Consider the following 274,914-nt stretch of genomic DNA (forward strand, 5'->3'; position numbering starts at 1 on the left):
CGGTGGGAATTGTGCCATCGCCTTTACTGAGTGCAGGATCTCAGTACATAAAACTTCAGCTTTGTCATTCTTGTGTCTGCAGAAGGAAAGAAAGATGAACGTGCTACTTCAGCTGTACATGGCTTTTAAATGGAAAGTTTATCGTTTTGACGGATAGCCTGAAATGTGTCCAGTTCATGGTATTTTTAGGACATATTCACTTACTGCTCAGCTGTGAACACAGTCTCCAAAGACGTGACAGAATTGTATTGCTTTTTCACTTAATGCTGGATATTAAATACTAAAGCAAAACAGACAAGCAAGAAATGATGTGTTCTAGTAACCAGATACCTGACTGTGCTTAGAAAGCTCTCTTGCAATTTTAATATATCATAGGGTAAAAGCTATTTGTAATTAATTTAAACTGATGTAAGTAATTTCCATTAAAGATCACAAATTGTACATGGGCATGTTTCTCTCCCTTTCTCATCTTTTTCTCCCTCCTTTCAAGAGTTACTAGAGCTAGTCTCATTAGTTGCTAATAAGATACCTTTTTTGTCAGTTAAGCTGCAATGACTGTTAATGGCATACTCTGGATTACAATTTTTACTGGAAAAGCTTTTGTACAACTTCAAGAACACTGCACATATTTACAGGCACTGTCACAAAGCTCTGCTGTCTGGGGAAACCCTCATCATCAGGAGTAGGAGCATTCTGCATGCTTCGGCCAGCTGAACTCTGTGCTCTTCATATTCAGGTAAATATTTTTATATTTGTTTGTGTACTTTGTTACTCAACCAGCTCCAGCTGGCATTGACGTCTATAGCAGAGTGTGGTTGGCCTGACCCCAGTGTAGGAAAGGAAATGGCAAACCGTGCATAATTTCACATCTTCATTTCTCCTTTTCTCTGTCTTTGTGGCCAAGTGACCGGGATCCTCCACTCTATGGGGCTGGAGCAGTTTTACACATCTGTGTACTAGATAGCTGTGTTGTCTGTTTTCCTTAATTACTGTGGAGCACTGTGCTCAGTAACTTCTGCATTGACACTCATTTTCTTCATTACTGCTGTCATCTGAAATTAAACTTTTCCTCCTTCCTGCCAATTCTGTCGTTTTGACAGCAGCAGCATTATTTCTTAACCATTTCAGAGCCCTGAGAGATGCCCAGCAGGAATTAGTCATTCCTTCTGGCTAACCAGTTTAACAGGATGGCCTGGCTGCCTTTTGTGGGAAAAAAAGTTCAGCACACGAGTTCAGTTTTCATTTTATTATTTGATTTTCTTAACTTACTTTTTATGTATGATCTAATTCTGTTCACTCTTTTCTCTCACATGTGCTGCTATCCTTCCAATGTTTAGGTTGGAAGCATCTGAGATCCTGTGGGTGTCTGGCAGGGGACTGCAGCCACGAAGACCACACTGGATAAAGGTGAGTCTTCTAACACTGCTTCCCTTGAAACTCAAGAACAATCTCCTGGAGGCTATGGGCAAGTTTTTCCAGAGACCTTTTTTTCCTTTTTCAGCTTTTAACATTTCATTCATGCCTGTGATATCACTTGCAGATCCACTCTTGGTATTGCTCTGGTATTAGCACGTTCCTGTCTGACTGTTGGGGTAGCAGGGATCGGTTTCGTCAGCCGTGATCAGAGGGCAAAAGGAACCAGCTGACCATGCACAGGGAGTCTTGTAGTGCTGCTAAGGAGTGAATAACTTGAGTTGTCTCCTCTCAAACAGGTTAGATCTCCTAGCAGTGCCTCCACACACTTATCTGAGAATGGAGCTGTTGGAGGGCTGTAGCCAAAGCCCAGCAATTCTCCGTAAGCTCAAGCCATGATCACTTGCAGCATGAAACATTTTCTGTAAACCGCAGACTTGGGTCAGAAAGACTGCTGCTGTTCTTGTCTTTTTTATTAGGGGGAAGTTATTTCTTGCTTGAATCAGATGGACTTGAGACCACCTCACTTAATAGCCCTTGTTAATATAATTCAATATGCAGGTAATTCTAACAACAATGCACATCAGTAATAGCACAGGTTTCCGCTTCAGGCCAAATATTTAAGCTATAGCTCTTCTGTTCATGCTATTACAGGGTAGTCTCTAACAAACAGTTATTACAGAAAACTGCCTACATAAAGCTGCCTGCATAAAGCGTAACTATTTTATACAGAGTAATAAACAGAGCGCAAGCAGATCCACTTGACTTACTCTAGCCACCAGCAAATGTATAGCTTGCACTTTCAGAAGTTGCTGATGTCTCTCTTCATAACTCCTGTCAGGAATATATTTTCTTCATTGCTGTACTCATTAAAAATAAGCACCTGAGGTTTCAGGGAGACTCAAGGTACAAAGACCGAGTGGATACAATGAAGTAAAAGGTACTAATTACGGGAGGGAAGTCAGCGGGGTTTGGAGTGCTGCCAGATCACACAATGTGTTTTGGATGACTGTAACTCCAGGGGTTAGTTTGTGGTGGGAAAATAAAATTAACATAAATATCCTAATAATTACTTTCCTTGTCTGTGAAATCAGATTGACAAGTCCTGTGGGGGGAAATAACTCCTTTAACGAGCCTTTGCAAAGGCGATGACCGCTGTGCTTGTTCTTGTTGGTATAAATCAGAACTTTCGGGAGTACATTGTGTCTGTCCTGGCTACTTCTTGTTTTCAAGAGAAAAAACAGGACATAGAAGTGTGCATTTATTTTCAGTTGAAGCAAAATAAGTACATTCAGGAATATACTTCATGCCTTTGCTCAGAATCCATCTCAGTAGAAAATGTCACACACGGGTAAGATGCACAGCCTCAAGCTCAACTGCAGTCGGAACCCAAGCTCTTGCTGGCTTCAATATTTTTTCATTCATGTGTGATAGGAAAGAACTTTGCCCATCTTCTTGGGGATAATTTAAAAATTATCACTTGAACCTCGAGTTTATTTGTGGACCTGTCAGCATTCTCCTCTTTATATGCTTTAAAACAGGCCATCCCGCTGCTGCTGATAACATTATGAACCTATATAAATCCTGTCTGTGGAATCGGACTCGATATCCTGTCACCCTCACGTAATGTGTCCCATAACTCCTCCATCTTAAACTCTCTATGTTTGCCCACATTGTCGCAGCCCTGAGGCTGGACTTGCAGCTCTGAGGAAGAAGGGCCCTGGTGATGGGGGCTGGAAATGCAGAAACCCAAGCTCAGTTCTGAATACTGAGTACGAGGTGTCATTGAGCACGGTCACTGTGATTTTTCTGCCTCTTTTTGGGTAGTCCACAAGGAAGGAAGGGTCATCCTCTATGAGAAACGAATTCCTCCCCCCCAACATGGTGAATTCTGCTACTTGTTGATAATGCCCGGAGACGTGCTTCTGCAGAAAGCTGCTTCTGTCTAAAACCAGTGGAGCTCTGATTTTTCACAGCAGATCTGCTTTCCAAGAGCTCTAGGTGTTAAGCGGAGAGGAAAGTCCCCCTGCTTACTCACATTTTCATTCTGCCGTACAGTCCCTGTACTTACTGCCTCACAGCATCTTTTCTTTGAAAGTGGCTCCTGATTTTTGGAACTGTTTTCACATTCAGATCTTAACTATAAGAGTAAAAAAAAAAGAACAACCACCTTATTTGTTAGAGCAAGGCTCAGTCTGAACAGTACCCCAATAGCTGAATGTCCCAGATTTGGGGGCGTTCATATCAAGGACACCTAATGTGAACCTAGCTCAGTTCCAAATCCTGTTGGAATGCAAACAGTTTTCTGCTTTGAAACGTCCATCTTCCAGGGGGTGGGGGTGAGGGAACCTGAAATTTATCCTTTTCTTCTTCAGGTTCTCTCCGCTGGATTCCTCCCCGGCCTTGGTGTCCCTGGGTCTCCTATCTATTCTCCAGGTATTGCCCTCCTCGGCTTTGTGGTTTAGCTCTTCCTCAGATAACGGCCATCAGCTCCCAACAGGCGTAACCCACTGGTTGGGAGCCTTTGCTGGTTTCTTATCGCTCGTTGAGGCACCATCCCATCCCCTGCAACCTGCTGTCAGACACTTTTTCATGGACTGTCCTCTGACTTCTCTGTCCTTCTGGAAGCCTGGAAGTGTCACACATGCACACTTTTTACTTTTTTTTTTTAAATGAACCACTTGCTTTCTGTCTCTCCTTTCCCAGTTCCGCCCGTCATTCTTTATTACTTATTTCCCGTTAGTTTATGTGTATTAATTCTGATACTGTGCCTCTTAAAAACCTCTCTACCAGCTCAAAAGCTGGTATTTGAGCTTAAACAGGGATTGTGAAAGCTCGGCAAACCAGAGGCTGCTTTGTAGCACGCTCTCGCGCATTTGTAGCAGGGCCCAGGGCTGTCAAACCCTATGGTGCGATGCAGTGTGCATGTTTGTAATGTAGGGATTTGCATGTTTTTACCATCTATTTTGTTTTCTTATTCCTACAATCAGCACAAACAATTTAAATGGGGAAACAGAATTATCATTATTTGCTTTCCATTGTAATGCTAAGAAATTAAGCTGGAGAAGAAAGTGTGACATATGCCAGATTACCACAGGCACCAAATCCCAAACCAAACATGAATTTGTAAGGCCACGTCTGCTTAACTGTAACCGTGCTGATTAGCTCCGAACAATGCTGGAGGAGATAGTTTGCGTGCGAGTGTACACAGCAACATTTTATCTTGTATTGAAGACATAAATGGTTGTTCTCAGAATGTTTGTTTTTCCAAGCTATTGGCAAAACGGTATGTATATTGATGCCACTTGGCCTGTCGCACTGTATTTATTCATTTCTATTACAGAGGGAACAAAAGTGTTCCCACTTCAAATTAGCTTAACATTTTCAGACTCTGATGGGATAAACATAGCTGCGTCTTGCTGTATTTTTCTATATTGTGGCACTGCACTATACTTAATAGTAGTACAAGAAAATAGTTCCTGAGCTATGACCCCATGCTGAATCCACCACCTCCCTAACATCTGGCCACATCTCTTGGGGGACAAAGTGTAGGGTCACTAGACAAAAGGAAAATACACCGGGTTTTTTGCAGCATGTGAGCAGGTCACTTGTTATCAGCCACGAGCTGTCACTGCATGAGCACAGCAGAGCTCTGCGTCATTGATAGCCCAAGAGAGTTGGCGGAGGAGCCGAAATGGAGTTTGGCATGGGCATGCAGTTTGCCCCTGGCAGAAATGACTCTCCGGGTCCCTGTGTGCAGTATTCCTCACTCCAGACCAGATGATTGGTTTCCCCGGCTCTGTGGAGTTCCCATCATCACTCCTCTCTGCTGCACAAAGCAGCCCTTTATTCCCACCTTTAATCACTTTTTTTCATTTGTGCAAGGTCCTTTCCTGTTGTGCCACAGCTGTTCGAGATCTTTTGAGAAGAGATTTTGCTGAAAGCCCTTTTATGAAAAGTCACGTAGAAAATACCAGCTAGATTCTCCTTATCTTCTGGCCTGTTGACTCCTTTAAACATCTCCAGAGGATTTTTGATATAACTTGCTTCTGTTCATAAAACTCATGTTGACTTTTCCCTAGTATATTAAATGTATTAATGTGTTCACTGACCTTATTTGCTAAAACATTTTCTGTTAGCGTGGCTGGTACACATTTCAGGCTTACCAACCAGTAGTTTCTGAGGTCTCATCTGAAAGAAATCCTTCTTAAAAAGTTGGTGTCGCATTTCCTCTATTTCAGACCTTGGGTAATCAAGAAGATTTTACATGAGAGGTTATGCACCATCATTAAAAATTAATTTGGTGATTTCTTCTTGTGTTTCTTTTGCACTCTTGCTGAATGCCACCTGCTCTTGTTCTTTGTCTGCGTGTTCCCCAGCATCCCCTACCAACGCACAGACCATCTTGTGCATCCCCTCAAAGAGGGACTCTGGCTTTCTTGTCTACTTTCCTCCAGGGTAAGCAAAGAATTAATTTAGCCTTTCCGATATGACCTTATCTTCTCTAAGTGTTTCTTTCAGATCCTGATCAAGGACCCCAGCGGTTCTCTGACAGACAGGCTTCCTGCCTGTAGGGCATCCAAAGACAAATTTACGATTCGTTTTGATGCTTTTTGCAAACTGCTCTTCCACTCTTTGCCCTGCTTCTTGTGCCTTTCACGTTTAATCTGCCAGATTTTCTACTTTCCTCATTTGGGCGCATCTTCAGATTATTTTCAGAGGGGTACATGCTTGCTTCTAACAACCTTTTCTCTCTGCTGTTCGGTCCCGCCAGCTTTTCCCTTCTGATCCTTCTCAAGTCCTCGCTGACAAGCAGGTGTGTCCTGTGCCTCCAGCCCGCTGGCCACCAACAGTCTCTGGTCTATCTGGGAGGATTTGACTCTCTCGGCTCTTTCTCGGGGGCTGTTTTCTAACACGGTTCTTTTACCCGGTTCCCCTTTCTAAGGTCAGTACAATGGTGGTGAATTGTCTGGCTCTTGCTGCTCTTGCAAAGAGGTTGAATCTAGAGTATGTCTGTAACACAGAGGCTCAAAGGTGACGGTCTGAGGTCGATGGGGTGCTCTGGGCCATTTCTCCTCTGGAAGGTTCCTTCAACAGCTGCTCCATGCAGCAGTCCTTGATTGCATCTGAAAACGCCGTCTCCCAGGCAGACCTTGAGCCACACAGGGGTGGCTGAATCCATCAGTAACTGTTGTAGCTGAAAGAAAAGGTGAGGGCTTCAGGCTGCAGTTTCACAAAGCCTGGGTCGGGCTAACGGGCCCCTGCCGAGGCAAGAGGCCGCTTTCCCCCTCTGGTTTTGCTGGGTTAGGAGGTTTTGCTGGCACACTTTGCTGTCAGAGCCAGGCACTGATGTCAGAGAAGGACGGGGGTGAAACCTATAGCTGGGAGGAGGATGAGGAGAAGCTGGGGGGGGCAGAGTGAAACCACCTCCTTTGGGCAGCGGCACAGCATTGATTCAGGAGCATCCTGGGGACGGGAACAGTTTCTTAAAACCCAACAGGTTATTTCACTGTCACTTCTAAGGGTCTAGTTTTTCTTTCAGGAATCTAATTGCTGAGCCTGAGGACTTTTAGCAATAACACCTATGCGTGTGTTATCTGATTAAACAGAAACCTGTGGCTGAGAGCTCCTATTCTTCTTCTCAAGAGTTATTAATAAGCAACACGGCCCGCTCAAGGCGTCTAGGCAATGTAGGCAAAACCAAGTTTCGCTGCCTGGGGGCTGAGGGGCTGATGCTCAGCTGGAGCCAGAGAGCTCCTGCAGCTCAAAGGGAGCAGGGGGGGTAAGGAGGAGGTGGCAGCGGGGCTGGCTGCAGGGGGGGAGAGAGCCAGAGACCAGCTTGCTGCTGCCGGGGGCTGGAAAGCTGCCACCGCCGGGCTCGGGAGCGTGTCCCTGCCCTGCAGCCAGCCCGCTAAGCAGGCAGCACTGCCGTGGGGACTGTCGCTTCAGCAGTCTTGTGCCCTTGGCATGCCTTGAGCCAGCCCTAATAGCTGGGATTAGAAGAAAGACAGCGCCTTAGGGCAGCTTAGCGAAATCCAACAGTTAAACAGTCCCTAGGCAAAAGGCAACAAGTGTCTAGTTGGGGTTGCACAGCTTCCCGTGATGCTGAAGGTGAAATAAGGGGTCCAGCAGGGGAAAACTGGGCTGCAGCATGGAAACTTTGATCATTTTTAAGATGCACTCTCTGTTCTCTCCCTTCTCTCTCAACTTTTTTTTCCTTGTGTTTGTTCCCACTATACCGATAAGATTTTTTTTACTAAATTCAAAGCGTATTTGCGTGGGAAATCATGTCGCCATTGCTTACGATGGCAGATGACAGCATCTTACTTGGGTAAAGTTCCCTTTTATTACAGCTGGATTTTAAGTAAGGATTGTAGCCGTTGGGTGAATGGAATTGGCCACCTTCTCCATTACCATCATCAGGAAGACTTCCACAGATTGCAAGCACTAAGCCATCCCCACAGCTTCCCCACACAACCACTTGCCCTGAAGCCAGGGAGATGAGTTACCCCCCGGGAGGTTACAGCCAGCGCCAGGGCTGCCCTTTGCCCGTGGTGCTCCAGGGCAGGCTAAGCGAAACCACCTCTGTTGGGTTGTGCTTCCCATTACAAAGAAAAACTAAATGTTGACATGAAGTGAGTGGGATTCAGATGCTGCTTCTGAACTTGCTTCTGTAAGTGCCTGTAAGAAGAGATTTGACTTGCAACACAGTTGTGTTCAACTTTAATTGTATAATAACGGTTGCAGTAACAATGGCTTAAGGAAAAAAAATCACTTATCTGTCTTTGGTATTCCTCTGGCTTCACAGACATGAGGGACTTGATTGCGGGAGCTATAGTTCCTCATTGACTTAAGTTAGATTTATGAGTATTTGGCATTACTGGAAATACAGACCTAATTTGTAAGCTGCAGCATTTTCAAAAATGCCGTTCTTTTGCTCTAATGTGACCAAGTATTACTTTTAAATTGTGTTTTAGTTGTAGGGATGGAAATCGCAGTCCTTTATATCTGCACTATTTCTATGGACTCCCTGCCAAATAAGCTCACAGGAAAGAGCGCTATGTCCAGTAGCACAGAGTAGCTGTGTCACCACTACCCATGGGTGCCACCCTGCTCCATTTGATGTTGCCAGAAGAGCCTTAGGAGATTTTTTTCAGTTTATTTGACTTTGGTGCATCTTGGCATTTCATCCCTCCAATCTGCTCCTGCAGACTTTTTTTCTTCTAATTCCATGTGAAAAAAATAATGAGGGGGTAAAACAAGCAGAGTGAGTGTTAATAGCCGCAGTGCTTAGTGTGGGCCCCGGCCCATATGCTCAGCACCAACAAGCACAGCTCCTTCAGAAGAGCCTGCTGTTCCTCCTCTCGGTTTTCCTGGACACACAGTGCAAACCACTGAAGTACTTTTCTGAACCTACCGCCAGTGTCAGCAAATCAATGACCTCACCGAACACCGCTGAGACCCAAACTCGTTCGTCTGAGGTAATGCTGCTAGGGTAGTAAGTGACTGTGGGTGAGACGGCCAGGATGTTGTAGGCACAATATTACACACGAACTGCGAGTAAGGCGCTTGGGTTTCACGGAATAGCCTGCGCGCGTTGGTGTGTGCCATCCAGCTCCCAGGTAGGAAGGTGATGGATCTCGGCACTCTCCAGTGAGTTTAGTTTCAGTTCCCAGTGAAAATAAACGCGACTTAGAAGACCGTAATGCTGCATGTGTACGAGACATGCAGCTCCGGGCACATAATGGCACAATGAGCAGTAGGCAGCACCTTTGGGATGAGAACCCCAGACCCATGCGACCAGCCCGCCCCACCGGAGGCTCTCCGGGCTGCGAGCGGCAGGCGGGGCGGGCAGCGGGGGGGCAGCAGGCAGGGCGGGCAGCGCGGGGGGGGGACGGGGACGGCGGGGCGGGCAGCGCGGGGGGCAGGCAGCCCCCTGCCCGGCGCCGCGGGGCGGTGCCGCATCCCCGCCAGGCCGCGCCGGGGCCGGGGCGCGGGGGGGGGGGGCCGTGCGGCTCGGGAGAGGACGGGCCGAGCCGCGGGTGCCGGTGGGGGCGGCCCCCGGGGGCGTTGTGAGAGCACGGCGCTGCCCGGTGCCCCGCGGCCGCAGCGGGCTGGGGAGCGGCTCCGGCGGCGCCCCGGCTCCCGCCAGCCCCGAGCGGCGGCCGCCTCCCGCCTCCGCCTCCCGCCCCTGCTCCGCGGGGGCCGGCGGAGGGGCCGCGGGGTGGGCGCCCGGCGCGGCCGCGGCTCCCGCGGGACGGCGGTCCCGTCCGTCCGTCCCCCCCCGCCCCTTCCCCCGGCCCGGCCCGGCCCCGGCGGCGGCGGCGGAGGGCGGGCGGAGGCGGGCGCGGGCTGCACCTGCCGGGGAGGCGCGGGGCGGCGCGGCTGGGCTCGGCGCGGCTGGGCTCGGCGGAGCCATGCCGGCAGCCACGGCGCCGGAGCTGGACGTGCCGCGGACCGCCGCGCCCGGGCGGGACAGCGGCGGCCCCCGCGGATACACAGGTACGAGCGCGGCCCCGGCTCCGCGGCGTCCCGCAGCGTTCCTCGCACAAGTTCCCTCCTGCGCCTCGCCGGGAGGGGGGGGATGCCAGCGGGGGCAGCGCCGGACCCCGGGCAGGGTGCGGGACCCCCCCCCCCGCGTAGGGATGCGGGATACCCGGAGCAGAGATGTCGCGGGACCCCCCGGCCAGGGTTGCGTTACCCCCCCCCCCCCCCCCCCCAATTTCCAGGCAGGGCACCCTCCGTGCCGGCTCCGGGGCCGGTCCCTGCGGAGGGCACCTCGCCCTCATCCTCAAGTTCTCGGGGACACGACGCCGCGGGGCGACCGTCCCAGAGCCGCCCCCGGCACGGGAGGGGGCTTGGCGGGGTCCCGGCGGCCCTGAAGCGGCTCCGCCGGGGCTGCGCTCCGGGTGGCGAGTGGGGAACGACGGCTCCTGCGGGGAGAGGCTGCGGTGCCGGCCCCGGGCGTGCGGGGTCAGGCAGGCCGAGGGCCGCCCCGGGCACCCCCAGGGACGGCTGTCCGAGCAGGGCTTCACGCAGCGGCCCCCAGCGCAGAGCCACCCCGGCGGTCACCCCAGCTGCCTCCGGAGGTGGCTGCTGGAGCCCCGGGAGCAGTTGAGGGAAGAGCCCCGCCTGGGGTGTCCTGCGCTGGAGGGCCCGGCCGGGCGGCAGCTGGCTGCCCGGGCCTCGGCGGGGGTTTAATTGCTCTTAAATGGGAAGCACTGGGCTTAATTTATGGGAGCGGGGAGTCGGCTCACTCGAGTGAACGCGGGGTGCTGCGAGGGCTGGGCAAACGGGAAATGGAGTATCCTCGTCGAGAGGGAAGGGGACAGCACGCACCTTCTCGCAGCCTGTTGGAAGCTGCTGGCCCTCAAAGAGGCTTCATCTCTGGGCAGATGTAAATTGACTGGGTGGAAAATGAAGCTATCCGTGTCCTGATGGAATAGGCTAATACACCGAGGAGCGGAACGAGAAACCAATCAAAGCTTTTTTGCTTCCTTTTCTCTCTCTTCCCCCTCGGTTTTGTTACTCGGTTTGATCGCGTAGATCAAAACATCCTCTGCAAACCTCTTCGAGTGGAGTGGCCCCGATTAGCAAGATGATAGCGGGTGTCCGGCCCTGACCCGGGTGGGGTGTGCCCACTGCATGGGGGCTGGAGCCTCGGCGAGTGCCCGGGTCCGGGCCGGCGAGCTCAGAAGCCTGGGAGCCAGGGGAGGTGGAAGGAGCCTGCGGGAGCTTGGCTAGAGCTGCTCACCCAGGTTTCTCCCTGCCGTGCTGCAGATCGCAGGGTAGGCAGGGCTTTTCCCTGGCTTCAGTGCAAGCAGAGCCAAGCACTCCCGAAATTCAGGGACCTCCTTCGCAGCCTGTCCCCACGTATCGCCGCGATTTAATTTGCTCGTGCGGTTCTAACAGACTTTATCAATGACCTGATTTTGTTGTGCTAATAGAAATGAGCAAACGTGTTTGGGCTAACAGGGTAGCAATGCTTTAAATTGCATCTGCTGAATGTGCTTAACTGTGCATTTAATTTGAATTTAATAGAGCAGTTCATTTTAAAAATGTGAAACAAGTTCTGGGAAACCTACGTAGAGAATTAATGCAAACACAGGTGTAGACCCTGTTGCTGTGGTTTGATGCTAATGTTACTAATTATTGACTTTTTTCTTCTGTAAAATCATGTATATTTGCCTGCTTTTGTGTGTTGTGTTAAATTGTCTTCTGGGGCTGGGTTCGCCCACGATTAAGGTGAGGTTTGGAAGTGGCATGTCCCGTGTTAGACTCAGCCTTTCTGTTCCTGCCTAGGCTAATCTTGCCCTATGTAGATCTGTGGCAAAACTCCCAGAAATGTGGGATCCACCAAAAAAAATTTGGCACTCAGACTAGAAATCCACCCTCAGTTAATCCCTCGGGTATCTACAAACCTGACTTCTCTCAGCCATGTCTCCAACCAGAACAACAAACACCATTTTTTCCAAACCAACTACACCAAAACCGTGGAGCAGGAGTTCTCAGTAAGGTGCTGAAGTGGGGTAAAAAGGGACTCTGCAGGATCAGAGCAGGGCTGTGTCTGCACGTAGCTGCTCCATCTGTTGTAGGACCAGCAGAGATGCTCGCGGCACACGGAGCTTTGCCAGACCTTTGCTGGGTGTCGTGCTCCCTCATCCCCTCTCCTCTCATTGCCCTGCTACTTTATGGAGGTTTGTCTTGGCCTTCACCATCTGTGCAGATTTCACCTTTGTTGAATATTCATTTGTTACTACGAATGTATTGAGTTAGGTGGATGTGCTGCTGTTAAATCTGAGTGGCTTAGATACAGCTAAAATTATGACTACTTGTTGTATAATATTAAATTAAACTCTTGTTCGGGATGCTTAATTTAAATGCGACTGCGTTATTTATGCAGCAGTATTTGCTGGAGAAGTGACCTCTGGAGAAAGCTGATGACAGCTGTTATACGGTATCTTTCATTGTATCATGTTATTATTGGTGATCATTTTTCATGCTGCTTTGATTGAGTGCCCCTCTTGTAAAATTTCAGGCCATGAGCAATAGGGTGATAATAAAGATTTGCACGGACAAACTCCCTCACACATTCGTTTTGCAGAGGATGAAAAAAAAGTGTGGCAAGATTTCCATTTGAATTAACGTGTGAATGAGAGAGAAGTTAAAGGAAATTCCTTGCTGCAGCCTGATGCCTGTAGCACTTAGAGGGTCTTACAGCTTCCTGAAACGCAGCTGTGAAATTCAAACACCCTCTGCCTTTCCTGGTCTTGCCTACTTTTTGAGGACTGGTTTCCCCCTCTGACAGTCTCACCTTGAGCAGGGAGAATGATACCACCCTGTGCTTGAGGAGGTTCAGCAGTGCACTTGCAAAAGGAGCTGTGGCAGCCTGACTTACAGCTTGGGAAGGTCAGCGTGTTGCTTATATATTCGGTGTATATCAGAAGGGCAAATGTGCAGAGCGGGAGCATGGGGTGGGGGAAGAGTGCAGCAAATGTCTCGAAGCTGAGAAGAAGCCTTCTTCAATTCAGCCTCTTACATTTTCAAATGATACAGATGCTTTTATATGTTCCGTATCGTACTGTGGTTGTTTTGCTGTCACAGCAGCATTACAGTATTATTGCCTTTCTGCAGTAGTTTATTGTGGACAGATACTCATCGACCATCTCTTGCCAGGCTCGTTATATTAGCTGGAAAAGCCTCTGAAATGCTCATGTCAGTGGTGACCCGCGCGCTTTCCTGCCCTGTGGAAATTGCCATGAAGTGGGGTGCTGTCATCAGCCCAGCTGCTGCATTGCCACTGAGTTGTTGTTGCCTCTAAAGCTGCTCAAATTATATTGGGGCCTCTTTGGGTGAAATAGGAAAAAGAGGAAGGAGTATCAAAGGTGTATCATTATTTTTAGTCTCCGTGTTGCTGAAGCTGGGGGCTCTGGCCCTCTGTTTTTCCAGGGTAGTACCTTGGGTTTTGCTGTGATTCCTCTCTCATTCCTCAATGCAATCCTGTAGCTCTTTCAGACCAGGGCCGCACATACTTCTATAAACGTATAGATGCATCTACAAACACGTCAGTGCAGCCACAGACAAAGGGAATGTGGGAAAGAAATACAGGACACGACAGAAACAATCGTTATGCCGGGCTATAATTAGTAGGTCTCTTGCTGCTGGGTTGTTGTCTGTGGTTGTTGTTCTGCTTCGTCCCTCTGCCCTCCCGAACCAGGGAAGAAAAGAGACTGCCTAAGGTAAGGTGGAACGTGCTGCAGGACGCTGTGAATGCTACCTCCAGACCAAGTCGTGGAAGAAATTATCTAGCAGACACCATTTAAAAGAAGAGACATGATGTCTGGCTTAGGACAGAGACAAGCTGGGGTTTGCTGGAGGATGGAAGAGGTATCCCCATGCATTTGCTCGGTTATACTCTGGATGACTGTTAGTGGCTATGGTGGGATGTAGGTACCAGGCTGGATGTATCTTTGGCATGACTCGAGGTGTCCGTTCTTCTGTTATGAGCCACTTTTTTTTCTGAAGTGAGTTTCCTTGTCAGTGCAGAAACTGTGAAATCATGTCACTGAGAACTTACAGTTGCTCTTCCAGGAAAGCAAAAGCAAAGTTGTTCTTCAAAGCCAAGAGCACTGCTGCTCTGCAGAAAGGCTGCAAGGAGGTTACTCGCCCTGTTCCTGCAATCCTGAGATGCAGCTCAGTTTTTAGACTGGGGAAGAAAACACCGATCCCGAATTTCCATTTCCACAGGGCGGAACGTGACACAACTTGGAAGATACAGGCTTGTAATTTCTTCAGGGTTATTTCTCTTTCCTTTTTCTCCCTTGAGATCGAAGTGAAACCTTTTATTAAATAAGGTGAAAGAAGTGACAGTTGCAGAATTTCAGCTAATTGGTTTTATCTCCTGTACTGCAAGGTGCTAATCTTAGTGGTAGGCATTTGCACCAGGCATTGTTACTGCTTTGAGGGAATGATTTTTGTGCTTGTCATAAAAACTCTAGAATGGTACAAAACTGAGAAGGAAAAGAGTTATTAGGTCTTCTGGCACAGTCCTCCATGGTGCAAGATTGTTCCCTGCGGTATTATCCAATACTTTGTCCTAGCCACTCTTAAATTACCCGGGTTATAGAGATTAATTTTGTCTAGACTTCTGAATTTTAGCTAGGGAATTAAGTGAGCTGAATGTTTTGGACCCAACACATTGATATTTCAAAAATCAGAAGTCAGCCTCAAAACACGGAAACAAACCCACCCAAATGACAACAGATAATCCAGCACTTTCCGGGTTAGTTGTGACCAGAAATGTGGTCCATTTTAAAGGGCCAAAATGCTGCCGGTTTGGCTGTTCCCACCATGGCAGAGCCGGGAGGTCTTTGGACCTTTCCCATGAGTAAGTGGAGCCTCCCAATGCACGTCTGCGACTCTACAACAAAGAGAATTTTAAATGTGCTGAAATTAGCACTACTTAGCTTATTTAGTCACGATTGCCACTGACTTTTTATGTGCCTGGCACTACACAGTCTTGCCTTCAATAATTTGACGGGGACAAGCCAACATGTAGGACAGGTGCTAGTTTTCGTTTAGGCGCTTCATTGACATGCTGTCTTTCAAATGCAGTTGCAGATAAGCAAGCGTGTTATTCTGAGGAGCAGTTTTGACTAGCTCAGTGGATCAAAAGATTGACAGAGAGACGATTTTGCAGTCTTGGTGGAAGTCTGCCTCCCTCGCGTTTTGTTTTGTTTTAAGATGACAGTGAGAAATGCAGAAGTTGCAGAATGAGCAACCGCTTACCAAAATAAATCAATTCCTGTATCTGTTGAGGGTCTCGGAGATGGGGTTGAGCTGGTGCCTGGTTTACGTACAAGCTTTTGCCAGCAGAGCCGAGCCGGTGTGGCAGCTGCAGAGATGCTGCCCCAAGAGCCCCCAGGCTGCTCGGGGAGGCAGCGCTCGCAGCTGTGTCGGCGTGAACTGGAGCAGCAGCGGCTGGTAGAAACACTCCTGGGGAAGAGGATGGGTTAACTGCTTGCTTCTCCTCTAACGGAGTTGGAAGTGATTATTAAGTTATTATTTCTGGGGTGACTGCTCACATGTACAAGTCTCCTAAGCAGAGGGTCTTTGATTGGGAATGATTCTGAGGAGGGGTGAAAATGGGGCAGAAGCCGGGTTAGGTGAAGGGAGGAGATGGTGTACAAAAACCTGAGTGCATGCGTGGGTTGGGAAACAGCGTTTGGGAAGACGTTTTGGGCTGGGGTGGCTGAAGGAGGTGCAAGGGGTGAGTTTTGGTGTTTGATCCCTCCTGTTCAGGAGAGCGGAAATTGGTGCCTTCATGTGAAAGAGCAGAATTATACCCAGGAGAGCTGCTGCTCACAACTGCATTAATCTCCAAGGCTATGACCTTTGCTAGTTGGTCAAAAGAGGCATCTGGACTGGACACCCAGATTTTGCCTTGCTCTAAGAAGAGGTGCCCCGCAAAGCTAGGGGCAGTTTTGCGTAGCCAAGAGAGAGCTCTGGTGTTTGGCCCGTTATCGTTAATAGACACAGAACTATAGATTGGGACTAAGTTTTTTACTCATTTTAAATATGAATCAGGGACTATCCTTGCCCCGTATTCTGGCTGTCCAAAAGCTGCCAGTGATTTAGCTGGGTTATCTGATGCAGATCTTAAGTTTCTTAGACATGTGCAGTACAAAAAGGGAAGGGCATGGGGCTGGTGTCCTTTCATCTACTCGCTTAAGCTAGTTGTCATTCTGCGTATAACTCCCCTGCAATCATTGACTTTTTTAACAGGAAAAAGTAAACACAATGGACTGGTTCCCTGTCCTTATACTGGCATCCCCGTCAATCTTCACGCCATCTTTTACTAATTCCTATGGCCAGGGAGGCCAAAAGCAGATGTGCTTATTGACTCGTACTGCTAATCATTGCCGTGCTTGAATGGTTTCTGGCAGGATGCTGCGTGACTTTCACACGTTGCAGTTTTGCAGGTTGCTTTTGTGTCCGCTCCTGGCTGCATACCCCTCTGCCGTCATGGGTGAAGCCCAGGAACAGGAAAGCCAAACCCAGCAGCAAAAAAAAAAAAAAAAAAAAAAAGAAGAAAAATAAAAAGTGATAAAACCACAGAGAAGGTTTTTAAATCTGGCTGTTCGTTTCTCAGTCCATGAATGATTTCTATCACCATAATAAATTGCATGCTATTGCTAACTCTTTCAGACTGGTGTCTAAAAAAATCAATTATTCACAGAAATTCTTGCTGACAGTTGTGAATGCCGGGTCACAGCTCTGTGGTGCACATTTAGCAGCTTAACACAGCAAACCAAGTACAGGAACAGCTTCAGTTTGCTGTTGGGAAGCAAAAAAGACTTGCAGAAGCCAAAACGGGCCAGCCAGAGGGAGCAAATGCAGGCCAGGTCTCTAGCATTCAGGTTGGTTTTGCTTAACAGGATGGCTGGAAATTCCCCTAGAAAACTAACAAACCTGTATTCAATAGTCCCGTTTTAAAACAGGAAAGTAGTTTCAAAGAGAAAAGATTGAAAAGTTTCTATATTCTTTACGAACAAGTGCTTTGTGCAAATGCAGTTCCTACATTTGGGGGCTTTTTGGACAAAAATGAGCGTGTAACCAGCAAGTAGCAAGCATTTCTGGTCCACTTGAAACTTCATGGTGGGGGTGAATTTTCTAATGCCTGAAGCAGTTTTTGGCCAGCTCTGGACACTTCCAGAGCATTTTTCAGTCAAGGTAGTGTCGGTGCAGTGCTCACCCCCTGTCCCCACCACCGGCAGGGATTTCTGCTATCCACGGAGGTTGTGCCCAGTCTGGCAAACATCACGCAGAAGCAAGAGGCCACCGGCCGCATCATCGGGGGACATCTGCTCTTACCAGTGATGTTCATTACCCCGCGCATGTTTGCACTCTGCTGTGCACAAACCAGGCCAAACAGTTGCTGCAGGCAGATAACCCCGAGCCGTCGCTGGCTGTACAGGGGCCAAACGCACAGCCGGGCTGAGCTCCGTTCCTCCGTAGCGCCCGGCTGAGTGGTGAGGGGTGGGAGGTGGGAGCACGTCGGGGTACGGCGGTGGACGCGCAGGGATGCTGCCCTCTGTCCCGGGGATGTTGCAGGAGAGCTCCCCGACTGGGGGCTCTGCGGGGGCACGAGCAGCAGCCGCTGCCCTGTCGAACTGTCTGGTGGGGCGTCCTTCGTCCTTCCGCCATCCGTGGCTCCTAACAGACACGTGCTTTCCCTGTGAAAATAGGTGTGAGGTTTTCTTTTGGCTTCTCCAGTGGCTAGCTTTTCTGTGAAGCACTGGATTTCTACCTTGTCTATTGCAAATTAAATAGACTATTGAAAACCATGTTAAAAGCTGGAGATGTTTGATGTTGCTAGGGCATCATAGTCAGACTCATTTTTCCGTCAGGTGTGTTCAGATAATAATCTTCTATCCTTTTCCCTTTAATTCCTGAGATTCTTAGCTTGGTTCTGCCCAGCTCTCCTGCTTGTCGCTGCAGCCCACTGGGGCTCACCAGAAGCACCAGTGATTTATATATGGAATCTGTAGATCCAGAGCTTAACGGGCAACACTGCTGCTGGTTTCTCTCTATTTTAGTTTCCTCATCTGCAAGAAGCAATACAATCTGAATCTTGCTCAGTTTACCAAAGATCTATTAAAATGTTTAATTTTGGCAACAAAACTTCGATAATTATCAAGGGAAGCCAGAAAATGTTGGATTCGTTACTAGCTGGCTTCCAGGTTAAGTATAAAATTGATCCACTTAGGTGTTGAAAAACCCTGTCTGCTCTACAGAGAAAAAGCCAAAGGGTTTTCCGGAGGTCCTTAGAGGTGCTAGGCCATTTTGTAGGTGAAAAGCCACAGAGCTGAAGCTTTTCTGACAGCGAGCCCTTCTTGGCCCCATTGATTGGATGAGTGCTGATAAGGTATTTGTATTAGAACTGGCCGGACAAGGTGGTTTTGACATTTTTCTTCTTCCTGTGTTTTAAAGGGAACAAAAGCAAGAGAGCGGATTCTGTCAGAGCATCCCCTTTCAGACAAAAGGGTCAGGTTTTCCAATTCAAGTTCCTACAAGCAAGCGCCCACAGCCTTCTCCAGACCCCAGAAATGCCCATCATCATCTCTGTGTGAAGGCAGAGTGCTGAAATAGTTTTGCTCTCGTAAGCAGTTGTTGGTTCTCTCTCACGTCAGGCTCCCATACGAGCACGGAGAAGGGCTCACCAAAGACAGACTGCTAGTAAAACTTGTCTCTTTTCCTCTTGGTACCTGATCTGTGTTAGCAAGGTGCTAAATATTGAGTTTGATGCCGAAATCTGAATTTCCCCAAATCACTGGCCGTCTGTAGCAGATTCGTTTAACTTTTATTTCGTTTGCGGTGATTGTTTTCTTGCAGTTATTGTGGTGATGAAAAATGCTTTGAGCATTGGTCCAAGATAATCTTTTATCTCAGCTATGGACAAGGGAAAATTTTAACATTTCTGGTCATCATAGTTTCCATTGGAAAAGATACAGGGTCTGGTTAATGGAGCCCATGTATCACTTTGCACCATCTGCAGAAATGTTACAGTCGGCTGCACAGGTTTAACGAATGAGAGGTTATTCATGAGCACTGGGGAAAAATAATGGTGAAAGTTGAAAATACAAACCTACAGACTTCACTGGTCTGCTGTTTCATGAAGGAGACTTCCACCAGCAAGGATGTGCCTCTCAAAACCTGGCTGAGGACAGAGGGACCTGGCGGCAGAGTGAAGGTGTGGGGGTGCTCCTAGTCTTTGTTTTTCCCTGGAGAGGAGGAAGATGATATAGAAACAGATTCCTGACCTGCAAATTTCAAATTCAGAGTTGAGCTGATAGATTCATTTGTCTTGCTTCATGTTTCTGACATCCCTGATTCTGCTTGGCTTTCCCTAAAGATGAGGTGACAGATCCTGGGGTAACACTCACATCTTGCTTTGGGTTTGAACCTCTCTGGAGGCTGCGGGTGTAGAGATGCATGGAGGAGGCTGAGGACCATCTGTAGAAGACTGTGGTATTGTGTAACCAGTTACTTCTGTCCTCCTTCTTGTAAATACCAATGCTTATTATGCAAGAAGCAGTGCTAACAGACTTTGCAGGCAAGCAGAGCAAGGGCTGGATCCCTCACTGCCTGATGGGGATGGCGTGCTGGGACTCAGCTCTCTGGAGCAGTGGATTTTGGTTGCATCCTGGGGAGCAAGGTCTCCAGGTGAAAAGCTCATTTCAAGTTATTCCTCTTAATTTTAGTCTTTTTAGGATCTTCATTTTAGAAACTAGGCCACAAACTCTGCATTGTGCAATATGAAATTTATTTATTATCTGCTTTAGAATGACAAAGAGGGGGGACCATCAGCAATATTGGCTCCATTCACTAAACAATCAGTCACAAAAGTAACTGTTGGCATCACTTCCATGGGTAATTTTTAATTTGTAACAGTTTGAATTAAGGCATAATTCTAGTGTGCTCCATAGTGGAGATATATATAGAGATAGATAGATATAGATATAAAATTACTTTTTTTTTCTTAATATGGAAGTAATGGTGAAGAGAGAAATAGATAAGCACTTCTAAATTGCTTTAGGTTTAACAGATCCTTCCTGTTCTCAAAGGTTGCACTATTATTAACTTTTCAGAAGTGTCATAACCTATTTTTTCAATTCTGTTTGTAAACAGACTAATAAAGCTCAGAAAACCCATCTGTTCTTGCTTTAGTGGGGACTTCATCAAATACCTCATTTTTCATTTAGTTCTTATTTCTCATTTAATTGTTCCCATAAGAAGAGAAATACTCAGTATTGCCCTCCTTGCTAGATATACAAGTAAAATCTACAGATGAGAGTAACCTGACTTTGATGTAAATTGGCAAAAAAATCAATCAGGGAGGTGGCAGTACAGTGACTGGAACAAATCCTTTCTTAAGAGTAACATAAAAGACATGAATAAGAATCATTTTACAGCAATTCTGCACATTATTTTTGTTTGAAATAGGAGTGGATTGCACATGTCATCAAACCCTAATCTAGCACTTGCATGATATGTAGCTTGGATTTTACATGGATTAAAATTGCTTGCAGCTCTCTACTGTTTCACAGTAGAGTTGGGAAGTGCTTCGCGCTGACTCCTAAACCTTGCTGCATCTTTTTCACTACACTGAGCAGCTCAAAAGCCAGATGAAAATGCTGGAAGAGAGAAAATAAAAAGGCTCAGTATCGTAAAGAGAGATGAATCAAATTTGTCTGCTTCAGATTTGGATGTAAGATTTTGCAGCAGGCATAGCACAAGGGTTTCTTTTGGAGGTGGAAGCCAACAATTTGCTGCTGTCTGATAATCCACTGCCTTTCCAGGCATGAAAAGATCTTGAAGTAGGCTTTGCCATCCTTCATCCACCAAAAGGCACCCTGAGTTGTCAAGGACCATGCGGTGGTCGATACATTACTGTGCATTTTCCCATCTGGATGTAGGGATTGCAGCTCGGTAGAGTAACCGCCAGCCCCGCGTGAGGTGGGTACGGCCATCCAGCAGCTCTGGACTGCACAGGGCACAGCACCGGTACCTGCTCTGCTTCAGCCATGTTGACAGGGTGGTTTAATGCCTTGCCCACGACTTCTCCTCTCGCCGGCTTCACACCAGCTTTGTCCAGTCGGAGGATGAGGCTCGGGTGGATCAGATTCCCACTGAAGTGTCCCCGGCATCCAACAGCGGTTGGGTCTGGGCTTTTGCTCACTGATCTGAAAAGGCCGTGTTGGTGAGCGCTCCTGCCCCTCTCGCGTTTCAGAGCTGCTTGGCGTTTGACGCTGTGCTGTTTCTTTCTTTTCTCTGGATGCATTTGCTTCTCTGTTCTTCCGTATGCGCACTGTACCTGCTCCAAGCCAGGAAGGATCCCGCTCCGTCCCATAGCAGCTGCTGCCGTGGCCGAACCGAAATCGCAGAAGCGCTCCTGGCGGAAACTAGCCACTCACGAGGAAGCACGCAGGGTGGGCAGATCTGCTCGCTTGTCCTGGGGGCTCCCGCCTCGCCAGTGACCTTGAGCGTGGTGAGACGGAAAGCAATGCTGCCCGAAACGCAACCGGTGTGACTCAGCCTGGCGTGGGAGTCCCAGCAGCCCTTCACGCTGCAGAACTATCGCATGTTGTTAATTATGTTGCAAACAGTGTGTTGAAAAATCAGTTTTACCTACAAAACAGACCACAGAAGAAGAATTAGGGAAGTCGGTAGGAGCAAGCCTAAGGTGTAATAGAGGTGTGAGCAGAGAGCTCATTTGAGTATGGATGTGTAAACACAGAAGAAACTTGCTTCAGATACCTTTTTTTCTCTCCTTTCGTCTTTCCTTCCTTCCCTCCTTCTCTTAATTGCACGGAAATTCCTTATCAATGGGAGAAAAGGCTTTTTTGAAAAAGCATTTCCACGAGTGCTTAATGGTGGCCTGTGAGAATGATCAGAAATTGGTTTCCATTTTTCACAATTTTAAAATTTATTTTCAATAGAAACCCAGAATGTTTTATAGGGAGTATTTTCATTTGGAAATGCTGAAATCAGGCAGATGCAAGACCCACGTATCGTTAACAAGCTGTGTTTCTTTTTTCAGACTACATGCTCTGACAGATGTCTTCTGTAGGTACCTTCAAGTTTCACTGTCTGCAGTTGTCCCGATGGTTCTTCCATGGGAGTGATGCAGGGAACCAGCTGCCTGCATGGCTGCTGTTGCAGTTCTTGCAGGTCTCCATCAGACTCTGGAGCGCGAAGCTCCCCTCGCCCGCCAAAAGTGGTCCTTACAGTGATGTGTGTGCAGAGGGCTGTGTTTTGGTGCATGTGGTTTGTGCCACACCTGGACCTCCAAAACCTCCCCCAGGGGAATAACTTCGTAGGGCCATACCTGTGCGTTGGATGGCAGACAGGTCAGTAAGAGCTTTCCAGCATCTCCGCTTTATAAGTGACTCTCGGAAACCAGTGAAATAGGTAGGAAAGGTCAAATCGTGTCATTGCTGACATGTACTTTTGTTAGAAAAGGTTGAAGCGGGTCATTACCCAGTGCCACCAAGCAGTAGGAAGTCTCCGTAACACACTTCCCGGTGGCTGCGGCACGGCTGGGGACCTTGTTCAAGCTCTGCAGCTGCAAGAGCCTGGACCTCCCCCCATCTCGTTTACTGCTGGGGTGGTGGTCATGTTTAACACTAATTTATTAAAAAGCCGTGCCAGTGTCTGAGTTTTCTAGTGGGAGGATAAGCTGCTCCTGTAGCCATTTGTTGTTGCAGCACTTCATGCAATTAAGAGCTCAGTCCTGGCAGGAGTTGTGGCCAGCTCTGCGAGGGAGCGAAGGCAAGGTTGCGAGGGGACCGATGCCAGGGCCAGGCAGTTTCACTCACACGAGATGCTTTACTACATCTGCTTTATTTCATATTTCACTTCTAGCTGCTTTTCTTTTGCTTTTTGACAGAGCGAGCTCTTCCAAGAGCTCTTCTGTGGATGTTCAACATTATGCCTGTGACTTCAGGGACGCTAATTTCTAAGGCATGCTTCTGTAGGAAAACAGACTTACAGAAATATCAGAATGTTTCTTTTCTGCAGGGTTTGTCGAACCTAATGTTCTGTCTCTTTCTGACATCTGGTTATTCCAGTGTGGTTTTTTGTTGCATTAAATAGTCAAGAATAAGCAATGCAAAGGCTTGAGTTATGTGTGTATGGAGAATAATGAGGTGAAGTCATGGATTGCTCCCTTTCTGCACAAACAGCAAGTGGCAATCTTGATAACATGCTTTCAGGTAATTAGTGCTGTGTTTTAGATCATTTTGGTATATACTTATGCGATGTATTTGATTTTTAGTCTCTATGTTTCGCTATGGAAGGAGCACAGGAAATGTTTAACGGGCAAGCATGCCTAGGCTGCTCTCTCATTTCTGTTTTCTTATCAGCAAAACATAAATCTGCAGCTTGCTGACAATGAAACCATATGGTAACTCATTCTGACAAATCGATTTTGCAATACAGATAATCCTGGCTGTGCATGAGAAGAGATGTTTTGGATTATTTTCTCTTAATTCTTGCATTACTCTTTATTTTTCAGTGGCTGGAAATAATGTATGTGGCTATTTCTGAATGCAGAGGTTTGGGTGAATTAAGAATTTATGGAGTATGCTACACTTTAGTGTCTTTACTTTGAGGATCGTTATTTGTCATACGAAATAATCTGTTTATTTGCTGTAGCCAATGCCCTTCTTCTGTGTTGGCAGACAGTAGCAGCAGATTCAGATACTTTTTGAACACTGGATATCCTCTTAGTGTGAAGCCAAGCTAAGAAATGCATTTGTATAAATCAGCTCTTGCTTTACAAGAGGCTGCAGAAGTAGCTGCAGGAACTTGAAGGTGTTTGGCTCTTTGTGCCCTGAAGCAAACTGGCCAGCTGATGGCTGATGGTCATCTCGGTTCACCAGAGCTGATGCTATACGTTGGCATGGTATGCAGAGAGGAGAAGGTGGTTTGTTAATCCTTTTCAGTGAGTAAAATGAGCAAGCTAGAGTCCTCACAACTTCTGTTGGACTTCAAAATAAAAAAAAAAAATATATTTCCAGCCTTTGCTTCATAGGGATGTATCACCGAGTGAGTTTTCTTCTTGAGCTTGGAAGTAGTAGTCAGTATCTGGAAGTGTAAGCAGAGCACGAGCCTGGGAGTGGAGAACAGCAGTGAGGAGTAATGCGAACTAGGCACTGGAGACATGTATCAAGTCTAGGAACAATGCCATGAAGCTAATCAAAGCTAAACAACACATAATGAGTTTTCATGTTTATTGCAAACTATGTAGAAATGGCTGATAGGCTGTTAGTTCCTCAAGCGTTCCTCCTAGCTTTAGGTGCTGGCTCTCAGGCATGAATCTGTAGGGTTTGAGATGCAGCTATTGCAAAAGCTACGTGAGCAATAATTGGGGTTTTTATTCAATTTTACATTTCGGGGTGCTAACAGTTACTGTTAAAACCAAGTTTAAACCACGATCTGAATGTGATATTTTCTAGATATTCAGAAAAAAAATATAAATCAAGATGTAAATCTCATCAGCACAAATGTTTATGCAGTATTTGTGTTTTACTTCAGGAGGCAATGCGGCCTCAAACACCAGCCTCAGCTGAAAACAAAAATATAAAATATTATATTTGAAAAAACAATAATAAGATTCTTGATTGTAGTAGATCGAGTCAGGTAAACGTGCCTGAAGAGTATTCAAAGGATAAGTCTATATGGAACATCTGCTTATATAAATATGAGGATGGAAGCTTATTTAAACAATGATTTTCTGGAGATGGAAGGGTAAAATTAGCCTAGTAGAAAACTGATTGCAACAAGTAACTGCAAAAACATTATAGATAGTTAATAGCAAAGGATGCTAGAGCTTACAGGAGACATTTTACAAGTGAGTTACTAGAAGACCACTGCTGATGAAAATTAGGGCAAATTTTATCCAGAGATAGTAAATCCGAACTTGGATGAAATTCACAAAGTCATACCAGCAAAAATCCATCTATGCATTTCAATAAAAGCATTTGTAAAAAGCAAAAAGTAATGACACATTTAATGTTTTTACTTCAGTGGGAAGAAATTGTGTTGAAAAGCTCTTAGAAGAAGAGGAAGAAGAAATGGTATTTCTATTCAAGCCAAATGCAGGTACATGAAATGCAGTGGATGAACTTTCAGCTCAGGATCTGTGGAAAGCCAGGCATAGAGGCTTTCAAAAGTTTAGCTCTCGTTAGCTGTCATTAAGATGAGCCTCTGGGGTTCCTGCCCCAATTACATTCATACGGGTATGATGCTCTGGAGATGACATAGTGCTGTCAGAGCCCCGGCCAAAGCGAGGAAATATCCACATTTTCATGGTACACTGGCTCTTAGAAATCTTTGTAGTGCTCAAGTGAAGAAAAATATTTTAAAATCCACAGCTGAGGAATAATGCTGACAAGGTTACTGACATTCAGAGGTTCTAATCCCTCAGCATATACTGTCATGGGCAAGGACAGTGTGGGAAAGGGTCAAGAGCACCTGAACCAGGTACAGCTGCACTTATTATTCAGGATGGTCAATGCTGGATTAAATGAAGTATGTCTTGAAAGAAAGGATCCAGTGCCAAATGATCTGTTCTTTGGAGAGCAGAGGCTGAAGAACAAGTCCAGGTAAACTGGCAAGTCAACTGAAAGCATCTAATGAGGGCTGTAATGGTGGCTAAGCAGATGTACTTTGAATCAAATTTGGCTCTGAATTACTTTCTGCATCTCGTGCAGCTAAAAGTGTCACCGATGTGAACTCTAAGTACGTGATCTGGTATCTAAAAATAGCCTTGAAAGTGCAAAATGCAAAAAGGTAGATATTTTGCAGCTTAGGACAATGGGTTTTCATGGTAAGTCTCTGAGTGATTAAGGTAAAAAGAAAAGCCCAGACTCATAAGGCTGGTCTGGAGTCAGGAGGAAGGTTGTCTGATGCACACATCCCATGTGTTCCAGTAATGGGATGTTGGAGGGAAGAACAAGAGATGAAGGGAAATGACCCTCTAGAAGATATTTGTTCTCGTTGAGGCAAATTGCTGCTGTAGTAAGAGACTGAAAGAAGTGGCAAAACAGAAATAATCTGCATGGAATTAAAACAGGCATGTTTTTAAAAGCTAGTCCTCAGTACATATTTACTTAGTAGATTTGACCAGTAATTGTCACTGTGGCTTTTGTTTGGTCTTTTGCTGAGATTTCTTTGGGTTTGTTTTCCAGGGGGCTGAGGTTTTTAAGAGTGTAAATTGGAAGATGGGTAGTAAGCCTGTCTGCTGCGGTTTGATCACAGGAACTTAACATTAGTTAATGACCAGGGGGGAGTTTTAGTATTAAAAATAAAATAGATTTGCTATCAACATGTGATTCTGTCAAGGAGGCTATTAAAACTCTACATATCTTTTTGCTTGTAAGTGTGGGAAGCATATTTTCCCCCTTTTAATTTAATAGTGCTTGCAACTCTGGTCTTGCAACTGCAACACAGTTGCCTCTGAGTCTGCTGCAGTCATTTGGAAATCCAGTGAAAGATAGGGAACTTGGGCTCTGAGGCAGAAGCAGTGCTGGTACTTAGTAAATGTTAAAAAAAAAAAGATTATGTAAAACAGTTTCCTGATTCTGTCAGCGCACATGTACAAAACCAGAAAATGTATTTATTGTTGTTATCTTTGAAGTATATCTGGATATTATATGTTGTCTTAATGACTGATCATTAAAATTTGTGTTTAAAATGAGTGTGAAACAAGGAATGTTGTGACAGTAAAACTCAATGTATAAAGTTAGTGGCTGACATTAAGTGGCCAAGAGAAGAGCTCTGTGACTCAAAGAACAGCTGTATGAACAGCAAAGAAATAAAAAGAACAACAAAGAGAGAGAAAAGCTGAATGAAGAAAAATGTACTTTGAATGATATACTATAAAGCAGAGTTTGTCACTTGAAAATGGAGATAAGTTGAATGTAGTTGTGCTGTATGTGTATGTCTCTGTCTGTCCCCTCCCTGTGGCTTTTGAACCCACTGGCTCATTTCAGCCAAGACTAACAGAGGTGCAGTGCTCTTGAAAGATAGGAAGTTTCTGTAGGATCTTGAAAAGATGCTACCAAGTAGACTGACATGCTAAAATATGTGATCAATCCATTAGATCTTGAAAAATTTGCATGGGGGAATGAATACTCCCAGCATGGAAGATGCCAGCCTGAATACTTAATTAAACACACAAAGTCCAACAAGACAGGAATCCGTAGGAGACCACACCACTCACAGAATGACTTTTTTTTTTTTTTTCAAAAAATGTTTAATATGTACCAGTCTAAGCAGATAATGTTGCAACATGAGTAAAACCCCCCTTTGTGCCGGAGGTCAGGGCAGTGGAGCTGTTGAATGGCACTGAAGGGGGTTTGGCCTTGGGCTGGTACTTGGCAGAGCAGTCAGCATCACCCACCCCAAGGTCTGTTATTTGTTTTGACCATTAACTTGGACTGATTTACAATCTGTTCGCAATAAAACTAAGTGGACCTTCGCTTTTGGCTCTGGCGCTGCATTGTCTTGCTTTGTTTTTGTTCTGCAGGGCAATGCAACCGCGTCTTCCCTCCCCAGCTCGGCATGCTACAGATCATTCACGGCAACGGCACGGCCGTGGGGACGGTGATAACGTTCCAGTGCTCAGCCGAGCACCAGCTGGAGGGACCGGGCGTCATCACCTGCATTTGGAAAGGGAACAGTACCCAGTGGACAGCCGGAGTGCCCTCCTGCAAGCGTAAGGTTCTTTCCAAACCATTCCCAGTCCTTTGGGCTGCATCGTGTTTATTTTGCCCTGCCTATCTCCTACAATGTTAGGAATAATTCTAGACATCTGTGCAAGGAAAAAGACAAATTCAATTTCCTTCAAAGTTGCCCCCACTGACTGTAATTGCGCTCCATATGTGTTCTGACATCATTCATTATCATGACACAGAAAAGACTTGGTCAGATTTATGCCTGATCTCACATCACTGGCCCTGGTAGTGTTGCACTTGGAATAACTGTGGCTCTGTAGCTACAGACTGTACCCTTCTTTAGAAAATGTATAGATATGACCAACTAATGTGCAAGCATATTTGCAAACCCTCTAATCTCCTGGCATTCTTTTCTGAAGATATTTTTGCTGTAAAAGAAACACAGTGATATTTTTTGAACAATTGTAGGTTGTTGCCTGTGGGCAGCCACATGGGAAGGTTACCATATTGACAAATCGTGTTTGAATGGCAACAACATTAACTACCTTTCATGCTGTGTTCCTTCTTATTTATTATAACGTTGTTAGTAATTTGACGAGAAGTAGGCCCAAGCAAAATACGGTACCTCTGAGCTTTGAGAATTTCAGTCTGTGTCTCAATCTCAGTCTGTGTCTCAGACCTTGTGTAATTTTAAATCGTCAGTAGATGGATGGCTCTTTTAGACACTTATCGCTCTCTCACAAACTCAGCTATTCTTATCTCTCATTTGAGACATTCTATTAAAGAAAAATGAGAGAAATCCTTCCCTCCAGAGGCTGCAGACATACAATGCTTTGTGTGGTGCTCAGCTGAACCATTTCTGATGCTGGTCATCGTGGTGTTGGAAGAACTAGATGAGTTTTGAAGCAAGGCGTGCTTAGTGCTGCAAATGAGTTGGCAGAGATCTGCGTTAGCTGTGCCATACCACATTCCCCCTCCTCCTTTTGTCTGGATAATTCACTTCCAGCATCAGATCACTGTGATCACTCAGCCCTGCAGATACTGTCCCTTCTTCCAGCCTGCATCTTTCCCCAAACAGAGGAAGACCTGTTGTTCGCTGCCTGCCAAATAGGATGTAATTATATGGAACTGTCCTTGCTCTAAAGGGCTTCTTTAAACCCATTTACCCTGTCAGTATTTGGTTTTGCAGCTCCAGTCCTTGTTAACAATTGCTCATAAGAGTCTGCTAGCTCATCTGCATTTGATATGCCAACAAAGTTGTGCTTTTTAGCTACTGCAGCGCCAAAGGCATTGTGTTTAATTAATTGCAGTGGTGAAATACTTGAGAACAATTCATTAGTAGCTTATAAACAGGAGATTTTTAAATAGCCCAATTTGAAGCTTGCATAGCTCTAAGCTGAAGCCAAGATACTCTGGTATCTTGACACATACTAACGTGAAAGTCCTCACTGAGCTATTATTAGCAGAAGTGTGAAGCAGGTAGGTTTCGGCATGCTTTAATGAAAATGTGAATGATAAATTCATGGGTTGACCTTAGAAACATTCTTCTGTGTTTGCTTTCCTGCAGCCATATCAAAATATGAGACTTTTGGATTTAAGGTCGCAGTGATTGCCTCCATCGTGAGCTGTGCCGTCATTCTGCTGATGTCCATGGCTTTTTTAACTTGTTGTCTTATCAAGTGTGTGAAGAAAAGTGAAAGGAGGAGGACTCAAAGGTATGTCAAGAAAAGATTTTTAAAACCGGCGTAAGACTGTATGTTGTATGGACCCCATTGCTGTGATAGCAGAGAGCTTCAAAGGACTTGGTGCTCGCAACACTGCAATGATGTTAGTTACTTAAAATCCTTAATTTGTAGGTCAGGCTTTAGGCACAGAAAGACTTGGAATTCAAGAGTATTTAGGCACCAAATGCCTGTTAATATCAGATGACCTTGGTGGGCCTGGGCAGATCTGGATTTACCCAGGATTATGCAGAAGCTGAACATACCAGTCTTATTTGCTGGCCAGTCTTTTTCTCCTTGAATTATTTAAGATTGGCTGCATTTTCCCTTCTTCTCTTCTCTTTCCTTTTTTCCTTTGTTTTCCTTGGACACTGCTGGGAAAGTGAATCTACCCGTGTCAAAACCATTGAAGCCCTCACCATCTGCAAAGCATACTTAAAGCTGTCACAACGCCGTGCTGGAAGGACATAGGATTTTGTCTTCTGGCTTGAAGCGCATGTCAGCAGGCAGGATTATAAACAGGCATGGGAAGAAGTAAAATTTACCAATCCAGTCCATTAGAAAAACTCAGTGTGAAGGGTGGCTGCATGACCACATCTGGCTGTACACTAAAGCCGAGCCACTGTTGTTCATGAGAGCATCCATCCAAAGTCACCTGCTGCAGAAGGCTTTCCCTTGGCACCTCTTCCTCGCTTCCCTCTTGCTTTTCCTGCTCGTTGTTCCCACTGCTGCACGTAGCTCGGTGGGGTGGCTGCACCTCGTCCCACTGATGCCTGCTGTGCAGACAGTAAGCTGCACTTCTGGTTGATTTTAAGCCTCTTTTTGCTTCAGAGAAGTGTTTGGAGTGAGGCGGGGTAGTGGTGGAGTAGAAGGAGCCTGGGGAGGACACGAGTGAAGGTCTCTCTGCTCCGAGCTGTGTTTTATCTAGAGCTGCATGGGAACCAGCTTAGGGGGGAAATTCTGTCATTTTGAAATCTGATTGTAACCAAAATACAGATTTTCTATTTCCCTTGAAAGGATTTTGTGAGGCAAAAAAAAAAGTCTTTGGTGTCATTTGTAATATTAGGTTTTCACTGATAGCATGAAATTTTTTGAAAAGAAGGAGTTGATTGGCATTTTTGGAATCACTGCTTTTCTTTTGATAAGACTATTCATATCAAGGTCCTTGTTTTTCATTTATTTTAAATGAAGTTTTGTCAAAATTAGCCATTCACATGACTTTTTGATGACTTGATATTTTTCTCTTACAAAAGAAAAGCCCTTCACAAGAAAAGCCCGGACGTTTTGACCTGGTTCTGTCATCAGGACATAAAATGATTCCCTTTGCTGGGAGCTTCTCAGTTCCCTGCTGCCCTCTGTCCTCCCTTCACTGCCTCCTGAAGGAGCTGCTCCAACGCAGCCCGTCCACGACTGAGCCCCACTCCTGGGGGCACTATAGACATTGTGTGGCTTGGCCCGGCTGTCAGAAAGCAACTGAGACGATGTAGAAACTGTCATGTCATGCGAGAAAGAGTAACGCATCCCTGTATGAAACTGGCTCAACCCGCAGCCCGTGCTGCAGAGTGCCAGAGCCAGTGGTAGCATCTCCTTGGTTGATGTCAGTAGAAAATGTGGATTGACTTTTGGATGCACAAAGCATTAATCTGAAGAGAAGCTGCAGGCTTGATAACCCAATACAAAATGAGAATACTCGGTAGGGGATTAGTTAAATAAGTGTGTCTTAGACCATCTCTGAAAGAAAAGGTAGCCTGTACCTGTGGAGTAAGGAGGATGTCCTCATCTTGCCTTTAGCTTTGAAGTCTGCCTGTCTACTTCTTTTTGGCTCTTTTAGTTGGTCTGCTAGAAGAGATCATCTCTGCCTACAAACCTGTCTTGCAAGGTACCTGTTTGATGATCTTTGAAGTGCCATCTTATGTTTTATCCTTGCATTTGGAGAGAAAAAGGACAAAGGCTGCTGAAGATCCTCACGTATTTTAGCGTCCTCGCAGACCTTGTCCGCTGCATGAGCGTAGCTGCCAATTTCTTTGGTAGCAGCAGGATTGCATCCTGAGAGGACAGAAATGACACCAAAATCAGCATCGCCAACCCTCACAATTTAATCTTGTCCCATCAGCTAGTGTGAATGTCTGTGATTGTGTGAATCTTAGACTTCTTTTAAAAAGAAGAAAAGAAATTGTCTTTTTTTTTTTGCCCCAGAGTTGTAGAGAGCAGCATGAAAAGTGCCTTGAGCGTTTCCGAAAGGAAATCCTGAAGGCAACCGAATAAGCCCTGCTCTTAACAAAGGCAACATTACCTGTCTCCTCCATTTTTAAGTAAATTTATCTTTTCAACCTGCCTGATGATTTTTGAACCCTTAGGAATGGCAGTGCTGCAAAAATTCACAGTAAAGATTTTTTTTTCTGAAATAATTTATTCCATGAAATGCGGGTGGTCTGTAGTCTTTTCACGTACAACAGGATCTGGCCTGATGTGTGTCACTGATGAAGGTTGCTGAGAACATTGACACAACATCACACCTTAAGTGACTTTCCCTATTATCTGTACTTTCAAAATCCACTGAATCAAATTAACGTAATTATTGGGGTTTTGTTCCTTTGAACTATCCACAGGTGCTCATAAGAAAATTGCTCTTTTTGTTTGTTTGCTTGTTTTCTGAGGAGTGCTGGATAATACTTAAAATAACACTATTTTACAGAAAAATATTTATGCTTTTTAAGAGCCCCCCACCTTAAGGTGTTTAAGCGGGTATTTAGGTCTCTGGAAATTTTGCTTACACTTGAAGTTCAGCATGTGTTTAAGTGCTGTCTTCAGTAAACCTGGATTTAGATTTAAACTCTAGGGAGTCAGGGCTGTGGTCAGATAAAAGCTCAGATATGCAGCCATTTATCACAGTGATGTATTTTACCCCTTGCTTTATTCACAGAGATATGCAGCTGTGGTACCAGCTCAGAACTGAAGAACTAGAGCACATGCAAGCTGCTTACTTTGGTTTTAAGGGAAGAAACAATAACAACAACAATAAGAAACTCAGGAATAAACCTGTATTTGATGATGTGACTAACATGGCATACGATAACCAAGGCTTCTACAGGTAAGGCTATTAAAATACAGTGGGATGGAATGAGTTTGTTGAACAAATTTTGGAAAGAGGTTTCCTTGAAAATGCATTTTAAAGGGATGCCCCTGAAGAGGACGTGATGCCAGTGGATTGTTAGGGCTCGTCCTTGAACTTGCCCGTCTTTTGGGGAATTAATGTTCCCAAAAGGTGAGACAGCAGAGAAGCTGAGCGTGACCTCCCTTCTTACAGCTTCTTTCATCTATCCCCAGTAGTGCTTTGTTGAGCTTGGTCTGCAGAGGAGGTTGCACGAGATTAACTGGAGAGAGGTTTTTAATTGGCTTTGTTAAATTGATGCTAAACTGCAGTAGGAAGTCACTACTTTGTATTGGTTAGTGGTATCGAGGTGCCAGCTTGCCTGAAAGCCTTAGGAGAGGAGGCAGCCAGGGACACCTGGGGCTGCGGTACGGCTCAAGGTGAGCATCAAGCATCACTGTTTATCCCTCGGTGACTGTGAAAGCTGTCTTGAGAAATATTGTTTTGTTACCAGGGTGTGCAGGGCAAACACAGTGGGATCCTCATCTGAAAGGCAGCGTGAATGCCCACAGTGTGGGAACCCTGAGCCTGGGGTAGTCCAAAGAAATGTCCACGCTGAAATAAGTGCATCATGTACTGTGGGTGCATGGATGGTGGGCACAGGTATTTTTTGTGTCAGTTCAAAATTGTCTCTAAAAGCGTCCAGATGTGTTACACTGGCTGTGTTGTTGCCAACAAAAGAAAAACAGAAAAATGAATACGTGTTAAATTCTAATGCTGTTTTGCTATTACCATTCATATAAACACACGTCATTGTGTCTTTCATATCCTTTGGGTTCTGCTTTGTCGTCATAGCACAATCCTTGTTTGCTTTTAATTCACTGCTCACTTGTACAGCTTTTATGTACAGCAGTATCTGTGATTTGTAGTGGTTACCTGCAGAAAACAATTTTATGCAGATTATAAACCTACTTCCATGTCACAGTGCAGCTGGAAATTATATTCATATGGAGCACTTGCACAGAAGTCTGATGGCTGCTTAATCAATGCCTAGCTTTGGGTGATTTCAGAAAGATGTATAAACCTAATTAAATGCTGATTATAACCTAAACAGTTTTTAGAAGACTCAGGATGCAATTTTTAATTTTGGGAAACTTCAATCTGCTATGATGTTAATGTTTTGTATAAGTGTAATCTGCTTTTAAAATAACATAGATAAACTTATAAAGGGCTGTAAACAGAGATTAGTGCTCTGCTGGATCCTTGAGCTCCTTCTGGGTTCTTATCTGCACCAGTCCACGGAGCAGAAGCTCCTGTATTATGTTTACCAAATTCTGTACTCTTAACTGAAAGTAGCAGGGAATATACAATTCCTCTGGATAAGCAGCTTTTCTGGGGCCAGAAATCAACAAGTTTATTATTTCTTTAGAAAACTGGAGAATGTATAAACTTCAGTGGGGAATTGAAGAGGGCAGGAGGAAGGAAGCCTGTGAGCTCTTTTTTTCCTACATAGAACAATACACATGCTGTGTTAAATACTGGTGCACATACCCACCTCCTGATGCATCAGGTCCACTATTAATCAAGGTCTACTTTATTCCCACCATGCAGAGGTGATGTGAGCCTGGCTAATCACTAGCCAGAGCAAAAATCAGCTAGGAGAGCGGGTGTATTAATCTGTGCACCCCAGAGCCAAAAGTCTAGCCATTTCACACGTGGAGAACAGGCGCTGCTTCTAATCAGAGATGGAAATGGCATTGAAGCTGTGACAGACTCTGAATGAAACTGTCTTGGAATTGCTCTATGAACAGGTGTGACCCTTCATCAATTCATACCTTGCTCCCTTTCTTCACTCAAATAAAATCTATTTAATCAAAGTTAGTGAAAGATGCTAATTTCTACTGTTTAATTCTGTTGAATGGATATATGCACAGGATGAGATGTGGGAATTCTGCTAATGTATTTCATGCCATCTCTTGAAGACAACAAATGATCTGTCAGCTTTGTGTTTCACCTGCAAGACTTACTTTTTGTGTGTGGCAAATTAGGCTAAGTTTCATCATCGTGTGCACATCCAGCTTACCGGGAACAGCAGGGCAGTGTAGGCAAATCCCTGGGCAGGTGCAAACATGAAGCTGGCTTATGCTGGGAAGACCAGCAGGAAAGGACATGTTCACTACCTGGGTTATTTCTGCGGTACCTTTCTCCGTTTAACGTGAAGCAGACGTGTTGGCAGCTTATGCTTGGAGGACGTCTCTAACCATGTGGCTGTTGCTGTAGGGGCGGAGCTGTTATAGCACTAATTGTCCAAGGAAATAAATAAAGGCATGCAGTGTGGTTGGAAAAGAGCAGCGAAACTGAGGGCGAGCAAGCCCAAAGGAAAAAGATTTCTGTATATTGCTGCATGCATGTGAACCAAAGTGTGTATCCATGGTCACAAACAAGCCAAAAGATAATTTAACCAAGGCTCCTCAAGGAAGGTTCAGACTTGACATAAGGAAGTATTTCTTTACCGAGAGGGTGGTCAAACCCTGGAACAGGCTTCCTGGAGAGGTGGTCGATGCCCCAAGCCTGTCAGTGTTTAAGAGGCAATTGGACAATGCCCTTAATAATTTGCTTTAACTTTTGGTCAGCCTTAAAGTGGTCAGGCAGTTGGACGAGATGATCGTTGTAGGTCCCTTCCAACTGAAATAGTCTAGTCTGTTCTGTTCTGTCCTGTCCTGTCCTACCTTATCCTATCTTAGTCTTGTGTTAATGTTTCAGACATTTGGCGGAATTTGTGCAATGCATCGCTAGACCTATGAGCAAATCAGAAATCCTGCTTTGATTTTCTAATAAGGAACTGTCCTAAGAAGCACAGGAGGCTGATCATTTTCTCCCTGCCTTTTTCAGGGCTGCAATATGTGGTGTTCTCTGTGTTACAGCCATGGGAAGTGGCTCTGCAACCCACTTAGAAGGGGAAGGCTGAAAGATGAGTGGTACCCTTGTCTGAGAAAAGAGTGGGTGGAGGCTTGGCAATTTAAGTCATTTTTACGATAGCATTTCCTTTTCTTAAAGAAAATTGTTCTGCTGCTTCTCCATGTAACATATGAAGTATCTGGAAGAGTGAGAACTCCTCCACCCTTGAAAAAGACCCTCTTGAATATATCTTAGCCTGTTTTTGTCTAGGAAAGGATGTAGGTCATGCTGCTTTTCAGACTTAATTGAAATAGGTTTAGAGATTAACAAGAGGTTAACATTTTGATTCACCTACTTTCAGGATCAAAAATACTGTAAGAACAAATAAAATGAGAAGTCAATTATTTCAGGTAAGCCAATATAAAATAAAACAAAAAGCCAGTTCTTTCAGACAGGTAAGATATTTGTTATGGTTTACAGAGTAATTTAGGATTAAAAAACTATCACCTGTTAAAGTAGTGCCTTAGTATGCCAATGAGATAATTTTGGCTGTAATGACATGACATAATGTGGGTGGAGAATGCTGATGTATAGAAGTTATAAATAATGTAGAAGCCCAGCTGTTGGACAGGAGACGCTCCAGTGTGCTATTCTGGACCTGTCTGCCACAAAATGAGGTCGTTTTCCCCTTGTGTTAGAAGCATGGAACAAATGCGATGAATGTATAGTTTTGCGGGGAAATGTTGAATTTTAGTGGCAACTATTCTAATTATAATGAGCTCCATTCTGGCTTCTTGGCTGCTTGAACAAATTGCTTTAAAATGCTGAAAAATATGTCTACAAATACCTGGGATCATTAAGTACAGAGTGCAGTCACTGTTGACACCACCTCTTTAATTTGGATCTAAGGAATCCTAATGAGGGTAAAAATATCAATTTTTAGCAGAAAGTCTTATATGCAGGAGTTGCAAGCATTGGCAGCATCTTTGCTCTTTTATAATATTTGAAGAGCTAACTAATGCTGAGCAGGGAAAGACAAGTTACAAGGCATGGGGCCGCTGGGCGGGACATGTTTTCCCCAGCATTGCTTCTCAGAAGTTTAGAGCATAGAGCAGAGATAGCAGGTTTCTGCGTGATGCAGAGGTTTGAGACAGATTAGCTGAAGAAAAGGGTCTGCCGTCTATGGGAGGGAGATTAGCTGCAGCTCTGGGCCACGTAGTTAGAGGAGAAAAACGTGCATGAACCTCCAAAACAGCCCGCCTGGGAGGATTGCTAGGCAGAGGCAGGACTTGTCAACATGGGGCTCTATTGGGAATAGCTCTCACAGCCTGACTGCAGCATGTATCAGGAGAAAATCAGTAAATTATATTCTGCTCTCTTTAACATTTTAAAATTTAAAAGTCTTGCCAGTTCTGCCCAAGAATGAAACCAGGACTGTTGGCATCATTCATCCAAAGTGAGAGACCTTCCTCAAAGCAGCCGGGAGCACCGCGCCTGCTTGGGGTTAGACAGGCACTGTGGCTCTCGCCGGGACGAGCCCTGAGCACCAGGGACATCTGGTATTGCAGAGGAACTAGCATTTGAAACGCCGTGCTGCATTTAAGAGTTTTGTTGAAAATGGGTACCTTCCTGAGCAGGATATGGGTTTTTTTAGTCAGTTATTTTCTGATGAACAGTAATACCTGCCCCTGCAGTAATCCTTCTCTGGAACAATTGCTTGGGCAACCACCACCCGAGATGAACAGTCCTCTTCCATCGCCAGCAAACAGCCATGTGGGAGAGCTTAGACTTAGTCAGCTGCCTGAGCAGGCAGGTTGTCCTCTGCCCCATGACAGGCACAGGGTAAAATATCAGCAAAGAGAAGCTTAATGACATCTGTCCTTCCTCTGGGCCAGCTACCGGTAATGTTTGAGAGATGGAAGTGAATGTCACTAAGAAATTATATTAAAGAAACTGGTGTCGAAAAGAAGAGTGGGGTCACCCTAACGGGGGCACGGGGGCACACTCACCCGCTGCCATGGGTCAGCAGTAGCTGTTCCCCAGGTGAAGGGTTGGTACAGGTGGGCTGAGGCCAGTTTGGCCTTGGGATCCCCTGCCTGGAGTAAGGCAGAGAAACTCCAGTGGCTTGCTTGTAACTCCCAAACTGAAATAGCAGCCTCCTCTTTTCCATTAAGTAGTCCTAGCCATGCCTTTAGGAGAAATCATAAAAATATAGAATCATAGAATCCTAGAATCATTTAGGTTGGAAAAGACCTTTAAGATCATCGAGTCCAACCGTCAACGATGCCCACTAAACCATGTCTTGAAGTGCCTTGTCTATGCATTTTTTGAATACCTCCAGGGATGGTGACACCACCACTTCCCTGGGCAGCCTGTTCCAATGCCTGACAACCCTTTCAGTAAAGATTTTTTTCCTAATATCCAATCCAAACCTCCCCCGGCACAACTTGAGGCCATTTCTTCTTGTCCTATCACTAGTTACTTGATAGAAGAGACCAGTAACCACCTCACTACACCCTCCTCTCAGGTAGTTGTAGAGAGCGATAAGGTCTCCCCTCAGCCTCCTTTTCTCCAGGCTGAACAACCCCAGTTCCCTCAGCCGCTCCTCACAGGACTTGTTCTTTAGACCCTTCACCAGCTTCCTTGCCCTTCTCTGGATGTGCTCCAGCACCTCAATTCTTTCCTGCAGTGAGGGGCCCAAAACTGAACACAGCACTCGAGGTGCGGCCTCACCAGTGCCCAGTACGGGGGGACGATCCCTGCCCTGTTCCTGCTGGCCACACTGTTCCTGATACAGGCCAGGATGCCGTTGGCCTTCTTGGCCACCTGGGCACACTGCTGGCTCATATTTGGCCGGCTGTTGACCAACACCCCCAGGTCCTTTTGTGCCGGGCAGCTTTCCAGCCGCTCTTCCCCAAGCCTGTAGCGCTGCGTGGGGTTGTTGTGACCCAAGTGCAGGACCCAGCACGGAGCCTTGTTGAACCTCACACAATTGGCCTCGGCCCATCGATCCAGCCAGTCCAGATCCCTCTGTAGAGCCTTCCGACTCTCAAGCAGATCAACATTCCCGCACAACTTGGTGTCATCTGCAAACTTACTGAGGGTGCACTTGATCCCCTCGTCCAGATCATTGATAAAGATATTAAACAAAACTGGCCCCAATACTGAGCCCTGGGGAACACCACTCGTGACCCGCTGCCAACTGGGTTTCACCCCATTCACCACGACCCTCTGGGCTCGGCCATCCAGCCAGTTTTTAACCCAGTGAATAGTGCACTTATCCAGGCCACGAGACGCCAGCTTCTCAAGGAGTATGCCATGAGAGGCAGTGTCAAAGGCCTTACTAAAGTCCAGGTAGACAACATCCACAGCCTTTCCCTCATCCACTAGGCGGGTCACCTGGTCATAGAAGGAGATCAGGTTGGTCAAGCAGGACCTGCCTTTCATGAACCCATGCTGACTGGGCCTGATCTCCTGGTTGTCACAGTCTAGGGTATCCATTGTGAGAGCAAACAGCAAACCCTTTTTGGCATGCAAAGACATTAAAGAACTGGGCACTCCACTGCTTAAGCCATGGCATATTTATACATCAGCACGCCCAGAAAGATAGCTGTCCCAGGAGAAATACAGGTAGCTAGTAATAAGAAAAAGCTGAGAGCGCTCTTTTCAGTTTGCATCAACTGCCTAATTATGAAAGAAATAGCCACACCTAGGGAAGCCTCTTATTTTCTTTGCTGCTTCAGCGTGATAGTCTTATAACCTGTCCTGGAATAGATACTCCCTTGACTCAGGGATGTGCTATTATTTTGCAAGGGAGAATCGATGGTGCAGTATTTTCCACACTCAGGGAGAACTGAATTTAGCTGTAGACTACCTTCTTTTCATCCTCTGTCAGCTAAGACGACAACCAGAAAGAAACTAGTCCAGCTCAAAAATACATCTAAAGAGCAGCAAAGAAATTTGGTGATTTTTTTTTCCCCTGGTGTGGAAGCATTTGGAAGAAGTTGTGCATTCCAAATTTGGACTGTTTTGAGGTGAATTATTTTACACAGCTCTGGGCCAAGTTATAAAACATTCTCTATGAAGTAGCTGATCTGACTGCAGGAGTGAGTCAAATGGAAAAGCCCATGTCTCAGTAGGTTTAAAGTCCTCCTTTCAGATATCCACTACAGCTGGAGCATATTATCAAGAAGAAAAAATCTCTTCGGCAGAGAAACAGGGTAGTATATTCTCCCACAGAAGATATTTTTAGTACCTGAAATTTTTGTACTGGAGCCCTTTCTGACTAGAAGATGCATTACCAGTGTACCTGGCAAAAAGCAAATAAGGACAATTCAACAACAAAGATGTCCAAGTGAAAAGGTTTTGCAAAAAAACCAAAGCCAGCATGCTCTTAGGAGAGGCAACTCGGTGTTTTCAGTCAGCCCAAGAAGTGATGTGCAAGGTTGGTGAAATTAGCTCATAGCTTTGTCTTCCACAGTCAGATGAAATGTGTTTTCTTTTTCTGTTTGATTTAGTGGCTATTATGGTTGAAGTTTTCCACTACCTTGTGTAAGGGGTTGCAAGGAAGGCACAAATCAGAAACTCATGTTGCTCTAAAAAATGTTCATGTCTGCCCAGGCTTGCTGAGGATCATGGCTGTGAGCCAAAGGACCTTCTAGAAGTACGGACAAGATGGGATGGGACACTTATCCACATTCCTACCTTGCCCCCTGCCCCCTTGACGCACTTGCCCAGCTGCTTTTCCCCTCTGAACACCTGAGTAGGAGAGCTGAAAAAGCTGAAGGATCTGAAGGAAGCAGGATAGTGTGGTGTAGATTTACCACAGTGAAAGGGGACAACACTTGAAAAAATACCCATGTTGGGAGACTGGCTGCTGCAAAGCTCAATGGAAAACCTAAGCAGAACAAGAAAAACCCACTAGGATACCTCGAATGACTGTCGGGAGGTGCATCAGTGGGAGAATTAAGGGGGCAGAACATCTTCTACAACAGTGCAAGACTGTTAGTGGGCCTGGGGAAACCGATTTATCTGGGTGGTTTTGAAGGTCAGCAGTCTCACCACAGAGCTGGACCCTTCACTCCCTCCAAAAGATCCATGCGTTTTCCTTTATGATCGGCCTCACTGTCAGAAATTGCTCGTTTGTCTGAAAGCTCAGGCGTGCAGAGCTCAGCCCTGCTGGCTCCTGCTGCCCAAGGCTGTGGTACACGTGCGGGGTCGTTTGCACAGCGTACTTGAATGTCTGCGTGGGTGTGAACGTGTCCCCCCTGCTCAGCTACAAGGCTTAAATTGCAGAGAGCCACCAGTGGGCAGCTCCCAGGGCTGCAGGAAGAGATGTAGGACCGATCATCACTGTGGTGTTTAATACTTCACTACATAAAGCATCCAGTGAAATGGCTGCAAAGAGCAAATGACCTGTTTGATACAATTGTACGTAATTTATAGTTCCTTACACATGTGATGTTTGATTGTGTGGCACTTAGGACCGGAGGGGAGGAGACCCAGCACAGGAGAGGGGCAGATTTCCTTTTCAAGCTTTTACGCAGATTGTCCCACTCTGCGAGTTGTCCCACCTTAAGCTTCTCTATTCATGGAGGTTTTTTTTTCCTCCAGTTTGTTATTACTGTGATCTGTGTTCCCCACCACCACCTTTCAGAGACTAAAATCTTCCAGTAGCTCTTGACACGTTTCAGAGAAAGATCAGGCAGGGGAAGTGAGCTGTGGTTTCATCTTGGGGCCCTGTCACAAAGGGTAGGATAGCTGGCTGCTAAATTATACCAATTTCTGAATTTCAGTCTTAATTGTCATCGCAACAAGCATGGAGGGTGTGTGCACAGCAACATGTGCTTTCAATAAAGCTGCTATTATTGTTTTCATAATGCTTCCATGATTACCCCAGGGTCTTGTACAAAGTCACCAGACATACAGCAACAAAAAAAATCCCCTCCCGTCCTCCAGTATCAAAATGTCTTTGCAGAGCCAGTGCCAGCACCAGGCAGCATTGTGGTAGCCCCACCACTCTGAGTTCTCACACTTCTCAGATGTCCCCTTAACAGCGTTTTCCCCTCCAGCTAGGAACAGCGCTCAAGTCACATAAAGCAAAATTCTTGCGAATCCTCTAAAACCCATTGACAAATGCTGTGGTGTCTGTTCTCCCCAGATAGGACCTCTGACTTTATATGTCAAATGAAGTCTGCCCTTGTCTAATGTATTGTGCATCTAGGTAGGCTGTTCAGCACCTAGCATCCTTGGGTGGGTTTGCATTTCCAGGTAAGAGGACAGGGAGGTCTTCTAATCCTCTTACCATGATGTTTTGAAGTAGCCCAGCTGGAAACTGGAGTTAAGGAAAGCTGAAGCGCTTGAAAAAAAGTCACACTTATTCGGGATAAAGTACAGACCTCCCAAGGATGAAAGTGCTAACTGAAGGCCGTGTGTGCAGAGGAGAGCCCACTGCGTGCACATTTATCTGTCCCTTGTCACCACTGCAACCCTCTTAATAGCTCTTCTCAGCCTCTGCTTAGGTGGAACCCCACTGACTTCACTGTCCCTCTGACATCCACAGGGTTCGATGTCGTGCAGTGAATGGAGGGTGCCTACTGTTACCTCATCCTAGAATTATTTCAGTCAATGGAAGCTTAATAGTTCCTGAAATGGGAGGAAGAGGTTGCTTAGCCAGGGGTATAGTTGTTCTCCAAGTACAGTGTTAGCCAGTTTGGCTTTCTGAGTTGGTGGTGGACTGTGGGTAATTGCAGAGTTTCACAATGCAGAGCTTTATAGGAGAAAACATCAGAATGGGATGAATTCTGCCCAGGTAAGCTATATTTATTGCACAATAACCAGAATACCTAGATTTGAACTATAATCCTGGCATGCCTATTTGCAAAGGCTGTGGCTACCCCAAGCAAAACTTTATCCCAGTTCTTCTTCCTGTACACACTCTTCTGATTTGATTTTTATTTTGTAACTATTGACTACCACCTCAAGGAGACAGAACTGAGTTCCTCCTACTATAAAAAAAAATACACAGTAGCAAGTATCTCAGAAGACTTTCTTTCAGCAGTGAGATCTGCAGCTTTACTCCATGTAGCTTCTGGTCCCTGATGGCAGGCCACAGGGATACTCAGTTGGGTGTTCTGGTGTCCAACACAAAGATACTTGAGGGCTTGTTGACGTACCAAGATTAAAAGGCACAGTTAGAACAGTACAGGTCAATACAGAGTGGGTAAAGTTACCAGGCTGTTTTTTTGAGAAATAGATGGGTTTGTTGTTGTCCAGATGCCTGGTGGGTAAGTTCTGCTCATCTGAGCACCTCCTTGATGAGTATATTCTGACTACACTGATACAGCACCTTCTCGCATTGAGTGCAGAGGTGTTTTAAGACACCTTCACACTATCTGACTGTAGCTCATGCCCCAAATAGTTTTGTAATACAGCTTTCCAGTGAAGAGCAAGATTTATTCTCTTTTACAGGAAAGATGCATCTGCAGTATACCTACTCTGAACCAGAACAGCAAGACCTTGGTTATTTGGTTTTATTTTCTCTTCTTCCCCTGCGGTTCCTACATGTATGCACATTTCATGTATGAGCATTTCTGCCGGCTTTCTGCAACTGATAATTGCAGAATGCAGCTTCTGTTTCCTGACCAGCTTTTCATGTACAAAAGGGTAAGACCACGTTGTCCTGGACGTGGGTGTGCAGGCTGCTGCGTTCAGTGGCCGACACCGACGGCTACAGAGGAAACTAGAGGAGCCACGTGAGCTAGCTCACCTGCAGTGAATGTGGGGCAAGCAACCTCAGCATCTGCCCTGTGTGCAAGCAGCTGCCATGGAATAGTTGATGTTTTACAAAAGCCCACATGCTCAGACTACAGTAATTTGGCACAAACCCTAAAGGGCTGTGTCTTACCTGCTGGTTCACAGAGCCGTGTCCTTAAAGCCCGCTGCATCCATCATGCCTCTTGCAGCAGAGTTCAAGAACAAGCTGATCCCATCCCCTCGTTTTCCTGAACGAGTTGTGTGTAGTTTACTGAGCATCTTTTCAGCAACTCTGCCATTTCTGTCTGCCGCTGCTGCTGCTCTGCCCACACCAGCCACTGCTGGGTTATTTGCTGCCTGGGTCAGTAAACTGTGCTGGCTTACCCCACAGCTGGGAAAATCCTCCTTTCCCGGTGTGAAAAGGTGGGGTGCAGGATGGATCGGTGACCACCTGCATTCGCACGCAGCTGGCAAATACAGAGTCCCAGCCTGCGGTCCCTTCTGGGAAGGCCAGGCAGTAGCCAAGTTGGGCAGTTCAAGGGCTAGCACAAGCCACGACATGACTGCGCTGCATTGGTATCGCTGGCAGCTCTGCAAATAACACCTCAGATCCCACGGAGCACAACTGGCTCTTGTGCTCCCAACAGTGCTCTGCTAACCAAGCAAGGACTTTCCTTCTGCACCGGTCTCAGCATTCAAGTGTTCTTAGTAATACTCTCCAGATAGCGCAGCATTAAATTGAAGCTGGGGACTCGTTTGATGGAAAACAAACAAGTAACATCTGCCCCAACCTCAAATAAAACCAACCTCACAAGTCTTTTCAAGGTCTGCATCAGCTTTTACAGAGACACAATTATTTGCCCCGCTGCTGCCAACTGGTTTCAATGCTAGGAGAAGTGAGTCCATATGTTACAGCACAAGTTGTTTGCGAAACGCCTGATGTGCAAATAAAATGGATTAGAAAGTTCCGTATCCTCACCAGAGCAAATGAAACAGAAATAACTTTTTCCTTCATGCTTACAGGTTCCAGGAGGAGTGGACTCGGGACGTCATAGCTCCTGGGTGTTGCAAAGGCAACGATCATCTGCCTGTGTTAACCAAGAGCAGTAGTGCACCTGTGAAACACGCTGTACCAGGACACAACACTGCAGTACGGACAGTGAATTCAATACATGTCGTTGAAGTCTATGGACATAAAGATAGTTATAACAAACCGAGCTGTCAGATACCTGGATAGCTGATGGCTGAAATACAATTGCTCCTCTGGACCAAAATGAAATTTGCATAGAAATACGTGCCTTAAAGACAACATAGAAAGTTAATTATTCATATGAATTTGAAAGTTTTCTATATTCCAAGATGGTTATTTAACAGAAATGCTTCAAGGTCTGATACAAATAAAAAAATGGACATTGAGGCTGGCAGTCCATAGCCATTCTCTATGGTGTGCTATGTATTGTGACCATGGCAAAAGCATAATATCATTCTTCTGTACCTCTAGAGAGAAATGGTAGCCAGTTTGTATAGTTGCTTCATACAAAGTCACTGATGATAATTACACATGCGTAAGATTGCAACCTTCTTTTAACCAGTGTTTTTTGTAAGCATTTCAGAATGAAAAATCCCCCATATTTTTACACAGTAGTATGTTAGAACTACAATAAAATTTTGTTTTTAATTAAAAGCCCCTGTTGTTTTGTATCAGGAAGGCCTTTTTGTTTAATTCATCTGCTCCGCATTTAGAGACCATGTGAGACTGGGTGCCGTAGAGGCACACCTCCAGATCCACCAGCCTGTCGGAGAGGGGAGAGCATACGGAGGGGTGTGCAGCCTTACTGTGGCACACTTTGCCCTGGCAGGGAGCATACCATTGACCGCCTAGAGCTGGCGTACGTGTCGCAGCGCAGGAGAGCACCGGCGTGATGGCTTGCGGCTGGGGAAGGCGGTGCAGCCTTGCTGGAGCAGCGTGGCCCCAGATGATCGCTGCAGCAGCCCTGTGAGAGTGCTCCATATAAAGGGGTGATGTCATTTTTTGGAAACCTGCCTTCTTTTCCTGTTATTAATCTGTTCGCTGTGTGAGGAAACAAGGAGGGGGCGGGTCTTGTTTTGTCCATTTTGAATAGTTAAGTAACTGATGTGGCTCTTATTCTGCTGTTTATATGCACACACATGTATACCTTAGAGTTACAGTATAGTTATTTTTGTTCAAGTTGAAGCCTTATTTATTCTCCGGTCATCAGCTGTCTAATGGGTATTGTCACATTCCTGTCATCATGGAAATATGATCTTATAGCAAGCTCCAGTAATTGTTTTATTGTATATCCCGCTTGTTATGAATCAGGTATCCTCTTAAGACCTTCAGTTCTGAGGTTTCGGTTTTGAAATTCAAATTATTGTAGCTTGCTGGCGGGCCTAGAAATGCCCTGTTCATCCTGGCCATACTCACCAGAGATCAAAAACACGTGCTTGAACTTCAGCTATGTGGAAGTTGCAGCAAAGGAGCCTTTTTTTTTTTGTTCCTAATAAGCTCGGTTCTTCTATACATTGCAGCAGGCTGCAGCCCTGCGATGCACTTTGTAATATGTGCTGCAAAAAGGAGAATGGATATAATTCTCAACATTCATTCCAATTAAGTTCTCAATTCATTAAACTAATACTAGGCAATGTTTATCAGGACACATTTGTGCTGCGAACCATTTTGCCTGCAGTTTTTCGGTACCCTGCCAGACCCAGCCAGCTTCTGTACCCAGATGCACTCTTGCATCCCATATGCAGCGTTTGCTTCTGGCTGCGTGTGGGGCTGGCACCGGCTCCGTTGCCTCCACGCCACCAGCCCAGCTGCGGCCGCGCCAGGCAGCTCGCAGGGTCGCTGGCGATGTTTGGGAGGATGCAAAGGGGTCAGAACGATTTTGAGAAAAATGTGTTCTAAAGTCTTGGCGCAAGGCAGTCCCTAAGAGGGGCCAGCTAGAGGCCCTAGCAGGGTGCCCGCAAGTGGAAAATGAGATGCAAGGATGTGAAATCTCTGCACGAAGCTATGCACTCCGGCCGTCACAGCAGCAGCTCTTCCTCACTGCTGGCGTGGGGCTTTCTGGCAGGACAGCTGGGAATGGCTGGGCTCCGTTCGCCGGAGGAAAGCACTCCCGGGTCCTGTTTGAGAGCGAAGGCTTGAATAGCGTCAGTGGTGAAAGTCCGCAGGTGGATGAGAATAAAATCAAAATGTGTGAAAGGAGCATAGAGACAAACAAAGGCTGGGAAAACCAGCCAAGCATCCGAGATGCTCCTGTACATATGGCTGGTACATTAAAATTATATGCAAAGAATTTAAAGACTCTCCACATAATAAAAGTTAAAACTGAATAAGAATTACTAGTGCTTGTGGGACACATGATAGGACTAGGATCTTGGCATGGTAAATGATAGCTTGTTCCAAGTAGGACACATGAGAAGAAAGGTCTATACATTCTCTGAAGTTCAGCATGAGGTGAAATGCTCATTAATTAATGCCTGTGGTTGGAGAACAAAGGGCGAAGGAGCGTGGAGCATGGGCTGCTGGGCGTCCAGTGCTGTCTCTGCAGTTAGGAGTAGCTGGGAGAAGAAGTTTACTTGGGGAAATAACAGAACCATCTTTAATATTGGGTGACTTTATTTGTCTAATTCTCTGCTGGAAGAGTGTACAACCATGAGGAGTTTGAACGTATGTCTTGGTGACTGCTTTATTTCTGAAGGTGATGGGAAGTGGGGTGGCAGTTGCTTCTGACTATAGCAGGGAAAAACCTGTTAAAAATCAAAAGTGACATTTGGGTGAATGTGAAAATAAGTGACATTACATTTTTAAGAAGAAGAGGAAGAGCAGCAGAGTAAGGAAAATGGGCTTCAAAAAGGCAAATTTTGACATACTGAAATAACAAGTATAAAGGGTCTAAGCTGAAACAATATCTGATAGATGGAGCGCAGGAGAGCTGGCATTCACTAGCAGAGACTGTTTAAAGGCATGCCAGACAAACCTGATGCAGAAGACAGCAAAAAGTCTGATACAGCTGCCTCAGGAAGTCTGAGGACATGAAAATCAGAGTGGAAAAACTCAAAAAATGGAAATGTGGCAGATGACTGAGGAGCACCACAAAAAGAGGTGAGTGGAGCTCTTCAGAAAGGTAAGAGGTAATGTGAGTTACAGCAAGCAAGGGAAATGAAAGAAGAGAAAAACACAGTGGAAGAAACAGTAAAAGTACAGGTAAGGTATTGCTTGGGAAAAGCAAAAACGGACCAAGAGAGGACAACCACTTAATGACTACTTTGGATCAGGCATCATTGAAATGTTCACTGGTTAATGCAATTAATTTCAACACAGGACTGGGATTACAGCCTAGAATAAAGCAAGAAAAAGACCACCATATTAAGATAAGTTTGATTCCATGATGAAATTCTTCCTAAAGCACTAAGGAATCAGCTAAGCAATCATTGATACAGCTTCAGGAAACTGTGAAGGGACAAGGGAGGTCTTAGAAGATAGGAAAGGGCAAATTTTTAATAAAGGGCAAGTAGAGAACGTCAAGAAGTAGCAGAATGAAGGTGCGTCTCCAATATCCAGAAAGAGTGTAGGACAAATGATTAAACGATCAGTTTGCAAAGAAGGCACATCTCAACCTAGGATTAAACAGAGTTGTAGGCATGGGAGGGAACTGCTCTGTACTAGTAGTATCATGCCTGACTTTTCAAAAGCAGATAAGGTACACGTGTGAAGGGTGGCCCAGTTATGCTTCATCCTGCCTCTCTGCAGCTCTTCCGAATTTTCTTCCTCTTCCACATCTTTGTGATTATGTTAATTGGATTTCATGATTTAGCTCCCTGGCATTTTAATTTTATCACGTGACTTTAAAATGTGATAATATGATTGCAAGTCACTGAGTGAAATAAATTCACTTGTTGGGATGTCTGGGTGAACACACTGTGTGAGAAGGGAGCCCAGTTACTCTGTTCTACAGATGAGGCCAATCCGAGTAATGTTTGATGGGGGAAAGGAAAACCTTGAGATGACAAGGGCATTGATAGCCATGGGAAGCAACAGAGAACGTAGGTAAATTTACCATCTTTGTGCCAGAGCATTGGATTACTATCATTTATTTAGGCGTCTAACACAAGAGGCAGCGAAGTTACAACAAGATAAGGAAACAACACCCATACTGTTTTTGTAAGATTTGTGGCTCCGTTCCCTCTGGGACTGTGCTTAGTTTATGACGGCTGCACCCCCTGGAGTTAGCTTTATTGCTCATGTAAACATTATTTATTGTCAGAAGAAAAATAAAAGTGCTGTGCAGGAAGGAGATGAAAGCAGCTGAGAATCTCAAATAGACATTTAAAAACTCATATTTATTAAGTTAACCCTTAAATGTTTGCCAGCCAGTGGTTTCAAATGGATTCAGGCTCCCACTTCTGCTACAGAAGACTTGCATTTCCTTGTATTTTTATGGAGCTGATGGCTTGCATTTAAAGAACAAGTTAAAATGCTACAATCTCCATAAACAAGCACAAGACAGCCCCCTTCCTGCATGGATGCTTATAAATTAATTGATGTACATTACAGTATGACAGGATAATTCTTCACAGATTTAAAAACTGGCAACAGTGTTTATCAGAGCAATTGCTTATTTGCATTCCCTCACCCTGTATTTTAAAACTGTTTTCCTAGAGCAGGTAACTCTGCTAAGGCTGTTGCACTCGTCTGTTGTTAAGCTTTGACTGCTTGCAGAAAACCAAAAGACAGTTTTTAAGATCCTATGCTAAACAGGGAATGGTTTTGAAGCTAGCGGACTACTATTTGCTATAGGAGGGTATCTGATCCTTACTTCCTTTTAAATGAAAATTCATTCTTTGAAACAAAGGAAAGAATGCATTTGCCATGCTGGAAACCTGCAGTGCCTGAACCTGGGAAGTGCTGAGTGCTCTGCATGGGAACCCACTGAACCCCGTACCTGCAGCAGTAAGTCCTTACAGAAATACCTCCTGTGGGGAACACGTACTTGTATTTGTGGGATATCACAGAGTATAGTGTTGCCAGATCCTGTGATTTTTGTCACAAGTCTCGTGATATTTTCTTAAGCCACAAATGGTGGAGTTGGATGAATATGTGAAAATCACAGCTTCTATTTAAAAAGTGTCTCACACTTGAATTTAAAGGGAGAAGTTTCAGTCCTGAAGTGTCAAACAACAGAAAAAACACACACGTCTCTGAAGTTTCTTTGATGGTATTGACATGATTTGGGGGAGGCCTGACTCATGCATGATTCATGAATACTTAAGCTATCAATGTATGTATGTGTGTATGACCTTGACATGTCTTGAAAGAAAGGGAACGACTACATTTTGATCTTGATGGAGCAATGAAGCTTGGGATGGACACCAGAGTATCTACCGTAGAGTTAGCATTGCTCTCATGGAGACTTCCACATGGATTTTTGGCCATGCAGGCTTTCTCCAGGACACCTGCCCCTTGAGTATTATTCTGGAAGTCTCTAAAGATGCTGTTTTCCTCAGCATGCTCTGCCGCTGACAGTCTAACTTCTGGTTATGGGCTAGTATTGTTCAAAGTTTCCGTGAGAAACCCAGAGAAGAGGCAGGACTGTGAAACTGATGGCATGTGACAACCTGCAGGAGGTGGCCCATACCACTGGTCTGAAACAGCATGGCACGGGAAAGCAGGAGTCCTCCAGTTATACCAGACATTGGCTGTAAGAACAGGATATAAATGACTGATGGTCAGGCAGAGATCTCTAAAAATTTTGCTTCCAAAACATCCCAGTCATCAGTGATGTCTTAGAAGCAGAGTAACTAAATGAATCTGCTATAACTTATTGTCAGATGCAAATGGCTTTTGCAACTGTTTACTTTCTTTTAACAATGTCACGCAGCACAACTTTTTAATAACTTTAATTAAAGGGTAGATGTAATTGAATCTTCCGCTTGGAAGGACCAAGAAGAAAATTTGGCAACGTGCCAGCTGGTAGCTTTTGAGATGACTTACAGTTGCACGCTTTCATAACATTGATAGCACAGCATGAAGCTGTTGAACTGTGATACATATTTTATTTTGGTTAGGGATTTCTTAAGTGTTCTGTGGAAGTTTCAGGGAAGATCCACATAAATGCTACCTGATGACATCTGATACGGTTTACAAGTTATCTGCAGAATTTACACTACTTTAAATACTGTAGTGCAGTACTTCTTGTGCCCAGAAAAAACACCTGAGGCAAGAGTAGAAAGCAACGTCACAATGAGCACCTTGCAGGTGGAGGACCTCCAGCCAGAGCTGAGACCTGCATGCTCCTCTGGCTTGCTTCAGAAAGGTGGCTACACTTGATTGTGTCTATAGGCCTGTTTCATCTTCAGCACATTTAGTAACTGTTGAGAAGTTTAAGATCTTTCGGGGCGGGGGGGGGGGGGACAGTAGGGTAGGGTAACCGACAAATGATCAGAAGTCCAGAAAAGCTAGTGATATATGTTCAAAATATCCTTGGGACTTGTTTCCCCTCATCTTGGGCTTATTTCCCCACAAGAAACAGCTTGACAAGTCAGCCCACAGGCAAAAGCCAGATAACAACCTCCAACAGGGGTAAAGCAAGGTTCCTCTATGACATTTTAATAAACTCTTGCTACGGGGTGGAGCAGTACCTTTCAGATTTCAGGTGGTATTTTGAGCTACACCTCATAACACATGACTATGTAAAATCTGATCAACTCCTGTCCCCCTAAAAGTGATAACAAGGAACCTCATTTGTTTCTACCTTCAGTAACCTGAGCAGGTGACCTTTTCTACTTATTTTTTAAGGACTATTATGAAGAGAGAGATTATTGAGAGAGCCCATGTTGAAAGGCTCTTGTATAATTATTCCACAACCAATAGCCATTTCTATTGTCACTGCACCCAGAACGTATCAGCTGGTGGGAACACTGTGTAGTCCCCAGCACCCTGCACATTAAGATGTTTCAAAAGCCAGTCTCCATTCCTAGTAGCTAACGCTAATGCAATGATGGAAACACGAAACTCCTCTGGCACAGCAGCGAGCGAGGCAGTGAAAGTTCATCTGGTGTAAAGCAGAGCAGAAGCAGCTTGTTCCCTGATGCTATACTTAAGCATGTGTGTGTTCAGACTGCTCATGTGTTTCAAGGTCAAGGTCAAGGTCAAGGTCATGGAGTCTGCAGTGGCTTCTAATCCGTGCCCAGATGCTGGCCTTTAATTCATAAATCCCGTGTGTTGCATGTTGGCTGCATACCATCCTTTCTGTCCTTCCTGGCCCGTGGTGTCAGGTGAGGCACTGAGCTGGCAGGGTGATGATTTCCATGTGAGGACACCATAGACAAAGTGGCTTTGTTCTCTCCCTGGAGCTCTGCTGAATGTCAGTTGCCAAACCTGTCAGCTGTTTATTTATACACCTATTTTAAGGGGAGGATGCTCAAATGGCTTTATTAGCTTCCTGCCTTCAAAGAATTTCAATGTTTTAGGTTTTTTTAGAAAAAAAAAAATTAGTTGAGTATTTTTTCTCATGTGTATAATTTCATTTGTATTTTACAAGGGAGCAGATATTGAGCTAAGTGTGGTTTTGAACATGTATGTGAAGCTGGCTGTTCATTATCCCATGTACAACCTAACAGCCAACACAGTAACTTCTATAATATTTTCAAGATGATTTATGATCAGTATACAAGGGCTTATTCTATACACTGACTTTTCCATTGTGCCAGGAACAAGAGGTACCCAAGTTTTCCATTATCTGCATCATGTTCTTGTTTTACTAACACCACCAAAATTTTCAAGGATAGGGTGTCATACAGCAGAATCGAGGTGCATGTAATTCACTCATGTAATGAATACAAGAAGTTAAAACTGACCAGGGATTTCCAGACCTGTGGATGCTCCAGGCTGTGATTTCACCTGTCAATTCTGTTCACATCTAATACTTTGGCTTAGCTGGTCGGGGATAAAGAGCTGAGAACTTGCGGCACAGCTTCTGCCTTTGTGTTTGGAGTCAGAATCGTTTTTTTCGTCTCCTTCTAACCAACGAAGAAATAAAAGGTGATTATACCAATAAAAATACTATGACTATATGAATAAGACTGGAAAATTACCCATTCTATATGCAAAGCAATCCTAGAAATTATTAGCACAAAAAAATATATAAATCCCATAACTCTGAGTAAACAAACATCTTGGTTTTCAGAGCTGATTACACGTCCCTTAAAATCAACAGCAAACTGCTGCTGGCTCCCAGGCGCGAAGGAGCAGCCCCACATTTGCACTCCCGGGGTCTGTGCTCCCAGCAGCTGTGACCCACAGACACCCAGGAGGTCTTGGCCGGCTGTGCGCAGCCGGACCCGCTCCTTCCCAGTGTACTTTCGCTTCTCCAGCTTGCCAGTGACCTCTGCTCGTCCAGGCAAGGAGGACAACACTCCAGCTGCCCCGCTGCTATATGTGTACCGGGCACAGCACAAACCTGTGAAACCTATGGATGATGCTCTACAAGACATGTAAGTGCCTATTTTTAATGAGGAAATTGGGCAAAATGACCGGTCTGAAAAGTCCGAATCTGCAGGAACAAAAGTGCGGAGCCAGGAAGGGCAGCAGCTCTGACGGGAGTGGCCAGCCGGTTGCCGTCTTCCCATTTTTTTTTTTCCTTCTTAGAGTCTGTTTTTATAAATGATCAGCTAAAACTTGCTGAAGGGAGCTTAGTGTGTAATTTGAGCTTTTAAGAAATATTTCATTGTATTTTCTTAAACACAAAGAAAGACTTTGTTAAAGGAACTGCCTGCACTGTCTGGATTTAATTTGCTCCTAAAGAGATCCAGTCCTCTTCAGCTGTGGGAAAATAAGAAACCATATTGTGATTTAACAATTAACAGATAAAACAAGAAAACACTACATGCCGATGCTGCCAGGACAAGGGTAATATTTAGTAAATCAAATAATTCACTCAAATAAACAAATCAGTCAGTTTAGCAGGGGGGAAACAGCAATGGCTTTTGAGATTAGCTAACCAGGAAATACATCTGCTGTCCTTTAGATGCTGGGAAGTAAAACATTGTTGGGCTGGTCACTTAGCTTAGCCACTAAATTAGGAGATAGAAATCTGAAATGAATCACAGAGGTTCAGAAAGGAGTTGGGCTCTGTCGATGCAGCATGCCTGCCGTCGGCAGGAAGCGAGGGCTGTGCACAGTGCCACTCAGTCTCTGAACGAAAATCGGCGTTCCTCGCCTCAAAGAGCGTAAGGGTTTTGCAGCACTACTCGCGTACGGCTCATTGCTGTTACTGGTACCGAGAGCGTGTGTCCTCCCCATCCGGCTGTGCTCTTTGAATGTCACAGATCATACCGTGGGAGGGGATTCGGTGGCCCAGCTCCAGCCAAGTATGTGCCTCCCCGGGGACGTGCCCTGTGCATGGGACGGGTGTCCCTCTCCGCTGCCTCTGCCATGGCCGTGCGACTCCCCGAGGACCTGTCTTTCCAAGGCAAACCTAACAGTGATACAGCTGCAGAAGTCTTGCGTGCCATGGGCATGAGGAGGAGATATATTTAACCCTTGATTCTTGTTTCATTATCTGTGTCTATAGGACAAAAATATCTCCAGGCAACGTGGCACTGTATGTGGCAGCACTCCTGAATGACGGATTTTCACTTCCATTTCACTCCCAGTGCTCAGAAACAGTCTGCTAAAAAGCATTTAAGATTTGTATTAGAGATTTCAGTCTATGTCACATTAAGACGACCAGGTTTTCAGTTTTGTGGTTTAGGTTCTGGTAGCGATTCCAGGGAAACTTTTTAGCAGAGCACAAAATGCAGTGAATTCACAAGAGTATAAAATGGTCATAAAAACAAATCCTCAGCATGCCCATACTACCACTGCTTCTTAGTACTAGGCAACACCTCTTGCTGTAATATTTTAATATACATATGAAATAGTCTTAAAAATATGATGAAAGGATTATAAAATGACAGTTTCCTTTCCACAAGGTGCCTGTTTCTGTCACTACAATACATTGCCAAAAATCACTCTGATACAGGCATGATGAAGGTCTCCATGTGCAATAATAATAATAATAATAATAATTCAAAAAACTATTTTCATGCTGTTCTGAAGATCTGGATTCCTGAGGGTAAATGGAATAAACTCAGGATGTTTATACTCTATTCGTCTTCCCAAGGACACGCACCATAAATGTCACAGCATTTGACGCACTAAAAATATTTCAATGAGGTTTTTTTTCCCATGTTCTTACACTTTCTAGATAAAGAAGCTGCTTTCATTTGTAGTACGGAGGTATAGACCAACATTTTCAAGAGTAAACGTGGGGGTGCAGGTATCTTGTTTGTTAATGAAGATGCATATAATCGTGTGAGTTTCAGCAGTTCTCGCTGTGCTCACCAGGAAGGTCTCCGTGATGAGCTCCTCGGAGCCGCGGCACAGAGAGCACAGGGGTGTGCGATACGGTGCTGGGGTGGGACACCGCTAGAAACTCCACCCTGGCAGGCAAGGCCAGGCACCAAAACCAAAGGTGAGAGTATCAGAAAAAGAAATTATCTGGAAGAAAGCTTCAGGACTGTGTGGCTAACCCTGCTAGCTGGAATGCTGCCCCGGGACATGCTAGAAACGCCCCAGTACACCCCAAGCACAATCTCTGGGGTTGCTCTGGGTATGACACTTCCTCCGTGAGACCACCAAGTGGCAGCACTTGCAAACTTCCAGCAAATTCTCTTTTTTCATCTTTTTTTAACTCCGGCTAGCTGGAGCTGTGTCTCATAAGAGGGTGTACAGCATGTATCCAAGCGCAAAGTCAAGTCCTCGCTAAATCCTTTCTTACCTCCCGTTTGGCAACTCGTGCCTACCCTGTAGGCTTCAGAAGTCCCGGCCTGTCAGTCGGGACATGCTGACTTCCAGCTTCAGTGCTACAAATTCCCAAGACGCCACACCACTCCAAGCAAGGGGCCGTACCTTTCGTTATCTCTCTGTTTAACCAGTCCTGGTATATTGGTCTAGCTTTTACACGCTTGGGTTAAGATGGCACAGAGGCAAAACAGGACAAACCTTTCAGGATCTTGTGGACTAGTCGTCATCCACGCAATGGTCATGTTTCCTGGGTAAGGGTGCGTCTTGCTGCCTGGGGACTTGCTACTTAAGAGAAGCTGTTTCAGTAAGAAGCACCAGTGCGAGTGCAGTTGTGGGCTTGAAGCATTTTATGTACCAGTCTGGAGGCAGCTTTGCCTCCTGTGATTTTAATCTCTCTGGAAGATTTCTGTCCCTCTTCAACATAAACATTTTCTTCACGGTTTCAACACAAGTCATGATTACAAATCACCCTGTGCCTTTGCCATGCTAGAAATCCGCCTTTTCCAATACATTGTAATACACCAGATTTTGCAGTAAAAAAAAAAAAAAAATCTGCAGTAATAAATAATATATCCCTTCCTTTATCGTGATTTGCAAAGCTAAGGTTCAGCCTCGCTCCTCTGCAGCATGGATACCTAGGAAGGCATATTGTCCTCCACACCTCGCTGGGTAATTTAATGCTGATGAAATTTTGCGCTAGCAGGAGCTTTTAGAACGCACAGATTTCCTTGTACTTCTTACCTCATGAAGTTAATATATCCCAATTAATTAGATGCTCCACTGCAAGCTTTTCTCCGCTTGAGAGAAGTCGTCCCTGCTCCTTGGACTTGAATAACTACCTGGCAAACTTGCCTTCCGCATCAGCGCTGCATTTAACCAAACGTGTACGGCGCTGCAGCTCGAGAAAGACTACCGGTTGCATTCGGGCGTAACGAAAAGGTAGAGAGGGTGCCTCGAACAGTGAAATCACTTGTGGAATGACTCTTTGTGCACTGGGTGGTCTCCCGCCCGCCAGATGGGCAGGCGTCAATTCGCACCGTCCAGCGGCACCACCGCCCCGGCTGACCGGCTGAGCGCAGTCCGCCCGCCCCGGGCTGTCAGGGCGACCGCAGACCCGCCGCCGCCGGCAGCGCCTCCTCCGGGCCCGGCAGGCGCCGCCCCGCCCGGCCCGGCCCGGCCCCGCCGCCGTCCTCAGCAGGAAGGCCGGCTACCCGCCGGCGGGCCGGGGCCGCCATGGCCGGTGAGTGCGCGGCGGGGAGAGCCGGGGCGAGCCCGGGGGCTCGGCCGGCGGCGGGGCCGGCTCAGGCGGGAGGCGGTCGCTTTGCCGAGGCGGCGCCGCCGCTTCGCTCCGGGGGTCCGTGACTGGAGGCGGTGGGGTGGCGCCGCGCCGTTCGCGAGGGCGGGTGTTTTGGTGCCTTCGGCGCGCCGTACTCGGGCCGCCGTCGGCTGCGGGGGCGGCCGTGGCTGCCTGATGGCGGCTCGCCCGCGGGCCCCCGGGACGCCGCAGCGGCCCCGCGGGGGGACGCTCCGCGGGTGGCGGCGCGGCCCGTCCCGTGTCCCCGCGGCCCTGGGGAGCGGGCGCCGCCCGGCCGCGCCGCCCCTGGTGTGGGCGCCGGTTCCGGGCAGCCTCCCGGCGGCGGGGGGGGGGGTGTCTTACAGGGGCGGGTCGGAGCCGGCGCTGGGGTTTGCGGCCCCAGCCAGGCCCGTGCCCGAAGCGGAGCGCTTGCCTTGCCCGGCCGAGGGCGGCGGTGTGCCGTGCCCGCCTCCAGGCGTAGCCGGTGCCGGATTTCGCACCTCGGCACGCCGGGCCCACGCTGCGTGTGGGTGAGGAGAGACCCGCCGCGGAGGCCCAGCCTCCACCTTCCGCGTGTCGGGAGCGTGGCTCCGCAGCTGCGGTGCGCGCCGGCTCTCCTGGCTACTGATGGCCCCCTTGTTTTAGCCTTTGTACGAAGCAGCTCGGAGGACTGGGAGCGTGTCACGAGTGCCACGCCTGAGTATCAGGAGCATTTTAATATTTTGCTCACGGTTTTACCTTTTTTTCCTCTTCTGTTTTTAAAAGATATTTCAGGTGAAGATGAGACACTGAACTTGCTGTCAAAGGCTCTTGACTTCTGGTTACTAACTTGCCAGTAGCAGCAGCAGCGGGTGGCAGTGGGGGAGGGCGGCAAGTCGTCTTTCACCTCTGTATCACCGCTTCCAGCTCAGAGGAGCAGAGCCGTTGCTCTTCATCGGGGGTGCATTTGGTAACCAGTGCAATCTCATCATCTCAGACCATTTCTCTGCAGCCGGATTCCTTCTTAAATCCTCAGCAGACCTTTCTTGGGCTCTTGAAAGGGAAAAGCCAAAACCTAAATTAGCGTTAAGCTAACATTTTGTTGAGAGACTTTTCCAGCTCTTTGCTGAGGTGCTTCAGCAGGGAGTTTGTATGGACGGGTACAAATGGCAGGTCACGTGCCTTCAGGTTTTGGTTGTCAGCTTGCCTTTACAAAGTTGATGAAAGTCATCCAGGAGTTTTACAGGAAGTTGCCACCTGTGTTTGCGCTGCACAGGAGCAGATACCATTGAGGTTTTTGGAATTGATGTTTACAAATTATGTGTGTTGTTACAGAGAATGTCAGAGGGATGTGGTGGGTTTTGTGTCTGTTGTATTTAAATTTATCTGCTTGTGATGATCCTGTCTGTTTGCTTGGTAAATTGAAGGAGGCTTTTAAGGGAAAAACAAACAGAAGATGAAACCGTAATAAAGATGCAGTGGTGTCAGAGATGGTATCAAGAGTCCTTACGTAAATATTGGTGGAGTTATTAATTGGAAAGGTCTACCTGCCTGACTTAAGGCAGTTAGCAGTATTTATGCTCTTGGGGCCCAAGCATGGATGAGGGTGCTTATGTGTCACAGCCACAATGAGGAGAGGCTGATCGCAGCCTACAAATTTGAAATGCAGCTGTATTTATTTATTTACTGTGATAAACATGAGGTGGCAATGCAGACCCCAGCCTAAGGTGGCAGGTCTGTAGGGCCATGTGGTTTTATCCAGAAGGGCAGAGCAAGTAGATCACAGAGGAGCATATGCAGGGGACTGCGAGAGACAATATCCCATTAGACATTCCTTGTACAGAAAACAACGTGGGGTCTTTTATGGTAAGAATAATTAAGCAGAATCAAAATTACAAAGGGGTTTTTGACAGCCACTCTAACCTGAAGGTTAGGTTTTGTGTTATCAGCGTGTTGTGCCAGTGGCTAGTACCACCTTTCAGGGACCAGACACCTCACCACAGGCGTATGGAGCAAGAGTGCCAACGCCACAGCGCTTGTCTGATGTCCTGGCTGCTGCCAGGGTCTGGCGTGCTGGTGCCTAGGTCAGGAGTTGTCTCTGAAAAACTCTCGGTGAACACACTCTGCTGTTAAATTAGGAAGAGCTTTGGGAAGGGTGGCTGTGTCGCCCTTGATGTTTTTTCTGCAGGAGTGTAGAAGACAGTCTGGCATGTTACGGTCACATACGATCAGATTTTTGATGAGCCTTGTTACTTCCAAGAGCAGAATATATTTCAACAGCCTTAAAATGCCAGCACTTAGTATAATGGCTGGGTCGTTCTGCAGCTATTGCCAAAAACCTAATTGCCCATTTGGAAGGAAGAACAGAGATGTGTCATTTTATGAAAGGTTGCAATGGGGGCAATTTTTACCTGCAGGTGAAAAATGATGAGTGTGTTGCTTTGTTACTGTCATTTGCTGCTTGCGCATTTATCATCACTGTGTTTATGTATTTTATTCTCTGTTTGAGGAGCTGCTGGCTACAAATAACCAGTAATCTCTTGGTTTTCTCTGATATCTCTTAATTATACGTGTACTTCCTTTCCTTCTGTGTGTGCGGTCAGGTGCAGGCTGTGTATGTTAGCATGGCATGCATATGCTGTATGCCAGAGGCCTTTTGTGCTTTCAGTAAGAGAAAAAAGCAGTTGTGTGTGATGTGTCATGGGCTTATAGTAATTATAAGTCAATAACGTGAATCATGTTTTCTTCTCAACTGTCAAAAAACAGTTCCTGGGTTTCCTGCCTGTCTCTTTGACAAGTTTACATTTCCTCTCAGTAAGGAAAATACCGACCTTTTTTTAAGCAAACTTTAGGTCAGCCTCAGTGATGTGGTATCCAGTCTTAGCTGTATTTGCTGCCTCTCTTCAGTGAGGCTGAGCTCAGTACACTGCCAACCCTCCAGCTACGTCGAAGCCTGCAGACTCCTCCGCTGCAGCTACGTGCTTGAGCAAACCTGCAGCTGGGTCCAAAGCCTGTGGACAGGATTAAGCCCAGTTAGATTAATGTTCTGGTGGAGGAGAAGGTGTAACTGCCGTAACAGCAAATTACAAATTCGGAGTTAGATGCAATCCTCGTGCAGTCTGAGGGCTTTAAAATGCCTGGCAATGCCATGCCTATGCTGTAAGCTGTGGTTAATTGACCTGGTCTCCTGATTTTGCTGCTCTGAACTTCCTAGGCAAGTACCGGCTAATGGCACGACTGTCCTCTTAATGCTGGGGTGACTCCTGCTTAAAACCAAAATCTTAGCAAGAAGATTTTAAATTTTCCTTGCAATAACTGTCATCTCTTTGAGGCAGTGAGATAAAAGGTGGATAGGCAAAATACCCCAAATAGCTGCTCCCTAAATTCTTAAGACCTTGACAGCACATCAGTAGGTTGCTGCCATTGCGAAGTTACCTGGTTTGGGGTTTCTGTTACTTGAAAATGTAAATAATGGGCATGTTCAATACTATGTTCAATGCTGCTTGTGAACAGTGATTATAAAACCTCATAGCACGGACATGATTGTACACCCATAACTGGGCCATGACTGGCAGGGCATGGGAGCAGGTCTGTGCCATAACAAAGCTGCCACAGCTGCTGGGGCAAGCTGAGCATCGTGTGGTGGCTTCAAATGCACACGTGTGCTTTCCAGATACCCTTATCACTCCAAAGCAGGGTGCCACGTTCCAGCCGCTAGGATTGGTGGGGCTTTTTTTGTTTGTTTTCTTTAAATTTAGTAGCTGGAGCACAATTCTGCACTGGTGGGTGGTGTTGGTGGGAAGTTTCACTTCTCTGGTCTAGCAGAAGCCTGAAGGCAGTTCCTTGTGTGCTTTGGGCAGAGATTTCTCAGAGTTAGAGGCGAGATGAAACATTTCAGAAGAGGGAATTGAGATACTGGAAATTACTTCTGCTCTGCTTTTATTGAGCTAGTGTTGAGCTTGATAACCTCTCTTCAGGAAATTTTGAACCTTGCACCACATCCTAAATACTGAACTGAAGTCATTTGGAGGAGGTGAAGGTGCAGGCAGGTGAAATGTCTCTGTGGGGATGGGGAGGAAGCAGACTGCTTCATGGGTGCATCTTAAAAATGGAGCATCCCATAGGATGGGAGAAGTGTCTTGCAGATGCCTGAGCCAGGTGTAAGACCTGTCCTTGGTAGGCACAGTTTAGCAGTAGCCAGAGGGGCCAAGAGCATTGTCTCATTCTCTTCTCCTGCCTTTTGGCTTAGATGGGAAGAAGACATAGCCACCCCTGAAATCTCAGAGAGGCTTATGCCCCATAATACAGTGCACCAGCGCGCAGGTTTCAGATGGCAGCAAAAAGCCCTCGGTAAGACTGGTGATGGTTTAATGAGTGTGTGTAAATGAAAAGTGCCACAAGGACTTGGAGTGCTCGTGATTGCTCAGAAAATGATCTTGACTTAAATGCGATCTTCAGTTGGTCACAGTTAACTTCACTGGTGTAATTGCTGGTAATAGACTTCTGCATGCTGCCTGTGCAGGTATCGGTAATGATAAGGCAGCAGCAGAGCAAATAGCAGGGAAGGAGATGACACTTTGAGCCTGCTTTTATTTTACTTTGTATACTCATTCTGCCAGATCCTTGTCATGCTTTTAGCACTTGCTGTGGTTCGTTGTTTGAGTGTCAGTGGTATTTGAAGTTTAATTGCTTTGTGAGCTGTAAGACCCTGGTTTAATGCATGTTTTTTGAAAGTTTGCAGAGGGTACAGAGTTGTTGGTGACACTGAGAGTCACTACAAATCATGTAGCTGAGGCAGAAGAAGGAGGAGGAAGCTGCAGGGGTTGTGGCACTTCATTCCCCAAAAAGTATTTGCATGAACAGACACAACTTCACAGTCTCCTGGTCCTTGCCTCAGCCTTTTGTGCACGCCTGTGAGTTGATTTGAAGAGGAGAAGTTTGATCTCAGCCCTGAATCAGATAACATGGAGCTTCTTGCAACAAAAAGGAATTGCACAGCAAGTATGTCAGGGCAGTATGTTTCTGACAGTACACGAAAAAGCTGCCTTAAGAACAAGCTGTGGAAAAGTGAGGCATTAGAAACACATGGAAATAATAAGGTGTTCTTATAAAAAAGTAAGAATGTAACTGAAATCCTGTTGTGCCTGTAGAATTGCAGTTCTCTATGCAGCATGAATAGCTGTGTGTTCTTGTTTGAACAGGAGTGACACTGGCACTGGAGAAGTTATTAGTGTGTGATGGCCACACTGGGAGGTTTTCCTGAACCCTTTCCTGCAAATGCTCTTAGTCCTATAGAGATACAGAAAAAGGACAGTGTAATACAAAAAAACCCAAACATGATGTAGAAAGGGCAAGGGCTGTGTGTAGGTGCAGTGCATCATGCCAGAGTTTTCTGGCTCATTTCCTTCATTCTTTTGTTTATCTTCTCTAAATTGCAGGGAACAAAGGGCTGATGGCTATGTATTTTCTGGTAGCCAAAATACCATAAAACCTATGCATTTGCTTTAAACGGGGAATGTGGTGGGGGTGGCGGTGTTTTGTTTTTGTTTTCTATGCTGCTCGGTTATGAAGTCCTGTACTGACATTTTAACACTTATTTCAGACACAGTCATAAACATTCTCGTTCTGAATCTGATAAGGGCACAGTAACCCGTGGAACCAGCCTGTGCCTGTATCTTAATCTAGGGACTATAGACAAGCAGCTATAGGGAAAGCTATGCTCCTGCAAAATCCATTGCTGTCAAACTGGAATTGGTGCCTAAGCCAAGAGCAAGTCTGGATTTGTGTATTTGCAGAGGTTGGGGTTAATAGAAAAAGATGTGGTTTATTTGTATGTGTATTTGAGTGTACCTCCATGTTAAAAATGTACTGCTTTTTGAATGCCCTTTCTCCCCACTCCTGTGCGAAGTGAAGGCAGAAGTCCTTCCCTAAAAAACTTCATGGCTCTTTGGCAGAGATGCTGTTCCTGGTGTTCCAGTTCTGTTTCAGTCTGGGCAGTTTCTGCTGGGCAAGTTGCTGAAGTCTCCCGTTAGACCAAAGGCAGCAATAAACTCTTGGAGGGTTGGGTGATGTTAGGGCCAAATCACTCTGGCTCAGTCAGCCCCCGGCTTTGCCTGGCTGTGTGAGCTTCTCTGCATCCCCTCCCACCCCATGCTGTGCTGCAGTTGTCAGGTGCTAAGCAGCAGGCAAAGACCAGCCCTGTACTGTACACCAGTATCAGTAAAGTACGTAATCTGAAGCCAAATTTATGTCCTTTTACCGTTCTACATCAGAGAGAATCTCTCTCTGTGAAATACATATTTACATCAAAAAATAATAAAACAAACGCGTTAGTTTCAAACTCCATCATAATCTGACTTCATAAATGATAGAAAATTTATCTTCAGTGATTTAACAACTTTAGGACTGTATTTGATTAAATATCCATCAGTACTTGACATCTAAATAATTTAGAACCTTCTCCCTTTGGAAAGAGAGAGGCAGCACGAGTGACCAGCCAGGAGTTCAGAAGTGTGTAATTTTAAGTGGATGGGTCTTTGAAAGCATGTGGCTGTGTTGTGTTTCCCTAACAGATAGTCAGCTTTCCAAAATTACATGATGGTAGTAATTTTATTTTAGCTATTTAACCACTGTTAGGAAAACAAAATTTACAGAATTTAAAAATGGCTTGCTAATTAACTGGTGTGGTTTGTTCTTTGTATTATTTTATCTCCAGATCAGTCGTATTGTCATCGGCTGCAGCACGACATGTATTTTCTTACAAGCAACAGCCGACTGAATGAGCAAGTGGTTGATAAAATTATTCTTCAGCTTAACAGAGTCTACCCTCAAATTCTTAGCAATGCAGAAGCAGAAAAGGTAATTTGATGAATTTTACCATATCTCTGAATGTTGCATTTTTTTTGCGGGTCAGTAGCACGGCTGCCCTCTTCCCGACTTGACTCTTGGTGCCACATGCAGCCAGTCTTCCTCACCTCTTACTTGCTGACCAGTTGTATCTGGGATCTCATATCAGAGAAGTCACAGGGCTGGCACATTCCCTGTGCTGGGTGGTTTTGAGAGAGGGCACTCTCTTCAGCAGCAGCTTAATGCCACAGCCCCTGCCATGACGTCTGATGCCGTGCATGCAGAAGCATACTATATATATATAATATATATATTAAAAAACCGCTTATATATGGTTATATATATATAACCACTCCTTGGGAAGGATTGCACACATCATGTGACCAAATGCCCTGCATGCCTGCCTCCTCACATGAGTCGGTGTGGAGTGTTGTGTCAGATGATCTGTGCTGCATCCAGCTGTGTCCACAAAATCATCTATATTAGCTTAATCAGTTTTAGTTGCTGATTAATGGGATTAATAACTCTGAGTATTGGTAGAGAAGGGGGGCATTAGTCCTACCTATAAGTGTGGGAGCTGTGGAAAGTGGGTGGAATTAGTAATATCTTCCAGTGGTGCCACTATGTACGGAGGAAGGCTGCCTGCTCTGGCATGAAGCTTTCAAAGATGGGTAGCCATTTTTAGGAAGAAAGATTTTTTAAACTTGTGTGGAGTTAAAGTCAGTTAAAAGCTTCCTAGATCCTACTTATAACAGTTTGCACTTGCCCTCTGCTGACTTAATTGTCTGCACAAGGCTTGGGGTTTTGGCATACCAGTATTTTAAGATTAGGAAAAATAGGTTTAATTCTGTCATAATCAAAATCCATGGGGATGAATAGCATTTTGGTGATGTAGAGCAGTGCTAGATCATCAGCTGAGCCAGTCCAGCCACTCAGTTATGATAAACAGTGTGACACGCACAATTAAAGATTCTCATTCCCTCAAGAGCTTCAAAATAAATGCATAAAGAATCTGTAAAATTTAATTTGTGACTTCTGCACTTAGCAGACAGAAATGAACTGCTTTCGTGTAGGTCCAGGCAAGTTTCTGTCAACGCTATTGAGTGTTGAGGAAGCTTACAATCTCAGCTATATCTGGTAGGCCTTTTGTTAGAATAAGGAGTGTTGTATAAGGTATGTTGCATTCCTGTCCCCCTAGAGCAGGAATTGATCCTAACTAAGTATACTACAAAGGTTATCTACTGTACTGGTCTGAAATATGCTTTGCTGTGAATGGCTTTGGATGTTTTCCAGATAAGCTGAAATTGGTCTGATGTGTGTAAGACTTCATTCTCTTTGTAAGCTCTCCTAATATTCATCACATTTTGCACTACAGAAAAAAAGTGCTTTCTTCTGCAGCTGCTTACCCTCTTGCCTGAGTAATGAGAATTTGTACATCTTGCACTGGGTATGCAGCAGTTAATTGTGCTGGAAACAATGAAACATGTAATCTTGGGGTGATGAACACTCCAATATTGGGACTAATATAAGTAGTATAAAGTACCTTTTTGGGTGATCATTACTAGGCAACTAAGGGAAAACTTAAGAAATAAAACTTTGTAATAAGATTTGTTGATATTTTCTGTCAACAGCTGTCAGAATCAAATTGTAGGATACTAAGTACCATGCTAGTTCGAATGCAGAGAAAACATTAAATGCAGAGTAGCTGTCACTTTATCAGGATAGAAAAAAGAATGAGGGAAGGCAGAGGCAATATGCTCTCCATCAGGCAGTGCTGACCAGATGGAGCTCAGTGTCTTGAAGACAGCTGTGCAATGCATGTATATCCATTTTAGGTACCCCTCATTTTTTTGGCCCATTCTTTTAGCAAATATAAAACATGCTGTATATCTTCACTCCCTGGCATATTGTAAAGTGATGTAAAATTGATCTTCAGCTGTTGTAAGCTCTCTTCTGATAAGTGCTTTTCTCTTACAGTTCAGGAATCCAAAGGCATCACTCCATACCAGACTTTCAGATCTGATAAAGCACCTTCAAAAGAAAGGAGACAGACACTGTCAAGAGTTTTACAGGGCTCTGCAGATCAATGCTGATGAGCTGTATAATGACCTGCCAAGCAGGAAAATCTTGAGTAAGTTGATTTGTCAGTTGATTGAGTTGTGGATTTCCTCATCAGTGTATTACAAAACCTCATTGCAGATGAAGTTTAGGGTATTTAAATAACCTAAACAGGTTATTTAAATAGTTTTGGGGGTATACCTTAATTCCTTCTGACTGGAATTTTCCAAAAGCTGTAAGGGGTTCTTGTTATTTGTTGACTAGCGTGAGCAGTCTAAAACTCTTTGGTTGTTTTGAAATATGAAATATGTCTTCAAACAGTTTAAGTGCAACATTTAAGACAGCAATATAAGTCCTATGAAGTACAATTTCTCTTTTCATAACCATTGCTTCTTAATGGCTTGTTTGTTTCCTCTGTGTTTGTTCTTTGTAGCACATAAGAATATTACAAACCTCAAATTTGTTAAGCTCAAAACTCTGGTGGCCCAGAAGCTTGGCTTTCCCTCAATCCATAAATCTCCAAGTTGTGTCTAGTTTAACGTGAAGCAAACATTCATAGGTCCTTGCATGAACTGTGGTATTAATCACTTAGGATGTGTTTTGTGCAGCTGACAGGCCTGACTGGCGGCCATAAAGCTGCCCCCCAAATATAGGTGTATGAACTTAAGGACTGAGGCTCAAACAGATTTGATTCTATATTGCAAAGGAGCTCATTTCTTTAAGGGAAAGTATCAAGCCTGACTTGCCAACGTGGGATAATGCTTGCTATGTGTTGGTGGGGGGTTTTTGTTGTTTTGTTTTTTTTTTTCCCCTACCTAATGAACTGGAGAAAAGAACAATGTTCCAAATGGATGGGAAGTATGTTCAGGCATCCCGCATACTGAAATGACTTGAGGAGCTTGAGTGAAACCTCTCACGTTTAAGTTAATGAAGCTGCAAAGGGACTGCAGTTTAAGAAATCCTTGTAAAGTATCTAACAGCCCTAATGCTTCACCGGTCAATTGATTTCTAATTGTAAGAAACTCCACAGTTAGGTGCTGGGGAAGTTTTACACATGTGGGTCAAACTCCAGTGAGATTCAAACCATTACACCGAAAGTCCATAGGTTTAAAAAAGACAATTAGGCCTCTCTTATTTCTGGAGTGAAAATGGCATGTAAAATTGTAATTACCTTTGAAGATAATGCATTGTCTAGGTTCATTTCACTTTTCATTTTGAAGGAAAATGTTTGTATCTCCTCAGCACAAATACGTACCAGCGGAAGACTGCACCATTTGCCTACCTGCACGGGGAGGCTGCAAAATTACCCCAGGTCTCCACATCCATACCTGAACCCTCTTGAACTGGGAAAGTCTGGGCCCATCCCTGCCTCAGAATCTCAGATGAGCATGAATCCCTATTGATTCAGCCTCGCAGCAGCTTTAAGGCAGTGGTTTACATCTGATCTTCACCTTGCAGAAGTCATGCCCTTTGAGGGAACAGGCTTTTAAATCAAATAGTCTTGGATCTATCATTTTCACCTGGGTAGAGCTCGAGCAATAAATTTTTCAGCCAGGCTGACTGGAAGGCAGCAGACAGCCTTTATTAATTAAAAGCAACTTAAGAAGTCTTAGTGTAGTCACTAAGAATAAAATTTCAAGTGTGTTGATGGTTTAAGAGTTTAAGCTCTGTTAATGTTCAGTTACACCTTCTACAAGCCATTTCTGAAATTGTAGCTTAACATACGCGTACACAGTAGCCAAGGCCTGACTACATCTCATATAGACGGTCTGAATTCAGTTGAGTACTAGAAATAGCATAGCTGTGACCGAGTTCATCCATACCCCTAAAACTGACATTGAAAGTTGTGCAGATATTGCGAAGATGAACTCTCACACTGCCTCATGCTGTTGTCATGCCTGGACAAACCAGCTGAAAGGGGAGTCTGCATGATGTTTTCACTTATAGCCAGAGCATAAACAAGCTTATCCCTGCCCCTGATTTACGTGGTTACTTCTGAGAGCTTTTACTCAGGTAGCCACATGAGTTGGCAGGGTTAGGGCTTCTCATGTTCAGACTGCACGTAACAAGTACATGTTCTAGAAGTGCTTCACAGAAAAAATAGAGCTGTTTGTGGTGCCCTGAAACTGTTTTGCTGCTGTTGCATTATGCAAAGGGACTCCAGTAACCATAAGTCATTAAATTCTCTGTATCTTGGTACACTCTCTTTATGTTACCATCCTCAGAACCATAAGAATAATTAAAATAACTGAGTTAGAATGCTGCGACATGCTGAGACTCTGCAGTTTCCTTATATTGACCTGAGAAGGAAATAATAAGATGATTGTGTTAATATGTTTGCTGCTTCTTAGGAGTTCTGTAAAACTAAAACAAATGTCTGCATTGTGGGTTGAATGGTCGATAAACATCTGTGCAGCATTTTAAGCTAAAACCACAAACAATTCTGTTCTTCAGGAAAAGCTTCTTTTTCGGTATGAGGCATTATTTCTCATTTAAGTGAACTCGGACATTTTGAATATTAAAAGCATTGTCCTTCAGACCTCTAACATGTACAATTTTTATGTTACTCAAATGTTACTCATAGCAGTAGTTGTTAAATTTGTCAAATTTAGCACAGAGCATTTACCTAATTGACACTAGAGTTTCTAAATGTGAGGAAAAAAGGGAATCCCTAACATGGGGACTTTGTTCTAAGTGCAGATTGAATTGAAACAAGCAGCATTATAAACACCTGGAGAAATTATTGGTGAGGACACTGATGAACTATGGCCAGGACAGAGTTCTGTAATAGATTACATGCAGCTGTAGATACGAAAAATGTTTTCTACAGAGGAAATCCTTTCAAAGATTTCCTTCTCATTTTTAAATCAACTTTAAAATTCGTGCTAGAACAAAATTTCTTTGCCTCAAGTATAATATTGCAAGTGAAATGTTTAGTAATGTCTCAGAATTCCCACTAGAGGGTGGGTAAGGCACACGGCATGGGCAACTTCAGAGCTATTGAAGCCAAACAGGATCTTCCAAGTGACTCAGAAAATGTTTTTATTTCTCGCAATGCTGACATGGACTAGAAAGATAAAGGATCAGATCAGCCCCACACAGAGATAGCCTGACAAAAGTGCAGAGATTTCGCTGTGCTCTCCTGTGAAGTGTGAGGATTTCTTAGCTAGAGGATATAGGGAGGACATCCTTCAAAACAGGCAGGCTGTGTAAGGTTGCCATTGATACAGAGTGCACCATGGAGGCTTTGCAGCAATCCTTTCTGCTTCAGTGACTCAAGCTTTGCAGCAAAGTGCTTTAGATGTTTCTGTTCTGCTTGAACGCTATGCCCTGTCACCCCACTGGGAGGGATGTATTTAGCATGGGAGACAGATATTTGCTGTCTAATGTTGGCTGACAAGAAGTCCCCTTTGCTGACTTGGTGAACAGGGCAGTTTTCCAAGGCATGTCACCTAGCTCCAGATTGTCACGTAGAAGAAGGAAATCAGTTGAAACCAAACAGTCTCAAATTCTTCCCTATTGACAGCCAGATTTGGAACTCTCGCTTTTTTCTACTTTTGTTTTTTTTTAACCCTCTTGACCACAAAGAGGTTTGGCTAAAAAAAGTTGTTTTGCAGATTCGTGATGCATTAAAGGAAAGTAATTCCTCTGCCATTTATGGTGACGGTGGTGGTGGTGGTGGTGTTTGGTGTTGCACACACGTTCTGCAGACAATGTTATCTCCACATCTGTATGGCAAAGGCACCTCTAAAAGAGCTGCAGGTGTTTCTGCTCAAAGCAGAAACTGCTTTATTGCTGCTAACTACTGAACACCTTGTCTTAAGGTCAACCTCTTTTTCTACTAGAATTTGCAGAAAGGTAGAGGCAAAAATTATTTGCACCAAATGTTAGCACGTAGTACCTACAGACTTCCAAAGAAGCTGTATGTGTCTTTAGCTGAGAACAGAATTTAGATAAATAATCTGCGCCAAGCAGTTTGTTCCAAGTACTTCATCTGCCAGATACATTTATGCCCAGAGATTTACTTAAGAACAGAAAGAATGTTGATGCCTATAAGGGGTGTTTTCAGATTAGCACATATATTAGCAAATAGTGTGTATTTTATTACAATGACAATTTCTGGCATTATGGAAGGATTAGCTCCTGCTTTCCTCACTTGGGAAACAAGTGTAATGTTACTTATGTGGTTAGTGCTTAACCAGATCAGAGGTGTTGCTGCAGCTGTTTCTAGTTGAATTCAGATGACTATGTGCCTATGTCTTTTGATCAACATATATCCAGATTTAACTATAGCGATGATTTACGTTTGGAGGGGTTAATAGTTTATGTCAAAATTGGATATTTTTCTGAAATGTCTTGTTTTGCACAATTTTGCACGTGCTGATTGTGTTCATTTGTTTGCTTGAGCTGAGTACTAACTTTTCATGTGTTGCTTTTATTTCTAGAAACCACAGATTCCACAGAGATAGACACTGACAAGGAGAAATATATGCTAAATGACAGGGGTAAATAAATGCATACAGTGTCACCGGATGGAATGGCTTTTCAGATTATGATGCAATTTATTTTATCATGTAATTTGCATTTCACGTAACAAATTGTTTTATGATGTCTTTACTGTCACAAGTTAAGTGGAATTAATGGAGGAAAATGTACTGGGCTGCTGTTGAGGAAACCAGTGCCAGGAAATTCAAGAGACTGTAGAGTTTAATCAATATTTACAATGGTATTTTTACTTACACTGTTATAGCTAAACTCTTCATTTCCTATGATTTCTTCAGTGCTTGAATAGTAAGGTCTATTCAGCTGCTGCTGCTGTCATTTTGCATAAGGCCATCAATAATTTTTTTATATAACCTTCACATTTTTTCATGTCTTTTTAAGCTTTCAATTTAAGTACAAATCATTTGGAAACAAAGACAGAAAAGAAGATGGTGTGCCTGTGCATTTATTCACTGAAAGATATTTTGAAAAGGAATTGAAGATCTGAAAGCAAGCTGAAGAATTTTCAAAATTTATAATGAACTATTTTATCATTTAGGTTTAATTGATATTTTGTTGAGAAATTTGGATACAATTATGAGAGAATAAAAGCACCTTCTATGAACTGAGCCTTTTGCCAGATTTCCCCTGAGAGAAAACTGAAATGAGAAGCAGAAACACAGTTTAACTCAATGTATTTTTTTGCCTGTGGTGGTGTTACTTTGAATATTGAACCAAATTGCTATTCAGGTTTTTCACATCGCTATTGCTGACTGCAGCATAACAGTACAGGAAGAACCGAGAAGGCACTTGGAAATAAGAAAATTAAACAATTTCTATTCTTACTCTGCTGATGAAAGAGCTGGCCTCAGACTGGTGATTGTCTGGCTGCTAGCCACCCTCTTTGGGAGATTACATCCAAAGGAGCAATCAAGTCCTTGCTCCTTTGCTGTTTCTCCGGTGTCCTTGTCCGCTTGGTCAGCTCCACTAATTTGTTGGTCTGCAGTACGTTTGTCCTTAAATTGACAGGTGCAGTTTAATTGTAGCTATGTTCATAGTGAAGTAGTAAATACAAATAGAATATTAGATAATAAAGAAGCAGATGTAAATCTTTATGGGGTTTTGTCTGTGGATAAGTATGAATTAGAAAGGTTTTATTGACCATCAATACTGAACATCAGCGTTAAACTGCATGTAATTCTAGGCAGGCACATGTTCCAGTGGGAGATTTGTTTTAGGTGTGTGTGTGTCTCTGCATTTCAGCTTCCAGCAGAATTGTAAACAGGAACAAGAATATTTGCTCTTGTCATGAAAGTGGAATTTGTGGAACATCTGTGGGGAAAAAACAAAACCCTAAAAATCTGCTTCCAAGGGACTGTAGTCTCACAATGTACTCTTACCCACAGGCAGTGCATTGGCCCAGTGGGGGCTCTTTATAGAGTAAAATGCTACACTGTGTGGTGAGGTCCCAGTAGTCTGGTTAGTATGTTGTTGTAGTGTTTAATGGGGTTTTTGCACAAAGTTTTAGAGTGAGAAAACATCTAAGGAAGCTTTCACTTAAATTTCATAGGATATAGCTAGCTGAACAGAGGCAAACGGTGAATGGTGTCAAAGCAACTGTAGTAAAAATTAATTACAGTATAGTAAATGTGCTTCATAGTACATTAGCTACAGAACATACATAATTGTGAATGTTAGCTTCATCTGAATACACTTAATTATGCATATTAATAGCAATTGATGATTTATGAACTGAGCTAAACTTCCACTGCTCTGTTCTGTCTTAATGTGTTTCCTTTTTTGTTTTCTTTAGGTCCAGTGTTTTTCCTCGCTTGTTTTAGCGTTGCTGCAGGATTTGCATTATTTTGGTATTGCTGTAACTCAGGTAATCTACTTCGGTGTTTTTTCTCTTGGTTGCCTTACTTTAGCACAGGTTGGGAGAGCAGCGTGCCTCTTGATCTACTGCGGCTTACTTAGTAGAGCGGGTCAAGGTGTCATCATTCATTAATGAGGCTAGAATACAAACTGCACTTCAGACATGCCAAGATATAAATAATGGAAAGTTTGCCTACAGAGGATGCCACAAATAGGGGTTCTTTTTAAAGACAGTAGTCATGTGAGCTCCTGTTGCTATAGCAATGGGTCATGATTCCCAGCAGTCATGAGACAGACCCAAACCTTCTGGCTTCCACATCCCTTGGGAGCTGGTTGAAGCATGACCAGTGCCAGGGCCAGAGGACGCTGGCTCGATTTGCTGAGCCTGAGCAGCTACAACCATTGCCCCTGTTGCTGGCTCTGGGTGTTAGCTGTCCCTGGAAGCCACCTGCTTCACAGCAGCCAGCAGAGCAGAGCTCCTGCTCCTCTTCGCAGTCCTACCTTCCATTCACCCAATGTTGCTGCGAGAGCGGCAGCTCTTAGCAAAAAGTGCATCGATGTGTCCACATGGATCAACTTCAGCGAAGCAGTGAGTCAGTGCTAGTGGGAGAGATCCAGGGAGAGAGAGTAGCTGATTCAGAGGTGTCACTTGCTCTCGAGTCTTCATACGGTGCTGTAGGAAGTACCAGTCTTCACGTGGTAGATGGGGAGCAGAATCCAAACTCCATTTTGGTTTAGTGCCTTCTGCTCCTTATAGCTGGGTCACAGCAGTTACAGTTGGACATTGTTCTTTACTATTTTTTTCCCAGAGCTGTAGGCTACAGTAGCACCAGTTCATGGACATTTCAGGTGATGTGGGAGTCTGGGCTGTGTTACCCTTCATTCCCAGATGAGAGTCCCTCAGCTGGACTGTCCATGGAGTCAGGGTTTAAGGCTAAAAGGGAACCATTAGACCTTCAAGGCTAACCTGTGTGTTTCCTTAGCTGCCGTCAGTTCCCTTCATCATATTCAGTCACCAGCATTCAATAGAAGCATTTTCAGAAAAGCATTCAGGGGCTGATACCAAAAAATCAGAGAATCCATCCCTTCCCTTGATCCATTAATTGTCCATAGCATTAGAAGTGTGTGTGTTATTCTCAGTTTGAACTGGTTTCAGCTCCAGCCTATCATTTTTATTAAGCTTTTCTCTACCAGATTGCAGAGCCCTTTAGCCCCTTGTTTCTGTGCCAGCTGACATTTCATATTTTCTCCCTGTGGAGGTCCTTGTGCCTCAAGTCGGCTCTCTGTCTTTATTTTTGCTAAAATTACCAACTAATCTCCCCAAGTCTTTTGTTCCAAGGCTCTTTTTTCCAGCTTTTGAGGCTCTTCCCTGTACCTATGCAGTATCTCAATGCCCCATGTGTAACAGGGCCACCAGACCAGGATGTGGTGTTCCAGGCTTGCACCATCCGGTGCTGTGCTCAGGTGTAAAGCTGCCCCCTTACCTAACTCAGTAATCTCCTCTTCCTGTGTCTGAACTTGCAGCGATGAATCCTAACAGATTCATTGTTATGCTGTCTTGGCAGCTGATGTATACAATATTGAAGGAAGTGGACTTTCTTCTAGACTCATCTTTTTATTGATTTTTATTTTTTGTAAATGCTGCTTACTAGCTAGAATGAAACTTAACTGTGTTCACTTTCTCTTTTTCCTCCCATCTTCATTCTACTTTAGATACCAAAGTCGTAGGAAGAGCCAGGAGAATCTTGGGCTTTTCTCCTATTATCATAGGAAGACACGTTAGAAATATTTGTATGTTGTATTTGGAAGACATATCAAGAAATTAAGGAAAAGCTGCCTCTTCACTTGTCTGTACAGTATACCTGCCAAGGGAAGACAACAGTGCATGAATATTAATGTATTATACTCTTATACCAAAGATTTTATTAACTAGCTTCATCAATAATTGTGTTGCCTCAAGATGTATTCAGAATTTCAGCTATATATGTCCTTCCTTATGGGAATGGACCATTTATTTTTGTAAATGCTTATTTTAGAATATTTATCATTTGGATAAAAAATATTTTTAATACAAACTTTAAAATGATATCCTAAGTGATCATGGGTCTTAAGCCATGTTTGCATATGTGTTTTATACTGGAATGAAGGATCACAACTGTTTTAAGGAATGCTAGCCTGTCTTTTGTGATAATTAATTTAAGAAAAGCACTTAAAAAAACACATGTACTCAAAGCCTTACTAAGAAAAGGATCTCCATCTCAGGATTTTCTGTTTTGTCTAGAACCTTTATACTTACTGCCTGAGCTCAGGTGGGCACTAGCACCTACGAAGTTTATCAGTGCCGGTTACCTTTGTGTATGCCAAGTACTTGCTGTGTTTTCTAATTCTCTTCGTGCCTCATCCCAGCCTGCCTTGTTCATGTTCACACTCAGCTGTTGGGCACGGTTTGAATGCTTTGGAGCTGGTGCAGACTGGTTCTCAGCCCGCTGAGGGTCCCAGGGACTAGAATGTCTGATCTGAAGCACTTCAAACTACCAAGATTTTTCAGATTTATTCAGCTTTTCCTTTTCCAGTAAAGTGTTTTGCCGTCTGTATATTTAAGAAACTGAAGTAATCCAAGATACTTTGCAGGGACTTAAGTGCCATGACATGGGGCTTTTTTTATGGCCAAGAATATGTATACTTACTTGAAGAGCCTGAGGTTGTTCTTAATGTCATTTGATGATGTTATGTTTTTCTTCTGTGAGTTGAAACCTGAAAAACTTGCAGAAACCATTGTAAGACTAAAATTCTTGAGGGAGATGCAGGGCGTCAGGGCTGCAAGTGAAGCAGCTTGGGGTTTCTTAGCTTGCTCCTGCCTAGCTCAGTACAAATGGCTTTCTTCTTCCAGATGGGAGGTGCAGTAGTTCTGAAAAATGACATTTTCAGTGGACAGTTCTTCAGTTACCCGCTCAAGAGTGTAAGGAGCTTGGGGAGACCATGTCCCTGTACGTGGTGAGAAGGATACTTTGTGGCTCTTCATTCACTGACTGAATGAAGAGATTTCCAGATCAAATCAAATGTCACCTGAATAAAAGTTGCAGCTACATCACAAGTTGCCATGCACTGGAGGATCCCATGCGAAATTTTCAGTCATTTGGAGTGGTTTTCTCGAAACAGACTGAAAATTGTCTTCTGGCTTTAAACTTTATTCACGCTATAAAGACGTCATCATCTTCTCCAAAGCAAATCATCTTGTAATAACTGTATTTCCTTCCAGGGCAACACTCAACCTGATACAGTAGCAAACATATAATGTAGAGGAGGAATTGGGTACAGGGCTAAATTTTAAAATAAAAGACCCAAAGAGTATTTGTGGGAAATGTCTTGAGAGATGAAAAAGGGCTCAGAGGACTCTGATTTTACTCTTCTGATAAAGTGTTTTTACCTACGGCATTGGAGTGTGGCTGGGACGTGAGCCAACCCTGTGTATAGGTAGCCACAGTCTTCATTAGGTCAAATCTCAAGAACAGACGGTGCGTCTTCGTGGCCATCGCTGGTGTGAGTGCAGCTCATCTCGAAACACCCAAGTGAAATTGGACAGGCTACAGGGGTAACACTACAGCCACACTGTAAGTCAGCACAAGCTGTTTGGTTTAAGCACTTATTCTGGCTCTGCCGAGCTCCAGGTTGCTGGGTTTACACTGCGAATGGTGCCTCCACCAGCCACGTTAAAGCTGGCTTGGCTATTTTTACACAGCTGCAGCTGCTCCTTTGACTGCGGAGCTGGCGTTTCCCTAAAAGCTCCCCCGGTGTAACTGTGCAGCGCACTACAGAAGAGTTTTCTGCATAGACAGGCAGACATACCCCAAGATCAGCAGTGGGCCGAGGGATATTATAAACACTTAATAGCCTGATTGCTGCGGTGTAAAACGTGGAATGAGAAAAATGCCATGCGAACAAAATAACACCCAGCAGAGCAGTTTATTTAGACTTCTTTTCCCCTGCCTCTACCCCACCAGCTCTTGCATCTCTTCGATCTAATCTCCATGGGGCCTCTTATTAGGGAGAAAACGGTGACGGAGCTGAGCACATTTCCTACAGAACTGGCTAACTGCGAGGCTCTGCTGCCCTTGTTACACAACGATCTGCTGTTGTGCTGCCTTCCGTCTTGGGAAGTGCTTTAATTATATTCTGTTTTCTCTCTGCCTTGCCTTGTGTTTAAGGTGACAACAGGTTGGGGTTTTTTCTCCAGCAAACCAGCTGTAATTTACAACATTTGAAATGAAATGTTCCTTTCCCCGCTGCTGCTTACTTCCTATAGCAGCCCCTTTTTAAGGGACTGGAAAAAATGCCTCTGAAATCTAAAGGGGTTTTAAATCTTTGCCTTGAAGCCAACTTTGAAACCTCATTAGAGGAACGGTTTTCCATTTTACACAAAAACCCATTATTCAAAGTAATCGCAACAGTCACATGTCATTTTAAAGCAGAAACGGAGGCCTTACTGCTGCTAGGCAGATTCTTTCTGTTTAGATTACCCACCATGTTACCCTTTGAATAACAGGTTGCAAATTGTTGTGAGCTGTTACTGAAACCTACAGAAATTACCGGTGCCTTATTTAATCTGAAGGTGAGAATCTGCTATGCTTACTGGTTCAAGGATGCCTTGCAGTGCCAGGAGGCCTCTCAGGTCGATCAGGTTGCTCCATGAGCATGCTGGGTGTGCAGTAGGACATGGTCCTCTCAGTTCCTTAAACTGAGTGGCTTTCTTGAGCCTTGAAAACCATACAGAATAGGAAAGTTTACTAAAGGCTATGGCTATATTTCTTCCCTTTCTGAGGTTGCTTGAGATGAGGATGCCTCTCGGGGGGGGGGGGGGGGGGGAATCCAGGATGAGCTATCCCCAGGGTTAGGGCTGGGAGGAGAGAGGAAAAATGAGTCTTGGTTCGCCCCAGTGTTGTTCGTTAAAGGACCTGACAGCAAAGACTAGAAAATAATCTGTTCCTTTATTAGTGCTAGTTATTAATTTAAAAAGTAAAAGTGAGGCTAGCTATAAAATTGGCATGTGCATAGGTTCAGAGACATTATTTTTCTTGGAAGAGTTTTCTTTCATGCGCAAATACTGAGGTTTACTACACTACTCTGCAAGCAGATGAAGTGATAATTCTATCATCAGTTCCTGGAGGAAGCCCGTATGTACCTGCATGGGAGTCAGGTCCTTCTAGGCAAGCAGTGTTATTTACTTGGAAATAAATGAGGCAGGGTCTTGGATGAGCCTGTCTAGATGCAGAATTCCAACTTCCCTGTCAAGTCAAGAATAGCTTGGCATTTGCTGCTGAAACTGTATTGGTGTTTAGGAATGTGCTTTACTTTATGTGCAGGGAAGTTGTCCTGGCTGTGTAAAATTCAGTTGGTGGTTACATGTGCAGGGGTTAGAGGCTATTCTTGTGAATGCCGTGGTTCTTGTGCTGCAGACAGTAAATGTACGGGAGCTAATAAAAAGCAGCCGTGTTTTCAACATACCCTCTCTCACCTTGTGCAACTCTCATTGAAGAAGTAAAATATTTGCCTTTCCCCGCAGCATAAGGTGCGTTGTGCCTGTAGCGGCATTATGGGCTAAGGAGCCAAACGGCTGTTGGGTGGGTGATGCTGACTTGGAGGGCTGAACGGGGTTCTCGGGAAAGAGAGGAGCAAGGAGAAGCTGTGGTCTCTGGAGGGTGGGAGTGTGCAGGTTATCAAGCAGTTGGCTCCCCTGCCAGCTTAGACTGTGCTCTGCAGCGAGTGCCTCGCACGAGGACTTGCTGCAGCTCCCACCAGGGACCGTGCCTCTTCGCTGCTGTGCGACTTGTGCATGAATCCCGAGGGGAGGGAAGGGGCATGAGCTCCGCGCTATTCAGCCTGGAGGCCTCCTGATACCTAGCCAAAAATAATCTTCCTTCCCTGTTTTTTTTGTTATGAATGGGCTTTTTGATTTAAAGTAAAGCTGAACTGCCTCTGATTGGCTTGGTGGTAATGTTGGGGCTGTCTAGATTCAAGGGCAAGAGTTAGCCGGTGTGATAGCCCCCTAAGCAGAGTGTGCAGGCGGCTGGCCCCAGCCATGTAAATAGTTAAGGCAGAGTGACGGGCCGCCTGCATGGCATGCAGAGAGCACTGGAAGCAAAGTGACAGATCGTACAGTGAATTTGCACAATTCCATTTAAAGAGAGACTGCTATTTAAAGTACTTCAGTGAATATGATGTGCCTGCAAGCCAGAGCTGGAATAAAGTGGTGATTCATTCTGGGACATACTGGGCTACTTCATAGCTGCTGGCTGGAGTTTTCAAAGCTGCCAAGGCAAAGTTACTCTTTTTGTTTCTTTCACTTGTGATTTTTTTTTTTCCTCATACTGTAATAAATTGGAAACATATTTGGTCAAAATTTGCAGTTGTGGATGCTTTTCACTGTTGTTCTGTATGCAGAAATGTTGTTCCAGAGAGATGCCATGCCGTGGCTGTGTAATCAGCGTTGCTGTTGCACTAACAAATACAAACAGTTTGCTGTACTTCACAGGTCCTGTTTTGTAATCATTTCTCCTAATGTACATCTTCTTGAATTCTGTAGAAATTAATGGAATTTTTTTTTTAACGGGGTGAAGCTGGCAATTAAATTGAAATAAAATCTGTACTGAGAAAAAAATGCTGCTGTTTTTCTTGTAGTTAATGCTTTGCGCTTCTTTCCAGAAGCACCCCTTGACATGTTGTCCTCCTGTGGCTGCTGTCTGCTGACTGACTCCCTCCTGGTCTCTGCTCTGTGATAGTTAAATCTTTGTTTTGGGTATTTCTGGCAAGATTTTTAACGTTTTCATCTGGTTTCAAAAAGTCTTTGCAGTTTTTCTGCTTAACTTGTTTAGTGATCTGAAGTTAACAGGACACATCGGTGCAAAGACTGGATGTCTTTTGGTTAAGCCTTGACTTTGTGTCATTTTGGTAGTCCAGTGAATCATTGCTCATCAAGACTTGGGTGGAGGCCTATCTCTTGGTATAAAGTGACTTCGACACAAGATTGATTTTAAAGGCTACTTTGACCACCCAAAAAGGGACTTCAGGTAAGAAGAAGATGCAGACGAATTTGTTGCTGGCCTGTTCTTTTGGGTAAGCTTTGAAGGGGGATCTGCTGGCCCAGGTGCTCCTGTGGGCAGTGTTAAAGGATCCTACTAAAGCAATGCTGTAGCAGGTGAAGCTTCAGGGGGAAGTCGCTGACCTGCAGCCTGGATTGCATCCCCTGCTGCAACACGTTCTTTGGGGGCCAAGAGGAACCCCAGAGCCTCGGCACCTTCCCATAGCATGTGAAACGCTGTTAAACAGGAGCTGGGTTGTCAGTGCGAATGGAGGATGATCTCTTGTTGATCAGCAAGAGAGATCCTCTTCATCCTTTGCCCTCCCTTGGAGTGTCTCTGCCTGATGAGTTGAAAGGAGGGTACCTCCCCAACTTTCCTACTGCCTGGCGTGCAGCTTTTTGGGGGAAGAGGGAGAGGAGCAGCTTTATTACCAGGAGGCCGCACTTGCATCTGTGCTGAGCGGGCACATGGTGGCCTGGCCCTCTGCCACTGCAGCAAAGGTCTTGTGCCTGGTGCCAGGAGAAGGGACCGGCGCAGAGCTTTTCTCCATGGACGTCACCAAGGTTCTGATGTGAGTGAAAAAACAGCTCGATTAAGCTACGAAAGGATTTGGGGGAGGGGGTAATTCTCATTATAGCTTCAACTCGTCTCTTCATAGGGACATTATTAATGTCAAATGCAAAAGAAACCTGTGGCTGGAGATGAGACAGGTATGCAGCAGCATCGCTTTCTTTAATTCAGTGTAGCTGCTTCAGCATAAAAGAGCATTTCAGGTGAATCCTGACCTGCCCTTTCTATTTTGGAGCACAGACCACTATGCACTGCGGTTGCAAGGAAAAGCTGTCTGCCATGTTGTTGTTGATAAATCTTTAATAACATTGTGCCTAGTGAAGCAAAAACCATTCAGACTTGGTCTGCGCTTCGTGAGCTGGTAACAGGGGAAGTCAGACGCCAGCAGCCGGAGCGCCACGGCATCTGAAGCCTCAATAAATAACCGGCAAGACGTGTCCTCGCGGTGCAACTTACATCAAGTCCTCTCTTTCCAGTAGCAAAATCTTTCATCACACTCGGGTGGGGTTTTTTTCCATTTTTTTTTTAAGCCCTGGGGTTAGCTACCCTGGGGGTTTCGCAGGACCAAGCCCCGCAGCCCCTGTCCGGAGGATGCTCCGTGCCATCCGGCGGCTGTCTCACACTCACTAGTTTCAGCTCCAGCAATGGCCTCGGATGGTAGCGCTGCCTGGTCCCTGCGGCTGCCTCCCTGCTGAATGCCACAGCTCTGCATTAACAGAAGGGGAGAGATCTAAGATTATTTTCCACTGTCTGCACTGGCCTAATTAATTTTAAAATTTCCTAGCCGAGGTTGAAAACAGGATGCCTGTGCCTCTTAAATATTCCTGATCCGTGATGGTTGTGGACAGCTGTATTACGTTTCTCATCTCTTTGTGGAGGAAAAAATAACACCCACTGAGGCTGAGATTTCCAAATCTACCCGGGGCTGAGAAGCACACTGGAAATCTTTGGAAGAGGTGTGTTACCGTGCTCCCATGGCTGCCCAGGGAGAGCTCAGCCCTCTGTCCCTCTCCCACCCTTCCCGTGTCCTGGGATGACCTTTCCACTTGCCTGAGTGTTTCATTTTCAATAAAGATTTGTTAACAGGGTTCCCAAGCACAAAATGGATTCCGGGTATTTTCGGAGAGGAAGAGGCAAAAAAATCTGCACTCTCCATCCTACCAATTCCAGCATGTCCTTGCTTTGAAGGATGACACATTTTTAAAATTCACAGGTATCAAAACCAAAAGGTTGCTCCTGAGCAGAGCTGGTGCTTCCTGCCCCTTTCTCCAGCCAGGCAAGCCGGCAGGAGGGCACGGAGCTGCCTGGCCTCTGCTACAGCGGGGTACGGTAACCCCGGCCCTGGGCTGGTGCTTGGGATGCTGGCACGGGGGAAACAAGGGTGGCCCAAGGGAGACAGGCGCCGTGCCGCAATAACCAGGAATGATCAGCAATAGCTCTACTCTCACACTTTTTCCTCTACACCAAGAGAGGAAAATCCAGAATTCATCATTACTGTCAAATGCAAAATTGAGCCCATTATGCACAGATGAGCACTGACCAGTCAGAAGCTGTGCTGGATGCTTCTAGGTGTGTTTTAGGCTCCAAAGGGTACCTTCATATGCTGTTGGTAGCTTTTGTTCTCTGCCCCACACCTTACACTGCATTCTGGTGGATTAAGGGTCCTGCAGAGGGGATGTTCTCGTCCTATTGCTGTGAGCATGGGGTCGGACCAGCTTCTGAATCTCTCACCTGGAGGGTTTATAAGGCAAGTACAGGAGCTTGTTCTCCCACCCCATAGCATACACCACTCCATACCTGCTTTGCTTTAGTTTTATGCTGGTTTATGGTTGTGCAGCTAGAGCCTCCGGAGGTGAGAAGAGGCTCATCCTTCACTCTAAGGTCTCACATGTGCTTCTTGGAGGTGGCTCGTCACCCTGATTTATCACTGCTGCTTTTCGCTGCTCTGGAAGACCTCTACCCTACCAGGAGGCAGGAAGATAGTTTATGGTAGGTAGGAACCAAGTTCAAAGTCCAGGTATAACAGGTAAAATGATAGCAGAAAATAATAATTATTATTAATGATAATAATTTAGATGATAGCAGTTTTCTATGAGAGTTGCAAAGGCATCTTTCAGGGTATTCCCAGGGAGGGACCACTGTGGGGCACAGGTGAAACTTGTCTTGACTAGCACGGAGTTGTTAAGAAAACAAACAAGTAGGAAAGAAATTCCTCATTCAGAGCTGGATGAAATTCAGCCCTGGATGAGTCTAGGCTGGTCCTGACTCTGGAAACAGAAACGAGAAGACTCATTATTCCATCACACCCTGTCTGTGCAAGTGAAGGGGACGTGCAAATTAAACAAAATAGTAACAGTTTAAAGATGCCGGCATCGCTATTTGATAACCGTGGTCCCTTCGAGATGTTGTGATGACACCTACCAGGGTGGCTGTGGGATGCAGGGCTTTCAAACCTGGGTTTTTATCAGCATGGAGAAAAAAGAGCTTTTAGAGTGTGAAGGAGAATACTGACCAACACAGGCCCGTTGTGGCTTGCGCTCACACTGCTCCACTTAGTGCACTTCATACAGTTTGATTTTGTTTAGTCATGTTCCCAGAATTTGAATGTCCACGAGCGATGGAGAGGCCCGAGGGGAAATACAGTCATTTCTTTCCTGAACAATGCCTCTCCCTGGCATGCTTGATGAATCATATTTTCTGACACAGAAAAAAATTAATCCTGTCTCAGGGTAAAGACACATAGCTGTCCCCCTTCATAGCTTCCACAAGTCCAACACAAATGTAAAACATAAGGCCTTTCCAACGCTTTAAATTATTTTCATCCTCGATGCCAGGAAACTGGGGTAATGTTGGGTGGTGATGAAACTATTTATTCTCAAATATTTTTGGCACCAGTGAAAATGGTTGGCAATGTTTCAGGAGTCCTGGTGTGGCTCTTTGTACCATGGCACCAGATTTATCACTCACCCCCAAACTAATTAAAACCTGTACTGTAGAAAGGGGGTTGGGGCTACCTCTGAGCTGGAAGATTGGTAAGCAGAGGAGGGCGAGTGGAAAGCATCGTGAAGGAGGCTGGAAGAAAAAGTAACCAGAGTTTTTGCTGTTTCCGTTTCTGACAAAGCCCAACTTGCCTGATGAGCAGGCATTGGGAAATCTCTGTTCCCAGTTGGGGAACTGTGGCACTCTCTTTGGGAAGGCAGCTAGGTTATTAAATAGTTCTCGTTATTAAATAATCTGGGAGGGGGCGGGGGTGGGAATAACCATGAAAACAGTTCTTCACTTCAATAAACTGTGGAGAAGAGGAAAGTGAGTTCAAAATAATTCATTTCATCTAATAACAGGCAAGGTAATTTTTTTGTCACCACCTTTGGATAATAATTGGTTAGATATTATTCTTGAAAAGATTGTTTTCTGTGTCTTCCACTATTTATCATAATGTATCCTGCAATGACAGGTAGGCAATGCTTCCAATGTCACAGCCAAGGGCCATTAGAAAAGTGGGGCCGAGGTTGAGCATGTGCATTTAATACAGAGTAAAGCATTCAATCAGTGTGAAAATGTGAAATTCCTCCTTGCAGAAGAAGCCTTGAAACACCACATTTATTCATGTCAGTCTTTTTGCTGTGTATGTACCTAACATGGCCAGTGTTTGCTCCCTGACACAGCCAAGAGCCACCTGCTAACAGTGTGAGTGTTCCACAGAATCATAGAATCATTTAGGTTGGAAAAGACCTTTAAGATCATCAAGTCCAACCATAAACCTAACAACACAGCCAAGTCCACCACTAAACCATGTCCCTAAGTGCCATGTCTACACATTTCTATTAATTACCTCTGCCCATGCTCCTGCCCCCTCTGCTCTCCTGCTGCTGTTGAATGTGTTCAAATGTAAGGATACGAATAAATGACGGTAGGGTTAAGGGTAAAACACTGGGTACAGCTGGCACATCACCCCTGCAGTGTTTGGACTTAACCCAGCCTCTGATGAAAAACCTCCTCTAAGAGTCTGCTGTGGCCATGCAGTTATTTATCTCTTCCTCAAATGCTTTCTCTCATTTATTTTAATTTATTTCTTGCTCTAGTAATGTCTTGGCTTAGCTTTTGACTCTGGTCCAGCCTTGTGGATCACCTGCAACCATTAAAAGGCTGCAGCAAGACCCCCACATGACACCAGGGTGAATGGGCTCCTCTCCTGCTCCTTAAATATTTCAGCTGTAAAGCAGCAACCTCTCCTTTTTCCAGGGGAAAAAGACAGCCTGCTCCTCAGACGTGTAGCTTTCTGAGATAAAGGCGGTGGGAATATGGGGCATGGCAAACTTTCTTCTCCGTTGCATGCTTCCAAGTGGGTAGTTAGCTCAAGCTGAGTAGTAGTCCTGAGACAGTTTGCTTTTACTTTTCAAGACTTTTGACCATGGTGTCTTGCGCTGTTGTATGTGAAAGCTGCTAAAATCAAAATGACGTGCTGAAATGTTATTTCATAAAGGAGAACATCATCTCATTTCCCATCACTGTGGGAGGTTTCTTCCAAGATACATACTGTCCTCTAGGGTAGTTCCTTGGGGCAAAATCTGCATCTGAACATACTGGTGGTGTGGTCTTTGCAATGCATGAACTTCACTTTAAGGTCATTAAATTTGTGTATGTTTAAGTGATGTTAGCCATGTTCATTTCTACTAGGAAAAAAGTAATTTACAAAGAGCTACCATCTGGTGATATCTGGGGTACCAGTTGTTTCCTGACTTATTCTAAGGGAAATGTGGTATCTACACTATTCTTTTGCAGTATGCTTTCCTGGATATTGGTTTAATAGTGATAATACTGAATGTGTTGTCTGAAGCACTAAACAGGAGTGCTTCTGCTCTGCTAGATCATTTCCCTACAGACAGCGTAGCAAAACTGCTGGGAGTATTCAGAAGGTCTTGGTTTATTATAATTTCTTAACAACGGAAGTGTAGTGTTTGTGGGGATGGCCATGCAAAGATGGGAGGCTCCATCTCCCACATTGGGATATTGTACTTATGTATATGACCTGCAAATCATTTCTTTAAAAGCAAAACACTGTCATTTAGCAGCAATGTGGCTTTTTCTTGTATGCAAACAACTAAGGAGATAGCAAGCCTGCTTCTTTTCGGTCTCAGTACTTCTGTATGCCCGATGCTGCCTCTAACCTTACGGCAGAACTGATGAACTATTTTTCTTTAAATGTGCAGGTTATCAAAGATACGAGTTCATACATATGAAAATGTATCATCAGTTTTCTTCTGTGTTCCTACTGCCCTGCAGTAAGTAAACACACTTTCAGTAGAGCCAGTTCTCCTGTGGTTTGACAAAATTATATTGTAGAACAAGGACCAGCTTTTGACATCATTGTTTTTTTTGGGGGGGGGTTTGAAAACAAACTGTAAAACAGTGCATAAATTGGTACCACATGTAGCATTTCCTGAACCAGATAAAACTTACAATGGCAACACCTTTGGTAAGCTAGAAAATAAGCAGAGCTTAGCATTTGGATTCTGTCACTCATTTCTGAGAACTCTTTTGTACATATTTGAATGATCGAGATTATCACGTTTCTTCTTCCTCTAATACCAAAAGAGCATCCAAGCTTTTAGGGTAACAGAAAGTAACAAGCCCGTGCCCTGGTCCAAGGAGATGAGCACAGCACACCAGCACCTCTGGTACAGGGCAGTGTGCCCCAGTCATCTAGTACCTACACTAAAGCATGGTTGGCAGGGCTCAGTGCAACTTGTGGGAAGATGTGCCAGAACACAGGATAAAGCATTTGTTAGAATAAATTAAAACGAGTGACCAAAACCTTACAAATGATAGTTGAGGGGAAAACAGTAACCAGGATTCTGCTTTCTAGTTCAGCCCATTTTATGTAATAGTCAGCTCCAGAATAAGCTTCAGCAGTGACCTGGTTTAGAAGACAAATACTTAAAAGTCAGTTCCAGTAAATATAGTTGTTGTCACCTGCTTCAGTAAGTACAGCTACACCAAAAATTTCAAACCAGGCAGTCCTAGATGCTGAAGGGACTAATGAGAATGACCAGAGCAGCATGTGTAATTCTTACTCTGCTCAGAAGCTTATGAAACAGAAGTAAACGGATGACCTGGCATGAACCGTTTCCCGAGACAGCCTGTAAAAATTCATCTCGCTTCATTATTGATGACCTCTTTTTAAGTGAAATGTTTGCCTACAACCAAGAATGCTGGAGAAGCACAGCAAACCAAAGAACTATTTAAACCCAGGCATTTGTTTGCTGCCCCTAGGATATATTTGCTAGGATTTTAAATAAGCACCTGACTTAAAAGAATAATAATCATGTGATTAAATTATTTATACTCGAAACCAACTTGCAGATGCCTTTGTCTGCTAAAAAATACATGATCTCTGAAGACTTCAGAGACTTGAAACACGGATTGCGTGTTTGAGGATGTTTTGCAAATCTTACTTAATCACCTTAAAAGACATGGTAATAAACCAGCATCCTTTTTATTTAAAAAAAGACATCCAGTTGCAAGTTGAACCCTCCTGATGCCCAGTACAGTCTCGTAGTCAGATGGATGGCTTTCAGATCAGGTTTTCATGTATTTAGAACCAAAAGAAGAGACCAGGCCCTCTGAAGTTGCAAGTATCTCTGTTGTGATGCTTCAGCCACACTTTCAGGAGCTCAGGAGGCAGAAGGATTCATGACAGTTTTTTGTTGTTGTTCCGTTGTTCTTGTTTTGTTCTGCCCGGCTCTGGCAGACTTCAAGTGAACAGACATGTACCCCCTTAATGCTGATCTCCACAGCCAGCTCTTGGCACCCAACAATGAGTTCAAGCTTGAAGTATTTTTTCTTTCCCTTCTGTATGTCCCAAAACCTGTGTCTTACAAAGTCCATTGGAATCCGTAGTTGACAAGTCATTGCCTCGTGACTGTTCCCTGCTCTACGGCGCTGGATCCAGTTAGTTCCACAAGCTGCTGGGAGATGGGATATACAAGCCTTGGTAGTTTCTGTTGGACAACAGCTTAGCAGCAAAGATGCTATAAGAACAGCTATTATGTTTTTCAGGAGAAACCTGCTGTAACAGCTTGTTTGCTTGAGTGACCTCAAAAATTATGCTCCAATAAAAAAGGGAATAAAATGGGAAAAGACCTGGTATGTCTGTACTGCACCCCCCTCTGACTGCTGTTTCAGTGCAAGACAAACATGATCATGCTCATAAGAGAGGGCCATGGCAATAAGTAGCACAGGAGCGGAAAGCTACATTCAAAACTGGGCCAAATCACCACCAAGTGTAAAGATGGTAAACATCAGTACAGCCTGGGCATCTGTTTGCATTTGCCTTTAGGGTATTAAGGACAAGCCAAAAAGTGAGTGGATTAGCAAAGTGCCAGAAACACATTTCTTCTTATTTTAATGTCTTGCTAAAAAAACTAGAGATGCAAATCTGGCAATGAAAAATATCTAATATTCATAACTAAGTTAAAAGTAACTATCTTTTGGACAGGTTATGTATTTAGGATGATACAAAGCAACTACTTCAGACACCTAGCTTAGGTACAGTTTCCTGTACAGAAGAGAGGTTGGTGCCTCTTGAGAGCCCCTCCAGACTGAACCAGATGCACAGATGGGCAAATATTCCAGTGAGTAAAAAGGTGAAGGTAACAAAGGTGGTACATTCAAGGATCTTATCAAAATTACTGCCCAATGTTGAGCCACAGATAAATTTGATGCTTGGAAGGGCTCTGCTTATAGTTGCCTATTTTCTCCGAAAGAAAGGTTTTTAAGGTTTTCAGCACTGCTATTTGGCCAGTCAATTCACCACACTACAGCATTGAAACTGTGATAGCACATGTATGAATAGTCCTTCAACAGTTCGCTGGTTTGTAAAAAATAAGGAAAATTGTCCTGAGTGCTTCATTCAGAACTTGTTCTGAGCTACGTTTAAATTAGTACAACACGCACAATTAAAACCATTGCTTGGTAGATACTGGTTAAATACATGTGAAGTTGGAAATGAAGCAACAAAAGATGAATTAAAAAATGAAAAAGAGTGTCTATTCCATTACTAATCACACAAGTTTCTGATTTGTTTTCTGTTAGTAATTCTACAGAACATGTAAATGAAGATATGGTACATCGATGGGCCTTGAGACATAACTAACAAGAAATGTGATCAATAAAAACTGTAAATGAGATGAAACACATGGAAGTCAAACTTCTATTAACATGTGCAAGGGAACATTTAAAAATTAACGGTAAGGAAATGTATTAGTACAAATCTGCATCTACAAGTAAGCACAATCTAGAAAACTAGGATTTTTCTGATTGCAGATGTCGTACTTCGGAAATAAAATGACTGAAATGTTTTTGTTGCAGAAATTTTTATAACCTACACCATTACTAGCAATACTGTATTTAGAAAAAGTGTCAGTCCCTGAGCCAGCAGGTAATAACCTAGAAGATATAAATATCTCTCTATATATGTTTAAAAATAAAAATTAAAAAATTACTTATGCTTTTAGCCATAAACTCATAAGAGTAACACAACTGCAGCAATCAATCTTGGGAAGAGAAGAGGGAAAAGTAAGTTATAGAGGGATGAACTTCTTTCAATTTGCTACTTGAATTGCTGACAGGCACTCGGTACCAGTTTAGCAGGTAAAGTTCACCCTGTATCCTCTAGTTTTCCAGTTCGGCCTAGAAAAGGTAGCGCTTCTAACAGGGTTTCCAGAAATATATTAAAACCCACAGAATACAAAGTATAGCAGTTAATAGTAAGAAACTATTAGCAATTAGGTTATTTTTGTGTCTGGGCACAAAGGAGAGGAAATTTTAAGTGTGGTCCAGAGATGAAGAAACAGGACAAATGAGTACCTGTGAGCAAAACTGGACAAAAGATAGCCCGCTGTTTCTGTTTGTCTCATCTTTGGTTTAGCTAGAGTGGACAAAAAAGAAAACAAGGCACAGCTCCCTTTGCGCACTGCAAAGAACGACCACTGCTGCGCTTTGGAGTACATAGGTTTGGTGCCAAGCGAGTGAAACAAAGGACAATGTGACCACGCCAGAACCGAAGGCCTGCCATTTCTTACCATGGTGGAAATGACAAATTGCCACAAAAACAAAAGGCATGGAAAATGGGAAGTCCTGTGAAGTGCCACGGGTTGCTTTTACCTTGTTTGATGAGCTTATGCCACTTCTCTGAAAAACAATGAGTTTCTACAGAAATTGAAACGCCAATATTGCAGAAAAACGATGTCCTTGGATCAAAATCAACCTTTCCTTAGATGCCAAAGAGTTTAAATATTAACACATGGGAAAACTTAAGTACACAAATGTGTTGGTTGTTGGAAACTTGAGAAAGCTGCTCGGTATGTCCAGCTTCTTCAGATTATCTTTTTTTCCCCGCTGTGTCCAAGTGTAACTGGCTCAAGTACAAATGGCATCTAGAATGAATGATTCAGGTCTCTGAAATACAAAACAAAGATATCAAGATGTTAGTTAAACAGGAATTACAGTAAATGACAAGTTTGCCTTAAAGGGCGAATTAAGTTTTTTTTGGAAAAGTGTCCATAATAGTAAAAGTAAAGCCAGAAAATGGTGGCCACTCACGTCTCTCAGGGCTTTGAGGAGGTTGTGGCAGCAGATTGAAAAAGACTTATTTTCCAAGTTACATTCAGATGACCAGATGTTTTTAGCAAGGGCAATGTACAAATGAGCAAACAACAGATGTAATGTTCCAAAGCAACAAAGAACTTCCACATTTAAGAAGTCTGGAGCAAAAAGACACAGGTCCCAGACACCACATTTGGCCGTTTTATTAGGAAACTGCATGTGTGAGAAGCACGAAGGCAGGATCACACAGCTGCTGGTTTAGTACGGATGTAAACTTGCTTTAAACACCCTTTGGTCTTGCCCCTACCTGAGGTTACATAAACCAGCTACTGTTTCTCCTTTACTGAGGCACTGCAAGTTTATTAAAACAATTTCAGCAGTAGATACCAATCATGTTTATGTATGTGAGCAAATACTGTGCCTGTGCATAGCTGTATGTGATATATGATATGGAGCTGTATGAGCTAGTACCATCCACAAGGCAGAACAGTGTTTCATGCCTTCATGATGATCTCAGAAAAGTTATATGTGAAATGGTTTCTCATTTAAGACCTAGCTTTCTCACTAGGGATTCCACAATCCCAGTCATAATTAAGCCACAAAGCCCTTTGGGTTGACAGTTTATGGAGGACAGAAGGAATAATGCTGTGAAGAGCCCCTTCTTGCCAGATGATGTCAGCTAAGCAGTAAGACATTGCACAAAACCACTGATGTTTCCGTAAGACTTAGCCACATACATGTGGGAAGGAAGGGGAAAGTAGACAAAGTCCATGGACAGGTGGGAGAAATTTGCAGGGGGATGCACTTCACGTGTTTAAAGAGCTAATGCACAGTAATGTTCAGAAGCCAGCCTGGCATGTTAGTGCTGTCCAAAGCACTTCAGTATTGAGTTCTGCTGTAGAAAAATACAGCAATTGTCTTTGGGAAATGCTGCAGAAGCAGCATTTCCTAAAAGCCAGTGAGAGATCAAAAAGGGAGCAGAGCTGGCACTGGTACTGGGGAGAATCAGTAAGGCACCTCATTAGAGAATGTGGTACTAGTAGAGAAATAGCGGATGAAATGTGGGTGAGCTCACCCATCACTGCAGTATCCTGGTAAGGCACGGTGTGTCATACCTACCTTCTGGATATTAGCTGACTTCTCAATATACCATTATATTAGGCACTAACTGGCTTGGGACTGGATTGTCAACTCATCTTCCTCTCTACTCAGCATACATCAGTGTGATAAGCAAAACCTGCTTCTCCTCTCTTCCCTCTTGAGTTTTTCTTTCACTGTATCAAAAAGAGGCACGGTCGGGATTCTGGTATGCCACCTTGTCCATTATTTTAATTTCTTGATGCCTGTTTCAGATTCTTGTCTCTGCCTCTGTTCCTGGCTATTGTGCATGTTTGTTCCTGTGAAGACAGCTAAAATTCCAGTAGTCCTTCATTCAGTTCTCTTGGCTTTGCCAGTGCAATTTTGTGGTTAGTGTTTCAGTATTTTTTTAGTATGTACTACTGAGATGGACATTCTACCTATAATTCTGATAATATCTCAGATAATCTATGTGCTCTTTGCTGCTAAAATTACATATTTATTAGTTTATTTGTAGAGACTGTGGCCAGAAAATACAATAAAACTATCTTGTTTCACTGCCAGAATTTCACAGGTTTTGGTTAAAGCAGATGATTCCGCCCACACCCCAAAATAATTTCATTCTTCATCTTCCTAGTAATTTGTTGCACTGATTTCCCCCCATGCTGTTTAGAGTCCTGGTAAATTTTAGTCTGTTTTCCATTCTTGTTACAGATTTCTGCTGCACCATGCATCTTCAGATTAGGGGTTTAAAGGCCTTGTATCTTCTTTTTCATGGAGAAAGGGTTTCATCTAGAAGTTAACTCAAACTGATAATGTTATATGTATGGGCTGTCTGCCTTGTAGCCAGTGTACCATGGCTTGCCAGGAAAGTCAAGTGATTCCTTCTTCAGCAGGTCTTCTGAACGTCATTTGAGAATTGGAAGATAAAGAGCAGAGCAATGTTGGCACACACAGACTTAGCAGTGCTATTTTAAAGGCAGATGTTGGACTATATAGTGCTTCTAGGGCTATAAGCCTACAATTTAGGTTTATCTTCCCCCAAATTGTTCAGCATAGCTATGATGCTAGGAGGATACCCATTTTGATTCCCACAATTCCTATATTTATCCTTCTGTATAAGTAAATAACAAACATTAAAATGCAGGTAGAGCAAACAATATTGTTCTAAATGACCGCATGTATCATGTAAAGTGATACTGCACATCTTTGCAGGCTGAGTCTCCCACAAAGCAAAAGCCCTGCAGCTTGGGAGGACAGAAAAGCCACACTATCTGCATAGGATCTGAAGGGCTCCAATGATGTGTAGTATTATATGTTGGACTTAATAGCCCTAGTTACTTGGATAAAGATTAAGTCTTCAGTGTTCATAACAGACTGGATGTAGTATACTTGAAACCTTTCTTAAAAAAAGAAGAGGCATTTGGAGGAAGCAAAACAATATTATTTCTCTTCTTGGTTTAGTCAGCAATGTGGAAAAGGAGTGGCTAAGCCAGAAGGACACCCTTTACACTTCCCGTGCGTGACACATGCAAGGGGCCCCTGACAAAGTTAGATGCCGTCATCAACTTTTGCACTCCTACATTTACAAATACACTGTAATAACTTAGCAGTTCCTAGTCGCTTCGGCTTTTGCAGTAGACTGAAGTAAAATCCTTTGTTTGTGAAGGCTAGAACTGTATAGATAAGCTTGTGGCTATTTTTAAAGCTATGCCCTAGTGTGCACTGCATTCTTGTATGCTACGCCCTACCACCTTAGGGTGCAGAGACCACACTCACCTTGTACTTACTGTCTTGATGCTGACTCAGCAAACGGCTTCTGCACTCCAAAGGCAGTGATAAAAATATTCACAACTACTATAATGAATACTAGTCCAGTTGCAAGGTTGTTGAGGAAATCCAGCTTTCCATGTTTTGCAGGGTTGTTAAGGTCATATTTTACTTCAAAGAGAAAGGAAAAAATATTTAATTATATGTATATTTCAAAATCCAGAATAAAAGTCTTCACTACTCATGTGGTTCAAGAATTTCTCTTACACTGAGCTATTTGCATCAGTCATACTCAAAAGGGAAATAAGATTCTGCAGTGTCAGCAAAAGTGCTAAGGAGAAGATCTTTAACCACAAGGAGCCTATTAACTTCCAGTTACTAGCATCTAATCTCTGCGGATGCACATGGGAAGTAATGGATACACAAACATTACTAGAAATCTTCTGAGTTCTTGATCTTTTGAAATCTAGTTTTGTTGCAGATTTTAAGCATTTAAAAATTATTTCAGTCTTGATGACATGAAGCTTGAAGCCCTGACAGGGTGGAATGAAGTTAAATTTCCAACAGTTAAAATGCTACGGGTTCTTTGCAGGCAGCCCAATCTCTTTACCAGTGCTGGACTGGTTTTTGTACTGGTGCCCTTCCCCAGCTGTACTCCCTGCTTTTGCACTGATTCTGCTTTTAGAAAGCAAGGGCATTATATCTGTTAAACAGAGGAAGATTTCAAAGCAGTGTAGCTGCAAGTTCTTTTTACAGAGAGCATCAGCTGTGTAAACATTTTCTTTTGTTTCTTCCAGTTCTTTGGTTGAACTGCTATAGGGAGTGAGGGAGGAACACACAAGGGAGATGATAGTATTAATTTAGTTTAAGCTTTGATTCCAGGCCTTGTGAAAACATATAAATGAGTTACATTGGACTGATAATAGACTTGATGATAGGGTAAAGCCTGTGCTTGTACAGGACAGTAAGAAGTCTGAGGGCACTTGCCTGGCATCATGTGGAAACCCAAGATTTTCCTCTGTCTGTTCTTTTGCAGTGAGGGGTCTGCAACTCAGACCCTCTGCTGAATTTGTTTGATGCTGGTGGAATGAGCGCCGATGAATTCTGGAGTGTGTTCTGAGAATGGTTTTTGTCTGTTAAGACTCCTAATTCTTAAACGTGTAGACCACTGGAGCTTGCGTGTGCATGTACAGGACATGTGAAAGAAAGTTCATACCTGACAAGGTTTTACACCAACATAAATAAAACTTTGAGCTCCTTCTGATAGGCACATACATAGGTGTGTAGCTTACAACTGTACTGCATGAGGTAAACTTTGTTACACACTTTTAACATAATGACCCTGTCAACACTGCAGAACTTAACCACAGAACCAAGACTCGCTTGCTTGTTGAAGCAGTTAAGTAGAAGTGGTCGCAAACACTCATGATGCTGAAGTATTAAAAGCCAGGTTCACTTGGTGTCCCTAATTAGGAAGTCTAATGCTGTTTTGGTTTCAAAGAATTCTGGGCGCCTGTTCAAGTCCTGTTTGCTAAAGCAGTATAGTCAAACATCACAGGCCAGTCAAAAGCACTGAAGAACAGCGTGGGGGAATCATCTGAAAAGCTTAAGCTACTGCACACCTGTGTAGGCAAGAAATAATTTAAGCTCAGCAGTACTTAACCCTGAAAATGAGTTTATACATGTCTGTAAAGCATCTGGAGCTATGTGGATGCTTGCATCCCAGCAGTACCTGGAAGGACTCTAGTACTGTCATGTGAATGAAGCGGAATAAATGAAATGGAGTAATTAATCCTGAAGTATGGAAGAAAAGCATTTCAGGTGGTTGATTTAAAAAAGAAAAGGCAATAATGGCCTCACATGTTTTGTGAGTTAAAAGAAATCATGCTCAAAGGAGAACTGACACTTTCAGAGCTGTCCCCTGTCCAAATAAGGGTCAGAGAAGACAACTATTGCTTGTCAGTTTAGGCGGTGCTCTAAATTTTGAAGTAGAATTGCAGTAATCCTATCTTTGTGATTATAGTAATTAAGATGAGGGTGTTTGTGAAAATATTCTTAAGAACAGTTATTCTTTAAGTATTTTATTATAGTGGGATTAGATTACTATGATTTCATGCCACTTAAACTATTTCAAGACATTCTTCGCTTTTCTTCCAAAAAGTTAAGATTACCAAATCACTTTCAAGGACAAGTTTGCTGAACATTTTTCAAAATGTTTTTGTGAAAGGCTCTTTTGAAGGAGGAAAATCTTTTAATCCCTAGTAGAGAACTGTGAGAATGGGTAGCTCCTGGGATAAACCTCTGTCTCAAGGAAAGAAACTGGATGGTTGCACAGACTTTTGTTTGGACTTGTGAGAGCTTCTAAAAGGCAGAATTTTGTGGCTGGACAGAAAGACAAACTGTTCCTGCAGGCCAAAACTACCAAATACACATTGTGAAAAGCAAGTTCTTGCTATGGTGCCTGTATCCTTGAGCCTTCATGTCCTGTTTCCTATCTTCAGTACTTCTGAGCTCAGCACGACATCATTGCTCCAACAGCATACCGCTATAGGCTGAGGGCTTTGTCTTCCTCAGTAGGCTAAACCTACAGCCACTGCTGACTGCAGAGTGCAGGCTGAACCCCTGATGAATCTCACTGTTTGCTAAGTAAGTGGTCTGTGAACGCTACCTCGGCCCAACTTTGGAATCTCCTCTGAGCCAGGACCTGGATTTTGCTCTTGTACGAACTCCACCAAATGCAGACACAGCTGTATTCTGTCTCTTTTATAAGAAAGAAAAAAGCTGCGTCAGCTGCGTATCAATATTACAAGCCTTATATATCCTGGTTTCCTTGGAACTTCCTCCTTGAACAGTTTTTTCAGTTGTGCTAAAAAATGGAACATTGAAAGACTAGCAAAGATGCCAAAGGTGGCACCGATAACTTAGTAAATGCCATGTGTGAACTCTGTGTAAGGTCTGTCATATGGTACCCATTAATTTAAAGGGAAAGATTTGAAAAAAGTTATGAGAATAAATGATCATATATCACTAACAAAACAAGTGATCCTTAGCTGTTTCGTACCAGTGAAGGCATCATTTATCTCAGTCAATAACAGCGTTCAACTGATGCTGAAACCTAAACATTCCCTCTGATTTCCACATGTATCTTTGATTGACTCTCCAAAGTTATGGTCTAGGGTTTTGGGTGCTGCTAATGAATGTCACAGGTTTTCAGCAACTTTGCAAAGTGCCACTGGATTCTTTTTTGCATTTTGCCTTGCAAAAGCATGGGGGAAAATATCACAGTAGGTTAAGTTAGCAAACAAAAGTACTGAAGACTTGTTTCAGGTCAAAACAGAAAACTCAGATTTCCAGAAGAGTGCTGTCTCTCCACACTCTGTGGACTTTTAGTTGGGCTTTTTTGGGTAATTCATGCTCACTTAGTGATGATACTGTTTTAGAAATGAGCCTGGTTCTATAGCTACTTAGATCAATATTCTGCCTTACAGTATAAGGCAGAGGGTGTAGGACATATGTGTGCTACTAATCTAGCAATACTAACTTAAAATACCTAATTTTTAGTGATAAGTACTGGTTCTTGTGCCTCATAGCATTGTGCCTATTAATACTGAATAGTAGAACCTCTACTTTTGAGAACAGCAAAGATGCTGCATTGAACTTCTAGGAATATGAAGGTCTGTAATTCAACAATTAAGACAGAAAGCGGGGGAGCGGGGGAGGCGGGGAGCAGGGAACTAATTCTACAGCTGTCTCATTAAATGTGTCCAAAGCATGCACTAACACAACTCCTGTCTGAGCTCATTCTCTTGAAATGATTTCTAGCATACATCAAATGTATCACATCACATTTCTTTGGTAGAAAGTAGAAAAGGTTTCCCTAGTGATAAGCAGAATTCAAGACAATCTATTTGTAGTCCCAGGATGCTACCTGGACTGTGTTTTCACATTCTACATAACTTCAAATGTTTTGACTGAAGTCATAGTATGTGGATAATAGATGAGGTAAGTTCTTACGTTGAAATCTTGCTCCAACTAGCCTATTTTTCTTTTTAGCTTTAATTTCAGTTTAACACAGGTTTGAAAATTAACAATAAGAAGTACCTTTCTACCACTCCCCACCTAGAGATTTAGGATGCTTTGAATAATTTCATAAATCTAAAACTAAGGGGTTTTTTTCATTATTGTCAAGCTTTTGCTATCAAACCTTTGATTTGATTGCAGAAACACAAACTGAAGACAATATGCCATACCAACATGAAGATGGACATTTCAACTTCCACTACTGTTTGAGAGTTCTACATTCACAATATATTCTTGTAATATTATTTACGATATGACTGACACAGAACAAACACATTTCAGACATAAGATTAAGTAACAGGTCTTGCCAAAAACAGTATTATGAAACTGGGCAGGCTGCATGATCCTAGCTGGCCTATTAATGTTTCTTTTACAGTATTTCATAATTTTCCTTCCTCCTCAGGCCTTCTGTAACGAAAAATATTCATGATCTGGGCAAATGAGTATGAGGAAGTTGATCAAAACTGAAGATTCCACATAAAGCTGCCCTTACTCCTTTTGTTGCAATATTTCTATGGTCTTAAGAGAAAACCCTAATCAATTCTAAGGTAAAGCCTTTCAAATATAACAGCCTTTTAAAAATAAAAGGAGAGTCTATATACCATCTTATAGGTGTATATATATATATGTCAATGGTTCTTGCTGTTGCCACATACCAAGGAATATCAGGAGCACTCCCACCATGACTTGCAATGTCAGCGACAGGCTGATAAGAATGATAAGTGGGATGTAGAAGGAAAAAGAAGGTCCTTGCTCCATCACGGCTTTCAGTTGGGAGGCATTGGCCATCAGCAGGGCAATATCCAACATACTCTCCGCAGCGCTCTTCTTATTTGCGTAGTGATTGATATTCATAGGTCCATTTCTTTGAAACCACTGTGACGTTCTGCGCTAAAATTGGGAGAGGGGAAAAAGGTTATTCACATCTCTTTTAATTGGTGCAGTGAGCGAGAGATGACTTGGCCCATCGACTGATTTCTGTAATCATACTGATAGAGTAGTAGTGGTACTGAGACTATCAGTGCATCTTTTTCACTGTTACCACTGTCCTCCATCTGATAAGAGAGCAGTAAATAATGTCTGTACTGGACTTTGGCAGATACACTTTTTCCAGCTTGTAGGATCAGTCTAAACAGTCAGTATGTTTCTACTCTGAGAAAAGGAAAGAGTGAAAAAGCTGAAAAGTTTGCACTGAGAAAAGTTGGGAGGGAAAACCCACTGCAAAACAATCAAGCAAACAACAAATTGTTGCAACTAACTTACTCCGAAAGGCATACTTAAAAATACAAATATTTATTAAATTCACTCTCCGTCAACACATATCTACGTAGCTCCTTAATTACTCATGAGTCTTATTTTGAGTATTTATGTGGAAGTTGGCCACTGTACGAGCTTTGCTTGACCTCTTTCCCTGCTGCTTCTTACTCCGTCATGCCACTGTCCAGGTCCATCCATACACAGTGAACTGTTTTTCTGTTTAAATATCATATGATCTGTGGTTGCCAAGCACTGCCCAATTACAAGGAAACTTTTCTTTCAATTTTTGCATCAGCAGTTGTTTTATTTTTTTTTAATTCCCCTGCAAACAAACAGGGCAATATAAACCAACTGCAGGGCAACACCAGAGCTAGTTAACCCTGCGGGATGAATAAAATGAGTTTTTCCTGATGACGATTCATGTGACCCAACTTGGAATTTGACAGCTCGTCTCCCAGGGCTGCCTATTTCTCTGCTGATTAGATGCAGCTTTGGGTAACTTGGTTAGGCTTAGATGCCTCACTCTGAGATGAAGGAAGAGTAGGTCACCCTCTTTTCTGCAGTCTCTGAACAGGTTAGGAACGTCACTCTCATTGCTCTTACTTCTAGACTTGTTTTCAAAAATAATACACAAATACATTATGAGTAAGCTTATTCTAGATGAATTCTTTAAACCTGCTTCTTAGAGACCTTTTCACTGCACAAATGTGTTCCCACTTGCCAGAAAATACTGTGAAGACAGTCTCTCTTTGAAGGTTAGTTCAAATGCAGAAAACACCCTCTAATTACTCTCTTCAGTAGCACTAGTAACTATCGAATTTCCAACTCCAAAGCCAGGTTTGCCGCTGTCCAGACTTAGAAGTGTCCTTTTAAATAGGGCAGGTATTGATGCATACAGCAAACACATCGCCAGTTTTTCCAGGGCGTTCAGCTACCGAACTTGACCTATTTTCACCAGACACGTTGTAATAATCAACCACAGTCTAAATATTTTACTGAGAGAAAAATGTCGTGGAGCAGTGGCAGACTTTTTTTCTGCAAAGGGGAGGAAGCCACATAATCATAGCTTCACATAGACAGCTTCTTTACTGAGACCAAGGTCCCGGGAAGAAAATGGCTCCGAGATGGATACTGACTTCAGTCAGGAAGACTCGACACTCATTTGGTTTTGTCTATATCCCACAATCTAAAAATGCAATTTGGCTGGGGAATCTGTCCCACATTTGTCACCTTTTCTCTCATCAAGGAGAGTGTCCTCTTCCCACCCCCCTGCCCCATTAAACCACTATAGCATTTGGATGCTTCAGAAAAAATAACTGTAATTCTAGTATACCATCCACCAGAAGCACTAAACCAGGTGTAGATGTTCATTTCCTTATGGAAAGCAGCATGGAATATACACTGGCAGTATTCAGTAGAAAAATCCAGACTAACATTTTTCACTGTTTATTGTACAGTAAAAAGCCCAACACACACATTTAGCTCTTGGCTACCTAATGCTAGCAGTGTAAGAGGGGAGGGGGAACTACGCATGTAATAGCAGAATTCAATTTCTGGGCATGAATTTAAAATAAACTTTTCTCAGTAGACTGTAGAAGTAATATGATCTATTTTGTCATAAGTTCATAATAGAGGAAGTTTTTTCCTATGTTTAGTAGCTAATTAACTCCTTCCTGCCAAAAATACTGACTTTGAAGTATCTGTTGGGTCTACGAGGCTGCAGTGTATAATGCAAAAACTACACAGGTAGCTGTGACTGTTCTTAATCCTGATGGAAGGGGACTGCAGTAAAAACATGACAACCGGTTTCTTTGTTTTCACTCGATGTAGAAGTGTGATCATGTTTGACATGGCTTTTTTTTTTTTTAAACTATACAAAAGAGTAAATAGTCTGGGCTACATCTTCCTTTCAGTTACATCTGTGACTACATGATGTAAGACAGTTTCTACATAAACAACAGAATATGATCTTTTCTTTTTCCCGGGGAAATGTACTGCTGCACTTTTAGGACCTCGGTGTTTGCTAATTTTCTGTATGGTCAAGTTGCAGGTGGAAATAGCAGGCTATGGCACTTGAACTATGGTGGAAGCAAGGGTTTTGAGTAATTTCTGAACTCCAATAAATGGAGAAGACTTTTAAAAGTAGGGTGCTGCTAAGGCAAACCAAGGCAAAACTTCTTATTCCTGGAATGACAGCTCAGCTATTTACTACGTTTAGATTCTAAAAAATGGCATTCTACTCTGTTAAGAGGCTTTCGGCTACCACTCCTGAAAGCAGACCAATTCAGAATCTGAACTAGGCATATGGAGAACTGAAACGTCGGTTCTACTGTACAGAGCTTTTTCTCAGCCTGTGATCTTGCCTTCTGCCAGGAAAAAGGATCTGTAATCGTGAAAGCCCCAGAAACAATCATTTCCCATCTCCTGATTGAGAAATGGAGCCTCCTGACTCATGCTGGAAAACCATAAAACAAAACAAAGCAAAAAGCAAATTAGCCTTGCCTTCTGGAAGGAAGTTGAAGGCAACGGCCAAAAGTATTGAAACAAATGCAGTCAGTACTAAGGCAGCAGTTTTTAAGACCAGACTACGTGTTATACAGCAATATATAGACAGGCAATGAAAGAAGAGCTGTTGCCTTAACCTCAGGATAATGACAGTCATGTACAACAGAAATTATATGGGAACTTTGTTATGTGGCTTTATGGTTTCAGGGAGATTCCAAGCATGTAGCAACACACCCAGCCCACAGCACCAAACTACACTTACTGTGCTGCTATCACCTGCAGAGAGGGAAAGTGAAACTTCTGGAGATTTTCTAGGATGCATGTAAAGTAAGGCTTTTCCTGCAGGCGTCACTTGGCAAGAGAACAGTATGTATTCCACGTGACCTGCTTCAGTCTCAATGTAATCAAAACACCTCATTACACACTTTCAATATTCAAATTACCTAGTACAGACAAGCTGATCCCTTCAGTCGAGGTCACCAAATGAGTCTGAGGAAAAACAGCATGTGTGTTCACATGTGTGTGCATAAGGGCCAGGTGTAGCTGGAACTGCTTGCTGTATCTTCCTTTCCCTGTCAGTAACAGCCTGCCTTCAGGTCTCCCATCGCCTGCAAAGCGTCAACCTCTGAGCAGAACAACCTGCCGCGCTAGTCTGCACGCAGTTATAAAAAGGAGAGGAGTGAAAAGCCTCCCCCTCTTGCTCTGTCCGTGACTGGAAGAATCCCCTGTGGAAGAGCCTATTTTCACAGTCACACGATGCTGTCCCCACAGACAGCACCGCTCCACGTCTCCACACGGCAGCCGGGTCTGTTTGCTTGCCCAGAGCACTGCAGTTTGCAAGGATAAAGCTAAGATGCTACAACACAAGCTGGCACTTTTTTGCTTCTATAAAACCAAACCTTCACACTAGGATTGAATGGTATGGGATAGTCTTATTGACAACTGTGTTGGTACAGATTTTGCTGCTGCTTTGCTTCACTCACCATTTTAACTCACCATTACGCCCAGAAGACCTGAGTCCCTTTGAAATATAGAAAGGATTTATTAATTACATTTATTAAAAAATAAATAAAAGTGACACTGAGGTGAATGTCCTTAGATGCTGAGTTTCATGAATCATGTCTAAGACCCACCTGGTGATTCAACAGGAAGGAAACAGCACTGAAAATGGAAACATTTGAAAACAAATAATAAAGTATCTTGGCTAAATACAGTAACTTGTTATAGTAAGGATTTCTGCTTCTATTACAGCATTAAATCACTACTTGTGACAAAATTTACGCGGCTGTTTGTTCAACAGAGTGTTTATCAAACACTAGTGACTGCTGAAGTAGTCAAATTAACGTGCTGGAATTCTGACCGAAAAAAAGGAAGGCCCAAGAGTAAATTTTTTTTCTCTTGTTCATCTTGACCTCACTGAGTTTCCCAAAATGGTACCAGTTAGTCGGTCCTGAGAAGACAGGTGGGGTTTTTGACATGCCAGTCATCTAATCCACAGAGAAAAAAAAACGTGTGAAAATGATGCCTATTTTGCATTTGGATTTAGAACTTAGTTATGTTAGTTTCTGTCACTCTGCCCTATGAATTCAGGAGGAAAGAAATCATTTGGATTTTGAGTGCAAGTTTTTAGGATTCATTCCTTCTCTTTTGGTATGTTCCTAGGTACTTTACTCAGGTTCTTAAATGTCTTCCACTATATATATGTTCCCCTAAAGAGATTGTTTTAAGAAAATCTAAAAAAAAGCCAAAACAAAAGCCCCACAAAAAACATAAAAGACAAGCATTGCCTGAACCAATAGGATCTTGACATTTCCAAGTTAAGAGTCAGATCTGTTATGAAGACTGAATTCACTGTTCTTGTAATGAAGTTAACAGATACTTGCAGTAGCACAAGACTGGTTACTGTTTTCTTTTTGAATCCCACTAGAAAACCAGTATTTTGCAGTTAGCAAGGTGAAATTCCAATTTCCCAAATAAGCACTTAGAACCAGAAACTGCAAAGTATAAGCCAGAAGTACAGCCTGAGTTGCTTTAATTTTGATTTGCAATTTGTAATTGCAGCTGCTTAATATCAGCTGGGACTGCAGGACCCAGAGCTCAATGTGTTTTGCTTGTCAGGCCCAGAGTGTCATACCTGGGTTCTGAAAACACACAAATCTCTTATTATTCGTACAGTACTGGCACTAAACACTTTCATGGTATTCTAACTTTAAATCATTATGCGGTAGAATGCCATTACTAAATAGAGGAGACCACAGTTTTGTATGGGTTAATTGGGAAAATAATGCTGATTATTATTTATATATCCTAAACAAGTTGTGCTTCTGATTAATAACACCTTCCTTAAGCTGTCAGAAGGATCTTCGCCTTCAAGTACATTTACTCTGAAACACAGTCTTCATAATCTTTGGCTTGCTCTAACTCTGCATACAGTTTACTTTCTATTTTAGGTTAGTGATTACTGGAGTTGTATGGCAGATTTTAGACATTTTAATAGCCAAATAGCCTTCATTCAAAATGAGATTGGACGAGCCTGTTGATCAATATGACCTCTGGGTTTGTAACGTCATGAAGCAAGCTTCCTTAAATTCTTATGTTTAGGGACAGTCCTAACTTTAAAACAATAGAAACATGGTACATAATAATGAGGCTGCGTAAATAAAAGGCTGAGTCATACTGATCTTACAGCAGACTGTTCTTTACTGTGTTTTGCAATAGTCTTTCTAATTCAATCATCTAAAAAGATGCTAAAAAGCCCTTTTGTTTAAAAAGTAATTTTCTAAGTTTTTTAAGTGTTAACCTTTAAGAAAAACACTGCACGGCAAACTTTTCCAGATCTTTTAGTGGTAATTTCATGTTCAGGAAAAATTCCAGTTATATCAAAAAAGAGAAGGATCAGACATAGAAGGAATAACACAGGACTAAAAGAGAACACAACTTCAGAACTTTACTTTTATTTTTTTCTAAGATCAACCCTACAGTTACAGAACTGAACTAGTAACTTTATACAATTATTTAATAATCCTCATAGATGTGGGATTTCTGCCCACATCTCCATCACCTACATACTGAAAATGGGCCATACATGACCACTCTGAAATCAGACTTCCCCTCTGCCTCAGAGATCTCGCTGATCTAATAAAATAGGCAAAATATTCTACAAGAAAAGAAATACTCTTCCAGCAAAAATACTTTAAGCTATATCAGTTATGTAATGGATTATTAGATCCGTTCTACACCTCCTCAGAAGATATTATTTCTTTTCCCCCAGTAAAACATTAGATCACTTATTCAGCTTAGCACTGATTCAGAGAGAAAAACCCCTACATCTGGACTGAATCATCAGTTACATTTCCCGCAGGAATTCCATTTTGGTGGGGGGCGGGGGAATCTGTCCATCCAAGTACCAACCTAGTGTAACACTGCAATCACATCTAGAGACAGGATGGTTGCAGGCAATTTAAGGAAATAAAAATTAAATACTCGGCCTGTGTTCATATTTCATAGACAGCGTCAATTTTCTAGCATCTTTAAAAGCCTATACTTAAGAAGAGCCACTTTCAATATAGATAGACAGAAAATGCCAGTATGACTACATTAAGAAAAAAAAAGTGGCAACCATGCTGATTCCTGAGAGCTAAAAAGTTAGTATGAAAAAAGGAAAAAGTAGAGTCACGTTAGTTCAGGGCACAGCACTGTTTTCCTAAAGCTATACTGGTTCCAGGACCAAGTTAGAATATTTTTACTCATTAAATGAGTTAAAAATAATCAGCACACCTGATGACTAACTTTGTGAAATGAAGTAACAACTTAAACTTGTTTGTACAGCTATTTAAATAGAAGCTTTCTCCTGTATGATTTTTTTTTTCTGTCTTGCACTACTACTGCTCATTGCAGTGATTTGTTCTTATAATACTGTTTCTCACAATTGGACTGTGGGCTGCCTATTTTGTGTTGTTAAAGCACTGTTTATTTATTCTAGCTACTTAAAAAACAAGGAAACAAAAACTTATTACCAATAGTTTCAATATTTGGAGTATATCAAATACTCCAAATGCAATTTGATGTAAGTAATGCTTTAGAACATGTCATTTTATTCTATATGCAGTAAAATTCTTTCAAGTTCCTACAAATTTGAAATTTATTACTTGCAGTGTGATGCCAAGAAACTGCCATGTCCCAAAATTACTTAGGAATTAATATACAATTTTGAATAAATTTTTAGTAATAACATGACTATAATAGAAGCCAACTATTCCAGAGCTGTCTTTTCTACTATCCAATTCTTAGTCACCTTTTTCATAGTTCTTTAACTCTTTCAACTAGCATTTCCTGTTATCTTGGAAACATTAAACTAGGTTTTACAACATGGTGAATGTAGACTGTTTCAATATGGACCATGAACAAGGAAAGCAAATAGAGGAAGATGAAAAAACAGTTACTAGCTGCATGTGTATAAACAGATCCTTTGCACAAGTGGCCAGACACTTCTGCCAAGTGTAATTACTCACATTAGTGAGTGAGGTGTGCCAGACCAACCCAGAATTAGAAGCAAGGAATTTCTTGCTTCTAAAAGCTTGACAGCTGCTGAAAAAATTTATCCAAATTAATGATGGAGTTAAAATAAGCCACATTAAGCCAATATGTGACCACTCATTCAGAATTACACTGGGCTTAACTAGTCTTTTTAAAATTCGTGTGCTTTGAATGCTTTGAAGGTAAGACAACTATATCTCCATTTCATGTCAGCTCTTCTGCAAGAGAAGGTAGCAGTCTATTGCTGAAGATGTGCAGGAGAATCCATTTTGAGGAGAGGGCAGACACTAGGATGGGCAGTAAGCAAAACAGGGTGGTCCAAGCTGCAATGCCTGCGAGCATCCCTAAAAGTAGACATTTCCGCACTTTTGACTCCAATACCAAAGATTTAGGCACCTGCGGATTTGTGGTCTCTCCAGGTTTAGTTGGCTGCTGAGTTGGGGCGTTCTTCTGTTTGTGTAAATTGTGAACTTGGTCAGATTTTTTAAGGTATCTATCTCCTATTCACAGATTAGTTTTTAAGAAATCTGTCCTGATCTGCTTTACCTTCCATATACTTCTTTTGGGGTTTTTTTTGGTGAGAAAATGAAAAAAAGTGTCTGTAAAGTTCTCTGAAGTGCTACTGTGTACGTATAATACAATATAATAATACGTTTCACTGCTTATTCTTTATATGGCACTCACATAGAACTTGCAGTTTCTATGGGAAAGATGTAACAAAATGATTGCTTGCAGATGAAGATGAAGTAAAACAGGAAAGTTGCAGAACAATTCTTGGAGCAGACCAAGTTAAAAAAAAAAAAAAATCCCCCGACTAGTACTTGTGATGCAATCACAACTCTATGTTAATAAAAAAAGAAAATTGCTGAGAAGTCAGTGGCTTAAAGGAAGCCCCTTCAGGCCATCAGTTTGACCTGCGTATCCCAGCCTTGATTCTCTTTAGGTACTTTCCAGGATTTATTAAAACCAGATTTTTTCTTCTTGGTATGATATTCACGACTACAAGGGCTTGTCAGGAAGGGAGGGAGGAAGGACAGACCTGCTACACAATCAGTCCAGTCTGTCTGTAACCAGAAAGGTTTACCAGTGACATAGAAGGTGGTTTAGTACAACTGTTGCTATGTGGCAGAGCCTTAGGTTGGAATAAGAGCTACTTTTTAGAGTCTAGTCCTTTCCAAAACAACATAAAAGATGCTCTTTTACCAGTCTGGCTTTTCAGCTAAGTGGCATGCTTGGAAAACATCCTTTATGTGTAAACAGAAGAATGTGGGATGAAAAGCTTTCCAGTGAAGTCTTCTGGTCCTGTTTTGACTACAAGGAGTAGTAAAAAGCTGGGTATTTCTCTTCTTGTTTTTATTTGGATTACTGTACGGAAAAAATCAAGCCATACGGGCCCAACCCTTTAAGTCATTCCTCCTACTTTTGTGCTCACTTATCGCCCGTGTAGGTATCCCCGAGTAACTTTTCCGTCCTCTCCCAAGTCACCTGGGTGGAAGAACCCCCCCGGTTCAGAGTGCCGGTGGGCTCCGAGCAGAGATTCCTGAGCGGGAGGACACCTGCGGACCCTTCTGCTGACCTGTGTAGGAACTAAGGGGCCATCGTGCCAAGGACTAAAGAGGATTTCCTTTTCAGTCCCCCCGTGGCACTTGCCTATCTTTGAAGTGAGACAAAGCGGGATGCTTGCAGCCGCATCCCTACAAAAAAAGTGCTGAATTAACGGAAGGCGTGTTAAAAATAATAAATAAATAAATAAATAAAATAACCGAGAAGCGCCGGTTACCGGACCGCGGCAGCAGCCAGCACACCATCCCCTTCCCGGCATTTCCTCCCGCCCCGGCTCAGCGGGAGGGCTCCGCGGGGGCACCCGCAGCCGGCCGGGGCGGAGGCGGGCTCTGGCCGACCCCGGCCCCCCCCCCACGCCCCGCCTGGCCTGGCCGCTGCTGTGAGACCCGCCGCTCCCCCGGCCCGCTTCCCGGCGGGCTCCGCCGCCCCCTCACGCCCCGCTCCCGCCCGCCATGTCCGGCCGCCGCGGCAGCCGAGCCCGCTCCCGCCCAGCCACGCCGCAGCCGGCGGGCAGCGCCCCCGGCCCCTACCCGCTCGTCGACCGCCGGCTCCGCGCCCTCCGCCAGCCCGTTGAGCTCGTGGGTCTCGCCGCCGCCGGAGTCCATCGCGGCGCAGGGCAGGCCGGTGCGGCCCCGGCCCCGGCTGCCCGCGGGGAGCCCTTTCGTGCCGGCCGGCCCCGGCTCCGCGGGTGAGGGGCGGGAAGGGCCGCTGGCCACTGAGGAGAAAGTTTCCAGAGAGGCGGCGGTTGCCGGAGCTGGCGCGGCGGGCCACCCCCCGCCCCGCTCCCGTCCCTCCCTCTCCTCACACAGGCCGCCCCGGGGGCTGTCGTTGCAGCCCGCCCCGGGGAGGTTCCCCGCCGGCGGAGGTTTCCGTGCAGGGCGGAGAGCGGGCCGGCGGGCAGCCGGGGCCCGGGGCCAGCCATTGCGGCAGCGGCCTCTTCCCTGCCGCAGATCTGGTTCGGCGGGAAGTTTCTCCAGCTCCTGCCGGGCTTGGGGCTGAGGGGGATCTGGGGTCCCAAGCGGCTGCCTCGCACCGTCAGCTTGGGCGTGAGACCAAGCAGCTCGGTGTTAAGACCAGATTTCCAGTGTTGGGCAAGAATCGTAGTTTGTGCTGTTCTGGGGAGGAGTAGAGGTGGTTGGTACTGTAAGAAAATGTTTCATTTTAGAAAACTCCATCTGAACAAAATTAAAGTTGAAGGCTGGGGGGTTATTTTAAGAGCGCTCTCATCGGTGGTTTTAGGTTTTCAGGTTTTCTGTCCTGGTTTTTTTTTTTTTTTTCTCCCTAGACTTATTTTCCCACCTGTACCACAGCAAAGGACGCACATAAAAACAATTAACGTACAGGTTTGATGGTGATGGAACATCAGAGGAATACTCAGATGCACAGGAACAGCACAACTGGCAACAAGAACAATAAAGTAAGCCTAAAGTATGAAACAAAGCAAAATAATTTAAATTCGATTTTTAAATGTCATTTTTGCAAGCAAACCTTCTGCTACTTAAATTTAACAGTGTTCAGAGTGAAAAATAAATAAAGATGTGTCTTATATGACCACATGTAATCTCTTTCAAGGCTAGGAAAGGACTGCTCATCTGCGCTGAAAATGTTCTTGAGTAGTTGTTCAGCGAACCTGTTCATATGTGTGGTGTCCAAACACGTATTCCTCAGGTTAACTCCTTCAAAATCTTCTGTTAGGAATCACTTTTCTCACTCTCTAAACAGAATTAAAGGATATTCTATTTACAGAATGTAAACGAACATATAGAATATAAATAAACAGACAGAATGTAAATATAAATAAATATAAATTGAATTTTTAAAAAAAGGTATAAAGGCCTTTTGCTAGACCTTGCGTAAAGAGAGACAATGTAGAAGCATTACTACCGATTCCTTTATCACCAAGATAGGGTTTTTACTTAAGCACCTCCTGTGGAGGAAAGCCCCAGTTGTATTGTTTAGTGCAATAAACACAAAGCTGTTGGACCTACAATCATGAACAGGTTGCAAGAGGCCACTGCTGAAAGGAGGTCTAGACACTTGGCTGTCCTCACTTTATAGCCATTGTGCTTGGGAATTAGCCGTTAGCCTGAGTCTCACAGACACGCACCAAGACCAAGCCCTGTCTGCAGGGAGGGATCTACAGTTCACTTCAGCAGGTCCCCCAGCCGGACTAGTCAGAAGGTTATATATGAGGTCTCGGACTGCAGCATACCCTACAAAGTGAGTCAGCCCAAAAATGCAGATTGAGGCTTCAGGATTGTGACACATCGAATAAAAATCTCTACCATATACCATATCGCTGCAGCTTTTTCCATGCAACAGATGGGCACGCCTCTCTAACATACAATAGCTACTGAGCGGATATGAGAGTGGAATTATGGCAACCACCTTAGAATTTTATGAGTCTCTGACTATTTAGTCCTTTGGAGTTTCTCCAGTGGGCTTTGATGGAAATTCATATTCACCTCAGCATTAAACTGCACTGACTTCTTGTAGCTGACTTTTGGTTTTGAGTTCACAGTGATTTTTCGCTAAAGCAGACTTAGTTGGTGACTGAATCCAGTTTTAAAGTCCACGCAGAAGCATATGGACAACAAGATGTGGCTAAGCACAAATTAAGCACAAGTTAGGGTTCCATTTTTAATACTAAAGGTCACTGAAGATTACATTTCATTCTACTCAGGACTGGGTTGAATTGATCATTAACTTTTGTCTCATAAAAACCCCTCAACACACTGTAGACTTGCAAGTTACTGTCTTCACAAACTGCACAGCAAACATTTATTTAATTAGACTGTATAGGAAATCCTCATCTATCTTGAATCCTAGTGGCCTTCTCTGCCTCTCTTTAGTACAGTGGGCTATAAAGCACTTATTTAGAGAGAGAAATTCAGTTTTGTTGTTATAGTCCATAGAAAATGGAAGAAACAATGTATTATGACAGCAAAGATATATTTGTATCTTTTGTTCTTCTGCTGAGGAGAGTATAGGGTAAAAGGAGAAGAATGGATGTGAGCTGAAAAAAACCTGTTTGTTGCACTATTTTGAACCAGTGCTATGCTGAACCCTCACCTGCCATGTTTCCAGTGGATGGGAATATCCTGTTAATTGCTCAGGTGGTGTTACGACCTGCCAGGGTGGGCACAATTTTGTCAAAGAGTAAGCAGAATAAGGTGACACTGGGGCACTTTGAAGCAAAGCTATAAACCACACTATGTTGTCAGTTCTTAACAAGTCTAAGGCTTGAAAAAGCACAATGCTTTCCTTAGTTTTTGGATTGTAGTAGCTGAACATCAGTAATGGACTCAACTAGGGTAGCCTTTATCAGACACGTTACCAGTTAACAGTCATTAAATATGCTTGGACCGAAATTGCCATGGTGTTTGGACCCAGAGAAAAGCTGGTCAGAATCCTCTCTGGCTGCAACTGTCAGTGACATTTTCAGAGATACTGCTATATTTTTAGTTGCCCCTTTTTCATCTTCTGTAGCTCTTCGCAAATGCATTTTGATAAACTTGTTTGGCAGTTGTAAAGGTTTTATTCGCTCTAGTGAAAATATTCTGCCCTTAATCCTAAAAATTAGAGGTCTGCTCTCTACAGGTGACACTTAGCGGTGATAGTGCTGAGTTATTCCTTCTCTGTGCTAACTCACATTTGTACTGCACAGTCACATGCCAAAGAGATCTGTGAGAATAGGACCTGTTGTTAATCTTATGGGAAATGGCTGTAATTTCAGTGGAACTGAGAAACAGCTTAGTCTGAGCTTGTGAAATGGCCTGTAAGCCAGTATTCACATACAGTCTGAAACAGTCAATTCTCTGTTGCATCTTTATGTTGTTGTGCTTGTCAACCTAGTGTCAATTTTTTAACAATAAATTTTCCTGTTATCCAATCTTAGAGTTAGTTCTGCTGGGTGAATCTGAAAAAAACCCTCACCAAACATATATATATATCTATATCTATATATATATCGCTGCTTATGAAAAGGACCTTGTGCTCCCTGTAGAAAAAACATTGCAGACGCAAGCTGGTGCAGACTCAAGAGATGTAATAGGCTGGTGGTGTGATCAGTCTGCAGCCATGTAATGAAGCAACAAGACAATACTGTGTTGTAGGTCATTCTTGTTTATGTGTGAATTTGAGCACAGTCATTATGGAATGAGAACTCTGCAAGTGTTATCACATGAGTCTGAGTCAGCATTTTTGGTGAGTGTTCTGCAGAGCGGATACTGGAGGGTGCAGAGAGGGTCCTTTGGACCACTGTCAGAATAGCCACTGAAACCTGGATGGAAATACTCAAGACAAAAAAGACCCATTGCACTGCCTCTTTGCATCTTAGCCATGAAATGAATTTGCAGTCTGTATTAGATTTTCAAGCCAGTAATTTTTATTAAATGTTTTGTTGTTTTTTCCCTCAAAATTGCTGTGATGACTATGGGACAGGCACAGAATGACCCTAGAACACTAATGAAACCTAACTAGAAAGGACAACGTTTTGCATTTTCACTAAAATTTCAAGAGTGGTTTGGTTTGGGGGAGGGATTTTTTTTGGTTTTGGTTTTTTTTTTTCTAAAATCTAGGAATTCATTTTCTCCGAGTGAATACTATTTATGTGGCCAAAGAAACAATCTGAAGAAGCCCAAAATAACAAGTACATGGTACTACCTGGCATCTGTGGTCACTATAAAAACAAGTCATTATGCAAACTGGTACTTCCTAACTAGAGCACAAGTTTAAGTAAACAAAATGGCATTTGGTATAATCTCTCTATGGGAAAAACAGATGAGTCATTCAGAAATGTAGAATGAGGGAAGGATCTAAGGAGGAGGGTACTGGCGATGAAGAAAGGGGACTGCTTGAGCTATTTAACATGGATATTGAGGTTGCAATTCCAAAACTGGTACTTTGTATCAGTTACCAGTGCATCACCTTTTGTAATCTCCTCCTACCTCCCTCAGCACATCTTTTTTTTTTGCTGGCATCTAGATTTACATATCTGAAATTTTAGTTCCTTGCCCTGGCAGCTATTCCAAACGACCCACCACCACCACCACACCTCTCTATCTACTGTAAGATGTGTATAGTTTGATTGTTTATTTGTTTTGGGAAGAGGTGAACGTGTGTTGTATCATTGAAACTACTTGGAGCAAAAGCGCATTGTTTTGTACTGTTTCTTCCTTTTTTGGTTTCCTGTTATTCCTCGAAGCCTTGCATTATACCCTGCAGAAAAACATGGTGTTTTAGAAATAATTTTAATGGCAAATACTTAATTTAGGCAGTTCTTGCTCCAAATGCCTGACTGATTTTAATGAAAATATCATTTACAAAAATAGCTAGCTGTTAGTATCTGATATCTTCTTAGTTCATGACTCCTGATAGCTGGGAACTCTAGGAAAGAAACGGACTTATTTTCTTTATATTTTCACCTGAATTATGCATTTAGTTGTTTTCTTGTGGTCTCCTGTCATAATTTCCTGCCTGATGCTTGCTCTTTGTGTTTATGTAAACTACTCGGGAGTTGGGAGAAGACAGACAAAAAGGAATTTCCATGATGCGCTCTGTGAATGGCAGGACGGGATGCAGTAGAGAGATATTCTTCACCTAAGGGCAAGAGACCTGTCCCACTTTCCCTTTTCAAAGAAAAATTGTGTGGAGAAAAAGTAAAGGAGATTTGAAGGGCCTGACAAACATCTAGCCTAGCAGCAGCACTGCAATATTCCCTGCATCTTCCATTCATCTCTCTAAGATCAGTCTTTGCTTCATGTGCTTCAGTCTACTAGTTCCCAGCAAGGCAACCTGTTTACAGTAACTTCATAATGTGTATGAAAATGGTGCTTTTTTCTATTGTGAATGGTGCCTGTATGGAATTACTTCTCTGCAGTTGGATATACCCAGTGATGTAACTGACACTGCAAGCTAATCTCCTGTAGTTCCTTTTGTGTCCAGGGGTCATGATACATAATTTAGATCTGACCTGTTGCATACACTGGCTCTTTAGTAGATCTATATTTAAATGATACTATTAATTCCATAGAGCCATAAGGTATTCTGCAATATTTCTGTTACAAAATTAATGACTTCCCACAAACTGCTACTTAGGCTGGAGCCACATAGGGCAAGTAAGAATGGGAGGTCTGGTGTGATCATGGCTATCAAGGACGTACTCACTGCAAAGAAGTTTAAACTGACTATCTGGACGAGGCTATGCGTTGGATATAAAGAAGAAAAAACAGACTTAAAACTGGTTTGGGTTATGGCTACAGCCATCTCTAATATTAGAGATGGTTGTGGATGGAGGAGTTGGTTGGACACACTCACTGAAAGATACTTAGATAAGCTGAAACTTGTCAAAGTAAAGTTTTGATTTGAGAATTAGTTGTAGCAATACATCTACTATGGCCACACAATCAGAGAAGCAGGCCATTAGAATATTTTTAGGGGCTGTAACAAGTGTCTGCGGAAGAGGGGTTTACATTTGTGTGTGTATAATATTGGTATGACAGAGCAGCTTTCTGTATTGTAGGCAGGTAACTGATTCTCTGCTACTTCAGAAACCATTTCTTGAATGATTACCGTTGCATAACACAGGGATAAGGAGGTTTATTGAACCCACTATATAATAGCCTACTTGCATTGCAAGTGGCTGGAGTTGCTCCAGAATAACTTAAATTGTAGGTCTGCCTGGCAGGCCCCAGGAATCAAGATACGTGGATGGTTATGACAATATCAAAGTTCTGGAAGTGACCTGAAGGTTTTGATTTCCTATGAGCTTTCATGAAAAGCCAATGATCAAGGCAAGTGATGGTGCCTTTCACTTCTAGTCAGTAGGTTCTGGAAAGACATTTTGTCTATTCACATAGAACTGGTTGTGAGCTTAATGCACGAAGCACATACAGAAATCTCTGGCCTCTGTTATTCAGAAGATCCGATTCGGCCATCACAATTGTCCATTTTGGATTTAAAATCTGTGAAAGTAGTGATTAAAAATATTCTTTTGCTTAAGATGTGCTGGCTTGCTTGGCACATATACGTCAAACAGACTTTCAGAGAAAGAGAAGGTGTCAAGCAGCATTAGACTCGTGCCAGAAGGAAATGAGTAAGCTCTTACCTAGAAATATGCAGAAACATCTATGCAAATGGTTTAGCATTAAAATAGGGACGTCTGGAGTTTGTGAAAATGATTTGACCCAGGATATACAATTTAACAATACTCTTTTGGATTCATTTTTGATACATTTAGAAGTGTAAGGCAGTTAATTTTCTCAGTAAAGAGGAAGTGCTACCCGTTACGTAAATGAATCTTCCATGCTGTAGTGCTTTTTTCCCCTGGGCTTGCTGTCCTTCACGCACTAACACATTTCTGTACAGTGCATTGTATTCACAGTACACATCAAATCAGCTGTGCACTCAAATAAACCTCTTAACTACTCTATTCTGCATTGTGCAAACAGATGTTCACGTAGTATAAAGTGCTTTGTATTGTTTATTTAAGCAGCTAGCGTGACTGTAGTACAGAGGTTAGCTAGACCGTGCCTGACAGGATTGGCTTTAGGGAGAAGAGGGCCCCGGTGGCCTTGGCCTCCCATGGAAGGGAGGTGGCTGGGGTGCTACGCTGCACTGACAAAGCATCCAGAAGTGGCTGTGTCTCATACGAATGTAGAGTCCAAAGCAGCGGCACGGCCACACATCATCTGGAAACCAGAGAAATCTGCCTAGGGTTGACATCACATGTCAGCATGCTCTCTAATTACAAACCATGTGTACACACATAACTGTGCAGCCCCCTAGCCTGGCCCATGGAGCAAAAAACTGTGCTTTATAAAAATTACTGGCATTCCTCCCTGGAGAGTCTGTTGATCCGTTTTTGGTTTTTTTTTTAGATGATGACAGCCAGCCAGGTTGTCAGGTGGTTCTGCTGTTCTCTAATTCCGGAGCGCACTTCCTGAGGAGATCTGGCACTGTTGGCTTAAGCTTTCTATTAACTCCATCCTGGAAAGACTGCTTCAGTCTGTGCTTATGTTGCTGCATCTGTCTTTCCTGTAAGGGGACAGTATTCACTCTTCAAGAAGTGTTACCACGCAGTGCTACCTGAGAAACTAGTTTCAACCTTTTACTTCATGTAGGAAATACATGTCAAGAATATGGATAGAAGAGACTCAATAGGAGGAAATAAAGCTCCTATTTTTATCCTCAGTCTTAGGGATTTCATAACTTTTACATTTTCAGGCTGAAATAGCTTAGCTTAGTCTATTTCTATATATTAATTTCTCCTTCTTAAAGTCCCAATAAAATCACTGCACCTTTTATTAAACACTGCGTGTGTGTGTATTTACACACTTCTACAATCAGAGAACACATGATTTTTATGCAAAAGTTGTGAAAAATTGTATAGCTGAAATAAGATGGGATATAAAGTTGCAAGTTTGGCATCGTCAGGCTGGTCTAAAAGTTCTGGTGAGCTTGAACACTGTCTTTATTAAAACTGTTTGTGAAGTACTGTGCTATGCATTAATGATTTATCTTAGCTGGTAAAGTACCTAGCTAAGAACAGCACATTTGCATGCGTCTGAAGCTGCGTAAATTAGCTGCATGCTGCAAAGTGTACAAATAACATATAGGTTTAAGAGGTGGTGGTGTGTTTTTAGAGGGTATACAGGTAATTGACTTTAGAGGTGCCAAATCTACGTCTAGGTAATGAATGTGAGATCAGGAATCAGTTACATCTAAATTTCCAAACTGTGTTGTCATTGTTTTATTCTAGCCAACAGAATCTTATTATCATTAAATTATTTTTATAGATTTTATTACATAAAATAGATGGACAATGATTTAAAAACTTCTATGTGCAAACTCTAGGAAATAATGTTTATTTTTGAAAGGTTAATTTTAACTTTTATCATCAAATGTATACTCAGTGATAGGTCAGAGATGACACATTATCAATAATACTTTCCAGAACAATGAGTTTAAAAAAAAAGCAAGCCTAATGTATTTTCCAGATGTTGTCAGCAGAGGTGGTGCAGTGCTCTAGAAGAGAGTGGCAGGAGGTTATCTATAAGCATGAGTCAAGAATGCATCTGTTTACATGCCAGGTCTTTGTACAGGTGTGAATCTGAATTGTACGTCCTTACATAGCTTGTCAACAATGGGGTAAATAAGAGAAGAATCAGGCCCTGGAGCTACTACTGGCAAAGTGTGACTCAATGAAAGGAATAATCCAGTTAAATGAAAAGGCCTCTGTATATGGAATTACTCCAAAATGTAATTCATAGAACAATGCGTGCTATTGAAATGTAGTTTAAAAAAAAAAAAAGAAACAAAAGAAAAAAAAGACCTGTTCAAAGGGTTCTTTTGTATCACAGACTCATGCTTTTAGGAGTAGTTCCCAGCTCACAAGATATATGGGGAGAGGAGGGCGGGAGGAAGGAAGGAGAAAAGAAAATTTTCCCACAAGGTAGAGCACCAGTTCCACAGGTGCTATAGCAGTGGTAAGATTCCCGAGGTCCTGAAGCACCTACCCGACAATGGGCCAGAGGGAAGAAATGAAGAATAGAAAAGTAGACTCCATTGCCAGGGTCCAGCCCATCCCCATTCATTACGTATTTTATTAATTTTACTGTCTTTTAAAAAAAAAATGATCCTTGCTAGATATCACAGTCTTGCAGCAGTCAGTCAAAGTTTTTAGAGCTCTTGTGTTGTAATAGGATTGTGACTGTGTGCAGGGCTGCACAGGCCGTAGGGTCTGAACCTGTTTGGTTTTGTTTGGACTCTCTCAAGACTGAGTTCAAGTTCCACTGTGTTTATGTCAGGTTTATGTGCGTCACATGTGCACTGAAATACTGCAAAAGCAGCTTATTAGTGTGACTAATGTATGCAACAAGGGAGACCATCTGTCTTGAGTAGGCAAGTAGTGAGGCTGTTTTCATTGTCTAGTAAGAATGCCTACTTAAGGTTGGTTCTTCCAGAACTTCCAGAAGTTGTATATTCCTAGATTCTTAGGATAATTCAGGTTGAAAGAGACATCAGGAGGTCAGCTAGTCTATCCTTTTGCTCAAAGTAGGATCAGCTGTGGGGTCAGACCAGGTGACTTAGGGCTTTACCCCAACCTGATTTTGAAAACCTCCAAAGCTGGAGACTCTCTGGGCAACCTGTTCCATTGCTTGTCCTCATGGTGAAAAAGTTATTTCTATTGTCTAGTCTGAATCTTTCTTGTTTCAGCTAATGTCTGTTTTCTCTTATCATCCCACGAGGCACCACTGTGAAGAGCCTGGCTCTGTCTCCTTGGTGGGCTCTTTGTAGGTATTGGGAGGGGAGGCTGCTACGAGGTCCTCTCAAGTCTTTGTGTTGAACAAGCCCAGTTTCCTCGGCCTCTCCCTCACGGGGCAAGTGCTCCAGTCCTTTGACCATCTTGGTGGCACTGTGCTGAACTCATTCCAGGTTATTGATGTCTGGTTTGTAGTGGCAGCCCAAAACTGGATGCAGTTTTCAACACATGGTCACTCATGAGTGCTGAGTAGTACAGGGGGATAATCATTTCCCACGATCTACTGGCTGTGCTGCTGTTAACACAGCCCAGGAGGTTGTTGGCCACCTTTGCTGCCAGAGCACACTGCTGGCTCATGCTCATCAGCTTTTAAGCATGTTTTTGGTAGTTTCTTTGTCATGATAACATTCCAATATATAAATTTACAAATACCAATTTACATCCCTTTCACATTGTCTTTTTGTCAGGTTCATAGGCAGAAGTGTTTTGGAAAGCCAGGAATTTGACAGTATAATTTTTTGTTTGTTTGTTTCTTTGAGGAAACCACATGAAATCTTTAGGTCTGGATCATTTAAAATTACATCTGCACAATTTGATTGCTGTTCATTAGTGAGACACGGTTTAAAGTAGCAAGAAGAAATTCCAGCTCAAATGTATATTTTGAGGCCAGAAATCACTATTGTGATAATTTTGCTTAAGTTTCACTCAGCACCACTTACAGTTTGCCCAGTAGCTTGTGGCTGAACCAGAGCATATATTTTAAAAAGACAGTTGGTTTTGTTTAAGTCCTCGGTGTTGCTTTTAAAACTGACATTGAAGGTACTTGACAGCTTTGGGATGTGGTAAACAATCAGCCTATAGACTAGACTGGACTGAAACCATTAAATATGATAAATAAGGAATTTTTTTAATCGTCTTAGACCTGAAAGTGTTCAGTGCCTTCAGCAGAACTTGTAGACACTTTCATTCCACCTGTGATCTTCATTCCCCCCTGCAGTTACACTGAGTGTTATTGGCTGTCTGTAGAAATACAGATTTATGTTGGTGTTTTACTGGCAGACTATCAGAAATACATTGCAAATGTTTTTTTCTTTTTGTTCCTATCTTCAAGAATACACATATATGTAAGCAATATGTTCTTTAGAGACCTGTTGCCTAAAGAAAGGAGCGCCATCTGGCTTTTTGTTTCTTCTATGGGTTGAATATTTGATGCAGTATATAAAAAAAATTTCCAATGTAGCCAGTTTACTAGCACTGTGTTGCCATGTTTTCACTTCATTAGGTGCTTATGCTTGCAATTATTTCCCGTTGTTGGCTTTTCTTCTTTTATATGCTGAGTGACTTTTATATTCTTATTAAATCTTGATGGTCACACTAGTTGTGAGTAATCTTCTCTGACTTAGAATATAATAAACAGGGAATTAGACCATAAGCCATTAATAGGTCATAAAATAAAGAAAAAGGCTATCAAGAATATCATAAAGTCAGTTACATAGCCTAAATATATAAAAACATCTTTGTGTTTACAGGGTATTTGTTGTCATTTGTTCATATCTGCTTTTGTTGTAAGCTTTGTGAGGAGCTTACATGGAATGTGAGTTTAGGGTAACTGCCGCATTCAGATGCATATTTTACTTTTTTAACTTTGTCTGCTGTGTCAGTTTCTGCCATCTGCTGAACTGCGCTGCAAACATCTCTGTTTAATGCTGTCATTGTTCATATGAAGGAGTTGAGCATTGGTCCAGTGTTACAAACTGAAATACTGAGGTATGGAGGAAATGAACCAGAACTGATAAATAATTTTTTAAATCGGGCATAGATGGATGGGGTTTAGATCAAAAAATGTGATTTTTAAAACCCCTGTCTAGTTGGAGATTAAAATCAATAGTTGTGCTTCTACCTAAAGTCAAGAACTTCTCGCACTGAGCATCTTAACGCTGAAGCCGGACTGAAATCTAAAGGCTGGTTAATTCATCTCCCTGAGGGCTCTGAGGATGGAGGTCTGTTGCCCATCTACCCCAGGGCATGTGCAGTTTGTATTGACAGGACTGGGATCCCTCTAGAGTGCAGGGGTAAGATGCTAGTTTACTTTAAAACATGGTCCTTAGAGGAGGCAAGGTGGTAGTTCTAGATAAAGATTTGGAGTTGGGTCCAGAAGTGGGAGGTCCAAGGTCTCAGCCCGGCATGGAGCTGCTCAGTGGGTGCTTTGGGGAGCACAGGGAAAGCCAATCTGAAATCACATTTTCCCTGATCCAGCAAATTTTTCCAGGAGTGGTGGCATGACTTCAGCATCAGAGGTGCTGAGCACCCCGACTAGCATAGTGTGAAAGCCATTGTTACAGTCTTCGGGGCACCGGTTTGAACCTCTCTTATTGAGAAAGGAAATGATCATAGCTAAGTACTCTAACAACTACACTGCCACAGTTTGAAAGGGAAACACTGTTGCTTCTTTATTTTAGAATAAAGAATTTCACCCATCTCGGGGCGGGGGGGGTGTCATTCTGGTGTCTAGGCTATGGATCTTAAATGAAATCAAGTGACTTCTCACACTGTCTGTGGATAGAAGGAAGAAAAGTTGCTTGTTCAAAACATTTGCAAGCCAGGCGTACTAATGAAGGTGGGCCCCAAGAGGAAATCTAGCATGCTGGCTACTTCGAATCCCATTTCGATAGACCAACGAGGTACCAAACACAGAATCCCCAGATTTGCTTTGGGATCAGATGCTTCAGGAAGAAGTATTGCTGAATGTAAGTTCTGTACTGGATCTGGTTCCTAAGGGACCTTCAGGTGACTAAACACAGGCTACATCTGTGCTTGGAGCAGGATCCAGGTGTCCTCATCTGCAGGCCTGTGCTCTTATTCACTGCCAGCCTCCACAGTTCCGAGGAAGGCTGTTTTTAAGGCAGGGATGCAGGCAGAATTTAATCTTTTGGGCTAGAACCGTCTCTGTTGTAGGACTGTATGTGAATCACTTCTGCAGTGCAGCTGGTTGCCAGGAGGTCTAACTGTGAAACCCTAAATCTACCAGTCAGTGTGATGGATTGTAAAAGGGTTACAATGAAAGGGGAAGTCGTTAGTCCCTTCTGGGGATTTCCTTCTTGAGCACCACCAAATCATTTTTCTAACTTCCTAAGTAGGCAGAAGGAGTGAGATATGAATTTATCTTTCTCTCTGGCATTGCTTTTCTGCAGGATTGATATATAAACCAGAGGTAATCAATGACTGAGAGACAGGAAACGTTCTAATGCTGGGGCCAGGGCAACTGTGGTTTGGATATTGCTGCATGCTGCATTTCTAGGCACTTGTTTTTTATTTCAGAAGAGAAACTTTAATGGTAGTGTGTAAGAATAATGGATGCTTATACTAACACACTGGGCAATCTCAGAACCTTTACAAAGGCATTACTACTAGACACTCAAAAGTACAGAAGAGGAATTCTGAAATGCTTAAAAAAGAAAAGTTTGACCAAGTAGGGGTTTCTGGATGAAAACAGAAATAACCACCTTCACATTTCTAGGAAAAGGAAACACAAGAGTCTCAGCCTGGCTTAGAAACACTGCATTTTTTCATATCTGTGGCCTACAAAGATCCATCAGGAGGATGAGAAGGAAATTTGTATCTGGACCCTCTAGTCTGACCGTGTTCTAAAGCCCTAGTTTATAGTATGGTGTAAATATTTAAATTATCATCAGCAATTATAGTTAATTACTTTCTTGGTAAGTAACATCTCAAATTTGCTCGGCAAATGCTTCTGCAATGGTGCTGGCTGTATGGGAAGTGAAACATTACTTATTACTCTGAACATATACCTTCTTAAACATCTGCTGTCAGGATAAATACAAAATGTGAGAAATAAAACTGCTCTGATGTAGTTAATTGCTACTGGTCTGCCACTTACCTACCTAAAAATGCACTACTCTAGAACCTAGCAAACATAGCATGAGGATGAAAAGCAAGTGCTTAAAACTGGTGCTGTTTTCCAAACCAATTGACTGGAAATATTGTAGGAAAACTAAGGATTCAAATTTATCCCCATTTGAGGGATGCCTATTTCTGATTATGTGTATGTTCCAAATAATTCTTGCCTTAATACATAAAAAAAGACCAGAATTCAAACTCCAGAAAGCTTCAGCTTTGAGACCTTTATGTCAGATCCATTTGCAGTATCAAAGCCCACGCAATACAGACACCAAGAAGGACTTTAACATAGTTCAAAAAAGCACTAAATTTTTAAGTGTTCTTAACTGTTTTTCGGACTAGACATATTCAAGTACATTTTTTTTATTTTGGTGGAGGCTTAAAAGTGGCTATATAATGGGATAAAATATAAGACGTATGTGTACAAGCTAGTATGTGAAGAGATCCATATTGTTCTGTTCTTCCAGAACAACAAGGTCAGGAAACTAAATGAGTTATTTATGTCCATTTTCACTGAGAGAGGTGGAACCAAGGTGCTCTCAAAGTGGCTTTCCAGGAATTGAACATTCTTTGGTAACCTTAGGTCAAAGTCTGACGATGAGTTCACAATTTTAATCCTTCTAACAATCGCAGCACCCTGCCGCCAGATGGTATTTATCCAAGTCATAAAGAAAACAATGCAAAATAGAGACTGCCACTATTATGTGTGATGAATTATTGGAAACCAGCTTCTAGGATTTTATTGTTGTTATTGAAACAGCTCCATTTTATTAAAGGAAGTTTAATCTAGTAAGTATATACAAAGCTTGTCTGTCAGTTTATCTGACTATCTACTCCACAATATATTTTTTCCTTTCCCCCCCCCCTTTTTTTTTTTTTAAATAAATCTGTCATAAGCAGAAAGGAAAGGGCATCTTTGGTCAGTGGTCTGAGTAAGTTTGTCCCAATGCTGTTCAGGATACAAAATACATGCTTATATTACCATGTTATAGTAATGATCCCAAGAAATTATTTGCTTTGCTTTTAAGTGGTGTACCTCACTGTAGACAGTCCATTCAGGAAATTAATTGGAAGTATAATTAAGGACAGTTACACAAGGCTTGAAAAACATACAGCCACACAGAGCCAAAACAGCACAACTTAACCATGAGCATGTTGCAATTCCTTAACCTGTTTTGATTCTTTGAAAGGATTTGGTAATGGCTGATGTGTTTAACTTAGATTTTTCACAAAGAGTTTAAGAAAGATATCTCTTAAAGCTCTCAAGTAATTGGGGGAAGGAGCCGAATTGCATTGCCTGTTAAACCCTGGTTAAGCAGCTGGAAACAAAGAAAGTCATAAAACTGTTTCTGTAAGTAACACTGCATCAGTGCTGAGGTCCTGGATATTTGCAGTTTGGGGAAGGCTGTGGGGGAAGCTGCTGCCCCTCTGCCAGGAGAGCTTTTTCTGCATCCCTCGGCCTGGGAGCAGCTGCTGGCACAGAGCAGAGCAGGCGGCCGCAGCCCTCCTCTGGCTTTGAGACAAGGGGTGAGTGGTGCAGCAGCGTGTGTAAGGCTTTCCCTCCTGCAGGACCTTTTGTGCCATCACTTCAGATGGGCTGTGGATAACAAGTACAATAAGCTGCTTGTATGCAGAGGCCTTTGGATACCTCAATATTACTGCCCCTGCCAAAAAGTCTGGATCTGCACTGAAACATGAAAGCTACTCCCAGTGTTTCCAGTATGAGTTAGAAGCCAGAAATTCAGAGTATGGTGAAACCTGCCTTCAGAAATTACTCAAAGGATACAAAAGACTTCTTAATAAAGGTAAACCAAGCCTGTAGACAGTACATTTGAGGATACTTTGGGTTAGTCTCTCAAAATATGATTCTAGCATACAATTGTAGGCTTTTGGACAGGTTTTCCTGTTATGCAACTGTAAAGCCAGCAACCGAATTAAAAAAAGAAGAGTAAGATTTGAGAAGTATTCTATCTCTTCATGTATCTGTTCAGGTTTGGAGATACAGCTTGTTTTGCTTTAGAAACTTAAGGGTATCTAGAGCCATTCTCTTCAAACACAGTTCAGTATAAATTTGCTGTGAAAAGCAGCTACACATTACTGGAAAGACCAACAGCCAGGCTAAGGAAAAGGTTCTGAGTAAGTGCAGGCATATTTAACTGTGATAACACTGTTTCTCACTTTGCTATTGTTTCATGGTGCCAGTGATTTGAGAAGCAACCAGGCACACGACTGTGTATTATCCCACTAATATATATACTGAGACATACCAAGGAGAGAGACATAAACTGTCTCCCCCACCCAATATTTATATCCTAGCTAGATAATACTGTAGTACAGAAGGTAGCTGTGTATTCTGGCTGCCGGACAACATTCCTGGATCTGCTAATGCAATCCCACTGAAGCGGAGCAATCATTCTGATGCATCTTTAAAGAGACTTCTGATTTTTAAAGTGAAATAACTCATGGGGAGGGAGTGCTTACTAACATGATTTCCAAGTAGTAGATGTATGAGTGAGCATCTTGCTTATATTGCCTGTGTACTGTGCCTCTTTCATGATAATGGGAAGAGAACCTGTGTTTTTGTGGGCTGTTCCAAATCCTGCTGAAATTGAAGGAAATCCTGCAGTGAGCTTTTGCTGAGTGCATTGAACATGAACCAAGACTGCAGTAAAAGATATAAAAGGAAAATGTTTCTTTTAAATAAATAAAAAAGACATTTGATACCTGCTGAGTAGTTTGCATGTTTTATCTCCTTTGCCTTACTCTTTAATTGCCTTGCCTACTTTACCTTTTCTAGGTCTCACTGTTTTACTTTATATGGAGTCTATAGCTGTGGGTTTATCTTCTTAGCTGGTAGTCTTTTGTAGGAATAAAATAAACTAGCAGGAGGGAGAACCAGGCTGCTTCCAGAATAAAAATATACTGCCTGTATCAAATGTCCCATCTACCTTCACAGTCTGATTGGAAAAGAAACCATATTTAAAGTCTGTATTGCTGTGGGGTTTTGTTTTGTTGGGTTTGGGGTGGGGTGGTTTAGGGTGATGGCACTTCAGTAGAGTATCCATCTTGTTTTCTCCATCTCCCTCCTTGCCACTCACTATTTTGCCTGCTCCGTCTTCCTGTGATGTCTTTTCTGTCCCCAGTGGTTTAACAGCTTTTTAATCCTCTGGAGCATATTCAACAGTTTCTCTATGTGTGCAGAGTGAACAACAATTCCTTTTTGTAGGCTCTGTGCAAATGTTTCTATCATGGCTCTTTGAGCACATGTGCTAGCTCACCATGGAGGGCAGAATTCTTTATTCCTTACAAAGTACTTGCTGTTTTAAGGTTAGGGAGCTGTAGATTAAAATGGAAGTAGCAGATCTATGCTTGCATGCTATATGGTGACTGCGCTGCAGCCATGCATGAAGGCTTGGTTATGTTTGGCCCACCTGCCTTGGACAATAATGATTTTATAACTTTGTGGCAAGCAGCATAACCTTTTTCATTAGCACCATCAGTGATGCCTTTTTTGTATCAACAGTCCTGTGGAAAAAGATTCATTGTATTGAAATAGGGTATACGGATGCTTAGTGTGGGAAGAGTTCAAATGCTGCAGCCAGCATGTATATCATATTCTCTCTGCAGTTTGTAATATACACTAATTTTAATATTCGAATGAAAAATGGAAGTGCATAAGCACAACCTGAAGCAATATACTAGCTCTCTGCGATCTTCCCTGTTTATTTATGTATAGCCTGAAATAGGAACACACAACAGAAGGCACAGATACTGTGGGTGGCGGGCGACAAATGAATGGTCCCGTCTTCGATTCTGAAACAACGATTGTAGTCTACGGCTGTATCTGTGTTGAGATGGCTATATCCCCCCACTTGGATAGTCACCAGAACGCGTTATAAGGTGATAATGGCGAATTCTGTTAACCTTCATTTTTGTCTAACAGAATGTGGTTAGGATGGTTCATGGAGATAGTGCTTCAATATGGAAATGTGCAGCCCTAAGCGTCCTCCTAAAGGTGACATGGGCAACTCAGGAGGAGGTGGTGTCTGTGCAGAATGTAAATGCAGTTAAGTGAACACCTAGAGGGCCAGGTGCCTTGGTGGGTGCTCTCCTCTGCCAGTTCTTTCCTTCCCCCTTTGGCAGGGGAATCTGCACAGGTTCCAACTCCAGCTGCAAAGGTGAGACTTGGTTCCAGCTGTGGGTCTTTTTCTGCTGAGACGTAGGCTGGAAGAGTAAAGATCTCCTCCTTGCGGAGCTTTTCAAAACCTTACCACTGAAGGACAAGGTCAGAGGCAACTAGTCAAGGGTTTTCTCTGTTCAGGGTGGAGCTGTAGGAGGTGTTAGTGCAGGTGCACAGTGGGTTGCTGGGAGCTCTACCCATGGGGAATGACCACCATCCTCCTCAGGAATTCTAATCCATCATATAAAAATTAAAGGCCTTTGATTCCGAAAAAGGTTAGGTGTGTTACTCATCATTCTAAACCCGGGGTTTGAATTAAGCTTGGCAAAAACCCTGATGCTCATGCGAGCACTTTTCAGCTCTGGGTGAGTGCAAGCTAGGTCCAGGGAACAACACCCTGCAAGTCCTTGGAAGAGATGAGGAAATATCTCTTGGGGCAGATTCAGGTTGTCAATTAAAATTTAACGATCACTTTTGGCAATATGAGAGCAAAGGTTGGGTCTAAAGCCTTTGTTCAGTCGTATAAATAAATTAAAGCTGTTAGGTGCATTGGTCTTCATTTAAAAGACAGCTTTTGCCAGTAAACACAATCACATTCTGTATTAGACTGTGGAATCATGAGTACAACTGTACAATGACAGAAAATTAAAAATTGGCTTCTACTGCAAGTTTAATACGGTAAATATGTATGGTGACTGAATAAACACAAGCAAGATGGTCAAACATAACTGGAAGTAGCTGATTACTTACCTGTACCGGTTATTGTTCTGCATAGGGGGTGGTGATGGTGGCGAGGTGAGAGAGCCAGCACAGGGTTCTTTCGGGATCTCAATAAGAAAGGCCTGACAACAAATGGCCTAATAAGATAACTGTTTTAATAAGATGGAATAATAAAAGGAGCATAGATAGCAAGTAAATCTTACGTCCCTTTAGATGCTGGGTACCCTGCGTTCATGCAGCATTGGGCAGAGCCCAGACTGATTTTCCCCTGGTGCGCTGCACGGGGCAGAGCAGATGCTGTCCGTGGAGAGAATCCCTCCCTGTTGGTCATTTGAGCTAAGATATGATTTCCTACAAGAAAAAAATCTGTCCCTAATGGGTGTTCTCATGAGAACTTCTTGCTGGACTTTCAGATAGAGGCAAGGCCGGGCGGGTGGCGTAACCGTGGTCCGCAGCAGCGGGAGCTGCCCGCGGGCTCCCATGTGGCACCCAGCTGGCTGAGTGTCTCCTGCAGCCCGGGCTCTGTGCGGTGCGACACGAGGCGCGGAGCTGCACTGGCGTGCAGCACCGCACGGGCCTGTGCCTGCTCGGGTTAAGCTGTCCTGTGGGTCGCCAACTCCTAAACGTGCAACCGTCTTGGTCAGCATCAACCTTCCACCCCTCGATCCGCGTACAGCTTACCGTTCCCAAAGCTGTTATAAGCTACAGATGACATTAATAACATACGGGCTTCTCAAGCCCGAAGTATGAGGTCCAGCAGAGCAGACACAGCCTGCTCAGGATCGCAGCATCCTCGAATACCATGTCCTCTGCAAGGCTCCCAGTACAGCCACAGCATTATACCCCAAGCTAAGAACACATCTCACCACCTTTTGTTTAACATCAGCTGCACAGAGCTCCATAACCTACCCGCCTTACCCATCATTTCAGACAGAACAAGTGTGGAGAAAACCTGACATAGGACTGCCTTCCCCCCCAAAAAACAGCAGAAGATGTAAAGAGATGGTATGTCTTGGTAATAAGAGTGTCACTCCCGAGAGCATCCAGCAGCAGAAGGCTTGTTGCTAGGCAAAAGCACAAAGGAGTGTGTAATAATGTTCCAAAGAGGAGTCTGTAGATTTGATTTTCAGAAAGCAGCTGAATTTCAGTGGAGACATTTACATATTTAGTTTGTAGAGCTGGTGTTTGATATTAATTTTAAAAGAAGTCTGTAATTTGCCTTGCTGACTATTGTGTTTTAGCTGTGGCACTATTCTAATGCCTCCCATTAATTTTTTTTCCCACTGCTATTAACTTATGTAAAATCAGGTTTCCAGGGTTTTTTTCAAATTTTATGAAGAAAATTGCCTTGAATACATTTCCTGTGCCATGGCTTTTCACTGTGTGTTTGTTCATTGTCTTATACAGTTAAACATGTGTTATTAAACTGCAGTAACAGCAAAATCATAGAGCTGCAATAACATAATGAAAACATTATCTTCATGGAATAATGGTACTTGAGGGACACAGTAAAGTACAGGTTTTCACAAAAGCATCTTTGAGGTTATTTTACCAGCATGATGATGTCTTTCTAGGCATGTCATAAGACTTCTGCAATGCTTTTAAAGTGAATGCATAATAATAATAAAAAATCCTGAAAAGTAGCTCTTGCTTAAACTTTATGACTTAATTTAAGCAATTTGACTACCTTTTTGGAGTTGCTGTTAATAGCTGGAAGATTTTAACTGTTGAGAGAGTTAATCAGTACACATATCTGTGTGTATGTACCCTGTATTTACATGCATATACAGACAACATCTATATGTATGTGGGTGCCCATGCAAGTCCAGCTGGAATACAGACCTGTTAAGTGGCTGGATATCAACAATTTTTTTTTCTTTCACTTTTCTCAGCAAAAGAGAGACATGGTAAAATCTTAAAGCTGGCCTTACCTGTTGGCCTTGCTGGAGCTAGAATTTCAAACCAGGGATTTTAACCCTCAGGCCAAGGGAAATATAAAAAAATCCAAACATTTGAAGTTTAAATAGGAGAATATTTTTTAAGATTTGGGGGGGGGGGGGTGTTCCAAGTCCACCCTAGTACAACAGGGTAGTAAGAAGAGGGTAAAACTTTTGTAGCCTTTATGGCAAATTTTTCTCCTCTTTATAGCTGATCTGAAATGTAGAGGATGTGCCAGCACATGCTAAATGTTCTACAGACACCAAGCAGTGTCTTATTTCCTTGATAATGGCTGGTTCGTTACTTGCTGTAGTACACCTTGAAACGGGCAGAAAGAATGACATTTCATTTAGGTAGAAAATCAACAGCAATAATTATGAAATCAATGTATAAACTTCTTTACATAAAAAAATTAAGTAATTGAAGACAAAATTAACTGCACATAATAGCATGAGTCATATTAATTCAGATATCTCTAGGCAATTCTATAAAGATGGCTTCAGCATTTATATTACTTATGATGTCTCAGCCAGTTCTGGCATGCAGCTGAGGAGGGAATAGATTATTCTGCAACAAAATGAAGTTATTTGGAGTAATGTTAATATCATTGCTTATTTATAAAAAAGTAGTCATCTGTGTTTGTGCAGAACTAGCTCAAAACTGATCTCAGCTACTAGGCAAAACAGGGCCACAGGGAAGCTTATGACAAAAGGACTTGTGAGTGAGTCCATGCCTTGCAAGCAGTTTTCACCTGGGGACCAGGTATGTTGGTGTTGCTGCTTCTTTTTCTTCTGTGAGGGTGATTAAAGACTCGATTAGTGTCTCAGGCTGTGGTAGGGGGGAGGCTCTTTCCGCAGCTCTGCCTCTGCCTCCCCTCCACATCCATTTCCTTCATCCACCAGGTTATCCTTAGGTATAGGCAAAGCAGCCGGGCTGCCCCTTAAAGGGAATGTTGTGCCTTTTTGCAATACGGTGCCTTAGGTAACTGCCACCACTCACAGCTAAGGCTGCTCCTCTGCGTGTATTTATATGCAAGCGCACATATGTGCTCTCTTATCTTTAGCATACTTATACAAGTGTCGTCCACAGCTGTTTAAGTTGAATAAAGTTTTTTTGTGTCTCCTTACTCTTTTGTATGTTACCTAAGATTTGAACTACTGAACTGCTGAAGGAAATATTTGATGTTTGAGGGAGTTATATTCATGTGATGTGTTTGCTTGGTATCTTTGTATTTTTGCTGATAAATAAGCTTGTCAGTATATAAGCAGCAATCTGCTGCATTAAGCAGCTCTAACTCATGAAAGATGATGCTAAGAAAGTGTAGTTCGTTTATATTGCTATGTGATTTGCTTCTAAGGTGAAGTTTCAGACAATTAGTCTATTCAAATAGACAAAGGCAGGATGGAAAATTTTCTTTTGACGTAGTCTTGGACTCTTAAAGGTATGACAAAAAATATTGGCACTAACAAAAGAAGGAACAACTTAAGGTCTTTATGGGTGGAAAAGCAGGAAACCATTTACCATCTCCTAATGAAATAACTGTTCTAAAAATGAAACATTTATTTATTCTACAGCTCTTTTAGAAAAGCCATTGCAAGGACATAGCCTAGCATCTATGAAAGGTTGTGGAGATCGGGTGGGGGGATCCCTGACTGCTGGAGAGATGCAGATGTCATACATATCCTCAAAAAGGGCAAGAAGGACAATCCAGGGAACTACAGGCTAGTCAGCCTCACTTCTGCCTAGAAAAAACATGGAGCAAGTCTTCTTGGAAGCGATTTCTGGGCATGTGAAAGAGAAGGAGGTGATTGGGAATAGCCTCTTTACTAAGGGTAACTCATGCTTGACCAACTTGATTGCCTTCTGTGATGAAACTAGATCTGTGGATGATGGGAAAGCAATAGGTGTCATCTAGCTTGACTTTAGCAAGGCTTTTCACACAGCCTCTCACAGCATCCTTGTATCCAAGTTGAGACTTTAAGAGTTATTGTCTGGATGTGTGTTAGTCTAGTTATTATCTAGTAACAGCCTAGACTAATAGGTAAGTGAAAGACTAGCCAGATCGTTGGACTCAAAGAACAGTTCATGCTCAACCTGGAGACAGGTAACAAGTAGAGTTCCTTACAGATTTGCGCTGGGACCTGTCCAGTTGAGTGTATTTATCAATGACCTGGAGGAGGAGGTGGTATGCACCTTCACCTAGTTTGCAGATGACACCAAACCAGGCAGTGCAGTTGATGTGCTTAAGGACAGGGCCACCTTCAGAGGGACCTAGGCAGGCCAGAAGAAAGGGCCAGCAGGAACTTCATGAATCCACCAAGGTCAAATACAAAGTATTTGCCTCTGGGATGGACTAACACTCTGTAACAGTGCACACTGAGGACCAAGTGCCTGGGTAGCAGCCTGCGGAAAAAGAATTGGGTGTTCTGACAACCAGTATGTTAAAAGTGAGTCAGCATCACAGCCTGGTACCGACGAAGACAGGCAGTGTGCTGGCCTCTATCAACAGGACCATAATCAGTAGATCAAGGACAGTGATTTTTTTTCTCTTTACCTTGCACTCATTAGACCACAGATGGAATTTTGCATCCAGGTTTGGGCCCCTCTGATGTTGATAAACTTGAATGAGTTTAGTGGAGGGCCCCTAAGATGGTCAAGGACCTGTATCACATGAACTACAAAGAGAGACTGAGGGAACTGGGCTTGTTCAGCCTGGAGGAGAGAAGGGAACGTAACAGAAGTCTTTCCTCTGACGGGGTTACCAGGAAAAACTTCCCTTAGGGGCATGATGGGAAAATGAGAGGCCATGGTCATAAATAGGTTTCAATTACATGTAAGGAAAATATTTTTCATTGTGAGGATAATTAACATTGGAATAAGGACCCAGCGGGGTTGTATAATCTCTGTCCTTGGAGATGTCTGGGTAATGCCCAGAGCAACCTCATTTGAACTCATTGTTGACCTTGCTTTGAGCAGGAGGTTGGACTAGAGACCTCCTGATGTGCATTTCAGCCCACGGAGTCTCTGGTTCTACAGAGTAACGCAGCAGGTTCTCTGCTGGAGAAGACTCTCGGAGTTCCACTACAACCCATGAAACTATCTCACATTATGTGACTTCCCCTTTTGCTCCTGCAATATGGAAACAGAGAATTGTCCTAATTTCCCTTTTCTGAGCAGGTATGTGATACCCATGAAAGAGCAAATTTGCAGCACAGCTGATAGGAAAAAGAAATAATCCCAAGAAACTTCTCTGGTGTGATGGAGCCTCAGTGCATGGCTTGTAGGATAACTTTCAGGCCATGATGTAAGTTTACAGCAGATTGCATCAGACAGCATTACATACCAAAATAACCCCCAGCAGAAACCATCAGCAGAGATGCAAGCAATCTGGCAGCAACTGAACTGACATGAAGTGAATGTGTGGGGTAGGCCAACCTTGAGGGCTGGAGTAGTACACAGAATATAATATGTGTTCATCTCTTCTGCAATTTGTAAGGAAAAGGAGAAAAGAAATAGTGGCCATAGTTTCCAGAGAAGCAAGAGCAAATGAGGAAAGATCAGTTTCTGCCTTCCAATGTGATGTTAGTGGTATTGCCTTCTAGGGAAACAACCCTGCATAAGATTTGAATGCACTGGGTGCATGTAAATGCCCTGAAGCTTTAATGGCTTTGCAACTTGCAGTATCCAAAGTCACTGCTGCACCAGGTAGATGCAAGGCAGACTACCTTACTTTTTGTTATGAGCAGTGTCTTTCACAAGAAAAACTTCTTGCTCCTTGTCACGTGAAGTGTTTTTAGGCTTGTATTGTTTTCTTTTGCCTGTGGCTTTATGAGCTGTGATGCAGGAACACGCTACACAAGACAGGAGTGCAGCATCAGGGTTTCATTTTATAGCTGGGAGGATGTAAATTAGTTGTGCAGAAGTGTTGGTACAGGCAGAGCTTTCAGACATCTGTTTACTTCAGCCACAAGGCTTGCGACCTTGACTTCCACTTTCCCAACACATAATGTCATTTTTTGCTCTTCTTTCCCATTGTTAGGAGCTGGGGGAAAAAAAAAATCTAAACCATACTGCTGTTGTATACTTGTACTATCGCTTGCATGTCTGAAATAACGCTATTCCTTGTAATCTTTGCAATATGTAGCTGATATCTCAGGCTAAACCCACTTCTGTAGTTGAACATATGACGTGCTATGACATACTGAGCTTACAACGATCTTATATAGGTGCAGACAAGTGTACCATGGTTAAAAATGGCTTTCAAATCTGCTTTTATTGAAAGTACCTCTGCTGACTGCTGTTTAAGATTAAAAACACACTCAACGTTGCTGGGATGTGAGGCTACTGACAGACGCCCAGCTTGATGGATTTCATGCACCACTTAAATATAAGCTGTATGTCCAACTTATTCATCTTTCTCACCATCCCTTGGGTTGGCAGGTATGTTTCATCTGAAGTCTATATGCTCTGCAGCTGTAGCAGCAGGTTCTCAGCTGGGGTAAACTAGCATACCCTGGTACACTACCTGAGGATGTGGTCTTTTATTTGTGTTTCTGGATTTAGGAATCGGAGGTATTCGAGGAGAGGAGCCCCAAAGTGTTTGGGGTTCTTTTTTTTAATTATTATTATTATCAGCTGAACAGCTGAATATATATGTTTAAAGCATTTTTTTAGTCTTCTCTAGTGACTCACACTTTCAGTGAAACATGGTCTGTAATTATGTTCTCCCTTGGTTTTTACAGTGTCTAAGCATTCCTATTACATTTGTCTAATGCTTGTACTATTTCTTCCGCCTCTTTTTAATTTTTATTTTAAGCCTATGACTAAGGGAAACAATTTAAAAACCCATTACAGTGTTGTCCTTGATGATGTGTTCATCAGAGAACAGCTCATAATGCTCTCCTAGGACTGAAATTATTGGGTATCTTCAAAGCTCAGCTGACAGAAACTAACCAAGCAAGGGAATTAGCCTGATCTACGAGATAGAAGAAATTCCTTTCTGCATTTGCCAAAACATAACAGAAAGGACCATTGTTGGTGTGAGGGAAGCATCTTTCACTAGTGCCCTGGCCATCGGCCTGCATTGTGAAACGTGGATTATCCACCACTGGAGGTCTTTTAAGAACAGGCTGGAACAACATGTAACTTGGCAGGAGTATTATATGCTTTGACAAGCGTGCCTCAGAGCATGGGGTTGGACTAGATGACCTCTCTTAAAGTGCTTTTTTATCCCTGCTACTCCAAGAGAGTTGTCTTTTTTCCCTGCTTGACAGGCAGTACAAATGTAAATGCCCGTGTAGCTAAGCAACGTCTCCAATTAGATCTAAAGTTTTGCCCCCAAAAGTAACTTTTTCCATTTTTGTCTTTGAGAAAACACAGAACTGGAGGCTGGCTCAGACCCCAGGGGAAAGCTGCAGAACTGATGAGGAGCGTATGTTTCCTATAGGAGTAGGGAGGGGAGAAGAGCATGTGCTGTTCTCGTGAAACCATGCTCTTAAGGCCCCCAAACCCCTGTGTCAAAGCTTAGGCTTGGAGCCTGGTTCAACAGGTCAGTCAAGAGGCCTTAGCGTGCAGAATACACAAAGAGAAGACAAAGGTATCTAGCTAGGTTCCAGGTGGATGCTCCAAAATCTATTTAAATTTCTTTTGAATCTGCCATTTAAAAACTTTGAAAGAGTTGGTCCAGATCAGGAAAATTAATCTGAATTCAGACTTCTGGGAAAACCTGGTGCCATTCTTCAAATCTGTCACATGCCTTCGTAATTTTTTGAGTGTGCGCTAAAGATGGAATGTATTTGGCTTTAAAAAAATTGAGAAGATACTTGCATTAAAATTTTCTCTAATTCAATTTAAGGCCTTTTGGATTCTTAAAATGACATATCCAGCTAAAGCCAGATGGGGCCTTATTTTGCTTGGGAAATGCAACCTCTGAAGTGGTCGATATTGTGCTGTTACCACAGCGGCTTGTTTAAAAACATTCTGACTGACTTGAATGAACCCTATTAAGTTATGATGCAGCAGTATTTATAATACAAAAGCTTTTTCTTTTCCTTTTTGCCCTGTTAATCACAGTCCAAACAAGCATAGCGATCATTTAGAGCAAAATCAAGCATTGCCAGGTTCATAATGCAGTAACTTAGAGACAGTTAATATGGCTTTTTACCTGTTTCTTCTTATCTTCTAGTGCAAATCCTCGCTCTGTAACACACCTGAGGAGGACAGCCAGAATGGAGGGTCCCTTGCTGCTCTGCCCAGCTGAGTGAAGTTTTTCCAAGCAGACTGATCAGATCCAGTCCTTGGCTGGTCCAGATGGGAATGTAGCAAAATCACTGCTCTCTTCTACCCTTCTGAGGCAATCTAACCCCCGAAAGGCTTCTCTCTTAAGCAATTTTCAGTTAGTAACTGTACAATAGTGGGTTTTGTCCAGAAGTGATTACATTCTTTGATTATTTGAATCATTTGGAGTACTCTGGAAATGTCACAGCATTCAGTGAAAACTGCTGACAGCTCTTCATATCCTTAATGGGGTATCCCATTGTTGTTAAAAATGTATTCAGTATAAAATAATGTAATGAAAATAGGCAGAAACTCTCTCTCTTGATCTAATCTAAATGTAACAAAAAAAATCCTTGCTTAGTTTTTAATCAAGACAGCTTTGCTCTACTATCTTGTGCATACTAATACAGTCTTCTTTTAATAATAAAGAAGGGAATATTCTTAAAATTAACTTTAGCAGCAGTTAACGGGTTAGTGCCCATAATACTTGACTTGATATTATTGGTTATGACTGTGACAAAAGACATCTTCCAGTTTTCAGGCCAAGAGTAACAGACCTGGGCCGTCACTGCCATTAAACTTTTTTTTTTTTTTTACATGTTTGTATTTGGATATTCTTTTTCTATCATGTTTTTTAATAAAGTTTTTCAGGTCTGTCTCAGATTCTGTGTAAGTAGTGCAGCTCCCAGAAAAGGCAATGGACCAGATCAACCACTGATGCCATTTCACACATACAGCAACCTCATCTAACTTGCACATATGTTATCCAGTTATTTTATAACTTGCATTCAGAAAATGTTGAAGGGAGTATGCAGGTAGAGAAAGCACAACTACTGGAAATTTACTCAAACAAGACTTGCCTCGCAGCTTGGCTGTGATATGTGATAGGGATTGTTCTCTGATAATCTGGTCTACTAACTCTTGCCATTGGGTTGCCAGGTGCAAGGAAGGAAGAATCTCTTTTTTATTGCAAAAAGAAGATATGAAGAAAGTTAATATGAGTTATGAATAGAGCTGCACACCAATATAAGCCATAATGAAAATATACAACAAACGGGAGAACTGCTGAAGGCAGAAGGGTGTTGAAAGTGGTGCACTATGTACTTTATTTATGTTTTTGGCATCACGAAGTGTTTTTGGATGGTGTGAATTCTTATCCATCTCTAGCAGAAAACAACAGCTCTCTGCAGTTGCACTCAAACTGTCTCTCTCTCTTTGGTAAGGTATGTCCTTTCTGGCAGCAGAAATAATGCCCCAGTAAAGGTTTTATTCCTCCACATGAGTGTTTCTCTGCTGGTTTTCCTTATTTTTCTGTATCTGAAGCTGTTCTTTCCTGCTGCTATGTTCATTAACTTCACCTCCAGAATGAGCATCTGAAATCAGCCCATGTTTCCCTATAAAATGACAATACTTGGCAGCAAGGTCGCAAGATCCTGCCGCATCTTCCTATAGCTGCTGGTTCATGGTAATTTTCCATGATAGTGAGGAACAGCTGACCAGCTAGTGATCTAGGGTCAGTGCATGCTTCAAACAGGCCAATTCCTGTGCACTGGGGTAGTAAGCCTAGATCAGTGAAGAATATAGCCATTGCATGAGTGACAGAAATCTGTATAACATTTTCTTCCTGTTGTTTCGTGGTAAGAAACTTTGCAAGTTATTTCACAAGTGCACAGATATGACAGTGTTTGTTATCACACTCATTTGTATTATAGCTGTTAAGGTCTTGGGCATCTCGAAATATTATGTGCTTTAGCAAGGAAAATGCCTATGCTGTTCTGCTGAAAGCTTGCTCTGTGCAATATGTTTCCACCAGAGAAGATGCTTGAACCACCCAAGTGAAAGATGTAAAGAAAAAGCTTCTGACAAAACGAGAAGGCACCTTTGCAGGGTTTCAGCTGGTAGCCTGGATGGTAGGACCTGGGCAGAAGGGAATCCCTGTGTCTGGCAGGGAGGGTTTGACCCAGGGCAAGGGTAAGGTGATGTCTGATGTCTGCCCGTCTGCCGTCAGAGCGAGCAGTCCACGCTGCTACCCTGTGGAGCAGCCCGGTCTGTGCGATACGCGGGGGGATGATGTCTCTTGCGCCAGATTTATTCACAAGGGTCGTTCATGTTGGGGAATTCTTTACAAACCTGGTCGCAGGAGATTTTTGCAACCAGAAGCCTGTTTCTATATGTTACTTTGCTAGATGGCTGCATTATGCAGGAATTGGTCAGTCCCTGCATCTAAAACCGACTATGTATTTTAAAGTCACAGTAATTAACTAAGCTAGAGGAGATGATCTGCTAAACCTTTCTCATAGCTAGCATCTGAAATGTGTGTAATAAGACTTCCAGAGTCTAGTGTTACTAAAGATGTGTCTACTTCCAATTACTTACTCCAGTAAGTCCATGCTTTTTAGAGTGCTCAATTAATTTTCATCACAGCACTCTGCTGTCTTTTGGGGGTTTTATTACATCTACGGTAGATTAATTTTAGGCTGCTGTATTTGTTCTAACCAATTTTCATAATGAAACTGCAACTTCATTTATTTTTATTTACGTTGTAATTAATGACAGCTACGTATTAGATACTTGGAAAAACTCTGATCAAATGCCTAGGGTGATAAGCTGGGCAGACGCCTCCCCAGAACAAACTGCCCGTGCAATCTGGAGCACGTCCTTGACATTTCAGTGGTTTAAGGAAGGCGACCTGTGTGATTATTGTTAAGTATTTCTTCTTCCATTGGGGAGGGTCAAAACCAGCTAAAACAAGGAACTTCCAGAAAGAATGGGAAGGAATGAATTAACTTCTTGAACTTCAGAGTATATCTTTGGTCTTTTCTGTAGGAAAGTTTAGTTGTTAATTTCTTCAGATCAATTCACCTAACCTCCAGCTGTCTTAAAATGCCTTCAGAAGAATGGGAATATTCATTCTAGCAACAATACTACACTTCAAAACTATAAAATCTTTTAAGACTGGTTACTAATTATCCTCATCTCTGGAACAGAAGAAATTACAGAAGCCATTAAAACAAAGAGGACAAGGAAATAAACATGAACGTCTCACATCTTACGGTTTTCAAGAAGAAATTTAGTTTAAAAGATAAACCCTAAAGATTTCAGATAAACCTAACCAACCCAGAGACAATGTAGATATAATTCAGGGTTGATAAAAAGAACCCACAATGGAAAAGCAGCTTGAAGCACCTATAAACCTTGCCAAGATGAAATTAAGGGAAGCTGATCAGAATGTGGCAGTGGCTGTCTCATAAACTGTGAGATGATAGATAATGATCTAGATAAACACTACAGCAAATGTAATCATGTGATATTTGAAGTCCACGCCGCAGCCTCACCTGAAGCACAACATTTCATTCTGTGTGCAAAAGGATTTTCAAAATAAAAGCTACTGAGAAAAGTAGGTAAGAGATAAGCCAGACAAATGGTAGGCAGGGAGAATATGGGTATGAGAGGATGTAATGGATGTGCTTAGAGAACTGAAGAGAAATCTTGCACTTCCATGTACTTTTATTGCAAGAGCAAGCATTTTAAATCAAAAGGCATAAAATCTGATGTATCAAAAAGGCAATACACAGTTTCACTGAAGAGCCACTTGTCTTGAGACAGTGCCTATTTTCTGGATGAATGTACTGAGCACTAGAAAAGAGGTAAAAAACCCCACCTCTAAAAATTGTTTGATCGAACGTAAATGATTGTCATCCTCAGAAATCTATTTCTTAAATCTAGAGCAGGCCCCGGGGAACTGCAAATATATGAAAGGTTTTCTAGGCACCATATGGTGGTTATGAAAGAATCTAACACAGGCCTATTTTTGAGTCAGAAGAATGGAAAAGAGGAGGGCTAAATCTTGGAAAGCAGTATGTTCATGATTATGAAACCAAATGTGGTAGACAGGCTTAAGCCCTCTACACTTCAGCAGCACTTGCTTTATATCCATTTATAAGTAATTTTGTTAGAAGGGCATTAATCATGTGAGAAAATACTCTTCTGCTCCAGCTTAGGAGTGAAGAAACTGTTATGACAAAAGAAAAGCAAATAGAGCTATTTTAAGTTGTTGCAAGAGGCATTAAATATGGCCATATACTTGCAAAAGATTGTTGCCTTTGCTGTTGTCTCGTGTCCTGTGCTGCAAGAGCAGCGGCTGCAGCCCAGCCCCTCCCCGAGCAGGTAGGTTTGCAAAGCTCGCGTTGTATTGCTCTTTGATGAAACAAAGGCTGATATTGCACACCTGCCTACAAAAATGCTGGCAAAGCATTTCAGAGAATGTTGATAAAAGCAGACCGCGTGCCTTTAGGACATCTGTCTTGCGCTGGAGGATTACTGTCTCTGTGATCTTCTCCTATCTCGTGTTAGAGAGACACCACGTTACTGGTTTGCTGGTACTGGCACTGTCCTTCTCCACGGCATTCCCAGCACCTCAGTTCCCTTTGTTGCTCTTCCCGCTCTGGGAGTCCCCATAGTGTTTGGGAAGGATGTGTTTTATGTGCTTTAACTGTCCATATCCCTCTTAACAGGACAGAACCTGCTGGGGCTTTTGTTTTACCATAACAATAAAAGCACTGCAAAGCATCAGTTGTTTGCTCATGACATTCCTCCCATAAGCTTATACCGGCTCCCTGCTTTGGCAAAACCCAGCTCCTCTGGGTGTTCCTTGTAGGAGAGAAAACTTTCAGGGATACTTCCAGGTTGGCTTTGCCTCTTTTTTACTGGTAGCAGGTTTCAAAGAGGACACCGGGAAGAGGGGTCTTTCTGTAAGGCGATGTACAGCAGCATACCTCCCCAGGCTGAGCAGGGACGAGCAGGATAACTCCGCAAGCTCAGCCCAGCTGAGCTCAGCTCAGTCCGTTTGTCTCTGACTACTGATACCCATGGGAGAGAGCTGCGGGGAGCAAGGAAGAGTACTCAGTCATTTTCACTGTCTTCTAGCAAAAAAAGGTACATTGGGCACACTGGGAAAATGCATTTCCAAGCAGTGGTGATTTCCTTGCTGTGATGCAGTCCTTGATGTTGTTGACTTCATTAATTCCTTTATATCCTTGGTATAAACAATCTTAAGGACAACCACATATATTTAAATAGGTCACACTGGAAATTGAGCTTTTATTTTGCCAGTGTTTCTATTATTTAGTAATTAAACCAAATGGATCTGTACCCAATAGCAGAATTTGGCACTGAATAGTTAATCCTGCTGCAAAAACTGCAAAATCAGCAGGAAGAGCTGACTTCAACCATCAGGGTTTCAGTGCAGAGGATAAAGGTATATTTTTGTTCCCCTGTGGTTCAGATCAGGGATGTCCAATCTACTGAACACAGATACAGTTTCAATTACTTATTGAAGTTGGACTCTATGGGTGAAACTAGAATAACATTTTAGAAAATATAAAAGCTTAAAAGAAAGAGCTTGAAGAATTCCCTGCTGAGGTATTATTTTACTGCCTTATATAGAGCAATTCTGCCTCACAAAATGAAATAGCAAAAGGTCCAACTGTAACTGGATATTACACAAAAGGGATAAATGAGGATTTTGCTTTAAAATTTTGAAAATAATTTATAACTGCTTTTCATTTAATTTTTTTGCAAATATTTTCTGCAAACCTCTGAAAAAACTTTGTAAATCCATCTATACAACAGCAAATTTGTACAAAATATTTTATTCTTGAAGTTTGTTCAAACTTGTAATGAAATGCAGTAAAGAATGCTCTGTGCCCTGTAGTCAAAAGCTGCCAAAAATTAATTATAGTGCCTCTCTGATGCATGACCTGAAAGCCCTATGTTTTAACTACTTTTCCAGCTTATAGGATCATCTTTGGGGTTTTTGCACTACACCCTTGTTTACAGCAGTATTTAAAAAATAATGATAATATTAAATAACACTATTTGAAAATGAAGACAATCCTTTATAAAGTGCAAGTAAGTTATTGAAAAACCATTCACAAACAGGAATAGCAGAAGCATTAGTTATTCTGCTTACCATAAATGTCAAGCTATAAAGCCTCCTAGAGCACGTCTTAAAGAAAGGATGGAAGGCCAGACAAAAACTGGGCATCCTCATTCAAATCCACGATTGTTTCCCACAGTATTTTCCACCATTCAGCAAGATGACAGGCTTTAACTTACATCTCCTTTAGAAATCTGTGCTTTTGCCAGTTTAGGCTCTATATTCTAAATTTCACTAAATGTTGTGAACTGGTTGAACTCGTTGGCCAAGAAGTGACTTCCCTGGTAGGAAAGAGGAGGATCAGCTTGGTGCGAGCTAGACTCAGGTGAGCCTGTGCCCGGGTGAAGGGCTGAGCCACCTCCAGCTCCCAGTCTGTCACAGGATGGCACATTCACCCTCTAGAAATTATCACCCTCCTTACAGTTTCTTATTTATCAATGTAATGAAAATTGTAGCTTAACCTTTTCGGTATGCACTGAAATACACCAGCCTCTCATTAATTTCCAGTGACGTGCTCACAATTTCCTGAACCTTGAAAACCTGCTGCTCAAGCATTTAATTGTGAGAGCTACACACTGCTTCCTTTGCCTGTCTAATTCAAATTTCCCTGTCTAATAGAAATATGCTTTGCCCAGTTAAAAAGGTGATTTTTCAGGTGATGTCCATTGTTATAGCTGCGGATTGTGCTTACGGTGTGTTGTCAGCTGGTACTGCCAGAAAACATTATCCCTTCCTTACTTTCGTCTCCAGTAGCAACACAGACTTCTCCCTCTCTATGGTGTTCTGACAGAAGCCCTGAAAGGTTATATGTAGTTTTTAGATGAAAATCCTAGAAGTAAAACAATTCTTATCGTTATGGAAATAGTGTGGATTTGGAAGCCTTTGAAGACTGGCATCCTTTTCAGGAGAGTAATGAAAGAAATCACTGAGTTTGTCTTAAATGCCTAAAGCCATTCTGGTGTTCAGGGACAGAAAATACTACGCGCATCATTTGAAATAATCAATGACTCAGCAGCTTGGTTTGCCTCTCCCAGGATGATGGGCTCCCAAACCATTGATCTACCGTCCAATATGCAATTCTGTCTCCCTCTTCCACTCTTTCCCTGGGGTTGCACCCACAATTAGCATGTGTGGATTCTATACCAATGTGGAGATGTGTGTATTTTCATACTTGAGGGGGATGCACATGATTTACTGAGTTTTGCCGAGCTTGGACGTTAGCCTTTAAGGCAAAGCATGTTTCATGGGAAATGGATGTGGAGGGTCACAATGAACAGCTGAGGCTTTTCTTAATTCTACTTCATTCTCATATAACATAATGTCATTGAGACCTCCAGTGAAAGGATGATAATGCTCACAGAATTTAGCTGACATCCGGAAAAGAAATTAGGGTGTTGGAAAAAACCTGTCTTTTAAACTGTTCTAATTTCCAGATTCACTGTTACTTGAATTAAACATTCTGTGCTAGCTTTTCATGTTGATATTATCTTGGAGTTGGGAGGCTATTATTGGAGTTCCACTCCCTAAACCAGCCATTCAATTATTTTGGTGTTGTGTACTACTTACGACCTTTTTAGTATTCTGTCATTTGACTGACTGCCTATTCTTATTCTTTTTGCTATTTACGGTTTTACAGCCCCATGGGGAAGGAATAACCGCACTGACTATTAATGAAAATGTAGACTGCTGAAATGAGCAAAATGGTTTCTCAAACTGCTACAGCGCAGTATATTCATGAAGCTTAGGAACAACAGCAGCCTTGTCACAATGGTGTGCCTCAGCACTATTTCCACTGAAGTTTCTGAGTGTTTTGCCATTGTCTCATTAATTTGCAGAGAGCGGAAACAGCACTAAAGAGCTGTTCCAACAAAATTCCTAACAACATCCTGTAAAATTGTAAAGAAAATGAGAAATTATGAATACAGGTGTTACTGGGTTTTTCCTTCTGAAGTTCATCACAAGTTTTTTTAGAGCAACACAGAGTACAAGTAATAGGAAATGAAGTCTTAAGATGTGAACCTGAGGAAGAACAAGAATCTCTGCAAAAAAAATCAGGATCAGGAGGTTAAGATTAACTTCATGTGCCTGGTCAGCAAAATGGAGATCAGAAAGATATACTTGGACTTTCAGCGCAATTTTTTTGTTATGTGAGAGCAGTATCAAATAGGAAGGAAAATTGGCAGAGACCTTTTGGTCTCTCTTGCCCAGTGCCTGGCCCATGGTAGCATGAAGGAGCGTGGAAGCACCTAGAGCTGAGGCAGCCCGGAGGCTGCTGAGGATCGTTCCTGCCCCTGGGCAGAAATGGTCTGCTCTGAACAGCTACAAGGGCTCGGTGCTACTGAAAGGTTGCAAAGTGCCGGGAGACCCCTCGCTCCGCTCCTGGGGGCTGGCTTGGCGAGCTACGAGTTCTGTCCTGTTTTGAATAGTTTATTTTAGAAGAACCAAATGTTAGCAGAATGTTGAAGATATGTTATTGGTAGTGTTGTGTACACAGCTGAAATCCAAGTGATGGTTTTAGAGCAGAGAATTGACAGTATGTATGATAGTAGGCAATTATGAGTTTATGAAGGAATTCTTTTACACCTGTCTGAAAGTAATAGTGCAGATACTTGCACACTTAAAGAAGCAGGAAAGGAATATGAGCTTAGAGTATAATAGGATCCGATTTTTTCTAGCTGTTGTATTACAGTGGCTTTGATAAGATGCGCGGGGCAGCGCTCCTGTACTGGGGCGGGTATTTTTCATTTGCTTGTTTTGCATGTGGCACAGGATAGAAGCTGTAACACTCATAGTTAACTTTTGAAGAACACGTGCAAAACACCCAAACAGTGGAGAAAACGTGTGCTTCAACTGAAGGGAGAAAATGACCTTGTACCATGAGCTATCTGCACCATATTTAGCCTCCAATTTTCCCATATGTGTGCTTACAGACTGTAACTTGTTAGGTATATGTTTGGCTAGAAAGTTAGTTTTCCTCAATTGCTTTGTATCCTGGTAAAGATACAGGTAGCCCACAGGAGTAACCATGTAAAATCACAGGTTGGGATTAAAAGTATGGTCTCCCAATGCTTGCTTCTTTGCATGTGTTGTCTGTCATGAAGCAAATTACCCAAATTACAAACTGGGAGAGACACAGCACAAAAATGAAAGAGGAGAGGCACATGCTTTTGATTGACTTTGTAATATCGTACATAAAGAGTATGGGAAGTAGTACCGAAAGAGGGCGTCTAAGCTGGTACGGGGAAATTTGTGATCAGAAATGGTGTGGTTTATATCCTTCTGTATTTCCAATCGTATTGTTGTCTGATCTAATCTAAAGCCTGGAGGCTTCTTGCTGGGTGAAAATTGCGTGTGGAAATAGAATCTAGATAAGATGCCTGTCATCTTACTATCAAAGCACTTGAGTCTGGGATGAAAATGGCAGGTTTTTATTTTAGAAAAAGAAAGACTTTTCCTTCTGTGGGATTCTGTGAACAACATGATTCAAAATGTCCCAAATAGTTGGGCTGCAGAGAGCCAGAGTCAATTAGGTTTCAAAAACATGGCCATGGCGAGGTATAACTAAACTAACTCTGACAAATTCAGTATCTCACCAATACATGTTTGACAGCCATTTCCTACTATCTTCATCTCATAAAGGAAAAGCATAAAATACCTGCAAACACTGTTCTCCAACAGCGTTTTCGTATTTCTCTGGAGTTTATGGAGACCGTTGGCAATAACTGGTTCCAGCCATTTGTGCCACATCTCTTGGCTTTCTGGAAAAGCTGCTTAAAAATCTGCACCAAACTGAAAGTGCCTTGTTGCACAGATTTTTAGTTTAGAAATAATGGCTTTTAGGTTTGCTTTACCCAAATTATTTAATACCACGTCTCAGAGTATTCTGAACAACAATGAGAAAAGTCATTGAGGCCCTTAATTGCTCAGCTGAAATGGAACCCTAGTGCAGCACATTGCCCCAGGCACAATGTTTAGACTACAGACCTCTCTGGTTAGTCCTTAGTTTCAAGGCAAAAATAAATGTATTTAGTAGCAGTCATTTTGGGGCTGTCTTTGAATAGCACTGGAAAGAGAAGAGTGATGATAGGTAGGTGAAACATAGGACCAGTAAGTGAAAGATAGCAGTGCAGAAGCCTGGCTAGGGCCAAAGCTGCTGTATGAGGAAAGGCAGATATCTATAAATAAAGTATATAAGATGTAGAAGCTGATAAGGGGAGGGGACAGCGTGGAAAGTTGCTCTGTAAGCCAAATGAAAACATATGGCTTAAGCTTTGGTTGTGTGTACTGCAATTATCACTGTAAAAGTTATCTGAATATTTTCCTCCCATAGCAAGAACCAAAAATATCCCTTTTATCCCCGAATTAACAGAATCAAGAAAAATACAGAATCTCCAGGAGTCCTTTTGCAGCCCAGTCCCCTGGGAGAGAAAGGGAGAGGGTGAGACACCCCTGACATTCAGCAGAGGAATCCTAGCTATGCCTGCTCTTTGCCAAGTCCAAATCTGTCTCTTGTGAGAATGCTGCTGGATTGGTAACATTCAGCACCAAGGAATTTGTGTTCAGAAAGCCGCTGGCTCCCAAATGGTGGTGGCTGTGGGCTGATTTCAGGGGTCAAAGGGAAGCCCACAGCCTTTCTCTCCTCCGCCAGCCCCCAATGCACCAGGAGGACCCTTTCTCTAAAGTTATTTGTGCTTCACATTTGTCCTAATCAAAGAAAAAGGACTTGCATCTTTATTAGCCAATGGAAGAAATCCCCTTTCTCCTGTAGGTACATGAATTCTCAAAACAGTTGGAGTGGGTTCACGAATCTTCTCACAGTTTGTGTGTTGGAATTTTTCTAGGCAATTTTGACTCCTCCACAATGAGATACCATAATGCACGAATGAGGATGATTGCAGTGGTTGGTAATGAAAGCAGGTTAATGTATAGAGTATATTGCATCTGTTTTATAGCTTCTCTAACATTGGGACCACTTGGTAGGTAGACAAACCCAAAGGTTTCCTACCTATCCTAAGGCAACTCCAAAGCCTGTTCAGCCTCCAGTGGGGGGGGGGTGTGTAGGGTGTGTGCGTGCTGAGCGATTAAATTCCAGCTTTGCATCCTCTGCAGCACCTAGCAGGGTCCAGAGCAAACACGGCTGGCAGTTAACATTGGGCATCTTCATTTAATGGGATGGGCTACTGCAGTTCTTCTGTTAAAATGAAGAAATTGAGAGGTATTCTGTGACATTACAGATGAATTTCTCAACGCAGGAAGTAATTGAGTAAATTGAGAGTAATGTTCTTCAAGGCATCTATAACTCAGCCTTGTGGTCTTCTGGTGAGGGATATATTAAAGCAAATACTGTACTACAAAAACACTGACAGCGTACCATCTCAGCTGCTTTTGCGTAACTTTGTGTTTTCACTTCACTCGTATGTTTTTACAGTAAATAAGTAAGAAAGTGATCCTAAAAGAGCTCAGATGTTGCTCCTGTATGCTGCTCTGTAGAGTGTTTGCTAGCAGTCTGCCTCCTGGTTTAGCTTTGTAGTTAGAGGTTTCTCATAGCTGTTAAATGGGATTAAACCCAAGCAAAGAGCAAATTGCACAATTTTCTGATATTTCTTTCCACATAAGCAACTGCTGGAAAAGTCTGGCTTGGCAAGGAGCTGCCCCAAATCCCACTGCCCTCCTATTCCTCTGAGACCACGCAAGTGCTTTGAGTGGGCTACTTTCCCTTTGGGATCTGGATTATTTGGCCTTTGCACATTGTACAGTTCTTAATGCCCCACATCCTCAAGTGTTCCTGGGAGCTGTGGAAGCCAGTGAAGACTGGACTTCCATTTTAAGCTCCAGCTGCTGAGGACCAGCGGCATCTAGATGTGGGTGAGGCACAGTCCCCTCTTTCTCAGGCTCTGCAATTGCTCTGTTCAATCCCTAAACATCTCTTTCTGCTGGCATCCCCCGGTCACGGTGGAGGATCGGTACATGCTACTTTTCTTTGTAGTGTTTTTTCAGGTTGCCAGGGAGACAGTTGTCTGTCTGCACTTTACAATCCAGGTGTTTGTGCCCAATTCCTCCAAGAAATAGTCAGGGGTAGGATTTTTTTCCTCTCAACCGTAACTAATTCCCCAGAATCACATCTCTCTACCCATGCCCTGTCATTTCTCTCAGCATTTAGAAAGCCCTGCTCGTGACAGGGGAATGGTCTGGGATGGACAGCATGATGGCCCGGACAGGGGCTGCTCCTGGGAAGGAGAAGAACCATTTTGTCGAGGACCTGGGTCTCCGCACCCATGCATCAAAAGATTTCCCTCAAGACTCAGTGACCTGGCACAACCCTTTCAATCCTGCTTCCCTTTCAAAGGAGCTACAGGTTAATGTGTGAAGACATGGTGTCACGCAACAACACAAGACAGTGTAACGTACGTTTGCTCTGTCACACGGTGGATAAAGAGAGCAAAACAGATGTGTAGCTGATATCTCTTTTCTTTTTGGCTCGTCTTTGGCCATGACTAATTTCTCTGTCATTTCATGGTCACAAGGAAATTGCATCCTAGGAAATTCTGTCAGTCCCATCTTCCTTTCCTTTACTGCTTCCCCAAGCATATTAAAAATCTGGTTTGATAACACTTTTTCTGTGTTTATTGCTCTGTGTGTGGGATGCAGTTCCTGTTGAGGAAGGTGCTCTTGCTGGCCACAAAGAATGTTGGAAAACGTGGTGCTGCAGGCGGATGAGTGACAGCGCTGGTCCGGGACGATCCTTAAGCTGTCCACAACCTTACAAACGGAGATAAAATAGCTCCCTAGTTTGGAGAATGTCCAGGCTAAGTAATGTGAGATCCAGAAATATTCAGGAGACTGATATTCAGTGAGAAAAAAGGAGATGCTTCCACAGAATGATGGAGAAAGGCAGAAAATACACATTGCTAGACAAGGGTGGGTAGATATTTTCAGGTGTAAGACCAAAGTGGGAGATGGTGAGAAGCTGAACCTAGAAAAAGAAGGCTACTGTTCTGTGATACTATGGGTTGTGAAGGCAAGGATGACAACAGAGCATAGTGACTAGTTCAAACAGAGGGATAGATACAATATGGAAAGCATCACCGGTCTTGGAATACATTCTAGGCTAAGAATGTTGCTAGGAAACTTTTATATTAAAAGGCATTAATCTTTAAACCTTGGGAACACAGTAATAGCTTTTCCTCTGTGCTAAGGAAGTTCTTTTAATGTCAGTCCTGACGTTACTTAGCCGAGGAATATGTGAGAGAGAGACAAATAGCTTGAATTGTCTTGGGCAAAGATTAAAATCTAACATTATTTTTAGACAGCTTGCAGGGTTTTACAGAGCTTTAGTTGTTCTGGTCTGACTAATAAGAGACTGATAAACAAAGATGACCATGTTTTGTTTGATAAGGTGTTATGTGGAACTAGAATTGAAATATGTCTGGAAAAAGGTTTAATTAGCCCAACCCAGAAGACAACTTTGGCTTATGGCAAGATTCAACAGGCTGCCATCTGGAGAGGAGGACAGTTAATCAGATTCCTTCAGGTTATTGCATTGTCATCCACAGGCTTTCTGGCTTTTAGTTTTCTCATTTTATACAAGTTCTGTATACAAGTCTTGATGGCTCATATAAACGCCTTTAAAAATCCCCAAGCATCAAAACTCTTGAGGCTGGTTTCTAATATTTTTGCTGCTGTTAAAGACCTGCTTCCTGAGCAGAGAAATCTTTAGAAAAGAGTGGAGCTATTTATGGGATTCTCTGCTCAAATGAGACATCCAGATCTGGTTCTAGTAGTTCCTAACCCTAATACTTTAAGATGGCATTACCTATTTTTCTCATGTGCTTTACCCTGCATTTTGTTCACTCCTTTTTATTTTTTTTCCCCCCCTCAGTTTTTCCTTCTTTCCCTCCCTGGCTTGAGGGCAGCTGCCGTCCTAACAGTCCCTGACTGATGTGATTATCAGCCAGCATCCTCAGACGCCTGGTTGTTGCAGTGGGAGCTTCACCGCCTCCCTCTTACTGCTGCCACGCTCTCCATTGCGCTGATTCAATCGCCTGGGGAATTGCATGGTAAACCAAAGTTACTGCTTTTATTCTCCCAGTGTGCTCTCTCCCTCTATGCCCTGGGCACACTGAAGGTCTATCTGACTTATTTGCCATGCTAAATTCAGAATTTAAAACATGTTATATGACATGTAATTGTCCCCTTAAAAAAATAACCAAACAACAAACCACCAAACAACAACAAAAAAACCCAAAGCACTACTGGTAGGAGTATTATGAGTAGTTTTAATGGACTTTTATTAGTAGTATCACTATGTGACATGTCACAGGGTATTCGGAGCTTTCCCATAGTATGTTCAGCCTCGATCTCTTCACGTGTGGCAATGAGAACAGAGAGATCTGCCTTTCTGTCTGGCACCTCCAGAACGTGGGATATTCTGCTCTGGGGGAGCCCTGCAATTCTGAATGATTCACTGAGAGGGGAAAACACCGTGTTAGGATTGATATTAAACATGATGTTAAATGAACCTAAAAGTAACATCCTTGGAGTTCTGTGCAATGAAGGTGGTTTTTTTCGGGGGGAAGATGATAGTCTTTATCACATCAGCTATACAGCCAGAAAAAGCAGACAAGCTTTTGGACTCAACCTAATCATAACTTAAGACCTGTCTAGTAAAACCAGAGTGGAAGAAGCAATCTGAACCTGTGTGACGGAGTAGGGCTTCTGAAGGTGTTCCTCCCTTGAGGATCAAGACTGTCAGTTAGTGCTTGTGGTATGCCGTTGTCTTTGTTAGCTTCTCTTGCATGCTATCTACTTTTCCTAGTGTTTCATAAAGGGATATGGGTTAATTTAAGGGCTGGGAACCTCTCAGGGCAGGAGTCATCTTTGTTTTCTGTGCTGGTAACACCTTGCGTGTCCTGCCTGATACACTGCCAGAAGAGAAATGAGTAACACTGGATGTTTGTGTCCCAGATGTGTACGTTCACAGAGGCACTGATTCTGCAAACAGTTATGCGGGAGTGCGACACTCACACAATTAACCTCATAACCAGTGGGAAGGATGAGTAAACTTGTAACGCAGGATCACAAGCTGAATATTTTATGAATAATAATTTTATTGCAGGGCATCTTTCCCCCAATGCCCTACTCATCTTCCATGCGTGAGTTAGAGAACAAAAGTAGCTGCATACTTAATTATGGCAGGCTAAAGGGAGATCACAATCGCCTTTGAAACCATTCCAAAGCATGGACGTTATGGTAACACCTTCTCTCTTATGCCACTTGGTGGAGCTTAGTGATTTTGGCTATCACATACATCGTTTTGCAAACTTCCTCTTTGATTACACAATCGGTTGTTAGTGTATCTTGAAAATGGACCAAATCCCTGCTAAGGAAGTAAAACCAAAAGTGTACCGTAAGTTCTAACGAACAAGATGCTGATTCCTAGCTGCTAATGAATTTGGTAATCATCCCTTCCCCTCTTGAAAGCAATAAAATATACGGTGTTTTAATTTTTTAAAGAAAAAGTCAAAATACGGGCTTGGGATCTTGGTATTTATGATATACAGGGTGAGAGATGGGTAGAATTATGTCATGTTTGGTTTATTTTTCAGATTTAAAATAATGTTTTAAATTTTAAATATTATCTTCCCTTGCAGAATTTTGGGAATGTGTAGATGTATCTGGGTGAAAGACCTCACATTTGTTTGAATATATGCTTTTCCTCAGGAAGCATGCAAACAGTGAGCAGATTGACAGTTAAATAGGGAAATGATTACAGCACACACTGGTCCTACCTTCATTTAAATCAATAGCTAGTCAGGTCAATAAAACCAGAAGTGGGACCTTGGCTAATTATGTGCTCAGTCAAAACACTTGCGCTCAGAGCCTAGCTGGAAATTCAGGATACTACACCGATTTGACTCTGTTATCGTCTAAACTATCTGTTGTTAAATATAAATCAGTAGCCCTACAAACCTTACTGAGTCCTAATTTTGAATGTTTACCTAATAAGTTCTTCATTCCAAACTGTCAGACAAATAATATTGTCAGACAAATGCTATCTGGTGTTTTGAGGATACGGACTTTCCACATCTGAATCTGAACTTCAGACCTTGGAGTTTTGTACCCAAAGCGAGATCTGCTGCTTTTATTTTTGTAGGTATGTTGTAACTAACAGGTCTCAACGATTCTTCCTGAACCCTTTCTAATGCAGGATGCCTACTGTCTAAGCAGAGTCGTGAGAAATAAAGGTTTCATACGCTGTCTCTTTGCTGTTGTCAGGAAAGAGAATGAAAAAGAACAGAGGATTCAGTCCTGAAATCTGTTGTCTGCGGTCTTAGGTGTCTTCCTGTGTAGGCGACTCAGGAGCATCGGTGGCTTTTCTGGCTTCCTTGTAGGAACTGGAAGCAGTAAGTGCAGCTTGTTTTCACCGTGGTATTGCTCAAATTCTTTTTTGTCGTGTTGGACTGACAGATGAGAAGGAAATTTTTGACATAGCAATGTACCACACATAGTTATCAAATACTGAAAACTGGTAGTATATCAATGTTCTTCTGGTGTGGCATGTTACAAGGGATGAGAGTAAGAGCAAAATTCTCTAGAAGCAGTCCAGAGCTGGCTGTAACTTCTGTAACACACGTGTACCAGTGGCCAGTGTTCAGTGCCTGTCCAGTAGTACTCATTACAAGAAGAAAAGCAGTGCAAGTAATTCTGCCCAGAAGGACGACGCAGCTTAAATTGACTTTTCCAGATGTCTACAGGGGAGCTAGCAGAGAGAAGAGCAAGATTATACTAAGCAATTACATATGACTGTACGTGACGACACTCACCCTGCACATGGCCACCTCTCTCGTCAAGTCCACGCTCCTTGTCCATGCATTGTTTCCACTGGCGGCCCTCTCTTACCTAGACCGTATTGCCTATTTTCTAATGATCCCCTAGTGTTCCAGCAGACCAGTCAGGACTGAAAGGCCAGACGTCGTGCACTTCAGTCACCTTGGGAGTGCGGAAAGCTCCTTGTCCTTCTTGTGACTTCTTAAACAGGCTTGGGGCTCCGTGTGTCTGTGTGGTGACACCTCTCGGGAAGTCAGTGGTGTATGCTGCTTACTTGAAAGTACTTAAAAATGAAGTGTCCGTGTGTGAAATAGAAGATTTCTCATGAAAAGGGTGGAGGACGAAGGCTGTTTGGAGCATAGGCGTTGACTCTTCAGGTGTTTTGTTTTCATCCATGTGTGACATAGTCTCTATACTACTTACTTATGCAGTTTACCTTTGCAAATATTGTTATGAGTTCAAATTAATGCCAAAGTAGATGTTCTTCCGACTTTTGACTGTTGATCGTAGTGGCGTGTTCAGAGTCACTGGAACCAGTCAGACGAACGGACGCAATCCTCATACCACAGCGCTGGTTCTTACTCTTGTGTGTAAAATGAACCTAGTCACTTGAACACTCCTTGGACGAAGGGAGGGTTTTGTGCTAAGGTTACATGCTCTCATCACTTCTTCAATTCATAAGAAAAACCAGGATCAAAGAGCTAAGCACAAGCAGCAGCATAGCACAGAGATGAGATCAGCAGATGTTCTTACTAAACTTAGAAGAACTTATGCCCCATCTTTTATGTTAGGAGGAGTAATGGCAATGTCATTATGTCTTAAATCTGCCTATTTTGTAGCACAGTGTGTTACACGGGGTCTTTGATAAAATACAGCTTCATGCTAAAAAAAAAAAAAAGTAAAGGCTATTCGCTTGCTCAACATAAACATTTTGGAAAGTCCTAACTGTGCTATGAAGTGCCACATTTGACTCATTGATTTGGTTTGTTTTGCTCTGTTCCTTATTTTGCTTTGGTCCTTACTTTGCTCTATCCGTCTATTTTATTTTCATTACAAAGGTGCTGCAGGGATCATAGCAGAAAACGGCACAAGAAGAGGGAGAGAGGTTTTAAAAATACCAATGTGCTGTTTGAACTCTTGCAATCCTCGTGGCCACACAGAATCATCGGGAAATTAATTGGGGAGTTCATTTGAGTTTATTGCAGGCTCAAAGCAATAATTTCCTGGCAAATAAAAGCAGATAAATAATTAAATACAAACTTTTGAATTACGCAGTAATTCTAAAACAACTATTAATCATCAGTCAGATTTGGGGTGGGAAAGGTGATAGCCTGCCTGTCTAAAAAATAAACCTCACCTTCATGAATTGGGGTGGGGAGGTGGCACTCCATGTTAATCATATAGAAATGCAAAATAACTGTGGGCTGTCACTTTGCTGGCTCAGCTGCCCTTCAGGGAGGCCTGAACATGGCTCCCTGGGGCACAGCTGTTTCTTGGGCAGGGGAGCGGGGAACTCACCTCAATAAATCCATAAAGCAATGAAGATACTGTCCATTAACTTCTTTGCAGCACCATTAAGTTTGTTTATTTTAAGGAACCTGAGAGGTAATATTATGGCATACTGTTATGGGCTGTATAAGATCCCATTAAAATCTGTAGGAATTAAAAACACAGTACATTTTCTGAGTCTAAGGTTGTCGTGCCTGTTAGAACGATATATTGTACCAGTGGCATACTTGAGGGCAAACAAAGACGAATGGAGTTTATCCCCTCCCGAGGTGGGTGATGCACATCTTCCCCCCCACTTGCTGCTTGGCTCACTGTACCCGCCAGGTGAGTTCACCAAGAGCATCCGTCATTTTGGCATACAGAGATGCTTTTTTACGCATTTGCGCTAAGTTTGTATTAACTCGATGACTTGAACTATTGTATCTATAAACAAATAGTTAGAACAGAATACAGATGACCTAACCGAGAATATATTGTGAAACTGGGTTTTTAAATTATTATTATTGTTGTTCTTTTAAAGAAAACACAATTGTTATATAACACTGCATTAGGGCCAGTAGCACACGTGCAGTGGTAAGAGCACACCCTGGGTGCAGCTGAAAGTAGCTCTCAATGGGTATTTGACCTGTTTTTAATCAAGTTATAAATTATATAAAAACAAGCTAATAGAAAACTGGAGGCCAACATAAATGTTTCCACAGTCCCCTGCAAACATTTATTTTAAACAAATAAAAAATGTCTTGGTATCTGAGAACCTGAAAGCCAAGCTGTTCAACACGCAGAACTCGACTTAACTTCCTCACTCCAAACTAACAGATACGGAAAGAAAATAATGGCCGTTGTTAGGAGAAAAAGGGTTATTTTCCTCCCTTTTAAAAATAACACTAGCTATTAACTCGGACAAGCTGTCCCGCTCTGTGTTGGTTAGTGGCTGACTGTTCCTGCCATCAGGCAGCGGGGCGGTGAGGGGAGTCTCAGACGGAACAGTGTTAATCTGCTTGTCAAGTGGAAGTACCCATCTGTGCTCCGGGGGCGACGTGCGGCTCCTTCAGCTTCTTGCAGGGAGAGAGAACTTCATCCAGGGGACGAGCAGTTTGGCTTTCATCCGCGCAAAGAACGGTTCTCCAAGTCAAAGGCTTGACTAAGGTCGCTATGTCTGAGGTCGCAGCTTCACCACCTTTTCATTGAAACATGCTATAATTTACAATGCCACCTGCATAGCAGCGTGCTCTCAGGGGTGAACCTACTTCCAGCTTGCTCTGCTGATGCTCTAACCACCAGGAAAACTGTAACCGTTTATCTTTTTCTATGCCCTTTGGTAATAAAACATACTGATACGGTATGCTGTATTTGGTAATATAGCATACTGTCTGTCTGTCTGTCTGTCTGCTGGCTCGCACAGAGCTGGAATCAGCACGGCAGCAGAATCAGTAACGTGTTTCTGTTCTGGGTAAACTGAGGCAGACAGAGGATACCCAATAAAATAGCCTATGAAAACTTAGCTTGTAGGGCTCTGTTGACATCTGTTGGGGGGTCTTTAGCTAGATGGTGGAAATGAAAGGCGTGTCAGCCTTTACCTTTAGGTTTCCTTGAAGTCCACCCTGCGTAGTTGCCAAGCTCTCCTTGCCAAGCAGGGGTGCAACCGGAATGGCAGGCTGCCTGCGGGGCTGCACAAACAGAACGTTAGAGAAGCGAGCACGGAATGTCCCTCCAGCTGCCGTGTCCTCTGTGGTCCCTGACACCTGGGAAGGCCTGGACAGACAGCTCCTGAAGGCGAAAGACCGATTCTTCATCTGCTAGGGAGCAGCGTTCTGCTGGGAAAGGCCATCGTTAGGTGCCGTAGAGCACTGGATCGGAGTACGCACCAGCTCCAGAGCTGCTTACGCTCCGACACGTCCCTCTGTCCGCGTAACACAGGCCCAGTGCTGTACTGGTCCCGGGCGCTCCTGGCGCCGCACATTGCCGCACGTTGCCAGACTGCTGCCCGAGGTTACTCGCTTGAGGATGTTGAGCAAGTGTATAGCAGCATGGAAAATGTCAAACAGTAGGAGTGTGGAGAAGCTTTTCTTTCTGTGTAAGTACTATTAAAAATCCTCCCTGTAAACAGATTCAGAGCACTGGATAGTGGATCACGATTCACTTTGTGACGCGCAAATTATTTTGTTTTTTCAGTAGCCAAATGGACATGGGAAGAGCCCTAGGCACCACCTCAACGTAGGACAGCACAACAAACACCAGAGGAAACTCAGGCGTGAGAAAGCTGTTGTGGGAACGGCTCTTGCTTCGCTCGCCCAGCACTGAGGGCCGCCCAGGAGTCACCGGTGCAGCTCAGCCCTGCCCGTGTGTCCTCCTGAGGCTGGTTTGCGATGTGTCCTCACCTGCGAACGCGTACGTATTTGCCTTCCTCCAAGAAGGCCTGGCAGTGAAAGGCAAATGGGGGAATCGAGTCTCTTTATTTCCCCCCATGTTTTTCTTGATTGTGGGTTTCGGGGTTTGGTATTTGGTTGGCTCTAGAATATTCCCCATTTTCTTCTGTCCACCTGCTGAGTGAAATGTTGCCCTGCTACTTTTAGTCGTCTCATTAGCCTGAATCTTGTCCTTTTTTCTACATGGTGGTGGGAATTTCTCTAGCTGGGAAGGGAGTTCTAGGTCAAGTTTATGTAATAACTAGGAGAAGGTGTCAGAGCTCTTAACCTTCCCTGCTTTTCTCTCGGTAACTTCATACTGCTTTCTGTTTGTTACACCTCTGTCTGTGGAGTAAGAAGAGCCCGGCATACAGAACTAACGGTAGGTAATTCTGTATTTCTATACATCATGCAGACCTGTGTTTTATGCCACAATTGCAAGCCCTAGCAATATCGCATATATTTGCACACTTTGAAAAACAAACCGCTGAAAGGTCAAACGTATCCATAACGCTGATTTATTAGTCATCAACCATGTTTTTTAAAACTAAAACACCAGCGACTCCACTTAAAATAACCACCCGTTTTCTTATTTTAGAAGGGTTTTTTTCAATCGTCCTTAACTGAAGATGAATTAATTGAAAGAAAAAACCAATTATGGCTGCCTGGCAGTCAACTTCCTTTCCTTCAGAAATCTCGGGGAATAATTACTTGGTAAACCTTCTCTTCTTTTTTTTATTTAGTTAAATTTTAATTGCTAATAAATATGGTACGTTTGTATGAACCTAGTCCGTAAGAAAGCAAGCCTGACGGTAGCGGAGACCGGAGTCCTTGCGTGACTTGACAGAGCAGAAATGTCACAGCTGCTGGCCCGCGCCGCCGACCTCACCCAAGGGAAGCGCGGCGCGGCCTTCCCATCCCAGTTCGCCCCAGTCTAGTCTAATGCCAGGCGTCAGTCACAACGAACCGTGAGGTCGACATTCATAGAACGACAACACGAACTGCTAGGAATGAAGGAAAAAAAACCCCAAACAAAGAAAAACCCAGGTGCGTGTTGAAGCCCGCGGCACCGACAGGCGGGGTGCTGCATCGCGCTGCCAGACGCTGCGCCGGAGTTACTCCCTGTTCACGTTTTCACGTCCGAAGGGTTCTGCAGAGCGACGAGCAGGAAGAGCTCTTGGTTTCCTCTCAGCCACCTGCCCCTCCGTCGCACCCAGGCACAAGCGGCTCTTGCCGCAGGCACCCCCCGCGCCCTCCGCGGGGCCGGGGAGCAGGTCTTGCCGCGGGCCGGGACCCGGACCCGCACACCCCCCCCCCGCCCCCTCCTCCTCCGTGCTGGCCGGAGCGGTGCGGGGCCGGGCGGGGGCACCTGCCCGCGGGAGGCGGGCGCTCCCCCCGGGGCCCCCCCCGCGCCGCGGGGCCAGGCGAGGCGGCGGCGCGGCCCGCGGACCCTCCCATTGTCTCCGCCGGCGGCGGAGGGGGCGGGGGCGGGCCGGGGAAGGGGGGGGGGGGCCGCCCTCCGCCGCCTCATTGGCGGCCGCCGAGCGCCGGTGCCTTAAATGGGGCGCTCGGCGGGGAGCGCTTCCCATTGACAAAAGCGCGGCGGCGGGGCGGGGGGGCGGAGGAGCGGGGCCGGGCCGGGGAGGGCGGGGGGGGCGGCGGCGGCCGTCGCCCATGGGGGCGCGGCGGAGGCTGCCGCAGGGCTCGCCGCGGGCAGGGGCGCAGCCCGCGCCCTGAGCCGCCGGGCGCGGAGCGGCGCGGAGCGGGGAGGCCGGCACTGCGGGCGGGGGCGTGCTGCAGCGCGCAGGGGCGGGCCGCGGAGCTCCGCCGCCGGCAGCCGGCTCCCCCGGCACCCTCTCCGCGGCGCGCACACCCAGCCAGGCGCACGCACGGCGGTACCCGCCCCTTCTCCCCGCCGCCCTTCTCATCCCCGTCCATGGCGCTGAGGACGGCAGCCCCCCGCTCCGCACGTAAGTCGGCGGCTCCGCCGCGCCTTTGTGCGCGGCCCTGCCCGCCCCCCGCCGCAGGTGAGGCGGCCCTGCCGCGCACCTGAGCCCGGGGCATCCCGCGGGGCCGCCCGGCGCTCCCGGCCCCGCGGCCGCTGCGCTGCGCGGCTGCCCGGTGGGGGGGGGGAGGCGGAGGGAAGGAAGGAAGGAAGGAAGGGGGGGCGGGCAGGGCGGCCGCGGTGGCTGCGGGGAGCCCGGCTCGCCGCAGCCCTCCCGCCTCGAAGCCCCGGTGTGGCTCTGCCCGCTGGGGCGAGCCCTGGGGCCGGGGGTGCCCGCGGGCGGTGGAGGTGGAGGGGGGGGGGGGGGGGGAGCGGTGGCCGGCGGCCGGGGCTGAGCCCGAGCGGCGGCCGGCGGTGCGTCAGGGCGCTGCGCTCTGCCTTGCCCCTCGCAGGTGGCGGTGGGGCGGCTCGGCGCGGGCATGGACCACGGTGACTTCCCCGGCCCGGGGGCGGCGGCGGCAGGCGCTGAAACCTCAGACCTAATGGAAACTGGGGGCGATGCCAGATCGGCACCTCGGCGGGGAGGCAGAGGAGGAGGAGGAGGAGGCGGCGGCGGCCGTGGCGGGGTTCCAGCGACTGCCGAGCCCAGCGCTCCCCCGGCTGCGGAGACGAGCATGAATATTGATGGCCCCGTCGGCGGCGGGGGGAGCGGGGCGGCCGCTGCGGCAGTGCCGGGAGCCCCTGCCCCGCCGCTCCGCGCCCCCTGCTCCAGGGATCCCAAACTGGTCCATCAGCGGTTCCTGCGGAGGAGCGTGGTGGACTCGGACCAGGAGGAACCTGCTTTCGACCTGCCCGAGTCCGAGCACCAGAGGAAAATTATCCTGCTCCCCAAAACCCGGAGGATAATTGCGGAGAGGGCGAAGGCAGGGCACGGGGCCGCGGAGAAGGGGTGCCTGGGGGCCGAGCCTTCTGGGGAGCCGAAGGCAGCGCCAGCCCCTGGCAGCGTCGTGGGGGCTGAAGAGCAGAAGGAAGCGGGCAAAGATGTGGAGAGGAAAGAGGCGTCGGACGCTTCCAGAGACCAGAGCAAGGCTAAGAAAGAGGAGCCTGAGGAGGAGGCCGACATGAAAGCGGTTGCCACCTCGCTGGATGGCAGGTTCCTAAAGTTTGATATTGAACTCGGGAGGGGATCCTTCAAAACGGTCTATAAGGGTCTGGACACGGAGACGTGGGTGGAAGTTGCGTGGTGTGAACTTCAGGTAAGCCGAGCTGATCCTCCTGTGTTTTTTTCTGCTTTGTAAGCCTAGGAGCTAAGGGCAACATGCCGGTGTCATCTACAGAAGCTCGGCTTTGAGCAGCCTTTATAGTCACCATCGCTTAGTATCCAGTGTCTAACTATAGCGCAATATTCTCATTGGCTCCCGGTCTACCACCTTATGTACACTCCTCCCAGCCTTAACCCTCTCGGCCCTGGGGTCTGGCTGCCGACGCTAACCATGTTAATGTAGGACCTGTCGTATTGCATAAAAAGGTCATGAGTTACTGGCTCTGAATGCGCAAAGCATGCCGAAAAGAGCTAAAGGGAGCTCCTCTCTTCCCCCCTACCCCCAGCCGCTGCGGGCTGATGCTTCAGAAGGCAGCGGCTTGATTTAGCAGGAGTGGAGCAGCAGGTCTCTATTAAAAAGACGCTGAACATAAATGAACTTGGGAGTGCATTTGCAGGGGTGAACTTTCCTTTTGCTGTGAATATAAGTGCATTATGCTTTTATAAAGACGGAAGACCTGCTGCCCCCTTGCTCGCCCTTTCCCCTGCTCTGAAATTGTGACTGTTGCCAGCTTCTTTTGAATCAAACCTCCAGAAGTACCTCAGCGCTTGCTTCTTTTTAGGCATCATGAACTAGTGCTTCAGTTCGGTCAAAGACCTGTCTGTCCAAATACCTTTTACAAAGAAGATTTTAAATAAAAGATTTGACTTGAGTTCTAGATCTTGAGAGAGAAGTCATCCAGTAATGTCTAAAGAGAGTGAAGGTTTAGATACTGTCTTTTGCTGGTTGGGGACATCGCCGTTGCCCTTTTCTTAGTGATTTTTAGATTCTGTAAAAATGACAGTAGCATATGCTTAATTTTTTTTCTTTGTGAAGCGTTTAGTGTCTGTTACTTACCTCATTTCTGTTAGCATCCGTTTGAATGAGACCTATCTAAGAAAAACCTAAGACAGAATTTTGGGGTTTTTTGAGCTATTACTTGGTCTGAGTTACTTTGTAATTTTGGTGGGAACCAAAAGATTTAACTCTTAGTTATAATTTGGGGTCCTTAAATGCCCACTGGCCAACTGAGCTTTATGGCCTACCAGAGTATTTGAGAATAGCATGTAAATAATGTGATATAACAAGCCTGAGCTTCTGATTGTTTATTTTTAATGTTGGCCCAATCTGTTTGTAAATCGCTTCTGGCTTCCTGGGGTAGGTGGGGATGGATGTACAACCACATCTATTCCCTAATGACTTCATTACACAATATAATCACAATTCACTGCAGCGCTACTTCCTTACGGAGTACGAGGAGCACTTCTCAGTCTTCATAGTTGTGCGTTCCCCTGGCTTTTATTAGACAGGGATGCAGAACGTAGAGCCGCAGCAGCTGGGCGAGGTACGGCCGCAGAGTGGACGATGCGATGGGCTGGTGCTAAGGGGTTTGACCCCTCTCCCCCCCAGCCTGGAGGGGTTCTGGAGGGCTCGTGGGGAAAGGGGAGAGCCTGTGGGATTGCCAAGGGGATTTAAAGGGGAGTTGAGCGAGGCGGGCGCTGCTGGGAGGAGAGCCTTGCCGGCAGGCCTGGTCTTTGTCTGGCTTCTGCTTGAAGCTGAATCGGGAGCGTGTAAGGCTTTTACTTGGGCAGCCTGAGATGTGTTTAGGATGATAACTGGGATGCCGTCGGAGGGAAGGTTTGTCCGTAGGAAGAGGCTGATGTTGTTCAGCTGTCGGCCTGAGCAGCGCAGCCCAGCTCTGTCACTGCAGAGCAATCGCACAGATCAGGAATTCATCTTGTTGCCAAATTTTCTCGGTATGCTCTAGCAGGGGAATTGAAATAGATGCATTTTCAACATATTTTCTGTAACAGAATAGCTTTAACGACAAAAGACTGCCAAATGTATTGGAGAACCCGGTGTATGGAAATGCCAGTGTTTGGGTCACACCTAAGAAAGAGATTGGGAAGGGAAAATTGCAGTATGAAGCTTACCTGATGATTGGTTTTCTCATTTCAAGTTACACTGGTTTAGCAATTCCTGAACTGACTGCATGTGAAGAAATCATCTGTAATAATTCCCTAATTCGCACTAGTTTCCATTATACATGCTTGAGCTTAAATCAGATCTTACTACTAGACATTTTCAATTTAATACAGAATTTATTTTAGGGCTCTAATCGTAGAAAGAAAACTCTCTTTATTATTTGACTGCTTTAGAGAAATTGGTGTGAATCCATAGAAGTAGGCGAGGGCTGCTGTTTCTACTTACACTGCTGTCTGTTCGCCATGCAGATTTGGAGGTGATGCTGGAGGCCAGGTAATGTGAGATGGTATGTGAATTTTGAAAGCCAGTACTTTAGTCTGGATTGAGGAAGCCTGAACGACAAAAGGCTTTACTCACCATGGGATTAAAGCCTTTGCTTCTAGGATGAGTTTGCATGAAGGAAGCAATCAGGAGAAGGTGTGAATAGCTGTGTGTTGTCTTGGGCTTTTTGGTTTGTAGAGTACTCTCTTAATTCGACTAGGGAGTTTTATTGGGAAAACAGTCAGAGGGTGCTGTCAAGTAATTGCTTCATTCACGGCATTTTGAAAATTTTTGTAAGCTGTGCCAGTTAGGTATGCCCCTGTTTGTCTCTTCTAAGGTTAAGTTCAGGTATACGCAGCAGAAGACCGAGTGGAAGCGATCGTCACCATCCTGTTGAAGACAAAGTGATGTCCTCTGCAGTCTCGCACCATCAAAACCCATCCCAGAGCCTTTTTGTGGAAAAATGGCAACAAATTGTACTTTGCCTTCTGGAGATGCGCTTGCGCTTGTTACTTCCAGAGCTGGAGAGTTAAAAACTAACAGTATTGAGGTTCTATGCAGGCATTAATCCTCTGTCCTTGCTCAGCATTTTTTTAAGCCCAGTTGTACTGTTGCCTGTGTGTTTATCTCTTTTTGTCCGTCTGTACAAAGACCTTGCGAGCCATTCTTGTTCAGTGGTTTTATTTCATTGAAAAGATGGCTTTAGGGTTCAGAACCGAAGTCGTGGCTTGGATTAGGGTAGGATCCAAATGCTAACCAAACTAGATCTGGGGTTTAGGCCTGTCTGAAGATGTGAAAGCTGTAGTCAGATTCTACCTAGAAAATAAGTTTATTGTTCCTTCCTGAAACTGGTGTATTGGAGCAGGATTAGTGTGCCCTTTCAGTTTGGAAAGGTTTGCATTCTAAGGTTTTCAACAGCTATAATTAATTTTAATTGGTGGCATACAATTGCTGTGTGGTGAGGCTTCAGCGTAACAGTATTTCAGTGTTGTGCTCCTGAGTAAAATGTTAGGTCATGAATAAGGAATATAGGCTTTTGCCAGTCTGCTGCTGGCAAGCCGAATACTCCTTTTAGTTAGATGAACGGTTTCAAAATCCCCGTCCTATTTCCCTTTGGGAACATGTAGGGAAACTGCAGAAGAGTCAAACCTGGTACTATCTCAAATGCAAGGACCTCAGTGTACTTTATGGTTCTCGCTTGGACTGTGAATACTGAGCTGCTGTTTGTATTTAATTTTAGTTTTTTTGTTGAAAACGTGGAAGGGATGGACTGTCTCATCCTGCTGTTGCCGTACCCATGGTGGGAAGGTGAGCAATGCCTGTTGTTGAACACCACAGGGGAGCCAGGCTTTTTCCACTGGTTGCCCAAGACTTGTTCTCCACTCCACGTACTGGTGCGTAGATGGATGCTGGTTTCTTCAGGACACTTGGCCTCCAGGTGCTCCGTGTGAGAATGCGTGGGAGTCCTTGGTGGGAGTCCTTGGTGCTCCCTGGGACAGAGCTCAGTTCAGGTATCGGATGTTAGAGGTATTTGGGGAGCTATGTGAGAGTGAAGGATGGGCAGAGGTCAACTTTCCTTCCCCCGCCCATATAGCTGAAATTAGAAATCAAGGGTATTAGAATAGCTCTGATGGCATTTTCCAAATGGCCACCAAACCAAGGGGTCTGTAATGGTAAAACAACCACAGACAGACATGTTGCTCTAAGGTGGCAATTTCTCACCCCCTGCACCCGCAGCTTTTCTGCCAAGCTTCTGGTAGTATAGTTCTGTAGGAAGAACTTAATTATCTTTACAAGATAAGCGTTTTACTTCATAGTGTTATAGCACTTTCCTCTTTATGTTGTTGCCAGTCTTTTCAAACAGCCTGAACCAAAGAAAAAAACGCAAAAGACATCTTAAGTCACTCAGATATTCAGGAGTTTCAAATTTTTGGAGGGCACAGATCTTAACTGAAAATTAAGTTCTAAATGTGGATGCATTTCTGAATGCTTCTTTCACTTGATTCATATGCAATATTAATATGGGAACAGATAATGTATTTTCTTGATCTCAGTTTTTATTCCTGAAATGAGAAGCTCATTCAGATTGGCCGATAGCTGACTGATTTTAATATGGCGTGCATATTCTAGAAGTACAAGATGAGATTAGACTTTGTTTTAATGCAAGGTGATTAAAAAGGGCATTTAAAATCGTTAATGCTAGACCTATGTGAACTTGATCATTTTTGTTTCTGAGGCTGATAATCTTTCCTTGAAGTAAAATGGCTAGTTTGGGTGGAGGAAGGGAGGAAAAGCATGCAGTTTATTTGTGTGTTACCTTATGTATGAGAGAAGGCTATGATGCTTATGTAACTATTTTCTTAAATTTTTAAGCAGTGTTTTCCATCTTATGTCCACTTAGATCTGTGATAGTTGTTTAGAGTGATACCAAAGGTGCATGGCTCGGATGTTTCTGTGTAAGCAGATACGTTTGCATGGTTAAAAGTGGGAGCCTGTAAAATGGACAATGTTAAAGCAAATTCACTTTGCTCTATCTGGCAAGCTACTTCTGGCACAATTAAATTATGTGGAAGGAGAAGGATGTCCTATGCCCCTGTATCAAGAATCCAGGGGATTTCTTTCTGAAAAAGGTAACATCTATTCACTGGTGTTGTAGTTTGGCTTTTGTTGGTGTCCTTGTTTGCTGGCAGCATTCATCTGATGTCAAAATAGTAGCTGGTTACTATCTATGCTTTTAATTTATTGGCTGGGTAAACTTTGTTGTGTAAATGAACAGAATAATTTAGAAAATCTGTTTGGGAGAAGAAAGGAGGGAGACTGCATTTGAAAGCTTGAATCTGCTATTGCTGTGTGCTCATATTAAATTAACTGAGACTAATTTTGTCTGTTGCAAGTTAATTCTTGAGACAGTGAATTCTGTTTAAATTTGAACAATTGGGTTAGCTCTGCTTTACAGTGTCAATGTGAAAACATGTGCCTGTATCACTGGTGTTTGTTGGTATAGCTGTTGCCCTGACGTGGAGAAGCATGATAGGGATATGGTAGTGAACTATTAATAGACTGCTTCTCGAATTCAGTAAATGAAATAGAGCTGGGTCAGACTTCAGATTCTGCTTTTGAATCAAACAAGACTCCTTGCTCTTGCTTTTGAGTACATTTTACCTAAAGACTGGTTAAACTTTTCATGCTAAATGTGTGGGGTTCGGTTGCTGTAAGAGGAAATGCCTTAAAATAAAATCAGAACTTGGTGTAAAGGATATTTCTGGTCCCTTTGGTCATCTCTTGTCCACAGCTGACGGGGAAAAAAGTTGATGTTGCAAGCTGTCCTCTTAGTAATGTTTGCACTTGATATGCAGTCTGACTTGTGTGTGTAACATGCTTATGTTTATCATCTGCTGCCTTGTTTTGTGGTTGGGGCGTAAGAGAGGTTTGAAGAAAGTTCAGTGGCACTGATCTTAAAAGAAGGGCGGCAACAGCAATTCAGCTGTTGGTTACTGAAGTTATCAGGGTTTTTGCATGCTCTGAGAGATTAGAGATGCTGCAGAGGTTGGGAAGGGTGATTCTTGGGTGGGTAGATGGAGGGCAGAGGCCCTACTGTAAGGATCAGGTGTGAAGGGGCTGGTGAGGAGGGAGGTAGTGATAAATCTCCCATACTTCAGGAGCCCCGCTGGAGCGGTAGGTTTGGGTTTGAGTGCTGAGAATAGCTTGCTACAGCTGTCTGATCAGGGGAAGTTCGGTTTTTAGGCTTGTGATGACATAGCTGTTGATTGCCGGCAGCGGGATAGTTACCTGTGTGTTCAGGAGGCCCTGTGGTAGGTCTGACTGGCCAGAAAACAAAAATATAAGGTAAGTGCTGATGCGTGATAGCCAGGCAGCCTGTAGGCATAAGAAAAGGGCAGCCAAAGGCATGTCATGTGAGATGTGTGGCACTTGGCACTGCTGTTGGAAGAGACATCTTCATTGCTCTGAAATAGGAGGGGTTTGTGCAAATAATCTTTGGAGAATATCTGAAATGGTCATGCAGAAGCAGAACTGGTTTTCTTGTTTAAGTTTGTACATGTGAAATGGAAGTTACATCTGGAAATGCATTATTTCCCTGAAGAGAGATTGGCCTACTAGAAAACATGGGTGTTATCCCAATGTTGATTTCGATGTGCCTGAAACAAGGCAAGGGCAAGTTTGGTTTGGTTTTGGTTTTCCCCTTCCTTGGCAAGGAAGGGGAAGTTGTTTTTTTTTCTGTGGAGTTGAAGTCAGCTAGAAACAACCTTTATCCAGTATCTTGCTATTCCTATGTAGCTCGGAAATGGAGGAACCATCTCACTACTTTCCTACTGCCTGCTCTGAGGTGAGAAGCCCTTCTGCCAGGAGCGAGTTTTACAATTATATTCTCTGCAGCAGCGAGTGGCCGCAGCCTCTTCTGCGGTGGAGTCCAGACCAGTTGTTAAGTTGGCAAGATGGCAGATACTTTCAAATCTCTGCTGGATCTGGTGTGATGATTTTTCTTTATATTTAGAGAGAGAGAGAGAGAGTCTTAGCTCCTCTTTGCCACCATTTCATTTCTGTGGAGCAAATAAGAAAAAGGCTTTGATCAAATGGTGAAAGAGTGTGAGTGTGCACCCTCATTCTCCATACCTCTCCTCTTCCCTAAGAGTACTCCTAGATCTTTCTAAATCCAGGTTCCACATAAACCACAAAATAGAGCCCGTTTTGTGTTAGATTGGTCCCTTGCTCTGCAATGGGCTAATCTTCAAACCATAAGCAGCTTCCCATATCCCTGAAAAAAATCTCATTGTTCTCCAAAGAAATCAAGTCGATACCTCCTTTTTGGCATGATGTTTATCCAAAACAGCTTGCTTGTTGGGAATTTTGTCCATTCCAAATTAGCTTAGGTGCTGCCTAGCTTCTGAGCTGTTCTTCTGACTTTCTCCTTGCAGATGATCATGCTGTTTAAAAGACACTGAGAATTTGGTGCAAGGAGGGGATCACAAGTCCTGCCTGTTCTCCTGTGTCTCCTGCGATCGCCCGTGTTGTGGACACAGGGTGTCACACGTCACTGAACACCTCTCAGCCTTAGGAAGCATCTTAGTTGCCAGCCAGTTGTCTGTGGGCATTGATGAACTTAGACTGAGTTCTAAATCAGCTGGCAATAAACATGTACCAAAAACTTTCTAGAGTGACTGTTTTGTTTGTTAGCAGTGACTTGCGTTGCTCCAAATATGCACAGTCAGTGGTGTGTGGTGAAATCCCTTCTCCTCAATGCCTGAAAGAAAAAATAAGTAAACTCATGTAATTGTACTCATCTTGAATTTTTATGTTTTGAAGATGCTCCATCTCAGGCTTGAATGGTCTCACATACCTGGGTTTTCAGTTCACCATCATCCCAACAATGCTTTTTAAAAAAAATTATTACCCCTACTAAACATGCCATAGCCTGTCTAGCCCCACTGTAGCTACAGTGTTACTGCAAATAAATGAATTTCTGGAGCTGATGGGATTTCTTCCCTCCTTCTCAAGAATCTGCCATATAAGTGTGCATGCATTTTAATTCATATCAGGTGTCACAGTGTACACAATCAGATTTTCAGAAGTGATTTACTGGAAAATAATTTTGCTATATTGTGTTAATACAGTATAATGGCTGTATAATATGGTGGTTAAATATGCAGTGGGAGTAATGGGTAAAATGAAATGCCATATTATGGCAATATACATCTTGTTTAAACTATCAAGGAAGGAGTAACTTAAGACCTAATACCATCTGTTCTTCAGTTGTTTCTTACAGAGGGATACAAAACACTTATTCATGAACTCTGAGGAAAACAGATAGGAGAGTGCAGGCTCAAATAACATTTGGGGGGGTTTTCTTATTTGGCCATTTTCTGTGAATTCAATCTGATCTTCATTCGGGACTTCTTAAAGGAAAATTAAACTGGCTTTAAGTAGTATTTGATCCTATTATGAATCTTGGCAGCACTTCACCAAAGTTAATTTGAATTTTAATGTAATTTTTGGTTAGGTAAATAAACTTAAAATGGCTTTGATTCCTAGCTTTTTCTAAGAAAAGGAGAACCTGAAAGGAAATGGGCATGTTTCTGTTACACACTAGTCCTTTTTTTTTTTTTTGCAATGTTTTTTTTTGGGGGGGGGGGAAGGCTGTACTGTAGTTGGTTACTAAAGCTACCAATTTGCCTTTCTCAAATTCTGAAAGTCCTGCTGTAGTCCAGCTCTCCTGAAAACTACTTAAAATGCTTTTTGTTTCATCTTAGCCTAGAGACTTTGAATGCAGATCTGTATGGATGATGGCTGACTTTTTTTTTTTTTTTTTCCTAGCCAAGTTTATGCTTTTGGGGGAACTATCTTACCTTTTCCATTAACATTTTAGCAAAGTATGCGCCTTAATAAACTGCGGTTCTATATCAAGCACAGTAATGTTGTGTTCCGTGTATTCCTGTATTAACAGGGCTTGTCCAAATGCCATTGTCAGTGTGTTTTCAAGTGCATAAACCTGCCTAAAACCCAGTAAGACTGAACAGATGGAGGAAGGTTTTTTCGTTAGCTAAATAATAAAAATTTGTTTATATTCTATAAAATAAGGTTTTATTAAAAAGAACAAATGACAGTTGGTCACTTCATATATTGAGAACTGAGGATTTATTTTACAAAAGCAGTATAAAACAGGCGTTGCCTACATCTGCTTCTGAAATGGATGTTCCTTTCTCTCACTGGCGTGTGCTTGAAGGATTAAAATTATGGTGTTTATTCCAGATTTTTGTACAATAAGCAGCTTTTTAACATTGCTTTTCCTGATGCTGTCTGGATTTTTTCAGTTAGAGAAACATTGTGGGTGACCCATTGTACTCGCTGGAGCTAATACAGCTGTGGTGGTTGGCTGAGCAGAATCAATTCTGTCTGTTAAAACAGAACAGTGTAAAAGGGTGGGGGAAACTACAAAATTTCCAGTGGCTGTATCTCATTGCTGCAGGCCTGCGCAGCGCTCTGCTGAAACATTTGATAATATCTAGATCTTGTAAAACTGATTCCAAATAGGTTTGGTTTTGTTCTAGGCTTTACTGATTAATTAAGGAAAATTGCCATGGTTATGTGCATTTGAACTTGTTTTGTTTCTCTGCCGTATCAGTGTTTGTTTTGAGAATTGTAGATAATAAAGCAAGTGTTGCACTAATAAAATGGACTTGCTTGTCTCTCAATTACAAAGACTTATATTGCCTTTGATTACTAATGGAGGATGAGAATATCTTGTCCTTTGGCAAGCAGCGTGATCATGACTAACACGGGTGGTTTTGCATGTACTTAATGTTGTTTGTGCATATATAAAATTACTAGTAGAAGAAGAGAAAATACACAACCACTTGTATTAAGCCACAGGATATAGGGTAAAATGAATTGGTAAGAATGACCTAAAATGGTTGCTTATAGCCTGCCTGTGACCCTGCCTCTTCAGGTTATGTTCTCCCTTGTGTGGTGGTTTTTTGCAGGTGCTTCTGGGGATGCAGCATCAGTCCCTGCTGCCCTCCAGGCTTCTAACATTTTCTTGGACAAGTTGTAATAACTTGTGTAACATATTTCATTGACCTTAATGAATTTAAAAAGTCATTGTGGCAGTTCAGCCTAAGTGAAGCCTGTGATCTCCAGGAAGTTCCAGCACAGGCAGGTGGGGGAGAACACCATATGATATTTGGGATTTATTTGTATCGTAAGGGCCTTGTTAATTTGAAGCTCTTGTAGCACCATTCCAGGAAACAAATGGGGGTCTTCCTGTAACTTTCCTCCAAAAACAGTGGGAGGAAAGCTCCTGCTGATAATATGCTGGTCCTTGGATGCGTGGCAGACTCTTGAACTGGACTGAAGTTATCTGCAGCAAGTTGGAGCTGTAAATTCTTCTAGGCTGCCAAGAGCTCCTGAGCCCCACGGGCGTCGAGTAGCAGCGATCGCTTGGTCTTTAAATAGAAGACTCGCTTTGGCGTCTCGTGTCAGACCTGCAGGACTGTCTGCCGAGGCTGGTCTCGCACCCGCGAGGGGCAGCGGGCGGTGAACTTGGGCGTCTTGGGCCGGTTCCCGCGCAGACGGACAGCGCGTGCCCCTTAACCTGTTGTGGGGGGGGGCTGCCTTGGTGCAGAGCAGGGACCCCCAGGAGCAGCGTGCTGGCGGGAGGGCTCCCCCCGAGAGCTGGCCGCTGCGTCTTCACATGGGGGAACGGCCGAGGGGGGCCTGTGGGAAACCACTCCGCTGTCCTCTCCAGCAGGCTCCGACGTTTCCTCTTGGGAATCGCTTCTTACCTGGGAATGGAAGGATGTCCTGTCGCGGAGGTGTGCTCCTCGCCCTGCCCTTGGCTGCAAGCGTAGTAGTTTGGAGGCTTCGGGAAAGGCTCCAATGACTGTTGCAGGTGGGGATGGGAATTTGGAATGAACCTCCCCTGTTCATGAGGGTCCTTTGGTCTAAGTGTCGCCGTCCTGGGAGGGGAGATGGGCAACACCTCTTCTAGGTGTCACGTAAGAGGACAGTAGGTGCCATCACCCGGCTTCTTCGCCGTGTGCCAGGGAGCTCCGCAAATGTCTCTTGGCCTCAACTGCTTGAGGAATGGATGAACAGTTCATTTCTGGGTCCCAGCTGTGTTTATATATAAGGGGGGCACTGAACTAAGTTAAGACGGAGGCTGTCTGGGGTGTATGCAAGAGCCCTTAGCTTTTGCAGGCACCTCACCCTAAGAAAAGGCACGGTGCCTTTGGTACGCTGGCAGCTGGAGGACTGGCTGTCAGAGCCACAAGTGCTTTCAGAATTGTGCATTTGGACCCAGGTCAACTCTATGCCTTATTTTTATAGTCTCATGTTAAATTAAGCCAACTGGATAGATAGATTGCCGCATGATACAAGATACTCCTACGAAGGCACCCTGCAGTTTCCTCTAGGCTATAGACAACTCTCTGAATCCTTGTATGTGGAAGAGGATTAAGCCTTCTTTTCAAAGTATTGAAAGAGGAAGGAAACTTGTAGCAAATATCTGTGGTTGGGAGAGGGAAAGGAAGTGAAACCTCTTTTTAACTCTCTGGAATATATGATAGGTATTTTGTGAGGTTTTTTTTTTTTCTGTGGCTTGACTGCTTGTTCCCTCTCCACCCCCCCCCCTCCAGCAATCTGCCAAAGCCCATGCCCCTACCACAAAATATGTGACATCGACACCTGGGCTGCTAATATGGAAGGCTGCTTGTATGAGAGGAGAAAAGCAGTTGTGCTCGCTGCTTCCAGACATAGTTCCGACATTGCATACCATGTGAAAGAGTTAATACTTAAAACGTGTGTGATCTGAGATGTCTGTCTGTTTACTTAGATGAAGCCAGCATTACAAGTTTTTAACCACAGAAGCTACAAAACTATTAGAAACAGCAATTCCACCTCTAAGTAACATTGAAGCATTAAATACAAAGCTTCATTTATTAAAGTACGTGTATGCTTTTTTTTAGAGTTCTTTCTCAGGTGGTTTGAGGGAAGGAGAGAACAGGCTATTGCTCACTCACATGTGGGCTTCAAAGAAAACTTTAAATGGCTTTGGGTTTGGGCTGCAAACTCTTGTGTGTGAAATGGGACACTTGAGATGATGGAGTCTGTATATTCAAAAGCAACTAGTGTAAATAAATAGGACTGTGGATGTTTATTGGCTTTTGCCAAACTACTAGCTATCTGTGGTTTTCTTCCTTTTTTGTGGTGTTGTTGAACAACAACTCAGTTTATAACAAGTGCTGCTAGGGAGCGCAGCCCATGTTAGGAGGGAATCTCTCAGCATGAAGATGGTGATGGAGAATGATTGAAACTGGAGGGTCTGTGACTGGGGGAGCTAGCTTTGCCTGAACAGGGCATAACAGAAAATAACAGCTTTACTAACCTAGGACCTAAAAATGAAATTGGTGTCGCTGCTGAGTTCCAGATTCTCAGTATGAGGGGTGTGACTGATGCTGATCTGGTTTTGTTACTGATTGGGAAGGGTTACAGGGTGGTTCATCAACCGCTTCCCACATTCCTTTGTGCATTTTTAGGGAAACTTTATTAAAAATGGATGCTACTTCATAAAAACTTTCCAGTAGGCTTTTAAAAAGCAGTTTAATGTCGTCTTCCTTCTCATTCCTCCTCTTCCCTGTCTTCCATTGCCGCCCCAAAAGTTACAAGGACAGGGTCCTGCTCTTTAACACCTTCTGCACTGCCACAGGGTGTATACGAATACACTTGTTCTTTTTTCACATCCCTTTCTTTTCTTTAGAGGGTCATCTTCACAATCACATGAGATTATCTTCTTTGATTAATCTCATAAGATACTGTTTCACCTAACAGTCTTCCAGTTGTGCATGGTGTTTTCTTGGGCAGGTGCTTTGCACAGCGATGAGGCAGGTCGTGACAGCTGTGGTGGTAGCTTCTGGTCTTTTTGAAAATCCTGATGAACCTGCGATGGAAATCAGAATTTGCAGAGAAATAAAGGAAAATGAAGTAACATCTAGCGAGATGAGATGAAAAGGTATTTCATAGCCTCTTGTGCAATAATTGTTAGTTTCTGATTCTTAGTAGTGACTGATACTTGTAGTCTTTCTGACTGCCTTGATGCTTAGCTACCCTAATTCTGATGCTGCAATTAATGATTTAGCAGCACACATGCTGTAAATGCTTTTTTTTAAAAAAGGCTTTGATAAAATTTATATATGGTGTATTTTACCCATGCTTTATCTGCGATCCTAGCTGCATTACCTCTGATTTTTAGAGGTGAAATTGTAATTTATGAATTCTGTTAGAGAAAGGAAAAAAAGTTATTAAAACATTTCCACTAAGCTAATTTTTGTGTGCAGAAAGAGAGAACTGTAATTTCTTATGAACTGTGACCTTTGTACCTTAAAAGATATATATAGCATATATTTCAAAACGGATTTCTGTCAGCAGGGTAACTAATGAAATCATCTTGTAGTTGGAGTCCTTGGTACCTAATAAGATGTGAATTCCCCATGAAGCTGCTTCTCACGGTTTGGTTATTTCTGAATGTGCTTTTCTGTGGATCTTACAGCTACTAGGGTGGTGCTTTTTCTGCAGTTTTTCCTTCAGTGGGGGCAACTAGAAAATTTCTCTTTCCCTTTTATATCAATTTTCCTGAAAAGTGAAAATTGCTTTGTTTCCGTGAGTTGCTACCCTGATTTACTTGCTAAATGTGTTGTGGGCAACAGGGGGGAGGTATGCGCACGCAGCATCAGCGCAGTCTTATTTCCTGAAGAAACAAAGGCTGAGAAACAACCTTTGAATTTTTTTTTTGACAACCAGTAGAAATAACTAGAAGGGACAAGTTTTCTCAGTCTTGTCTTGCTCGTCATAAGGTTATTAAGCCTGTGAATGATGCCAGACTCCCAGTAATTGGGGACGAGTGCCGTAACGAGAGCTGCAGCCTGCGCCGACGGCGTGTGCGTCCTCCGAAGATGCCGCTCTGCTCCTCCGGAGCGGTCCGATGGGGACGGTGGGCAGCAGCTGGACCGGGCTGTGTTGGAGACCCCCGGGTGCCGCTGGCTCTGGCGGCTGCTGGAGCAGGGCTCTCCTGCGTCCCACCCGCAGCCGGGCAAAGCGTTATTTATAGGGTTATATAGTGCTACAAAGAACGTGTTGTGTAATAATGGGCGGGTGACTGTGCAGTCTATATGGAGGAAGCGGTGGAGTGCTGCAAGTCTGTCCAAGTAATTTCCCATCCTGGATAAATTAAGTAAAAAACACTTGTTTATCATTGTTGGCATCAATTCTGAACGTGTATTCAGTTTTTCCATCAGCTTAGTACAGTTTTGCATGTATTTTTCTTGGAGGATACATACTAAAGGGTCAGAATGAACTATAATCTGTGACAAAGCAGGGTGTTTAATTGCATGAATGGAAAAATGGAAGGACTGGTTTAACTAGAAGATCTTAAACATGCTGAAATGTTAATTACTCTTAGAGGTCTAAGACAGTCAGATGAGTAATTGGTCATGAAAGCCTGTTCACCTGTTTTAATGAGCTCAGTGTTAAAAAAAAAAAAAAAAAAAAAGAAGCTGCATACTGCTTCTAAGGTGCTCATGTACCAAAGTTTTAAAATCCCTCAGCCAGGGTTTATGCGTTTGTTTCAATAAGAATTATATTCAGTCTGTGTTTTAAGCATGCTATGTATTTTGAAATGTAACAACATTCCCAGAGCAGCAGCTTTTATTCTTCAGTCTGCCCAAAACTGCCATGCAAATTTACCTGGTTTTAGAATAATTCCTTGCACTGACAGTGGTGTGACGATAGCAGGTCTTGAGAGTGTTATTTCTCTTGCAAGATTAAAGTGAACAAACAATTTTTTTTTAATTGAAGAGAGATAACGTAAGCAACTATATAACTATACACAGTATACAGCAGTGGCAGTATGTAAGCCTGTGCCAGAGCTGTAATCTCCACAAAGGAAAACGCGATGCAAAGTCAGCGTATTTGTAAATATAAGTATTTTTACAACATAGCTGGAGAGTCAGTGGTTCAGTTGATTGACTTCTCCTTAACCCTAGATATGGAGGTGAAAATACATGCTCAAATGCTTCCCTTGCTTTTCAGAGAAAAATCCAGTAATTCTACCTTTCTTTAAGAAACTTTATACCTGCTATCTTGGTTCATTTTGTAGTGTTAAGCCTTGTTAAATAGCTGATGTGATATATCTGGTAACAATACTGCAAGTGGAGTGGGGAATTCATTAAGTAATGGCTGTGTTGTGATTTGATTTAGATTGCTTTGGTCTCACCTGTAGAGTTGCTGTTTACTTTCATATTCATGGCAAATGTTTACCGTTTGTTTGCTTGGTCTCTGCTTATTGCATCTCCATAAGATGGATGTGAGAGTTACATTAAAAAAAACCACACACAGATGTGCAATAGTAATCATAATAAGGATAAAATGTTTGTACAGGTGAGATAAATACAAGAATCTAAAATTGTCAATGTCCTTCTAAATTTAGCAACTATCAAATAAGATCATCACTGTGAGTATTATTCTTTGTTAAAAGACCCTTTAAAGTATGTGGGGGTTTAAAATTAATTGCAGTATGTGGCACTCTTAATTGTCGTGGTGCAGAATATATAAGGTACTTCTGGTAGGCAAAGCATGCCTGAATGGTTTTTAAAAAAGTAAAAATCGTCTTTAGTTTGTGAATTCGCAAGTGCTTTCTTTAAAAGGTACCTAGAGTGGTTTAGGTGGATTGTGAACTTGTTAGGTACAGTTCTACCTAGGCATTGCTTTTACAAAAATTTTAACTGTTTCTTTACACTGCAACTGATACATCAACTTTCTCTTGAATACTGTGTATAAGATGGTGCTGATCATGTGCTGTCACACTCTAAGATGCTAGATAGTTGAGAAATTTCATCTTTAAAATGAAATTGCAGCTCCAAGGAAGGCTGTGCTGTAACTTTTGTTTCATTGCAGCCGATAAATTGTTCTTAGAATTTGTAATTTTGAAAACCTCCAAAAACAAAGCTTTAAAAGACTTTAAGTAAATCACTTTGTGACTCATAAGAAGTTTTTCTTCAATCTTAAAAATGCTCTGGTGTTTTTGTATGGGATGATAATCCGTATCTAGATTTTGATGTTTTATTATTATTACTTTCATTTATGATATTCAAACCATTGAGTTCTTTGGAAATTGGCTGAATCTGCTGGCAAGACTAATCCAGCCTCCTTCTGTAAGAAGTCCTTTGCTGAATACTTCTAAGCACCCTTTTCTGAGATATCTGGAATTTAACTACAGCTACTTGGAACCTCTTGGATCTCCAACTTGTATGTTTTTAGTCTTGTAGACTAAAAATACATCTTTTAGAAAAAGAATGATATTTGCAGTAAATCAAATTATATTTGTTTCAAGAGGGCTAATATAAAATGAGTGGTCTTTGAAAACTTTCTGTCTAAAGCCTGATGAAAACCAAGCTTTTGTCAAAATAAAAGGCTCAGCATAGTGTGCTGATAGTAATTAATTCCCAGGGAGGCTGCCCACCGCTCTATTTCTTTGCATCACAGCAGATAAATGCTGCAGATTATTTCTATAATCAGGTTAATTGAAAGAGCAGAAAGGGGTAAGGAGAAATTTTCTGGATTTAATGTCATAGTTGGGGGAAACAGCGGGAAGGGCTGATCTGGCACGTGCTGTGATGTGCTGCCTTCCCGAGTAGGAGATGTGTGTTGTGTCTCGGTAGCTGGCAGCCTGTGACGCATGCTGGGAGCTAGCGCCTGAAACGCTCTTTTAATAACATACATTTTACATGTGTATTATTAGAGTGGGAATTGCTGTGTTTTTCCCATGGAAATGTCTTGGGAGAAAGGGGTGTGATGAGAAAAATTTCTTCAGCCAGCCCTGACTCGGTTTTCAGGGAAAAAACTCCGAGACTCTTACACTTGGGTTTCTCCAGCTCTAGAAAAGGCTATGTGAATTTAAACACAATTAAGAAACTACCCTAGGCTTGGGGGTTTTTTTCCTTTTAAAATTCAATAGGTAAGGGTGTTTTATTTCTTACACCTGTATTTCCTAGTTCCTTTCAGAAGCTGCAGATCAGGGCCAGTCTTTTCCCATGGCAGCGTCCTTAGTTGGAAATATTAAATCCTCTTACAGGCTGAGCCTGCGACGTTTTTAGAAAACTTTGGTTGTGTGTGTTTAATAAGTTGCAAAATCGTAGCTCCATGTGAAATGTCTTAATATTATGGTGCGTGGACTTAGTGTTTCTTTCTTTTTGTCTGCTCACTGTCTTACCTGCTGGTGCCGAAAGCTGTCCCCGGCAGCGATGGCCGTGCCGGAGTGTGCCCGCGCAGCCGGGCTCTGGACCAGAGCAGGGCTTCGGGTCTGTCACAGCAGGACCAGGGGCTCCCCTTCGTCGTCTGTAGGATGGAAATCCCGGAGGTTTGTGAATTGAATTTGTAGGCCAAACCTCTGTTGACGTATTTATTTCCTATCCTCTTTTTTTCTCTTACATTTGAAACCATTTTTATTCAGGGTAAAGTTCTGGAGGACCTAATGTAGTTAATAGCCTAAAAAAAAAAAAAAAAACAACCCAACAACCAAAACACCCTATTGGGAATGAAAGGTCATAACAGAGCTTTTAATTTGAAGTCCAACCAAACAGAAGTGGTATTTAATCCATCTTTCCTTGGAACAGCGGCCAACTTATAAAAGCCGTAATAAGAAAATTATTAGTTACATCCTCTTCTCAGTCTAACTGAATGTCCGCTAAACTAATACATACAGGCCTGTGGTGGCTTCCTTTAAATGTGGCTTTTTTTTTTTTTTTAAGTTTCTAGTAAATAATGAGAGGCTGTCCTGGTTTATCCAGGATAACTAGCTGTGCTTCATCAGTTTATTTCCAGCTAGTTATTCTTCCAGATGGGTATCCCTATTGTAAAGAGATCCCAATTTACTAATGTCATAGAAAATATGTACAGTATATTACCTGAATTCTGAAAAGACCTATTCCTATAATTACTTCCAAGTCATATTTCATGCTAGTTAAGCTCTGCTAAGTGCACACTTTTTTTTTTTTTTGAGATCACATGCATTCTTTGCATCTGTTTTTCACATCTTTTTTAGGTTGAAAAGTTCCTGAACTTCTTTCTCAAGAGCCTGCAAATTTAATTGGGTGAGGAAATCCTTTCCTCACTTTACACAATGATTTAAATACACTATTATGTCTCAGATCAAACTTTTATTATAAAGAAAGCAAGGCACATCGTAATACTTGGCTGTACTGTATAATACTCTACAATTAATGAAAAATCTTCCGTATGAAGTTAAAAATATGAAAAAAAAATCAAGTAGATTCTTCTATGATAAAAGAACAATATTTCTCAGCTGTTGCAGAGAAACAGAGATCGGCTTAAGAGGAATTTATTCAGATATCTTTTTTTTAATCATCAGAAATGGAGTGTTGACAGCAGAGGCTGAGACTTTGTCTCCCCGAATGGCCTCTGCATCTTCTCCATTTCTGCCCGGCGGGTTGGTGAGGTCTCCGCTGGACCACCCTCTGTCCGTAGGGCAGCGAGCCCGGGGAGAGGGAGTCTGGCAAAGCACGGAGCAGTGCAAGAAAGCAAGGATTAGTTGGGTCACCTGCTAGGAAAGCTGCTGGTTTAGCGATGCCTGCGTCGGTGTTTCAGGGGTGGGAAACAAGCTGCGAAGGGATCAGCGGGCGGTGGTTGGGCCACCGGGCTGGGTTCGTGGCTGTTGGTGGTGGCCGTGGGGCTCCTGGTAGCCCCGCGGACGCTGCTCTCCGTTGCCGTTGGGCTGGCACAGGCAAACAGGTGAATAATATGAGCTGTTTTGAAACAGGGAGTTCTAACAGACCCTCTCTGAAGATACAGCTTCAGGTTAGACTGCCGTCGAGACCTTTTCTTCCCCCTGCATGGGTTGTTTCTGCAGAGGCTGTTTCTCTCGGTGGGCAGACTTTGAAAGCACAGTCACATGTGGTATTAAGGCAAGACGGTGATTCACGAGAGCGAGCTCCTAATGTTCCTTCCTCTCAAAATTGCCATGAACGTACATGGGAAAAAGTGGTTAAAGCTGATATCGGAGAGGTCTGTCCGCCTGCAGAGGCACAGTTACATATCGTGGATATAAAGGACAACAAGTACTGTTGTCTGCTAGCAGATTGTAGGACAACTAAAACGTGACCGGTTGGGAAAGGCAGGCTCGACGTTTAACACCAACGCACAAGGCAAGGGGAGTTTGATAATTCCAGACTGTGATCCTCAGATGTTTGTGTGCTATTTGCCACTCTTTAGGCACAGCAGAGGGAAAATGCAGTTCGGGAAAGAGTTAATTAAGGTCTTCAGATGAGTGGCACTGCCCCTGTCTGTGCCTCGCCTATGGGCCAGTTATCGTTACGGGCTATACCGTAGCCTTGAACCTGATACACGCCCAGCTGTGTCAGCTTGGCTTTGGCCACTGTTGGAAATCACGTTGCACTGATCTGCGTTTTGGTTTTGGTTTTTTCCGGGAGGTAAGGAGGGAATAATGTAATGTCAGTGCAGCAGAAAATTGAGAAGGCGCTCCAAGTGTTTTCCAAGGGAAGATAAACTGTACGAATGGATGCTTGCGAGAGGGGTGACTCGGGGACTCGGCGGGGCATGGAGGGAGGCGAGGAATGAGGGGCTGGGATAAATGGGGATGGGATAAATTCCTCCTCCACCGGAGCGGGAGCTGGCTTGATTCTTTAACGTGAGATGGGGCTTGAGGATTTCTTCCCTCTGGGTAACATTTTGCCCGAATTGCTCTTTCTCCTTGCCTGTGCGTTACGTTCGCAGTGGATGACGGAACAGCTCTGAGCCCTCTGCATTTGTGGTGTGACGCAGGATCCGTGCTGCTCTGAGCTGCTTCCCCGAGCAGCATCTTTTCTGTCTGACTCGTCACCTGCCTTGCTGCGGTGGGAAATGAAAGCAGGCATCTCACGCACAAAGCAGCGGTGCTGGGGGGAGGATGCACACGAGCGAGCTTGCCCAGATGGTGTGGTTGTGAACAGTCCCTAGGAAAGGAGGTGATGAGAACGAGCAGCACGATCCCCTCTGAGCTGCTGTTTAGGAGGGCATCTAATTGGGATGTATGAGGCTCTTCAAACCTTTCTGAAAAACTCTTTCTGTTTAAAGATTAGCGTCCCAAGTCCTGCAGTGCCTATGGGCTTTTCTGGATTTTTTCCTCTAATTGAGGTGTCTCGTCCCGTGGTTCTAAGGCAGAGTGAGTGCACCAAGATAGCTGAAAGGTTTTCCAGAAAATGGATTAGACCAGTATTGTGTTCCAGATCCCACAGGTCAACTAAATCAACAGCTCAGAGTCTGAACAGTCGTATTAACCTCAACTGGCTGCTGACCATTGAAATGCTGTCTGTTTTTCAGATTTAATGTTAATTAAGAATCTGTGAAACACCCACTGAGTCTCTGCTCTTCCCAAAAGCGGGGATATGTGTCAGGAGGGGTGTTGTGAATCATGAACTCTGCCTTCAACTGACGTTCTCCAATCTCCCAATCTTAATATACAAAACGTTGGACAATTCCCTTAGATAACTAACAGCATGCTATCTGGTGCAAACCACTTCATGCATCTCACTTCAAGGAAGGTGTGGACTAGTCAGTCAGAATTCAGCATTCGGTTACAACAGGAGGCAGAGATCTCGAGTACATGGCTGGTAGTGAGAGATGGTTTGTCCAGTCTGGGGAGGAGGTGACTGAGATAAAGGTACTGAAGATAAAGGTATTTGAAGAATAGCATCTGTAAAAAGCCCCAAAAGCCTACTTAAAGAAGCAGTTGAATAAATGATTCTTCGTGCCCGCTATGTGCAGGCAAATAATTAATGGGCTTAAAATGAAACTAGGGAGATGTAGGTTGGACAAAAGGGAGAACTTTGCAACTAAGAGCAGTTAAGCATTGACAAATATTCCCTAGGGAGACTCACTGGAGTTGGTGTACAGGTCTGTCAGGAATAATTTAGAAATCATTGCTCCTGTCTTGGAGCAAGGGAGTAGACTAGTGATACTTCCCGGTGACTTCCAGACCCACTTGCTGGGATTCTCTTATTCTGTGCTATGGCGTTGATCACGTATTCAGGGTTACAAGGTTTGCATTTATATTGATATGGTGAGTTCTGTGAGCACTGTTATTTCAATCAGCACATGGTTTATGTAAGTTTGGTTTAGTTTGGTGAGGAGCCAACCTAAACTGAACAGTCATAAGTCATCTTTAAATTGAGCTGTTGGCAAAGTATATTTGCATTTATTTCATTAAGAGTGTGTTGAACTGGTTTCAGATAGTGCAAGGATTATGGTGCAACTTCAATAGCCCAGCCAACAAAAATTGTCCCCATTTTGCTTACAGAGGAATCAAGCACCTAAGAGAAGCAGTGACTTGTCTGTGTGCAGAGACTACCCTTACAGTTGAGGTCACTGTCTTCAGGAAGGAAGAACATGTCATGTAGGGCCACCAGAGTGGTTAAGTGAATGGAGAACCTTGCTTATGAATTAAGGCTAGACTTCAGCTCGGTTAGCCTGGCAAACCAAGAGGGGATGTAATAACTCTGTAGAAAGGCAAAGGGAGGGAAAACTCACTAGAAGGAAGACAACCATGAAGGCTAAAGGATGAAGTTGGCTTGGGAAGCAGTGTATCTCAACTGGCCTTGAGTAAACTAAACAAAGAGGAGGAATAAGGTTTTAGCACAGCTTTGCTGTAGGAGTGGCATAACAAGAATTCAAACTGTTTTAAGATGAAGGTTGCTGAATTTATGAACAAGATTATCTGTCGTGTCCTGCAGTGAATCTCAGAAGTTCTTATGTAGGAGGCTTCCACAGGAAGAAACTGTTCCTGCTAAGAGCTTGAGCAATTGCTTGTCTTTTTTTCCAAAAGTCAGGAGCCTTATTGTCAAAATTTTCAGGTTTCATCCAGCACCTGCAACGTACTAGCACAAAGTGGAAACTTCAGAGAGAGAAACATCAAAAAAAAATCACTTTAACTTGGAAATCTCTTTTTTTAAGTGCTCATATTGCTTCTGAATTGCTGTTTAGTTGGTTTGTTTTTTTTTTTTTTTTTACAGGTCTGTTGTATCCTGAAGTTAGGTCAGGTTTGCAACGGCACAAATCACTGGGTTTTGAACATACCTGTAAAAATAAAGCTTTGTGTTTTCCAGATGGTGCTTCCTATTTAAAAAAAATGAGGAAGAAAGGCTCTCATTCTGTTTGTGAGCCATGATGCCTCTCAGGTTACGCATTTACACTTTAGTTTATAGATTTGATTTTCATTGGAGTTATTGGCAGTAGCTGGAGGCTCAGAGTCAGAAAACTAACCCAAGTGTCTGATGCCGGCGGAGCCTTGAACTTGAGAGCGGAGGTAAACTGATGTAACCTGATGGTTGCTTATCCAGCACAGAACGTATAAACTGTTTTTAAGCAAAACGTTGTTCTGTGCAAGTAAAGTGTCCAACTTTCTCAGCATGCAGAGATGATCACGGTGCTTCAGCAGTTGGAACACTGAAGCCTCAGAGCAGAGAAGCCAGCGAGGGGAGCGGGCAGCATCGTTGCATGGCCCTGGCTCTTCGTGTCTCGCCGTTCCCCTGGGGCTTGCCTTTCAGCCCAAAGTGATGAGGTCATACATGAACTACTTTTGTCATCCTTACTTTCCCAAGCTTCTTTTCTATGGCTGTGGAAGTGGTGGTAGTGTTTTCCCTGTAGATGTTGACTTTTACTGCTGTCTTTCTGATTTTGTTTTAAATAGCCTACTTGTGTCAAGTCTTCAATTCCTTTTCCTTTTTTTTTTTTTTTTAAAATGACAGGGTTGGAAAAAGGTTTTCAGTCAGTGTTTCTATGACTTAATTTGAAAGGGTGACTGCGCATCATATGGCAAGCCTGCAGGATGAAGGAGCCTTTTCTTGATACTTTCTAGAAATGCTGCGTCTGTGAGCATTTGCCAAGGTCACTGTTTGTAAGGACAGGATCTTCCTGAGGTTGGTGTATCAAGTGTCTTGCTAGATTCTGCTCAGCGTAATTTGAAAATTTAGAGCTGGTGTCTACACCGTCAGAACATACATGCTGGGTTTTGGTTGTAGTACAGGAAAAACGCAACACTTAAATCTCAAAAGCAATGAAGCATTAATGTGTAATTTTTGGCTGAGGCTAAAACACTGAGGCTAATGCTTGGTTCTCCACAAAGCCTCATCTCTTGAGACTAGGTCTCCTGTTACTGGCTGGGCACATATTTAGTGAAGCAACCAAGTAAATAGACTAGAAGAAATCATTGGTTATTAACTTAAGGTTGGTTGAGACAGACAGTAGTAATAACAAAAGAGAAACTAATCTGATTTGTTATAGTGGTAAATCAACTCTAAATTGGTTACTGTAGTATCTTTATGTTGAAGGGTTTTTTTGTGAAATAATAACGCTTTATTGGAAAGATTATTGCTGGTTTTACTAGGCATTATTTTAACACACAGTATTATTTCTGTAAGGACACAAAATGAGCGTGCACTTGCCCTTCTCGCTTCCTGTCTCTCTGTCAAAGTGATACAATTGCTTTTCTTTCTTCTAGAGCCTTGATAGAGTGCAGGAATTGAATGGAAATGGTGTTTCTGTTGTGGCAAAAGTTATGTTTGTGAGCCATCTCATCAATCACACCTGCTTTCCTTCTAAATGTTTCCTATGGCAAGAACATCTGTTTAGGAGAATACCACCAATCCCTATGGGATGATTTTCCATATGCTCCTGTTTCAGGATAAAATTAAACCAATGGACCTTGACAGTGTTTTCTTAACCAAGAATGGGTCCTTGTGCTTCTGTTAACAGAACATGAACAGTATTATTTGATAATGGCATGAATCACTTCCACTAGTGCTCTTCTGGAAAGCAATGCAGCATCTATGTGACTTGAACCGTTCTTTCGTACACGAAGGCAGATGGTGTTAAACAAGTCAGATAAACGTCATGTGTCCAATCCGGTGCTGCCTGGCATACTAACAGGGTAATGATTTATAGGATTGAGAGCTTGGAGGTATGGTTACCACCAGAAGGAAGAAAACAGAGCTCCTGGACGCTTTCCTGCAAGATGAGTAGAGCTGTCAAGTGCCCAGGTTTCCTTGGGTATCTTCCCTTTCTGAGTCTATAAATTTCTGTCCCAGAACATGGAGGGCTCGACTGCACGATGTCCAGGGATCTGAGGCAAGTGGTCAATCTGCGCTCAGACTGACTCTCAAATGGGGGTGTGTTAGTCAGGCTGTACATGCACAATAAATCCAACGTGTTCTGGGCGACTAGGCTTGCAGGGTGGGCTCTGGCCAGCTGTACCACGGGTATGTGGATGGTCCTGTATGGAAATCTTGCAGAAAAGGACAGCCCAAATGAGTTCAGACTGGCTGTGATTTCTCCCTGCATCTGTCTCATCCTGCAAAATTGTGACCTGGCAAAATTAGCATCTGTAAAACACTTTGTGGTCCTGGCGTGGCTGAGAAATGAACACTAATACACTGCATGGTATTTATAATAAAGCTTTCCTTTGGAAGCTAGTATGAAGGCTCAGAAATCCCTCGTAGCTTTCATGAGAGCGAAGCCCATTGATAGAGAGTTGTGTGCACAGTAGGATAAACAGCTGCCAAGTTGCACAATGTTTTGTTTGTTTGTTTGTTTTTTTAAATGCATGTTCTGAACTACTTTTGTACCTCTCACGCTAGCATACACATCAGTGTGAGCTGCAAGTTAAAGCAGAAACTGCTGTTTCTGACTTCAGTTGCATGGACTGAAACTGCGGCGTGTGCTTTGAACTTGTGTGGAGTCAATTGCGAATGAGTGCGTGGCCTTGGATTTTAATGTGCCAATGAGTTTTAAAGACAGCCCTGCCCTCTTATGTAAGCTTTTCAGGTATTTTCATGCCTTATTTGTGCTATTTATCACGGTATCTTACCTGAATTTACTATGCAATTGTACGAAAAGGATACGTTGGGAGGGTTTGGGAGGAATTGGGCAAGAATTGATGACAAGACATTTCTGATCACTCTAGGGATGAGTTGAATTAGACTCAGAGACTTAAATTCATTCATCCTCTCCATCTGCTGTACCTTGTGCTAATTCAGGTTTTGCTGAAATCTCTATAGAAAATGTGTAATGAAATAAACTATAAAAGAACTAAGTCAAACATAAAAGTGGGATTTTTAATACTTCATTAAGAAGGAAGAAAATATTAAAATTGAGACCCATGAATGCACACGCAGAGACTCTGAAATCTCTTCTTAGTGCTGTTTCACAGAGACTGTATCCTTTGGAAATTCTGAGCAAAAGCACTTTATGCAAAACACACACGTCACCACTTTCTTTGATGTCCCCAGGAAGCTTTTAAAATTATTCTCGGTGACAATTTGTCATCTGCAGCCTAAACCTCGTTTTACTGCATCCGTAACTGTTCATGACCTGCTCTTCCACGTGAGCACGGTAGCTCCGTGGTCTGAGACGACGAGGCGTGATGCTGGGTTAGCGGAGGGTGAGGCTGCCTGGTGCCAACCAGCCTGAGGCTGAGCAGCGGGGAAAGGCAAAGCTGAGTGAGTGTCGTAGAAGTGGTGCTGTATGGAAACGATGATTTTACTGAGAAAGAGGTAAATAGAATCATTTGAGGGTATCTGCTTTGCTTTTAATTTCAGTAACGGTCTCAAACATTTTCCTGCAAGGATATATCCTACAACATTTCTTTGTCCCAGGGTAGGGCAATTACTAGTAATGTCCTGTCATACATGGTTAAACACTGCATTCTTTTTTTTTTTTTTTTCAGTCTACTCTGCAGGCATCTGTGCTTTCATTTTCCTGTATGAGTACCATTTTCCCCACGACCGAACAATAACTTGTTGACTGATGAAGCCCTTCTGTGTACTCACCTGTCACTTATCCTGGGGACTGTGGGAAACACAGTTCCAGGATTTACATTCTTTACAGTGAGCGTCCGTTACTGCTGGCGATTAAAAAATATCTTACTTGAATTGTTGGTTCTCCTTCACTAGTAATTAAGCTGTTGTTTCATACTAGGAAAAAGCTTTCATGCTATGCAAGCTACAGGGACTTCAGAGAGACCAGCATTTGCAGTCTTAAAAGGGCATATTGATTGGTCTTTATTAATAGGAAAATCTCTAAGGAGAGATGAAATACCTGAATTTTGGAAAGTTTAAAGAATAATTATAAAGTGTTTTAAAATCATATGATAACTAGGCAGAGTTCCCAGGTCATTTTTCCTAACTTCTAGTCAAGTTTTTCACTATCCTGTATTTTGTGTTTTATAGGCGGTTAACTTTTACTGAGCAAAGAGATCCATCTTTGGAAAAAAAACCCCCAACTTTATAACTCCTTAATGCAAGTGTTTAGCAGTAATATTATTTGTCTATTGAATACAGAACCATTTTGTTTAATGTGCATTGAACTAAATGGATCTTCAACCCTATGTTTTGCAGCCAATGCAGTTTGTCTTTAAAAAAAAAGCAAACCCAAGCAACCAAACCAGGTGGTGTCACTCAAATTAATATGATATTTGTATACACTATTGGTTTTTTCTTTAGTTGTTTCAAGAGATTTTAGTCTTTTTATTTACTGAAATTAATAGAGGAGGGCAAACGCTTCTGTTGCGTTACTTCTCTGTGGGTGGGTTCTTCTGTTCTGTAGTACCTTGGGCTTGAAGTCAAACACGAGCCAAACTGAAAAGAGTTTTTATTTGCTTTGCATAGGTACACATCATTACAGAGTGTGCAAGATAGCCAAGAATAGCGTCATCTTTATATATCCCCTTCTTAAGGGAGTTTGTAGAGTAAAGCTGGCTTTTGCATTTTTTTTTTCCTGTTTGCAGAGCGTTTTGGGGGAGTGAGAGAGAACAGAGAGAGGAAGGTTTCTGTATGCTTTTCTAGCTAGTATTGGGTATTACAAGTGTAGGAAATAATATGTGATTAAACATACAATAAGCCTTTTTTGGCAAATGATGTCTCTGTTGACAGCGCCTTCTCCTTGCACTACTCGATGAAATATGACTGTGAAGCCCAAACTATCAGGCCATTCTTTTCCATAACGTAAGTTTCCCATTTGAAAGTCTTTTAAGTTTTCAATACTTAAAGGGAGTTGTAAGAAAGATGGGGACAGAGTTTTTAGTAGGGCCTTTTGCGATAGGACAAGGGGTATGGTTTTAAACTGAAAGAGGGTAGATTGAGACTAGATGGAAGGAAGACATTTTTTACGATGAGGGTGGCGAAACACTGGAACAGGTTGCCCAGAGAGGTGGCAGATGCCCCAGCCCTGGAAACACTCAAGGTCAGGTTGGACGGGGCTCTGAGCAACCTGATCTACTTGAAGATGACCCTGCTCATTGCAGGAGGGTTGGACTAGATGACCTTTAAAGGTCCCTTCCAACCCAAACCATTCTATGATTCTGTTCTTGAAATCTTTCATAAAATTACATACAGTGCTTTGTCCTCATAGTTTTCTGATCAGTGTTGCTTTCTGTAGAGTCTCTGGATGTCTGATGCTCTCTGTTAAATACAGTATATGGGACATTCCTTGCATCACGTTATAAAATCCAAACTTCTGTTGGCTACATATTTTAGTGTATTAAACAGCTGTGATCAAGGGGTCTGAACACACTGACTCGTAAGAAATGCATCTATGCCCACCAGTTATGATCTGCCAGTGCAAGCTATGGTTTTTGTTTTGGTTGGGTTTTTTTTTTCCTTATCCAGCTTTCAAACTCTTGTCATGACGGGCTGCAGGAACTCCTATCGCTAAGCATCGCTCACATTTGTTTAGATTTGGTGCTGCTGACTTCATGTTTTCCTAGGTCCTGTCTAGCCAAGATTTGAACTATCTTGTTTGCGTTTGATAACTAGTATTTGAATTAGTATTCTGGGGCCTTAGCCGAGCGTATCTATCTTATAACATAACTATGACTGTAACGTAACTGTGTTCCAGACTTCAAGTCAGAAAGTGCCGCTCTGATCATCCGATCGAGTCTCCTAGGTACCTCGGTTCGTAAGTGTTTCTTGGATGAATCTCTGACAGCCCCTTGCCCTCTCCCGGATAAATTGTGCAGACCGAACCCCTTAGCCATGGCCAGTACGCCGTGTGAGTCTTCAGGGAGTCTCGCGGCCCATCCTTAAAACTGGGCCCACGCTAAGGGGCACGCTGAAAAGCGTGCTCCGCGCCAGGAGGAGCTTTTTGCAGGAGCAGAACGGAGCAGACTCTCCTCGCTTGCCCCTCCGGCTCCAGCCTCGTGTTGCCGGCCGGCCGTGCCCGGCCACGCTGTCGTCCCTCGGTCTCCTGCAGGACTCCCGCCCGGAGCGGCTGGCTCTCCGGCCCCAGCGCCGGCCGCTCCGTCGCCGGCCCGAGTTGCGCAACCTCTGCCAGCCAAGAGTTGTTAGGCTGCTCGCGCCCGGCTTACACAAGCATCTGGGTCTCTGTTTGTGACCTGTCATCTTTACGCTCCAACACTCTCCTCGTCTTTTCACAGCGTAAGATCTGTTAGTAATGATGGGCTTTTTTCACAGATCTTTATGGAAACACAAACCGCTTTGGCAGAACAAAACCTGAGCCCTGCAGAACCTCTTGAAAATCGTCAAGGACGTGTATTTTTATATGCGTAACTTACATTTTGTGACTGATCGCTTACCCGATTTTTAATCGGTTTATTTAAATGGATATTTTCTTAATGTGAAGCAAATGCATTGCAGAAATCTGAGTTGATTATGTCAATGCTATTGTCTTTATCAACCCGAACATACAATCTCATTGGAAAGTGGCCAAGTTCTGTTTCTCATAAACCAATGTTGATGTTACCCTTTCATGCGCTGATGTTACCCTTTCATGCTTTCCTGTTCAAGGGATGGGAAGTTAAGTTTTTAGCTGTTAGTATGTTTTAGCTGACAAGCTAGTGTTATTCTTTTGGGCAGGCTATAGAATGTCAAGCTTTGCAGGAGGGAAAAGAAAGAAAAAGGAAAGCTTTTGTTACAAATGTGATGCTTTCAGCTTAATTCTTAACCGTTATGGGAGACTTTGATTAATGTTTCCTGGCCAGGAGTGCAGCGTTCGCCTTTGAGTGTTTTCTAACAGGTTGTCAGGTGGTGTTAGGAATGCACAAAAAGCGACAGCTCTTTTCAGCGTTTGAAAAGGTTCCCAAGTAAGACATTTCCAAACTCCAGATAAACTACTACGTAAGTGTTCAGGAGCTGGGATACCCCAATCTGCAGTGTCTTTGTGGCAGTGAAAGGTCCCTGTCCCTACTTTCCAAGAGTTTTGCAGGCATGCTGCAGGGAATGCTCGTTTCCAGTCTCTGAGTTGTTACAGCAGAAAAGATGGCCTAATGGCTTGTTCCTTCATCTTTGCACTATATCCTGCCCTCATATCTTTTCTGCTGAATCTTATTTCCAGCAGCAGCAAGCAGTTGCTCCTCTCTCGGGTGCTGCGTGCTGTGGAGCAGGGCTGGAACGAGAGCAGAGTGTTCCTGGGGCAGCTCTGAGGCCTCTGAGACTCCTGACTTCCCACGTGCAGGAGTTTAAGTTGGATGTTTGCAATAATATGGCCTTCTGCGAGTTTTGGTTTTTGTTTTTTTTTTTTTTTTTTTTTTTTTCAAAACAGAAACAGCAAGTCATGTTAAAGGACTATTTTCCTGTATCCTCTTCCAATGAACTCCCCCAACAGGTCCCTAGCAGAAAACAGAAGCGAGTGGGGTGGAGGAAGAGTTCACGATACTGCTGGTTGTGGTGCATCTATCTTATCCATCGATCTCCAGAGTGTACCGAGGAACTCCATATTGGTTTTTTGTGTCCTAGAGATGTGAACCATGGGCACAGAAGAATTAATGATTATGTGTAGGTGGCTCAGCAGGCCACAATGTGAGGAACAACTGAAAAAGTTTCTCTCCAGGGTCCATTAAGCCCCACTATTACAGTTTAAATTAAGGTCTGTGCAAAGACCCATCACTTTTCTGTTGTCTAGCTATTTTATATTCCTTTCCCTCAATATAATTAATTTCAGCATATATGTACATAGACACACATGCACTTGTTCAGTCTTACTTGTTTTGTGAAAACAAAGATGGGAAAATTTATGAGATGCTGAACTTATATCAAAGGCTGCGTAGGCAAGTTCTCCTTGCTCACCTGGCTTGTGCACCAAGACAGCTCTTCTCCAGGAAGAAAATAAAATATGTCCAGCTAAATAAAGGCTGCAGTCATTAGGGTGATGGAGACAGAAGGTGCAAGTTGTTCTCTTGCATGGAGAGCTCAGGGCGGCTGCTGCAGCCCCGGCCGGCGAGACCGAGGGGACCTCCTGATGTTCTCCCCTGGGCTCAGCTCCGCTTTGCTGATGGGTTTTAAGGTCTTCAAGTATTATGCTGCATTGGATGGAGAGGAACAAGTGAGAAATGGCTTTTAACTCCTGCTTTTACGTGACTTGAGGTGGTTTTTGTGAGAAGAGTGATCAAATTAAAGGTATATTCATCGCTGTGTAAGAACCATGAAAGTATCTTTCTACAGCCTGCTAGAGGCAGGGCAGTTAAATGGTTGTTAGTCCAGCTCTCTGGTTTGGTGGGGAGTCTTGGGGTGTTTTGTGGTTTTGGGGTGGTTTTTTTTTTTTACTAATTAGAAAATTTTTGAGGTAGTTTCCTAAAATGTACTTAGGCTGTAATTAAAGACTAATTGTGAAGGCCTGTTCAGTGGATATCTTCTAGGATTGGTAAGGCTGCCTAACCTGTGGTTGATTAGCGAATCCAATGTGGTTCAAGGGCGTAATTTTGGAGGCAGAAAATATATGTTCTGACTTGAATGATCTCCATTACAAACGCGATAATATATTTCCCGTTGCTGCATTTCTTGTTAAATAAAAGTTCCAAAGGGAATGGTTGGTTTTAAGCGACTTTTCTAAATTAGCACATTTCATGAATGATGAAAACTAGTACAAAGTAAAAACATTTAAAAGTCATTATATATATGTCACATTTATGTTCTTCTGTTTATAAGGTGTCAGCAGATAGAAATGAATCTGGTTTAGCTAGTGCTCAGCTTTGCTACTTCTGCAAAGAAAATTTTAATAATTTACAAAGTATTTTGCTGAAACTGTAAAGCCATGCAAATGTTTCTGTTGGGTCTTAGCAGATATACCATTTTGACAGATTTTACCATTCAGAACACCTACGATGCTGGCAGGTACATGTTATGCAGCTGCACTCGGGTTACAGTGAAACTGTTTTATTACTCTGAATGTTTGTGACTGTAACTGAGCATCCTATTCTCTACTTAGGGTTATTGGCAGATTATAATTAATTTACTGGTAAGAATATTTCACTTTAAGTATGTTTTACAAACTGAAGTATGGAATTGCTAGCTTATAGCAGGATGGGAAATGGTAGCACTAATGGGATGAAAATGAAGTTTGCCTGTTAGAAAGGCAGGATTGAATGCTATGTGAGACACACTCAGATTAAATTTGCCAGGGCAAAGCTAAGTAAAACTTGCTTTGTTCTGCTAATTCTTCGTGCTGGGTTAATTTTGGCTGGCAACGCTTATTGGCCAAATGAGCATTAACGTTTACACGCTGAACGGTAAGGTGGGTTAAATATCAATGTTTTCGGTTCACCTGGGAAGGCTGAGAAAGGCGGCAGTGCTCCTGTGGCTGGGTCTCCCCGATGGGCGAGGAATGGCACCCCCTCTTTTTTAGGAAAGACGAGACTTCTACTTGGCAAGCACACAGCGAGGAGAAACTGAAGGGGATTTCATACCCATAAAATAAATCAATTTGAAAATTGCCTTAGAGTAAGGAGAGAAGCTGAAAGACGAAAAAAATGGGATGGCTTCTCTCTGCATGCAGGCGCCCTGCCGCTGCGCTGGTCTGGAGACAGGTTTTATCTGTCGCGTTGTACCCGTGTTACACTGAGAGTGTTGCTCTCGGCTCTCTGACGATGATTTTTAGGCAGCAGCACTGAAATGTGTCGTTCCATTCCTGCTGTGGCCCCGGCCAGAAGGACTGAGCCTCCAAGGGATGGCTGGAGCCGCCGCCAGCCGAGTCCAGTGCCGAAACAAGGACGATTCATAACCGCAGTGGTTAAAATTGCAAAGGCGTCAGCCGTTGTACTTGGAGGTCTTTGCGCCTTCTTTCTGGGTCTCGCAGCCTGCGGCTGGTGCTCTTCCAGACCCCTTGGGTGGGAAGACAGAAGTAGGAGCCGGCTGCAGGGGGGTCACGGGACCGGGATCACGGGCACATCCGCGTTTGGCTGCATCTGTTTGAGATGTTAGGACGTTTTACATGCCCAGATACCGTGTTTATGGATGACATGAAGTAGGTGAAGCAAAATGCTTTTTAAAAACAGCACAAACTGTTGCATAGACTTTAATGAATGCTAGATTTAGAAGTGAATTCCAGACAATACCAAAATACCAAATTCTCACGACATGTCTAAAATGTTTTTTTGGTGGTTTGGTTTATTTTCTTTCTATGTGAGCAGAGGTGATCTGGTGTCACGGGTTTTGTCCAGCTTTTTTCACACATTGATTTCACAGTTTCCTTTGAAAAAGTCATTTTGTGAGGCAAGCCTGAACTGTTTCTGGTATTTCATCTAAAATTACAAGCTTATGTGGAACCTGTGAAGCACTGGTAATTAAGAGAGTTAATGGGGTGCTACCTGCAATTAATTCAATTGCTTGTGACATGAACTTTTTTGTTTAATCATAGGTTATCGTAGTGCAGTTGTGTTGGGAGGTTTTCATCTGTAAAACACGGTCTCTGCCCATGGTGTTGGGTTTCTTGGGCGTTTTCACAGCTCTCGCATTGAGATTTGAGATGTTGATTCCCCTTCCTCTTGCACCTTGCAGGATGAGTTTAAGTTCTGATGTTCAGTAGAAGACGTGTGAATCTCATCGTTCCTCTGTCATAAGACTTTGACACGTCCCTTAAGCAATTTAAAAAGTAGCAGGCTGTACTTGCGTCCAGCAAAAAAGCAAGCTCAGCTTTTTCTACAGTGCCAGATCTAGCTGTAAAGATCCAAATTCAGCTCTTAATTTTCTGTGGATTTCTAGCAACGACTCAGGCAAATAAGTAAATCTCTCTCAGCCTGTTCTGTAGCTCCTGCTTGTTGAATTGTGAGTATCCTTGGGGGCAAAGGCTGCTTTTTATGCATTTGGAAAATGAGTTACCACTGGGAAACCTCACTGTGCTTCACTAATACAGCTAACAAATAGCAGGCTGTAACTTCACCGAGGGTGACTTAGTGAAGAAGAATGTTGGCTGAATGCTGATATGTAGTGAAGCTGTAAAATTTTCTTCCTGATTTGCAAGTTGTTTAATGGCATCTGCTGTTCACAGAAAGGGGATTTCTCCTTTAGGATCGCTTTAAATGATATGTGCTTGTAATTGAATATACAGGGTGTGGGAATAAAAGGTCCTGACTGCTATTAAAAATTTATAGCATAGGCATAATAATAATAAAGGCATAGAGCTGGTACATGAGAGCAGCTACTTCGGTAATATCTGGAGCTCTTCACAGTCCCAACTCCTGCGTGTCTGAGCCTGCTTTTGCTCCCAGTTATGTATTTGGGAGAAATCCTAGATTCCTCTGATAGTGGATTAGACAAGTTTTAATGTAAAACGCAAAAGGTGATTGCACTAAATGAGTAAAGTTTTCATTTTAAATATGAAAATAGTTTTCATTTTTTTCTTCTAAAATGTGTTATTGTTCATCTTTATTTCTAAAGGCCTTCAAATTTTTAACATTTGAAAACTTTTGCAAAATTGTGACGTTTCCCTGAAGAGGCAGTACTGACAGTACAGAATTTAATGAATTAATAGTCATATGCAGGTACCAGCTAATGCATCTTAAGTTCACTGTCGGAGCAAAGCAAGTTCTTGGCTTACACTGCAGGATGTCTGGGAAGGCTGCTGTCTATTCCCACCAAGCTGGATGTCTCGCTATCAAACTCGTGACTGTACGACATACCAGAACCGCACTTCTGTTCCTAAATCCACAATAAACCAATAGACAGGCTACATGGGAGAAAGCTGTCAATGGATCCCGCTGCTGATTTCATATCTCAAGGCAATCTCTGATATGAAGAGTAGTTGCGGTACATAAGCAAATGTACATATTGGCATGCAGATGTGAAAATGTAATGATATGAACAGATGTTCATTCTGCTGATTTAGATATTTGATTCTGTTCTGTGTCAGAAGTTTCTCTTCGGTTTCCTTTTCTTCACCACTACTATGGGTAAGAGATGTTACACCTTCTGCGTGACAGCGGTGAGCCCTTCCCTCATTTGCTGACCTGCTGCTCTTACTTGCTTCACCAGACAGACCGTATTCTGTTCCGAAAGGAGGACTTTGTCCTGTTAGGCAAAATTAAATAACCATCAGTAAATACAGCTATATGAGTTTAAGCACACAGAAGTAGAAGTCCTTAGGCCAAGAAGCCTAGGTAAGATATTCGAGTTGTGTGCCAGGGAGGGAGACGTGCTCGTACAAGCGTGCGGGCAGGAGAGGAGAGGACTCTCAGATGTCCTTAGCGAGGCTATAACACACCAAACAGCTTGAACCCATCGGGGCTGGGGAGGGAGCTCTCAAAATAGCGAAGGGTCTTTTCAGACTGAAGCCGGCAGTACTGTGGCCCAGGCTCGCTCACTAGCAAGTGTGAGTTTATTCTTAAGTCATTGCCACTTATAAAGTGTTTAAAATAGTTTAATTCTTTTTAACGTTACTGAAAATTCAAGACTTTAAAAGGAGGAACTTAAACACAGCAAAACTGTAAAGCAGCACAACTTTCTAGTTTGGTAACAGCTGTGCTTCAAACCCTGCTCTTACATGGTTACAGGCATTGCTACGTAAAAAGTAATTTTTTGTGTGGTCTTATTTTTACTTCTTTCATTTGATCCCCTTTCCTCGTGGGGTGAGGGTATAGTTTATTCCCAAATCTGTTAGCTCCTCACAAGTAAGTAGGCAAGAAACTTGACCTCAGTTGTTAATCTTTCTTAGAAATCTTCTAAAGACTCGGGTGAAAGCCGGTGTCTTGCTTGTATAACTTTCAAAGTCTTAGTCAGAGCCCATATGTTACAACCTGGAGGAAATGATGCTTGGGGATGACTAACAGAACATGTTCCTGCTGTTAATTTGGGTGTCATTCCAGAAATTTAATTCGTAAGCTCTCCCTTTCATTTTGTTAACACATTTACTTACTAATTCCAGTCTTTGCTGTTGTTCCCCACTAAGGAACTTAATGAAGGGGTAAATTTTATATTAACAGAGAGAGGTATTTGTTCACCCTGCCTGCAACAAGTAGGGAGAAGCAGAGAACGTACCTGTGTTAGATTAGCAGAAATATGATTTACGGATAGGAAATTTACTTTAATGTAGCTTCCTGCCACAAACATTGTTTTGCTCCAGTCTCTCTGAATGGGTGTGTAATTTACCAAGAGTGAGGCTATAAAGTACTAATCGGGAATTATTCCCTCCTTCCAAAAAGCAGCGAATAGCTTTCAATGGTTTGATGCTTAAAACTGACCATGCAGTTATAATCTGATTTGCAACAGGAAAGCTAGGAAAATTAATGAAGAAAAGGTAGCTTACAATTTATAACCTCTTCTTAATCACTTGTTTAGTATCTCTCTGTTGGCTTGCCCTTCATAGTGAAGGATACACTGTATAACTGCAACTCAGTTAAGGCTTGTTTATCTATATGAAAGGTGAAATCATGGAGCAATCAGCCAGCCAGGCTGTATGTGTGACTGGTGATGCTGTGCCCGAGATGTACCGCGAATGCTTGCTCTTGTGGTTTATTCCGGCAGAAGTACTCCGTAAGCACTTAACCGCCGGAGCCCAGAGTAGCTGCAATAATAAAATGTCAAATTCTCAACACAGGGTTAAGGCAGCTGACCACAGATCCATGTGGCTGCACTGGGGAATGCCTTTTGAAACCAGTCTGCTTTGTAGGCTGCGTGGCAGTGGATGCAATCTCCTATCTGCTCTTGTGTTTTGTATGACTTAGTGCTTTTTTGCTGCTGGGCATGATTCTAGCTATGGCATTGCAGTAAAATAACAGGTGATTGATGAGTTTGCGTTGTGTAGGTATTTGCAAAGCTGATACATCTAAAGCTCTGAGGGTGAGAAAGCTCGTCGTTACCGTGTCCACTCCCTCTGGTGCTCTGATTCCAGCTGTGTGGCTGACAAAGTCTGTACTGAAGCCTTTTAAGCTGGCTATTCTTCACAGTTTATTAAGATGCAGAAACAACACAAACCAAGCAGTTATCTCGCTTCTTGCTTGGTTCTGTTTAACTTCAGTTTGTCTGGAAAAGTTAAACCAGCTCAGTGCGACTGCTGTGGACTTTTGAAGGTTGAAGTTTATTTTAGAAACCTTGGGGCTAAGTGGTAGGTTTGAGAAACTTTCAGTTATTTGAGATGAAATTACAATGTCGCCTCCTGAGCCAAGACTTTGTGTCCCAACGAGGAGGGAAAGAGCCAAGAAGTGTGAATGCCTTAAAACAAGAGGGAGCGTGTAGATATCTGCAAACTAATATGGATATCTCCTGGATCACACTGAGAGGAAGATTTTCCAAGTTTCAAGTCTCGTCTCTTGAGGAAGCTCAGAATAGCAGTAATGCCATAAATGCAGTGGAGCAGACTGAGCAGCGAGCTTGTTTGTCAACTCGGCGTGATGCTGCTGTTGCGCTTGTTGGAGCTGTGGAGGAGCAGGGCCGTCACGTGTAGGTCGGCGGCCGTGAGCCTCCTTGTTCAGCTGTACGATGTTGTAAACACCTGCTGCTGCAGATAGCATGATAGTTGATGACTCCTTGGGCGAATCTGGAAACTTGCTTCATTCCCCCGAATTTTCATAAATTTGGGTTATGCAAAGTGATGCCTTAAATCCAGCTAAGTGAATTAGCTTCCTTTGGCATGACCTTTCCAAAGAATCCTGTTCCCCATCTTAAAATTTGATGTCCTAAGGTTGTTTCAGGCTTACACCCTTACCTTCAGCATAAGGACATTTCGCCTTGTGTGGATTATATGATGGGAAATAAGTGTCTGTGACCCCAGTGAAGGTTTCTTGGGTTTGGATCAAACCCCGAGTGAGTCATGCAGTTAAATGGGTGCTTTTCTGCTTCAGAGTAGAAAACAGTTCAACTGTTAAGCCCTTTCAGAAACAGCTTATGCTTTAGCCAACGACTCATGGGTCAGGTTCAGCCTGGAGGAATTTAGGAAAGGTTGTTTGAGCCCTTACAAGCGCCGGAGACCCTTCCCGTGGTGGGGAACGCGGCATGCGAGGACGGCTGCCCTGCCCCAAGCCCTGCCTGTGTGTCTTCCCTGCCCTCGCCTCTCCTCTCAAGTGTTAGTACTGGACCCAGGCTTTCTCCTGAGAAAGATGCTCAGCTATCATTCTGATAAAAAAAAAATCCAGATTCTTTCTACTGTAGTTATAGTTAAAATACATATTTGTCTTCCAGAATCACTTCGTTGCAGTTGCCCAGCTTGCTGTCTTAGCACTTTGAATTCAGACAGCAGCCCAAATGATCCGGCGCTCATAATATGTAGAATATACAGAATATGATTGTCTGCAATGTTTGAAGGATATTTTTAAAAGTTACCCTTAAAGTAGCAGTGGAAAATTTCTCCCAGTGCTCAGAAATCTGGAAATGAGTCAAGGGGTATGGTATTACTTTTTTTTTTTTTTAATTAGAAGGTTTTTAAAAAACTGCTGGATCTGTGTTGCAGCCTTTTCCTTTCTCTGCTAGCCCACACTCTGCTCTTCCTGTCTCACACAAGGACTTGCTCCTTTTCCTCCTTAATAGCAGTGTGTCTGATTTATTCTACAGGGTTTAAATTAAGAGGAAACTCAGCAGTAGGGGAAGAAGTGATGGATTTGAAAGCAATTCTCAGGCTCTTCTGCCCTGGCTCATTAGGCAGCCTGCCTTTTTTTTTTTTTTTCTTTTCTTTCTTTTCTTTTCTTTTCTTTGCTTCTTTTTTTAACATAGAAAAACCGCCTTGCTCTCGGCTGTCAGCGTTCAGCACGCTGCTTGCCCGCCTGTCCCCGGCAGTGCCGCTGGGTGCGGGGGGATCCGGGCATCGGTCCCCACGGGGCACCCCGCGGTGCCAGCCCAGATGGCTGCTGTTGCTCAGGGCGACGTTAGCTCTGATGCTGCTCCGTAAAACGTAAAGAAAACTGAGAACCTTCTCAGCGGCCACGGTGTAAAATGGAAACGCTCCCCCCATGCACGCACACCGCTGGGGAAGCAGGTTTTCTGTCTTCCAAGAAGAGGCAAAGCATCATCATTTCAACCCGGCTACTCCTCTCGTGAAGTCTCTGCGTAAAGCTGACTTGTTTGTAGCCACGGAAATTCTCGTTGCCGTATTGAGTTCTTTGCGATTGCAGATGAGGGCAGGCTATCAAAATGGCAGTGGCCTGATCCCTCTGCGTCTTGGTTACAAATCAGCTGGGTGCCAATTTAATTCACTACGTATATGCTCTTATAAACATCCCTAAGTGCACTGAGAAAAGGAAAATGTCTGAGGTTAAAATATGAACTAATTAATCTTTGTGATTTGTGAGCCTTTGCTCCTGTAAGTAAGAACAGTTACACAATTGTGCCTTTTAAAGAATGAAAAAGCTTCGTTTCTAGGGCAGTGGAGGGAAGTGCTCCCAGCCCGACCAGCCGTCCAGGGGAGATGAACCAGATGGTGATGGCGAAACTCCCATTTTGCTCTTTTACATCGTGTAAAGAGGCTAGAGCGGGGATCTGAGCTGCTCGTCGTAAGGTCTCCGTGTTGCTGATGAGGTCCAGGCGGCCCAGTAGGCTTCTGCTGATGCGTGGGGCAGACGGAGCCGGGCTCTGCGTGCTCCTTGCAGGGTCACTTCACAGCCTGGGGTTTATGGTAAAGGCGCCTGGAGAACCAGACCCGTAGAACGCGACATTCCTCACATTTGTAGTCTAAAAGAATAAGTATTTCCATGCGGCCAACGTGCAGCCTGCAGAAAAGGCTGAAGGACAGCTTTAAGTCCTTCCTTTGTCGGCTCTAAAGAAAAGTCTGTAAAACTAGGCAGAACAGCAAACGAATAGCAACATAGATGTGTTTGGTTTTTTGGAGGGGGGGTATTGTTTTAATTGGTCCCCGGAGGGCTGGGCTGGGCTGTAGAGCCCAGCGTGGTTACTGGGGGACCTCGCCTGGTGGTCACTGCCGTGGTTCCCAGGAGCCGTCCTGGAAGGTGGCGAGCACTCACAGCTGCAGAAGACAGCAGCAGCTTAGCTGTGAGGACATCCATACCTGGAAATGAAATCCTGCGTGTGTTAACCTCTTGGATAACGAGCCTCGCAAAACCACAACAAGGAGTAAATAGCTGTGTGTTGATCCATCAAGCCACGGGTGTTTTTCCGTTGTCTGAAATATTAATGCTGTCATGTAGCGTAGCGTAGCACAGACATCTCTTTGTTCGCAGGCAAGTCTTTGTCTTCTTGACACTGGGTTTAAGGCGAGTGCCCTAGTTCATAAGCACTGCTCATCTCTTACATAAAATATTTTGTAATTGCTCTTGATACAAGCGTAAATCAAATCTAAAATTCTGAATACCCTAGCAATGCAGTGCCTTTATTTTATTTTTATCCGTTCACTACTAATAATGTCTTATTTTGGATTGTAGGACAGAAAACTCACAAAAGTAGAGAGGCAGAGGTTTAAAGAGGAAGCAGAAATGTTGAAAGGTCTACAGCATCCAAACATTGTGAGATTTTATGACTTCTGGGAATCCTGTGTAAAAGGCAAAAGATGCATCGTGCTGGTTACTGAATTGATGACCTCTGGAACACTAAAGACGTAAGTACTGTGCTCCTGGTGAGGAGGCTAAGAATAGCGATGGAAATTTTTAGAAAAATCCTACTTTCATATTCTGAAAAAAGGCATCTCCAGATAAAAGAAAAAAATGGAGCTGTTCTCTGGTGTCTGTCACTTGTCCCTGCGTTTGAACTGCATTGATCTGACAGGAAGAATTTTGGCCTCCATCTCTCTTTCCCTGCTCTCCTGTTTCAGTTATGCAATGAGAAGCTGTTCTCTGGTGTGTTTCATCTTCTGCCTGTAACGTTTCAATTTGTCAGGGTGTGTTTTTGTGATTGCTTTTGTGCTTGTATTTGCCTGTTTTGTTAGAAAATTCAGATAGAATAGCACTCGAATGGTAGTCTCTCTTCTTGAAGCAGAAGGTGCTCTAGGTTATCTACTAAACAATATTAATTAATAGCTTTTGGTACTGACAGTCTTGTTAAGGTTGATATAAAACAGTTGGCATGAATTCTGGAACAGATTTGCAGCCCCAATGGGAGCAGTACTCATCACTGCATATATCCAGTGTGCTACTCTGCCAGTGCATTAGCAGGTTCTACATTTTTCCAAAATGTACCTTCCCAATCGGTATTTTAGGTAAATGGAAAAAAATGCAGGTGCATGGTACAGAGGTCAAAGCCCTGTGGTTAAAATTAAACTTCAGTATTCTTCTGATTTGAAGATATGAAACATATTCTAAAGCGGTTCTCTGCATGAAGTGAATTGCTGTACTATTAGACTTGTAAATATTTGGTTGTATTTGCACCAAAAATGGTTATTATCTTCCTCCCTAAAAATGAATGCTGTAATTCCTCCTTTGAAAAGATCTATTTCTTTCAATTTTGTGATATTTCTGAGCTGCTATTATGGCATCTAAGAAGGGGCTTTTATCCAGAATGGAGTTTCAGCTGTTCAAGCCCCTAGAATCTCTAATAACACTTCATTTTCTTTATACCCACTTCTGTCTGTATTTGTGCTCTAGGTATCTGAAGAGATTTAAAGTGATGAAACCAAAAGTCCTGCGTAGTTGGTGCCGGCAAATCCTGAAGGGTCTTCTTTTCTTGCACACAAGAACTCCACCAATAATTCACAGAGACTTAAAATGTGACAATATTTTTATTACTGGACCAACTGGATCTGTGAAAATAGGAGACTTGGGCCTGGCAACCCTCAAGAGAGCTTCTTTTGCCAAAAGCGTAATAGGTAATCCTCCTGTTCCCCTTGGCGTCATTCTGTTAGTATAGTGGGTGTCTTTCTAATATCTGCCTTTCACATTTTGCATTAGTGGCTTTTTCACTTTTAAGTTGGTAGTAGAGATTAAAATGGTTTTGTGACTGTTCCCTTTATACCCCTATAAAAAACAATCAGGAGGAAATGGTATCATCTTCTTCCTTCTGTATCACAATGGTAAAACACTTCTTTTGTGTGTTCTGTAATTGAAATATTACTTGGTATCCACAAATCCTTCTCCGCTCTCCTTCAAAAGGAGCAGCAAGGGTTCTCAGCAACTTGTGTGCATCATCCTCCTGCGAAGAGGCTCGGTGCCTGCTGGACAGGGAGAAGAAAAGAGAGGGGAGAGGGAAGAGAAAGGATGCCCTGCTCTCTCCCTAACAAGGGAGTGCTGCAAAAGCCTGGGAAAGCCCCCGGGAAGTCTTCTGCTTCCAGTGACGCTGGGATAGGGACGGTTACTTTTGCTGAAGGGAGAGGCAGGCAGTAGTGCCCTGCGTAGCCGGGCTTCTCTCCTTTGCAGAGAGGTTGTAGGGGAGCTGGTCTGGCTGGAACACCTTATCCCCATTTATTGGGGCATCAGCAAAACAGGCTGCTTCTGCAGGCAACTGCATAGCTCGTCCCTGCCTCGACACCGTCCTGGCAGAGTTCTGCTGAAACAACATTTGCAATTTATTAAAAATCAGTAGGTACGAAATTAAAAGAAATTTCCACTAGGATATGCAATAGCTGATGCCCTTAGGTGGTGCCTGCGTGAGGAGTGTTAGAACCTGGGTTTGCTTGAACTGGGAGGACGTTTTCTGAATGACTGTCGAAGGACGTCGTTTCCTTGCAAAAGTTACATTTAATGTTTTCTGTGTAAATGTAATGTTTCCCTGAATTCTCAAACATTTTGTGTTTTTTAACCCAAGCTTCTGTAGCAAATCTCTCTTGTTCAGATCTGTAGGTGATGGTTCTAGGAAGCTGCAAATTCCTGAGAAACGATGGTGAAAGTAGGGGAAGTTATAATGCACGTAGTCGTATTTCAGCTTACAATATAAATGGAAATTAGATTCTAGGTAATTAGAGTTAGCAAACTGATAGTGACAACCACTGTTCCCTTACTATATATGAAAATAGCATCCTATCTTTCAAGTAGTAGTTGCTGAAATAATTATTTTAGTATTTCAAACTTTCAGAGATTATAATTCTTTACAATTATTTGTACAAAAGCATTGACCTTAATGCTTAGTGAGCCCAGTATCTTTGAAGTCAAAATGATAGAAATTCTGGATATGTGCTTGGCTACTGTGGGTTTGCTCTTAACCTTGTTAATTTTAGTGAAATCATGTTGGTTTATATCTGTTAAGTTTCTCTAGTTTTTTACTTCTAATAATTGGTGGGGTTTTTTCTGTTGAGGGTCAGTATTTCTTCACATAATTTTTTTTGCAGTATAACAATTGTCCATGGGACATAATGGAATAGTATCAGTAATACCGATACTGGGAATAATGTCAGTAATACCAATACAGGTTTTTGTACAATTGGTTGTTACCACAACACGGTCAAAGCGTGCTCATGCCTAAAAGAAATTCAATACTGTAAAGGGCTGCAGGTTGCTGGCGAGGTGTCTGGATTCGTTTGGCAATATAACCGAGCTTATCTTTTTCATGAGTAGTGCTGCTCCCAGGAAAGAATTAGGAGGGCTTGGAAACACTGGTGAGATGAGTAATTCTGCCCCCTCCATAGATGTAGTAGCTTTACAGAATATTAGTAGCTGCAATTTTACATCGGCTTGAACGGAATGAAGTCAGCATGGCTGAGGTCCAGTTTTTCCCTTGCTGCGTTCGTGCCATCGCTGATGCTCGTCTGACCTTGCGGTGTATCTCTGCAGGGAGCTGAGCCAGGGCAAAACTCCTTCTGCCAAGAGGAGTTCAATAGATGCTGAGCAGCTTATATTTAGGTGGTCTGTTTTGTTTAAGGATACTTGTATGTATTCCTTCCCGCCCCCAAGGGATGGGGGGAAAATGTCATTTTCGTGCTATTTTGGAATGGTGTCAAGAATTTCATTTTCTGCTTAGACTATTGCAATCACTTTTTCAGATTTGCTTTAAATGCTCCGTAATTCATGAGATTCACTGCCTCTGAGTCTTGTTCCTTCTAAAACAAGGTAGCAGCTCCAAAAAACATTCTCTGTGGCAGTTGTTAACCGTTTCAGAGCAGCAGCCACCGCCCCTGTGACAGCTGGGAGAAACACCCTAAGAGCAGGTACTAAGTTAAGCTTTCATGACACGGGTCTGGCTGATTTGCAAAGGCTGGAGGAATGAGTATCTTTGAGGTGGAAGGAACATAAACAAGGGGAGAGATCGATCCCGAATTTTGCAAAATGAATTTTAGGGGAATGCTTGTGCCGAGGCTTGTTTCGTGTTAGGCCAAGTCTACTTCAGAAAACGTGCAAAAGCAGAGTTTTTACTGACAGACACTAATTTTGAGAGATTTTGTTTATGTTGCCATAAAAAACCAAGCTTAAATCAAGTCCCCAAACATATACGAGAAATATTCTTTCCCGGTATATGTTAATTTAATTACAGTTGTGCTTTTGCTGCTGGTGTAGAGATGTCATAACGAAAGACGAACGGACCCGCCAGGCTGCCGCAGGGCTCGGGGGGGAGGTTGGGTGCCGAGGTGGCTGCTGCTGGGCTGGACGGGCAGAGTTTGTCTGGGTCCTTCACGTGGTCCAAGACCTCTCGTGCTCCTTTTGGCATCCCAGTGCTCGCGGCTCGCTGGTCTGCTCCCGCAACACATGACTGCATTGTTCTCCTTTCCTTCATCTTTTCTAAATGTAAAAAGGAAATAAATTAGTCATGACTCCTAAGCATAAATTACCTTACGAGATACAGTTCCTGGAATAAATTACCTAGGTGTTAATTTTTTTCCCTTTTGCTTTATAAGACCACGCTTTTCAGAGTAGTTTGCTGTGCAAACGTCGCAGGCGTTGTAAGTCGCTGCATGTCATGAAGCTGCAATTTCCCATTATGAAGCAGTAAGTACAGTGCTTCACTTAATATTTATCCAGTTGCATCAGACTTCTGACACCCTAATCCCTGTTGAGTAGGACCTTATTCTGTGAGTAGCCTCACTGATTTGTCCCACTGAACCAGTGACGGAATTAGGTTTAATGTTTTCTGCGTGACTTTGTAGGTGATTTGTGATACTACTTGCTTTCAAATTGCTGTCTGTCTTCCGGCTGGTTGCTATGTATCTCTGGAGGGAAAAAAAAAAAAAATTTGCATTGATAAAAACAAGACTGAAGGTTATCGTTTCTTCTCTGCTTTTCACCACCACAAGCCTGTACACATCCCTCTCTTCACCCAGAAAAAGAAACCATTTCATGACTTCCAGTATGGTCAGGCAATGTGCCATATCTCATTTTCTTGTTAATTTTTGAAGTTTTGATACTTTTTCCCCGCTGCTTCTTCTTCCTTGTATTATTACCAGTGAGCCATGGGTATGTAAGTGTGTATGTTGACTTTGGGTTTCTTCCCTGGAGGAGGATGGTTGAGCTTATTCTAGTTACTTCCCTCTTTTGAAATAATCTTGCATGCAGCCTTACACAGCTGTAATGGGCACACTCCTTATAGGCGAAAAAGATTGTGGTTAAAGCCGTTTAGACTTCATAAAAAATTTACATTCTTTTTGTGCATGTTTGTGTAGGTACACCAGAATTTATGGCTCCAGAAATGTACGAGGAACACTACGATGAATCTGTGGATGTCTATGCTTTTGGGATGTGCATGTTGGAAATGGCTACCTCAGAATACCCTTACTCAGAATGCCAGAATGCTGCTCAAATTTACCGGAAAGTAACCTGTGTGAGTAAACGTCCTTAATTTGTATTGGGATTTTGTAATTTGAAGGTTTAAAAACATATTTCGATGAGGTGTCGGTACTGTCGAATGTGTAGTGTGTTGAGAGTGTCCGAGCTCTGGGTTACACAAACCTGTTGCAGGTTTATTTGTAAGCTTGCATTCCCATGGTTGGATTGTGTTAGACTGTACTGCAGCTGTGTAAAATATCTTCAGTAATCTTTGTTGCTGATTTTGTCTCCATCAGCCAAAAATACATAAAACTTGGGAAGAATGAGCAGGGAACAATCTTTGCTCTAGTTTTGCCTCCTAAATGGGGACTTTTCAGACTTGATCAAGTTTCCTACAAAGCTAAAATGACTAACTTTTTGGTTACAGCCTAAATACTTACTTATATGGTGGAGGATGTTTGATTCAGATTTCCAGCACAGATTCCCTCTGTTTGTATGTGTAACAAACTATCTGAAGATATAAAAGGGAAAAGACAGCAATGTTTAGTTTTGGAGTCGGCCAGAGGAGCTTTATATCTGCATTTTGGAATTCTGTGAGGTCTGGTAATCCCCAGACAGGAACCGTGGAAATGGGTTTGCTGCATTTTCAGGTGAGGTTAGGCTGGAGGAGAAGTCAGTCTAAAATAATTTCTACACTGAATAAGATACCCTCTCCAACATTCTCACACCTAGATGATAAACGTATTTGTCTACATGAGCTGTACTGCAAATGCCTGAAAAAACTCCTGAGTCTGTAAGATGCTATCAGATTGCAAATCACTGACTGCAGAGAAATGAGACTTGCCAAAGGCTTTGGCAGCTGTGGTTATATACTGTTCTATTTGGTTAAATGAAACCAAGAGTTACAAGAGGTTTTTTTCAGGATAGGTTATGTCCAACAGACTGGTTTGTCAAAGATATTCCCAGGTACTTCTTTCCATCTGCTCGCTACAAAAGAAGATAGTGAGCTGTGTGGTTTGGCCCTCGCGCATCACCTAAAGATGCAGTCTGCACACTCGGGATGTGAAGAGGGTAATCCTCGGAAGAAAGCTGTACTAAAATTTGCAGAGATTAGCTACAGATAAGGTTGCTTTTATTTCTTTGACCTATACGGTAGAAAGAGTAATTAGGCTTACATCTCTCGGTCTCCAAAAGCGTGGTCCCAAAATTAGTGTGTATTCCTCTTTATCCAAGTGCTTGTTATGAGCAAAAATCTTCCCAAATGAAAGTTAGTAGTAACTGGTTGATTTAGAAAGGTGATTGAGACCACTTGCCTTCTCCCAGAGGTTTAGTGAATCAGGCTAGTACAAATACGGTTCTGTGAAGTCCTGCAGTCAGCAAACACTGCTTGAGGTCAAACCTGCATTTTCTGATTTGCTATATGCTAACTCTCACACTGGATATAGAGATGGTTTCATCAGATACCCAAACACTCGCATGTGCCATATGATGGGTTTACGTGCAATTTAATTTTTATAGGTATAGTTTGTATTGTTCAGTATCTGTCTTTTCCCCCCACTGAAGACCGGGGTGCCGGGAAGCTGGTGCTCTTGTTGTAGATTGCTGTGCTACCCAGCTGTGATGATGCTAACCTGGTGGGAGGGGGAGGATGCAAACGATTTGGGAGTCTGTGTTTAAAAGTTGAAGTCGGTATCACAAGACACAGGAGGATGTCCCCGCTGGAAGTGGGAGAGATGCCATGACTTTCTGAAAGCAGGAGGACACGTCTGAAGAGGGGAAGCAGCTTTATCCCATTTTTGTGTAAACTGTTGCAAGCTGATATTTGTAGCTTGGTAAAGCTGAATCTTTCCCAATGGACTGTAACCCTGATTTCTGGTAGTTTAACTCTTCTTACAGTGTTTCTTTCAACCCATAGCTACTCAGAAATAATTTAAAAAAAAAAAGGCATCAGAAGCTGCTCAGCAGTGCAGTTAGGTTCATCGCTATGGCTGGAGCAGGTCCCTATGGCGCTGTAGGGAAGGGAGAGCGTGCGGAGGTGGGTCTGCTGGTTTTACTGACTGCGCGCCTCGTGCTCTGCGCCGTGGGCCGGCTGGAAACAAACGCGTGCTACGTCTCCTCCAAGAATGAAGGAGGTTTGATGGCTCAGTGGAGTTGCTTGCCTGAATCCTTATGAGCATGGCCGCTTGTTCCACATCGTTATTCCGTGGTGCTTTACCACATTGTTATTCCACTCACTCCTCCCTGACAAGGAAAAGTTTCTTTCGTTTGGCACAGCGGCTTGTTGGCTTCATTTAGATATACAGTCCTTCGGGTGTCCTCTAAATGCCGTCTTTGTAGGTAGCTTAGGAGACATCTCCTTGGGCTCTAAAGCTTCACATGGTGACAGCAGGCGTCTCTTCTAGTTTTAGGCTCTGGGGCCTCGTCTCCTGAATGTGATACCGGTCTTGCAACCCTAGATAACTGCATTGCTTTCCTGAGAAGTGTAGGGTGTGTTACTTGCTGCCTTGGACAGGCGTTGCGTGAGCAGCGTGCCTCGTGTGTTTGTGGACCTTCCGTCACGGTTCGCTGATGTTAAGGCGACCTGGGTATACGTGTATGCGTTTAGAGCCACAGATAATATAGATATCTTCCATTGCTCCACGCACCCAGAGAAACCCTGTGTACAACTCTTAGCCATCTGGAATATTGGTAATTAAGACTTCCTAAGACTCCTAAGCCTCATTTATCAAAGCAATATCCAAGATGGCAAAGAATAATGATTAATCAGAGGATTCCTAATTAGATGTTGTATTTCAATTTGCAGACTTAAGTAGTCATTTTTTTAAACACTGATGAAAGCCTGAGCCAACTCATTTTCTGTGGCAATAACCTTTACATAGCTGAGGATTATATGGTAAATTACTGTAACTTTGAAAAACTGGTCTTATACTAGCAACTTTAGGGAGATGGGAAATAATGTTTACCGTGGAGAACAAGTAACGGCGGAGAAGCTGTTGAAAGGTCACTTTATAACTTGTAAGGGGTATTTTTGAAACAGAACTGTCTAGCAGGGAAAGCTGAAGCAGAAGGCGTCAGGTGCAGGCACGGAGGGTGTGTTTACTGCCTTCTACAGCCGAACGGAGGGCAGCAGCAGTGGGAGCAAAGGCGCTGGGGTTCCTTAGATGGAAAAATGGGCATTGCTGTCGTTCCGAGGAAAGGGTTAACCAGCTCCCTGCGGAGAGGGCAAAAGCCCTGTCGCATGCCATGAGCTGCATGAACTGTCAGGAGGAGGAGCAGGGGGTGGACCTCTTGGTGAGGGTGCAAGAGGAGCGGCAGCGCCCTGGGGGAGATCCTCCACCCCAGAAGGAACCTCTCCGGTGGGCTCCACAGCTTCTCGGGAGGAGCTGCATCCGCGGGAGAGCTGGCGACAGCAAAGGACCCCGCTTCCACCCGCGTGAGTCGCCCAGCCGGCGCCGCGGGGGCTGAGGGAGCCTGCCGCCGCCGCCGCGGGGGTGTCGCAGGTCAGGGTCTGGGGTCCTGGGCCGTCGCCCAGCGGCGAGGTCTGCCCCGTTAGCGGGGCGGTGACGACTTTCGGACGGAAAAACTTTAAAACCACTTTCCGTGCAGCGTTGGGGTTGGTCACACGGCAGCTGTTGCCAGCACTGGACCGAAATGCGGTATAGAAATGGAGCGTAGGCTGAAACCGAGAGGCTGAATTAGACTGGTTTTTGTCCCAGCGATAGGTGAGGTTTGGAGTTCTCACTAGAGCAGAAGGTGGCCCTGACCTTCTCAGGTGGGGGCGATCAGTGGTGCAGTGCTCCCGAACACTGTCACGTATTTCAGCTCGTCAGTGAGAAATCAACTTAATTTTTGATGAAACTGGTTTTTTGCACCAGAAATGTAAACACTCTTTCTAGTGTTTTAAATTGAGGGTCAATGTAACGTAAAAACGTGATTACTGTGTCTAGTTTCCTGATACTTTTATTCTAAAAATATAAAATAAAATAACTCACTTCTCCTGCCTTGGGCTCAGCATTGTGAGGGCAACCACTGGAGGTGCTGAGAGCATCTGAAGGGGTCGGAATTGCTTGCTAGCGTTTGCATCAAGCAAGCAATTGCTTAATAGTGAAGGTAGGATAACCACCTTATTCTTCACACTGCCCCTTACGTTACTTTGGAGTATGCTGGGCTGCACGTTCCCTCTGCTGCCCAGCACAGTCAATGTACTACTTTGGTTTTGCCATTAAAATATCTTTTTCAGTTGTTTCTACTCTGTGTCCTAATACTCTATCAAACTCTTGCCTGCTAATAGGATGCAAGATGCGTCTGAAGTCGTAGCTGTTCCAAGTCACATGCATTGGTAGTCCTTATTGGTACCGAAAATAGAAATGTTACCTTTCTGAGACAGTACTGTTTTAAGATACTATGCATTATGCATGTCTGTAGTGTAAGATTATTATACTTATTTATTTCAGTGACCTTTTATTCTGCCTGGTCATATTCTCATGGCTTAAAAATGCTGCTTTAGTTTTCCACTTTTGTTTTTGCATATGTTTAACTGTATGTATATAATAGTCCAGCATAAAGTGGCAGTCATTTTCAAAATGTACAGAGGGGCTCATTTCTTTGCCAGATGAGACATGCTTGTTACGACTTGTCACCTCTCTCTCTGCCCTTTCAGCCTGAATTATGGAGTGTAAACATAAAAAAAGTGAATATGTAACATAAATAGAAAATCCATGTTTTTCAAGCAACAGGTCCAAGCCACATCTACTGCGGTTAGCTTTGAAGTGATTTCCTAGTCAGCATATTTGCAGTGACCTTCATTCTGATGCCATAATCTCATTTTTCATGCATAACTTGATGGTTTTTCTTAGTCAGATTTTTTTTGTGTTTAATCATTCTGCCAAGTGATTTTGATGTAGACAATAGTGATGAAACATCGGAGTCTGTGACCTTCCCATGCAGCTCCAGTCCAATGTTTTCTTACTCATGCACTGCGGAATGCACAGCAGACCAGCTGTATCTGCCGGGGGTTCATGGCGACCTCGTTGGGTTTAGCAGCACAAACCTGCGCTTTAAAACAACCCACATGTTTATAGTGTTCTGTTTTGCATTTTCAGTTTTCGTATTGCTTCTTTTTTGTAAATGTATTGAATGTTTTCGCAGCATTCGCAGGCTATTTTCTATATCGCTCATACAGGCAGAATAAATGCTATAGCTGTAGCACAGCACCAACAGCCAAATAATGTTACGAATGTCATTGCATTGACTTCTTGTGTGTTTCTGGTCTCTTCTTAGATCTGTAGATAATCTTCTTAGATTAGCATTAGGATTGAGTACCATTTTGGAGTGAAAGACGGGTTTATCATTGCACACAGTGATCTCGTTGCTGAATGTTGTGGAACAAAACCCTGACAAAACTGAGAACTTATCTTCACTTTATTGACTTCAGAGAGTGTGTGGTAGCATGGAATTTCAGTTGGAAAGACGGTTTCAGCTTTTTTGGAAGAAGGTTTTCTACTTTTCTAGGAACTACATGAGTCTAGAGACTACCTTCAGGTAGAAGGTGGAGTTTTAGTCCAAAGTAGACTGTATTTAGGCTAGGGGGGCACCTTCTAGGTGAGAGGAGAGCCTTTAGAAAAATTACTGACTGACATGGGTCAGACTTAACGTTGACTTGTCTGGCATACGCTGTGCATCCTATAAAGCATTACGTGTTACTCTTTCAAAAGTGTGCTCTGCTGATGGAAAAATGACGAACGGCTATTTTTAGACCTCTGAAAAACAAGCTTCACATTTTTGCCCCCAACATGGAGGTTAAAATTTTAATGTCCTATATGTGCCTGACTGTGGACTCAACCATCTTATACTGGAGTGCAATTTATTTCAAACCTAATCACTTCAGAAGGAAGGTGAGGAGACTAAGTGGTGGTGAGGGATTCAAAGTAAATCATCCTGTTTGAGATGGAGAAATTCTTGAAAGGGATTTTATTTGATCTTCTCTCATTTTGCTCTTGGATTTTATATACATATATAAGCATTTAAAGAATTTGTATGAAAATATCCCCATGCACCTTATATCAACCAGTTAGCCCTGCATTTCAAATACAGTGGTGTTGAATTTACTTTTGTTTACAAGACAGCTGTACAGTTTTCAAACTGTCATAGATAATTCCTTGGCTAATATACTTTGAATTTTGGTGCCATGTTTCCTTGGGAATGCTCAGGAAAGACAGATGGCTTTTGTATAAATGAATGAGATGAGTCCTTTGACTGCAAATAGAAACCTGCGTTTCGCATAAACTCCCTTCATTGTCGGGAGGCTTGTAAGCACTAGGGCACAGGGCTGTAGGGAGGGTTTGCAGCATTAAAATGAGATGGCCTTGGAGATTTTAATGAAGAGTAAGGAGCGAAAACATACTATAGCATATGGGCATTGAGAAAACACTTTGGTAAAGCAGTTCTGTTCAGTACTTCACTGTGCATATTTTGTCCTTGTTTGGTTTAGTCATCTATTCATAGCTTAGCTGTTCAGTAGATAAATTCAATAGATGTTCGGAGAGGAGTCAGTATTCCTTCAAAAGATGTTGAAAATAAAATGGTGTTTGGAGGAGTTGCTATTTTTTTTTTTTTTTGTGGAAGCAATTTGTAAGATTAAAAATCGGTATCGGTCATCAGGGATCTGTCAAAAGGACCATTTTCAGGCAAACCTAATTTCTAGATTCCCAACACGTCCTGCCCCTCCATCCCAGTCATGTCAGAGTTCAAGCTGAACCACGTAACTGAAGATCGTTTGTGAATTCTGGAAGAGAAAATTAAATCAAGAGATACTGTGATATGCCTTATGGTCTTCGTGTCTCTCATATGTTCAGTCTGTGTTAAGATAGCCATGAAGTGCTCTGCAATTATAAAAAGCAATTGGCAGGTTCCCTTGAGTGTGTAGATACGTGAGCGATATATTCCTCTAGGTAGCTGAAAGGTCTTCAGGTAGTATGGTGAAAGTTGCCTCTACTGCTTTGTTGGGGGGTTTTTTTTGGTGTTTTGCGGGGGGTTGGTTTTTTTTCTTCCCTTAGTTAAATTGATACCGATGCACATTTGTGGGATATTTTTCAGTAAACATTAAGCTATAGCAGATGATGGTCTTTATTACCCATTCTTCCTGACAAGTGACACTAAGATAGAAATCAATGGTTTCCTGTAGCAAACTAGAGTGTTTGAAAATGGAGAGATTTGTCCTATTGCTTTCCATTGTGAATCACCGAAGATTTCTTCAAATTCCTCCCCATCTGAGAGCACGATAGGCTCCTGTAGCTTTAGGGTGTATTAGGGTATAGAGGATTCATGCTAAATATGTTTTTTGGTACTACTTTGTTTTCTTCCATTTCTAATCCAGGTATCGGAGCTCTCTCAAGAAACACTCTTTGATGCACTGTGCTGTGCTTTTGCTTGTTTTGAGGAAGCCTGGGCTTTGGTAGGCTAGGCACTCCCTACCATTTTGACACATTTTTCTAATATACAAAATTTGAACCCTCATCTCATAAGTAAGATGTAGGTTGCTTAAGCAAATAATTCTTTTTAGTAGGTCACAGCCAGCTAGCCAGATGTACGGATTATTGTGTTTTGTTCCCACAAGAAAGGTTTATTTGGATCTCAGCAGCTCTCTGCCTAGGCAAAACTGGCAAGCTGAGTCTTTGTATGACTTCTGTCTTCCCCTCCCCAAAATCTATGAATTACATATTTCACTCTCAAGTTTGAAGACAAAAAGGGAGTGGTTGACCTGAAATAAATAAATAAATAGATCCAAGTTTAAAGTTGAATCTGAGGCTTGAATGGCAACAGAATGTTAATAAAAAGATAAAAGTATAATTTGATGTTGGAATACTCAGAAATTCTCAGAGAGGTGCCAGCCCTTGTTGAAATTCACCCATAAAATTTATTCAACACTAAATTCAGTGAAGTACTTGCAGACACTTTCTGAAACAGTTTGTTTTTTTTTTCTTATCCAAGGCAGCATCAGGTGAGCCAAAAGTCCACTCTTCAGGCCTCCTTATCTGCCACTGCATGATCCATTATTTACTGTTCTTTCAGGGTGAAACTTTAAAAGGATTTGAATGGAGTTAAATGTCCAAATCCCATTCAGTTATGTACTTAATCAGATTCTGGGGGTTTTTTAGATAAAGGAAATCATGTTTCCTTTTTATTCTGCTTATTGACTTCATTGGAAATACTTGGGTCCTTAAGTAATAGGGTCTAACTCCAGAATCTGTTCCCAAATTAATTTTGTGAATTTTTCGTCCATATCCATCTTCTTTTAGTAGGTAGAGATGTTACGTGTTTTTAAAACAGAATCAGGTTTTTTTGTGATTGAAGCTGAACATCGCAAATAAAAAGGATAACTTCTTGCGTTGCCACTCTTGTCATCTATAGCCGAATATATACATGAAAAGTATTCAAGGGAAGCCTTCTGTTGAACGGAATGGCATGAGTTATCAGCATTACAGATGTTGGGTATCTGTTAGTTGCTCCTACATCGTTTGACAAGGAGAGCAGTAGGGTGGCCTCACTGGGAGTGATGGCCATTCCTACCGAACATCCCTTCCTCCCTGTCTGCAACCTGGCTTCAGAAGAAATGGTCAGCCTGGGCTTCGAAAATGCACAGCTGCACGTGTGCGTTAACTGCCCGGGTGTTCCTGGTAATTAGTTTTTCAGTTTATTTTGATTACATGTACAGAAAGATGATATAATATATAAACTGTTGGTAAAGATATATGTTATTTTAAGTAAGAGGCTACATACCCTGAGGAGGATCATGCTGAGTTAAGATATTGGTCCTGAAATATTAGAAAGCAGGGAGAGAGGACTCATGACTGCCCTACCCCACCTAACCTGAAAGAAATGCAAACTGTTCTTTTTGCACCTACGTCGAGCCAGAGCTCCCTGTGTGGAGAAGCGGATTCCACTTCTCTAAGTTTTCTTCTGCAATGAACAGTTGGGTTTTCTTCTTGAAAGGCCATGCTCATAGGTTAGCTGTTCCAAATCTAGAACTGAACACTATTCCCAGCAAAAATGTTAACATTTGACAGAGATTTAACTTGATTTATAGGTTACACCTGCTCTGCCACTCATTCCCGATGAGAGTCTAACAATGTGCAGGGGAAACGCAAGAGCAGCACAGAGCTGTTGGGCATATTCTTCTGCCCCCCTGCTTGGTTTTGGGGTTGGTTTGGGAGCTTTGTCGGGGGAGCGGGGTATTGGAGAGTGTTGGAGACATAGAAAAGCAAAAGATTTATGGGAAACAGGAATATGGAATATTCCAAGGAATTTTCGACTCATTTTGGAAGCTGGCTGTCTGAAGAAAAACACGATTATTTGTCTGTATTCATTTAGTGTTTTGAGAGTTAAGGCAAAAAACATAAAAGGAATAATGTCAGAAAAGAGTTATTTTGAAAATTAAAAATTGGCTGTTTCTTGACTATTGCCTTCAGAGTCCACAGGATATAAAGGTAAGGTTTGCAAAGGTTAGTAAAGAAAAAGGGAGACTTGCCCTGTGTACGGCTGAGTTCATGTACAAACTAGTGTGCTTATTTTGAAGTGCAACGGTACTTAGAAATATGGTAGCCCTAAATTTTCAATTCAATTTTGCATTAAGACTAACAACTTCCAAGTGTTAGTTAGTCCAAGGGTTGAATGGACTGCAAAATGTAAAAAAAATGTCCTTAATGAAGAGCTATAATGTAATTCTTTTTCAGACTGAATTGTTTTTCTCTGTCCTTTTAGGGTATAAAGCCAGCAAGCTTTGAGAAAGTTACTGATCCTGAAATCAAGGAGATAATTGGGGAGTGCATTTGCAAAAATAAAGAAGAAAGGTTTGTTTCAATTAATCAAGTTTTGTATTAAATAATGTGTATGCAGGTGTTTCAAAGTTGTTTGTGGATTTTTGTTCTGGCCTCTGGGTCTCCTGTGTGCAAGAGAAAATGCAGAATGGAACTGCAAATATGAATGATTGCCTGCTTTCCTGCCATGTAATGTCAGGATAATTGAATAAATGCCATCATTGTGTCTCTCAACCTCTCAGCTTCAAAGAATAAGGTCAGAAAGCATCGTTGTGGACATGTGAGCTAGTGTGTTCTAGCACATTCTGGCATAGCTGTCCGTAAAAATCTCACTCAGGAGGTTCTGTGTGGAGCATCACGTGTGGTGGAGGTCGACCACGAACACGACGTAGTAGATTCACCGCAAGCTGCTGTAGCAGATTCCATTACTCATTAGCCTCTGGATATGGAGACAAATCGTGCCTTGTTTCCAGCTTTGGTTTTAAAACCTAATCTTCTTATGCTGGCCTCTCCTAAATGAGTGTGTCTACTGTTCAGTATTTCATAACTTTCACAAATAGAGTTTTTAGGGACCTCAACTGACTACCTAGAGGGAACCTCTTAGTACTCTTTAAGCTCAGATACTCAAGGAAAGTTGAGCAAAGCTATAATCTGCATTTCTGTACATGCTTATGGTGTAGGAATATTGCTGATGCTTTGTGAAATAGGAAACGTCATTTTTTCAGCAGTCCTCAGTAACACTGGAAATACTGTGTCTTTTTGCTAAGACGACAAATTTGTTATGGATGAACACCAAACATACTGTAAATGTTTTCACCTTCAACAGCAGTTTCTTGTCACAAACCTCTTGCAGCATTTGAATATTCTTTATATCCATTGCAGATACGAAATTAAAGATTTATTAAGCCATGCCTTTTTTGCTGAAGATACTGGGGTAAGAGTGGAACTTGCAGAAGAAGACCATGGTAGGAAATCCTCTATTGCCTTAAGACTCTGGGTAGAAGATCCTAAGAAACTGAAAGGAAAACCCAAAGATAATGGAGCCATTGAGTTTACTTTTGATCTGGAGAAGGAAACTCCTGATGATGTTGCACAAGAAATGGTAAAATAAACTTCTCGTGACAAAAATGTATATATATAAAGTAGTGCATAAATCTCAAAGGACAGCAGGAACGAGTCTGGTAAAGTAGCTTCCACTTAAACCATTCCAGGTGTCTAGTTTAAACAGTTTGCATTGATTTTAGAATGAATGCTGCAAGAAAGGGGTAAACGGGGAAGAACTAAGAACTGAAAACTATTGTTTACCAAGTATGAAAACAGATGCATGAAGTGGCATTTCAAATAGCTTAGGAACCATAGAGGTCTCTTCTACTTTTATATTTTGAAAACTTCTGCCAATTTCTGTTAGCTGTTGAATGTCTTTAAATTTGTTTGGAATCTGTTTAGTTTCAGACAGCAGCTTGAAATAAATTAGAAGAGTTCAAAAGTTCAATCACAAAATATTCTGCACTGAATTCTTCAAAACACTTCTTTCCATCTTTTCTGTTGATGTTGCTTAGGAGGAATGTAGATGAGGAAAGTATGTGGTCAGCTACTCTATCACCAAACATAAATAGGAAACTAGATTCAAGCGCACTGCACAGAGTTAGGAATAAGCTTTGGATTTTTTAACAGATAAGTTTAACTTGGTGAATTTCTGTATCTTCATAACTTATGGGGTTTTGTTAGGAAAACTACTCTGTGTTCCACTTTCACTACATAGTCCTTGAACTCATATTTTAATGATGTCTTCACTGCAGTTGTTTAGGTTTTCTAACGTCATGGAGACAAAATCAGTAAGCACTGAGTGAAGGGTCTGAATTTTCTTGCGCTTGCAGAAGTGTTCCTATTATAATCTAAATCCCAAGGGATCCCGTTTAATGATGTTGTCATCACCACTCCTGTTCTGCTTAGGAGGCACTCATTTTGGTAATGTTGCCTTACTGTGCTTGGACTCATCACCACATACTCCAAATTTAGTGGGAGAAATTCAGGCTCCTCTGTCTTCTTGTCATTAGTTTGCAGTAGGGCCAATATTTTTTGAGCAATGTATTGTTACAGAGCTCATTTAATTTAAAAGTTGCTCTGGTACAGTTACTTGCTGTTATATTTTGCTTTTAAATATTTATGGAAATATTTGGAATTTTGAACTTCTGTAGGTTACTTGGCCCATAGTTGTGATACTTTGTTTTGAAGAGGAAATAATTCTCGTAAAAAGTGTATTTAAAAGGATCACTACCAAACTACTGTGATACTATACCCTTTCCCAAATAACTTTAAAACCTGTGTTTTACTATTACATTAACAGTTACCTAAGTGAATGCATATGAAATGCTTTCAAACTTGAGGCTGTTGGGGGGTTGGGCAAAGGGGGACATTCATTCCTAAATGTCTTTTTCTAGCCCTTATGAATTGTGGAACACCAAAGCCATGTGCTTTCATCAATTTGTGTTGCTTTATGTGCTGTGGAAGAGAAGAATGCAGGAGACCTTTTGAGTACGGGGAATTATTTATCATTATTGATGGGTTTGCAGTAGTCAGGCATTCCAGCCTGTCCAAACGAGGTGGGCAAAAGGAACTTGAAACGTTCTGGTGGGTTTCCAACCTGAAGTTACCTTTCCCAACCAGCGGGTACTGTAAAATAGCATGTCTTCATTAAACTTTAACCATTCTTTATATAGAGATGTAGGAATAAGAACTGTTTAAAAAAAATTGTTATTGTGGCAGGTTTTCAGTGCCTTCCCATTAAGCTTTGTCATGAAGAATCTACTGGGCACGTTAGTACCGTACAAGGTTCTCTGGACCTATGTGGTTCTTCTCTCGAGTAACTCCCTTCTGTCGTTAGCATTTGCTGGATCATCGGTTCAGGAATGTCAGTAAGGTCTGAGGGCATAGGCAGTGGAAAATACCCATATCCATCTGCAGCTGTATTTTAAGCTGCTTTGCACCTATTAATTTTAAACAGCAAAAATCTAAGCTGTAAAACTGTCTTGTGTTTGGGCAAGAGCAAAGAAGGAAAACCTCTAGATTTCCTCCATGTATATAAGCGCTTCCAAATCTGTAGAATATGCATGTTAAGAATCTAGGGAGAGCAGACGAATCTCCGGTGGGTCGTTATTAAACTAAAATCCGTACCCTGTGCTGTAGGAGATTATGCAAACAAATAGGACAAAGATGAATTTCTGTTTTATCTGTTGAGCAGTTGAATTCTGGGAAAGTCTGGTCCCCTTTTCAGTTAAATGTGAACAGTCTGCATTTGACTCGATAGGCTTTTTCTTTATAAAAAGTCAATCAGTACTGACTGACTTTACCATTTAAGAGAAGTTAATTTGGGACAAAATTCTGTTAACGTCTTTTCCTTCATGACGTGTGATATCAAACAGCAATTTGGGACACTGTGTATACTGGAAAGGTTAAGGCAATAAATTCTGATTTAGGGGTAGTATGGTTTACTCCAGTTGCATTGCTCAGAGAACACTTTTCAAAGGCGGTTTTTTCCTCTTTTGACTATTCTGTTAGTCTTTCCAAACAAAACAAAAAAAAAAAGGGAACCTATCTGCAGTTAAACTTGCTCTCTTCTTCTCAATGGAAGTTAACTGGTGAATAAATTGACCCAATATATATTCATGTCTTAGAAATACATATTATTGTTTTAAAATGCATTACGGATAGAGTTTTTGTTCAGAAAAGCCCCCATCAAGCTCCTGAGTTCCTGTTCTTGTGAGGAATAAATATGTAATTCATGTTATTTCAAACTGATGTTTTCTCTGTTAGGAAGAGATTCGAGTAATACGCGTGTGTGCACACGTGTGCATGCACGTCCATGCGCGCATAATCTTGCTAAGTTTGTGCCTCCTCTGTAGATTGACTCTGGATTTTTTCATGAAAATGATCTCAAGATAGTTGCGAAGTCGATACGTGACAGAGTAGCATTAATTCTATGGAGAAGAGAGAGAATTTGGCCTAGGATGCAGTCAGAGGAGCGTCGGGACTCTGAATGTCTGGAGAAGTTGAAGACGCCGCATGCACAGCAGGTCCAGGTCACCTACCTGTCTCACACTGGCCACCATGTCCTGTCGGAGTCGGAGGAGCCTGAGGCGGACCAGCATCCCTTTCAGCAAAACCTGCCCACCAGCGTCACGTCTGTTGCATGTAAGTCTCGTCTTGGTTTTGTGAGCGCACGGTGATGAATGTCAGAGGGTAAATAATAATATAATATAATATAATCTGAGCTCAGCAGTGAGATGAGCTGCAGTGCGTGTTTTTGCACAGTAGGTCAAAGAACACAAGTGTCTCAGATGCATAACAATTTTGAAAGAAATAAAGTTTCAAGAAAAATTGTAAATAGAGATAGCTCCTCCTTCAGTAGCAATAAATGCAGGAAACATAATCTATTTGTAAATGGAAAAGCAGGCAGACCTGCTGCTAGACACAAAAAATACATGTTTTCTGTGCCAGGTGGTGGGATCAACACCAAGTTTGTGTGAAACACAATTTCAGAGCCTGCAGAAGTTGAATTGGCACCAAAGTGGTCAGAGCAACTGGTGGCTTATTCAAATGGTGTTGGCAATGTGGAGATGTTTATTCAAAAGCAGACCTTGCTGAAACCAAAGTGCTGCAGTTTCTTGTGTTTTGCGAGTCAAGTCTTGATGGCTTGTGTGAAGTTTTTTGTGAAGTTGTGCAAAGGTCTACAGCAGGAAAAAAAAAAAAAATCCATCTCTGAACGTTACATGATGTAATTCAAGATTTCCCTGTTTCGTGGGAAGTATCAACTGTGGTTCGGTCACACATGCTGAGAGCAGCAGACCTCGTGGGTTGACACTGCAGTTGTTACTGGGGTCCTTAGGTCGTGGTGCAGGTGCTCTCTCTGTTCCTCCAGGCTCTCGATTCTGTCCTGAGCTCTTGGCGCTGAAGCAAGGGGGTGGTTTGATCTTCGTTATGGCAGGGCAGAGTAGGTGGTTGCTCTTGTTTGTCCAGGCCCTGCTAGCTACAAGCCGATGGTGTGCCAACTCTTTACATTCAGCTGGGGGCTGATTCAAGAGTGATCACTGGGCTATTTCAAGACAGCTGGATTTATGTCCCCTATTTTAATTTCAAGCACTGATTTTAGTCTCTCTCTGAATAAGAAACTACCTGTCTTTGCTTGCAGAGCTTGTTGTTTCTTTGTTTTATTTCTGAGCATCAGACTTATCTCCAGCAAACAGCAAGGCTTGAGGAAGTAGTGGTTTTATTTCCCTAAAGTAACATATGCCTGTCTCTTGTCCCCTAAAGTCAACCTTTGTTACCAAGTCAAGCTCTGGTCTTGAAATATTAATTTATCTATACTTTCAGACATCTTGAAGGAAATGTTGCCAGATATTTTTAGCTGGGAAGATTTGAAATTTTATGGGAGTGCCTTTTTTTTTCTAGCCAGTTTTTCTGATAAAATCTGATATATGTATTTTGCTACTAAAGTATTACCATAATGTTTCTGGTTTACTGTTCTGGACTTTTATATAAGCATATTTAAATTAAAGATGCATTATCTTTAGCAAAGAGACAGCTGCTGCTTTAATTCATGTATTGTATAAATTGCTATACAGAAGCCTGCTTTGAATACTAAAATAACCAAGCATGCCTCTAGAAGAAAACAAACCTTTACAAGATATGAGAAATGGCCATATTTGCATAACACTCAGAATACTGCAGTATTTACAAAGCTTTTTTTGTGAACCTAAATTGATCTCATTTCATTTTTTTGGATCATATACTTACTTAATGCTATCTAATTCCTTTGAGAAACACCATCATTATGACTGTCTTCGTTTCCAATGGTACGATGAGGCTACTTGTGCTTCCCATGGTTCTCTTGGACATGAGTTGGCAGAATTTTATACTAAATATAAACCCCACAGTTTGTTTCCTACTCCTCCTCAACTTTTAACCAATACTTGGTATTATTTGACAATTCACTATCAGATGTCTTCAAATGTTTTCTTAGTGATGTTAGCCTTAAGACCTCTATAAATTAGTGTTCTACTACATCATATAATCTGAGGTCAAATATAAAAATGTAAATTAATAACTTAATGTGTGTAATGCATGTTGTTCTATAAAAATCTGAGACTGACTCACAGCTTTTACTTTAGCACTCTACCATCATACTCTTTTTTTTTTTTTTTCCCCTCCTTTGAGGTCTTAAATAATCGTTTGTAATAAAATGGAAGTGTATATGCGGCAAAAATCCCTGCCTTCTTAGAGTAGGGCCATGTTGATTCTTTTTAGAAATGAGCTGAATAAATATAGAGGGGAGTTTAGTTTTGCAAAAAAAACAGTTGGGAGAATAGTTTGCGAGTAGTGAGGAGAAATGTCATCTCAGGTGCTATTAAAAAATAATTTGTTATTTAAAAGCCAAATAAGTAAAACCTTATTTGGAATATGGAAAAAAGAGAAGATGGAATGTGTCAGAAAAAGAAATAGCATTTAAACTTAGCTGTAATTTAAGCTGTTTTTTTGTAACTGTTTACAGTTTTCTTTCAGTTTTGAATTTTAAATCTCTGTTACAAGCTCTTTGTCTTTTGGGTACTTAAAACTACAGTCTTGATTGTCTCATTTCATTTCTCAACTGAAGAAAACAGTAGCTTATGCTCAAGAAGAACTGGGCACCTGTACTTTACAGGCTTCAAAAGTTGTGAAAAGGCATTTTTAAATCAGTAATACTCAATGGTACAGTTTTATTTCCGTTGGACAAAAGATAGGATACTTGCCCAGTACCTGTAGCTGTGCAATTCTGCAGGTAGCTGGACAAACACTCTGCATGAGAAACTTTGACAGAGCTCTAAATGGTACTCCTAAATCACTGCAAACCTGCAAATTTTTTTGTTATCTGTTCTTCATCTTGAGATGTTGCTACATACTCAAGTAGGGTATGATTTGCTGAACTAATAAAGCCTACAATATAAAGAAATTTGTAATTTTCAGTGCTGCTAATAAAAGAAGTTGTCAAAGTCAGTGCATCTCTGGGAGATCTGACTCTAAAAGACTCCATGATCTGCTATGAACATTACAATTGGGGTTTCCTTTCCTTTCATCCTACAAAATCTATAAACATCTGCAATTCTTAATGTCAACCTTATGCCCTTTAAAGGAAATATCAATGTGCCTAAAATACCATCATGCAGAGAAATCCATGGGGATGGTTTTTTGGCTTAAGAGAAGCAGTGTGTGCCTTTTGTGGAAAATAACATTTGTGTTGTATAATTTATTTATATAATGGAAGGGACTAGGTTAGTAAAAATGCTAATTACATAAACCAGTGTTGACCTTGCTCTAAAATCATTACTTGAATGTTTGGATTTGTTGAGCTTCTAATAAAAAAATGCTGTTCTTTCAGCCGACAGCACATTTGACAGTGGCCAGGGGTCCACTGTTTATTCAGACTCCCAAAGCAGCCAGCAAAGTGTCATCTACTCGTCTCTGCCTGATCCAGTACCTCCTGCTATCCAGCGGGTGTACAGCCCACCTCTGAGCGAGAGCCAGGCTGTGCCCCATAGCCTTCAGCAGCTGGGGCACTACCAGCAGCCCTCAGGAGTAAGTCTAAAGCTTTTCGAAATCATTTTGTATCCTAGATCATACTTAGTGGCTCATTTATACTCTTGTTTTCAGCAGGTACGGATTCCAGGGCTTGCTTTATATATTCCTCACTCACCTCTATCGATGGTGACTTGCTTAGTAATACGTTTCTAGTTGATCTGAAATGTGCGCTTAGATGGTGTATGGCCAGCTATATTTGCCGTTCTGAAGAAGTGCTTCACTGGCAGCTGTCGTACTTTCAGTAAAAAAGCTTCTTATCAGTCCATTGTTGCTGAACTACATTAGTAGCTTTGCAATGATTGGTTTTAAGCTCATGCATGTAGTTGAGAACTCTTCCGTTTGTTTTTGTTCACTGTCAGTATAGCCACACGTTATTATTCCTTCATTTGTTCAAGACTCTTTTGGGTCTGATGTTTCTTCCAGCTGTGACAAAGGTCACACATCCAGTCCCTGCCTTTCTGGCTCTGGGTTTGGATTTAATCTTGCACAGAGTCGGTGATGTATATCCATTACTGAGGCTCCAAAATCAGGTGCTGGTAGCCCAGTCAGACGTTCACACTTGCTCCCGTTTTTGTGCTGTTATGACCTTGACCAAAAGCAATTAATGGAACTACTGGTGCAAGAACAAACATATGCGAGAGAACATAAATCTCCAGGTGCTTCCAGTGAGAGGTACAACACGAACTTCAGAAGCTGCGGCCGCACCGCGTTCCAGTTCCAGCCTGCACCCACCCCACAGGACAGGCAGCGCTCGCGCTGCTTTTCGCCGCCACAGCGACCCTGTCGTGGCTTTGACTCCAAACACAACGTCCTTTCCCCAAGAACCGGGTGAGGAAGATGCGTACGGGCAGACTAGAAAGGAGGCGGCGGGCTCATCATCGCTTCTGGTGGCACTGGGGACCTCTGCAAACCCTGCAGAGCTAAGGCGTCCTGAGCAGTCCCGTCAGACATGCCTAGCCTGCTTATTTCAGTCTGGCCAAAATCAAAACGCATCAGAAGTCCTGATGCTTGTTGAAAGTGCCCACTCCCCACGTAGCCAACTCCCAGAAAACTTGGTGTCTCAACCTCTTCCCTAAACAAGCAGGCCATGCGGCAGAAGTTTAGACCTGCCTCTGTAACATGAATCTTTACAATACATAATTAGCCAAAAGACCAGTACTTCTCCCACGAGATCTGCAAGAGTTGCAGAAAACATTTTGCCTTCCGAACCCTCCGACGGCAGAAAAGCCAACGTGCCCGGACGGTCCCAGCCCTGTTGTAAAGTCTGCGCTGGCAAAACACCGCTGGCAGAGAGCAAGCTGGTCACTGCAGGTACCCCGAGCAGTGGAAGCAACCTGCCTAGTAAAAATGACAGTGATGATGTGGTAGGTTAATTTTTTTTGTTTCATCCTATTTGACTTAAGAGAAGAAAAAATAAAATCCAGGACCAATGGTTTTTTCCTGCTCGATCCAGATTTACCCTGCGTACTTGGGAAGCGCATCATTTTCCCTGGTTTTACCTTATATTTTCCAAAATGCCTGCAAGAAATTATGAACTGTATTTTATGAATGCATTGAAACATGACTCCGTTTACCTGAAGGGAAAAAATTCATCCTTGGCATCTGTAGCCAGCTCCCTCCACTGTGGAAACCACCTTTCCTATGTGCATACGTCTCCTGGGATACATCCTTCCTCGTTTCTTGTTCACCTGAAGCACTAACTAATTTTTTTTTTTATTAAATTGAGCTGGACAGCATACTCTTTTAGAGCAGACTCATTCTTTCCATTGATAGGTTTCAGTAATTTTAACCTAAATGCATTACTTCTTTTTGTGATTGAGGGTTTGGGAAGATCATAACCTTTTATTCACGAGCAAAATATTTCTCATAGGTTTTTATTTTCTGATGGGGTTTTCATAGTTTTTTCTTCCTGCAATAACTTAGGTAAAAAGTTCCAAGGTTTGAAAATCTCAGCACAGGAAACAAAAGTCTGACTCAAAACCTTCCATTTTCCAAGGAAAAAAAAAAAAATTCACTATTTATCTGGGAGATTATTTACCAAGATAATAAGCACATAACTGGAGCTGTATTAGTTTGGTGGTTTTTTTAGGCTTATGTGCCTCAGTCTGACATTCTGTTTATTTTTAATTTATCTACTTTGTTTGAGCTGAAGTTTTAGAGAACTGCTGCTGTTACAAACCTTATCTGAATTTCCCCTTTTTTTTTTTTGTTTTCACTTCCACTGTAGTTTTCATTTGGTTCTCATATCTCTATATGTTTTCTTAGCATCCGTTTCAAGTAAATTACCTGCTTTTTTGGAAGATAAAGATTCTTTATGAAATTATAAAAATCTCTGTAAAGATAAATTTCTGTTTCACCCACTTAACACCTTGTTGTTGCTGTTGGTATACTCTCAGTCACTGTGTATGCGCTTTCAGTAGTTTTACTGCTCTGCACGCTTGCTTCCAGAAAGAAATGCAATGCGGTTTGGTTGTTTTATTTGGAATTTTCTGACTTTTTCCTACATTTTTAGATTAAATAACTTTCCATTCCTTGCAGATAATTTTTCTTTTTTTTTTCTTCCCCCCCTCTGTTTTGAACTGAGTACCAAGTAGACTATTTACTTGCAATTATTTTCTCGATGAAGAGCTGCGGAGGCTCTTAACGTGCGGGCTGCTCTTCTCTAAAGCAGTGCTCTCCCTCCTGCAGCCTGGCCTCCCCGCGGTTCAGGCTGCGCCGGCGGTGGTCTCCCAGCGGCCCCAGCACTACCAGGAGCCGGCCATGCCGTTCCCAGTCGTCCAGCCCACCACCGTCTCCTCCCTGCAGCTGGGGCAGCCGCAGCCGGCGCTGGCCGGCCAACAGGTGAGAGCTCAGCTGCTGCCGAAAAGCGCTTTTCTCCTCCCGTTCCTTACCCGCGCTCTGCTCCAACCCATACCCGTAGCAAGTTTGAGGCGTTTGAAACGTTGAACTGCCACTTCAGAGACGTAGGGATGGGGCAGAGGATGCTGGGTTTAAGGCATGGAAGAGCAACGAGCTTGAGGACAACTGCTGGGTGGTACCTCGGAACGTCTCGATGCAGTTTGAGACTTCTCTTCCGTTGTGGCTTAACAGCATCGGCTTGAAACCTTGCATTGATTTCAGTGTGCTGTCCTGGTCCTTAAATATCAAATAGTTTTTCATTAATTTTGCATTATTATTTGGCACCTCCTTTCTAAACGGTTAGAAAGAGACTCTGTTGCCTGGTGTCAGTTGTCTCTGAATCCTCAGTGATGCTGCTTTTTGAGGTGTGCACGCGTGTTAAATATAGCTCGGTATAGGCACCCGGCCAGTAGCTTTATCTTCCAAGGGAAGAGTCTGTCTCTCTCTGAATTGTCTCCAGATAGTAATTCTTTGTGCATTTTGAGTTATCGAATTCCCCCCCCCAAACCTGTGTCCCTTAAAGGTATTTACAAAACAGCTCTCAAGCAGCGGAGGGGCAGCTGCGAAGGCTGCGATCGCCTCCTTGTGCAGAGGGGGGGTCAGCCTGGGAGGAATGCAGCCGCAGACCTGTACGACGTGGTAATTCGTGGCTCTTTTCTGCCATTCTACTGAAAGCTTGGCTTCCTTCAGAAGAAACTGTTGACGGGGCTGGGGAGTGTCTGTATGCTTTGTGACTGGCATGTATCATACTCCTCCAAACTTTTTTAGTTATCAACGCTTCTCTCACAGATTGCCTTTTTTTTTTTTTTTTTAACATGCCCTATTCTTCTGAAAGCATCAGTATGGGAACAATGTAATTTGGTCTCATTGAAAACCATATGCTTATGTGAAGTTTTGTCATATATCAGGGTTTTTTTCTAATGAGCAGGGATATTCCCATGGTTCTCTCAGCCAAAAAATTTTACACTTATGCAAATTTAGGACCTCATCAGTTGCACAGATCTCTCTAGTGGCCTTTGGAGCTTTATGATGACAGTTCAAAATCTGTTATTTATTTTCCCCCATGAGTAAATGCTGGTTTGGAATAGGATATTTGCCAAACTTGCTCGATTTCTTTCACATGCCCTTTCCTCACAGTGTTGCTGTCTCTTGAAGTAATTCTATCCCTGATAGTAAAAGGATTTAGTAACTAGCCTGTCTTTGTTTTCTGATCTTGCCAGGAAGACCTAAACCAGACTGACTTTTTACAATATTATTATTACAGAAATAGGTAAAATGATAAAGTTTCTGTGCAGAACTTCCCAGAGCACCTGTGTGCCTCAGAGACAGAAGTAGGTCTGGTGTTCCCAGTCTCCAGCGTGATGCCATGAGCAGGAGAGATCTGCAGTCTTTTGTAAATGAATGGTAGGGCAGGTCAACGAAAGAATGGGAAATGGGGGTGAGAAAATTCATCTGTCTAACAGAATGAAATGTATTGGTCTTGTATGAATATACACTGAGGGGTCAGACACATGGGATCAATGTTGCATCTCCTCTTTTTTTTTTTTTTTTTCTTCCAATTTGGTTATCTGTGCATTTATAATGTTAAGGTTATAATGAGGCAAAGTTAGCGTGATTCACTTGGATGTTTTCCCCTCCCTATGCCCCGCGCAATTCACAAGCATTTCGTAAAACACAAATTCAATTTGAAACGGAGGCTTTCGGCTGCTTAGCTCCATGAGCGCAGTCTTCCTGCTTTTCACGCAGTGTCCTCTCGGGCTGAAGGTGGGTTGAGCAGCCCGTGTCCACGTGCTCAATCCGCCGTTGTCTGCGGGCAGCCCGTCTGAGCTGCAGATTAACCCGGCCGGGGACGCCGAGGTCCCTGAGCTGGCCGTGGGTGCCGGCAGGGTTGACTAGCTCCAGCCCGGCACCGTGCCGCTCCTGAGGTCGGGCTGGGCCAGGCAGGAGTTTCCCGTGTTGCAGAGCTCACGCTGTGGGACGAGTGGGGTCCGTCCGTGTCCCCCCCCCCATCTCCGCTGGTGTGCTCTGTCTCCTCAGCAGTACCAGGCCAGCTCCTGCTGAGCCCCTTGTTTGCATCGGCGCTGCCATTCCCTTGAGTTTGGGATTTTAGTTGGGTGAATGCCCCTGCTTTCCCAAAAGCTGGAATGGCAGAAACTGCAATACAGAGCCATGTCATTGTTTTTTTTCTTGAATGTGGCAGGCTGAATACGGAGGCAGGACTGATAAATGCTGCAGGAGCTGAGCTGGTGCTGTGCAGAGTTCCTCAGGGCCGTCTCCAGCGCGTCTTGCACTGCATGTGGCATTCCGTGCCTTCAGCCCCAGACACTCGATACCAGTCGCCAAATACTCTTTTGTTCACCGATGCTTGTATTGGAAACTTACCAGTCGTGGTTGAATTTTAGCTGTTTAAGGGTGGATGGCATCTTGCTTCCTTGATGCATCTTCTACAGTTTTATTGTATTAATACCCAAAAACTGGTTGAAGAATCCTGCCACTAAAAAAAGCGCAGAGCAAATTATATTATGATGCTGATTTACGGTGGAAGTGGCGAAGATGAAAGATTAAAACGCTTGGCTGTTCATTTTAAAGTTACCTTTTGACCGTCGGGCATGGTGTTAGGTTCTATGTGCTGCAGAGCCCGGGTGAAGCAGTCAGTCTTGTGGTCCCAAGGTGGTCAATCCAGAGCCAACCTGATCCCTCGGTGCCATGCTTCTGAAACAGAAGATGTTTTTTAAAGTACTTTCAGCATTAATTAGAGGGACTGAAGAAGGAGGTACCGCTAGCATGGAAAATGTGAAAGTTTATTACTGATTCTTTTCAGCTCTAATGCAGCTTTTTATTTCTGTTCTACTGTATAAAATCTGGCAGGCCAGTGGAGCACTGTTTTCCTTGGAAGGGTAAAACTGCTTTTTTGGCTGCCACATTGTTACTACAGCACCTCAGAAATAACTGGGATCCAGCTTTTACTATAATTATTGTGTTTTATTCATGTCTCAGATAATAAGTGTTGTATATTTCAATGCCTGCTACATTATGTAGTCAGCTTTTGAATGCCAAGATTAGCTGGGTATAATCTGCATAGTAGGAATCTTTGAAGTTAGTAGGTGGGGATTTTACAGGGCCAACTAGAACAATCTCTGGGATTTAAAGAGTCTGAGTCATTACAAATAACCTTTCCAAGACAGTTAGAACTTGTCTTTTCAGGTAATGTATCTTGCATTTAAATGTGTTTTAAACATAGGCTCTTGTACAGTGTTTAAATTAGGAGCGCCCTTCTCTTCTATAAACCGTCCCTGCTCCGAGTGGCAGTTCTGTTCCAACTGTGTGGCTTGAACTAGAGAGAGAAGCAGGTGGCTGTGTCCAGCGAACCGGTTCTTTCGTAATATTCAGGCTATAACATTTTTTCTTCTTCTTTTCTTTCCTAGCAGCAACCCATATCCCAGCAAGCTTCTCTGCAGCAGGTGCTTGCCAGCCAGCCAGTTTGCCCAATCCAGCCTGCAACCCACCTGTTACCCCAGTATCAACCCCAGACCTCTCAGGTGGCAGCTAGCAGTACACCACTAAAACCCCTTCAGATTTCAACTGTGCCACAGCTTCCACCGGTGGCCCCTTCCCAGGTAATATCTTTGAAAACTGTGTGAATACATCACTTCGAGTAAAGCTTTCCAGCTAATAATTAACATGATTTGCAGTTTTTGTGTGGCTATTTTGAATGCATGCTGATTTAATTAGTCCATAAGAGTATAGCTTTTTCCTAATTCCTGTATATTTCTTTACTATTTGTCTTTGGTGAAGCAAAAATCTCCTTTGTGAGTAATCCTGTGTCATGCCTAGAGAATCCAGTTAATGGCAGTTACAAAATTGCAATAACTGCATTTCTGCTTTTTTGTTGTTGTTTTTTTGGTTTTTGGGTTTTTTTTGCACCTTCCCCTCTGGCATACTCTCTTCCCCATCCCAGGCTTAAGAGCATGAGAAGTTGCGCATTTTTTTTCTTTTTCTGAGCTCCTGACTTCACCACTTTCCCCACCACCCACCCACCCCCCTCCCTAGCTCTCAGCCCCGTTTCTGTTTTCAGTACCAGGGACGGACCCTTTCCTTGGCCTGGAAGGGTTTGTTGGTGCTATTAGCATGTTTGCTAGTGACAGCCACCGTGATGTGAAGCAGCTTGCACCGAAGGGAGGAAGCAAGCTGCTTCCGCGATGACAGGGTAGTTACGGTCTGCCACGTCACTGGGAGTTTTGATTGTAAAAACCCTTTTATGGGATCTTCCGTGCTGCCTGGGTTGCAGCCAGCCTGTTTAGAGACAAGGGTTTTAAATTGTCTTACCGAATTTTGCATGACAGAGTTTTGCATTTTGCCTGGTCCGATTCCTTTTCATTTCTGTTAAAATGAAAGCAACTTTTAATTAGTATGTTGCTTGAGGGCTTCAAGCTAGTGTTAGAAATAGTCGTAAGCTTCTAAGGTATAAAGACATCCCCCCAAAAGGAAATTTTTTTCTCTTTTACTAATGATTTAAGCGTAAATCAGAGTTTATTACTGTTTATAAACCTCAGGAAATGAATGGAAGTGATTAACAAACAGACATAATTATCATCATGGCGCAGGTGATTTCTACGTACTTGTATGGCAAATGAAACTACTTTGTACCATCAGTGAAAGCACTTGCAATTTATGTGATATTATATTTTTTTCAGATTCCTCAGTTTCCTGTCATTCCTGCAATTACTCCTCTGGCAGGACTTGACAGCCTTCCTCCAAACCTCTCTGATATGCCTGCTGCAAACGTGCCCCCCATACCTGCTCCTTCTCAGTATTTTGCTCCAGCCGTGATTTTACCCAGCCTCCCCATGAACCCCACTCTGCCTATGGCACCAAACTCCCCTGCCCTCCCCATGCAGGCAGTCAATCTTCCTCATACCACCGTGGCTTCTTTGGTCTTGCCCTGCCAAACGATAGTGCCAAATATGTCGGCTGCTACGATACCGCTGCTTGCCGTGGCTCCGCCGGGAGTGCCAGCGTTGCCACCGCATCACGGGGTGCCCCAGCTCCCCCAGCAGCAGATGTACCAGACCGCCTTCCAGCAGATCATGCAGAGCGAAGCGCCCTCTCCCCATCACACGCAGAGCGCGCAAGCAGTACCCCAGCCGCAGCCGCCTCCTCCTCCTCCTCAGTCGCTTCAGCCAGGCGTAATTCATCCTCCAGAACAGACTCTGGCTGCGCCTGGGGCTGGTCACCAGGTAATCGATCCGCCGGGCGCGGGGCCGGTCGCTGCTGGACCGTAGGGTGGTTTCCGAACGCCGGCGTTCCCGGGGCTCGCTCCGGTGTAGACACGCAGCGGGGAGGTTTTCTTGACCTTGCTCTTAAGACGTTTTGTTAACTTCTTGTCCTCGGTCCTGGAGGTGGTTGCTAGAGCCGCGAGGTCAGGCGGAGCGGGCGAGGTCTTAATCCAGGGACAGGTGGATATCAAGGATACAGGGAATAATCTTAAGGGGCTTTGGGAAGCGAGCAGACAAGAGCACTTCTTGAATTCCCTCTTCCTTCTCCCGTCGCAAATACGAAGGAAGCGTGAGCTGTCGTTCCGCTGCGGCAGGAGAGCCGGCAGCCGCCCAGCCTCGCTGATGCCTTCGCGCCAGGCTGCGCGCGGCGCGCGGGCTGTTGTACGCTCGTGGCAAAATAGGGGTGAGCTGGTAGGAGCGACAGAGTTGTTTTGATGTAGAGCTGCTTTAAAACAGTAAAGGGAAATGGCCGTTTGATAACGACTCCAGAAAACTGTGTGGAAGAGGTCTATCAGACAAGAATGGATTCTAGCTGCAGACCCTTTCCCCCTTAAAAGAAATGAAGCATAAAATGGAGCTTCCAATATTAGCAGTACTTACAAGAGAACTGGTTCAGGACTTGTTGACAGAGTCTGTAAATACTTCTATTGCCACATCTGTGATATGACAACATGAAATGCATCCTGACCCAAGCAGGAGAGAGCGCTAAATCTGTTAATAATAGCATTCTTGAAAATCTGTGTTCTACTACATCACTTTGCCGTAACATATTGATTAAAATTCATAACATCCCATTTCAACCTGCCATATCATGGCATCTTCAAAGCAGTACATCATTTTTAAATTTCTCTCTTCAGCCGTATTTCTGGTACAGAAATACAGTTTGTGAAAATGGAGGCAACACGGAGCCCGAGACAGTTACCGCTGAGCTCGTTAGCCATAGTGTTTCCAATGGCTTTAGAGGGAATTGCATCAGGCTCATTACGCGCAGCAAGCATGGCAAACACCAAAACTGGAGAACTGATGATATTCCCAAACCGTCCTGACACAGTCATTATCTATCAAATAGGTGTGGAAGAATTGCATAGTAATATTTTTAGGATAAAAAATAGCTATTACAAACGAAATGGACAAGTGCAGAGGAATAGTCAAAAATACGTTGTTCTGTGTTTTAAAGTACGTTCAATGGAGAGGTATCTCTGTAAATAAAGGCTTTCCAGTGCTGTGCGGTTTTGGCAGGTGATGTTTAGCACCTCTTGAGTTCAGTTTTGCCCAGGTAAATTATACATTGAAACATTTTGTGAGTTTTTCTAGTTACATAAGATTTTTTAAAAAAAAAATTTCGCTGCTCTTCTGCAATGTACACCGCAGTTGCTGTTCTAACAATCTCCACTTAGGCAGCCTTGTAACCGTTATGTGTTGGAAAGCACATCGCGTCCTTATTTTTATCCACATTAGAACCTGGAATAATAATTTCAGCTCATATCCAGAATCTGCAGAGAGCATGCAGTAACGAAATTGTGTGGCCTAGTTCTTGTCTGAGTCTTGATTTTTTTTTTTTTTTTTTTTTTTTAATATATTCTCCAAATAGTCTGAATCTCTAGGTGGTGATACTTTAAAAAAAAGTAAAAATTAGGCAGAGTTTTACCTGGTACTAAAAAGCCTTTTTTCTTCCATATTTTCCTTTCTTTTCTTTTTCCTCTTCCCACAAGCTCAGTCCCCTTGGAAAAATACATAATGTACCTAAAAGGAGAATGTTCTGTTCTTAAATGTACAACTCAAAAGAACTGTTATGCAGAATAACAACATAGTTTCTAAGGTAGTTGCCAACTAATCGCATGGGTCCAGTTGCCACCCACAAAGCCCTTACGCACAGGAGTTATTTTAATGCACTGAAGAAATCCGCAGAGATAGATGAAACTTCCTCTGTGCGTGTAACGCAAGGAAGCGTTTGCAGGATTGGGGCCTTGGTGCTTAGCATGTCAAGAGTTAAGCTGTGTCTTAAATGTTTAAACTAAACGGAAAACAACGTCTTCCGTAAGACACTGGTATGTATTCGGTAAAAAAGAGTTAATTGTGTGGTCTATACCAGCTACTGATTCTACATATATAGAGGATTTTTTTAAAATCCTGATTTAGATTATGGGTAGAGTATATTTTTCTCTGCATGGACATTGTGGTAGGCTTGTTGAAGACAGAGTAAATTATTCAGGACAATGAATTCATAATCGAAGATTTTAATTTCTTGGCAGAATAAGTCTTTGTTTCTACAAATTAAATAGTGCCTAAGCAATACGCTCATTGTCATAATTATATAGGAAGAACCCTTAGGTTTTTTATTTGGTTGTTTCAAAGCAAGTTTAAACTCGTTAAGTAACCTTTCCAAGCAGAGACCACACAAATAGTCTCACTGCAGAATTATAATCCTTTCTCTGTGAACTCCGGTGGCTTTAGTACCTTGTCACGTAAGTCACAAGCACTCTAAGTAGCGATTTGTTTTAATAGCTGTCTGTTGTGTTACAGCAGATTACTGGACACACTCAGTATGCTTTGGACGCTGGAGCCCAGGTGCCCGTGCTGCCTGTGCAACCTTCAATAGTCATGTCACCGCCTTTGCAGCTGCAGCCTGAACTGTTGCCTCCCCGCGTCGCTCCAGAAGGCATTTCACAGATTCATGGCAGCCTTGCTACAGCTAGCCCGCCTGTCCCCATAGATCACGGTCTGCCTCTTCAGCCTTCTGCTCTGCTGCAGCTTCAGCCCGATCTTTCCCAGCCGCTGGGTCAGCAGCTCCCAGCTCCCTGCTCAGCCGTCCAGGCAGTCGCAGAGACATCTCAAGAGGTAGAGACGTTTCCTCTGAAGTAACTCACCAGCCTCACCTTAACCTTCTTTCTTACTCCTTGGTGAAATAACGGGCTTATTTCACAAGGGAGATTATCCCCTCTCACCGTATAGAGCCACTTGTCCAAGATGCTGGCGACGCTGGGTCAGCAAATAATTGGCTATTTCAAATGAAGCTGGAATCTGCATGTTGTACCTTATGAAATGTCTCCCTGAAGGAATGAGGCAGCAGGACTAAGTACCTCTTTGTCCATAGCTGAGCGCAAACAGAGAGAGAGAAATTACTTTCTTTTAAGTCCTGGGGGGGGTAAGAAGCTGTTCTGTAGAGTTTCATCCGTGTTTTGTCCAGTCTTGTTTTAAATGTCTCAAGCACTTGTGCAACCAATCATCATTTGCCTTAAGAAACTGCTTCGTAATCTGATTCTTCGCTATGTAAAAGCTCTTCGTGCTCCTCAGTTTGAGCCTTATTCCCATTTCATTTAGCGTTGTATCCTCCTGTATTGCCTGAATTCCAGTCTAGCCCTGGGATTTTTGTTTCTTCGAATATTCGTAGGCATTCCCAACTTTCAGTGGTCATATAAGCAAGATACATTTTATTGTTTTTCTTTATCAGACTGTCAGCTCCTCCTGTCTGCTGTTTTGACTTTTCTTTCCACTCCCATAATTGTGTAACCTTCAGTCTTGACAGAATGTCACAGAACATTTCCCTCTCTTCAACTCTTCAACAGATATCCATACGCAAAGCAAAACAAAGGTTTTGGCATTTGTACTAGATTTCAGTAAATAAGTCTGATTTGTTTGCCACTTCTGAATGGAAATGTCCCTCAGCAATTCTGCTTTCAGAATTGCTCCTCTTGAGGCTCTCTGTTCTGAGCTACCTTTCCTCCCAAAGTAACAGTGTCCATCTTTTCAAACTAAATCTCTTCTGTTTTTACGCATGCTTTCATGCACTTGTCGCATGCCTTGACTACGCCTACGAATTTCATTAGAGGTACAGCTTAACTCCTCTTCCAGAAGGTGTTCAGTAAGGATGCTGCTAACACTAAAACTAGATTCTAGTTCCCCCTTTTGCCGGTCCTTCTAATGGCAGCCTAATTCTTGTCAAATAAATATTCGTGCTATGATGCAGAACGTTTCCTGGTGAATTTCTGTATCCTGTGGGTTAGGTATAGCAGAAATGGTAGAACCTGTCTATAGTGTTTCACTTGCAGAATCCCCAAGTAAAGCCTGGCTGGGTCAGGCATATCCCTTACTCAGGCTATTTCTTCTCCAGCTGTCTTTTTTTCTGTATGCACAGCTCATGTCAGGTTCAATGCTGATGCCAAAGCTACAGCCTTCAATGCAGGGTCCATCCCATTAGAGATTCTCAAAATATGAATAAACCTTGTTGTTACTGTGCAGTGTGATATGGGAGCTACAAGTTATCCTATATTACCTGAGAAATCCAAGCCCACTGAGGCACGTGTCTGTCCTATCACTTCATCGTTTCCCTAGGAACATTTAACCACTGTTTTGCTAACTTCATTCTCATATTCCATCCATAAGTTAACTCCCTTCTCTCTTTCAATTTAAGGAATCAATCCAATATCATAAGATAGTCAAATTCATCAACGTGCTCCCCATGCTGATTTTATGACACATATTGCTAAGGTTTTCTTGGGTGTAAGAGGAGTTTCATAACTGTATATATTTGAAACACTGCATTTCGTTGCCACTCTGCCATAATGTTTTTCTCTCTTCTCTTTTGTTTAAACGTGTGGCAGTGCTCACATCCAAACCAATCTGAATTGATCAGGCAAATGAGGTTTTGTAAGGCACTTGATCAAGTGCATTACTAAATTTTAGATACATTATGTCTGTGTTCTCACTGTTCATTAATTTTGCAGTTTTATTGAAACTGCAGTCAAGCTTGGCATGGCATATGTGTGGCATTATAAGCAGCGAGTGGGGTTGACTGGTTAACCGCTAAGCTTTTAACTCCAGTCTACCAACTGCTTTGGTATTAAGATGTAGTGATGACAGTCAAGGGGCTTGTTTCTAGCTGTGTGTCTATAGAAGGATTTTGTAGACATATGGTTGTAAATATATCTATAAATATATATAAAATTATATATATTTATGAATATATTTGGGGTGTGTGTACATACATATATGGTTATGTACATGCACAGGTGTGTGTGTCTGTGTACATATATAGTAAGTTTGTTACAGTAGGGCCAGTAGCACCATCATCACAAATTCTGTGAAAACAGGTCTACGCGATGCGAAAGTCACACTGTCAATGTCTGTCCTAGCATTGCAACCAGGGAAGAGGGAAGATTATACGGAAAATTTCTATTGTGTAGAGAGCAAGAGGACATGGTGTGAGGGCGGTGGTTTTAAATGATGAATTTTCACTTTTATTTGTAAGTTCCCCAGAAATTTTTACAATAAGCCAAATGGAATGAAAATACTTAAGATATTTCAGGAAACTAAACCAAGCAATGAAGCAAAATAGCTTATACTTTATATCCATTCATAAACAAAATTAGGTAGGTGCCGATGTGGATTTGTCCTGCAATCAAGTTTTTCCATTGCGGTGAGAACTGTTTTGTTTCTTTCACCACCTCCTCTTCTTTAGAGACAGCAGAAGGGAACTAGCAAATTAGCGGCTCTGTCTTAAAAAGTGGTTGTGCACAGATACTGATGCTTTGGACAGAAGTAACGTCGGGAGGGTAAAATGGGACATTTATTTTTTTATCGAATTCCAAGGACTGGTTGAACAGAATGGTTTAGGTTTACTGGTGTCTCAACAGCAAAACCTTTCTTAAAGGTGTTTTTCATCTGCCAATACAATGCATTTACTTAAATGACTTTTTCTTACATTTTAGGAGCAGGCAATACAGGACAAACTTCAAACTCTGTCACAGAGCTGTGAAAGGTATCATTATAATCTCTTTGGCATAAGAAATGTTTTCTTTCTGGAGGCTGTTTTTCCTCTCTCTCTTTACAAGGCTGGGCCAAATGCCTGGCCTTTGCCTTGGCTGAGAGAAGAGTAGCAGGAGCTGACCAGGAGAAGACGAAAGGGTGCACGTCTAGGGAGAAAGCTGCAAACGTTCTGTGCACAGCGTGCCTATTTTGGGTCCCCCAACTCTTTTAATTCTTCAGTTTGGGTGCTGCATCCTAACCTTGATGTATGTACAACAGCTTTCATTTCAGCGTGTAACTTCTCTCTTTAGATAACCGAAGTGGTACAGTCCCTGGTTTTGATGCTGTTGAATTTGTATGAAAACATGCTACACTAGTATAACTGGGTATATAGTTTATTCCCTCTTTGGGAATAACAAGGGTATGCCTGTATCACCTTCTGTAATCATCTTTCCCCAGGTATGTTATGGGGAACGGTGTATCGGTGAGAGTTGCGTGTTGAGCCACTCAAAGGTATCACTACAACAAGTGTTAGAACACGCGGCCAAAGCCTTTTCTGCGGTTTTGCAGTACACGAGCTCGCACTCAAGCCTAGCCGTGCTAACGATGGAAGTAACGATAAATAACTCCCAGAGCCAGCTCAGCACTCCTCAGAAACAAAAGCAAGTTTCAGTTTTTGCCAGCCCTGGTCTGCCTGTTTCTGTACTCGGAAGGAGAAGGGGAAGCAGCAAGGTTTGGTGGAAGCCGTGAGGAAGAGTCCTGGAGAGGAAGGCTCGCTGCTGGACTGGCGAGGGGCTGACCGGGGGCAGTGGCTGCTGCTTCAGGGGCAGGACTGCCCTCCCCAGGCATCTGCTGCTCCCATGCTACAGCTCCTGCTTCAGCCCCAGCAGTAAGCCAGATTTTCCAGTGGTTGGGTATGGATAAGGTAGATACGAACGGTGTGCGTTCGTAAGCAGCTGAATGCCTTGCCTGTTGCAGGAGCCAGCACCGACTTCGTCCTTATTGTTTATAGAGCTTTGGTGTTAGGATTTTAGTGACCCTTTTCTATTTTCCTGAATAGACAGGATGAGTTAAGTTCATGAACTTTGAAGACACCTCTCTCTTACTGTTTTCTTTCTACCCCACCAAAAAAGTTAGCCTGACAGAAGTCAATGCAACCCTGCAACCTTAAAATGGAACCTTTTTTCCCAAGAACTTGCTGCTTTTAAATACCGTGTGGAAAGTGAAATCTAATTTTTTGTGACCATAGGTTAGTTCCGGCTATAAATAAGTTAGACAAAATGACTTCATTTTGTCTATCTAGTCTGTTGTAGAAAGGCACACCAAATTTTCAGTCATCTTTTGAATTCTAATTTGCCTATTCCACAATTGTGTTTGAAAAGCTGATGTGACTGCAGCAGCGTGGACAGTCTGTATCAGCACCTGTCTCATAGTCGTAGAGGGAGATCTATAGGTAACTCAGCGCTGGAGCTGGGTTGTGGTTTTGTAGAGCAGAGGGTAATGGCATGCCAATCAAATGGCTGGCAGTTGCAGCAAAGATGTGATCTAGAGTATAGCCTGTGCGCAAAATGTGTTCATTTTATGAGTTACACATACAAGGTAGCTGCAAAGGGAGTAGAAATAAGCTCTTCTGTGCAAGTAGTGCAGAACAAGAAGTAAAAGCCTTAAATTTAAGAAAGGGATCCATAAGTTAGACTTAAATTCTTTTATGCCTGTGTGGCTAAATGAACACAGGAATAAATTGTCCAGGAAGCTTATGAAATCTCACGGGAGCTTTGTAAGATCAGCTTACATAAACCTCTGTGAAGACTGGTTTAGACAGAGCTGATCATACCTTGGGGTAATAAATAGGCCAGATGGGCTTACAAGGTTCCTTCCTGACATGGTTTTTATGAACCTCTGAAAATTTCCTGCAAATTACTTGCATGTTGACGTTTTCTGTACATGTCATATTACAATAAGGTTGTTAGCAGCTCCAGTTTTGGCTGCTAAAAATAATACACTGTTGCTGGCTGGTCATCTGGGATATTGTGGCATAAAACCTTCTTTCTGATCCTTGAGAACTGCAAGGAGAGGAGAGGCAGGCTCTTATGGGATACTGTACCGACTTCTCACTCTTTTCCTTCAACTCCAACAAACACAAACTGACCCTGTTTAGACCTTCTGCTGTGAGTGCAGACAGGCAGGAGTTGCGAAAACCGGACCTTAGAAAGATAGGAGCTTGTGCAGTTCAGGGAGGGACTGTACAGATCCCTGAAGCGAAGGGATTAGGGGGATGTAGAGATATATTAAGAGTGATGGGACTTCCCCTGCGGTATTGGCAGAAATGTTAACAGATCATTTCTTACTAGGTGTGGTAGCCAGAGTACATGCCTGACTTGGAGTGGTTCCCTTTACTTACTGAGCATCTTTCAGTAGCTGGCTCAGTTTGGGCCAAAAGAGTGCAGATGTGCACTTTTTTTTGCAGTCTCTGTTGTTGTGTATCTTACCTATGCATAACTCCATCGTGTGTGACGGTGGTTTTATTTTGTGGTTTTTCTTCCTTTCTATTACAAAGCTACATGAGTCCAGATGTTGCTTCGGGTAAAGAGATGAGTGACAGCTTTGAAGGAGCAATAGGAAGTGGAAAACAAGAAGGAAAGTCTTCGAAGAAACATAAGAAATCTACACGCGCTCGTTCACGCCAGGAGAAGTCCAGCAGACCAAAACTGACCATATTAAATGCAAGTACAACCTCTTTCAGGGTAACTTCAGGATTCCTTTGGCTTTGCCAGAAATAACTGTTGTTAATCTTTGCCTGCAGGTTTGTAACACGGGCGATAAGATGGTGGAGTGCCAGCTTGAAACACACAATCACAAAATGGTGACTTTTAAGTTTGATTTGGATGGTGATGCACCAGAGGAGATTGCTACCTACATGGTAAGACTTGGTGATGCAGCTGCCTGCAGTCTCCTAATGCACCAAGTTGCTTCAGCCAACTTATTCTCGCGTGTGCTTGTTGCCTGAGCTTTCTGGTAGCTGTGGAACAAGGCATTAATCGAAACATTACTGTTTTCCTCTTTATTTTGATGTGGCCTTGTAGGTAGAGAATGAATTCATATTGCAGAGTGAAAAAGAGACATTTATTGAACAAATGAAAGATATTATTGATAAAGCAGAAGATATGCTCAGTGAAGATACAGAAGGAGAACGAAGTTCTGATCAGGGAACGAGTCCCCAACAAGATACCGATAGACTGGAAATGAATGAGGTAAGAAATGTTAAGAGCCAGTTACTGTAAATTAGTTTTACATCCCGTGTTAAAAAAACCAAAAGTTTCTTAGCTAGAAAAATAATGCTTTTACTCCTTTAAGGTTTAGGATATGAGTGCTCCTTGGAGTGATGCTCCTCTTGCATTGATATGAGGAAGTTCGTTCTTCTATTTTTTTTGTTGTTTTTGTTTTTTTTTTTTTTAACAGGAGAAGCGGCAATCTCAAATGAAGACACCTGTGTATCAACAAAACGGTAAATGTGCCTTTGAATACAAACTTAATCTCAAGCTTTAAGGCAGTGATGAATTTATGCAGAAGTTTGCTAGATTCAGGAAGAAATCCACTGGTTACTGGTGTTTGGAAATAAATCTAGAAATATAACAGTGGTCCCTGCTGTTAGCAACCTGGGAGATCGCAGGGCTAACCTGGATGAATCTAACATCTGGGGATGTTTAGGGAAGCCCTGTGTTACACAAGCTGATAATCAGTGGTGGAAAAGTCAAGAAGGTACGGGCAAGCGTACTCTTTTCACATCAATAACTATGTTTGCAAGAGAAAGCTAAAAGGTTATGTTTGCGTTGGTAATTTAGTTGAAATTTCTAAGCCATAAGTTTTCAGCTACTTTGGTATTACGGGAGGGATCTTGGCCTTGTGAACACAATCGTGTCTTATGAGTTTTACAGACAAACTGAATGGGAAGGCAACTGGCCTTGATTCTCTCTGTAAGTGTGTGATGGTGGGAAAAATGAAACCTCTGCTGAAGGAAGCATCGTTTCCAAAATTCTTGTTACTGCATGTGGCGCTGTGTATTTGCTCGATGCTGACAGGGGAAGAAGGATAATTTAGAACTTCTTTGACAACTGCAGAAACTGGGAATCCTTCAAACTAGACTTGCTGCTCAAAAGATCTGGTTTATTTTTTGGCCTGTAAACATCATATAATTTTCTCAGTACACCTTTTTTAACATAACAACTGTATTTCTACTAATGAAACTTACAGAGTCTGTATAGTTCTGGTTTGCCATTTACATGTGCCAGGCTTTGAGATAAGATGTGGAAGGAAATATTAGCTAGAAAACTTCCAACATGGAAGAGTGTCAGGGTTTAACCCCAGCAGGTAACTGGAAGAGTGTTGTGGTTTAACCCCAGCCGGTAACTAAGCACCACGCAGCTGCTCACTCACTCCCCCCACCCAGTGGGATGGGGGAGAGAATCGTGGAAAAAAAAAGGTAACACTCATGGGTTGAGGTAAGAACAGTTTAGTAGAACAGAAAGGAAGAAACTAATAATGATATCAACAACAACAACAATAAAATGACAATAATAATAAAAGGATTGGAATATACAAAACAAGTGATGCACAATACAATTGCTCATCACTCGCTGACCGATGCCCAGTTAGTTCCCAAGTAGCAATCCGCCCCTGCCGGCCAACTTCCCCCCAGTTTATATACTGGGCATGACGTCACACGGTATGGAATACCCCTTTGGCCAGTTCGGGTCAGCTGCCCTGGCTGCGTCCCCTCCCAACTTCTTGTGCCCCTCCAGCCTTCTTGCTGGCTGGGCATGAGAAGCTGAAAAATCCTTGACTTGGTATAAACACTACTTAGCAACAACTGAAAACATCAGTGTGTTATCAACGTTCTTCTCATACTAAATCCAAGACATAACACTATACCAGCTGGTAAGCTACTGGAAAGAAAGTTAACTCTATCCCAGCTGAAACCAGGACAAAAAGTTAAGCTGGATTAACTTCACAAAAGTAACAAATTTTTCATTGTGAGAAAACTGTCCGCTGTACGGTTAATAAAATTTTCATGTATGTAACTATTACCCTTCTAAAAGTATGAACACTTGAAAATAAATTTTCAAATAACTTAAAATACACGGCAGAATCGGGAGGCATTACTGTCTCCCTTCCAGAAGGGATGAGAATCGAATTAGGAGCCATTGATTTAATCTTGGCTAATACTGTAGAAGTTCTAATTTTCTTTCTAAACATGGAAATTAAGACTAGGTTTTGAGAGATGATCTGGAATGAATGGAAACTTTTGTGTTTACTTTTTATTTCCTTTTCATCTCTAGTTTTGCATACTGGAAAAAGGTGGTTCATTATATGTCCTGTTGTGGAAAACCCCACTACTGATGCACCAGAATTTTCTCCACCCGTACCTCAGAGTACACAGCAGTCTGAAGGGCCAGGTATTTACAAACTTTATAGAAAATGTTTTCTTCTCTGAAGCTGCCGTGTCGCTTCTCTTCTATTCTCGCCTGACTTAGCTGTGATTGTTTTGCTTCATTTAGTTGGAGGAAGAAAATGATGACTTTTGTTAAGTCACGCATCTTAAGTATGTCCCTGGTATAGAACCAAAGTAGGAATGTTTATTTGAGTTTCAGAAAAGTCTCAGTATTTTAACTCTGCCTTACACTGTAAGGTAGCTGAAGTTCTAGTCACTGATGTTTTAATAAGCAGTGTCTTTTCAGTGAAATATTTTTGCACAACCTGCAATTCTAGATTCCAATTTGACTTGTATAACGGTTGTCTTCTGACCGGAGGCACTAATGTGTTACGGCTAGACGTGGTTATCGCTGCGGCTAGCCGGGAGGTTTTGCAGTGACCTTCCTTCCTTCTGTGCGGCTCCCGAGAAAGTCAGCCTGATGTTTGTGTTCCTTCTAGACCTGGAGCAGTCGGACGATCAGCAGGCGACCTCCGCGGTGACGGATCCGCCTGGTGTCTTAGCTGGTCAGCAGCTTCCCCTACAAGCAGGCGTATGCGACAGCCCCGTCGGAGCCCCTCCAGCTTTGGCACAAGCTCCCGCCGCAGCACCTTCCGCCGGCTTACCGACCCAGGCGGAGTTCCCAGCTCCGGCGCTGCCGGGACCCGCTCCGAGCGTCCCGGAGCAGGCGGCCGCTAACGGCGGTCAGCCGGAGTATTCCCCGCGGAAGGCGGCGATGCCCGCTCAGCCGGGCGCCCCCGCGCCCCGTGCCGCCGCGCCGGAGGAGCCTTCCGACGCCGCCTCCGCTGCGCAGCACCCGCAGCCGCGGGCCGACGAGGGCGCCTGCGTCCCCGACGTGGAGATAGCGTGTTGCAGCGTCGGGCCGCACAAGCCCGTCCCGGCGGCTCCCGCGAAGGCGGCGGAGCTCTGCCCGCTCCCCGTGCTCCCGGAGGCCGCGGTGCTGGAGCGGCAGCCTGCGGCGCAGGTCCCTCACCTGCCAGAGGCCGGCCCGCCTGGCGCGGCGCAGCGCTCCTTCGTGAGCCAAGCGTTCCCTGCCGCCGCCGCCGCGGCCGATCCTCTCGGCCTGGCCGGGCCTCAGCTCCAGAGCCCCACGCAGGTGCCGGCGGCCGCGCCGCAGCAGCACGCCATGCTGCCCCAGGCGCAGCCCGCAGCCTGCGCCGGCGCGGGCATCGGCCTGCTGCAACAGCAGCAGCCCAGCACCGCCGAGTCCGACGGGGAGGGACCGCCCAGGGTGGACTTCGTTGACAACACCATAAAAAGCCTCGATGAGAAGCTGCGCAATTTACTTTACCAGGAATACGTTCCTACTTCTTCTGCCTCGGCGGGGACCCCAGACGCCTCTGTCCCACTCGAACAGGGCGACGCTGAATTTAGCTTGCCACCTTTTCCCGAAGACCAGGTTCCCACGTTGGCGTTGGATGCGAGAGAACAGGAGAGAGGCCAGGAGGTGAAAGCTGCTGCCGAGGCCCAGTCGGTGCCGCTCGTCCCCCCCGAGGTCTCGCCCTACCCAACACCGGTTAGTCCAGCGGCGGCTCTGCCCTGTGTACCCCCAAATCCAGCTGTTAAGCACAGCACCGAAGCAGAGCTCAGACCCGACGAGCCTGTGGTAGGACACGTATAGATTTCTTGCTTCTCTAAACATCGTTACGTTTCTGCTCCTGGGTATGTTACCTTCTGTCTGTTGACTGCTTTCCAGCGTGAAGGTTCTCTTAAAATTTTACTGTCAGATGCATTCTGACTCCTTTTACATAAATGCTTGTTAGTGAAAGCCAAACTTTTCCTTCGGGTTTAAAAGTGGTATATCATCTTAATTCATTCTCCTCCTCCTGTGTCCTGTTTCTAAAGCAGGCAGAAACGTGATGGTTTTTTGTAGTTTACAAATGTAAAACACGAGGGGTATAGTCATTCAAGTTCTGATGAAGACAGTCATGCTTCAATAGGAAAGTTGTTGGTTTTTTTTTTTTAATATAAATTAATGGCGGTGATTATAATGCCTGCCTTCCAAGTCAGTCTGAATAAAATAAACACTTCAGGAGCCTTTGCTTTGTTCAAGTGCTGCAGCTAAGGGAAGACACTCCATGGGTAGAAGCTTGCTCTGCTTCCAGTAATGATTTCTTTTGTCTCCCCCTGAACTTGGCAGAGCAAGACTTCACTGGGAAGCATCTAAGGAAAGCTGGAGCAGGTGGTCTGGGTCATTATTTACTCAGTGTCTCGACTGTGCACCTGTGTTGCATTCTTTCAGATAAAATCCTGAGTTTATGAAATTCAACACATTTGCAGCCCTTTCTGCTAGAAGATCAGTGCTACTTGAAAAGTAGCATTTCTGGAGATGATTACATCCCCACTAGCAAAGAAGTGGCTGTTCCGCGTAGTGTCAGCTGGATGAACTGTATCAACTGCTTGAAAGATGCTGTATGTTACAGGAGAGACAGCTGCGCTTGAGTAATACTTTAAAGCATATTGTTTATGATGATAAATGACTTTCTACAGCAGATAAAATTCTCTCTCTATGAAAGGTGTTATGTCTCTCCAGTAATTTGAATTTGTCCTATTAAAATCCGTGCCAATAAGAAAAGAGACACATAGAATTTCTGAAGACAGACGTACAGATGAAGAATGTACGGTCTGGCTGGAGAAGCAAACCAGAGCAAAACCCAAACTGAGATATACCATTCAGTGCCTGTTTTTTAGTAACTTAGGCTGCAGTTCCCTCTGTGACACTGCCACTGCTTTTTTCTTCCAAAGGCGGAAAAAAAATGTAGGAGTTGAAGGAAAAGCTAGAAGGCCGCCTCCACAGACACTATAAAATAGTTTAATATTCCACAATAGCGTGAGGGCAGAGAGGGAGAGAGAGGGAAGGAGAATGCATTGCCTTTCTGCTTTGTGCGTGAGACTGAACTTCTTTTTCTTTTTTCTTTTTACCAAAAGTTTGAAAAGTCGGAGGTCACCGGCATCAGTGCTCATTCCTCAGCAGCAAGAGGTGGGTCAGCAAGCAGAAAAGGTAATGCTCCTTTCAGTGATAAATGGCAATGATGCATCTGTACTAGTGTGTGGTCCTCTTCTCCGCGGTGTCCCCTTGCTGCTCATCCTTCTGGTTAACTGCAGAGCACTGCCCAGCACAAGGCATTGCCAATCCTATCTGTAATATAACTAAATATTAAACATCTCAGTTCTGTCAAGCTTCCTGGAAAGAAACTGCCTCACAGGCAGATTTATTTTAAACCATAAATATATAATACATGTCTGTGGTACAGGTATAGAGTATTGACATGGAAGGCTACGTTCCCAACAATAAATTTGCAGTGCCCTTAAAAAGTCCAAACAGAAAGTCCATTGGATTTTCTGGGTTTCATAAAAACATGTTGACAAAAATAACATGATTGAGGGTAGCCCCTGGGGGGAAGCCAGTAAGATTTTCGTGAAAGTCCCACGGAGAACTACTAAAGAGTACTTTTCTTTCGGTACTTGTAGATACAACAGCACTTCCTATAATAACATAGTAGGAGCCATAGTAAGAAACTGGGTATTTATTATGCTCCATTTACCTGTCTTGCAAGTCATGGGAAGTTTTAAGGGCTGAGGAACCCAAAACTGCTCCTGCTCTCTTGGGTGGGGTTGGGGAGGGCTTATAATATATATTTTTTTGCGATTGCTGTGGCAAAGCTGGCTGCTGGCTTTGTGCGACAACGTAGATCATTCTTTTCCTGGTGGACATAGATCGTCCACTGTTTCTAGGTCAGTGTGAGAGGGGAAAACTTTGGGTCGCCTGCATTCATCTGTCTCGCTACGGACAAAGAAGAGAGTGTGCAAGTGGAATGTAGCACTCTGTAGTAAAATTAATGTATCTTAGATACCATCAAGCAGTGATGTATTTCACCATTTCAGAACTATGAAGTGACAGATTTTTGCCTTATGTTCACTCTGTGCAATGTGTCATAAGAAAGCAGCTTTCTGAAAAGCTTGCCTTTATTGGTTTAACTTCAAAACCAGTGTCCAGGTCATGAAATAATAGCGTCTTGATTATTGCCACTAATATTTTGCTTCTTGCGTGCTTCTGTTGTCTGAGCGGCTGTCTTTTGAGCTTGTAATTTCCACTTTCAGCAATGTGCATTTAACTTCATTTCAGGCACTTTTGATTGTTGGTGTCGGTGTCTGTCAAATGAAAGGTGTGAAATACCAGTCCACCTGTGGTCAGCTGCAGCATTTTGTATGCACGCATAGCCAAGTGCACTTACTTTTTCGAGACGTCAAGAACACCTTAGTAATGCAGGCCCAATGTACCATGCAGATTTCATTCTTCTTCAGGTTTTCTACTTAAAAATTTTCAACTGACTAATGAAATTCCACACTCCTATTATTATTTGAATTCCCCAGATCAGTAGATTGAAGAGAGTGCCTACCCACAGATATTTTATATTGTCCTCGATATTGCCTCCTGCATTATAGATCCTGTATCACAGAGATTGGCTATTTAAATTATTCTTCAGTGCTACACTTTATCACACTTCAGTTTATCACAATAAACATGTTGTCTTTTATTATACTAAACCATTCCAGACATGAATTTATATTTTTTTTTTCCCGACTTGTAAAACAGGTTCAGCTGCAAGCATCACTTCAGCTCCTGCTGCTACAACAAAAGGCCTCCTTCAGGTAACCAGAAACTAGGAGCAGTTTTATGCTTGATTGTTACAGTCACTTTCAAAATTAATCTCCGTTATTTTCTCCAGGTTGCACCTACACCATCAAGCATAACTAAACAGATGGAAACTTCTAAAAGGAGCGAGAAGGCAAAGACTATGACTTCGTCTGCACACACAGATAATGTAACGCAGATATCTACAGCAGATGGGGTGATAAATAACCTTCAAAGGGATGACTCTCTAGACTCTGGTTCCTATGGAAAACAGGCTGAAACTCATGATAGCGGTACACCAGCCAAAACTATTGGCAGGTTTTCAGTAATCAGCACGCAAGACGAATTAACTTTAACAGCGCCGCATTGCTTACGGTTCTCGGCACCCCCAGACGTCTATTTGGATGAGCTACCTTCCAGCCCTGATCTGAAGACAGCTGTCCGACGGGTGCAGACAGCCTCTTCTGTCGATGTCCTCTGTGACCAGGGTTCGAGTGATTCTGCTGATGAGGCTTTCCATCGTCAGTCGGCTGCTGCTGCCCAACTGTCCCCCCCAAGCAGTAGTGCAGCCACTGACTTAATTAAAAAAGCAGCTGCTTTTCTGCAAAGATCTGGCAAAGCTAGCTCGCCAGGCCTCGATTCACCTAATGGGCAAGGAACAAAAATTCCTACCATCAACATAACATCTTTCCACTCGCAGTCATCATACATGAGCAGTGACAACGACTCGGAATTTGAAGATGCAGATATGAAGAAAGAATTGCAGAACCTGAGAGAAAAGTATGTCGTGTTTGCAAACAATGCTAGGGAAGCTTGCGTTAAGATACCTGGGCAGCATCTCTGCATATCATTCTATGCAAATATGTGGTTTTCATAGCTGTGATGAGTAAACTGGTTCTGGGCAAATTAGGCATCGCTAGGACCTTCCCCCAAATGTCACACTGCATCCTTTTATGCATCACTTTATTTGTCAATTCCATTTAGAAAAATAATTCAATAACAACTTTTTTAAACCCCCAAATACTTCTGCTGCGATATCCAGTTTCCTTACTGAAAAGCTATGTTGATATGTAGCAAAAAATAGAACTTGTAATGGATGTGATAGTAGGTTCCCACGTGGACGCTATTTAAGGTGGCATAAAACAATCTGGATGCCTGCGTAGACAGCTGCTGTAGTGTTCTCTTCATGCCCTCTCTGCAAGGGTGATTTAGACTATCAGATCTACAGACTCATCACTATTCCCATACTTGCTTTTACAGTAGATAACCTAGTATTTATTAGGCAGGTAAGACCCTCGCTTCACCTCCCGTCGGATCTCTCATCAAGTCATTGGTCCAGTCTCAGCGGGAGGCTGGGTGAGCCTGGCAGGAGTCTGTCGTGTTGCCAGTCCTGAGAGCTAGCTTCTTTAAATTTGAATGTTTTCTTTCTTTCCTGGTGGATGAAGGGTAAAAACTAGCATTAGATGCCAGTTTAACCAAAATGTTAAACTTTATTTTAAGGTATAATGGTTTTATTGAATACAGATGGTGCATCTTTTTAAAACAGAACTACAGTAATACAAAACCTTTAAACTGACTTTGTGGCATCATGAAATCTGCATTATAAATAAGGTAATGATTCATGTGCTAATGGCATTTTTATGGGAAACACTTTTGGTTTTCTTCATGTTGAACTTCTTCAAACTGATGTACATGCCTTGAGAGTTAACTTTTTTGAAGCCACTGGTTTAAAGAGAGAAAATCTGGAATAGTTTGGAGTTCCTGTCAGATCTCATGTCAAAATCAGTTGATTTTACTGAGGATGTTGAAAATCTTTTTAGCTGTCCAGGATTCTGTCTTATAAATGAATATTTGAGAAGTCAGTCACCACTTTTGCCACGTAGATTGTTACAATTTCACATGCTTTTGGATGAGCAGTTGATTGTTTTATAACCAAAGACTGTTTTGTTTCTTTTTTTTTTTATAACTAATTATGCTGTCAAGATGTGGTGCTATATCAAATACATCACTAGCAGAGTTTTTTATTTTTTATGTTTAGGCATATGAAAGAAATTGCTGAACTTCAGACTCAGCAGAAGAATGAGATAGAGGCACTGTATATTCGGTTAGGGAAACCCCTTCCTCCCAACTTGGGGTTCCTTCACTCAGCCCCACCAAGCAGCCGTCGCCGAAGAACCAGCAAAAATAAATTGAAAGGTGGAAAACTATTAAACCCTCTGGTCCAGCAGCTCAGGAGTGGAACATCAAGCACAAGTAGGTACACTAGGTTGCTTTCCATACGCATGTTGTTTGTGTTGGTTGTGGTTCTACTGTGTAATTGCATGAACTGCAGGAAAGGCACTGAATTTTTATTGGTTTTAATACCATAACTCAAGTTTGCATACTGCAAACTGGTTTTGAAGTGGGCTTCCTTTGGGACAGGCTTATTACAGCCGCCCAGTGCTGAACCATACATACCTTCTCTGTATTGGTTACAATGCTTGGCGGAGAAACAATACTCCACTTTAATTTGGAATACAGCCTGGTTACATTTTCTCTTCCCTTCTCCAAATGCAATTTATTGATGTTTGTATTCAATTCTTAGGTGCTGTTATCCTGTATTGATTATGTGCTGTATCTTGTTGTTGTTTATTTTTTCCTACAAGATGCCATATAGATAAGATTGGATTGCATTTGCTCCCTCAAAGGGCGGGAGGTAAAAACAGTTATCAAACTGTGATAGATGCTTTGACCACCTGAAGTAGCTTGAGATTTTTCAAACAGTAGTACAGTCTTGAGTCATTATCTCTTTGGAAAGTATGAAGATACAATTCAACTGGGAAACGTTGATATACCCCAGTACCTATTTCTTCAACAAACTGTAGAGTAGACTGTGAATCATTTTTCTTCAACTCGGTTCATTCTGCTACTTAGAGGAGCAGCAGCACTTCCAGCATTAGCCCTGTATTTCAAACCTGGTAGCTCTCGTTTTCAAAGTCACTGCTTCACAGGTCCACTTTGAATTTCATTGCATCAATCTTAATTGTAGACAGAGTGTTTTGGAGGTTTTTGCTTTTAATTAAGGATTTCAACTGAGATAGGAAGCGGACAGACATTCAGAGGCAAGATATTCTGTGATCCATCTTGAATCTCAGTATTCTTGCCTACAAGAACTGAAGCGATGTTCAGTGCTTTATACCTCTTTAGCTGCTGCTTGGCTGACATGCATGGCGTTTACTTCCTTTCCTTGTGATGAGATACTCTGAATGTCTGTTATCCTTGGTCCATTCATTTTCCAGCTTGTTCTTGGGTTCTCTCTAGCCATTTTTCCCCTCTTGTCTATTCACAAAACCCACGTCTGTCTCCATTCATGGATCTTGGCTCATATCAGTGTGCTACCCCAGTCCAAAGAATTATAGCTTATTTCTGCATAAAATGTCCCAATTCTCCTTTTTTTTTTTTTATTTTTTTATTTTTTCTCCTTGTCACCTTCAGTTAGAGAACAGAAATCTGCTCAGTCAGACTGCTACTTTGGTGCATGCTTTCCTTCATGCATTTCTTCTGTGTTATTTTCCAGTTTTTTGAGGCACTGTGTAAAGTTCGCATTATCTTTGAGAATCTGTATTCATGCCTGAGTCTTCTCATCCTTGACTATGTACATTCCTCATTTTTTGGCCTTCCTGGGTCCTTTCTCAGGGATCAAGGGCAGGCAGTTTCTAATACAGTTACTGATGTAATTGTCATTTCCACTGTTAGATGCTTTTGCTGATGAATCCATGTAACAAATGATTACAAAAGTATTCTGGTGGTAAAGCCTCTTTACCCTGGGATATCCAGATAGATAGATAGATAAAAAAAAAAAAGTTCCTCATGTCTTTGCAGCAACTTTTTATTTCTCTCCATTTGCTTGCTTTCACCTTTCATGTTTGAGAGCAAACCTACATGCGCTGCTCAGCCGTTCTGTGCATTCATCCTCCTACACAGGCACTTCTGCAGCTCTCACTTTATTTCAGCAGTGCTCCTTGTGAGGTCCTGACTCCAGCCTTTCTGAAAAATGCAGAAAAGAAACTGTAAAAATCAAACCCACTCCATAAGCTTCTTGGAGAAACTGGATCAGCGATAGTATGTGTAGATTATTTTCTGGTGCAGGCTACCTGTAAAGTCTGCGCTTCATACAGTACTTCAGAACTGTAAACCGCTGTTCCTCTTGGTGGCAAAGTAACGATTATTTTTAGGCACTGACTTTTATGCAGTGGTTTCCTAGCATTTGCCGTGGCTTGTATTTTGTTTGTTTGCTCTTTCAGGTAATCTTTCAGACTCTAAAGACTCACCCCACAAAGAAACAACTAAAACTCAGCCTGGATCTCCCGAAGCAGCAGCGGTAACTTCCCCTGCATCAGCCACCTTTGGGAAGGCTGTTCAGACACAGCAGCCGTGCTCTGTCAAAGCCTCTTTGTCTTCTGACATCTGCTCCGGCTTAGGCCCCGAAGGAGGTGACGTGAACGCAAGCTCTGGCCAAGGTGATTTTTTCATACCAGCTCTTCGGCATGTCTTCCAGCACATGCTAAAATTAGTTCGCTTCCCTTATGCTTGAACTTTTTAGGAGTGGATTTCACTTCTAGTGATATGGGAACATGAACCTTTGACAATCCAAATTACTGGTTTATCTTTAAAAAGATCGTTGCAGTATTGTCAGAAGAACAAAAGTAAAGTGTCTTGCCAAGTGTTAAGACTCAACACTCAAGAGGGCATGCTAATTTTTAGGAAGGAAATACCTTTGATTTTTGCCAGCAGTGGCTTTATACTGACACCTTTTCTGGAGTCTGCCTTACAGATTTCTGAGAAAAAAAGAAAGGAAAACTAAAAAGATTAGAAGGGTAGGAGATTGTTTCCTTTGGTTCATGTGGGGCTTTTTTTTTTTTAGCCCCTTGATACTAGTAGACCCAGAGTTCCTCATTATAAACTACCAAACCATCTTGGTCATGAGGTGGAAAAAAAAAAAGAAAAAGAAAAAAGAAAAAAAAAAAAAAAGGCAAACCAAAACCAGAGAACTAAGTTATGTTTCCTTTATCTAAGGGGTTAGCTTTGTGCATGATTTTGGAGTCCCAGCTAAATGACTGTAGGTTGGCTGTGTTCCCCAGTCCTGACCTCTGATACTTCTGTGTATTGCACACCTCCGTAGGCTTTGACTGATCTTGTTGCCATGCATATTGGAAGTTATAATGATGATTAAAATACCTTCCTCTCATTGCACATCCTGCCAAACTAATCTACAAAATATCTATCTGTTCTCTTCTGCTGTTATTGCATCCTTTGTGTATGGTCAATTAACTTACTCCTCTTTGGCAAAGTTAAAATGGAGATGTGGATGTTTAACTAACAAAGCTGATTTGACTGATGGTATAGGACATCTGATCACAGCTACTTGTACTTTATAAGTGTCTTTGTTTTCTTCCCTTTATATTCATTTGCAGGCTGGACGGTTTTCCACCAAACGTCTGAGAGAGTGACCTATAAATCTAGTAGCAAACCTCGTACCAGATTCCTCAGTGGACCTGTGTCTTTGTCCATCTGTTTGTATTTGTTCTTTTGTATTTTATCACAGTCCATCTTTCTTTTACCCCTTTTTCGAATTCCATGTTTTATATCTCTAATATGTTTGGCAGGATGCCCCTTTTTCTGACCCATCTTTTCTTTCTTTTTATCTTTCTTTTAAGTAATCATCATGAACACACCTTATTTATATTAATTTTTCATATGAAAGCTTTTTTTGCACTGCTTTTGGCTCGTGCCTGGGCACCAAAAGCATGTGTGGAAGATCTCATCATTTATTATTATAGCCTTATGGTAAATTTTACCCTGGACTTATCAAAGCTTTTGTACGTTATGTGATTTATGTTGAAGTAATTTTATTTGCAATGTGGCAAATATACATGTCTGCTGTCCCGGTTCCAGCGACAACAAAAAGAAATCCATCCTGTAGACGAATGGTCTCTTTCACACATGTTTGGACTATGAAGACATGCATGTAGCAAGCTGATACAATACTAGAAGGTCACTGAAGGGTATAACTTCCATACAAGGGCTGTATTAACACGATATACAGTACTGTTTATATCCACTCTATTTTCTTTAATTTTTTTTCCCCGCTCTTTGCATGTGGAAATGCTGAGACAATAGTGCTCCAGCTAGTTCTTTCAAAATCTGTTTTCTAGGTGGGCTTTTCCCCATGCATTCACTTTAATTACTTTAAGTGAGCAGTTTTTTATATACTCGTAAGCAGCAGGAAGAACTGGTTACTCCAAGGGAGAGTACCATCAACTTTTTTTGTGTAAGCTGATCTGGCTGAAGCACTTTACTCAGTTTATTTTCTTATGACCTTATGTGACCTCAGAGATGAAGTCAATTAGCAGTTCATCAAAGCATAAATAAGTAAAAACCAATATCAGATTTTCAGATGATACTTTGAAATGGATTGCTAGGACCCAGTATTTTTTGTTTCAAATAATTGTGCACCTGCTATTTGTACCCTGTTTGTATGACTTCTAAAGTAATTGGCAATTCAACCAAATGATATCAAGCTATTTAATTAAAAAATTAAGACCTTTTTACCCAATCATATATGCTGCTTTTTAGGCAAACAGATTTTGCTTGTACAATAAAGATATGTTGTGCTGAACAGGTACTATAGGCCACTTACATATAACATTAGAAAGGCTAATAATGTTCTTGAGAAAATGTTTGGTTAACTAACTGTTCATTTGCATTAATATCAGATCTCCCATTGGAGTTCTACATTGCTCATCATTATCCAAGTGGTACAGATCAAAGGCACAAGACCACTCAAATACACTCCTCCTGATTTTATGAATAAACAATATTTTAAGAAAATAATCTTGATTTTTTTTGTTTGAGGTCCCTAAAAGTCCAAGCGCTCAGGTTCTTGAAAACTGATGTTTACTGCTCGGCATACTGAATTTATTATCGTGCGAGTTTTTAACGACTGCTGAAGTCGTGAGTCAATTTTGCATTCAGGGATTTTTTATGAGAACCTGAGGGGGGAATTCTCAGTTCACAGATTTTCCCATTTGGTATTATAACGGACACAGTAGTTTCTTCCTCTGCACATGTAATTCCCAGAAGTCGTTCCATTAATCTTTCACAGAATTACTATTCAGTAGGATGCAAAAAGACTGGGAGATGGCAATTAAAAACCAGCATATTAAAAATGTTTGGGTGCATGGATATTGTGAATGAAACCAAGGGAATATGTAAATCCTTCAAATCGTGAAGTTTCCCGATGCTTAAATAACTCGGCACGACTAATTGCTTTCTGTTCTCAGCCCATATGCTCTCTTCTCGGTTTCTTCTGGGCGAAGCGTTTGGAGAGGAGGTTCGCACTCCCCCATTTCTGAGTCATACGAGGAGATGGACTGAGTTTCAGGCGCTTAACCCTGACACATCCGTCCAAAGTCACCGCTGCTCAGGGAGCGCAGCTTAGTTTCAAACGCTGCCTGTCACTTGAGTTGCTAGACAGTTTTCCGCAGCGGAATTACTGGTAGGTTTCGACGGGGGCAGGAGGTTATTTCAGCCGATTTTCCCAGTGAGTCCGGGGGGTTGGTAAGGGCGTACGCGAAGGAATGGAGATGGGCCTGCGTGCAGCCCCGTCGTTCCCCAAGGGCGGCTGGGGCTGGGGCTGCTGCGGGAAGGACGTACGGCCGGTGGCTCCATCAGGCCGGTGTCCGGAGCGGCCGTGACCGCGGCCCTCGGGAAGAACAGTGCTAGACGAGACGATGCTGCTGCTGGGAATGCCGGCTGGCCCGCGCTCCTTCCCCTCCGGAGGGACGTAGGCTGGCGCGGAGCCACGCGCTCGGGCTCGGCGCTGAACGCGGTTGCGCCGTCGCCGCACGGTTGAGGAAGGAGAGCGAGCCTTGAGGGGGCCGCGGGCGAGGGCTGGGGTGCGGCCGGCCGCGGCTGGCAGCTGGGTGCCGTGTCCGGGCAGTTCGGGGTCCCGGGTCTGTCCCACACGTCGGGGTTTCCCTGGGGTTTTTTTGTTTGTTTGAGAGCTGTTGGGAAAAGTTGCGCTGGATTTTCAGAAATGCTCTGAATCTAGATGTTCGATTGAGGAAAAACGGCCCTTTGGGGAGCCTTGGATATTCCAGGGTGAGGCCTGTGCTGTGTTAGCAGACAAATTAGCAGCACGCGTTTATAAAGAAACGTTCAGATGCGTGAAAGATAGTTCTACAAATATCTTGCCCTGATTACGAGATCCATCAGACTTGGAACACTTTCACAGTGTTCTCCAAGAATTGCATTTTGATCTGTTCCCACGTCCCATGTTGACTTTTCCTTTGTACTTTCCATGGAATAAAATATTTTTGATGGGCTTCAGCATAATTTTAGCCTGAGCTTCTTCCCTGGGTTAAATTGCAAGGGCGTCTTGGGGAAGAGTGCGCTGATTGTGAATTGGAATTTTCAAAAGCTCCAGTTGGCTTAGACTTGTAATCCTCTGTAAAGCGATTTTTGTCAAGTCTGTAGTAATTAATATATTGTATGTGCATATGCAGTTATGGAAATGGTCTGACAATTTATTGCCATTTCAATTTTATTTTAGCTTTCAAGCTTTTTGGCAGCTGTTAGAGTGCAAATATGGGACAGTGGATTTTTTCTGTCCTGTATGATATAATAGCTACTTAATTTCTCAGATAAGAAATCTGGAATTGGAGGTAAAACACTCTGCTGAACTTTTGCAGTCTTAGATTAAGTCTTAATTATGATTTATCTCCTTAACTTTACAGCTATTAAACACCTTGATTTTAGAAGTAATACAATTAAGCTGGTGAATTCGCTTTACCAAGTGCATTTTTAATTGAATTTGAATTTAAAACCAATCACAGCCGATGATTGTCAGTCCCTGCTTCAGGCAACATCACCACTTAGATAACGTTTCTCATCTCCCAAGCAACATGCTGGAGCGATACGGTTTGGAAGAAATAGCTCTCTTTTTGGTGATTGACTCTCCTGTAATATTTTCCTTAATGTTGGCTCCACTTATGCGGGTATTTTGTGAATCTGTCTAGTATCACCGTTCTCTGTCGCTTCCCCACACATATGGGGGCCCCAGGTTTGATTTGGCACTTGAGGTGCATATAAACTTGTGACTCGGTTTTCAGGAAGCGGAGGGGTTGGTGATTAAACTTTTTTACATGCATTTGAGCACGTACTGTAGTCAGCTGCCTGCTTTTATTTTTCGCAGGCAGTTGCTTTTCATTTGCATACATATTGTGCTAAATACTACCTATTACATGCAGAAATGCTGCAGAATAGTTAAGAAAATAGCATTCTAGTATTACTGCCACTGATGTTTCCGTAATGGGAGTTGCTAGCTAACTTTGAGATAGGCAAGGTAAGGTATATCTGAGGGAAAAGCGGGGAAAAATTTAAAAAATGCAACACAGATTGTTGAGTTGTGAATGTGACTTGTATTTGTTATCTAGGCTTTGAGATGAGAAACTAAACTTGGTCATGCTTGCATAAGACATTACTGTAGTCATGTCCTTCTGATTTTCCTGGAATAGAAACCTCATTAAACTATATGAAATAATAAGAAAATCTTTCAAAGCAATCCTTCTGTTCCTCCTCATGCCACCCATATCAAAGCACAAACATGTCTTCTCCCTTTTTTTCCTCCCTCTTTACTTTCTCTTCTTCAGTCTCTGACTGATGTCTCTCCTTTCTCCTTTGAAGACTCATTCAGAGCCTATGTCAACCTGGACCTGCAATCTCCGAGTTTAAAGCTGCATTTCTGGCACAGTAACATAAAATATCTATGCTGGTTGGCTGTAGAGAAAAAGCACATCCATCCTGTATCTTGCTTTTTGCCCCACTCTCTGATTTTGCTCATGTTTTCAAGTGCTTCTTCACAATAAACTTGCCATGCCCCATGTCAGATACTCATCTCCTCCCATACCATAACAATATTCTTCTTACCAAGTCCAAAATACCTTTCAGGAAATTTGGCACTCAAATAGAAACGGTGCTTATGTCTGGCAAGATCTGACAGTCAAGTAGGGTTCTCGGTACACTTCTGGCACTCTATCTATCTATCCAACCGAATATGTAAAATCATGATGAAGGATGTAATGAGATAATAATGAAAAAAACACATAGTTTGGTTAAATGAAAACTCAGCTACTCTGCTGGATTATTTTTCTGCACTTGGACAAGGCATAAGGGAAACTCATTCAGGGTTACTTTCAATTGAAGTTCAGAATCTCACATTTAGACACAAATCCTACTAATAAAGTATTTGGAAACAATTGGCCTCAGACCTGCAGAACAATGTATCTTTTTGGACTTGTAAAACAGGACTTATAGGTTTGTTTTACAGTTTGTCTTTGCAGCCAGACTAGCTTGACTTGTTCCTGAAAGCATTTTTGGCCTCCTATCACAAACTGAATTGACATCATTTCCTGCATAAATAGAGTAGGAATCAAAACCTCCTATTAGGAAGCCAAGGCAATTCGGAAAAAAAAAAAAAAAAACAACAAACAACCCAAAAAACCAAACAAAAAAAACCCCAATCCACACCAAAAAAAAAAAAAAAATCCCAACACCCAAACAAAACCCCCCAAAAACCAAACAAATGCATCTTTAAGTCATGGGACCTTGCTTTTGGCATGCTATTGTACTTCTCAAAGCTTCTGAATGGCTGCACATTAAGAAAGGTTTGAGCTGTCCAGTTATTTAGACTTCCTTTACTCACCTGAACTGCTGACTTTGTCTGTCCTTTCTTGCATAATAACTACTTTTTGATTGCTTAAAAGTACAGAAGCTTGTCCGTCAGATTTGTTGTGTTTAGTCTTACCTAATTCTGTATGTCTTGTATTGTTTTACCTTGTAGGGTCCACCTTGAAACGACTATGTCTAGGCAAAGATCACAGTAGTAGTAACTATCCCATTTTTGTTTCTCAGTATTTCCTTCATGGCATGGGATGTTTTTTGCTTTTTTTTTTTTAATTGTTTTTTACTAAAAGCTAGTTGTTTAATAAATAGAGCTGATGCACTTATACTGATATGAAATTAGACTATAAATTGTGATACTTTCATGATAATGCATGTGCTGTGATGTCTTGGGAACCACGCATGCTGCAAGACAGTTGTGGTATTCTTTGTGTGTGAGACTGTGCACGCATGCAGCGAGAAAACTGGATTCAGTGTTTGTCTTTCTGAAATACACACCTTTATATGACTGCAGTTCTCTGCTGGAGGAATTTATAGCTTAAAACGATCTCGTTCCTGTTGAGCTGCATGAAATATTAATCACTAATTGAAGAGCTTTCCTGTCAAAATACTTATTTTTCTCACTGGTCCCTTTCCCCAAGCAAAGGAAAAGGAAATGAGCAGTATTCACTTAGAAGTTATGTTCCAGGTTGAATGCATGATCATTTAAAGGTTATTAATGTATTTTATATAACCATAGGACTAAATAGTTTACTTGGTTTCATTGGCTGGTAACTGATTAACAGAAAAAAGACGACTGAATGTTCTTGTCTGCTTAATATAGTAATTTTACTACAGTTCTATGAACTTTTTGCTTGGAGAGATGGTCTTTATTTCAAGTCTTTAGCTATATCAAATATGTTAGTTGAAAAGTTACTTTATATTTTCTGCGTAGGTCAAATTCAAGCACTTTCAGCTGCTGTTCCTTGCTGATCTTGCTGTGTCAGACTTGTAGTTACCAACACATAAAAAGGACAGATTTTTTTTTTCCCTAGTTCTAGAAATAAGTGAACATATAAAATTAAATCTCTGTCAATACTCTTCCTGTCTGCTTTTATCTATACCAAAAGTTCTGTATCTTTATCTTTGTCTCCAAAACTCACACAACCACTTATGTCCTCCTCTCTCCTCTTTCTTCTGTACGTTCATGGTCCTGATGGGTTTTTTTCTCCAAAAATATGCAGATGGCAGAGTAAATGGTGCTAACATCATTGAGAGAGATTGTGGGTTCCCACAGCCTTTGAGGCGTAGTAGCCAACCCTGCTTGTAACCTATATGACAATTATGTTTTTCCAGGAGGACGGTAAACTTATGCAAGTAAAACAAATGATAAATGCATTTTTTAAATGCGTGCAGTTTAAGTAATACATCCTGCCTCCCACTCTCTCATGGTAGTCTCCTCTGACGAGACCTCATAAGCCTTAAGTTGTCAGTGTTACTGGGACTGCGTTTGTTTCTTCTCTCTGAGTCATTAATTTCACCTAGAGAGAAGGTGTGGGCGCAACAGCTAGTGGCTGAGGTAACATAATGTGATAGAAAATATGAACACATTGGACTTGGACCATTTCTTTAAGCAAAGGTGTTCTGTAGGAAGGAGGGGGAGGGTTAAAAGTCCGAAAAGCCGCCATTTGAATTGCAGTAGATGAGAAACTGTTTGAGCAGCAAAGTAGTGAAGCAGAGATGCCATCGTCAACTTTCTTTGTGTGTGATTTTCCAGGATCCTCGACAAACAGTCTCGTAACGTGTCCTGAGCCCCTCCCGCAATCAACCCTGCAGGTTCAGGCCAACAACAGTAACAACAAGAAAGGGACGTTCACAGATGATCTTCACAAGCTGGTTGACCAGTGGACGAGCAAAACTGTTGGAGCTGCACAGTCAAAACCTTCCTTAAACCAACTGAAGCAGAACCAAAAAAGGCAAGACATGGAGCCAAAGGCTAATCCCATGCAAACGCAGAATGAGACATGTGGAGTAAGTGGCACTCCTTGAAGAACATACCTTTTGCTATGTATCTGAAAGCCTTTGCAGAACTCAGATTTGGAGGAGGACATAAACTAAAGTTGCTTCAGATAGATGCTTCCTATAAATGTCCATCTCTTTTCGTTAAGTACTAAACCAGATTTTTTTTTAAATTGTCTTTTCAAATAATCTTGAGGGATATATGGGCTGCAATATATATATATATAAAGAATATATATTTTTAAACTGCAAACTGCTTATTAACAGCAATATACAGCAGTACTCATACTATTAACCATATGTTGCTCAAGTTTTAACTATTCCTAAAGTTTTCTTCTTTTTTATGTTTAATATTAATCTTCCTTAGGCAGAACAGTGGCTGCGCTGGTGGCTTGGTGGTAGTGAGCCTTTCTTTTAGTGGAAGTGGAGTGAGTACTGCGCTGAGCTAGGGGACAGCTGGATGTGTTTCTGACCCTTGCTTGTTGTACTGGGCATCTTTGAGGCTCTCTGCCTCATGAAAATACCACCTTCAGAAATGCTGTGCAAGTAAACTACAACAAAATGGAAATTGGAAGCACCCTCATTCATCCCGTCTTATTTTCAGTTGCAGGAAAAAAACTGAAATTGCGACGTGCATTCATGTCTGCATTCGGTGCTTGTTTTCATGGCTGAGTGATGGTGTGGAGGCAGGCACAAAAACTAATGAAGAATCCCAGGTTACGGTTCTGTCCCACCCTGGTCTGTGTTTCCAGACCTCTTCCTCCTCCTCACACTCGGATGATTCTTTGACTAATAATTTTTGCTGGATTTTTTTGAAAGACTGGAAATTGAGCCAAAGTAGAGGAAAATAAATGAATTTTAAAAGCAAATAAATAGGGAAAAGAAAACCAGTGAGGGACTGCTTTGTAATCCCTTAAAAACAAGATAACTGGGTCTGGATAGTAAACCATTGCCTTTTTGGCATGTAGAAGGAGAAAAAAAACCTTGTGTGCAGCAGTTGTAGCTCTGTAGATACTTGTGAGGTGAGATGTGCCAAAGCAGGAGCTGCGCTAACGCGTCTGCTTTGGTACCTGTTGGTTACGGAGTTGGTGGGGTCACTGACTTCACAGGGAGAAGCGTTTGTGCAATTTTCTGTCAGTTCTTAGTTACCAGAGAGTAAATAATCCTTCTGCATAGTGATGGTTTAACCAGTATAAACTCATTCTGGAGTCACAGCGACATCTACTTAAGACCCTATTAGTTCTCACAAAATAAGTCAAAGGAGGTGCTAGTAAACACAAATTGAAGGTTTCTAGAAAGTGATGGTGAGGGCAGATTTTGTTCTGTTAAGTCACTTCTTACTCTCTTTTGACGTGCTTTTTGCAGCTTGATGTCTTTTCCCCGCGACTCCTGCAGTAGTTTGAAGTATTCGATGGAAGTGTTTTGCCCACTTATAATGCTGGAAAAGAGAGTGGTTATTTTGCTTATTTAAATCATCCATTAACGTCAATTTAGGGTTAATTTTACCTTCTGCGGTCTTGGTGTCTGTGTTTCAAAGCCTGTAGAGAAGGCAGAGTATCGCTGTGAGAGGAACAGGGATGTCCCTGTCTCAGTACACTGATTTTAGAGGGTTTCTTTCTTTCTAGAACATGGCAGTTGTTCCAGGGAATTAACAAGGCTGATTGAAGTCTTTTAGAGATAATTTACCAAGAGCACAGAGCGGCTGGGATTCCCTGCTCTTCATTTCACGTCGTTCCGTGCTGCCTTGAAGAGTGGCAGTCAGTTGGAGCCCTTGCGAGCCCCACGCCAGCTTGCCCTGGGTGGTTTTGTGCATAAAGCCCTCGTAGTGCCACGTGGGCTGCAGAAGAGTTGCAAGGTAGATGGCAAATATTCTTAGCGTGGTTATTGTTGGGGTATTTTGGCCATGAAGATTGCACAGCATGCCGTAGGTGATAGAAAACAGGGAAGTGGATATGATTTAAGACTTTTACAAGGGTTGTTTTGGGGGTTGAGCGTCATTCTGCTGTTTGTACCTTTTGAAATTTACCCTAAAGGGGAAATTGAAGTTGAGGGAGGAGAGGGCTTCATGATGTTGGGAGAAAAATAGGCAAAAGAGGAGGAAGGAAATTGTGCAAAGGGACCCTTAGTCTGGACAGCCAGACAAGTGACCATCAGTCCTTGGAGTGATGAATTACATGGGGAGATGTTACACCTGCACTGAATCACCACTGAGTCCACCTTTTAAAATGGTATTGAAAAGACAAAAAGTACTCGGGAAATCACATAAAGGATGGAAAAAATAGCTTTCTAACAGGGAGCATATAAAGCTCAGGCTGTACTTCTTCAGTCCATCTGTTAACACCATCTTTTCATCGTCTTTTTGATCAGATACAAAAATGCCTTTGCAAGAAAAGAATAAGGAGCACTAAACAGATTTCCAGCCCATCAGAGAAAGTTATAATAAGGTTTTATGTTGGAAATAAAGGCAAGATAAATTGGAAATGTGATTCTTATGCCTTTTTTTTTTTTTTTTTTTTTTTTTTTGACTGGAACAAACTAGCAGGAAACTATTAGGGCAGGTTGTCTCATATCTTCAGACCGCGTGGTTTGTTTTAGGAGAAGCTATTGTTGGTCCAGTGCAATGATCGGGAATGAGGGGCAGGAGGCAGGCAGTATTCATACCTTCACTTCTAAATTGTCTCTGGAGGTTATTGGATGGAAAGATGTCTCCTTGAAGGGTTTTTAAACAAGAGTAGGAGTGATGTGAGTTGTCCCACAGCACTCTGTTGGTTATAGGTCCCCTGGAATTAGTACCGCACAGAGCTCTTATATGTGACATAGAGGCCACGCAGGCGATGAGCATCCTCCTGGGGTGGAAATCTAGGGCTTCTGTTATACAAGCTATGACAAAGAAGGCATTAAACCAAATGGCCCCTTTCTACTCTGTATTTGGGGTTTTTTTTCAATCTCTAGGCCAAAGGAAAATTGTAACAAATCCTTATTGGTTAGGGGTAGAGTTATTTTATTTATTTTTTAATTTATTATTTTCTCTTACTGTCCACCCACTGTTATTAATATGCAGGGTAGTTGTGGGGCCAACTTCAGGTCTTCTCTTTCACCCTGGAAACAGAGGACTAACCTTCCTGAGTTATCTTTTTTCTTGAGGTGCTTCTACCACCGTCAGCAAATTGTTTGCTGTGTGAATACAATATATTATTGGTACCTTTTTTTAACTAAGTGAAGGCTACTCTTTAAGGTTGGAAATCAGCTCAGAAGAGAAATTGGTGGTGTGTTTAGTAAGAGTTAGTGGCTTTATTTTCGTCCTCTTTATCATCAGAGGTGTAGAAAGCAATAAAATAATTGGGATGCAAAGGAGGACTTTAAATTCTGCTTTGTTTCTGTGGAAGTTACCTGTCAGTTTGGCTGCCAATCCTGGTTGATACATATTAGAAGTTTGTGGGGGAACCTTCAGGCATCCAGTTATGTCACAGGAGCACTGAAATGTTCCTTTTCAAATGTTTTCTTTAAACCTGGAAATACACATAGATTCTCATCACTGGTAATTTGAAACGTAATAGGAGATATTAGGAAGAACTGAAGTCAAACTGCCTGATAATAGTTATTTCTCTCATGCTCATCTGTGTTGAAGACATGATGAAATAATCCTTTTCTATAGGTATTACCACCAGTCAAGGAATACGCTTAGGAACATGAGCTGCCTTGTGTGTAAAGAGTACTGAATGTTGTGTAGTTAAAGGCATTATTTGAAGATGCCTGAGAATAAAGGGCTTACCAAAAATGTTTTCTGTTCTTTATACGGTTATGTAGCTCCACGGGTTTTAAAGAAAAAACTATTACCCCAAAAAAAAGCCGTAAGCATGTTTCAAGTCCGTAATAAGGTTGTTTCTGTGAACATGCAGGTCTGTGTCAGTTGGTGACGTGTGCTGGGGCTCAGACACCATCAGTAAGAGCTGCACATCTGTTTGCATTTAGTACATCTTGATTTTAATGAGCTGGCTGCCTGGGAAGCAGGCTTTCTGGAGATAGCCACAGATGCGAAAATGGAGCGGAAGGACTATTAACACCTTTTACTGTGTCTTCCGTCTCTATTGGATTGGAAGAATAATAAAAAATAGGATGTATCTGTGTTTGAAGCTATTCAACACTGCCTTCTTGGTCTGAATGTCAGAATGGCTTTCCAGGAACCTGGAAGAGCACAAACACAAATCTTCAGTAGCACCTAATAACTTTGGGTTTTCAGCAAACTGGAAAAAGGGGATAAAAAAGATGTATTAGCATCCTTGCCCTGCTCATGTTGGCAGCCAGCTCTCACCCTGTCCTGTGATTCAGTTTTGTTTCAATGTTAGTTGGACTATACAGAAGTAAAACAGTAATGCTAATAACGTAGCCATCAAAATGCAGCTGGAAGAAAAGTAATCTAAGTCCTGCATTTTTAGAATGGGTTGTGATAGTTATGGTCAGCTTTCACAGCAGAATTACCCAGTTTCATCTGTTCTAATATAAAAACATAAATACTTATAATGTTTATAAGTCAAACCAACTCTTAGCTATATACTTTCACAGTACTGTAGCTATGAATATGGCTGATGTGGCACTTCAGAGCTTGCTTGGTAAAGCATGAGAACAGGGTAGAGAATTAAAAGAAGTCCAAAGAACAATTTTTTTTTTTTCTTCTGAACTACCGTAGCCTTTGTCCGGTGGGGTTTGTTTCATTTTTACATATGTTTTTGTGCATATTCTTCTTTGTGTGTATATATTATTCTTGTTTTCTAAATGAGTATGTGTGATTATTTGGGGGAACAGGAATAAATGGCAGCAAGGGAAAGACTGGCAGCAGAATGCAGGCATTTGGGGAAGCAGGAGCCAGAGGTGGCTCTTACCCAGCAGGGACTTGTACAAGCCCTCAGGGCAGAGGTTTATTAGCACAGGGAGAGTTTGGCAAGTGCAGGAGGGGAGGCGGCGTGAGCGGAGGTACAAAGGCAGCAGGCAGAGATGCCGCCATAGGTGTTCGTTCAGTAAGTATACTGCTTTAATAGGGGAGGCTAATTGAGATGCAAAGGGAAAGAGGAGGGAGGGAATTTCACTTCCTTCCCATGTAATATAGGATACATATCAGGATGCCAACCCAGACTCCCTTCCAAAAAAAAAAAAAAAAAAAAAATCCCTATTAAATATCTCTAGCAGACAGACTTTTTTACGTGGTGATGACAGACATAAATTTTGCAGTGCATTTGTTAAATTCATTAAGTTTGAGACTGTGTCTACCTTATCAGCCTGCTAAAGGCCAGGGCAGCTGACTTTACTAGGCTGTAGACAGGCAGCAGAACAAACAGAAGTAAATGAATATTGTAATATTAAAAATGAAGTAATGCCATCCATAGTTGGCTAAGTCCATATAATCAGTTGCATTCCTCATTAATAGTGTTGTATCATCTAAAGTTGAATTAGGAAGGGAAAAGACCACTTCTGCTTTACACTCCTGCAGGAGGATTAGCGTATTTTAAATAAACCCCAAACACTTCTATATGACTGCGGGCTATGGTTATAAAGATCTTTTGTATTTCAGTGATCTCTAAACATTGGTTGCTTGAGCTGGATACAGGGGTCTGATATTGTACCACTTGTTTCCAATTCCTAAGATAACTTGAGTATAAAAGAAACAATTCACACCCATAACTTGAAGCTGTGGGTAGAATACGAAAGCCCAGAAGATGCGCTGGAAACTGAAGCCTTGTCACCGCTAACATACAGTGTGCTGTAGTTGATGCGCATTTTGGAATCAACAGCTTGTGCCAGAACTGGCACCTTTTGAACAAACCTGCAAAAATGACCAGGTAATAGCTAAGAGGAGAGGTCACCTGGGCAAGCAGGGAGCTACAGATAACAAACGTGTCCTTTCAGCACAGAATTAGCCAGCTCGTGAGTGACGGGAGAACTTACGGGTCCACAGCTTCACTTGTGAGCTTCAACCCCCTGGCAGCTGTCGGGCTGGTGCTCGGGGTGAAACACCCTTACCATTGACAAGGCACCCGGCCGTGCCGTGCAGCTCAGGGGCTTCCTTCGGTGTACCTCCGTTAAAATACCAGCCTGACTGATTGAAATGCCCAGCTGGTTCTGTTTACAGCTGTGACTTTGACCCCAGTGTAGGTACACACCTTGTCCATCACTGCCTGAATGTCCGTCTGCTTCCCCTTGAATCTTATGACTTGTAGTCTCATGGCTTTCCGATCTCCTTGTGCTGTTTTGAGGACTATTCCGGTGCACGTTGATTTTGATGTTTCGGTTGGCATCTACGTGCAGGAAGAAATGGGTTGTTTTGGCCTCCATCGGTGTTGAGTCATCATAGCTGGTTAAAAGATGATGGTTAAAAAATGGCTTTGACCGAGAGACTTCTGTCCGGGGGAAGGTGCAAGAGCGAGATGTCTTGTTGCCTCTTAAAGTGTGTGTTTTGCTCCCTTGAAGCATGCGATGAAAGTAGAGGAAGCAACCTTAAATCATTAATGTGCATTTGTCACGACATTAGCAAGTTTTAATAAGTATGTGTAATGGTTGGTTTTGGAGCATGATGCAGTTTTATTCCGGGTTGCACATACGTAGCCTTAAATACAGCTGCTGCTTTTCTAAGTAATTTAGCTGAGAATGAAATAGTCAAGAAGCATGAATCGGGTAGAAGTAGATTCTCGGTATTTTAAAATAAGCTTTTTCAAGTTAGAATTTTTAAACAGGACCGCTTGCTAAAATGTCACCTTACATTTTCAATGCTACTGTACAATCTATTGCTCACATTTACGTGCATCTGTTGTCATCCCCTTACAGTTGTCTAGTTTGGTGGAAACCATTATTTTGAGGATGTTAAAACAAGGGTCTGATAATAGCTTACAGAAGTCTTCAGGTCTTAAAAACAAGTCCTCAGTTCCTCTGTTTGTTGTTCTCTGGCTTCTGCTGTTAATTTTGGTGGATTTTTATACATTAATAATGTTAAATTCATTATACCAAGACAGCTATTTCTCTTAGTCTGATGCTCACCATCAGATTCAGGTTTCAGAACTAGAGACAGGGAAGTGAAGAAGGATTTTGGATATTTCGGTATTTTTCTAAAATTTGCTTTGGAGCACAGCACTGCCCCAGAGCAGTAAATCCCAGAATGACATTGCCATTTTTGTTTTTTATTGAGAAGAAAGACGAAAATCAGAAACTTAAAGTAAGCATACCACACAGTCTTATACATATATTCATTTTTTTTCTGCTGAAATTTCACCTTCAGACCAATTTTATCAATTTAATGTGAAATATCAAATTAATGGGAGGACCCCAGACTTAAATAATACCTTTTTTTTCTTATGCCATGAATAGGTGCTGGCTTGCTGGGAACCACGGCCCGGAGTTGTAAATTCTGTGAAATTAAAAACATAATGAAATGCTGCAAACACCATGCGCAGAGAGAGCAGGCAGCATTTTGGGTAACAGTTGTTTCCGTGGCATTGCGCGTGGTGGAGCGTATAATTTGGGAAGCTCTGCCATCCCTGTATTTAGGAAGGAGAGCTCTTTCTCTGCCCCTCACATGCAAAAACTGAATAATTGAAGTGGATGTTAATAGAATTTTAGAAAAATAACTGGAACTGGTTCTGGCAGCCCCCGAGGCAGGAGCAGCTCCTGCCGTGTCCTTGCTGGTTTTACCTCGCCTGGTCTCAGCCACCACCTGTGCTGGGTATTTAACCACCGCGGCAAATCTCTTTCTGTTCTTCACAGCCCTTAGTTCAGTGAGGGCAGATAAAACAACTTCTTAACAGAAATACGTGCTGGAATTTTTAAAACCTGTTCTGCGGCTGGCTGTAAGAATACGAGATTTGGGTTAGTTCTGCATTTAGTTAATTTATTTGCTTTTATGCACGAGACCGAGGATAAAAGATACTTAAGTTCCTTGGGACGTTTGAGGTTTTTCATGGCTTTTTGTGGCGTTCAGTTCTCCCTTGTTCGGTGATGCTTCCTGCCTCCTTAAATGGTAAGATTGTATTCCGGCAGCTTTCCCCTCCTCCCTGTATCAACCTTTCCTATTAATTTCCAATTTTTTTTGTCTTTAAAAAAACGAACAAACAAAAAACCAGAAGAAAAACCCAGGCCCCAAGCTCCGAGGACGCCGTGCCGCCCCCGTGCTCCCCGCCGGGCTGGCAGGTTCCCACGCGCGGGGCAGGGATGCCGGCGGGGGCCGTGCCGCCGGCGGGAGCCGCGCCGGCACGGACACGCGTGTCGCGGCACGCCGGTGCGCTGCCCGCGGCAGGTGGGGAAGGAGGAGCTTAATAGCGACGCTTTTTGTATTTTTCTTTTTGTAGGTTAATTCGGTAAGAACGGGATTGGGGAAAAAGTGCGTCGTTCCAGCGTCTTGCCCCGTGCCCGCCGCGTTAGCGCCTGGAGTTTCACCGTCCCTGCCGGTGCCTATGCCGGGGCCTGCCCTCTCTGGCGCAGCGACACCTTACGCCATGCCTCTCTGTCAGTACGGAGGAGTTTTCCCGACGCCCGTTTACGGAGCGCAGTGGCCGGGGGCTGTCGGGGGTCCACGCGTTGCACGGTTCTCGCCTCTCGGCAAAACCTGCGTGCGTGCGTACCCGCCGCCGCTGCAGCGACCCGCGGCCGAGCCGCCTGGCCCGCGCCTGCGCATGACGTAGCTCGGTCGCCTGGCCGCGGGTAACGGTGATGCCGGCGGCGTCGCGGGGAGCGTTCGACCTGTCGACGCCGTACGCGTTGGACGAGGCGGGGGTCCGCGTCGGGCCTGCTTGCATACACAGCCATACGCCGCATCCAGCAATCACTGTGAGGTGGTTTCACACGAGATAGTTTGTCTGTTCCGGCAATATTTGCTTACGTTTCGTTGCTGAAGACACTTTATTCTGTTGCGTTCTGATGTTTTACACTTGCGATCCTTAAAGTCGATGTACTTGAATTGATGACTAGAAAATTGTACTAACCCCTGCAGGAGTACAGTGCCTTGAATTTCAGCTTTTCAGTTCCAGCTGGAAAGAGATGTAAAATTATTTGAAAGGTGTATTTTATTTACAATCTGCTTGTGAGTTGAAGTTCTTTTTATTTGCAAATATATTGAAGGTTTACAGTCAATGTTCTTCATCGGTTTCATTCTGCTGTAAATGCTTTTATTTTAATTCGTGGGTTGAATTTTCATTTCTGAAGCTTTTAAAAAAAATAATAGTTGTGAGGTGAGATTTGTCTGAGATGCCGATCAAAAAATTGTTTGTGTTTGTACAAGGAGTAGTGAAATGCACATATTTTAAAATAGGAGCATTTACAGAGTGATCCAAGTAACTTGTATATAAGGACAGGTAATAGCTTCGGGCAGTGCAATTCATTCTCTTCCCCAGTCTTTGGTAAGGTGTTGTAGATGGCAACTTATTTCTCTGACAGGCAGGCAAATACTGTTTTCTTCTGGATCAGCAGCGAATTGGATTACATTTTCTTTCCCCTACTGGGCTTTTATAATTTAGTTAAATTACAAATTCATGCATGTTTTGTAAGTGAAGAAATCTAACTGAAATCTTGATTGTAGGAGAACATATCTCCAGGTTACTGTAAGAACTGTGTAAGTACAGCACTTGCGCATATTCGGGCTTCGGTTCGGCCACCAAGGTTAAGAATGGTGTTTTGCCACTGACGTGCTAGCAGTATTCACGCTAAAACAGAATAAAAATGTGAAGCTCTTCTTTTTCATATCTGATACTTCAGTTTTGGAGTCTCACCATCTTTTGTTTGAAAATTCTTATTTTTTTAATTTTTATTTTAGTTTTAATTAAGTTTGCGCTCTAGGTGGTATGGACACCTCTCTCCTGTTTGAAAGTTGCTTTTTGCCAGTTTTACCGTGCATAGAGTCTCCGCCTGCACCTCTCAGTCTAAAGGCACAAGATAACCACTAAAACTGATTTGCTGATGGTAAGTCTCCTTTCCCTCGAAAGCGCTAAGGGCGAGCGTTACGGGCGCACAGGTCACGGACCGTGTGGTCACATCTGAAGGCACGTTGCTCTGTATCTCTACTGCGATGACATTTTATACTGTCTGTTGAAGGGCAGAGATGTCTTGTGCTGCCAAGCTGTGAATTGTATAGTTCTATTGTACTTTGAGCATTATATCTGTCTAAATTATTTTGTTTGTACCCTTTGAATATATTATTCCATCAATTCAGTTAGAATTGAATTTTATAGACAATTATGCAGAGTCTTCTGCCTGGGCAAAATACTTACTGTAGTAAGAGATTTCTGTTCTCTGTAACATGTATCTTTAATTTGTTTGGGTTTTTTAGATTCATGTCTGTATGCTTCATGAGCAAACATGGAAAATATGTTCTCACACCAGTTTTCCTTCGGCTTACACTGAATCTTATAGTTTATGTCGCTATTGCCTGTTGTATAGTCCATCCCTTGTATACTGACAAAGTCAGTGGCACTAAAAACCCCAAGAAATTGTATAGATTAAAAAGAAGAAAAATAAACATTTTGTGCTTGAAAATTGTGTGAAAAACCCAGTGTTTTTCTAAAATGTAGAATTGTGTCAATTCCCAGCGGTTCCAGGTAACTCTACGTTTGTTTTCCAGACTCTTATCCCTTGACTTGCGTAGAAGGAGCAGATGTGATGCCTCCGCTGTTCCTCAGGTTCTGCCCATAACTGACACGTCCCACCTCTTGGCAGCTGTAGAAGTGAAACGGTGCTGCAGAAGCCGTGTAGTGCCGCCTTGCAGGTTACATTGCTTGAAATCCCCTGCCCGCTGTGGTATTTCTGGTGTTACGCTGCTGGAGACTGGAACATTAAATGGGTTCCTTTAAGCAGATAGTATCTTCAGTATTGCTGGTGGTACCCGTGAGGATGTTAGAGTTTGGTAGGTGGTGAAAGAGGCACACGGACTGTGTCTCTCCTACACTGAAAAGTGCTAGGGAAGCCCTTTTAACTTGATCCTGGCATCATTTAAATGCGAGGAAGCAAAGATACGAAGTTCAGCCCCGGTGCAAGCACCCTCTTGGCGGTTGCCATCGTTGGCGTTAGGCTGCAGGAGGAATTAGGAAGGGACATGTAGGAAGAGGTTCGATACTCCTGCTTCTGTCTTCCTGTGCATCCGACCCGTGCGGCTTTGCTGTATGTGCTGCGTATGTTTGACAGTCTGCGGTCTGTGCTGCAGCTCGCAGGGAGCCCTCTTCTCCGAGGCCGGCGGCTGCGTTGCATGTGCTGTGTGCCCAGGCAGAGCCGGCGACGGGCAGGGGGGACAGCCTGTGTGAGCGAGGCTTAAATGCAGCTTCCAAACCTCTGGTGGGTGTGTTCCTAACTGTTGCATCTTTAGCTGGCATTGGGGCCAAATAATGGCTCAGAGGTTGATGTTTGCATTTCAGTGTTCGTGATTTTAACTCTCTCATAGCTGTCTTGGCTGCAATTCTTCTGACTGTTAACTTTGAGCTACGTTTTGTTGCCCCCGATCGTGTCAAAGGGTACTTTGACCCTCGGTGGCAATTAAGCCAACGACTTGAGTTGAAATAAATGGGACAATTTCTTGAGCAAAAGGCGAGCAAAGGAGCGAGAGGGACCTGAGGGGCCCGTGCTACACCATCAGAGGTGGGGGGTCTGTACCCCAAAAGACATTCCCCTGGAGATCCCAGAACTGAACTAATTTTATTCCTGACTCTGAACATTGCTTTGATGTGCAGCAAAGGGGTCAAACCCGCTGGGTAGGATTTGCCACCTTGCTGGTTGCGGGCCCGCAGCCACGTCCCATAGCTCTGCCGTCTCGCAACATTCCCAGCACTGCTCTGCAAGGATGTGTGTGAAGTCAGTACGGATCCTCAGCTTTAAATACGAGGTTTCGATGAGGGAGCTCACAGATCCCCCAGTTTTCAATCTTTTAGAAGTTACAGAAACTTAATACAAATACCGAAAGAATGTTTTAAAACTGCCAAGTCATGCACCCAGTAGTTCAGAAATGCCAAATTAAGTTTGCCCGTATGCCATTAATTTGGCTTTCCGATTGCTGTACATCATGACGGAGTATCTAAATGTGTAATCACATCCTGGTTTCCCACTGCAGCCCTGGCTTGCTTGGGCTGGGTGGGGAGGAGAGCCGCTGCCGCCGGCGCTGCTTGTCTGCCGCAGGGATGCAAAGCGGGGAGCCGGAGATGGTGGGGAGAAACATTTGAGCTGTTTAAGGCTCTTCTGCAAATCCTGATTCAACCTCCCTGATGCGGATTTCATGCAAAAAAGACTGATGTAAAATTGGCCCTTGCGGTTTCTTTGCATGTTTAACTCTGGTCTTCACAACTTTAAAGAGGTAGTACTACTAAACTATTACTTTACACCTATCTCCAAAGTGCTCCTTTTTTACTGTCTACTGTATAACTTCTTTACTTTTCCCTGACATATTTGACATTGGCTGGTATCAAAGACAAGATGAGGGATTGAATGGGCCAAATGTGGCGGTCTCTTTGCTCCTACAGAGATATTCATGTTGGGGAATAGGGCACGCTTGTGCTAAATGGTGGTATTTCTGAAATGAACTTCTTAATCGAGTTGCAGGTTTTGCCATTTGGTATTTGTGGAAGGAAATCACTAATACTTCTGAATCGGTCATTAGTTTACCTTGGCTTTGTCAGTGGTGGCTCTTTCCCTTCAAGCTTTTTTTGGTGGTCCCTTGTGCGCTATTTTCAATTCTGAGAACATTCAGAATTTTTCCAAACAAGCCCCGTGGACTTAGCACTTGGTGGGTCCGTGTCCGTATTGTTCAGTTAGCGCATGTTTGAGTAGGAAAACGATCCATCCTCCTACATTCTTTGGAAGTTGGCTTTGGAGAGTTGTAATCAGAAGTCTCCCTTCTGAAGTGATGTGACGTCAGCATTGCTTTCCCTGTCCCCCCCCGCTAATTAAACAGAGGGTTCAAGTCTTTTTGAGCAAGACTGATGTCTCAGATGTTAGCTAGTATGGCAAAAACCTACCTCGTTTTCTTCCTTGCTGCCAACTGCCCCCCACCTGAGTTTTCAACAGATGCTGTCGAAAGCGTTTGCTTGGAGACGGACGACACAAATTAAATAGTTCATGACTATGTTTAATACCTTTGTAAGGTTTCCTTGCATTCTCTGGTTCCTTGTCTGCCCTTTGCGGTCCCCGATTCCTGGTGATGTTTGTGGAGAAGGATGGCAGTGCTGGAGAGGTGTGTGGTTGCTGAACGTGAGCAAGGTCTCTCTGCAGAGTACACGAGCAGGGAGTTCATGCGCTCTTCGTTGTCACAGATGGATGAACCTCTTGCTATGGGATTGAATTTTAAAACAGCAAAACTATAGTCGTGTGGAATTTCTTGCTATGGTTATTTATTATTGACTGAATCCTTGAGGAGCGTTTCTTTAATTTGTGGTGTTGGGCTGTGGTTGGCTGGCGCTTAGGCAGGTTGCGCTTCAGTTGAGTATTTGGGCAAGCTGTCTGTTGTGCTGATCCTTGTGGTGTTTCTTCTGAAGGAATCTGGTAAATACAATTATTTTCCTGTCTATAAATATACTCCTCAAATGAACCATTGATCAAATGGGAATTGTATTGTGACTTATACATGTCGGTGACTTTTGACTGGGGCGATACTTGCTTTTTCAGGTAGGTCTGTTTGTGGAGCCGTCCCTGCAGATGCAGCAGGAAGGTGATGTTCCAGTCCTGACCGTGCTGGTTCTTTTATTAATGCAGATAGGGTCCAGAAGTGCAACATAATGAAATGGATTTTAGGAGCTGCCAGGTTACAAATTCTGCGCTATGAAAGAATTTGTTGCTCAGAGGGATTTGGATGTCCTGTGATGCTGATGTTAGCTGTGTCAGTAAATAGATTACTTATAACTGATTCATCTAAAAGTCAGGTTTATACCAGGAGGCAGCAACTTTTGTAAATTATGTGGTCCTTTCTGCTTTTTTTTTTTCAGTGACAGTTGTAGTGTACTATCAAGATTGTTGCTGTATACGCTTAGATCTATATTTGACTATAAAACTTCTCCCTTGAAATAACTTTCACATAAAGAGTTTAGAGGCTGCGTAATTCAAGCCTTCAGTCTTACATGCGAAGCCTCATTAAGCTTTCGATTTTGCTTGGTACGTGTGGAGAAGCTATGCATAGAAGACTACCTACTATTTTGATGAAGTATCTGTTGTAACAGTGAAATTCTTGTGACAAGTTCTTGGTTTTTCAAAGTCTGGTGAGCAAGGGAAGTTATATTAATTTCTTTTGATGTAGTGCCACCGGATGGATTCACAGTGTATATTTAGCACGTTGTTGTAGTTGCACATGAGCAAGGCAGGAGGAAAAGTTAGGATTTTTTCTTTCCCCTTGGAAAGGAGCAGATCCCCATACTTTGCCTTTCATTATTGAGGCACCACTGAGTGCAGCTACGGCAGCATTGCTCTCAAGGAGTTTCAGGTGACAGGATGGGCATGGTGAGAGCCTTCTGAGCCACTCTTCTGGGGACTTTTTTGTGTCTATCATACTTTTTCTGGGATATCCAGGGCTCTGTCACCTTGTAAAAACCTAGGAAATTTAAGAAGAAATAACCAGCTGCCAGTCCTTCTCAAATGGGTGTTCTTTAGGTCTGACATAAAATACCCCAAAAAAGTATTTACTTGTGTGTTGTTGGGTTTTTTATTTACTTTGCAAATAAGGTAAAAAATTCCTCAGCATTCAGTTTTTATTTATCAGGGTAGATAGACTATATCTAATATCTTTTTCACTGTTAGTCGCAGCTACAAGATGTGCAATGACTGCCTTTTTCCCACAGTTCTTCCCAGCACCAAGAAAATTTTGAGTATAACTGAGTTCACTGATCTCGGTGCTGTTGCCTGTTCATTCTGTCAAAGTTCAGACTGACTTCAGAATAAGAAGTCCAGAGGTTGTCCTCGGGACGTGGGCTAAGCATCTGCGAGGGTTTGTATGAAGAGCCAAGGCACCTGGAGAGCTTGCTCTAGTTTTGGCTTTAGGGCTCACCTGTGGTGTATCCAGGAGTCAGGCCCATTGCTGTTTTAACGTTATTCCCCGTTACCTGGAGATAGTTAATTTTGTCTTGTTTTCCTGGATGAACTTCTGTGCCAAATGCTGGTTATCAATAGCGAGCAGATGTTGAGAACGGTGGTGGATTCAGGTGGATCTGCAGAACTGATGTTGATCAGAAGCTCGGGGAGGAATTACAACCAACACATGTTTTTACTTCCTTTAAAAGCGATTCTTCCTATGAGCAGGCAGAGCAAGAAATACGGGAGGGAGAAAATTGGGACTGCATTTGATAAAAGCAAAGCCTAAAACACAGAGACCCACCAGGAGCTATGCCAGACACAGACGGCATCTGTTTGCACAGTGCGCTTTCCCCCAACGTCCCTCGCCTTCCCTGCTGTTTTAAAAGACCCACTGCATTTTTTCTGAAAGCACCTAGCAAACCGTATGCTATATAAAACCCATATATGCTTGCAAATCCAATAACAGCATGCATGTTTCCGTGCCGTAGAGCGAAGGGCTTTGGTGCACGTCACTGTGAGCATGTCACCAGCACAGCCGAAGCGTACCGGTGGGGCACGTACGGCGGGATGTGGGGGACGTGTGGTGGCACCCTGTGTTGCTGCTGCTTCAGCCTCGTGCTGTGCTCTCGGTGCCCTCGTTACATTTTATTCTGGTACTGTCATTTCAAGCCCTCGGCATCTCTGTACCCTTTCCCGTCCGGCCAGCCGTCTCGTCCTGCGGTCTGCAAAGGGCGGTGGAGGCTGACGGGTCCGTCCCTACCTCGCGTTCTGCTGGTGTGGGGTATGGCACCCTGCTTCCCGGGTGGGAGGGGGGTCCCAGGCTTGGCTCTGTTTCCATCAGACAAGGGAGGCAAGCTTGGGCCGTGCCGCCGAGCCCGCAGGCGCAGGGAGCCGGTGCCCGCGACGTGCCCCAGCGGTCCCTCCATCCCTTCAGCATCCTCCCGCAGCAGCCGCCACGCAGCACCGCGTCCCTCTCCCCTCCTTACTCCATAAACCGAGACAGACGCTGGGCATCTTTGCTGGCTTTCTCTATTTCTGCCTCTGAGGAGACCACCTCTTCCCCCGTGGGAATCGGGACTCCGGTCTGAGTGACTCCACAAGGTGCTTAGATTCTGCCACCAACATAAATATGTTTATGCTTCTAAGCTTTCAGTACAACATGGACGATGCGTTAAAAGAGGATTTCGGTTTCTGTTTCCCTGCGGTACCCAAAACGTGCGCAGCGGCCGGCACGCACTGGCAGAAGCATCTTCTGCGCGCTCCGGGTCCACGATCTCGTGTGGCCCTTTTGGGTTTTCTTTGGGTTTTCCTATATGTGAAATCCATATATGGATTTTTTTTTTTTAGATTCTGAAAATGAGATCGTCAGCGACTGACACGTGGCCCCCTCAGCTACGGTGCCAAGCGCGAGGCCCTGCCGCGGCTAAGGAGGAGGAAGAGGAAGATGGGAAGTGATTTATCATGTGTGAGAAATTCTGTGCTGTTCTGGTCCATTCAACGCAATTTTGTAACTTCTTTCTAATCATTTTTTTATTTATAGTTGGAAATACAAAAATGTTATGCAAAAAAATAAAGGAGAATTATTTTGGGGGAAAAGGATTTTGTTCCAAATTGTTCCCTTCTGTTGTGAGCCAGGTTCCTGTGAGCAGCGGCTGGAGAAGAGGGAGGAGGAGGAGGCACTCCTTCAAATACTTTTTGTTTCACGCAGTTAATTGTAATTTAAGTAATTTTCCAAAAGATAAGCTAGGCACGCATATTCAGATTCTAGTACAAAGAAGATAAGTTCCAATTCCATTTAAATTTCTCACAGTTCTTTTGTAAAGATAATACTCTATTTTAAATCTGCTTAAATCAAGTAAAGAAACCTACAGAGACTTCACCGGCGAGTAAGTTTGTACTTGTCACTTCCCTTTTTACCTCTTTCTTTTTCTTATAGACTGGCCGCATTTTCTTGCCAGAGTTAAATACAGTTCTCGAGTCACTTCTAATTTTAAATGTAAGACTAAAATCCTTCTACAGATGAGTCGGTAATTGGAGCAATTTTTAAAACTTCAAAGTGCCTTCAACAAGCTAAAATTATGTAGTTGGAGATTTCTTTTTCTTGATTCGCTGATGATGGGTTTCAGCTGTCTCCTGGGTTGAGGTGATGTACAAAGTAGTTTGTAGCAATAATCTCATGAGTAATCATTTATTATAAAGGACTACTCAACTTTTTTTTTTTAGAAAGATGGGTTTTAGCACTGTTCCTAAGGAGTGGGAAAGAGTGCTGCTCTTGCCGTTGGGCCCCAAACTCTTCTGAACCTCTGCTGCTGTGCTATGCACCCAAGGACCTCAGTTGCTTCCCCCTTAGACAGTTCCATGATGTTCTGACCTTTTCACTCTTGTTTTTGATACCAGAGAAATAGGAATTTCTATTTGCCCATAAGACTTTCAGTACCATCCTTTCTCGCAGCTGGAGCCTGGCATATTGTTTCATTGTTATCTGCCATGTCTGTCTCTTCCAAATCTCAGTTCTAAATAATAAATCTTATTTTGATGCCGTTGTTCCCTATTTCCTTTCCACCTCGGCTTCTCTTGCCCATCAGCGAGGGTGATGAGAGCACAGGTGGAGTTAGATATATTGCTGAAGCTCAAGAGCCCTGAAGCAAGGAACCATTCAAACACTTTGTAAATTCAGAGTTTCGAAGCCCCAGGGCCAAAATACATATATTTGTGTTAACTTTGTGCTTCTCTGGGGTGCCTCCTGTCCTATCCCTGTCTAAGGAAATGGGACCGATCTCCTGCGTGAGAGCAGGGGCTAGAGAAGTGGTAAAGGCTGTCGCTAAATTGTTGCTTGCCTTGGGCTTTTCTGCTTGTAGGAGGGAGCAGATCTGTTTCCCTTTCCTAACGGGTGGGAGATGTGGGGTCCAACCAAGCGCTACACCTTTCATTTTCTTTTTTGGTTGCTGTCATCTTTCCCTTGGCTGTGAAAACACCTCCCTCGCCCGCCGGTCCCGCACGCCGCTGGCGGCGCTGCCAGCACGCTGGGTACGGAGGACAAAGGTGTCGCGTCCCTGACGTGCTTCGCCAGGGATGAGTCGCTATTCCAGTGATCATGGCAACAAAACACTGTGCCCTCACCTGAGATTTTTATTCCCTAAAAGTTTAAAAGGCTGCTTTCTCCAGGGAAATCCCTTGCTGGGTCTCCTGGCGTCCGGGTCTTCTTCAACATGGGCAGCCTTCGTCAGTTTTTCTGATGTCTGACGCTCTTCGCTCCTCCTGCAGACCCTTGGGCTACTCCATGGCCCCGGCTATAGCTGCAGGAAGCCAATGGGCCTCCACCTCCAGATAAGTATTTTGAAAATAATCTATTAATATTCAGATTAAATATACGGATTAGTATCAGGATTAAAGATCAGGAGTGGAAATAGTGGCAAACCCTGGATGGTGGTTGCTCCCCACCTCTGCCAAGCCTGCCTAGCTTTAGATAATCTCTTCCGCAAAAGGCTGCTCCTTTTTGGGGTGTAGCCCACGTATTTAGTGCTTGCATTGCAGTTTGAAATAAAAGCCTTAAGAGGTGCTAAGGGTCCTTCAGCTCCTCCGGTATGAACCGCTGAATGGCATCCTCTGTGGAGGAAGAGCTGGGCTTTGGTGCGTTACCTCCGTACCTGCTGCCTCCAGTTTCTCTCTTCCTTGCAGAGCAATAACAAATGTTCTCCTCTCGACCTGATGCCAAGCTAACACTTAGGTTTAGAGTTTAATCAGAAATGTTTTCTGTTGGCCATAATCAAAAGCCCAAGCAGGTGAGTATGACCATCACGAGGTTTAACGTAGCACGTAAGAGTAAAAGGAAGGAATTCAAAGACTTGAGCTTTAACTTCGCTCTTAAATGCAATGCTTAGTCCCTGCTTCCATCAAGGTGCTGACACGTTTCCTCCCACAAAGGCTGGACGTGCTTGTTCCAGTTCATACCTGCGTTAAGCTCAGCAGCCACTGGGGCAGCGCGTGATGGGGACCAGGGACAGGACCCGTGGGCAGACAGCCCTGTCCATCTGCCGGCAAGAAGCAGCCCCTGGCCTTTCTGCGATGGAGCCCCTTGGGTTTGCCCCTTGGTCTGTTGGGATTGAATTGTTTTCAGCCTCCTTTTTTTGACATGCACATTAATTTCTTCACGGAGCTGATGAGATGGGTTAGCTGTGTGTGTCTTGTACCTGCTGGCCGACCGGAACAGCAGTGCTGAGCAAGGGGCCCCTGAAGCAGATCTCTTCATTGCACCCATGAATATCTCAAGGCTTTGGTAACGTCTCCAGCTCCATTTGTCCACTCGGAGCCACCAGCGGT

General features: G+C 43.2%; 4 protein-coding genes and 2 long non-coding RNA genes across 57 annotated transcripts; 4 read left to right on the forward strand and 2 right to left on the reverse strand.

Annotated features, from left to right (window-relative positions):
* The first annotated feature begins 632 nt into the window (after nt 1–632).
* On the forward strand, nt 633–44,805 carry SUSD3 (sushi domain containing 3). 12 transcript variants are annotated; one of them, XM_052776129.1, is made up of 7 exons: nt 633–736; nt 1,338–1,407; nt 27,509–27,697; nt 29,224–29,371; nt 31,209–31,256; nt 32,301–32,468; nt 44,145–44,805. In XM_052776129.1, the coding sequence occupies exons 3-7, from the start codon at nt 27,544–27,546 to the stop codon at nt 44,356–44,358; spliced, it is 732 nt and encodes a 243-aa protein (XP_052632089.1). In that variant the 5' UTR covers nt 633–736; nt 1,338–1,407; nt 27,509–27,543; the 3' UTR covers nt 44,359–44,805. The 12 variants fall into 12 exon arrangements, with proteins under 12 accessions (XP_052632089.1, XP_052632084.1, XP_052632079.1 ...); XM_052776119.1 differs by lacking the exons at nt 633–736; nt 1,338–1,407 and adding exons at nt 19,633–22,325; nt 32,983–33,131; XM_052776118.1 differs by lacking the exons at nt 633–736; nt 1,338–1,407 and adding exons at nt 19,633–20,792; nt 20,892–22,325.
* A 7,618-nt stretch (nt 44,806–52,423) lies between these two features.
* Nucleotides 52,424–154,221, forward strand: CARD19 (caspase recruitment domain family member 19). Of its 23 annotated transcripts, none has more exons than XR_008233595.1 (8): nt 57,084–60,616; nt 62,982–63,124; nt 65,090–65,243; nt 69,616–69,675; nt 71,466–71,537; nt 106,853–106,984; nt 109,555–109,678; nt 153,310–154,221. XR_008233595.1 is itself a non-coding variant. In XM_052777928.1 (7 exons), exons 2-7 carry the CDS (start codon nt 60,559–60,561, stop codon nt 73,351–73,353), a joined length of 600 nt encoding a protein of 199 aa, XP_052633888.1. In that variant the 5' UTR covers nt 57,089–60,299; nt 60,516–60,558; the 3' UTR covers nt 73,354–76,376. The 23 variants fall into 23 exon arrangements, 18 of the variants coding, with proteins under 18 accessions (XP_052633892.1, XP_052633893.1, XP_052633879.1 ...); XR_008233594.1 differs by lacking the exon at nt 153,310–154,221 and adding an exon at nt 132,772–135,243; XR_008233592.1 differs by lacking the exon at nt 153,310–154,221 and adding an exon at nt 113,448–114,667.
* On the reverse strand, nt 76,191–81,124 carry LOC128137190 (uncharacterized). Its single transcript, XR_008233600.1, has 4 exons — nt 80,714–81,124; nt 79,801–79,879; nt 79,035–79,169; nt 76,191–76,281 (listed from the first exon to the last, which is right to left on the reverse strand). It is a non-coding gene; the product is annotated as an uncharacterized LOC128137190 (long non-coding RNA).
* NINJ1 (ninjurin 1) lies at nt 84,116–106,341 on the reverse strand. 5 transcript variants are annotated; one of them, XR_008233598.1, is made up of 5 exons: nt 106,098–106,341; nt 96,363–96,597; nt 91,647–91,797; nt 88,339–88,632; nt 84,116–87,728 (listed from the first exon to the last, which is right to left on the reverse strand). XR_008233598.1 is itself a non-coding variant. In XM_052777938.1 (4 exons), the coding sequence occupies exons 1-4, from the start codon at nt 106,170–106,172 to the stop codon at nt 88,611–88,613; spliced, it is 483 nt and encodes a 160-aa protein (XP_052633898.1). In that variant the 5' UTR covers nt 106,173–106,341; the 3' UTR covers nt 84,116–88,610. The 5 variants fall into 5 exon arrangements, 3 of the variants coding, with proteins under 3 accessions (XP_052633898.1, XP_052633899.1, XP_052633900.1); XR_008233599.1 differs by adding an exon at nt 89,899–90,053 and having other exon boundaries at nt 84,116–88,632; nt 91,636–91,797; nt 106,098–106,340; XM_052777938.1 differs by having other exon boundaries at nt 84,116–88,632.
* A 1,000-nt stretch (nt 154,222–155,221) lies between the features above and the next one.
* Nucleotides 155,222–273,130, forward strand: WNK2 (WNK lysine deficient protein kinase 2). 15 transcript variants are annotated; one of them, XM_052775739.1, is made up of 29 exons: nt 155,224–155,512; nt 155,940–156,743; nt 196,198–196,370; nt 197,353–197,573; nt 201,291–201,448; nt 211,153–211,241; nt 212,091–212,310; nt 215,111–215,399; nt 218,620–218,816; nt 221,508–221,660; nt 225,143–225,334; nt 226,412–226,954; nt 229,517–229,831; nt 232,702–232,751; nt 235,296–235,461; nt 235,542–235,658; nt 235,822–235,989; nt 236,198–236,243; nt 238,075–238,191; nt 238,667–239,832; nt 241,155–241,227; nt 242,824–242,879; nt 242,957–243,642; nt 244,901–245,115; nt 247,146–247,361; nt 248,316–248,414; nt 253,745–253,789; nt 255,341–255,594; nt 263,913–266,091. In XM_052775739.1, the coding sequence occupies exons 2-29, from the start codon at nt 155,967–155,969 to the stop codon at nt 264,243–264,245; spliced, it is 7,134 nt and encodes a 2,377-aa protein (XP_052631699.1). In that variant the 5' UTR covers nt 155,224–155,512; nt 155,940–155,966; the 3' UTR covers nt 264,246–266,091. The 15 variants fall into 15 exon arrangements, with proteins under 15 accessions (XP_052631712.1, XP_052631699.1, XP_052631703.1 ...); XM_052775743.1 differs by having other exon boundaries at nt 241,155–241,206; XM_052775744.1 differs by having other exon boundaries at nt 238,667–239,742.
* LOC128136358 (uncharacterized) lies at nt 160,506–164,199 on the forward strand. The gene is made up of 2 exons (XR_008233338.1): nt 160,506–160,546; nt 163,970–164,199. It is a non-coding gene; the product is annotated as an uncharacterized LOC128136358 (long non-coding RNA).
* Nucleotides 273,131–274,914: the final 1,784 nt, after the last annotated feature.

The sequence above is a fragment of the Harpia harpyja genome, chromosome Z (genome assembly GCF_026419915.1).
Source record: "Harpia harpyja isolate bHarHar1 chromosome Z, bHarHar1 primary haplotype, whole genome shotgun sequence".
NCBI classification, from domain to species: domain Eukaryota; kingdom Metazoa; phylum Chordata; class Aves; order Accipitriformes; family Accipitridae; genus Harpia; species Harpia harpyja.

Coding starts and splice junctions, on each gene's coding strand:
- SUSD3 (XM_052776117.1), top strand. CDS start 22,091: ATGGGAGTGATGCAGGGAACCAGCTGCCTGCATGGCTGCTGTTGCAGT. Junction 27,698..29,223: donor CGGAGTGCCCTCCTGCAAGC/GTAAGGTTCTTT, acceptor GCTTTCCTGCAG/CCATATCAAAATATGAGACT. Junction 29,372..31,208: donor GAAAGGAGGAGGACTCAAAG/GTATGTCAAGAA, acceptor TGGCTCTTTTAG/TTGGTCTGCTAGAAGAGATC.
- CARD19 (XM_052777918.1), top strand. CDS start 60,412: ATGCCTGAGCCAGGTGTAAGACCTGTCCTTGGTAGGCACAGTTTAGCA. Junction 60,617..62,981: donor ATGGCAGCAAAAAGCCCTCG/GTAAGACTGGTG, acceptor TTTTATCTCCAG/ATCAGTCGTATTGTCATCGG. Junction 63,125..65,089: donor GCAATGCAGAAGCAGAAAAG/GTAATTTGATGA, acceptor TTTCTCTTACAG/TTCAGGAATCCAAAGGCATC.
- NINJ1 (XM_052777938.1), bottom strand. CDS start 106,172: ATGGACTCCGGCGGCGGCGAGACCCACGAGCTCAACGGGCTGGCGGAG. Junction 96,598..106,097: donor AGCCGGCGGTCGACGAGCGG/GTAGGGGCCGGG, acceptor TCCCAATTTTAG/CGCAGAACGTCACAGTGGTT. Junction 88,633..91,646: donor GCTGAGTCAGCATCAAGACA/GTAAGTACAAGG, acceptor TTTGTATTTCAG/AGACCTGAATCATTCATTCT.
- WNK2 (XM_052775739.1), top strand. CDS start 155,967: ATGGACCACGGTGACTTCCCCGGCCCGGGGGCGGCGGCGGCAGGCGCT. Junction 211,242..212,090: donor TGCAAAAATAAAGAAGAAAG/GTTTGTTTCAAT, acceptor TATCCATTGCAG/ATACGAAATTAAAGATTTAT. Junction 253,790..255,340: donor AGGCAAAGATCACAGTAGTA/GTAACTATCCCA, acceptor GTGATTTTCCAG/GATCCTCGACAAACAGTCTC.